Source organism: Misgurnus anguillicaudatus, chromosome 23 (assembly GCF_027580225.2).
Source record: "Misgurnus anguillicaudatus chromosome 23, ASM2758022v2, whole genome shotgun sequence".
In the NCBI taxonomy this organism is placed as follows: domain Eukaryota; kingdom Metazoa; phylum Chordata; class Actinopteri; order Cypriniformes; family Cobitidae; genus Misgurnus; species Misgurnus anguillicaudatus.
The window spans coordinates 7499804-7783711 of record NC_073359.2 but is presented as its reverse complement, the minus strand read 5'-3'; the positions used below and the strand labels follow the sequence as shown (position 1 = coordinate 7783711).

Sequence of the window (283908 nt, the reverse complement as noted above, 5' to 3'; positions counted from 1 at the left end):
TACTCAAAGGTAAGTTCAGCAGATAACTGTTAGTGAGTATCACTTAAAAATGTATTTACAAAATATAAAAAATGTTTCTTTCTCTCTTTCTAGGAAAACTGGATTTTTTTCTGTAAGGATTTGTTTCAATCAAACAACAATGATCAAATGAAACAGTTAAACAATAAACAAGTAATTTCTTTTTACTTTCCATAAACCATCAAATGTTTGCCATTTGCTATAATGATTTGCATTACACTTGAGATGATATTAAATACCAGGGTACTCATTTACATTAAAAGTCTGATGACTCACTGAATTATACTTTTACAGCTCGATTAAAATAACAGTACAAGAAAACATTTATGAACTTGTCCAAACAAGTCTTATAAATCAATTCTCTACTCATAATCAAATGTCTAATGATGTAGTTTTTATTCACTCACCTTATACAGTTCAGTCAAGCGCCCAGTTAATTTAAGTTTATATCAAAAAATGTTCACATATGCGTGCGTTAAGAAAGGTTGTACCATCCAGAAGTAACAATGGCTGTTGATGACTTGCGGTGAAGTGCGATGACTTGGATTTAGTCACAAAAGAAAGATAAGATCCTGAGACAAGTCGTGAGATGTTGCTTGAATGGCAGGGTGATAAAACAATCTAGGAAAAGGCATCCATAATGTAAAACCCATAAAGCCCTATACCCTAGCATGCCGCTGCACTTATCTAAAAAATGGTTTCAGGGCTAGATCAAAATAATGATCCCTCAAGTTTCATAAAAATTCTTGGGAAGAGATGAAAATCATCCTCCTTCACCCTTTGTATGAGACACAACATATAAAACATAACATAAAAACATATGTAGAGGTATAGGGAGGTCACCAGTGCTACTGTCTCAGGGCATTGGAGTCAAGACTGACGGACAATTTAGATTATACATTTTTAATTAGTTTTACTAGTAACAATAATTTACTAGTAACGGAAGCAATATTTAATTAAATGGGTTGATAAAAAACAAGTGGCATTCCCTTACTATTTTACATCTGCAATAATTTTCTTTTTCCATAATCTGTTTATCCGTGGCAAGGCCATACATTTTTACCTGACTGGACCTTGGAATAAAAATGTGGTGGACTTGAAGGCCTACATGTCATTTAAAAATTACTTAATTTTACAATACTGCTTAAATTAATTACATTATGGTTTTTGAGTCATGGGTTAAATAATTTTCAGATAAGCAAAAAAGTGATGTGGGAAAATAAAATCGAGCAAATCAAGATATTACAAGCATATATAATAGAAAAGAATAAAGTTACAAATAAAGTAAGGTCTAACAGTAGTATTTAGGTGCAGAAATAGAATCAAATTATTAATAACACTGTTTTCCTTCTATAAAAGAAGCGCAAAGAAATTATGTGTTTGCGTGCATTTTGAAACTTTTGATTTTGTGTCCATGAGTGTGTGTGCAACAGTTCACTTTAGCATATTCGTGGCTCAAATACTCTAAAATCACTTAAATATTAACATTTGCATTAACCAATTTGTATTAACAGTATTTTATGAAATATTTAGCAATTTTAGCATGTTTACATTTACGTATTTACAGTTGGCTAGTACACCAGTGTGACTTGAAGTCCACTTGGCAGTCCACTTACGGTTGAATGGAACGCTATAATGTCTGGGATACAAGTTGGATGACGGAGAAGTACATGTCTACAAAAACTATCCCACCATTACAAAAATAAAACATTGGATCCTCCCACCAAAGTCAATAAATGAAGAGTTTCGTTGCAAAACGAGATAAATCCATTTTTTAACATTTTTGTGAAAACATGTTTATTATTATGTTATCATGTTATTTGTTTTATGGTGCTACTTAGCTGTATTTTTAAGTTATGAAGGTTTAAATCAAAACAAACCAACTGCAGTTGCATTGAAATTAATTGGAATGCACAACCAAAAAACGAGATTTCTGAACAATTAAAAAAACGGTGGTTATCTCGTTTTGCAACGAAACTCTTCAAATATGGAAATCCGTATTTATACGGAAAAATCCCATCCCTGCTAATGCATACTAATGTCAAAATCTATCAGTATAGACCTTTTGCGTGTTTGCAAACAGAGATGACGTTTTTTTGTGGGCGGAGCCCAACTGGTGGCAGAAAGTGACAGCTCCGCAATAGGGGTGTGAAGTGTTTTAGCGTTAAACTGTGATTTTTATGGATCCGGTGTTCTGTATAAGTCAGTTTCCCCTATATTTCTCTGAAATGTAATGTTTCTTATAACGTTTTCACCAAGTTACGTTTATTTTTTAAATGAATTAAAAGTTTAAATGGCTTGGCTACTGATATGTGTGCATGTATTCTGTATAATATCATTTATTAAATATTTCATAATTTTCCTGTTTTCAATTTCTTTCTTTATAGCCTACGTGTTTGTTCTAAAACAATTATGTTTACATACAAATTAATTTGTATAGGCCTGTTTATAACACTTTGCATCGTGTGTGTGTGTGTGTGTGTGTGTGTGTGTGTGTGTGTGCTATGTTTATATATTTATTGGTAAACATCATAATTTAGAACAAACAGGAAGAAGACATAGGCTATAAGGTAAAAAGAAGTGATAGAAACTGAAAAAAAATGAAAACTTTAATAAATGGTAATATTATTGATATTATAAACGAATTCAAATCTTTAATCTTTCTAAATAAATTATAAACGTAACGTGATGAAAACGCTATAAGAGACACATAGAGAGATCAGACTTCGACAGAACACCGGATATCTTCTTAATTATTTTCTATTCTAATTATTAAAAGATTTTCAGATGATTTCATCACTCCAGTCTGTCCGGTTGAGGGCTTTTATTGCAACCATAAACACCTACATTTATCTTCAAATGGTGTCTTCGACGACGGTATACTATAAAAATGAAGGTCATCTATTTTGGCATTCCTATTCTGACACTCAACAGCACAACAGTACATTTTCTAGTGAGTTATATTGTTCGTTTCACTCGTGTCTCATTCATTTCCACTGCTTTTCTGCCGCCACATTGCGCGCGTGACGCAACTGTGACGTCGACTCGCAAAAGGTCTATACACACTCTACTGCGTTGGGTAAAAAAGGAACGAACCCAAGTTAATCCATAATGTTTTTATTTGAAACCTCTCCTCTGTAATATATTTTTTGCATGCCTATCTGATCACCTGCTTTCTGTGTAAAATTCCAGCTCATTTACAATTTAAATGTTATCTATTCTCTGTAACACCAGTTTAATGTTATAGCTGCAATCAATTACAGCGTTTATCACCATCTCTTTGTTTAAAACACTTCTCAGCCGCAAGACATCAGACACAAAAAGGAACCCGACAGCTTATAAACCAATAAAAAATAATCATTAATCCCCATAAGCTTTTCTTAATAACCAATCAAAGGTCATCATCTCTTTTTAAAACGTTCCTTGACATTTTCCACAAAAGCAGACCACCAGGGTAAATATAAAATCATAAATCACTTATATTAGCTGTACTTTTTAATAATATAATGGACTGCAGATGTGTGAGAAGAGATATGCATTTAAGTCAGGCTTCTCACAAGGATTTTTTCTCCATATAGATACATTGAGCTAACGTTACTTTGTAAATTCATGTAAAGTCATGTTTTCATAAGCTAACTCACTCGCATGGCATCACCTTTTGAATGCGGTTGTGCGCGGATGAACGCAAAGACGCGCGCGGACATGGATACGTGCGTGCGCCAATGCGACTGCTTCGTTGCTTTTACAAGCGTAAATTGGGTAACTACATTGCATATAGATCCATTTTTGCCGCTACTGTCTTTGTAAAGGATTGCACTAGTTAACTGCTAAAATTCAAACTTGAGATTTACAACGGGGCACAAAAGATTTACACTGGGGCACGTGCCCCACTAAAAGGGGTCTAGCGACGCCCCTGCTGCACACTCACATAGACGGAGTGTGATTTCCAAACAGCGCAGTATAAAGTCGTCCCACATAAAAACGTTAAGTTGTTTTCATTGCTCTATTCACCAAATATATTTTAATCGATTACACTATGAGACACAGTGACGCAACCCTCTAAAAAGTTTACACATCAAGAGTTCTGATTGTTGAAGGGCATATATGGATGATTGATCACGCCTGACTGAAGCTGGACCGGACACATTAAACCACAAGTAAGCTGCTTACTTTAGCGCCTTTTTGCCGTTAAATTGTTTTAAATCAATTGAGTGTTACTTTTCCTATTTAAATTTGCGTATTAATCTGGGAATCACATGCGAGCCGAACCGTGGGTTGTGATCCGTACGGATCAACTGCGACAGCACTACTGAACGATACAACGTCACACATTTGCTACGTTCATTTTCAAATGGTCTCTCAGTCTATTTCTGTATGCTACACAATCATGGGGAACACTGCTGACTTGACAGTTGTCCAAAAGACGACCATCGACACCTTGCATAAGGAGGGCAAGACCCAAAAGGTCATTGCAAAAGAAGCTGCCTGTTCACAGAGCTCTGTGTCCAAGCAAATTAATAGAGAGGCAAAGGGAAGGAAAAGATGTGGTAGCAAAAAGTGTACAAGCATAGGGATAAGCGCACCCTGGAGAGGATTGTGAAACAAAACCCATTCAAAAATGTGGGGGACATTCACAAAGCCATATAGCCATATAGCAGGAAGTTTTAGAGCACTTCCTGCTTCCTGCTAATGAAAATTAAAAGAAATTTGAAATATATCGGTCTGTGTGTAATGAATGAATATAATATACAAGTTTAACTTTTTCAATGGAATTAGTGAAATAAATCAACTTTTTGACGATATTCTAATTATAGTCCAGCACCTGATGGTATATATGAAATACAGAAAGAAATAATTAAATCATAACATTGTACTTTATGATTTTATTTAGAAAAGCAAATGATTTGACAATTGCATTCCAGTGCACTCAAGGCTAGATCAAAATAAAGATCATCAAAATTCTAGGGAAGAGATGACAATCTTCCTTCTCCCCCTCCTCTCAGTGTTTGTTGACATATAAAATTTAAGATGTTACGTTCTTTTTTTCAGCATTGTAATTACCCTCATATTGTACCCCAAATTTTTCTAATTTACTTTAAACATTTTTAGAAAACAATCAACAGGACCAATAGATGTTTTCAAACTTCAGCTAAATGTATAAATGTGTCTTAACACAATGATGTATTTACAGGTAAGCGTGACCCCGCCCCCTCACCATTCATTTCTATGGCAGACCTCACACTTAAAAACCAGCAACCTGTGCCCATAACCACTCACACACTATACAGGACTGAAGAACACACTGCGCTTGAATTGAATCAAACACATAAATAGGCAGAATGAGCAGCACTGCAAAGTTTCTTGCTAAAAGACAGAATAGAGAAAAAGGTATTGGAACAAACAAGAAGGCGATACCATTCCACAAGCAGGACTATCAGAGTCTGAAACGTGAATGTTTGGAGAAAAATACATTGTTTTGTGATCCGACCTTCCCTGCGGGTTTTGAGTCTCTGGGCTACGAGAAACTGGGACCGAATTCCTCCAAGGCACAAGGAGTGGAGTGGAAAAGACCAAAGGTAATATAATGTTTAAGTGTATGTGTACATGTTTGGATATACAGGATTTTTGGAAACTGTCCTCAAAGCAGACTTACACATCATCTGACACTGCAAGAAAAGCACATCTATAATTACACCTCCAGCATTATGCTGTCTTGTGCTTTATCTGCCAATCAGTAGCTGTCATTTACCTTCATCCATTATGCTGTTATCTCAATAAACTTACCCATTGTTGTCATTAATCACCTGATTTTAGCCTTGTTGTGTCTGAATTAGTGACCTGAAAACAGTGCGGTTGAGAATCATTTGAATTTTATTAATTTTGATTCTTTTTTAATCAAATTTCCAAATATATGGTGTGAATTTAGGTTTAACTAAATAAAATGTGTTTAACTATTTATGTAGGCCGTTTGATAAAAGCAAATATAAGATTGTTATTCATGTTTGCCATTAGGCACAAAAAGTTGCAATTGTGTTATAATTTTTCCTCTTTTAAAGGACCTGTGTACAAACCCTCAGTTTATTGTGGATGGTGCCAAGCGGACTGACATCTGCCAAGGGGAATTAGGTAAACTTGAGATAAATGTCATGGTTTAGCGAGACTGGTTACAAGAGCAGTCATGCAGTGATCCCACATGCACATTTACAACCTGATATTCATGAAAAAAATCAACTAAACTAATAAACTTGCATAAATGAAATTTGCAGAAAGCACATATGTTAACAATAAACCTAAAATACAAATTAATAAATATGGACTCTAAATGCTCGGGGGGCGACCTCTTTAACCCTTGTGCATTGTTTAAATTCACTACCCTTTCATGTGGTTCGGGATGAAAACATCCACTAAATTAAACTGCTGTAAAATGCATAAATGGTTCTCAAGGTTTTTCAGTGTGCCCCCCCCAAAACAATTTAACACATAGAACATTCCAAAACTTAAAATTTAAATTAAACAAAAATATTAAAATGTTCAATGTAGTGCTATTGATTATAGCCTTATTTTTCTGATATTTAATTACACAGAATTTATGATAAATTAATTTAATCTATAAAACGTCATTAAAACGGGACCCCCTGCCACCATCTCAGGGCCCCCAGTTTGAGAACCACTGTGTAAATCAATCTCAGTCCTGATCAGAACTACTAAATGTTTACAAAAATTCTATGATTTTAACTCTTTAATTACCTAGTTCATAAATGGTGTTACGGATTTGGGAATGAAAACACACAAAATGATTTTCAATATAAAAAGTGACTGTGGAATGGATTTTTTTAAAATCTTTTATCACAGTCTTGGGCATGTCAAAGATCAGTAACAACATTGGCTTTGATGCATTGTTGGTTTTAGTGCAGCATCCGATTTTATTTCTTTCTCTCTCTCTCTCTCTCTCATTTACTGAGTTTTTGCCCTATTCACTTCCATTATAACATTTTTTGATTGCAAAGCCATGACATCATATAAACATGCATTCTTGATGGCTTTTTTGCAAAGAGGTAAAATTTGTCATTTTTACTGTTGATCCCCAGGTGGCACCATTAATGCATTAATTTAACATCCCCAACAAGGGTTGTATATAAGGGTTAAGACACCAACAAATGTAACCTCTAGGAATACAGTAATATTATGGCAGCTTATAAGATACACCACTGAGAAATTAACTTTATGGAGCTAAAAGGTAAAAAAGTTTTGACTGAATTTAATTTTTTCATTTTCAAATAAATTACCTGACATGTGGTTAGTAATGTGTTTTTTACAGGTTGCTTATTGGTTGCTAAATAGGGTGTTTTGGGTGGTGCATTCTGCCCAACCAAAAATGTTGTGGAAAAACACATTGAGATATTAGGGGAATGTGGCTTAGTGCAGTGGTTCTCAAACTTTTATGACATTTTACAAAATACATTCATTTTTCATGAATTCTGTGTAATTAAACCTAAAAAAAATAAGGATACTAACCAACAGCACTACTTTGTATAACTTAATATGTTTTATTTAATTAAAATGTTAAAATTTAGAACAGATTTTGTCATAAATTTTCTTTTGGGGGGCCGCAAAGGAATGCACTGTACACAAGGGGGGCCGTACGCGGAAAAAGTTCGAGAACCACTGGCGTAGGTCGGTAATGTCATGGTCTTGCCAGACCTTTGTGTTAGATTCAGGTCTGAGTTCATATGGCAAGACCATGGCAGTACTGTGTTTTGTGTGGGGACACGTGGAGTAATTTTGTGTGTGGCTTCCACGTGTTCCCAGTGTCTCGTCACTGTCATGGTCTTGTCAGATTTTTGTGTTAGATTCAGGTCTGATTTCATATGGCAGGATCATGACAGTACTGTGTTTTGTGTGGGGACATGTGGAGTCACATTGTGTGTTATGGCCACGTGTTCCCAGTGTCTTGTCACTTTTACCCCACTCCCTTGTGTGCTCCTGTTTTAATTATGTAATTATTTGCACCTGTTCCTCATTTGAGTGTTTGTCCTTATAATGCCCTCTCGTTCTCTGTCTTGTGCTCGTACGTTCGTTCATATACAGTGTTTTAGTTCACGTCCTCCGTATCTTATTCTCAAAGTCTGTGTTATTTAGTCTTCAGTGTTGTTTCTTTGTTATAGTTAGTCTCATTACCATATGTTACCCGTTTTACCCCCTCGTTAGTGATGGGAGAAGAAACGAAGCTTTTCGAAGCTTAGAATCAATTGAACCAATTGCTTCGAAAATTGATTCAGTTTTTCGAAGCAGTTCGAAACAACACACACGCTGGCGACCCCTGCTGGTCAAAATAGTGTAAAGCAGATATGGCCAAACATTTTACCCTTTTTTTTTACAAAATAATAGCAAGATTTTTATTAAAATATGTTTAAAAATTATTTAACTTAATTAAGACATAGTTAAAAGTGTATTATGTGTTTTTAGTTTTATTTAGGGCAAACAAATCATTAAAACTAACTACCCTTTTAATTATGCACATTTTTGTCATTAAATCTGTCTATAAACAATGAATAGACAAAATGGTGTTATTAGTCAGAAGTATAAATGTTTTATGAACTTTTATAATAAAACTGACCCGAGTTCACCGAAACATATTAGACACTGGTCATGTGATCAACTCCCCCTAGTGGTGAACCATCGGCTTTTCGAAACGTTTCGAAACAGTTATGACGTAATGAAGCCTCGTTTGCTAAAATCACGTGACTTGGGCCAGTTTGAAACACGCTCCGATCCACTGATTCGAAACAAAAGATTCATAAATGTTTCGAAGCCTCATGAAGCAGTGCTTCGAAAACGACCATCACTACCCCTCGTGGGTGTTTTATGTTGTACCTTGTAAATAAATCTTCAGTTTATTTACGTTTGTCTGCACTTGGGTTCTCTTCCACCAAACCAGTCGTGACAGGTAACTCCAAAGGTTGTAGGTTCATGAACTACAACCAGTGTATCCTTTAGCAAGAAAACCTACTGTATGTGGATACTTCAGCAACATGCTTAGCCCAGAATGATCATAAATGACTGTATGTACTGTTAGTGACTTTGCATTAATTAAGTATAACCAAATAAGAAGTCTTTATCTCATGACTTTTGATCTCTGTGCAGGTGACTGTTGGCTTATGGCAGCCATTGCCTCTTTGACTCTAAACCACAATGTATTGGAGCGTGTAGTCCCACCTGGTCAGAGCTTTTCGGATGGTTACGCTGGCATCTTTCACTTTCAGGTCAGATTTGTCATGAACATTCATTGGGGTCCATAAATCTGCAACCAACCATTTGTATTCAAATATTCAAAAGCTTAGTGTGGCTTATAGGTATTTGATTGTATTTTGAATCCAAAGATATATGTGCGGCACTGACCTGAGTGTCAAAATAATAAAATCAATTTGAGTATTTTTCATGAAATAATACGTTTCAATATTGCATCTCAAAGCTTCAGTTTATAATATATAATTTATTGTAATAAACATGTATTACATATTAGTAATTTTACGGTCATGATGACTACTTTGACGCCCTAAATATCAAAATTAGATTTTGCGACTTTTAAACTGGCGGGGTCACGTCACATATACAAAATGGTATAACCTAATTGGACTAACTTTTTCCCCACCAGAATTTTTCATAATTTTCACAAAAGTTGAATGCCTCCCAGAAAATGTTCTTCTTTAAATATATAAACATACAATATATTCAATGAAAGAACAGACCATCTGCTTAATAAAAAACTTTTCATCCTACCTTCATTAGTTCTCTTTTTATCACCTCTCAAATATGATTAGGTTTCTTCAAAAACACCAAATTTTGAGCAAAAAGCTGAGATAATTCTATTCTTGTAAAGGACTTTTGATAGAGATCAGATTCAGAGCGATCTTTAAAACATACACGGACATACAGCTGTTTGCCCTAGGGTGATACTTCTGGGTTTTATAAGTTGCACCTGGTGGATAATAGCGGTATTGCGGATTGACGAGATAACTTGTCAATGGCGGGGAAAGAGATAAAGTCTGATTGTATGAGTTTGGTTAAAAAAATGCCTGACCATAAAAGATGGTCCGACTGATGTCATTATGCTCTTTGTAGTTCTGGCAGTATGGTGAATGGGTGGATGTTGTCATTGATGATCGTCTGCCTACCAGAAACGGAGAGCTGCTGTTTGTTCATTCAGCAGAGCGTTCAGAGTTCTGGAGCGCCCTGCTGGAGAAGGCCTATGCAAAGTAAGTGTGTGTATGAGTTATAGAGAGGTACAGGTTCAGTGGCGGGCGGTGACTTCTTTATTCGAGGGCACTTGATGCGAAGGTTGTCACAACATGTATGTAGCTCGTCATGTGTGTGGTTCCTTTTTTCAAAGTATGTGTTCTGCGCGACGAGAGATCCTGTGTGCAACCGTCTGCTGCAGACAAAAGAGACGCTCGCGTTGCCAGATACTCACATAATCTCATGCGTAATCAGAGATTACTGTTAAGGGAGTGACTTGCGTGTATTTTGTGAACGTGAGCGTCTCTTTTATCATAAATGGTTTTGACGCGTGTGCAGCAGGCACTTATTTTGAAAACACAAGCAACACATGACGCTCCGAACACATATTTTGAATTTGCGCCCCTTGGAAGAGCAGTCACCAGCCGCCACTGTACAGGTTATGTGTTTATTTATAATGAAAAATATTAGAGTCATTTAAAACGATGGAAAGCACTACCCTGGGCCACAGCCTACAAAATACAATTAACATACAGACTGTGCACTATTTGAGGGAACATCCATTTTTTGTTGTGTCCAAAACACAGTGAATGCAGAGTTTTGTTTTCTAGCAAACACACATACTGAAAAAATGGTGTATCTTTGGTTAAGTCGCTTTGGATAAAAGCTTGACAAATGCATTCATTTCAATATATTTTGTAGGCTCCATGGCTCGTATGAAGCTCTGGATGGCGGCAGAGTCACTGAGGGTTTTAAGGACTTTACGGGAGGTATTGCTGAGGACTATGAGCTGAGTAAAGCCCCTCCACATCTGTTTAAGATCATTCAGAAAGCACTTGGGTTGGGCTCCCTGCTTGGCTGCGCCATTGATGTGAGTATTTATATTTCACTTGTACTGGGAATGTTACCATAGCATAAAAGCAATGAAAACATAACTTTTATTAAATCAAAACCATTTTATCCTGCTGAAAACAAACTAGTATTATTTGTCCGGTTTACTAGACTACCAGTGCCTATGAAACAGAGGCAGTGACCAGCCTAAAGCTGGTGAAAGGACATGCGTACTCAGTCACTGGTGCAGAGGAGGTGAGATAATGTTTGTAAAGCTATGGTAAAACTTACTAAAATGCTGAAATATGAAGTATAACTTAAATTCAGGTTCACTGCCTCGGGTGTCCGGTGCAGCTGGTGCGTCTTAGGAACCCGTGGGGTCATAAGGAGTGGATGGGTGCATGGAGTGATAAGTGAGTTTATTCCTAACTTGTCGGTTAGATATTCAGCCACAAAAGCCTAAATAGATCCCAAGTGTATAAGTATAAATGTATTAAAATGGGCTTTTCTGGAAACTGAACACAGCAGGCAGTTAACTCATTCACCGCCAGCCTTTTTGAGAAAAGTTGCCCACCTGCATTTTTGTGATTTTAACAAAATTTTCACAAAATTCCTTGCAGGAAAAATTATTTTCTATAAATATATAAACATACAAATTATATCAAATTAAAGAACACACCCTCTGCTTTCAAACAAGCAATAAACAAACAAACAAACAAAATGGGGAAAAAACGTTTCATTATATATTTACTTTTTCTACTTAATTTAACCACTGAAATATCGATATTTCTCTTCAAAAATTCAACATTTTGAGCAAAAAGCTTAAAAAATTGCGTTTTTGTCAAGGAATTTATGTTAGAGATCAGACTCAGAATGACTATCAAACATAAAGGCAGTTAAAATAAATCATTTAATCTTTTTAACTTCCGTTTTTGATAAATTCGGCCATCTGGTGGATAAAAGCGGTATTACACTTTCACTTTGAAATTCGTCCAGAAAGGCATATTTTTTTAGTTAAATATGAACTCATAAATGACGAGATAACTCGTCAATGGCGGTGAATTTGTTAATTAGTTTCAGTCCACCTTTAAAAGCTACATACAAATTCGAAGGGTGCATCCTGCAAAGGCTGCATGGAATAGGGAACGCATCAGTCACTGGTTTCCTATAAAAAGTTTTCACTATTAAAAAATGGCACGTTGTGTGTCAAAGTCTTTGAAATGTACAAACACATACCGCTCAGTGGAAGAGTGTACCATGAAAATGTTTTATTAAGTAATTATATTTAATGCCTATATGTTTACTGTTAGTGTTATGTGCCTATATTATTACTATAAAAAATTAAATATATTAAAAAAATATAAATTAATAAATAATCTCATAATATACAGTTTTGAAGATACTTTATTATTATTGTTATTATTATTATTATTATTATTAATAATAAATTAATAAATAGTAATATACAGTTTTAAAGATACTACACTAAAAAAACTTGTAAAATTTCCTTAAAACAATCCTTGTAACTTTTTTAATTAAAATTTACTGCTTTTTTAAAGTACAACTTATCCAGAATCAAAATCTACTTAATATTAATAATACATGAAACATTTGTTAAATAATTAAGTAAATGTCACTTAATTATTTTTTATTTTAGAAGTTAGATTTATTTTAATCGTTTAGGTATTACTTGTTTAAATACTGAAGCATTACTGTCCTAAAAAATATTAAATAAATATTTTTTTACTGTAGTATGGTAGACTGTGCTGTTTGTTATTTTCGTTAACATTGTATGGAGTTAGTTACTAAATGGCATTATAACACAAAATTCATGAATGAATATGTTAGTCATTGAATAAACTTGATTCTCCACAGAAACGCACATAAAACTGTTTTTGACATGCATTGTCAGTACTGTGGAGAAAAATACAACAAAATGTGCTGAACATGGTTAATGTAAACACTGTTAACCTGAACGGTGGCTTCACAAAATTATAATTTACAACAAAACAACTTTAATAATTTTATTAAAGTTCTTATCAGTTCCTATTCTGTTAAAAGCTTATCAAAATATAAATAATCAAAATATTCAGGCACAAAGGATTATGGGTATTCCCTACAATACTGATAATTTCATTACACTTTAATGATTTTATATTTAATTTTAAATTAAATGATTTTAATTGATTTTAAATTAACTTAATTTTTTAAGGAGACTTAAACACCCTAATTTTTTTTTTATTAAAATGTACTTATTTTATATGTGCAGTGACTATAAAACATTTAAATAATACAAGAAAATATATAATGTGACTTACTATTCCCACACAGTTCATTTTGTACATGAATGAAGTGTGTATTGTAATGTAATATATTTTACTACACCAAAAAGTTTGTTTTTTCACTGTTCTACTTATTATTATTAGTTGTATTATATTAATATATAGAAATATACAGTATTAAAGATACTAATTATTATTTTTAGCAAAATGATGGCAAAAGACCTTACAGTACGCTTGACAATTTTTGGTTCTTGCAAGGTTACAAACTTGTTGCATAGCAGCACACATGCAATACCGGGTCCACTTTCCGTTTCAATAAGTTATATTTCCCGCAAAATCTGACCCAACAGCTCAAATTATAAATCATTATTATAAGCTTACTATTGCGAGGTAAGAAAACAGATTTTTTTGTTTATTTACTCAACAAGTTTTTAACTGTAATCTATTTCCGAGACTGAATATCTGACAAAAGTCAAATATCAAACCAACTTTTATCTTGGTTTATTCCTGACAGGTATTCCTGAATCATTGTGTAGTCTTACTGAAAAATTTGTATAAAAATATCTCTCTTTTTTAGCTCCAGTGAGTGGAATAATGTCCAACCGGAGGAGAAAGCTAAACTGAATTATTCAGCTGAGGATGGAGAATTCTGGTAAGAAAACTTTCAACTGAACAGCTAAAAACCCCCACTCAACCCCTGTTACTTTTTGCAGATATACCTTTTATACATATCTCTTTCTCTTCCTGTCAGGATGGCATATTCAGACTTTGTGCGGCATTTCTCAAAGCTGGAAATTTGTAATCTGACTCCAGACACTTTGACCAGTGAAGAGGTGAGGCACTGGAACTACTGCCAGTTTGATGGCAACTGGAAAGTGGGATCCACCGCAGGAGGATGCGGTAACAATCCAGGTATCTTAAACCAATCACAAGATCACATCACAACATAAATGTGTGTTTTAACATGTTTTCTATTTATTCTCTCTTTCTCTCTCTTCAGCTACGTTCTCCTCAAACCCTCAGTTTGTGATCAAGCTTGATGATATTGATGATGACCCTTATGATGGAGAAGATGGTTGCACTTTGCTGGTGGGACTGATGCAGAAAGATGGGCGTAAAGATCAACGCATTGGGCGATCCCTGAATGCCATTGGCTTTGTTATCTATGAGGTAACCCAACACTGTTTACATGCAGCCAACAATACTACACAGATATTAACACTGAAACTAGTTTTATCACCAACATTACTAATAACATATTTTGCTTGAAATTATGCAACCAAACTTTTTGCAAGCTTGATATTTTCTATATGACTTTTAAAATTAGAAAAGTAATATCCTGTCGTATGTGTGTTTCAGGTTCCAGATGAGGTGTGTACATGCTTTATTTGTTTTGTACATTAGGGTAACAGGATCTTTTTCCAAGTTTGGAGATGTAATCCATCTTGATATCTTCATCTGTGTGTGTGTGTGTGTGCGTGCGTGCATGTGTATGTGTTTGTGGCTATAAATGTTTTTGCAGTACAAGGGTCGCAGTAATGTTCATCTCGGCCCTGATGTGCTGCTGTATAGACGATCAGTTGCGGGGAGCAAGGCTTTCACCAACCTGCGAGAGATAAGCGAGCGCTTTAAGTTGCCTCCTGGAGAATATGTCATCATCCCCTCCACTTATGAGCCCAATTGCCAGGGAAGTTTTATACTGCGTGTGTTCACAGAGAAAAAGGCGGCTGCCAGGTTTGTCAAAGTTTTTTATACAAGTGCTTGTTTTAATAGGCGTGTGTGCTAGGCATAGATAATTAATAAGAGTTCTGTAATTGTAAATGACCAACCCTGTATATCACAAAATCATGTACCTATAGTCACGTAAATTTGTGAGTCTTTTCTGTGACACTGACACGTTTTGTCGCCTTTTTGCGTGAACATGTCACATATTCCTGTTTACGTGTCACGTATTTATTACTCAACTGTATTGTCCTATTGTCTTACCATTGTCGCTTCGGTTTAGAGTTAGATTTGGTGTTTGCGTTAGTATGTCATTTTACGTAAATCTAACCCTAAATCGAAGCGACAATGGTAAGACAATATGACAATACAGTTGAGTAATAAATACGTGACATTGACGCCTAAACAGAAATACGTAACATGTTCATGCAAAAAGGCGGAAAAACGTGTCGGGTCACGGAAAAGATTTCGTGATACTGGGTTGGAATGACATATGGTGAGCCTCAAACATGATTGTTTCCTCTTTCTTATGTCAACCTTGTGCATGCAAAGAACAGCTGAAAAACAGGCCAATCTCAACATTGGTCGCGATGTACGCACCCAACATTAAATTAAGTTCAATGTTAAAACAAAGTTGTGTCTGCCAAGTTAGCGCTATATGCTAGTTAATGCTACATGCTAACGTTTAGACTGAAGTTCTACTATTGACGTTACAGTTTTGCTGATCCATACTAAACTTACCACTCAGAAATGACCATTAAAAAATCTCCAAACAATTGATTATTCCTCAATTTCCGTATCTTGTCTGAAACAAGTTCAAACATAAGTTCTTTTTACACACACACACAGAGCTACCTAAAGGAGCTGCTCTGAGAAGCAGCCAATCAGAGCAGAGCACAACATTATTAATCATGACCCTATTAAATAAGGTAGTAATAAACCATTTCATTCTAAGGGCAAATCCTAGGGTTGTAAATGGACATTTTTGCACTTAATAAAGCCACATACCTCCTATGTAGATATCAGAAAATATAAAATAAAGAATGCATTGAAATAATATAAGGCACCTTTAAGACTACAGATATTGTCTACTTAAAAGTCTAGTTTAACGCCACATGGTGGTACTAGCTCCTTGTCTGTTCCACATTATTTTTAACCACTATGGGATATTATTAACCACTATAATACTAAACTGTCAAGATAACCTCAATATCTGATCATTGACATGAACTTGACTTCGTCCCAAATTATAATGATTCCCTACAAATGCATGATCGATATATTTCTCTTGTCTCTTTTCCATGCAGCCCAATGGATGTTAATATCACCGCAAATATTAAAAAGGTAAATTCATCTATTAATTACAAATAATGTGTATTGTTGTTAGATAATACAGTAAGGAAGGAATATGCGTAGTTCACATGTAATTGTCCTTTAGTGTGACAACAATTTCAAACAAAATATTTCAAATTTTTGAAGCAATTATAACATTGACTATAACATTGATAATTGAAAGGTATTGTACTTTACAATGCATTTGTCACACCACAAGACCGCTTAAATTGAACAAAGACAAACACAGGAGTTTATGAATTCTAACATACTCTTTTGAGTTCCATTTACCCCTGAATTAAACAAACCAAGTTATTGGATAAAATATAATTTATTTCTCTCAGGATCGCATATCTGACAATGATGTGGACACAAGTTATAAAGAGCTTTTTATGCAGATCGCTGGAAATGTGAGTTAAATGACTGAATGTTATTTAATTATTTGAATTTTATTTTATTTGCCTGTGCAGTAGGATGTACAATATTGATCACAGTAATGTTGAGGTGAAATTTTGTCTTTTCTATTCAGGACCAGGAGGTGTCTGTGGTGGAGCTACAGCAGATGCTGAACAACTTTATCTCTAAAAGTAATAAAATTCAGATTTAAAGCTAACTTACAGTAGTATTTGTACCTCGCCGCTTATTCAAACACTAACATTTTATGTTTTTTTCACAAAGGAACTGATATCAAGTCTGATGGTTTCAGTAGAGAAACGTGTCGTCACATTATCGACCTGCTAGATGTATCCTTTCCTCACTGGATTATATGAACAAATGATACATTACTGGATTTTATATTGTTTAGGATACCTTTGGATGAATTTATGCAGACATCAGATATCATTTTATATTTTAAGATTCTTGTGTCACTTTATAGTCACAAGACTATCATAACCCCATCATGACCCTTGACCCTAAATCCAGAAAGATGGCACTGGCAAACTTGGTCTGGTGGAGTTTCATACACTGTGGATAAAGATCCAGAGATATTTGGTAAATCACACCAAACAACACAGTTTAATTTAAACTGGATTTAATTTAAATTCAGCTTTTTACTATATGAATTATTCATGGGTGAATTTAGTCGTAGAAAGCAGTTTTCACTCCTGTAAGAAGGCAAAAATGCATACACAGGATTAGGAACTCAAAAGAGAAGTGACAACTTTATTTACGGTTGTATTTACAGTACAGTTGCCACAGTATAAGTGGCCATAAAGCACAAATGTAACACACTTTTTCATTGTGTTAAGTGATGTAAATACTATATTTTATTTTCTGTGATACCTCATCAGGAAATTTTTAAGAACCGTGACGCAGACAAGTCAGGCACTATGAGTTCATATGAGATGAGAGATGCACTAAAAGATGCAGGTATTGTTTATACTAGTTTGTTTATAGGACAAACTATTAAATGTTAAAGATCTTTCCTCCTCAATGTGTTATGAAGATGAAAAAGTGGTCACAATGAAATTTGATTATGTGTGTTTTCTCCAAAGGGTTTGAAGTGAACGGTAAAGTACTTCAGGTGATAATCTCACATTATGCTGAGAAGCAGCAAGCCATTGACTTTGATAACTTTGTGGGCTGCCTCATCCACTTGGAGATGCTCTTCGGTAAGTTTATCTGTTAACACAACAAGAAAGATTATCATGTATCCAATATAATCCAACTTAATCTGTCAAGCTACCAGAAATGGCTTACTTGCTTTTTTATTTACACAGAAACGTTTCAATTGTTCGATAGGAACAACGGGAAAATCGAGCTGGATATCCTGCAGGTGAAGTAAAAATGTTAATTAAGATTATTAATTGTGATGATTTTGTATATTATACAGTTTTTCTTATTGTGTCTGTGCTTTGTTTTGTAGTGGCTTTGCTTGACCCTCTCTTAAAAATCCACAAATTTCCTGCAAAAACAAAAGACTCAGAATTCCGAGGAGAAGGATGATTTGGCTGATGGAGTGAAATCAGCCCGAGTGTGTTATCTAAACCTTGAACTATCTTCGATATGCAATTTGTTAATGGTGATGAATCTAAAGATCTGAGTTTTGAGTACTCATTTAGCTTATTTTATTACAACATTTAACAAAAATGTTATGTTCTTACCAATAATTATATTTACTAACATTGGTAACATTTTGCAACAAGTTTGTATTTGTTAACGTTATTAAAACGAACTAACAATGAATGATGCGTCTACAGCTTTTCTTAATCTTAGTTCATGTTAATTTCAGCATTAACTAATACATTTTTAACATCAAAATTAGTAACTGTTCACATTGATTAATACACACAATTGTATTTATTATTAACTAACAATAACAAATATTTAAAGTGTGACCCTAACATTTACTAATTTGTATATATTAATTCAATAATTTATTATTTTTATTACTGTTTAATCTTCTGTCGGGTGCTGTATTGTCTTCACAGGTACAGATAAGGAAGTGTCTCCTGTCTTTGCTTGGTATAATAACACCTGTTGAATCAGTTTATATTCAGATAAAGTTAGACTTAGTATTGAAATGCAACTACCTGGTTATTCAATAAACTCTCTGCTTATTTTATTATATCATCACTTTGTTCCTTAAATGCTGTTTTTTTCCACCATCTCAGTATCTGTCTCATGGTTCAGTAGACATACCTATTAACTCACATTAGCAAGTCATTGTCGTCACTATTAACACTTATGACATGAATTTTATGACATGAATTTACAGCCTAAAAGCTTTACAATATTACTGTTAAAGCTACATTTAATATTTTAACAAGTACAATTTTAAAAGTGAAATGTGTTTTTTTTTTGCTTGCTATTGCTTCTCTGCTATAGAGGGTATGCACGTGATGTCATCTTTACCTTCGGCGAAAGTAACATTGAGCACTTCATGTGGACTTTCGGTCTCGTGGCCTTAAATTGCGTGTGCTCACTTAGCCTACGTGTCCGTAGGGTGTCCCATCTGTCATTTTTACGCTCCGAAGTGTGCTCATCAGCGCCCCCTTTGAACCCTTGATGCGGTCTTCGGCGAAGCCCACACTGCAGCCGGTCGGTTTCCTGCTAAAATGCGTATCACACCGATGGCAGTTCTGGAGGGAGATAGAGTCAAACAATCACAGAGGTATTCACAACGTCACAGAAGTCCGTTGGTTTCTTGCTTAATTGCGAAGCACACCGACGATAGTTCTGGAGAGAGTAAATAAATCCACAGTGAGTCTCAATCTCAAGGAGTCGAAGTAAATCATGGAAGGCATGGAAACTCGACAGCAAACTGGAATCTCCCCGCGATAATCCACTCAGTAGGTAAAAAGGAACAAGAACCCGGTAATCCTCATGACACGACCGACCGCTAAACCTGGAGATCCACAGAGAGCGAAAAGAATTCAAGCACAACCAAAAAACACTAGACAATAATAGACTACCCAGGCAACAGCGTGACTGAGATGACCCAGAAACACAACGAGCATGTGACGAGAGAGACACATGACGGTGTAATGGTGTTAAAAAGACCATTTAAGTTAAGATGTGTGAATTTTATAAAATAAGGCATTATTATGTGTGCTCAAAGGCTCCCCTCCTGTGGCCAGTGACACACACATACAAAGGTAAACAAAACACACATGGCTACCGATCAGACCGAAGTCATAACAGTACCCCCCCAGGACCGGCACCGGACGGACCCAGGGAAGCCTCACCTCATCGCCGACAAAGATCCTCAATCAGACCAGGGTCCAGTATGTCCCAGGCCAGTACCCAACACCTCTCCTCTGGACCCTAACCCTCCCAGTCCACAAAATACTGATAACCTCTACCCCTGCGGCGGACATCTAGTAATCTCCTGACCGAATAGGCAGGAGCACCATCCACTAGCTGTGGGGCAGGGAGCTTATGGGTAGAGACAGAAGGATTAATGTGAGAAAAAAAATCACTGGTTTAACCCTGGATACATGAAAGACAAGGTGAACCCGACCAAGAGAGAGAGGTAACTTAAGCTTAACTGCTACCGGACTAATGACCTTCACAGTACTGAGTGGCCCAATAAATCGTGGAGCAGGCTTACGAGAAGGCTCGCAGAGAGGCAGATCTTTAGATGAAAGCCATACTTTCTGCCCACAAACATAGCGGGGAGCGGTGACGGTCAGCCGCAGCCTTGGTTCGTCTGGAGTTCTGTAATAAAAGGGTTCTAGCTCTCTTCCAAGTACGTTTGAACTTCCGAACAAAAGCTAGAGTAGACGGAACCACTGCATCGGGTTCTTGTGATGGGAATAGGTAAGGCTGATAACGATAGATGCTTCAAAAGGGGATAAATTGGTCGAGGAAACGGGAAGGGAGTTTTGCGCATACTTGACCCAGGAAAGCCGCTGGCACCAGAAGTTCGGATGTTGGGACCGACATCCTGATTAGCGCGTTCACATTGTCCATTGGTCTGCGGATGGTAATCAGAAGAGAAGCTGGCTGTAGCGCTGATCTGTCTACAAAATTCCTGCCAAAAACGAGAGATGAACTGGGGACCCCACCTGAAACTACGTCAGTCGGAAGACCGTGTAACCGAAAGACGTGATAAATCAGTACCTGAGTCATCTCTTTGGTAGAAGAGAGTTTGGGCAGGGGAATGAAATGAACCGCTTTAGAAAAACAATCCACCACTGTAAAAATAACAGTGTTACCATCAGACGCCGGTAAGCCTGTGACAAAATCAAGGGCTATATGTGACCAGGGGCGGGAGGGCACGGGCAAAGTTTTAAGCAGACCAACAGGTGACTGATGTGAGGCTTTATTACAAGCACAAACCTGACAGGCTAACACAAACTGTCTGACGTCTGGACCCATAAAAGGCCACCAAGACTTGAAGTATGAACCATGAACGGTACTAGCCTGGCTCCGTCCTCCTATGTGCTTCCTCTTCATTTTAATTTTGCTTCAGTACTACGTCTGGGACTGCTGTGTAGAGTTTCGTTTTCTCCTGCAAAAATCTGCAGGTCCAATCAGCGAACAGAGGGGGGTGGCTAAGAACGATCACGTTGAGGTCGTGCATCAGTTTGGGTTGTAGTTCAGTAATGGCTGCAGAGAAAGACGTGAGAAAAGCTATTCTGTCCTTTGTTGCAAAACTGCAGAATATACAGAAGTTAAAGCCGGAGCAAGAACCAGGTTTTGTTGGTCTGATCATTTGGACTTGTTGTTTCCGGCCGGTTTCGGCGGATGATAAACGTCACGACCAAATGTTAGCGATTGGCTATGGCAGATCCAGAGCGACTCTGGGCAGATCCAATAGTTTTAAACTTCAACAGAGGACCCTCCTTAACGGAAGTAACGCTTTGCAAAGGAGCGTGGCCAGACTCTCTGTACAAATGAAATGAATGTACGAGAGTCTGGTTGGACCAGGCTAGAACGGAACTAGTTAAGTTTAAAATTTGTGGACTGATCTTTGAACTAGTTCATGTAGAAAGTGAACTTTCCCAACACTGTTGTTATCCCATTTCCAGCCACCCTATATCCCATATCTTTCTAGTTTCTTGAGTAGTATGGCATGATTGATAGTATCAAAGGCTTTTTTCAGATCAATAAACATTCCAATGGTAATTGTTTTATGATCCAATGCATTCCTGTTAAACATAGTAGATCGCTTTTGGTTTCTCTATGCTCTACATTGACATGGTGCTGTTTTCCTACATGAAGCCTTTAGGACAGTGGTTCTCAAACTGGGGGCCGGGAGCACGAGATGGTGCCAACTAATAATAATACTACGAATAACAATAACAAGCTACGACAGCACATACCGGCAACCTGAAGCGATCAACACAGTTTTCCAGTTTGGTCACGTGAAGTTCGACATATACCGTATTCTTTTGTTGCATCAATAATAGCCATAGATGTAAATATTTTATTTCTGAATCCATATTGACCTTCATTAATCAGTTTATATTTTTCAACACATTTTTCTTATCAAGTATTAAATATCTTTTCTAGAAGTTTTGAAAAGATTTCTTGGCCGTTCTTATTATATCAGTTAACTTATTTTTATACAACTTATATCTAATCTCTGCTTCTTTTGTTTTCAATTTAATTTAGTTTAAAATCTGACCTGCTTTCTGTGTAAAATTTCAGCTCATTTACAATTTAAATGTTATCTATTCTCTGTTACAGCAGGTTGATGTTATAGCTGCAGTCAATTACATCTTTTATCTCTCTTTATCTCTTTGCTTAAATCACTTCTCAGCCGCAAAGCATCCGCCACAAAAAGGAACCCGACAGCTTTTAAACCAATAAAAAATAATCATTAATCCCCATAAGCTTTTCTTAATAACCAAACTAAGGTCATCATCTCTTTTTAAAACATTCCTCAGCTGCTTGACATTTGGGTGATTCTCACGAAAACTTTGTTTTAAAAATGTCAAGCATGAAAATGTAAAAATTGCTTAAATTTACTTTTTTCCCCACCAGACATTGAAAAACAAATTCTGGAGTAAATGGGAACATTAATTTAAAAACTTTTACTTAGTATTTAACACTTTTTGTAGCATAATTTAAAAAATTAGTCCTCAAAAATCTCATTACCGCAACAGTCAAAAAACATCAACACTGCCATATTTTCAAAATGACATGACAAACCTGAAAGAACATAATTTGGAGATTCTGCACATGCATTTAAAATCAAAGTATTATGCTTCTATTAATTAAATTAACATTTAATAAGCATCTGTTGCGGTAATGATAATCAAAATGTCATGTAAACATTCTGACAAGACAATATTTCAAATTAACTGTAAAAAAATGATCTTACCTGGTAGCCATCTTGAAGTAACTGGTCCATGTGCTTGGTCACTCAAAATCAAACTTTATTAAAATTCTGTATGTGTGCTTAAACTGTTCTCAAAAAGTGTTGCGGAGGATGAGAACATCAGGCATGGACACATCATTTTCCTTAGTTTTCTTCATTATTATTGTACATGAATATTCTTTAAAAAATTTTTCTGTCATTTAAAGTAGTCTAGCAAAACATCCATTTATTTTTTTTCTTAATATTTTTGTGTTAATTTGATTAAATTACAACGTAACGCATGTTCAAACACAGCCGGACACATTGCGGTAATGAGAATTTCAGCAGAAAATGACATAAAATGTACAATTATAAATTCTTATGTTGAAATCACACATTGTGAAAGGTAGAACACAGTATTGTGTTAATTCTGATGCTTTTTAATGTTACTATATTACACATTTTAAAGCTAAAATCATTAGTGCCGTGGTGTTTCAATGGTTTCGTGAGAATCACCCATTTAGTCCCAACAAGGTTAAATCAATATAAACCAAGATGTATTTTTTAATATAATAACATGGACTGCAGATGTCTGAGAAGAGATCTGCATTTAAGTCAGGCTTTTCACAAGGATTTTTTTCCATTTATATATAAATTTGGCCTGGCTGTGAAATCTGTCTGCACAGTTGTGATCAATGTTGTCTCCCCTCATCTTAAGAAACAAATACATGTTATTTTCGACAAGGTATTTGTTTCAGAGATAAGTTTAGCACTAGCCAAATTGATAAATAACTATAGACCGGAAGTTCACTTCAGTTCAGCCGCATAACAGCGACAACGCATGTGCGTCCCATGAAACCATCTATACAGTAATATATTGATTTTTAAATAAAGATTATTTGCCTTGCCACCATTTCTGCTCATGCTCTTTGGTTTGTTAAGAGTATAGGCCAAACAAAATTGACTGTTAAGAGGCGAACCATTTGCGCATACAGTATGTTCGTTTTCAGCTTCAAAGTTCAATAGACAGAAACGTAAGACAAAGGGCCCTATTTTACCAATCCAATTGTCTAAAGCACATATGGGCACAGCCTAAACTGACGTGTCCGAATCCACTTTTTCTAATTTAATGACAGGAAAATGTTTTTCGTGCCATGTGCACGACCGATAAGGGTTGTTCCTATTCTTGTAATGTATAAAATACAGAAAGGAATAATTAAATCATAACTGTATTTTATGGTGTTATTTAGAAAAGCAAATGATTAACAATTGCATTTCCAGTGTACTCAAGGCTAGGTCATAATAAAGATCCCACAAGTTTCATCAAACTTCCAGGGAAGAGATGATGAAAATTCTTCCTTCTTCCCCTCCTCTCAATGTTTGTTGACATGTAAAATTTAAGATGTTACTTTCTTTTTGTCAGCATAGTTATTACCCACAAATTTTCTAATTTATGTAAAATATTTTTTTCACAAACAATCAACAGGACCCATAAATGTTTTCCAGCTAAATGTTTTATCTGATATAAATGTTTCTTTGCACTTAACACAACGATGTATTCACAGGTGAGCGTGACTCCGCCCCCTCATCATTTTAATGGCAAACCTCAGACTTAAAAACCAGCAACCTGTGCCAGGGTAACCACTCACACACTGCATTTGTTGATTTTATTCAAACACATTTGATAAATAGGCGGAATGAGCAACGTTGCAAAGTTTCTTGCTAAAAGACAGGGTAGAGAAGACGGTGTTGGAACAAACAAGAATGCGATACCATTCAACAAGCAGGACTACCAGAGACTGAAACGTAAATGTTTGCAGAAAAAAACATTGTTATGTGATCCGTTCTTCCTTCCAGGATCTGAATCTCTGGGCTACGAGAAACTGGGACAGAATTCCCTTAAGGCACAAGGAGTGGAGTGGAAAAGGCCAAAGGTTATATAATGTTTGTGTGTTTACATGTTTGGATATACAGGATTTTTGCACAACTGTCCTCAAAGCAGACTTACACATCATCTAACACTGCAAGAAAAGCACATCTATAATTACACCTCCAGCATTATGTTGCCTTGTGCTATTTCTACAGTACCTGTCATTTACCTTCACCCATTATGCTGTTATTTCATTGTTGTCATTAACACGTGCTTTTGTTTTTGTGTCTGAATCAGTGACCTGAAAACAGTGCGGTTGAGAATTATTTAAATTTGATTCAATTCTGATTTTGTCTATCTAATCTGATTCATATCAAATTCACAGTTACAATTTCTATGTTGTAAAAATAGTTGAATATCAAACCATATGGTGTATATGGTGCCCCAGCAGGTGCTTTCATTTGTGTTACCATAGTATCCATAATTTAATGTGTTATTTTAAGTAAAACTACAATTTTCTTGCTTGACAAAATGTTGTACCAGTGTACTTTTCCTGAGTTTTGCACCTATATGAAATAATTGGACCTCTAATATATGCCTTCATAATGATATTTAAATCAGATACAATACTGTTAGGCCTATATTAAAAAGGTTTTCCCTTTTTTACCACACAAGCCACAGCATATGAAAAAAAATGTGTTTAACCATTTATGTAGGCTGTTTGATAAGAGCAAATATAAGATTGTTATTCATGGTCGCCATTAGGCACAAAAAGTTATAATACTTTTTTAATCTTTAATCTATTAAAGGACCTGTGTACAAACCCTCAGTTTATTGTGGATGGTGCCAAGCGGACTGACATCTGCCAAGGGGAATTAGGTAAACTTAAGATACATGTCATGGTTTAGGGAGAGTCATGTAGTGATCCCACATGCACATTTATAACTAAACTAATAAACTTGTGACAATTACATACTTTGTGTTAATAATAAACCTAAAATGCAAATTAATAAATATAGACTCTAAATTCTGTTGTGTTATTTTTAACCTAGTGCTGGGTAAATATTGGTTAATAAATAAACCTATGCTGGGTTGTTTCAACTCATGGTTGGGTTATCAACAACCCAGCTTCTTGCCCGGTGTTCGAACCCCTTAAACCCTTGTGTATTGTTCAATTCTGGCCCTCCTCCCCTCATCTCGACTTCCTGCTCCCCCCGTCTCGGGTTCCCAGCCTGCTGCAGTGTCCCCTGTCTCGGCTTTCCAGCACGCTGCAGCGGCCCCCTGTCTTGCCTCCACTGCCACTGTTTTGGTCCCTGTCTCTTCTCCACAGCTGGATGCAGCGCCACCTATCTCGGTTTCCCAGCCCACTGGAGCTCCCCTCTCGGCTTCCAAGCCCACTGCAGTGATCCCTGTCTTGGTCCCTGTCTTGCGTCCGCTGCCAGTTGCAGTGCCCCCTGTCTTGGTCCCTGTCTCTGCTTCACAGCTGGATGCAGCGCCCCCTGTCTCGGTTTCCCAGCCCACTGGAGCTCCCCTCTCGACTTCCAAGCCCACTGCAGTGATCCCTGTCTTGGTCCCTGTCTTGCCTCCGCTGCCAGTTGCAGTGCCCCCTGTCTTGGTCCCTGTCTCTGCTTCACAGCTGGATGCAGCGCCCCCTGTCTCGGTTTCCCAGCCCACTGGAGCTCCCCTCTCGGCTTCCAAGCCCACTGCAGTGATCCCTGTCTTGGTCCCTGTCTTGCCTCCGCTGCCAGTTGCAGTGCCCCCTGTCTTGGTCCCTGTCTCTGCTTCACAGCTGGATGCAGCGCCCCCTGTCTCGGCTTCCAAGCCCACTGCAGTGATCCCTGTCTTGGTCCCTGTCTTGCCTCCGCTGCCAGTTGCTGCACCCCCTGTCTTGGTCTCTGCCTCACCATCTGTGTCTGCCTTCATCTCCATGTCTTCCTTGGACTCTCCTCCCTACCCTGCCAGCCCTGATTTGCCTCAATCAACTCCATTGTCTGCCCCTTTTACTCACTGGAACCCCTCCTTGTCCCCTTTTGTGCCCCCTGTCATCGCTGCCTCAGCCCTGCCACAGTTTACCCCCTTTGGACCTGGCTTTCACAAGGCCCCGGCTAAACCCGCCCAGATTCCTCAACCATATCCTGCACTGTCCGGTTCCAAGAATTCTTCCCCACCCAGCTCTGCCCCACCTGGAACTCCCCCAGTGAATTTTTTTGTTCCCCTGCCTGCTCCCCTGTGTGTTGTTTTTATTATGTCACCCTAACCCTGTCATTGTTTGTTCTTGTTAACCGTTATTGTTATTTGTTATGTTTTGTTGAAAGCACTCTTTTTGTTTACTCAGGCCATGTGCTTTCTATCTCCCGCTCTATCATCTCCACATTAATTATCCTATTATGGTTTGATTAATGTCACCTGTTGCCCTCATTAGTTTTCCCCTATTTAATGCCCTTGTGTTTGCTGTCTTGTGCCGGTTCATTTTGAGAGTATTCATGTGAAAGTTTGGTACATGTTAAACTGTAGTCGAATAAGGTCTAGTTTAGGTTTTAGTCCTGTCCAGTCTCTTGTTGTCTTTGTTTGCCTGTTTTACCACCTTCTGGGTTTTTGTTTTCTTATTAAATTTACCTGCTGCCTGCGCCTGGGTTCTCATGACTTTTGATCTCTGTGCAGGTGACTGTTGGCTTATGGCAGCCATTGCATCTCTGACTCTAAACAACAACATTCTGGAGCGCGTTGTTCCACCTGATCAGAGCTTTTCGGACGGATATGCCGGCATCTTTCACTTTCAGGTCAGATTTGTTATTAACATTCAGTGGGGTCCATAAATCTGCAACCAACCATTTGTAAGATATTTGCATTAAAATATCCTAAATCCACAAGCGTAGTGTGGCTTATTGGTATTTTGTTCACTTTATTGTATTTTGAATCCAGACAAATATGTCCGGCACTGATTCGATTGTCACTTGATTTGAAATGATGACTATTTTCACTTTCTTATTATAAAGGAGAGGTTACTGAACCAAATGAAATGTGGTTCTTTACCTAAAGTGAACACAGAGATTATCAAAAAGTCTGCTTGTATCAGTTCCATTTAAAACATGTCTGACAATAAAAGAGGGTCCGACTGATGTCATTCTGTTCTCTCTGTAGTTGTGGCAGTATGGTGAATGGGTGGATGTTGTCATTGATGACCGTCTGCCTACCAAAGATGGAAAGCTGCTGTTTGTTTGTTCAACAGAGCGTTCAGAGTTCTGGAGCGCCCTGCTGGAGAAGGACTATGCAAAGTGAGTGTGTGTATGAAATATAGAGAGGTACAAGACATGTGTTTATTTATAATGAAAAATTTTGGAGAAATTAAAAATGATAGGTAGGCAAAATCATAGTGGACATTAGGGCTGGGTAAAAATATCGATTCATCAATGCATTGCAATTATTTGTTTCTCAATTCAATATCGATTCATCAAATCCTATGAATCGATTCAGCCCCCCACGCCAGTGGCGGCGCTGTGGGCAACACTCTAATGAGAGCGTTCAGCGTTGTACAAGACGTGCTTTATCAAAACAGAAAGATCAAAGATGGCAAACAGCAGCACTTCTTTCAAGCCTGCACATCAAAGTGATCAAACATTAGTAATACTACACACATTATTTAAAAATATACTCAGGTACTTAATTGTCTATAAATTAATTGTCTTAATGTCAATATCGAATCGAATTGAAGCATCAAGAATCGAAATCGAATCGAATTGTGAAATTCCTAACAATACCCAGCCCTAGTGGACATTATAGAATTCACTCATTCAATCCCACAATGCACCACAATAATGAGTGTAGCTAGCTGCTACTCGACCACTGAGGCTCTCACTCGTTTTTATCCACTCATTCCAGTGAACTATATTAGTGGACTAATGTAGGGAATAGTGAACGACAGTACCGAGGGCTATTTTCGGCCGCAGTGTGCATGGAATTGATTACGTGTCGCATATCTGACTTCTACTCTGCCAAGTATTAAATAACAATTAGTTTGTGTGGCTTAACTAGTAGAGCATGACATTAACAACACCAAGATAATAGGTTTGAATCATAAGAAAACACAAACAACTAAACCTCTTAAAGATTAAACCTAATTTACACAATGCTGGCTAAAGTAGTTAGGTAGTAAATGAAGAGTTTGGTTCCAAAATGCGATAAACGTTATTTAAAAAAAAAGGTTACGGCCAAAATCAGTATTGTATCTGGTCAGTATTAAGCCTGAGATACACTGCACGGTCATTAGCTGTCCCAGACGAAAGATTGCCATCATGAAACAATTGTCGCTTCTAACTATCGTTTCTGTGATCGTTGCTCTTCATCTGTGGTCCTGTGTCGTACAGCGAGAGAAGTTCAAAGAAGGCCGTTTACCTGGTCCAAAGATAGCTTACGACAGTGTCAGAAATTCAGCATGATCACCGCTGAGTGTGTTTGCTGCTACGACCTGCATACTAGTATTTGTTTACCACTAGCGCATGCTGGTGACGTTGTGCTAACGTGTGACGCAGCCGCCGAAGCTTCCGCGTCATCATCATGCAGTCAACATGCTTGTCGTACCCAAGTTTAAACGATCCATATCGCACAGTGTGATAAAGTAATGAACTTACAGGTGTGCAAAAATCCTGCAGTGTATTCTGGAATTTAAAAAGCAAATTGTTAATTTTACGCAAAATCTCACTGACCCCAGGTGATCTTATGAAAAACTTTCCTCTATTTTACTCGAAGCCAATGAAAATCGAGCAGGACCAAAACATTTTACAGCTGATCGCTGTAAAAAAAAGTTCAGCGAGGTCCCAATGATGACAGCAGCAATGGCAGTGTTCTTAATATGACAAAGTGTTTTGATTAATGCCATTAATGTTTATTTTTTAATCATTGTATACCACTAGTCAACTAAATGAATATAACATGAATGCACATTTATATATTGATTCAATAGATTTATAACATTGTGAAAAAAAAGCATTTTGTGGAAAAAATGATCAGTTTTTATAATAAATCTTTAAAAATCTAATTATGGATTTAAATTTTTTATGTTTTTATAACGTAAAGATGCTATGTGAAAGTTTGTAACAGAAAATGGTGGTTTTCATCTTGTCACTTTCTTGGTATAGAAAACACATTTTTACCGAAATTAATCAAAATGGATTTATTGCGTTTTTGAACCAAACTCTTCAAATATACCCAAATAAAAATGCAGAGCCATAACTTGAGCTATATTACTAACTGTGTTCATGTAGCTCAGTTATTAGAGCATTGTACAATGATCATGGTTTTGTTTTCTAGGAAACACACATACGGATATAAAGGTGTATCTTTGGTTAAGTCGCTTTGAATAAGAGCTTGACACCCGGTTTCATAAGCTCAGATCGGTTTAAGCTCTCTACAGGGCTCCAGACTAACTTTTTCACTAGGAGCACAGTGGTCCCCAACTGAAAATTTTAGGGGTGCAACCAGAAAATTTAGGGGCACACAATGTAAATGTAAAATGCTAAGTTGCTAACCAAATATTCACATTTCTACTAATTTCCACTGAACTTTTACTAATAAATGCTTTAATGATAGATGCTGAAAGTACAATGTGCTGTTTCAAATTCAGTGTCACATCACAAAAAAAAGGGTCAAATTTACTGGTCTCACATGCGACTGGATGTAAAATTCAGTGGCACACTCTCAAAATTTGGTGGCAGTCTGGAGCCCTGCTCTATATACAGGTACACTTCAAGGAGGAACGGGGAAATTATCTCAGAATAAGACTTGTAAAATTCAGCCGTTATACTGTCATTACCAGGTGACTTGTTACATTTTAGTTGAGAAATTCCTTCCTTAAACTCATCGACACTAATTGGTGAATCACAAAAAACTTTTTCATCCTGATTGATGGAATTAACAAAACCAAGGTGCTTACAGAAAGTATCTAAATCAGCTACATTAAATTTAGAACTATAGAGTTTTTAGTAAAATTTGTAACAATATTGGGAAATTTCTTTAAGATTTTCTGAGACAGACCCCTCAATATTTAGTTGATAAATAGAATTGTATTTAGCCCTAGTTTTCTCAAGTTTGAAAAAATAAGATGACATCTGTTCTCCAAATTCTAGCCACCTCTGCCTTGCCCTAATGAAAGCACCTTTTGATCTTAATTTATACAAATCATCTAGCTTAATTTGCAAGTCAACGAAATATGCTCTTTGACTATCTGACAAATTTTCTGGTAAAATCCGGGTAATAGACGAAATTTCACTGACAACTTCCAATTCTTTAATCCGTTTTGGTTTAGCCAAATTAGAACTATATTTTAAATATTTTCCTATTTCAAACTTTAGCAGTTCCCAATTGGTACCCTATTCATTTTCTTTTTTTTAGCTTTACTCCAATAATACCCAATGATTATTTCCAGCTCTGACTTAACCTCATTATGGCTTAGTAAAAAGCAACATTTTATTACAAACAGCCTTATGATCTGTTAGTGGAGTCGCCAAGATATCCACACAAATATTGTCCTTGTCGAGACTTCTGGAGATTAACCAAAAATCAATTTGCGAAAGTCTGGATTAATTTTTATTGCTCCATGTGTACACTCTATCATTTATGTTCTTAACCCTCCATATATCTATAAGATCAAACCTATTCATAAATGCTATCAAAGCAGAGTTTGAATTTGTTGGTCGACCAGGTGGCCACCTATCAAGGGTTTAATTTAAATCAACTTTAAAATCACCACCAATCAAGTAGGCGTTTGGAAATTTTGACTGCCAATAAGCAAGTTTATCTTCCATAACAAATAATAACTGATCATTCTCAGGTCTAACAATGATAAGATTCACATTATAACACGTTAAAACTAACAAAATAAAGTGCCCATGCTCATCACAGTATGTATGTAAAACATCCCCTGCAAAATTATTTTTTAAACAAGAAACTCCTGCTGAATGCTCCGAACCATGAGAGAACCATATCTCGCTACCCCACTGAGATTTCCAAAAACCTATATCAGTATCTTTAGAATGTGACTCTTGAAAAAATACAAAGTCAGAACCAAACTGTCTGGTAAACAAAAATAAGGCTTTACACTTAACAGCCTCTCTTAAACCCCTGGCGTTTAAAGTAGGGATGGGCATTTTCCAGTAATTTACTATTCGAATATTTAAGCTCATAAAGTACGAATATTCGAATATTCGTTTATTTAAATTATGTTAATTAAGACATGCGTGTTTTGTATTTTTCATTTTGTCATAATTATACAGAATGCGTATAATTAGGAAATACCCACAACAAGCTAAACTTATATTCTGTATGTATATATATGTATGTATTTTTAAGTTGAAAACAATGTAAAAAAATATATATTTTCTTAAATTCTGCTTAAAAATAAAGGCGTTAAAACCCCAAGCGGAGCGAAGTCTGAGTCAAATCCTTAGTTTCAAGTCGGTCAGTATGAATTCATTACTGTTTGATCTTACATACATTATATTATACCAAATATTATATACTAACCCCATATCTAAGCGAAGTTTGAGGACTTGCGAAGTTTAAAGTTTGAGGACTTGACAAAGTAGGCTATCATCATTTAAAAAGACTCAAAACAAGAGCCCGGAGCAAACGAAAAAAACACATCTACATAACCGACTGCTCAGTCGCCATATAAATATCTTCTCAGTTTAGTTTGACATGTATTTGTGAATAAAGAAACCATTTTTACCCTACCTGCTTCGGTGAAAGCCTGTTCTTCTGACTAGATACAATAATGACGGTGCTGCAGAGAAAACTCTTCCTCGTGATGATGGTTCTCCGATAAAAACAACAGATGGATTGAACAAGATTGAATATCTGTATTTAACATTATTTTACAAATAACGTAAGCGGATCGATACCTTATTGTTGACTGTGCAAAGTTACTAACATAAGCTTAATTTAACAACATTTCTCAAAGACGGAGCTTTGCTTTCAAACTGCCATGTGCAGTTATCCGCTTCATTTTCGAAAGAGCACCACATATAATAAATGTTCTCCATTTCATTTCATTCTCCGTGTCTGTCTCGTTATTAACAAAATAAAGTAGACTTTATAACAGAAAGCTTACAAATCTCTCATGATGTGTTGACGCGGGCGGCGGAGAAGCACGTTTAATAACACGTTTGTTTATGATCAAAGTTACACAGCTCCAATTTAAGTTATTTTTGGGTGCAATAACTTTTACATTGAATGTCAAGTCTGTGTTTTAGCAAAAAAGTGTATGTGTCTAAAAATACGTACATAACATAGGCTAAATCGTTTACATCTGTGGTTCACCCCAAACTATGATAAAACCTTACACTAATCTCACAAAATCACGTATTCCATAAGTATGTAATCATGTCAGTGCAATTTAGACAAGTCCAATGGAATCATGGGGTAAGACACCAAGATTACTTGGCTAGGTCAAATAATGAAGGAATTAGGATATTTTAAGGGCTTCCTGCCTGTCTTGGACACCATCTTTAAAAATTACCTTTCTAGTGGTCAAACTTTGGTAAACTTGTCCTAAATGTTATTAAGGACACCTAACACTACAAAAAACAGCTGTGAAACCTTTTGTTAGAATCTTTTTAGGGTTAGGTGTATTTTTTTATATATGCAGACTTGCCCTGTGAATCTGATGGGGAGAGACCTCATGTGTAAAATGAATGTTCAGTTTAACTGCAGGAAGGGAGGGGTAAAGATTTCATGCTGGGAAATGACAATGTGTGAAACCATGGTACTGAAATGGCTGTATGTATACGAGTGGGCATGCCACTAGCAACTCGAAAATGCATGTTTCATGATTGCTGCAGATTTACACTGCACTTTACATATTTCTGTGGGTTGAGAGAAAGGTTTTTTATGGGGAATGAGGAACTGAAACTAAGGAATTGGCATGACTAATAATGTGTGTGTAGCTCTCGTACAACTAAACAAAACCCAAAAGATGATGTAATGTACAATGTTAAAGGAGCTGTCCCCCTAAACACAGGATCATGTCTATATTGGGTTTGTCGGTCCATGACCAATTGTGGACATCTATTCAAACCAACCATGACCCTACTTGGATGTCATATTTACGGGCAACATTTGACGTTTGAACTGGGTAATTTTTTGGACGTCATTTGGACGTCTACACTCTAAAAATGGCTGGGTTATTTTTTAACCCAAAATGCTGGGTTGAGTCTGTTGGGTTGTTTTGCTAGGTTAATTTTTAACATTTTAAACACTTTTTGGGTAGTTTCAGTTTTCTAGGTGTTGGGTTAAAACTGCTGGGTTATTATGCTGGGTTGTTTGAAGAGATCATGTGCTTCGCGCCCTTGATGTTTGAATGTGCTCAGCAACGGTCGTCGTGAAAGGACAGTGTCACTGGAAGCAGTTGTTTCAAGGTAAGTTTATATGTTTTTGTAAACATTTCATGAATATAAACAAGATTATAACATTTTGCGAGACAGCAACGTGTTAATTTATACAGACTAAGACGACGGGTGTAATTTAGAGGAATGACGACTGTTACCTCAGATCGCCATTTACACAAATTGACTCGAATAATCGTTCTAAGATGTTTAATATGGCATATTAATAAAATTAATAAAATTAATAAAATCGATGTTACAAAATCCCCATCATACGGTTGATTACGTTAACTCATGTCGCGTTATTTACTCACTGATTTCCACGTGTAGATCCAGAACTGTGTTTTCAACCATGATAAGTACATTCCAAAAGCGGTCTTTTTTTCTTACAACGCGTTGTGTTTCTCGTTTCATGTGTTACAATACTGATAAATCTACAAGGTATTTAGTATATAACATCCTGAAGACTTCTCAGTTTTTCAAAATAAAAGATAAAAGTCGAGTTTATAGAGTAAGTAGATCCTGTCGGGTCAAAAGTAACACTTGTTAGTTTTGTCCCGCTGCTAATACTGTGTATAATATGGTAAAAAATTGATATTATTCTAATTTGATTTAATTTTATTTTCATAGTGTTCAAACTATTAATTTTTTTTTTAGTCTCAGCAATTTAAGTTTGTACTGTTGGTTGCTTTTGAAACATTTGATAAAACTGAAATTTAAAATAAAAATGTAATTTAATTATTTTTTACAAAGATAAATGACAAAATAAGTTTGCAGTTACATATTAAAGAGGTCATAGTCATATATATTTAATAAAAACAACTGTAACACAAAAATCTATCATGTTTTGTTGTGTTACTTTTGACCCAGCTGTGTGTTACTTTTGTCCCTGCTGTCAAGGTCAAAAGTAACAATTCACTACTCTTGTTTAAAGTGAAATTATACAGAAGTCGTTTTACATTTGTTCAAAATTCCAGCTGGTTTTGATAGACCACAACAAAAATATATCTCTGTCTAAAACATTAACTTTTAAAATTAAGTTTTTCTGAAAATGTCCCCTGCTCACCCCTATTTATGTTAAGTGAAGTCAAGAAAGACTCATATATATATATTTTAGTTTTTTAAAACACAACAGTTCAACTTAAAATGTCAGGAGATACATTGTTGACGTTAGTGTTAAAAATGCACTTCCAATAAAGTGAGTGTTGGCAAAACCGGTTGTCATTTTTAATGTTGAGGCAGTGTTGGCAGCTACTGGAATGTAACTAACAAAGTAACTTGTAATCTAACTTTTAAAATCAAGTAATCTGTAAAGTAACTTAGTTACTTTTTAAAGGAGTAATCAGTAATCAGTAATCAGATTACTTTTTCAAAGTAACTGTGGCATCACTGCCGACGACAGGCCATTGCATTTTTGGGAAAAAAAATCTCACACGTGGTGGTAATGCGGCCAAGGATGCAAAAGAAAGTCTTATAATTTTTATAAAATGTATAATTCACTTGGCCCACATGGTTTTCTGAACACTTAAATCTGATCATTTAGTTCAGACCACTAAAAGTTTTTTCCTCTTTTGTAGATTGCAACAAATGTGGTGGAAGTTCTTCTCTGGACAGAATCCTCGAAATCCTTTCCTTTATTTCCTGGCCATGGGAAACATGCAACAGATCTCTCAATCTTTTTTTCTCAATCAGTCTCTCTGAATACGGACGTGACTGAAACTGCCATTCGGCCAAGATGGCGACGGCACACACCGCCTACTTTAGGCTTCAAAAATGCTCTTCACAACCAATGGGTGACATCACGGACACTACTTTCATATTTTTTTACAGTCTATGGTTTAAAGGCATTTTACGTGCTTGAAAATAAATACCCCAGGCAATGTGCATCTACTATAGTCTGTCATTTTCCAAATGGATGAATCCTCTGCGGTTCGGTTCCTTTGTACATCTTTGTTCGTGAGGAGTAACTTTAATAAATGAAGTATTTTTAGTCAAATACAGTCCATACTCTGAAACTTGGAACATCTGTTCTGTAAAAAACTTTACACATCTGTAAATGATTTTACTTTTAATTTAACAATTACATTGTTTATTTTCTTACACTACTGCAGTTTTGTTTATGTACATTTCAGTATTTCATATATATTGTATATACTTATACACAAATTCTGTCTTAAATTCAAACGAATTGATTCAACCTGTTACATTGTTACTTCAATGTGCATAATTTCTGATATTTAATAAATATATTTATACTTGATGTCAGTAAGCAGTCATTTAAATGATTTTGCAACTGCCAACTGTAAAAATTTAAGAGTTTGTAGTTATTTTGAAGTCAAATAAACATTTATTTGGTGTTCACAATGGTCTTGATTTACAATAAAGCAAATGATAAAAATAACCCAGCAAGAATAACCCAAACCCAGAATATTAATCTCATAAGTGGTTAAAATGACTACACGTTGGGTTTTTTCAACAACCCAACCTGCTGGGTTAAAAAGTAACCCAACGTTTTGGGTTACTTTAACCCAGCATGTGTTCTGTCCAATATTTACCCAGCGCTGGGTTGCCAATTGGGTTGTTTTTAACCCAACCATTTTTAGAGTGTAGGATTAAACCTTCATCAATAGACAAAATGAAATTTCTTCTACACAGTATCATCATAGGCTTTAGTAGTTTTTCGAACAACAAATTTATAGTCTTCTCCATCTGCAATATTACCCTAGAAATATTCATCAGTAAGTACAGATTGAATCATTTTCTTTGTCATTTTTGACACACATTGTATCACACAAGTCAAACACATGCATATCAGTAAGAGAACAGATAATATTGGAACAAATATTATCAACAGTTTTTTCCCACCAAGACCCTCCAAACAACCATTGCGTCATATCCTTAGTTGTAACATAGTCTTTTTCCATTGCGTTACTCTTAAACTGGCGTTAAGGAGTCCTGGTGTATATGCAGATGTAGATGTTTGAAGAAAATATTGACATACCCAACAATTGGAAATATTAGGCATCTTATCGTATGTATGAGCTAAAGTTACTGCCTCATTAAAAATACTTTGATGTTCTAAGCATGGATGGAATAATGGATCTGAATTTTAAATCAGAATAGAAATCAACACAGAAAATAACATTGTGTTTTGTGTTAGTTTTGCTTATAACCTTCAGTGTAAAAAAAAACTACCATTAAAAATAAAATGTTATATAAAATAGTGTAATAAAAAATAACTTTTATATTAAAACCATTTGCCCTGGCACAATATTATGTTGTCATATTAGCCATAAAGGCAGCAAAGCCTTTCTTTGTGGGGAAAAACTTTACACCAAATGAGAAAATCTATTAGTTAAAACATCTTGATAACCCTTGTATTTAGGTTTAAGGTTATGAAGTCACACTGCAATTCACGAATTCACAAAACAGCCCTCAGGTGTTCTGCTTACAACTCATATAATTTGGGGTTCCAAATTGTGTTTTTGACAAGTTACGTATATCACAAACAATTTCTTTTGCATGTTTCCTAAAACCCCTCGCCCAACAATTTGCATTAAAATGTAAAAAAAACGTCTAAGCGTCCAACACTGTGTATCTGTGTGACCAAATAAGGAAAAGGCTTTTGGAGTTATGAATCAGTGTTAAAATTACTATTTTCAATCCGTTCTCATTTCTCCTTTCTGGAGCATTACATTTGAAAATCAGCTATGTCTGTGAGCTCTGAGTAGTTTGTCACCATAGATGACACATTTGAGCTGTAAGAGTCTCTCTGCCGTTTATGCGGCTGGCAACCGTAGCTGCCTGGTCAGCAAGGGTACTCCCTTCAATCTCACTAGAATCTCCCATCAGGTGGGCTTTTACCGCAACCTGTTCCCGGGACATCTCAGGAAACCTCTCTGCTGCCAACCTGCTCGAGAGTTATGCACAGCTCCGCAGACATAACAAAAAAATTAAAGATAAATGTTAGGTTTTCTGTTACTAGTCAATTCACATGTTTTTTTGTGATTTTGCCGTTTATTTTCCTAACAATCAAATTGGAATTTTTAAGTTACAGATTGTTTAAGTATTCATCAACACTTAATGTTTGTATAATATCTATACAGTCATGGCTGTTTGGAATTGCTTCAGACAAACCAAGTAATTTAGCTGGATATGTTTTATACAAATGGTACATGCCTTACAAACATTTTTTAAGTAAATATTGAATCCATAGGCAATGAAATGCTCTTCTATTAACTTAACCATAACCATCCCCGCTGTTGAGACATGACAAAGTCAGTGGCTCAAAATCGCTGCATTAAGTACTTCTCTGGCAGGGTCCTATAGACCAGGGGTTTTCAAACTTTTTGTGTGTGTGGACCACTATTTGTAATCAAGAATTTTTGCGGACCACCTAATACTCATTATAAAATATGTCTACACAAAGTCCTGAATTAATCTGCACATCTTAATAGTCTTACTAGCACTAAAACTATAACTGGTCATCACATCTAGAAAAATAGGATTGACTACATTTTACCAAAACAAGATAGTAATTTGATGATGCAGCTTGATGATGCAGTAACCAAAGGTCATATGATAACAAAAGAACATTCTACGCACTACTTTACCTTGGCAGTATTTTTAAATAGCTAGTCAGATTAATAAGATTCTAAGCAAATGATTATATATTCATAAATCTAAACCAATGATTACATTCATAAATGGTAACATAAAACATTTCAAATATGTAATTAGAAATACATTTTCTCCAACACACACAAGCCGCTCTTTGCAGATTGGCAGGATGTGCATTTATTTGCAGCTCATTGTGCACACACAGCAGATTGTGGTAGTCATGAGAACGTATAGTTTTCAGAGACGTGACAAAACGTATTTTACAAGAAAACATTTTTACATTTTCGTTTTTTTTAATGCCATTACAGGAAGACCCTAGCGTAGGCATACCCAACCCAGAGTTGCCATTCACACAAATCATATACGAGAGAAAGGGGATCATGGTTTCTGTGCTACTGCAGCAACAAACTGACAGATTGCGCCCGGTGCCCAACATCACTGTCAAAAGCTGCACCACTGTAAACCCAAAAACTCTTCTCACCTCTCCAGAGGATGGAGAACCACATTGTAGAGTGAGCATACTTGAACAAATATGCATGCCCAGACCTGACCTGACTTACTATCCAAAAAGACAACATTGACTTGACTTTTTATGTAGATGGGTCCTTATCTAAAGAAACTGGACGTAAGTTCCTGAAGGCTGATGGAAAGCCTATTTTAAATAGCTAACAGGTTTTAGACATGTTAGACTACATTATGTTACCTTATGAAGTTTCCATATGTAAATGTCTAGTGCACCTAGTCATCATGAAACTCTTGTGTTATTGTGCATTGGTGTCATAATAAGGGCAGCTGCACAAGAGCTTATTATTTTGTCACCTATTAGCCTTGACCCTATTGAAATAGTAGCCATCTAAGGTCAACCAGTACAATTTTTCTGTGACCCTATAGGGGTCGGTATTACATTTTAATTTTGGGGAAAGGCGTAGCCAATACTATGGGGAAATGTATTTCTGTAAAGACCAATGTGATATATGTCACATTTCTTATAAAAGAGATTTGTACAACAACGTACAAATACTGTCTTTATTATTTAGCCTCCCGGTACAACAGTACACATTTTGCCCTGAACATTACATTTCCCCAACACAACATAACGTCACATCCTCCCCCCACCACGCCTCTTCCCGATACGTCACCTCTGTTACTTCCATTATACCACATCTCCCTTTCTTTGATAACAAAGGGTGGACTATCTTTGTCTCTGCAGGTCTTTTTATTTTTTTCTGCCCGTTTATTCTGCCCTTTTGCTGGAAGACCTGTCCCTGTTTCACACACACAAAACAGAAATAAATAACTTACACATTACCATACTCTGAACTATTCCTTTAGCAGGCTGTGTTCTTCATAACTTAACTCTCAGGTTCCCGACAAATGTAAACAGTAAAGCAGAACAATTTCACACTTTTTTTTTTACATAAAATCACAAATCAAGTCTCTGAGGCTTTCTAACCTCTCTCCCACACCTGGTCCGCACAGTCTTTGTGGTGGCACCCTCTGTTGGAGCTGGCTCTGGTGATGTTGTCACTGATGGATTTTCTCCCACCAGTGGCTCATCAGTGTCGATAACCCCACTTTTGGTCTGCAGTGGCACCAAGTGATGCCGGTTCCTCCTCAGTGTCCCCTGAGGCATCTGGACGATATAAGAGCGAGGGGTTTTGTGTGTATCTAGCACAGTGCCCTGGACTCATGCATCGGTGATCCACACATCCTCCCCAGGTACGAGAGGCTCTAGATTTCTCGCACCATGTCTCTTGTTGAAGAATTTTGTGTCGTTCCTCCTCTTCTCCCTTTCTTTGGCCTCCAGCATGTTGTAGTCAGGCAGAACTGGATTAAGCAGGGTTGGAAGGGCAGGAACTGTAGTGCGGAGCCGCCCCATCAACAGCTCGGCTATAGCCGTTCTGAAGAGGGGTTGCTCTGTAGGCCAGCAAAGTAAGATATGGGTTTGATGCTTTTGTTAGCAGGTTTTTCATAGTCTGTACAGCACGTTCCGCCTCCCCATTGCTTTGGGGAAACTTGGGGCTGCTCTTGATGTGCACAAAACCATACTCTGCTGCAAAGGCTTTAAAGTTGCTACCAGAGAACTGGGGGCCATTGTCACTTTTAAGGATTTCACAAATCCCACAACGAGAAAATATGGATTTCAGGTGCATCACCACATCTGTGGACCTTGTGGGTGACAGCAGGGCAGTTTCCACATACCTTGAGAAGTAATCTACTACTAGTAGATAGATCTTGCCTTTTAGCATGAATAGGTCAGCTCCCAAAGTTTGCCAAGGCCTGTCCGGCATCTCCGTTGGCATCAGCGGCTCTTTGACGTTCTTTCTCTCCTGAATGCAGGTTCTACATTTCAGTACCATGTCATTCAGCTGGCTGCTGAGCCCTGGCCACCATACAGTCTGTTTGGCTCACCCTCTGCATTTTGTGACCCCCAGGTGTCCCTCCTGCAGTATCTGCAGCACATCTCTTTGTAACACGAATGGGATGACAAGCCTTGTGCCCCGCAGCAGCAGTCCATCATGCACGGTCAGCACTGCTCTGTCAGGCCAGTAATGTCTCAGCGCTCCCTGTAATTGGCTTTTGTCAGGCCAGCCGTTTGTGCAGTACTCCATCAGTGCAGAGCATGTGCTGTCTGCCTTTAGGTGCTCGGGTAAGCTGCTTAGATAATCTCCACTGACAGGAATGTTGCTGATGACAGAGTCAACATAGATGTTGGTGTCCTCAAGTAGGCTTGTATCTGTGTATGCTCTTGCTGTTCTTGGTGGAGCATGCGACAAGGTGTCGGCTGTCCACAGGTTCATGCCAGGGACATGATTGACTGTAAAATTGTACCTGGTGGTGGTTCTTTTTGGATAGCAGGTCTCTTAGCACCTTGTCTTTTTTGGCCAGGTTAGGCAAGAAGCGGCCCAGCTGATTGACCATGCCCAGGAAACTTCTAAGTTCGCTGACATTTTTGGGTGCGTCCATCTCTTGCACTGCTCTTGTCTTTTCCGGATCTGGCTTCACTCCGTCTGCTGAAATCACATGACCCAGGAATTTGACTGTATGGCGTGTGAGCTCACATTTGTCCATGTTGAGCGTAATGCCGGCCTTTTGTGCCTGCCCTAACACCTTATGTAGCCGCCTATCATGCTCCTCTTGCGTCTGTCCCCAGACCAAGATGTCATCCATATGACACAGTTCCCCCTCCAGACCACCTGTCACTTCAGTCATCATCATCCTTTGAAAGTGCTCGGGGCTGAAGCTATGCCAAAGGGTAGCCTGTTCAAATAATAGCGCCCAAAAGGCGTGATGAAGGTGGTGTATTTGGCAGACTCTATTGTCAGTAGTACTTGCCAAAATCCCATATTTGCATCTAATTTGCTGAAACTTTTGCACCAGCTAGCATGCCCAGAATGTGCTCAACAGAAGGCAGGATAAACTTTTCCCTGCAAACTGATTCATTCATCCTTGTGAAATCCACACAAATACGAACAGTACCTGCTTTTTTGGCACCACCACCATCCCGGCGCACCAATCAGTCGGCTTCTCAATCTTTGTGTTTACGCCCATCCTTTACATATGGTCGATCTCCTCTTTCACTTTACCCATAAGCGACAGAGGGACTCTGCGTGGTGCATGGAGAGGGAAGGGCACAGCCTCTGGCTTTAATTTGATTGAGTATGCCCTCCGAACAAGACCAAGGCCATTACACAACTCCGGATACTGTTGTTTCACTGATTCCAAAGTGATGCTGTCAACCCTGCGCACAAGCTGGAGCTGTTCTATAGCCGACCTTCCCAGCAGTGCAGTGTGCAGGTTTTTTACAACATAAATGTCCTCTGTGGCTGTTCTTTTGCCTCTGCGCAGCATTTCCCTGGCTACACCTAGGACAGAGAGCACATTGCCACCTGGCCCAAATAATGGGCGTGTCGACACTGCCAGGCGCTTCACATCAGGTCCCCCTGTAATGTCATGGTACACCTCGGCTGACAGGGCGGTGACATCCGCACCAGTGTTAATTTTAAAGCACAATTTTTTGCTTACTTGTAGCTGCACTGTCCACGGGTCTTTTCCAGCGTCCACGGCTCCCAAAAATAAACTCTTCATCTTTTGTAGTGACAGCATTCAGAGATTTTGCAGAGTTTCTGCACACTTTGCTAAAATGTCCCATTTTGCCACAGTTGTGACACAAAGCATCTGCAGCAGGCATTCTGATTTTCCATTTGGCGGCATTTTCCCACATCTATAACAGGCCTTTGAACTTTTCTGTGGCCGGGTATTAGGTTTATATTTGCCTGGTGTTTGTGCTTGCGGCCGAGGCTTTGAGGGAAATTTGGGTTTTCTGTAATTTTCAGCATGCACAGCATCAACATTGGAGCATTTGCTAGCACCACCATTTTCTCCTCTTAAGTCACACTGCTGTCGTCTAACTTCTTCAAACTGCCTTGTCTTTGTTATAGCAATTTAAAGTCTTAAGTCTCTGTCTTAGCTGTAGCTTTTCTGACAATGAGACGCTTCTCAGCCCGACCACTAACCGGTCGCGTATCAGCTTCTTTTGAAACTCGCCATAATTGCAATGTTCAGCTTATCCATATAGAGCAGTGATAAAGGAATCCACCATTTCTCCCGGCAGTTGCACACGCTGATTGAACTTGGCTCTTTCATATATTACATTCTTTTTTGGCACAAAAAATGCATAAAAGCCCGCCTTAACATCCGTATACTTCTTTCTCTGATCAGTTAGCGTAAGCCCTTTAAGCACTTCTTCGGCTTCATCGCCCATACAATACACTAACGTGTTTACCTGGTTTTCTTCTTGTGTTTGTTAGTTCAGTTTGTTAGATCAGTCTGAATCATAATCTAATGCTTCCTCTTTTTCCTCATTTAGTTTTTTTTAGTAAGATGTCAGACACTGAAGTTGCAGTATTAATTACATTGTTTTAAATACATCCTATAAGACATTTGCAAGCAAAAGATATATCTGAGGGGGGCGTGAAACATTTTTTGAAACCAAGAATTTTTGTCATACCGAGCTGTAACAATTTAGTGTTATTTTAATCAGTGTAAAACAAAATAAACACGGTTTATATATATCTCACTTAATTCTATATACTGAATATTATTGTTGTGGAATTCAATTGAAAAACCTTGGCCAATGCTGGGGCATGGGGGGCCCTGGTTCTTGGACTTTGCATAGGGCCCCCAAAATGGTAAACACGCCACTGCTTCCGAGGTTGCATTTATATTGCTTGCAAGCCAAAAGCGGTCAAATCTCCTAATCCAACGCTCCCATTCTTGAGGCTTGGTAAAATCGAATGGCTCTGGAGGTTGTATTGTGAACGCAGCAGTTGGTGTGGGTTGCCCCACATCTGCCGGCTCGTCTCCCATTCTTCGCCAAACGATACGCTTTGTTTTCCTCTTCCGCCTAAGTTATCCCACTTCTGACACCATGTCACGTTTCTCACGTCCGAGGACTGGAATTGAGAACCACTGCTGTAATTAAAAAACAGTTGTAGACTGTTCTTGAAAACATGAGAGATGAACTGAGCCAGAAAGCAAATGCATGGTTGGAGGAAGAGAGAAACCAGGCAGTCAAACAAAGAAAGTTATTTTCAGATGCAAAGGAAATAAAGCTTGTGCATAAGCCTTAATACAGAAAGAGGAAATACATGTTTAATGTATGTGAGATGGAGAGAAAATTTTAAATGTTTAAAAGGGAGAATTGTCATGGAAATTTGACCCCGCCCCCTCACCACTCCTATGGCAGACCTCACACTTAAAAACCAGCAATCTGTCCCCATGTTACCACTCACACACTATACAGGACTGAAGAACATACTGCGCTTGAATTGAATCAAACACATAAATAGGCAGAATGAGCAGCACTGCAAAGTTTCTTGCTAAAAGACAGGATAGAGAAGACGGTATTGGGACAAACAAGAAGGCGATACCATTCCACAAGCAGGACTATCAGAGTCTGAAACGTCAATGTTTGGAGAGAAAAACATTGTTTTGTGATCCGACCTTCCCTGCGGCTCCTGGGTCTCTGGGCTACAAAGAACTGGGACCAAATTCTCCCGATGTCCAAGGAGTGGAGTGGAAAAGACCAAAGGTAATAAAATGTTTGTGTATTTACATGTTTGGATATAAAGGATTTTTGGAAACGGTCCTCAAAGCAGACTTACACATCATCTAACACTGCAAGAAAAGCACATTTATAATTACACCTCCAGCATTATGCTGTCTTGTGCTATATCTGCCAATCAGCAGCTGTCATTTACCCTCATCCATTTTGCTGTTATCTCAATAACTTACCCATTGTTGTTATTTACCACCTGCTTTTGGTCTTGTTGTGTCTGAATCAGTGACCTGAAAACAGTGCGGTTGAGAATCATTTGAATTTTATTAATTTTGATTTTTTTTATCAATTTCCCAGTTTCGATTCTTATGTTGTAAAAATAGTTAAATAGATACCACATGGTGTGAATTTGAGTTTGACCAAAGAAAATGTGTTTAACCATTTATGTATGTTTGATAAAAACAAAGATTGTTATTCATGTTTGCCATTAGGCACAAAAAGTTGTAATTGTGTTTTAATCTTTCCTCGTTTAAAGGAGCTGTGTGCAAACCCTCAGTTTATTGTGGATGGCGCCAAGCGGACTGACATCTGCCAGGGTGCTTTAGGTAAACTTTAGATACGTGTCATGCAGTGAGCAGTCATGCAGTGATCCCACATGCACATTTACAACCTGATATTCATGAAAAAAATCAACTAAACTAATAAACTAGCGTCAATTACATTTGCAAAAATCACATACCTTGTGTTAACAATAAACCTAAAAAGAAAATTAATAAATGTAGACTTATAGACTATAAATAAACCTTTGCTGGGTTGTCTCAACCATGGTTGGGTTGACAACAACCCAGCTTGTCTAACCCTTGTGCATTGTTCAAATTTGACTACCCTTTCATGCTGCTTGGGATGAAAACATCCACAAAACTGCTGTAAAAAGCATGCATCCCTTCGTGCCCTCCCCCCCGCCCCCGCAAAAAAGAATTTATCCCATAAAACATTCCAAAACTTGTACATGTTCGTATTTTTGAGAGAAAAATGTTTATGCGTGGTTTTTGAAAAAGCAAAATGTTTATATCACTGTTATAATTCCACAAAACCCATACTAAACATGTTTTAACAAGACTTTTCTAAACAGAATCTAGTAGTCTAGAGTTTTTTCTTTAAAATGATGTGAAAATCATCCTGCCTACTCATTCACATAAAACAATATATTGATTTAGAAATTGTAAGACACTTTTTGATTGATTGACAGCTAGCAAACAAACAATGAGCTGCATAATGAGGCAATAATGTGAGAGGGAACTACAGTAAAGAATGTGAGGACAAATAAATGTATACATGTTTGTTTGATGTTTATTAAGAAGTTAACAATATAATCAAAATAGAAATGAAAGTCAGTAGGACATTTTCAGTTTATTTGGAAACAAATCCTATTCAAAAACTTAACTTGTATAAACTAAGAAACTGATACACAACAGAGCTGCTCATGTGGCTCATGTTACCATATAACGTCATGTCCAAAAAGTGTGAATATGTTTTTCCACTTCATAGTTTTGTACTGATGAGAGGGATGCAGACCTGTAAGAGAGTTATAAACAGCTGTTAGCATAAATTGTCCACAGAAATACCCTTACATACATAACTGATGGGAAAATATCACTGATGGCACTACATTCAGATAAACTATCATGTACATAAACTAAATCTCAGATAAACATCTGCAGTGATAAATTTTATAAAAAGCTGTTTCAGATGCCCATCGCCTGGTCGTATAGTTTCTGTTTTTAACGCGTTTCTGTAAGCGCGTATGAACTTTAAAAACACATCGCATATGGAGACCACGTGCGCGAGCTCGCGTCTCTGCGTAAACAACGCGGTGCTCATAAAAAACGATGTTGTGTGTAAAGCGCATTGTATGGAATCATATTACAGCACACACTTAAAAGAGCCTGCAGTGCAGGTTCACTAAAAGTTTCCATGAAGGATACGAAAGTAAATTACTGTGTCTAACACTGTATAGCATGTAACACAGTGGCTCTCAAACTGGGGGCCGCGAGATGGTCCCTGGGGGGCCCCAGTTTGAAACTTTCTAAAATACATTAATTTATCACGAATTCTGTGTAATTAAACCTAAAAAAATAAGGTTACTAACCAACAGCACTACTTTGTATGATTTAATATATTTTGTTAATGTTTAATTAAAATTTTAAGTTTTAGAACTGGTTTTTGTCATAAATTTTCTGTGGGGGGGCCGCGAAGGAATGTGCCGTACACAAGGGGGGCCGCATGCTGAAAATGTTTGAGAACCACTGATGTAACAGATATCCGCCATTACATGAGATCATGCGTCCTCGTTTGTAAACAAGCATGAAAACAATATATGGAATCATATTACAGCACACACTTAAAAGATCCAGCGATGCAGCTTTATTTAAAGTTGCCATGAAGCATACGAAAGTAAATTACTGTCTCTAACACTGTACAGCATGTAACAGATATCCACAATTACGTGAGATCACGCGTCCTCGTTTGTAAACAATGCTAAAGCTTTTCAATCCGAAGCGTGCAGTCTGCTGAGGTCGCTTATGTAGGCTGAAATGCACAAGCCATACGCATATTACATGATAGCAAATATAAATGAGGATAAATAAGTTACTCACTTCAGAAATATATCCTCCTCCATTGCGTCTTCCATTGTTCTTCTTCTTAGGTAACGTTAAAGATAAATGCTTCTCTTCCTCAATGTCCAGACATAAATGAAGATATTCCTCACATGTGTGTATAAAGTTTATCATCCAAAATATGCGGTAAAGTCTTTAAATTTGATAAAACTTTACGCTTTGTTCGTTATGGTTTGAACTGCTCCTCTGTTCATTACCATGTCAACAGCCTGTGGGCGTGACCGCATTAGAGATTATGAGCTCAGCCAGGAAAAACGGTACTCTCTTTACTTCAATGCAGATTATATAAACAGGAAATATTTGTTTTCGATTATGATTAGCTTGTTTAAAAGTAAAAAATTTCAGGCTTTCTTTGGATATGTGTATCATGTTTGTGTGACGAGTATTCGCGGAGTTTCAATAGATTTTTGTAACGTGTTTTGAGAGACAGCTGGTGGAGACAGAAATGTCTGGATGCACACCCTGTTTATTTTCTCTATTTGACAAAAACACAAAGATCCGTTGTTATTGTGAATGTACACATATTAAAGAAGACCCTTTACAGTTTCAAATGATGTCAAACATGTAAGTGTATGATTATTAATGATGGAGTATTTTAAGTTGATTCTGCCATGATAAGGAGAAAACACGTCAAAACGCAGCACTGCGTTTTTGGACCCCAGGGGGTTAAAATTTAAATGAAACAAAACTTATTAAAATGTTCAATGTAGTGCTATTGGTTATAGCGTTATTTTTCTGAGATTTAATTACACAGAAATGCCATCCCCCCTGCCACCATATCAGGGCCCCCAGTTTGAAAACCACTGTGTTAATCAACCTCAGTCCTGATCAAAACTACTACAAAAATTCCAGTATTTTAACTCTTTATTTGACAAGTTCATAAATGATGTCACTGATTTGGGAAAAAAACACACACAAAATGATTTTTTATATAAAAAGTGATTATGGAATGGATTTTTGTACCTTTTATCACAATCTTGGGCATGTGAAAGATTAGTAAAAACATTGGCTTTGATGCATTGTTAGTTTTTGTGTAGCGTCCGATTAAATTTCATATAACATCATATAATCATGCGTTCTTGATTGTTGGAGGTTTTTCCATTTGCAAAGAGGTAAAATTTGTCATTTTGAGTGTTAATCACCAGGTGGCACCATTAACCCTTTAGATAGACCTGTGCAAAAACAAAAGCTTTAGGTTACACTTTATTTTGATAGTCCACTTTAGACATTCTACTAACCATAAATAACTTTGCAACTACATGTCCACTAACTTTCAATAATTTGCAACTATACAGTTTACTAATTCTCTAAAGATTGGTAGTTGATAAGTAGTTGCAAAGTTACTTATAGTTAGAAAACGTCTAAAGTGGACTAACGAAATAAAGTGTTACCAAGCTTTATTATCTGGCTTGCACATTGATAGAGTATGGAGTTTAACAGCATATTTGTGTGTGTGTGTTGCTGAGTTTTTGAAACATTTAAATTTTTCCATACGTGTCAATATAAAATTTGTTTCCAAAAATCATTCAAGTTGCTGAAACACAGAGAAAGTGGCCAAATTAAGACTCAAAAACACCCTATAGTGGATTAAACATCCCTAACAATAAATAAGGGTTAAGAAACCAACAAATGTATCCTCTATATTGGGAATACAGTAACATTATGTCAGTTTATAATCACCACTGAGAAATTAACATTAAGGAGCTAAAAGATTTTGACTGAATTTAATAAATTCCAAAGAAATTACCTGATGTGGTTAGTAATGTGTTTTTACATGTTGCTTTGTGATTGCTAAATACAGGGTTTGTATACATTTCCATGACTTTTCCAAGACTTTTCCATCAAGGCAAAAATCATGAACCAAAAAAATTCATGTTTACATAATAAAGAATTAAAATCCAATGAAAATTTGCCTTTTGCCTTGGATAAAAGCATCTGCTAAATGCCCAAATTTTTAAATGTACCACCTAAACTAAATGCAATGACAGGCCATTTGTTTTCTTACATGAACCAGTAAGACAGTTAACAATGAATAGGTTTACATACCTACAGTGAATAAATGGGAGGCAGCAGTATTAATACATAAAATGAATAAAATATCCAGTAACACTGACATCACCTTAAAAAGGCTACAGTGATGAAGACTAACTGTCTTCTGAAGATTTCAAAAATGATTTAATAATAAGGCCAACTCCTGACGGCCCAGGATGGTCTGGATGCAGGTGATGAAAAGTTTGGATCAGATCTGAGTCCAAGATGTGTTGGGCTGGTATCTAAGTGCGTTCTTCAGGCCCATATCCCTCCCAATCAACAAGGTATTGAAAACCACGACCACGACGTCTTGAATCTAACAACCTCCTCACTGTATATGTGGGACCACCTTCTATGATGCGAGGGGGGGAGGAGCAGGCACTGGAGGAGACAAAGGAGAGGTTATTAGAGGTTTCAATTGAGACACATTAAAGGTAGGTCTTACTCTTACTACTTTTCAGCACTAGGGACTCCTACCTCTGTCTCTAGGCTGAAGAACAATGGTGATTCAAAACCGAATTGATACTTAAATGGAGATAAACCAGTGAAGGAGCTGCGCAATGTATTGTGTGCCAGTTCTGCCCAGACCAGGAACCGACTCCAGGAGGATGGTTGATGGGATGTGAAGCAGCGAAAGTACTTCTCCGGTTGCTGGTTTACTCGTTCAGTCTGGCCATTAGACTGGGGGTGGAAACCTTATGAATGCTTTTCAATAACAAGACATACATTGAGGACCCCGATCACTAACAATGTCCACTGGAATTCCGTGGATCCTTACGACATTCTGAAGGACTGTGACAGCTGTCTCTTTAGCAGAAGGAAGTTTAGGTAAAGGAATGAAGTGTGCTGCCTTAGAGAAGCGATCCACTACCACTAAAACAACAGTGTTACCATCTGACACTGGAAAACCGGTAATAAAATCCATGGATATGTGGGACCAGAGGCGTTGTGGGATGGGTAATGGGTGTAGAAGACCAGAAGGCTGCTGGTTAGATGATTTTTGTTCAAAACACCTAGTCAAAATCCTTTTGATATTTCTGGCCACCAAAAACTTAGCTGAATAAAGTCCAATGTTCTCTCTGCTCCTGAATGTCCAGCGATGGCAAAGGCATGCCCCCACTGCAGGACCTCAGACATAGTTTTCTTGGGAACAATCAAACAACCTGTTGGAACATCATCAGGAATCTGTGTACTGTGAAGTGCTTCTCGTACTGTATCCTCAATGGACTGGCAAACAGGTGCAAGAATGTGGTCCCTGGGGATGATGAACTCAGGGAGACAGTCCATCTGGGAACAATCATACTGACGTGACAAGGCGTCAGCCTTAACATTCTTTGATCCAGGTTTATAAGAGATCACAAAATTGAAACAGGTAGAAAAGAGAGACCATCTTGCCTGACGGGGTTAAGTCGCTTTGCCTGCTGTAGGTAGGACAGGTTCTTGTGATCTGTCCATACAACAAAAGGGTGCTTAGACCCCTCAAGCCAGGGGCGCCACTCCTCCAGTGCAAGTTTGACAGCTAGGGGTTCTCAGTTTCCGACATCATAATTTCTCTCAGCTGCAGACAATCTTCTGGAAGAGAAGGAACATGGATGAACCCTATTATCAGAAACAGATCTCTGGGAGAGCACTGCTCCTACTCCCACTTCAGATGCACCCACCTCCACAATAAATGATATTTCAGGGTCTGGGTGTACAAAGATTGGTGATGGAAGAGAATAGCCTCTTTAGTCTGTGAAAAGAACTCATAGCCTCAGTTGTCCAGTGGATGTGAGTGGGTGTGCCTTTAGTGAGTGCACATATAGGAGCTGCAATTGTACTAAAGTTTCGGACAAACTTCCTATAAAAATTAGCAAAGCCAAGGAACCTTTGTACCTGCTTGAGGGTTTTAGGCTGGGGCCAGTCAGTAATGGCAGATGCCTTCCTTGGTTCCATCTGGATACCTTTTGGGGAGATAATATAACCTAGAAAGGAGCCTTGGGACACATGGAACTCACACTTCTCAAGTTTTACAAAAAGGTGGTTCTCAAGCAGCTTCTTTAGAACCTGTCTGACATGGTAAACATGTTCCTGTAGAGAATTGTAGAAGATTAGAATGTCATCCAAATATACAAAAACAAAACGGTTCAATATCTCCCTTAAGACCTCATTGATGAATGCCTGAAGGTTATCAGATCCTCCAAACTTGAACCCCAATCTCTACTGGCTAGTTCATCCTTTACCTCCTCTGAAAGACAAGGATAGAAGGTTGAAAGAAGAGCCTCAGAATCCAACTTGCTCTCAGACGCTAGGGTACGAAATTCAATCGCATAGTCAGCCACAGCATGATGTCCCTGATATAGATCTAGTAACCTTCTTGCCACTTCACGGCCAGTGACTGGATGGTCAAAGACTTGTTGAAAAGTGTCAGTGAACCCTTTTACATCAGAGCAGATAGGGGACTGTTGTCTCCAGAGAGCTGAAGCCCAATCCAGGAAACGATCACTCAACAAGGAAATTATGTAGGCAATCTTGGCTTTATCAGAAGCAAAAGTGGAAGGTTGAAATTCAAAGATGAGGGAAACTTGAATCAGAAAACCCTTGCAGGTTCCAGGCTTACCATCATAACACTGGGGGGCTGTGATCTTAGGTTCCTGGGAAGTAGGTACCATCAGTTCTTGAGGCAAGTGTACTCAAAGATGTTGTATTGTCTCAGCAATCTATCGCACAGCATCTGTCAGCCTCTGAAGCTGAGCCTCATGTGTCCCAAGCAAGGCTCCTTGTTTGGAAATGGCTCCATGAATCTGCTAAGTCTCCGCTGGATCCATCTTTTATTGGCTCAGTCTTGCTGTCACAGGTGGGCCTTGAACCAGAGATATGTCATTGAAAGCTCAACACACTGTAAGGAACCACCCACTGGACCAACGACGCAATTCAATGGTGTGGGTGATGGGATCACGTGTTCTTTCTGTCCGTAGCGCTTCTAGAAGAATATTTCCATATCAGGATTAATTTAATTTCTTTGACCTCTGTGTTTAAATGATAATCTGGCTCCAATTTAATATAATAAGAATTTAGTGCATTATTCCAATTATCTGTTGATCATAATTTAGATATTTGATTATTTATAAATTCACATAGTCTTAGTTATTCGTTCAGTAGGGACCCGATATCGCACAGGATATATGTTGGCCGTTATATCTCACGAACACAAAATTGTCAGTCTGATCTTAGTCAGAGGTTACCGGGTAAACTAATACTTTTACGTCAGGCCGCCCCATGCTTATTCTTATCATAAAAATAGTTTCTTTAGTCACGATCATGCAACTTGCTAAGTCAGGTGATAGACATTAATCTGAGAGTCCTGGTGAATGTGCTCCATGCTCCATTCAACATCAAAACACTAGTGTGATTATATCCTGACAGAATAATCTTGCGGTAATTCCAGACTCCTTCTAATCTACTGGAAATAATAATTTCTGAAAGAATTAAAATAAATCAATACAATTTCTGAAGAATTTAGATGAAACAAATGTAACAATTTATTATATCTGGCAGGTTCCAGCTTTAAACATCAATTAAAGAATATACAGAATATGATTCAATTCCAATTAATTAAAATGATCAACAGTTGCAAATGTTACAAAGTCATACCTGGCAATAGACACTCTGGCTACAGAGTACTTACATCGTGTATATAACACACCCAAAATGGTGTAGGAAGATTCTTGTTAAAGATTTCTTCCATAAGGTTTTAATACACACAGAGTGTGGGAGCTTCTGGGTACAGAATGGCTCCCAGAATATTTTGCCAGGCCACCTTTTATACAGAGCTTGGGACAAAGACATCGTAAAACTACAAAAATCCAGTTTGACCTGTACCAAGTGATAATAAAGAACACCTAGTCAAAATCCAGTTTGACCTGTTCCAAGTGACCTGGTCAAACTAACCAGAAGTATCAAGGCAACCCCCCCCTCCAAAAAATGCACCCTCTATCTTAAGTTCTAAAACCTTGATCCATCTTATCTCAGACTTATAGAAATTAGACCTTTTTACTCATCGCACCATGACCTTTAAAATGAAACCACACAAGAATATAAAATTGCAATCTCAGAACATCATACATAACATCATATATTCAGCAGATACCCAGTGATGTGAGTGCAAAAGCCTTTGTGATGAAGACATTTGGAGCAGAAAGATTTTCATGTCTGTAACCAGTTCAACCTGAGGGTCAAATTTCGGTTAACAACACCACCCGAGGTTTAACAGTGTCTTTTCATAAAAAACCTTAAAGTTTATTATATACCAGCTGTACTACAACACTAACCACTACACTATGGCAACAGTATGAACCCAAGTTGCAGAGACTTACAGGAGGCAGGACTTGGAGATACTTGAGGTACGCCTTGAAACACAAACTCAAAATACAGGTCTCAAAAGGTAACAAAATTAAGTAGTTCCTCACAGACTGGAAACAGGTAAGTACTCCAATAACAAAGAGTTTCCAAACAAGTAGATAACAAGGTATCTGGTAGGGATGGCTGCTGCGAAACTGACGTTTCGACACTGTGTCGAGATCCCGAAGCATAGATGTTTCAAAACACTGCTCCGAAATGTGATTCAAAAACACCCATGTCACGTGATAAAGTGATTCAAAACACCAAAGTCACTTGACATGGCTAAACAAAGCGGTGCATTTCATAAGTGTCTCGAAAGGTCGAATGTCGAATCTGCATCGAATCTTAAACTGACAGGGTAGGAAACAAATCTGACAATACATCATATATGCGTTTTTGCCAAGATCAAATACTCTAAATTACTGGAAAAAGAAGTAATTTTTCCTCATTTGTATGTAACAGTTAGGCTACTTACAAAAAATTGAATGTTAGCAACAAGTGTCCCTTGTGTGAGAATGTTTTCAAAGGCTGGAGAAATTATATGTAAAAAAGAAGCTGGCTGAGTCCATCAACACAGAACAATTTATATTTCTGAATAAAGATCTTTATATGTAAACAATGTGGCATATTATGGCTTGATATATTTTATGAATTTCTATTATTTATTTGGTATGTATCTCTATTCCATTTTCTTAATTAAATTGACCCAAATAGCCTATTCTTATCGACAATTGTGAGCCTAATAGCTTATGTAGTTGTCAAACAGATGTTAAAACAACAACAAAATTTTTTATTTTATTATGATGACGTAGCGCATGCATTAGCCGGGTTCGATCCCAAGATCTTTGCATGAGAGTCGAGAACACTATCCACTCTCCCATTCTATCACTTGCATGTCAATCAAACAACATGTGAGATATAATTTGTCAGCGCTCGTCTAAAATCTTGCCATGGCTGCTTCATGTAAAGACATGGAAATGACCGCTAGGTGTCACTGTGGGGGTGGTTTCGGATTGATGTTTCGAAGCCTCGAAACATACGGCACAATTGATTCAACTGTTTCAGTGTTTCACGAAGCCTCGCTCTGCCCACCACTAGTATCTGGGCAAAAGTCTCTCAAATAAATCCTAGACCAGAGTTGGTATATTGATTACCATTTGTAAAACCATGGGTTTACCACAAAACCTATGGTGTGTGTGTGTGTGTGTGTGTGTGTGTGTGTGTGCGCGCGCGCGTGCGTGTGTGTGTGTGTGTACCTGGTATTTATCACGTTGTGGGGACCAAATGTCCCACAAAGATGTGTGTGTGTGTGTGTGTGCATGAGTGTGTGAGAGAGTGAATAATAAAGTAAAATATTATCCATGTATTTTCATCATTCTAAGTTGTGGCCAAAAGAAACACATTGTACTGCAATGTGTGTGGACATAAGATGGACACAATAAATGAGTATAAAATGCAAGAAATGCATACGCAACACAGCTACACAATAAAAATTTGTTTTTGTGATGATGTCTTATGATACGGCATGTGTTCAGTTGGGGCCTATGCTGTGTAGACTGACACAAATGTGTACAATTTCAAAAAGTTCAAAGAATTAAACAACAGTGATGAAAAACTTTGTTTCATTTATACTTATTTAAGATAAACATGTTTTCCCCCAATATCTGGATCAGAATATAATTTTATATTGTTATTTCATATTACCACAATAACGAATGGCACTTTAGTTTATAAAAAAGTCCTCTACCAGTGGTAAATGACAAATATTAACCATAAATTCTGTCTATATTACTTGCAATATGGCTAAAGTAAACATCTGCAAACAATATTACATACATTTGTATGAGTGCATTGGTTTAAGATACTAATAATGCTCTGGGTCCACTAGACCCACAAACATCATCTAAATAACAAAAATATGAACACCACACAAGGGTTAAACGCGACTCAAATACCCGATGCCTGGATTACATACACCATAATTACCCCAAAAAATCTGTAAGAGAATGCAAAAGCATTTAAATATATTTTGTTTTTTATAAGAGTCAAGATAACCCGACGAGCAGGGCGGAGATGATACATTTTGCTTTGGTAGCCCTGAGCGAGCATTCCCTCGACGTGTCTGATCGCAAGATCACCTGATTAAAATTAACATATATTAAATTTTACTGTACTATTTTATATTTTACTGTACTTTAAATGTATTCTTTGGAAAAATTCCATGACTTTTCCATAACGTTCTGGGTTTAATGCTCCTAAATGACTGTATATACTGTTAGTGACTTTGCATTAGTTAAGTATAACCAAATAAGAAGTCTTTATCTCATGACTTTTGTTCTCTGTGCAGGTGACTGTTGGCTTCTGGCAGCCATTGCCTCTTTGACTCTAAACCACGATGTTTTGGAGCGTGTAGTCCCGCCTGGTCAGAGCTTTTCGGACGGTTACGCCGGCATCTTTCACTTTCAGGTCAGATTTGTCATGAACATTCTGTGGGGTCCATAAAGTCCATAAAGTGGGGTTACAATCATTTGCAAGATATTTACATTAAAATATTGAAAAGCTTGTGTGGCTGATAGGTATTTTATTGTATTTTGAATCCAGAGATATATGTCCGGCACTGACCTGACTGTCACTCGTGCAATTTGAAATGATGGTCTGTTTTTACTTTCACAATTATCGAAAATAGGTTCCTGAACCGAATAAAACAAGAATCATTGTGTGTTTCTGTACCTAAAGTTAACACAGATATGATCAAAATGCTCAATGCTTTGACAAAATAATAAAATGCAATAAAGTCAATTTGAGTATTTTTCATTTAATAATAAAAGATTCAGTATTGTATCTTGAAGCTTTAGTTTATAATATATAATTTATTGTAATAAACATATATAACATATTTGTTATTTTACGGTCATGACTACTTTGACTAAATATCAAAATTTGATTTTGCGACTTTAAACTGCCACGGTCACATAACATATAAAAATGGTAAAACTAATTGAACTTTAAAAGTCTGATTGTAATGAGTTTGGTTCAAAACATGTCTGACAATAAAAGAGGGTCCGACTGATGCCGATCTGCTCTCTGTAGTTCTGGCAGTATGGTGAATGGGTGGATGTTGTCATTGATGATCGTCTGCCTACCAAAGACGGAAAGCTGCTGTTTGTTCATTCAGCAGAGCTTTCAGAGTTCTGGAGCGCCCTGCTGGAGAAGGCCTATGCAAAGTGAGTGTGTGTATGAGATATAGAAGATGTAGATTATGTGTTTATTTAAAATGAAAAATATTTGAGTCATTTAACCCTAATAAGACCCTTGGGCTCAATCTTATCCCCAAGCCACTTTTCTTAAGTTAAAAAACATGGTTCCCTTCATCTCAATGGAATAAGTTTTTGTGACTTTTCCAGATTATCTGTCAAGATTCATATAAAAAAAGGGGCTTGATTCGGTCAAGCACGCACACACACACACACTTACATTCATTCAAATTTCTGTGCCATTTTGTAGAAACAGACATTTCAAAATGGATAAAAAAATATAAAAAAGATTCTACTATTTGAAATAAAATTTATTTTTAATGTCTTTTCTAATGTTTATATAAACATAAATTCACAAAATGTATGACTAAAGTAGTGATTTGAGCAGTTGGCCACATCCAGTAAAATGAATGGGTCTTTATGGGAATCTTCTGGTCGAAATGATTTATTTTCTAAACTGTAATTCTTTTATGTTTTTTTTTTCTAAACACCAAATGGCCAAATTCAACACATAATATCTATCCATATCTAAAAACAATGTAAATCAAATTTAGATAATAATTTTTGTGAATTTTTCATAAAATTGTATATTTTACAGGCAATGTAATGGTGTAGTTGAGGAAATGAGTGGTAAACAGGTACAAAAGTACTTCAGATCTCCCATTACCCAAAACAACCCAGTCTCACCCCATGGCGTCAATATTTGACGACACTTGACCATGCGTCAATATGTTGACGCGGAGGGTATACCTTTCGCGTCATTTTTTGACGAACTGGGGACTTCAATACTATTGAGTCCGTTGCATTCTCTTTCCTATTTTCTTACCATTTTCTACCATTTTCGCGTCGGTTTAGGGTTAGATTTACATAATGACATCCCTACCCAAACCTTTCCCTAACCCCAATGCCAGGCGACAACTGTTTAATTTCGCGTACCTAATAGTATTGAAGTCCCCAGTTCGTCAAAAAATGACGCGAAAGGTATACCCTCCGCGTCAACATATTGACGCATGGTCAAGTGTCGTCAAATATTGACGCCATGGGTGTGAGACCGTGTTACAAGCATCAATGTATAGATGGGAAGTAAATAAAAAAATATATATTACAGTTTTTTTACAGACGCTAGGACACATTTCTCAATACTTAGGTCACTTTTGCAAAACTCTTCACACAGTTTTCCTAACCAACTTTCAGCTTGGCAAAGCAGTTCATTTCACATTCAAAATGTACTACATCTACCAAAACACTTTATTCAGGTCTCAAATCAACTCATTCTTCCAGAATACAAGCAAAGGTTGGCAACTGACAAACACACTTTATCACCCACAAAACAATGACCTTAAAAACACTGTAGCATTATAAAATGTTTTCTTGTGTAAACCAAGGCCATTTCTATGCAATACAGTAGCGTAACGAGCCAACACCGGGCCCCTAAGCAGGATTATCAAGGCGGGCCCTTTACTACAGCACGTGATGACGCAATGTCCACAAGCAGGCTACAATGAATGGGACAGGACAGGATCATAGAGACATGAGATGACTGACAAAATCAGAAATAGCCTACGCGCACCACAACAAAAACATAACATCGGTGACAGCGCACCATAACATATGAAAAAACACTGCTGGTGACAGCACACTATAACATTTTGTTACTCACTGCTATGACTACACACACACATACACCTAGGTCTAAATACATAAAAAAGATGCTCACTTACATTCAGGGGTTAAATTGGGATTTGTTATGTGGGGGGGGGGGGGGGGTACTTCGATGGGTAACATGTTTAATACTGATGACAGCAAAGCCACTGGTGTGTTTCAATGACATTCTGATAGGATTTGATAAGTTTCAGCTTTAAATGTGTGCCAGAGGTTGACCCCAAATATTTTAAAAAGAGCGTCTGAACGTTAAATGATGCAAATCTATGAGTTTGACACCCTATATCCATTTGTTCCACATGTCATTATGCACAATTGATCAAACTTTAAAGGAAGTTAAAAGAATTAACCTCTTTGAATAATTCTAGGCATAAGATACCCAAAAAGACTCTTACATGTCATATAAATTAGCAATAGAGATTCCCTATGCTGGTCAGCAGCTAAAACAATCATATAGTTAGGTTTGATTTGTGTAATCAAAATACATTATTTTATTAAACTATGCCTATACAATGAGTTATATCCAGTGTTATCCAGTTAACATACTGTAATTAAATGAGTGACAAATACTTTAATTCTTTACACGTTTCTAGTCTTCTATTAAGTTTTCTCAGCGTGGGCACCATTCTTACCTCTCTCTCTCTCTCTCTCTCTCTCTCTCTCTCTCTCTCTCTCTCTCTCTCTCGCTCTCTCCTCTACAATGTCAAATGATCCTATGTGAGAGCGCGTTCTTGCAGTTCTGAGTTTTTTCGCCTGAGTTGCATAACTTGCGCGAAGACGCGTTTACAGTTTTTTTTATTCGCTTTGGTACTATTTTCACAAGTATGTGGTAAAACCTCACAACTTTTAGTACAAAACTCACAGCAAATCATCAAAAAGTCAGTTTTTTCAAACATGTAATCACATTTTCAATTGACTTAGTACAACACACAAAATTATACATTCACTTTTTCACCACACTAAATCATTGTGTCATCAAAGAAATACTTTTCATTTGAAGTAATTGTCTTTCACAATGCAATGCTCACAATACTTTTGATATGCTTCTCATCTCATTTGCGTAAATACATTTGACCAGCACTAAATCCAACTGATCTTAATGGTTAATCACTGAACCATTTGGTAAACGTATGTATTTTCATTTAGGCAATATACAGTATATGGATTTTCAGAACTACAGAAATAAAATGTGTGTTTGTACAAACATATAAATTATGTGTATCCACACATGATAAAATACTCTTTATTGCTAACTGATTTTACATAGTGGTAACCACAGTTGGTCATTACAGTAGATATACTGTAAAAGGGGGGGTGTAAACACTGGCAATTTCTTTCAACATGGAGCAGGACAGACAGCAAGAAGATCTTGTGGAGAAGGGATCCGTCAGGAAGGTGGGCATGGGCACCCACAGAGACCTCAAAGAGGTGGACAAAAATCTACGGCCAAATGCTCAAGACAGGCTTGATCCAAATTACAGTAATGTTATGTGTGCACTAAATGTTATGTTCTCATTCAGTTACATTACAGAAAGTATAGCTATGTTACAATTATATCTGAAAAATAAAAACTACTGTAATTTGCTCAAATGATTGTAGAGGATGTCTTCATTGATCCTTCACTTGATTACACATAGGATGGATATTTTGGAAATGATAGATTATGTATAAGTAACGTAAGTGTATTGCCTAATATGAAACTGTGTAATATGTATTTTTTAGTACTGTAGCATATTAATTTCAGGACTTTTAAGGCTGATTTGAAACATGTATCTTGCAATGTTTGCTGTTGGATGAAGTAATTGTTAAAATTACTAAACTGAAAGAAGATCATACTGTTGTGTTTCTGTGATTAAACCAAATGTTCTCATTACATATTACAATAATCTTGTATTTGAAACAATGATAATGTGGACTGAAAACATGTGCAACTCACTGAAAGCATTAAATCAGGTTTTAAAAGAATGACTAGCTGTGTTACAAGTGTGATCAGTTTGGATTTTTGTACTAAGAGTTTTGAAAATGTACACCTTACTTGTGAAAATAGTACCAAAGCGAATAAAAAAAACTGTAAAGGGGAAAGCGCTTGTTTTCGCGGCAATTGCGCCGCCCTGTGAGAACGCACCTGGTTGCGTCTTTGCATTGACTTTGTATGTAATCTGTTCGTGCAAATCGTTAAACTTGCGTTGGTGAGTATGCCCTATAATGAATGGAAACGCATTATTCCCTTCACTTCAGTGCACACACACCAGCGCAGCGAGTGCACGCGCACAAGCGCAGCTGGTACACTGGCAAGAGCAGAGCGAGACCTTCAGCCTATGTGCCGGGGCTTAGCCCCGGACGGCCCCGTTGAAAACCCGTGAGAAAGCCTGGGAACAGCGGATAGCAACAAATATGTGATAGGGCCCGCCGACTGTCAATCAAATTCTTCCAGATCAGGCGGGCCCCTCATTGGTCCGGGCCCATAAGCAACGCTTACCCTGCTTACCGATAGTTACGCCCCTGCTGCAATATATGTTACTGGAATGAATCAGACATGATGCAGAATTCTTCAATATTTATATTATTTATAGATATAGTCGTTTATTTATTTTTATTTTTTGCACTGCGTAATTCCAAAGTACAGGAATTTGTATACACACCATCTAGTGATACAGATACAATAGTAATGCTAATTTTCGTAGACCAATCAGTGTATGACATCAAAATATCACGAGAATGTTTAGAAACCAGGGCGTCATTTGAGCAACACTCTGCCACCAACTGGACATAACTAGGAATTACATTTAGTCAAGTTGTATGGGCAATCTGCCAAAATGGCGTTAAGATTTTAATTTTTCCTGCTTAAAAACTTACCTGTCAAAGACTTTTCCATTAACGCGACCGAACACACACAAAAAGAGACACTAAAGTTGCCTAATAATCACAGGCTTGTACGTTTCTTTTTGCTTGCTTTAATAGCAATAGCACAAGCACATTTTTCCACTCAGACTAACTTACATTCAGTCCATCAGCTCAATCTGCACGGTTCGTGAAGTTCCCTTAAAAACAGTGGTTTTCTCGTGGTTGCTTTTTAAAACTCTATAACAACAAAACCCTTGGTCGATCTGGTCCAAGCTTCTTAATCCTTTATTATTCATCAATTAAATGCCTTGTAAATGGTGATTTTGTATGGATAAGATATTTCACAAGATATTTCACTTGCTTACTGATCAGTAGCCTACTGTAGCTAACACACCAATCTGCAACATGGTTATGAGACTCTGAGAATGATCCAATCACATGAAGACATTAAAAACAATATTGATTCGCTTACAACATAAGTGGGAGGGTTTGGGGCGCACAGTCCTGTGCCCCAGGGCGGATCCGAAACCAGCCATTTAGAGCTCAGCCTCAGGTCACATGTTTTTACCCTTTACTGACCTACATAGGCTGTGTCCAAATTCAAAGGCTGCGACCTTCTAAGGACGTATTTTAAGACCGATTGCATCACAGGAGCGGGACTTGTGGCTAATAAGGCCATTCCAATTCAAAGGATGCTTAGAATGAAGCCTCAAAATGCGTCCTCATTTCTCCTCGCTTTTAAGGATAGAACGAATGTATCCTTAACAGCCGAGGATATCCCAAGAGTCATTGCGCGTCTGCAACGGCTGCATTTAACGGGTGGATATTCTAAAATAAACAATTAAAACCTTTATTAAATAAAAGTGTATTTATCCGGGAAAAAAAATTCTTGCCACTGTTTTAGTATTATAAGTTATGTTTTATGTTAATATTATTCTTTTTATGTTGTGTATATTTCTAAGGTTGATTAATTGGATAAACTGTTGAATAGTTTAATCTACATCAGCCTGTCATATTTTCTAAAATAAATTAATATTTTTCTGGATTCATATTTATTTTAATAAGTCAGAAACGTCTTAGCTGTATCCTGCTGACGGGCGCGTGCAGCAGGTGACGCCAATTATGGGTACTCCGAGGTTAGACCGTCTCATTTCTGTTCTCTTCGCGAACTTCTGAGGCTTCCACCTTGAAAGACCGAGTGCTCCACTTTTAAGGTCGAATGCTTGTAAGGTTGCATCCCTTGAATTGGGACACAGCTATAGACACTCATTAGGGGTGCTCCCCAGACACACAAACATGACACACACACAACAAACTCAGTTTTGAGTTTTTTTTTTTATAAATTATAACTTTAACAGTGAAATGTTTTTGGTAACATGCTAAAGTAGCTTTCCTCTCTGACCAACTTTAAGGGGGCGTCGCCCCAGCGCCCCTACTGACCAACCGCCACTGCTGTAGAAATGTAGCAAATTGCTATCTTATTCAGTTTTGCATTATGTTATTGTTTTGAACATAAGTTTAAAAGTTTTGAAAACAGTATATAAGCATGTGCAAATTGGACTGTAATGTATAAAGAGTTTTGGCAGTTGTTGTGTCTGGGTGAGAAAAGAATTCATGAAATTTGAGAGATGTAGTCAATGAATGCATTTTGTGCCAAAGCAATGATAATTGATCCTCAGTTTAGTCCACATATACTTCTGTTGTGCTCACTGTGTGAAGAGTTTTGCAAAAGTAACCTAAGTATTGAGAAATGTGTCCTAGCGTCTGTAAAAAAAAATATTTTTATCATTACAAATTTATATATTTTTTGTAATCTGGGGTCATTTTTACCCCCATGGAACTATAACATATACAGGAAAATCGGTTCTTATGAGGGTTAAAATGATGGGAAAGCACTACCCTGGGCCACAGCCTACAAAATACAATTTACATTGCCTACAGAACATACAGACTGTGTCTAAAATAGCCCCCTGTAGCCTTAAATAATGCACTATTTGAGGGAACATTCATTTTTAGTTGTGTCCAAAATCACAGTGGACATTAATTGAATGCAGAGTTTTGTTTTCTAGAAAACACCCATACTAATAGAATGGTATATCTTTGGTTAAGTCACTTTGGATAAGAGCTTGACAAATGCATTAATGTCAATATATTTTGTAGGCTCAACGGCTCGTATGAAGCTCTGACTGGTGGCTTCGCCATTGAGGGTTTTGAGGACTTTACGGGAGGCATTGCTGAGAACTATAAGCTGAGTGAAGCCCCTCCACATCTGTTTAAAGTCATTCAGAAAGCACTTGGGTTGGGCTCCCTGCTTAGCTGCTCCATTGATGTGAGTATTTATAATTGACTTGTACTGGGTTTATGTTACCATAGCATAAAGGCAATGACAACATAACTTTTATTAACCATTTTATCCTGCTGAAAACAACTCAAACCAGTATTATTTGTCCGGTTTTCTAGGCTACCAGTGGAAATGCAATGGCCATCCTAAAGCTGGTAAAAGGACATGCATACTCTGTCACTGGTGCAGAGGAGGTGAGATAATGTTTGTAAAGCTATGGTAAAACTTACTAAAATGCTAAAATATGAAGTATAACTGGAAGGAGTGCTGCTGGTTCCCCTTTTAAATTCAGGTTCACTACCTCGGGCGTCCTGTGCAACTGGTGCGTCTTAGGAACCCGTGGGGTCATAAGGAGTGGACGGGTGCATGGAGTGACAAGTGAGTTTATTCCTGACTTGTTTGTTAGATTTCAGCCATAAAAGCCTAAATATGTCCCAAGTGGATGAGTATTTAAATGGGCTTTTCTGGAAACACAGCAGGCAGGTAATTTGTTTCAGTCCACCTTTAAAGCTGCATACAAATTCGAAGGGTGCGTCCTGCAAAGGCTGCATGGAATGGGGAACGCATTCACTGAAGTTTTCACTGTTAAAAAATGGCACATTGTGCGTCAAACTCTTTGAAATGTACAAACACATACCGCTCAGTGGAAGAGTATACGATGCAAATGTTTTATAAAGTAATTATTTTTTATGCCTATATGTTAACTGTTAGTGTTATATGCCTATATTATTACTATAAAAATAAAATATGTAAAAAATATAAATAATTAATAATATACAGCATTGAAGATAGTACATTGTTCTTCTTCTTCTTATTATTATTAATAAATAATAATATACAGTATTAAAGATCCTACACTGAAAAAAACAACTTGTAAAATTTACTTTTAAAAAGTTTGTGCAAATTGTTACGAGGATTTTTTAAAGTAAAATTTACTGCTATTTTAAAGTACAACTTACCTACTAAAATCAAATAAAATCTACTTAATCATACATGAAACATTTGTTAAATAATTAATCAAATGTCACTTAATTATTTTTTATTTTAATCGTTTAGAATAAGTATATTACTTGTTTAAATTCGAAAGCATTGTTGTCCTAAAAATATTAAATACATTTTATTTACTTTTGTATGGTAGATTGTATTTGCTGCTAGTTGTATGGACTCTTACCCCCCAGTCACATTAGCTACAAGAGACAGAGACAGAGCGACAGGCTACCATTCATTTTCAATGAGAGTGGCCGTTTGTCAGCGACAGTTTGTTATGCTAATTTATGTTAGCATCATTCTAACTCATGCTAATTTATGTTAGCATCATTCAAGCTTCATGTTAAATCATGTTATCTTCATGTTAAATACTGTTAGCATTATGTTAACTTAGTGCTAAATCATGTTAACATGCTAACTTTATGTTAAATCATGTTTACGGAAAGTTTGACTACTAAACTAAACTTATTTTAAGTTTCTCTCAATCTGTTTTAAACGTTCAGGCCAGGCTTTGTCAAGCCAACATAAAGTTTGTCTACAAACTTTTCTATCTAGTTAATCAGTGCTATCATTGTTTGATGTAGAAAATATTTCTCTTCTGTCATTATTTCCAAAAATGTTATGCCATTTATGCCTCCAAACATGTTAATAATGTTAGGTATGATGAAGATTACACTTTTATATATGTACCTTTCGCAGTAACTGTTGCTCTGTAGAATAGTGGGTTAAGCAAAGGACAAGTGTTGCACACTTCTTGCACACAGCAGGCTTTCAAAAAATGTCAGCAAAAAATGGGGGGCCTGTGCCCCAGAAGAGCGTCTAGCGTTGTAAACTTGTGGACCTATTTTTCCAAACGACTCACACCTGTATATTCTTCCATTGAGAGCTTAAATAATAAACACCAGTTGGTGGTGATAATCCACCTTTGCCAATTGCAAGAATACAAACAATGTTCCCGGCGCGGAGTAATAACATACCTCACAGCACATCTAATACAAGTCAATGAAGTTGGACAAAAACTACGATAAAACCTGTTGGAAAACATTTTTTGCAGCGATTTTTGTGTGAGCATATCAGTGAACACCTCTGACCACTCAGTGAGTTTCACGTCTTTGTAAACTAAAATGTAATGCATTTTAGGAAGGATTGTTCCTGTGCACCTATACACCCATTGTAGAGGTGGGAGGTGATACAACAAACACCTGAAAATTCTCGGGCCAGCATCATATGTCCAAATTTCAGTCAAAACCGTTCTATTTTATCATAAACAATCTGAAAACAGGGCTTTAAGTGTAAAATACCAAACTTGTCCTTTAAACCTATTTGACATTGTATTAACAAATCTTTAAGTAGTGAAAGTTCTTATCAGTTCTTATTCTGTAAAAAAATTAAATAATCAAAATATTCAGGCACAAAGAATTATGGGAATTTCCAACAACATGTACTGATAATTTTAAGTTTGTTATTTTATACGCTTAAGATAAAAAAAATTTAAGCAGACTTGAACACGCTATTTTTTAAATTAAGATGTACTTAATTTTTGTAGGACTATATGCAGTGACTATAAAACTAAAAAAATATGTAATACAAGAAGATATAAAATGTGACTTACTATTTCCACACAGTTCATTTTGTGCATTAATTATTGTGTATTGTTTTGCATTGTTTATTTATAATTTTACTTAAGAAAATCTAATTCTCAATAAATGTTGATATTACTATGTAGAAATTATGAGGGTTAATGTAATATATTACACCAAAAAGTTTGTTTTTTCAGGGTACTACTTATTATTATTAGCTGTATTATATTAATAAATAGAATATACAGTATTAAATATACTAATTATTATTATCATCAAAATGATGGCAAAGACCTTGACAATTTTTGTGAGGCTCGTGAGGCTTGTGCCTAGTCGTTAAATGTGTCATATCTTTTTTATAAAATATAGTAGTGTTTTTATAAATTATAAATTTTGCACTTAATTATTATTATTTTTTATAAATATATATTTTTTGTAGCAATTTAAAGAGTGAAGCATTAAGATTGAGTAATCATGGTCATTTTGTACTTTGTAGACAGCTGCTATTCCCCAATACAAACTCTTTTTCACTGCGGCACACACATGCAATACCGGGTCCTCTTTCTGTTTCAATAAGTTATATTTCCCGCAAAATCCAACCCAACAGCTCAAATTATAAATCATTATTATAAGCTTACCATTGAGAAGGTATAGTTTTGAACACTGATTTTTCTGTATTTACTCAACATCTCATTTTTAAGTGAAGTCAATTATATATAATCTATTAAAGATTTCCGAGGCTGAATATCTGACAAAAGTCAAATATCAAAACAACTTTTATCTTTTATCTTGGTTTATTCCTGACACGTATTCCTGAATCATTACTGAAAACTTTGTATAAAAATCTCTTTTTTTAGCTCCAATGAGTGGAAAAATGTCCGACCGGATGAGAAAGCTAAACTGAATTATTCAGCTGATGATGGAGAATTCTGGTAAGAAAACATTCAACTGAACAGTAAAAAAAACACATTCACCCATTGCATCCGAAATCACATATTGTGAGAGTACGTATTGAATTAGGTGAAGTTGTTGCTTATCGACAGCCAATCAGTATATTTTATATAGCATTATACCAATAAAGAGAGTGTTACAGAAAAATAGTGAACAAAGAATGTGCATCAGGCATGTTTTGCTTTTTTATCCATTTTAACTGGATCACTTTCTTGAATGTAGCAGATAACTCCAGTGGCTTAATGGGATAGAAAAGAGTCCATCCCATACAAACTGAAAAATCTAAGTGGATGCAGTATACAAGCCGGGATTTTTTTTACATATGGTTTTGGATATATTACTCACTATGCATTCTTCCACTATTTAGTACGGACGATTTCAGATGTTTTTAGCAACATTCGAAAAAAAAATGCAGCATAAGAACACAGAAGAAGCTTTTTGTGGTTTTGAGGCCAAAAATATGTAGCAAATACATATACATATTACATTTAGTTTGTCTTCATTGACTTTTTGTAAATATACCTTTCATACATCTTTCTCTTCCTGTCAGGATGGAATATTCAGACTTTGTGCGGCATTTCACAAGGCTGGAGATTTGTAATCTGACTCCGGACACTTTAACCAGTGAAGAGGTGAGGCACTGGAACTACTGCCAGTTTGACGGCAACTGGATAGTGGGATCCACTGCAGGAGGCTGCAGTAACAATAAAGGTATCTTAAAACAATCAAAAGATCACATCACAACATAAATGTGTGTTTTCTAAGTCTTCTCACCTTCTCTCTCCAGATACGTTCTCCTCAAACCCTCAGTTTGTGATCAAGCTTGAGGATGTTGATGATGACCCTCATGATGGAGAAGATGGTTGCACTTTGGTGGTGGGACTGATGCAGAAAGATGGGCGTAAAGATAAACGCATTGGACGAGACCTGAATGCCATTGGCTTTTATATCTATGAGGTAACCCAACACTGGTTACACACAGCCTGCAATACTACACAGATATTAACACTAAAACTAGTCTTATCACCAATATTACTAATAACATATTTTGCTTGAAATTGTGCAACCAAACTTTTTGCAACCTTGATATTTTGTATATGACTTTTAATATTAGAAAAGTAATATCCTGTTGTATGTGTGTTTCAGGTCCCAGATGAGGTGTGTACATGCTCTATTTGTTTTGTTCATTAGGGTAACAATCTTTTTTCCAAGTTTGGAGATATAATCCATCTTGATATTTTCATCTCATATGTGTGTGTGTGTGTGTGTTTGTGGCTATAAATGTTTTTGCAGTACAAGGGTCGCAGTAATGTTCATCTCGGCTCAGATGTGCTGCTGTATAAACGATCAGTTGCAAAGAGCGAGTTCATCTACATGCGAGAGATAAGCAAGCGCTTTAAGTTGCCTCCTGGAGAATATGTCATCATCCCCTCCACTTATGTGCCCAATCTCCAGAGAAGTTTCATATTGCGTGTGTTTTCAGAGAAAAAGGCGACTGTCAGGTTTGTCCAAAATGTTTTTTTAATCCTATGATACTGCCAAGTGCTTGTTTCAATCTGTGCATGTGCTAAAGGAATAACTGAAAAAGCAAATTCTCTCATAGTTTACTCACCCTCATTTCATCCGAGATGTATGAGACTTACTGTACTTCATTTGAAAACAAACAAATAATTGGGTCGCACCTTATTTTCCAGTACGTGTACTTACCTTGTACATATATGGTAAATAAGTTGTACTTACCGACAAATGTGTGGTACTTACTTTTAGGTATCTACATGGTAATTAACTGGTATCATTACTGTACTTACCAGTGGTACATACTTGGTAGTTATTTACTCACGTTACTGTAATTAAGTAGTTGTTTGTGTACTTTTACTTTTTTGAGTAGTTTTTAAAATCTGTACTTTTACTTTTACTTAAGTATGTTTGTTTAAAGTATTGTACTTCGCTACATTTTAAATCATATCCGTAAAAAATATTTTAAAAAAGCAAGGTGAAAAGACGCGCAACGGATGATTGATGGGCGGGGGAACGCGCAAAAAGAACCATGGAGACGGACGAGACAGGCCCGCGCTAATGCAGACACGCCTCAGTTCAAATCTTATGAAAGAAACCCCTGGTCATATTTAAGCGACCACTTTCCACTGACGCGAAGCGAGTGTTTCTTTTATATGAAAGGTAGGATTCATGCTCTTGAGTACGAAATTGCCGAGCGTGTTTTTATCGCTCATTTGCACAACGCGTTTTTAATACCATGCCCATTATCTTCCGAGGTCTAGCAGCTTCGCGTCAAGTCAAACACAACTTCAGAACGTCCTCGAGAATGCGCAGGTCATTAGACATTACAGAGAGAGAGAGAGAGAGAGAGAGAGAGAGAGAGAGAGAGAGAGAGAGAGAGAGAGAGAGGGAGAGAGAGAGAAGGACATCAGGTACCCAGGTCAGGGAAGCTTGAAGACAATAAACGTGTCAAAAGTATATATTGTTATATATAGGTTAATAAAATAATGTATGTTACCAGCAATACATAAATTGCAACCTTACTATAGTGATTATAAAAAGCTTTTTATTTTATTAACTTTTTGTTATTGCACTTTAATTGTAAAGATGTTCCTACAATTAAAAACAACTAGTTTAAGATTTATATTCCCTTGCTGTTTTTGAACTATACTAGAATCCTCTCTCCCCGCTGTAAAAAAAAGTAACTTTTACTCTGAGTAAAGTTAAAATGACTTACTTTTTACTTTTACTTAAGTAGATTTTTAGACCAGTAACTTTACTTTTACTTGAGTAAAATATTATTAAAGTAACTTTACTTTTACTTGAGTACAATATTTTATTACTCTTTCCACCTCTGTTTGTTTGTTTGTTTGTTTGTTTGAAAACTGAGGGTCTGTTCTTTCATTTGATATATTGTATGTTTATATATTTAAAGAAGAACATTTTCTGGAAGGCATTAAACTTTTGTGAAAATCATGAAAAATACTGGCGCTCGTCAATTTATCTTCCGGATGCAACGCTTGCTGCAACAGTAGTGTAGCACAACTCAACAGGTTATGGGCCCAGGAGTTGTTCGGAGGATAAGTTTGTTGTTTTCCACTGTTTAGAAAGTTGCGACGGACAGCGTGCTAACATGGCGGAACAACGGAGGACGTACAATTTGCCTCGACTGATATTCGACAGAGATAAGTATGAGCTTTGGGAAACTAAAACGTTGGGACATATCAGGACTAAAAGACACGGTGTTAAAAGAACCGCAGTCTGAAGCTGAGATAGCAGCGGATGCAAAGAAAAATGCAGACGCATATGCCGAACTGATTTTAATGTTAGATGAAAAGCTCTAGAAATACTGAGGGGATATTATGCAGGGAAGGGAAAGCCCCGTATCATAAGTTTATACACTATGTTGACATCGCTTCAAAAAGCAAACGATGAAAGTGTGATAGTGGACTATATCATCAGAGCAGAGATCGCCATCACGGCACTGTGTAACGCAGGTGAAACGTTAGGAGACGGACTGCTAGTGGCTATGGTCTTAAAAAGACTGCCTGAGAGTTTTAAGCCATTCGCAATACACGTGGCGCATACAGATGACAAAATCACGTTTGCTGAGTTCAAGACTAAACTACGCGATTTTGAAGAAACAGAAAAGATAAAAGCAGCTGAGTCAAGCGACAGTGTGATGAAAACTCATAGAAAAGCTGGACGGCGACCGCAAAGACGAATGCACGTGAGTGGAGCAAAGATGATGCTGAGATAGTGTGTTTTAAGTGTGGTAACAAAGGCCATAGAGCTAGACCATGTCGACAGAAAGTGTGGTGTAGTATATGCAGAAGAGACACACACAAAGACGCAACATGTAGTCGTAAGGACATTAAAGACAAAAAAGATGGTGTGAGTAGAGCCTCAGAAGATTTTAAGATGAGAGACAGAGAGACCGGTATCCAGCGGCAGCCAACGTGCAGCATCAAGGAAAATGGTCTAATGGTGGATACGGGGGCTACGTCTCATATCATCATGGACATAACCATGTTTAAGAGTTCGACAGCACACTCAGGCCTGAAACACACAGTGTCGAGCTGGCAGACGGCACTCGATGCAATGGAGTTGCTCAGCGGAAGGGAAATGCTGAGGTTTTCCTCATCGACAGCGGAGGACAGCAACGCAAGTCAGTGCTAAAAGACGCTTTGTTTGTACCATCATACCCCCAAAGCATCTTCTCAGTGAAGGCAGCGACCACAAATGGGGCTACGGTTGTTTTTAAAGAAAACAAAGACACCCTGATAACCAGAGACGGGACCAGATTGCATACTGGAACTGAATCTAATGATAAGTGTAATGCCTGCCATGACATACAAACATGGCAGGAGATCTTCGGTCACTGTAACTATGAAGACGTCGTTAAGTTGCAGGGTATTGTCGAAGGTATGCGGATCAAAGGTAAAACTGGCAGATCTGAACAAGAGTGTAAGGTGTATATTCAGGGGAAGTTTGCCCAAACCAGAAATCGGCACCCTTACAGATGGTACACAAAGACCTTGCAGGTCCAGTAGCCACAGAATCGATGGACGGTTACAAATATGTGCATATGTTCACTGATGACTATTCGAGCGCAGTGTTCATATACTTCCTGAAGAGGAAAAGTAACACTGTACAGGCTACTGAAAATTTTCTAGCGGATGTATCCCCTTATGGAAAAGTGAGGTGCATAAGATCCGACAACGGAAGTTTGAGTTTACGTGCAATGACTTTCAAGCATTGTTGAGGAAAAACAAAATCAGGCATGAAACGTCAGCTCCGTATTCCCCACACCAAAACGGGACTGCGGAGAGGAACTGGCGTACTCTTTTTGAGATGGGTGCATGTTAGTTGAAAGTGCATTACCAAAGTAACTATGGCACTACGCAATACAAACAGCAGCAGTGGTACGCAACAAATGTTTTGACAAGCGTACGGGACAGACTCCAGTGGTACGCAACAGATGTTTTAACAAGCGTACGGGACAGACTCCTTGTGAGTGGATAACTGACAAGAAGCCTAAACCGACGCGAAAATGGTAAGAAAATAGGATAGAGAATGCAACGGACGTAATAGTATTGAAGTCCCCAGTTCGTCAAAAAATGACGCGAAAGGTAACCCTCCGCGTCACATATTGACGCATGGTCAAGTGCGTCAAATATTGACGCCATGGGGTGAGAATGGGTTGGAATACATGGCACTTGCTTCAACCATACAAGAGTGTTTATACCTAAAACATTTACTGGAAGGTATAGATAACTACAAGTGTGCACAAATTGTAGTACATGAGGACAATCAGGGAACAATTGCTCTTGCCAAAAACCCTGTAAACAGAAGGGGATGTAAACACATAGACATAAAGTATCACTTTATCAGGTCCATTGTGAATGAAGGAACGGTAACTTTGATGTATTGTTCTACTGAGAACATGATTGCTGATGTAATGACCAAACCTGTAACTAAGTTAAAACTGAGTAGGTTTGCAAGTGTTCTTTTTGGAGATTGATATGTGTATGAAAAGGGTCCACATTCATTATTTCTTCTATTTTTGTTAAATACCAACCTGAGTACAAGTGGGGATGTTAAAATATGTTTATAATGTCCTCAGTTGTATGTAATGTCATGCTGTATAGTTCTTTGTTGTGCATATGAGTAATCACTAGGGGGCACGAAAGTGTTTACTATTGTGAAACGCGTTTGCGTTAATGTTTGTCCCCTGTGAGTTACGGTTCTTCTTTTAATAAATATGCCTAAAACGGCTAAAGATGATTAATCTCCATCGTCAATTTATCTTCCGGATGCATCGCTAGCTGCAACAGTAGTGTAGCACAACTCAACAAGGAGCACCGCCTGGTTGACAAGTATAAAAATCAAAACTTGAAGGCCAGTAGTTTAAGATAATATCTTGACATATAGGTATGCATTAGTTTATATTAAGATAAATGAGGGGGCTCAAAAATGGTAGTTATTATGGTTTTCAATGGGGATTTTTTGGCCCTAGGATCACATGTGTCGGTTTTTGCGGAGCTGAAACCAAAATTCAAAAATCTATCAAAAATGAATAACCTCTGGCAATTTTGGGCAACATTCAATCATCACAGTCAAGATGGTTTAAAAATAAAAATCTGAATGGCACAAAATGTCTCTAGGATCTCTTGAGGGTTAAAGTTTATATTTTGAAATGTCCTTGTCCTCCTCTTCTTTCTTACAATGTTATGTAACAATAGCATGGATAAATGTTGAATAAAACCCTGTACATAAATACTCATTTGAATTTTACAGATTGTGTGCTGTTGAACTTCCTGTACACAAACATATATGGGGGGGGGGGGGGTGGAGTAGCTCGCTCACAAAAGGTTATCGTTTTATTACATATAGTAAATGTTACCATGAGTCAAGATTGCAATAGGTTTGCATTTTACCAAAATTTTTATTTTGAGAATATTTTAAGTCATGACTCACAGCTTACCTTACACACTGAGCTGCGTTACATTAGACACACACAGCATGACAGGCAGCCAATAGAAATTGTTATCCAGCCAACATAAAGTGCATGTTTATCCTTTCCTGTCCAATAATCTTTTAGTGCGATTATTCATCTACATTTCATTAACCAGACGGAGAAACAGTCCTGTTGTGTATAAAATAAATAGAAAATAACGAAACTTAAAGGAATTTTCTTTAAATTTAGATCATTTCAGTTAGTCTTCTAAACACGCAATACAGTTTATAGTTATCTTTTTTGTAAAGCCTCATTTTTAAACCTTGCAATGAATACCAAAAATGGAGGGCAAAATTCATATATGAGGGTGCAATGCCCTCTCTTGCCACTTGTGGCACCGGGCCTGCCTCACGATAACATCAATATCTATCCTTATACATGAACTTGACTTCAACTTAAAACCCAAAGTCCCAAATTGTAATAATTGCTTACAAATGCATGATGGATATTTCTCTTGTTTCTTTTCCATGCAGCCCAATGGATGTTAATATCACTTCAAATATTAAAAAGGTAAATTAATCTATTAATTACAATAGTGTGTAAGGAAGGAACATGGGTGGTTGGATATTATTGATGTACAACAATTTTAAACAAAAGATTTTACTTTCAGACCTGGTGATACCCATATATACACCAGCAGTGTACATTTAACACTAGACTTATAGCGGGGAAAATAAGTAATCGACAAATCAGCATTTTTATCAGTAAGGGGATTTCTAAGTGAGCTATTGACATAAAATTTCCACCAGATGTACCCATTAAGCCAATATTGAACTCATATGAAGAAATAAGAACATTTAAGTATACAAGTTGAGTCATAATAAATAAAGTGAAATGACACCGGGAATAAGTATTGAACACACTTTATTTAATACTTTGTAGAAAAGCCTGATTACAGCTTCTAGACGCCTCTTGTATTGAGAGACCAGTCGTTTGCATTGCTCAGGAGTGATTCTGGCCCATTCTTTCACACAAATGGTCTTTATATCTTGAAGGTTCTTTGGGCCTCTTTTATGAACTTTAATCTTCAGTTCTCTCCATAGATTTTCTATGGGATTTAGGTCAGGTGATTGAATGGGCCATTCAAGCAACTTGATTTTTTTTCTTTGAAACCACTTTATCGTTTTCTTGGCCTTGTGTTTCCTTGTGCATCATTGTCTTGCTGAAATGTCCACCCTCTTTTCGTTTTCAGCTTTCTGGTAGATGGCAGCAGATTTTTACCCAGAATGTCCTGGTACATTTATCCATTCATCCTGCCTTCAATAATATGAAGTCTGCCAGTACCCCTTGCTGAAAAGCAGCTGTGTGGAATGACTGCCAAAAAGTTTAATTTTGCTTTAATTTGACCATACTATAGTATCCCACTAATCCAAAGGCTTCTTCAAATGCTGTTTTGCAAACTTTAACCGAGCTGGTTTTTGTTCAGCAATGAAGTCTTGCATGATGAGCGTGCATGGATGCTATGGCGGTTCAGTTCATTGCTTATAGTTTTCTTTGAAACAACAGTATCTGCTGATGCAAGGTCTTCCTGAAGTTCTGCCCGAGTAGTTCTTGCCTCTTGGAGAACTCTCCTGATTATTCTTTGGACTCCTCGGACAGGGATCTTGCGTGGACCACCTGATCGTGGCCAGTTTATGGTGAAGGGATGCTCTTTCCATTTCGGGATAATGACCCCCACAGTGCTCACAGGAAAATGTAGCATTCTGGAAATGTGCCTATAACCATTCCCATCAAAATGCGTTTTAACAATAAGATTACGAAGATCTTGAGAGAGTTCTTTGCTTTTTCCCCATCATAAAGTATTTCCTGTGTGCCTCTTGGGTAATAAGAAGCCTTTATAGGCCATAATTTAGGACTAAAGCATGCAGCTGATATCTATTAGTACTGATAGGGGACAGGGTTTCTCTCTCAATACTGAAAGATTTCAGGTGAACTCCTGGCTTTCTATGCCATTTTGCACCTTGTTCTCTTCATGTGTTCAATACTTATACCCTGTGTCATTTCACTTTATTTATTGTGACTCAGCTTGTATACTTAAATGTTCTGGTTTCTTTGTATGAGTTCGATATTTGGCTTGATGGCTACATCTGGCGGAAATGGCCCACTTAGAAATCCCCTTACAGATAAAAATGCTGATGTGTCAAATACTGATTTTCCCCGCTGTAAGTACTTAACCTTGTAAACTAATTTAATTTTATAATTAAAGTGTAAACTAAAATTTAAGATTTACAGATATATACCAACTATTCACATAAATATACTAATTCATACTCTTTTCCATTTCTTCTGAATTAAACAAACCAAATTATTGGATAATATGTATACATTATGTACAATATTTAATTTTATTTTATTTCTCTCAGGATCGCATATCTGACAGTGATGTGGACCCAAGTTGTAAAGAGCTTTTTATGCAGTTTGCTGGAAATGTGAGAGAAATTTTATTTTTTGATCACTGTTTTATTTGCCTGTGCAGTAGGATGTACACAATATTGATCACAGTAATGTTGAGGTGTAATTTTGTCTTTTCTATTCAGGACTCAGAGGTGTCTGTGAAGGAGCTACAGCAGATGCTGAACAAATTTGTGTCTGAAAGTAAGAAAATTCACATTTAAGCTAACTTAAGTATTCTCACATCACCTGTTATTTTCAGTAACATTTTATATTGTTTTCACAAAGGAATTGATATCATGTCTGATGGTTTCAGTAGGGAAACGTGTCGTCACATTATCAGACTGCTTGACGTATCCTTTCCTCACTGGATTATATGAAATTATACATTACTGGATTTTATATTGTTTAGGATATCTATGGATAAATGTATGCAGACATCAGATAAAAGGGTTCAGAGTCTTAAAATATAAAATTATGTCACTTGATCATGAGACTATCATAATCCCATCATGACCCTTGACCCTAAATCCAGAAAAATGGCAGTGGCAAACTTGTTCTGATGGAGTTTCACACACTATGGATAAAGATCCAGAGATATTTGGTAAATCACACCAAATAATTCACAGTTATCTAGTTCAGCTGATAAATTCATCGTGTTTAGTGATGTTAAACTTTATTTCCTGTGATACCTTTTTAGGATATTTTTAAGAACCGTGACACAGACAAGTCAGGCACTATGAGTTCATATGAGATGAGAGATGCAGTAACAGATGCAGGTAATTATTGTTTATACTAGTTTGTCTATAGGACAGACTATTATATGTTTATGAAGATGGAAAAAGTGGTCACAATGAAATTTGTTTTCTCCACAGGGTTCCAAGTGAACGGTGAAGTACTTCAGGTGATAATCTCACGTTATGCTAATAAGCAACAAGCCATTGACTTTGATAACTTTGTGGGCTGCCTGATCAACTTGGAGATGCGCTTCAGTAAGTTTATCTGTTAATACAACAAGAAAGATTATCATGTATCCAACTTAATCTGTCAAGCTACCAGAAATGGCTTACTTGCTTTTTTATCTACACAGCAATTTTTCAATTATTCGATAAGAACACCGGGAGAATCGAGCTGGATATCCAGCAGGTGAAGTGCAAATGTTAATTCTGATTATAAATGGTGATGATTTTGTATATTATCCAGTTTTTATTGTGTCTATGTGCTTTGTTTTGTAGTGGCTTTGCTTGACCCTCTCTTAAAAATCCACAAATTTCCTGCAAAAACAAAAGACTCCCAGGAGAAGGATGGTTTGGCTGATGGAGTAAAATCAGCCCGAGTGTGTTATCTAAACCTTGAATTGTCTTTCGATATGCAATTTGTTAATGGTGATGAATCTAAAGATCTGAGTTTTGAGTATTCATTTAGCATTTTTTTATTACAACATTTATTAAAAATGTAATTTTATTACCAATAATTATATTTACTAACATTGGAAACATTTTAAAACAAAGGTTGTATTTGTTAACATTATTAAAACAAACTAACAATGATTGATACTTCTACAGCATTTATTAATCTTAGTTCATGTTAATTTCAGCATTCACTAATACATTTTTAACATCAAAATTAGTAACTGTTCACATTGATTAATTCATACAATTTGTATTATTATTAACTAACAATAACAAAGATTTAAAGTATTAGCCTAACATTTACTAATTTGTATATATTAATTCAATCATTTCTTATTTTTCTTATTTTTATTGCTGTTTAATTTATGTTGGGTGCTGTATTGTCTTGTAAGGTACAGATAAGGGAATGTCTTGGGAAGTACAATGTTTCTACTGTCTTTGCTTGGTATAATAACACCTGTTGAATCGGTTTATATTCAAATAAATTTAGACTTTGTATTGAAATGCTACTGGAAAGTTATTTAATAAACTCTTTGCTTATTTTATTCTATTATTGTCAGGTGTGGGGAAGACAGAACCCAAGTGCAGACAGCTCTCAACCAAAAGACTTTTATTATATAACAAAAACACCCTCGAGGGGGTAAAACAAAGACAATAATCCAAATGAATAACATACCATGACACTAAACAGGGCAGGATGTGATAAAACATGAACACACGACATCATCATAAGATGAACAATGATCCAGCACGAGACAGCAGACACAAGGGCATTAAATAGGGGAGAACTAAACTAGGGAACGAGGACACACAGGTGAAGGGCGTTAACTAATAATGAATAATTAACAAGGGAATGAGGGGGCGGGGTCAAGACTTAAGACAGGAGAGCACGAGGCACACAAAACACAAACACAGGCCACGTGACTCTCCAGACAAAACAAGACAACAGTGAGGGCTGCCATGATCCTGTCACATGAAACACAAGACATACAGGGCTGACAGGATCATTACAATTATCACTTTGTTGAGATAAGATATTCCTTTATTCGTCCCACAATGCGGCAATTTCTGTGTTACAGCAGCAAAACAAAAAGAAGACATAATAATACAATAAACATTATATGCAAAAGAAGTATATATAGTGTTTACACTTATGCCGAGTTCAGACTGCACGATTTTAGCCCTGATTTTGACTCGCCGACAGGTTTTGAGAAATCGCCGACAAATGGCCGAAATCACAGGCAAATCGATGCTCGTGCACGCGAGTGACAATCACACAGTGTGAATTATAAAAGACGCGTTCTGAGAGGATCGCCGACGAGTCGCAGACACCGCGAGATAAATATCTGGACCGGTCGGCGATTCAAAATCATGCCGTGTGAAATGTGTTTTGACTGACAATAACATCGGCGATGACCTACATCCAATGAGATAGCAACATACAGGACAGCTGGAAGTTCGGGGAGGAGTCTCTCCAAACATTTCCTCACTCATAATTTTTATTTCTTCTTCTTTCTGCTGCAAATGAGCACACATGCAATTTGTGTGGTAAACTTTTTGCGGGTGACCATTTTTAATAATAATCCCAGTCTCACGTGAGAACTCCGGTCTTGCACGCGTGACCTCGCGCTGTTTCCTTCGCGTCACTTCTCGCGTGCATTTGGTTGTGAGACGTAGTTTGCAGCCCGGGAAAAAGTTATCGGCGATTCTTCTTACGGTAAAGTCATGCAGTATGAAAATCCCTGTCGCCAATCCATCATGCAGTCTGAAACAGCAGCGACTGAACGCTTCCCTCCCAGATAATCACGCAGTGTGAAACCACAGGTGACCCGACTAGTTTGAAAATCATACAGTCTGAACTCGGCATAAAGACATATTGCACCTAGGAGATATTGCAAATTTTTCAAAGTCTCTATCATTGCCCATGTTTAAAAATATTTATTAACAAAATGTATATAATGGTGACTGGGTCACTGGGAGCAACTCCGATTGTAAAGTCTTACAGCAGCAGGGAGAAAAGAACATCTGTAAGGAGCTTCTCAGAGCTGAAACCATTTCATGCAGTGGGTTAGTGTCGTTCTTCAACAATGATGATAGCTTTGCTACCATCCTCATTTCTCCCACCTCCAGTACAGTGTCCAGAGGAATCCCAAGGACTGAGCTGGCCTTTCTGATCAGCTTGTCCAATCTCTTCATTTTTGCAGTAGAAATGCTACTACACCAGCATACTACACCATAAAATATGGCTGAGGCAACCACAGAGTCAGAAAAGGTCTTCAGTAGCTCTCTCTGCACCCCAAAAGACCTTAGTCTCCTCAGCAGAAAGAGTTTGCTCTGCTCTTTCTTATAGATTGCCTCAGTATTATTGGTCCAATTTGCTGTTTAAATACACACCCAGATATTTGTAAGAGTCCACTCTCACGATGTCCTTTCCCAGAATATTCACTGATGGTAAAGAAGTCTGTTTACGCCTACGGAAATCCAACACCAATTCTTTGGTTTCCTCACATTTAACAGGAGGCAGCTCCGTTGGCACCAGACCACAAAGTCCTGAATCAGTCCTTTGTACTCCTTATCATCATCATCATCTGAAATCAGACAGATGATGGCAGAGTCATCAGAGAACTTCTGTAGGTCATTCATCGATTGATGAATTAAACTTGAAGGCTGCAGTGTAGATAGAAAAAAGGAATGGAGCCAGAACCGTTAGTGCGATCTCAGTTTCTGTCTCATGGTTTAGTAGACGTACCCATTAACTCACATCAGCATTGTCATTGTCGTCTAACACTAATGAAAATTAATTTTATGGCATGTTTTACAGCCTAAAAGCTTTACAATATTAGTGTTAAAGCTACATTTATTATTTTAACAAGTACAATTTTAAAAGTGAAAGTTTTTTTTGCTTTTTAAAGCTAGCTTGCTATTGCTAGCATCTCCACTATAGAGAGTATGCACGTGACGTCACCGTGACCTTCGGTGAAAGTGAAAGGCCCTGTCCCAGATGGCACACTCCGGACTTGTGGACCTCCTCAGAGTCCACATGTAGTGCAGACCTTAGGAACCCTTGACGCGAGTCCACGAGTATGCACCAGAGTTGTATTTTGGGACAGACTCGAGTGTGACGCTGGAAATAAGAAGAGAAGTTGCCAATCATTGTGAACTCCTCCCTTTCGTGATCTGATTGGTTTGATTGCTTTTTTGCAAGGACTTCTGGGTTGGTAAAGTGCGTGAAGCCTGCTGCAGTGCGGGCTTCGCCGAAGACCGCATCAAGGATGCAAAGGGGGCGCTGAGGAGCACACTTCGGAGCGTATAAATGACAGATGGGAAACCCTATGGACTTGTAGACTAAGTGAGCACACACAATTTACTCCTGCCGGTACCTTGTATCCTCAATCCATTGTAGAGCCATTTGTATAGCCGTTGGCTCTGCAGTGTACACTGACGTTCCATTAGTTAGTCTCCCTTTGTTTCCATACTTAAACCCTGGGACATAAAAGGCTGCACCAGTGACCCATTTTCATTGATTTACACAAATTTGATGTAAGGGCGATAGGTCTATAATTCCCCATAACTGACAAATCTTTTCCTGGCTTATACAGTACAGTGATTGTTATAGCTTTTTTATTCTCTTGGCAATCTACCTTCCTCGCACACCGTATTAAACAGGTCCAAAACACCTTAAGCACTACCTCATCCACATGTTTAAACATGACGCAAAAAAACTCTATCCTTCCCTGGAGCTGAATATCCAGCTTGTGTTAGAACTCTTTTTTAAATTCATACATCTAAAATTGAGCATCTAAAGGTGTTTGTCCTGATGCTTTCTAATTATCTTGATTTTGTTCCAAAATTTATTTTCTCCTTTTCTTTAGATTCATCTAAATTCCCAGTGCTATGAACTTTCTAAAGCCCGGGATACACTGCACGATTATTGGCTGTCCTAGACGAAAGATTGCCATCGTGAAACAATTGTTGCGATTTCTGTTATCATGGCTCTTCATCGGTGGTTCTATGTCGTACAGTGAGAAAGTTTCAAAGATGGGTGTTTCCCTGTCTTGCGTCCAGAGATAGCCTACGATAGTTTTATGACGGTGCCAGAAATTTGGCATGATCACCGCACAGTGTGTTTGCTGCTACGACCAGCTGGTGACGTTGCGCTAACATGTGACGCAACCGCTGAATCTTCCGTGTCATCATCGTTTAGTCTACATGTCTGTCGTACCAGAGTTTAAACGATCCATGTAGCACAGTGTAATAACGTAATGATCTTATAGGAGGGCAAAAATCCTGCAGTGTATTCTGGGCTTTAAATGTATTAAGCAACCATTCTACCTCTGTACATATCTTCCTCTGTTACAGCTATACTTCCATCTTCTGTTAATACCGGAATACTCTTAAATCTATAAACCCCATTCATTTTCTTTAGCATATTCCAAACCTCTCCCAACTGTGTTTCCCTTCCTATAGATGAACAGAAACTTTTCCAATATTCCCTTTTCAACTCTTTGATAATTCTCCTTTCCTGAGCTTTTTCCTCTGAAATGAAAGGAGTGATTCAAGTGTTCTTAACGTCTTAAAATCTACATTTCGTTGTTTAATTGTCTCATTACATTCCTTTAAAAATAAATCCTTTTTTCACTTTAAAAACACACGAGCCACAGCATATGGAAAGGAAGTGTTTAACCATTTATGTAGGCTGTTTGGTAAAAGCTGTTAGGGATTAGCAAGAAACGAACCCAAGCGCAGGCGAAGATGTAAGAAAGAAACTTATATTTACAAAAAACAGAACCTCGCGATGGGGCAAACAAGACTTATGAATAAATGAGAGGTTACACACTAAACTGACACAAAACTGGACTTGACTGGACTAAACAAAAAAAAAAAAAAACAGATAACACTGAACTAGACTGGATAAATTGGACTCTGTACTCACAGGTAACAGCACAAAACAAACCAGTACAAGACACCAAACATGTGGGGTGCATTCCAGTCCAGTTTTAGACACGCACTTGCAAACTTTCCTAACCTCTTTCCTTCGGGGGAATCCCTGTCACCATTTTGAAGTGTGTTCCACTTTGTCAAGTGGACGAGGGAAGCTTGTATGGACAGACCCTCGCTCCCTCAATTTTGACTGAGGGAGCGAGTCTACTTCATATGTACACACCAGGCAGCTCCATATCCCACAAAGCAACACGATTGTGACGTCACTTCAGCAACTCGCGCTTTGCACAGTTCAAATGATGGATGGGTGGGCGGTTTCCACTGTCCATGTGATCAAGGGCTTAGGGTGAATCATTTGAACTCACTTCAATTGTTTCAGCAGTAGTGGGCACTCGTACAACGTAAGCAATGACGTACATCCGAGTGAACGAGACTGAGGGAAGTTAGCGAGGGAAGGTCATAATAAAACGAATTGGAATGCAGGGAAGGACTATAAATAAGAACTAATGAGGGGAACAGGTGAAAATCACAACAGGTAAGGGATTGTGTAAAAAAAGTGACGAGACACGGGAAATACGTGGTTAGCATCCACAATACAGACCATGCATTGCCCTCACAAAACATTCTACTGTCAGAACCCTGCCATACTGGACTAAATATTAAAACAAGACAAGGTTCCGACAGGATCCTGACAAAAGCAAATATAAGATTGTTATTCATGTTCGCAATTAGGCACAAAAAGTTGTAATTGTGTTTAAATCTTTCCCCGTCTAAAGGAGCTGTGTGCAATCCCTCAGTTTATTGTGGATGGTGCTAAACTCTCCAGGACTGTGGCCCTCCAGGACCAGAATTGTTCACCCCTGCTGTATGTACTGTTAGCAACGTTGCATAAAAGCATTAGCTACTGTAAATAAAAAATAACCAAATAAGAAATCTTTATCTCATGACTTATGATCTCTGTGCAGGTAACTGTTGGCTTCTGGCAGCCATTGCCTCTTTGACTCTAAACCACAATGTTTTGGAGCGTGTAGTCCCGCCTGGTCAGAGCTTTTCGGACGGTTACGCCGGCATCTTTCACTTTCAGGTCAGTTTTGTCATGAACATTCAGTGGGGTATTTTTGCAACCAACCATTTGTAAGATATTTACATTTAAATATTTAAAAGCTTAGTGTGGCTTATAGATATTTTCTTGCATCTTAAAATATGTCCGGCACTGACCTGACTGTCACTCATGCGATTTGAAATGTTGTTTTTTTCACTTTCTAATGATAGAAAATTGGTTTCTGAATTGAATGAAACAAGAATCATTGTGTGTTTCTGTACTTAAAATAAACGCAGAGACGATCGAAATCAATACTCTGACAAAAAAACACAATAAAATAAATGTGAGGATTTTCATGTAATAATAAAAGTTTCATTATAAAACGGGCAGTTCTGGTTCTTCTTTCTGATTGGTTGAAACGCGTTCTTAGCCGTTATAAAATACCCTGGTAAACCCAAGGTTCAGACCGCATTACATTAGTATCCCTAAACACTACAGTCTTTAATCATATTTTTAATTTATATACAATTGCACAATTATGGCGATATCCAGATGCATGTCAATAAATATTCTTGATTCATCTAATCAATAAAGAGAAAACGCTCCCTGGGGAGTTTCTACCTCAAAGTCATATTTCCGCTATCCACTGGATGGCGATCTTACCCAACTTAAACACTGACCCATTCACTCAACACTAAAAACAGCGTGTTTTGATCAGGCTCTGAATCTGATCTCTTACTAAAGTTATTTGCATAAATGGAATTACCTCCACTTTTAGTATGTTGCTAAAATTTTCAAAAAAGTTAAATGTTAAAACTAGTTATTCAAGAGCTTGAAAAAAGCTTTTAAATGAGACCAAGATCACATTTATTGGTTCAAGAATATCAAAATACTGGCCATTTGAAACTCGAAAATCATCACTTTATTTTGTCCCATGTTTTCCATTAAAATTCAAGAAAATGTGTGACTGAATCATGAAAATTATGAAGTTTTTTGCTATAACTTTTTAAATTTTTGAGATATTGACCTGAATCGTTCAGGATAAGCTATTTGCCATATCCTCTACATATACTACTTCTGAAAAGTCAGATATATAAAAAAACAAACTACTAATTACACCAAATAACACTCTTTATTCAGTCTATATATACAGACATCTACTACATGGCTATATGGCTGCTTCACATTCTTTGTCCATTCAAGCAGGTTTTGGTGGAGGTAAAACTCCCGTGGTCGTTGTTCAAATGTATTAACATTTCGTTCACTTGTAGTTTAGCAATTAAACTTAATGTCTTTACAATTTCAAGAATGTCTTTACTCAACTTCAGCAAAAACAAAGATGATTTTCCAAACAACAGACTTTGGGCGAGCTCGCACGGCCAGTAATTAAACATGAAAGTTGGTGACTGAAAACGAAAAGGTACATATGCTTCTTCCGGTGATGTTAACAATAAAAACTCAGAAATTTCGCCATCAACAAACCAACAGAAGCATTATTTTCAACAACCCCGCGCGCCGCCTGAGGAAATCTTGAGTTTCGTTGAGCGGAACCAAAAAGTCAGCCGCGACAGCAGAGTTAGCAACATACCTAGCTCTGTTTCAGTCACAATTGATTCTGAGGAACTACTTTGTTTGGCGGAAAAGTAATATTTGTACTAATATAATTACAGCTTATTTTGTGTTTTATTTTATCAAATCTCGCTAACGTTATGCATATACATAACATTAGTCCAGAGGAATCCCAAGGACTGAGCTGGCCTTTCTGATCTCTTCATTTCTGCAGTAGAAATGCTACTACACCAGCATACTACACCATAAAATATGGCTGAGGCAACCATAGAGTCATAAAAGGTCTTCAGTAGCTCTCTCTGCACCCCAAAAGACCTTAGTCTCCTCAACAGAAAGGGTCTGCTCTGCCCTTTCTTGTAGATTGCCTCAGTATTATCTGTCCAGTCCAGTTTGCTGTTTAAATACACACCCAGATATTGTTAAGAGTCCACTCTCAGAATGTCCTTTCCCTAAATGTTCACTGATGGTAAAGAAGTCTGTTTACACCTGCCGAAATCCAACACCAGTTCTTTGGTTTTCCCCGCATTTAACAGGGGGCAGCTCCGTTGGCACCAGACCACAAAGTCCTGAATCAGTCCATTGTACTCCTTATCATCATCATCTGAAATCATACAGATGATGGCAGAGTCATCAGAAAACTTCTGTAGGTGACAGGTTTATGAACTAAACTTGAAGTCTGCAGTGTAGATGGTAAAAAGGAACGGAGCCAGAACCGTTAGTGTGATATAGCATGATTTAAGAGTTACTTTAATGCTGTTTTTCCACCATCTCAGTATCTGTCTCATGGTTTAGTAGACGTACCTATTACCTCACATCAGCAAAGTCATTGTCATCTAACACTAATGAAAATGAATTTTATGGCATAAATTTACTGCCTAAAAGCTTTACAATATTAGTGTTAAAGCTACATTTATTATTTTAAAAAGTACAATTTTAAAAGTGAATGTTTTTTTTTGCTAGTTAAAGCTAGCTTGCTATTGCTAGCATCTCTACTATAGAGAGTATGCACGTGACGTCACCATGACCTTCGGCTAAAGTGAGAGGCCCTGTCCCAAATGGCACACTCCGGACTTGTGGACCTCCTCAGAGTCCACACTTTGATTACATCATGTAGTGCAGACCTTAGGAACCCTTGACGCGAGTCCACGAGTATGCACCGGAGTCGTATTTTGGGACAGACTCGAGTGTGACGGCAGAAATAAGAAGTTGCCAATCAGTCTGAACTCCTCCCTTTCGTCGTCTGATTGGTTTGATTGCTCTTTTGCAAGGACTTCTGTTTTGGTAAAGTGCGTGAAGCCTGCTGCAGTACGGGCTTTGCCGAAGACCACCTCAAGTATGCAAAGGGGGCGCTGAGGAGCACACCATGGAAGGTGGTCAGCCCAGTCACTGCTCGTAAGGCTGGCCCTGAGCGCGGCCTTCATGTCACGATGAAATCGCTCACACAGTCCGTTGCTCGGTGGGTTATAGGCTGTAGTATGGTGGACCTTCAGCCCCGGGACCTCGGCGACCGCAGATCAAAGCTCCGATGTGATCTGCGGACCCAGTCCGAGGAGAGGAATGACGGCGTGCCGAAACGAGCCACCCAAGCCTTAATGAACGCCCGGGCCACTTCCACTGATGTAGTGGAGGACAGGGGAACTACTTCTGGCCACCTGGTGGTCCTGTCCACCATGGTGAGGAGGTATGTGTAATCACGGGAGGGGGGAAGTGGGCCCACCAGGTGAACATTCACATGATCAAAACATCTCTCTGGCACTTTGAAGGGTGCCAAAGGAGCCTTGGTATGACGAGTCACCTTTGCGCATCCGATGGTCGTCTGCGGACGTGCTGGCCGTGAGAATGTCGTCCAAGAACAAACAAACATTAACTGCATATTTTGCAGCACTGAGTCCATGAGATGCTGAAACGTCTGTGCAGCCCCCTTGAGGCCGACAGGCATTCGTAGGAATTCAAAAAGGCCAAAAGGTGTGATGACTGCTTTCTTGGGGACATCCTGCAGGTGGACAGGCACCTGCTGATAACCACGCACCAGGTCCACCTTTAAGAAAATGGTGGCGCCAGCTAGAAGGGCGGAGAAGTCTTGTATGTGCGGCACTGGGTACTGGTCGTGTGGTGGCATCGTACAGGCGACGGAAATTTCCACAGGGATGCCAAACGCCATCAGCCTTGGTCACCATGTGCAGGGGGAAGCCCACGGGCTGTTGGAGTGGCGCACGATGCAGAGGTCCTCCATGGTGGCAAATTCCTCCCTGGCGATCGGCAGCTTGGCAGAGTCGAGGCGCCGGGCTTGTGCGTAGACTGGGGGGCCCAGTCTAGGGGTGCCTTGGTGTTAATAACACCACCCTTCTTCACGCTGTTGGCGAGCCGTCACCGCAGCTGCAGTGTCTGGGTCATCCTCCGAGGGTGGAACAGACGTGGCAGACGTGCGCTGGGTGGGCAGCAGTGCATGAACAAACTGCTGCCGGTTGGGGAGCAAAATCCTGTCTGCCTCCACAGGCATTGCTCGGTAGTCTCTGGAGGAAGGGAGGGGGGAACTAGCAAGTGCGGTGCGCACGAGTGATGGAAGCTGCCGCAGAAAAATGTGGGCGAAAAGGAACGAGGGATCCGCCCTGCCTAGCACCGCCAGCATCCTCTCCATTAAATCAGACGGCTTGCTGTCGCCAAGGCCGTTCAGTGACAGCAGCCGGTCTGCCTTTTCCAGTTCTGATAGTTCAAACAGGCTCAACAGGAATGCTTTTAGTGCGTCGTACTTGCCGTCAGCTGGAGGAGTCTCTAACAGCGCCATAGCCCTAGCCATCGTTGAGGCATCTAAGGCTGCTACCACATGGAAATACTTCGTAACGTCCGGTGTTATTCCTCTCAGCTGAAACTGTGCCTCGATGTGCTGAAACCACGGCCGTGGATTGGGCTGCCAAAAGTCCGGTAACTTGATGGTGACTGCGTAGATAGCTCCGACACTAGCCACACCGGCTGCCACAGAGGCTGCCCTCGTCGATGTATACGCCGCTGATTCCTAGGAACTAACATGACCAAAAGGAAATCTTTATACAGGCGCTATCTTTGCTAATTGACCACATATTTGAAGTGTATTCATCTATGATCTCAACTAAACAGCTCTTAAAACTACAATTTATGACACAGAAAGAGTAATATTTCCAATATTGTGCAAGTTTTAAGCTTCATTGCCGTTGGCGCAAAATGAACTTGGCTTGATGCAAACTTTGATTTGGAACAGTACTTGGGTCGCAACTGAGGTCAGTTTACTAATCCACAAGAACACAAGTAGAGACAAGAACCTTTCTTTTACTGTATATGACAAGAATGCATATTGAGAAACGACCTGAGGAGCAGTTGCCAACTATTTTCAATGAAATGAAAATTTTAATTTAATGAAATATTCCATATGTTCATCAAAACAACAGTAAATTGTTTCTGAGGTTTGCTTTTTAAATATTATCATTAATACAGATACATCCAAATTACCACCGCAACATTTGCTATAGCAGCCTGGACATTTTTTACTTCTGCCATTCAAAAGGGTCAATTTTTTAAACATTGCTACAAATATACCTATGCTACTTAAGGCTGGTTTTGTGGTCTATAGTCAAATTTTATATATTTATATGTATATACAGAAAATAATAATCAAATCATAACATTGTAGTTGATGGTGTTATTTATAAAAGCAAATGATTAATAATTGCATTTCCAGTGTACTCAAGGCCAGATCAAAATAAAGATCCCAAAAGTTTCATCAAAATTCTAGGAAAGAGATGATGAAAATGATTCCTTCTTCCACTTTTCTCAGGGTTTGTTGACATATACAATTTAAGATGTCACTTTCTTTTATTCAGCATAGTAATTACCCACATATTTATACTAATACATATTTTTTTAGGAAAACAATCAACAGGACCAATGAATGTTTTCCGACTTTTAACGTTTTATCTGATATAAATGTGTCTTTGCACTTAACACAATTATGTATTCATAGGTGAGCGTGACTCCGCCCCCTCACAATTTCTATCGCAAACCTCACAGTTAAAAACCAGCAATCTGTGCCCATGTAACCACTTACACACTATACTGCATTTAGAGCGCACTTTGCTTGTTGATTTGAATCCAACACTTTTAATAAATAGGCAGAATGAGCAACATTGCAGAGGTTCTTGCTAAAAGGCAGGATAGAGAAGACGTTATTGGGACAAACAAGAATGCAATACCATTCAACCAGCAGGACTACCACAGTCTGAAACGTGAATGTTTAGAGAAAAAAACATTGTTTTGTGATCCGACCTTCCCTGCGGCTTCTGAGTCTCTGGGCTACAATGACCTGGGACCGAATTCCCCCAAGGCACAAGGGGTGGAGTGGAAAAGACCACAGGTAATATAATGTTTGTGTGTTTACATGTTTGGACATACATGCAAATCTCACATTTTACCTTCACCCATTGTGCTGTTATCTCATTGTTGTCATTTACACCTGCTTTTGTTCTTGTGTCTAAATCAGTGACTTGAAAACAGTGCGGTTAAGAATCATTTAAATTTGATAAATTCTGATTCTGTCTATCTAATCTGATTCTAAACCATTTTCAATTCCTATGTTGTACAAATAGTTGAATAGTTAGATATCAAACCATATGGTGTGCATTTAAATTTATACGGTGAACCTGCAGGTGCTTTCATTGGTGTTACCATAGTAACCCTAATTTAATGTGTTCTCCTGAGTTTTGCACCTATATGAAATAATTTGTCTCCTAAGATACGCCTTCATAATGATATTTAAATCAGATACAATGTTGTTATATGAAAAAGGTTTTCCGTTTAAAACCACACGAGCCACAGCATATGAAAAAGAAATGTGTTTAACCATTTATGTAGGGTGTTTGATAAAAGCAAATGTAAGATTGTTATTCATGTTTGCCATTAGGCACAAAAAGTTGTAAGTGTGTTTTCATCTTTCCTCTTTTAAAGGAGCTGTGTGCAAACCCTCAATTTATTGTGGATGGTGCCAAGCGGACTGACATCTGTCAAGGAAAATCAAGTAAACTTAAGATACATGTCATGGTTTAGGGAGACTGGTTAACAGAGCCATGTAGTGATCCCAGATGTACATTTACAACTAAACTAATAAACTTGTGTCAATTACATACTTTGTGTTAATAAACCTAAAATGCATATTAATAAATATAGACTCTAAATTATGTTGTGTTATTTTTAACCCAGGGCTTTCCAGCCTGCTGCAGCGCCCCCTGTCTTGGCTTTCCAGCCCACAGCAGTGCCCCCTGTCTTGGCTTTCCAGCCCACTGCAGCGCCCCCTGTCTTGGCTTTCCAGCCCACTGCAGCGCCCCTTGTCTTGGCTTTCCAGCCTGCTGCAGCGCCCCCTGTCTCTGCTTCTCAACCTGCTGCAGTGCCCCCTGTCTCTGGTTCTGAGCCTGCTGCAGCGCCCCTGTCTCGGCTTCCCTGCCTGCTGCAGCACCCCCTTTCTTGGTTTCTCAGCCTGCTGCAGTGCCCCCTGTCTCGGCTTCTCAGCCCACTGCAGTGCCCCCTGTCTCGGCTTTTCAGGCTGCTGCAGTGCCCCCTGTCTTGGCTTCTCAGCCCGCTGCAGCGCCCCCTGTCTCTGGTTCTGAGCCTGCTGCAGCGCCCCTGTCTCGGCTTCCCTGCCTGCTGCAGCGCCCCCTTTCTAGGTTTCTCAGCCTGCTGCAGTGCCCCCTGTCTCGGCTTCCCAGCCTGCTGCAGGTCCCCCTGTCTCGGCTTGACAGCCTTCTGCAGCGCCCCGTGTTTCGGCTTGCCAGCCGGCTGCAGCGCCCCCTGTCTCAGCTTCCCAGCTTGCTGCAGCACCCCCTGTCTCGGCTTCCCAGCCCACTGCAGTGCCCCCTGTCTCGGCTTCTCAGGCTGCTGCAGTGCCCCCTGTCTTGGCTTCTCAGCCCGCTGCAGCGCCCCCTGTCTCTGGTTCTGAGCCTGCTGCAGCGCCCCTGTCTCGGCTTCCCTGCCTGCTGCAGCGCCCCCTTTCTAGGTTTCTCAGCCTGCTGCAGTGCCCCCTGTCTCGGCTTCTCAGCTTGCTGCAGCGCCCCCTGTCTCGGCTTCTCAGCCTGCTGCAGCGCCCCTGTCTCGGCTTCTCAGCCCGCTGCAGCGCCCCCTGTCTCAGCTTCCCAGCTTGCTGCAGCGCCCCCTGTCTCGGCTTCCCAGCCCACTGCAGTGCCCCCTGTCTCGGCTTCTCAGGCTGCTGCAGTGCCCCCTGTCTTGGCTTCTCAGCCGCTGCAGCGCCCCCTGTCTCTGGTTCTGAGCCTGCTGCAGCGCCCCTGTCTCGGCTTCCCTGCCTGCTGCAGCGCCCCCTTTCTTGGTTTCTCAGCCTGCTGCAGTGCCCCCTGTCTCGGCTTCTCAGCTTGCTGCAGCGCCCCCTGTCTTGGCTTCTCAGCCCGCTGCAGCGCCCCCTGTCTCTGGTTCTGAGCCTGCTGCAGCGCCCCTGTCTCGGCTTCCCTGCCTGCTGCAGCGCCCCCTTTCTAGGTTTCTCAGCCTGCTGCAGTGCCCCCTGTCTCGGCTTCTCAGCTTGCTGCAGCGCCCCCTGTCTCTGGTTCTGAGCCTGCTGCAGCGCCCCTGTCTCGGCTTCTCAGCCCGCTGCAGCGCCCCCTGTCTCAGCTTCCCAGCTTGCTGCAGCGCCCCCTGTCTCGGCTTCCCAGCCCACTGCAGTGCCCCCTGTCTCGGCTTCTCAGGCTGCTGCAGTGCCCCCTGTCTTGGCTTCTCAGCCGCTGCAGCGCCCCCTGTCTCTGGTTCTGAGCCTGCTGCAGCGCCCCTGTCTCGGCTTCCCTGCCTGCTGCAGCGCCCCCTGTCTCAGCTTCCCAGCTTGCTGCAGCGCCCCCTGTCTCGGCTTCCCAGCCCACTGCAGTGCCCCCTGTCTCGGCTTCACAGCCTGCTGCAGTGCCCACTGTCTTGTCTTCTCAGCCCACTGCAGTGCCCCCTGTCTCTGGTTCTGAGCCTGTTGCAGCGCCCCTGTCTCGGCTTCCCTGCCTGCTGCAGCGCCCCCTTTCTTGGTTTCTCAGCCTGCTGCAGTGCCCCCTGTCTCGGCTTCTCAGCCTGCTGCAGTGCCCCCTGTCTCGGCTTCTCAGCTTGCTGCAGTGCCCCCTGTCTCGGCTTCTCAGCCTGCTGCAGTGCCCCCTGTCTCGGCTTCTCAGCTTGCTGCAGTGCCCCCTGTCTTGGCTTCTCAGCCGCTGCAGTGCCCCCTGTCTCGGCTTCTCAGCTTGCTGCAGCACCCCCTGTCTCGGCTTCTCAGCTTGCTGCAGCGCCCCCTGTCTTGGCTTCTCAGCCCGCTGCAGCGCCCCCTGTCTCTGGTTCTGAGCCTGCTGCAGCGCCCCTGTCTCGGCTTCCCTGCCTGCTGCAGCGCCCCCTTTCTAGGTTTCTCAGCCTGCTGCAGTGCCCCTTGTCTCGGCTTCTCAGCTTGCTGCAGCGCCCCCTGTCTCTGGTTCTGAGCCTGCTGCAGCGCCCCTGTCTCGGCTTCTCAGCCCGCTGCAGCGCCCCCTGTCTCAGCTTCCCAGCTTGCTGCAGCGCCCCCTGTCTCGGCTTCCCAGCCCACTGCAGTGCCCCCTGTCTCGGCTTCACAGCCTGCTGCAGTGCCCACTTTCTTGTCTTCTCAGCCCACTGCAGTGCCCCCTGTCTCTGGTTCTGAGCCTGTTGCAGCGCCCCTGTCTCGGCTTCCCTGCCTGCTGCAGCGCCCCCTTTCTTGGTTTCTCAGCCTGCTGCAGTGCCCCCTGTCTCGGCTTCTCAGCCTGCTGCAGTGCCCCCTGTCTCGGCTTCTCAGCTTGCTGCAGCGCCCCCTGTCTCGGCTTCTTAGCCTGCTGCAGCGCCCCTGTCTCAGCTTCTCAGCCTGCTGCAGCGCCCCCTGTCTCGACTTCTCAGCTTGCTGCAGCGCCCCCTGTCTCGGCTTCTCAGCCTGCTGTAGCGCCCCCTGTCTCAGCTTCCCAGCTTGCTGCAGCGCCCCCTGTCTCGGCTTCTCAGCCTGCTGTAGCGCCCCCTGTCTCAGCTTCCCAGCTTGCTGCAGCGCCCCCTGTCTCGGCTTCCCAGCCCACTGCAGTGCCCCCTGTCTCGGCTTCTCAGCCTGCTGCAGCACCCCCTTGGCTTCTCTGCCTTTCCACCACTGGCAGTTGCAGTGCCCCCTGTTTGCTGTTTTTTATTATGTTACCCCAAACATATCGTTGTTTGTTCTTGTTTAGTGTTATTGTTATTTGTTATGTTTTGTTGCCTGGAGGCGTTCCTTAAGAGGGGAGGGGGGTTGTTCTGTCATGATTCTGCCCTCTTGTCCTTGTTTTATTAGTAGTCTTGAGTGGGGGTGGCACGGTTCACAAAACCCTCGGTTCGGTGCGTATCACGGATTTATGGTCACGGTTCTCGGTTCAGTACGGTTCTTTGTTAATTTTTCTTTTAATTTTTAACACTCCAGAAATGTATTATCTTATTAATGTATTAATTATCCATAATTTAGGATACAGTATTAAAAAAGTTATATCATGTAATCATGCACAAACTGAATTTGACTTTAAGCACATTATTGGGACCATCCCTGAGGAAAGCCAGGTGAGATTTTGATACAGCAAGAGGGAAGACATTGATAATTTCAACATGCTTTTCATTTATTTGGCAAAAAATGAGAATATGTATTGCCATCTACATGAACCTATGTGCTTTATTAGCACACAAAGATAACTTGCATTTATCAAACTGCCAACTTCAGTGTAGCTCTAAGATTTCTCACTGAGAGGCTGCTTTAATACTGCAGAGAGTTTATGTGGACGAGAGAGAAACATAACGTTTACACCTGTAATATTTAAATCCGTCTCTTTCGTCCACTTTTGACTACTTTTGTCTTGATTACTTTGAGGATCAATTTATGAAATAAAATCGTGCAACTTTCACACGCTAGCAAAATGAAACTACGCAGAAATCAGCCGCTTTCGTTTTATCAATGAAAGGCTAAAAATAGCGCTGTTCGCAGAAAAGACGTGAAACCCATAGACTGCAGTACTATTGTTTTATTTCCGCTGTCATCATACGATGCTGGCGCATCCTCCAACTCCGGGAAGACTTCCTTTTCTCTCTCTCTTGCCATTTCTACACGTAACATAACCTGCAGTACTTATACTCCACACCAGTCACCTATTCTTTCGCGCGCGAAAGGGAAACACGCTATCTGAGGTCACATACAGGGCATGAGGTTACATTGCACATGCCATGAACCGTTGAACCGTGCGACGCACACGCGCTCCGAACCGAGACAAGCGAACCGAACGGTTCAGATTTTTTTCATGAACCGTGCTACCCCTAGTTTTGAGGCAGGATCATGACAGGCCCACGATTTGTGTGAAAGCACTGTTGTTGTTTACTCAAGCCATGTGCTTTCTATCTCCCGCCCCATCGTCTCCTCATTAATTATCCTATTATGGTTTAATTCATGTCACCTGTTGCCCTCATTAGTTCTCCCCTATCTTTTATTGTCTTTGTTTGTGTGTTTTTACCCCCTCGTAGGCTTTTGTTTTCTTATTAAATAAAGTGTTTTCTGTTTAATTGCTGCTGGGTTCTGTCCACAAATCATCACAACTATCTCATGACTTATAATCTCTGTGCAGGTGACTGTTGGCTTATGGCAGCCATTGCCTCTTTGACTCTAAACAACAACATTCTGGAGCGTGTAGTCCCGCCTGGTCAGAGCTTTTCGGACAGTTACGCGGGCATCTTTCACTTTCAGGTCAGATTTGTCATGAACATTCAGTGGGGTTAATAAATCTGAAACTAACCATTTGTAAGATTTATTATAAATCCATAAGCGTAGTGTGGCTTATTGGTATTTTGTTCACTTTATTGTATTTTGAATCCAGAAAAATATGTTCGGCACTGATCTGACTGTAACTTGTGTGATTTGAAATGATGGCTGTTTATGGCTGATGGCTAATTATAGAAAAGAGGTTCCTGAACCGAAATAAATGTTTTTCTTTACCTAAAGTGAAAACAGAGATTATCAAAAAGTCTGATGCCGATCTGCTCTCTGTAGTTCTGGCAGTATGGTGAATGGGTGGATGTTGTCATTGATGACCGTCTGCCTACCAGAAATGGAGAGCTGCTGTTTGTTCATTCAGCAGAGTGTTCAGAGTTCTGGAGTGCCCTGCTGGAGAAGGCCTATGCAAAGTGAGTGTGTGTATTTATAATGAAAAATATTGAAGTCATTTAAAATGATGGGTAAACAAAATCATAGTTGGCATTATAGAATGCACTCATTCAATTCCACAATGCACCACAATAATGAGTCTACAACTCACAGCTAACTGCTACTTGAACACTGAGACCTGCGTCAAATAAGTTCTCACATCTCTTTGGAAGATGGAAAAGCTGGTGGAAGGCTCCAAGTATCTGATTGAACACACTCGTTTTTATTCACTCATTCCAGTCAACTATATTAGTGGACTAATGTAGGGAATATTGAATGAAAGTATGTGGGCTATTTCTGACACAGCCACAGTGTGCATAGGATTGATAACGTTGCATCTCCGACTTTATCCGAATAATTTGTTTGTGCCACTCAACTGGTAAAGCATGACATTAACAACACCAAGTTTATAGGTTTGAATTTTAAGAAAACACACCCAACTAAAAATCTCAAAGCTTAAACCTAATTTATACAATGCTGCATTGCACAATGACCATGGTTTTGTTTTCTAGGAAACACACATACTGATAGACAGTGGTGTCAAAAGTATTCATATTCATTACTCAAGTAGAAGTATGGATACTAGGGTTTAAAAAGACTTTTGTAGAAGTTGAAGTATCAACTCAAGCTTTTTACTCAAGTAAAAGTGAAAAAGTACTGGTTTCAAAACTACTTAAAGTATAAAAGTAAAAGTAATGTAAGGAAAAAGTGTCATTACGGAAAAAAGCCTACGCCGCACCACAGGGGCCTTTTGGGCACTACCCTATCTCCTCTAAAACATGTTTCTAAAGGCCATAATAACTATAGTGTTATTAAAATGTTAATGTTAAAACATTTGGGATGTACTAGGGCCAGGGGTAGGCAGCGTCAGTCCTGGAGTGTCGATGTCCTGCAGATTAGCTCCAACCCTTATAAAACCTTGGTTACCTGTAATTTCTGGTGACTTTAACCTTTATTAGTTTGTTCAGGTCTGCTTGATTAGACCTGGAGCTAAACACTGCAGGACATCGGCGCTCCATGTTGCCTACCCCTGCACTAGGCTATCTGTTTCAACCACATACGGTATATGCCCATTAAAAATTAACGCATTTCAATACAATCCAAACAAATACATTAAAGCAGTGGTTCTCAAACTGGATGTCGCCAGATGGTGCCAGGGGCCCCAGTTTTATAATATTTTATGAAATACATTACTTTATTATAAATTCTGTGTAATTAAACCTCAGAAAAATAAGGCTACTAAACAAAAGCAATAAATTGTATAATTTAAAATGTTTTGTTTAATTCAAATTTTAAGTTTTAGAATGTTTGTCAATCCACTGTACACAAGGGAGGCCGCAAAAAATGTTTGATAACCACTGCATTAAAGAACCATATATGTGTACTACTGAGCATTAACATGTGTTCCATAGAGAGGAAGATATAATGACTAGTTGCCTATAAATATTGTAATGGTGCAAAAAGTCAATCTTCAGAGCAGTGCCGCTGGTGGCCAAACTTTTACAATGGTGCCCTCTTTAGTTAAAAAACAACAAAATCACACACAACTATAGTATGTGTGAGAATAGAAATATGCTATTGTTATCATTTATAATTGTATTTTGACAGCAACACAAACTACAATTATACAAATATGCAATTATATATTATAGCCTATATTTCTGCATCTGTACTTGTGTAGCTAATGGACTTCAGTACACTTTACTTTAGTCAGTATAAATCCCAGCCATTTTGGAGAATTACTAAATGTTTTTCTTGTAGAAACAGGTTTAAGGAAACAGCTGATGTCTATTAACAAAAGCAAAAGTTGGTATGTATGGTTATGTGTTTCATTGATTTAACACTCAAGCATTCAGCTAAGTAGGTTTTGTTAATGCAAATAAAATTTACGCCAGTTATTAGCATATACAAAACAACAGCTGTCTTTAGCCTAGATATCTTTGCCATGCTTCGAAGCGCAACCCAGCGCAGTGTCGTTTGGGTTGAGCAACTGGGGTTGCATGATATAGGTTGGTATTGTTACACTATTAAAATCACACAGATGAGTTGGTGTCAGCAGCCAGCTATACATTTACACAGGCTTGTGAATGTGAACTGACCTGAAAGTGATGCGCGAGTTTTATTTCGTACTTTTCCATTTGAAGACAGAATGCCGCGTTCTGTTACTGTACACACAGATGGCGGATGATATCATAGCATCGCGAGGGGAGACACTCTGCATGCTTTCTAATCGCTCTCGCGGTTCTTTTATGTTTCTCTGTGCAGCACTATCGAACAAACTTTTGATCATCTGCAGTCAGCTGGGGGGCGGGGATTGCGTACAAACCAATAGGGAGTCGGAATGGTGTATGTTTATACTTCTCATCCAACCACAATCGCGTTAATCTGGATGATGCAATTTGTCAAGATAGGTTTTTTTAACGATGACAAGCCGGAATGTAAAAAAAGAAAACAAGTTGAAATTAATAGAAGTAACGAGGCGATTTTTAAAATGTAAGGAGTAGAAAGTACAGATAATTGTGTGAAAATGTAAGGAGTAGAAGTAAAAAGTCATCTGAAAAATAATTACTCAAGTAAAGTATAGATACCCAAAATATCTACTTAAGTAATGTAACGAAGTATTTGTACTTCGTTACTTGACACCTCTGCTGATAGAATGGTGTATCTTTGGGTAAAGGTATAGCGGAAAATTTGATTAGCGCTGCTAGCCCTGGCACGAGTCACGAACCGCACAGATACGGTAAACATGCCGACAGCAACATGTAAACAGAGCGAAGAGAAGAACTGAGCTCCTGCATGCTCTCTCTCTCGGTCTCGCTCACGCGTTTAATAGGCGTTCCCTCTCGGGAGGAGGGAAAGTGTTGCGTGTGCATTCTTTAAAAAATATCGAGGGGCGGTTCTTTTAAATAATTCTGGAAAATCTTCCGCTATACCTTTAAGTCACTTTGGATAAGAGCTTGACAAATGCATTAATGTCAATATATTTTAAAGGGTCAACGGCTCCTATGAAGCTTTGATTAGCGGCAAAATGTCTGAGGGTTTTGAGGATTTAACGGGAGGTATTGCTGAGGACTACGAGTTGAGTGAAGCCCCTCCAGATCTGTTTAAGATCATTCAGAAAGCACTTGGGTTGGGCTCCCTGCTTGGCTGCGCCATTGATGTGAGTATTTATATTTGACCTCTACTGGGTTTCTTACTTTGGCCATAGCATAAAGGCAATGAAAACATAACTTTTATTAATTCAAAACCATTTCATCCTGCTAAAGAAAAATAAAGAGCTAAAGGAGAGCCTAAATCTATGGACAGAACATGCATACTCTGTCACTGGTGCAGAGGAGGTGAGATAATGTTTGTAAAGCTATGATAAAACTTACTAAAATGCTGAAATATGAAGTATAACTGGAAGGAGTGCTGCTGATTCCCCCTTAAATTCAGGTTTACTGCCTCTGTCGTACGGTGCAGCTGGTGCGTCTTAGGAACCCGTGGGGTGAGACAGAGTGGACGGGTGCATGGAGTGATAAGTGAGTTAATTCTTGACTTGTTGGTTGGATATAGGATGTTAGATATTCAGCCACAGAAAGTGTAAATACATCCCAAGTTGATAGGTATAATTTAAAAAAAAAAATTGTGTTGTCTTGCTGAAAACATTGGATCTCTTTTTCAGTTCCAGTGAGTGGAATAATGTTCGACCGGAGCAGAAAGTGAAACTAAATTGTTCAGCGGAGGATGGAGAATTCTGGTAAGAACCCTTACAAAAATTAACCGTTTTTTTTTTTGTATAGATTACTATCAGCAAAACCATTTTACTACACTAAACCACTGTAAAAAAATTGCCACCCTAACTCAAAATTTTCTAGTGACTGGTAACATTGAAGTTTTTCCACTTGGGTCAATAGATTTTCTGTGAATTAAATTTTATCAATTGTGGTAAACGATCTGTAAACATTAGCTCAATGGAAAATATCAGGTTGAGCCAATTGAAAATAAGAAACCATGGTTTTTGCCCAATTAACTTTTTAAAATTGTGGTAGCATTCTTTTTTTAATTGACCCAATCTGAAAATGTGTATTGGTAAAATGATATTGGTAAGGAACCATGCTAAATTGTTTATTTCCCGTTGTCCTAATGGGAAACACTCAAACTGTTTTGTAACATTTTATTCATTTTTTATTTATTTGTTATACTATAAATTGTAAATATACAGAAATGGTCTGCATACAATTGCACAGTAGACATTCGAAAATAATAATTTTTAATAAAAAGTTTTATACAATAAACAATTGCAAATATTTTATGAAAATTTAAATAAAATGCAATTAACTGAGTGTACCTCCCCAAGGGGCGATTTCCTGGACAGGGCTTATCCTAGTTCCAGACTAAAAAGTTTAAGCTGTCTTAATTTAAAATCATCTTGCACCGACATATATTAACAAATATCAGTGCCATTGTTTTGTCTTAAGATGCACACCAATAATGTTTTTTATAAGGTTCGTTTGTACAAACTACCTAAATGTCCTAACTAAGGCCTAGTCCTGGATTAATCTAGACCCTGTACGGGAAAACGCCCAAGTGTTCAGTAAAGCTTCACATAGATTTTTAGCATTCTTCAAAGCTCACATAAAGTAATCAAAGCTCATGGAACTGCCACTTACCAATTCAAACGTTAAACATGTAAAAAATTTTTACAAATACCTCCAAAAACACCAATATAAAAGTGGGGAGGGTTCCTCACCCAACATTAATCACAATTTCACTTGAATTTAACATTCTCACACTAAGTAAGAGCTTATGAAACAACTTCTTCAAACATCTTACAAATATTTTAAAAAAGGTCAAAACACTATTTATTTATTATATACATACACGCACGCTCTCAATATCCCCACCCCCCATCCCATCACATGGAATATATGACATTTTATAAAATACATTCCTTTTATCATGAACGCTTTTGTACACTTCCATGCCAGAGGCACTTCATGGGTTATAAATTTGCTCAATGTTCAGCAAAACGTCACTTGAATTTAAGCATTCGTACATGTAGTAAAGCTAATAAAAATGCCTCATAACAGTTTAAACATTAAACACCTAAAACATTCTACAAATTGAAGGCATAAAGTCTCACATATTTTCCAGCACAATCTGCTCACTGGAAAGGAATCTTGACATGTAACAGCTACTGTTCACAGTTTCAAAAATTCCCATTTTCATGTCACGTGTGTGTGAATCTTCAAAGCCTCCCCTGGTGAAAAAATAGTATTTAAATATATTTAATTTTGATATACTTCAGTATACTTGCAGTCACACTAATGACCAGTATACTTAAAGTGTGCTACTGATTAGTTTACTTAAAGGTGCAGTGTGTAAATTTTAGTGACATCTAGTGGTGAGGTTGCGAATTGCAACCATGGCTCAGTCAACTGCTCTGCCCTCGCTTTTAAAACGCATAGAGAAGCTACAGTAGCCACCACCGGAAAAACATGTCATCGACTGAGACAATTTAGTAAAAAAAGTTTGTCCGTTAAGGGCTTCTGTAGAAACATGGCGGCACAAAATGGCGACTTCCACGTAAGGGGACCCTCTGTGTATGTAGATAAAAACATCTCATTCTAAGGTAGTAAAAACACAATGGTTCATTATTAAAAGGTCTTTATACACAGTTTTGTATATTATTTAGCATTCTTGTCAGGAGATCCTTTTAAAAATTACACACTGCACCTTTAAAGAGTGCTATTTTGGAACAACTAATTTTGTACTTAAAGCAACACTATGTAGTTTCCATGTAAAAATTACTTACAGCTCCCCCATGTGGTTGAAAAGTGCAACAGTGCCTGGTATCAGACACTCTTCTGCAGGCAGGGGGAGGGAAATAATTTTAGATACATTATTTATAGGTAAAAAAATACATAGTGTTGCTTTAATATATTTTAGTTGTACAACCCGAATTCCGGAAAAGTTGGAACATTTTTTAAATTTGAATAAAATGAAAACTAAAAGTTGGCACAGGGGCAACAAATGGCTAAAAAGCAAGCAGTTTTGAAAAGATTCAGCTGGGAGAACATCAAGTTAATTGATATTAAGTCTGTAACATGAATAGCTATAAAAGGTATGTCATAGAGAAGCAGAGTCTCTCTGAAGTAAAGATGGGCAGAGGCTCTCCAATCTGTGAAAGACTGCGTAAAAAGATTGTGGAATACTTTAAAAACAATGTTTCTCAACGTCAAATTGCAAAGGCTTTGCCAATCTCATCATCTACAGTGCATAGCATCATCAAAAAATTCAGAGAAACTGGAGAAATCTCTGTGCGTAAGGGACAAGGCCGGAGACCTTTATTGGATGCCCGTGGTTTTCCGGCCCTCAGACGACACTGCATCACTCATCGGCATGATTGTATCAATGACATTCCTATATGGGCCCGGGAATACTTCCAGAAACCACTGTCGATAAACACAATCCGCCGTGCCATCAGCAGATGCCAACTAAAGCTCTATCATGCAAAAGGAAGCCATATGTGAACATGGTCAAGAAGCGCCGCCGTGTCCTGTGGGCCAAGGCTCATTTAAAATGGACTATTTCAAAGTGTAATAGTGTTCTATGGTCAGACGAGTCCAAATTTGACATTCTTGTTGGAAATCACGGACGCCGTGTCCTCCGGGCTAAAGAGGAGGGAGACCTTCCAGCATGTTATCAGCGTTCAGTTTAAAAGCCAGCATCTCTGATGGTATGGGGGTGCATAAGTGCATACATTATGGGCAGCTTGCATGTTTTGGAAGGCTGTGTATATAAAGATTTTAGAGCAACATATGCTGCCCTCCAAATGACGTCTATTTCAGGGAAGGCCTTGTATATTTCAGCAGGGCAATGCAAAACCACATACTGCAGCTATTACAACAGCATGGCTTTGTCGTAGAAGAGTCCGGGTGCTGAACTGGCCTGCCTGCTTTCACCTATAGAGAACATTTGGCGCATCATTAAACGAAAAATACGTCAAAGGCGACCACAAACTCTTCAGCAGCTGGAAATCTATATAAGGCAAGAATGGGACCAAATTCCAACACCAAAACTCCAGCAACTCATAGCCTTAATGCCCAGACGTCTTCAAACTGTTTTGAAAAGAAAAGGAGATGCTGCACCATGGTAAGCATGCCCTGTCCCAACTATTTTGAGACCTGTAGGGGAAATCAAATTTGAAATTAGCTCATTTTGTGCGTACAATTGTAAAATTTCTCAGTTTAAACATTTGCTATGTTTTCTATGTTCTATTGTGAATAAAATATTGGCTCATGTGATTTAGGGATGCTCACATTGACCGTTTAACCGTTAACCGAAGGTAAGAATGTATGACCGATTAACGTTATCAGTTAAAATAAAAAAAAATATTTGTTAATACATGGTGCGTGTCGTCATGAGCCGACAGACATTTCGCCATTTTTCTATCTTTAATTTGTGAATGTCCTGTAAATGACACAAATGATTGCTGCCCTGACGGTCTGATCATTTGTATGCGTGTTTGGAAGCTGAACGGAGACGCGCGAGTGTCCCGGACCATAACATGTGAGCGAAGCTCCCCTAAATATTCCGCTCTACTGTTCAAGCGCTCCACTCAGTTGCTCACCGCCCAAGCAAGCGCTCCGTTAACTTTCCGCTCACGCTAGCAAATAAACCAATTCCCATTCAGATCCCGCTCCGACATAAAAAAAATTTAGTAAGCCTAATTGTTTTCTGTACTGACGTTCTTGGATAATTGCATTTAATTAAAGTATTAGCTGATAAATCGCAGTTATGTACAGTTGTGTGTTGGCTATTAGACCTAGTTTAACTGATACGGTGCTCCGGATATAATTCAAATTAACAAATTGTTTCCACAACATCCACGTTTTACTAATTCACAATTTTAAGTAATAATAAATGTAATAAGTAATTACTAAATATTATAATAATTCTTTCACCAACGAACTATACTATTATATAAATATATTATTTGAAAAAACTAAAATAAATTGAAGAACAATTTCAAGTGCAAAGTGCAAATTTACAGTGCATAAGTAAATACAGAACACAGCTGTGTCTTAAAGAAATTAAAATTAGACAGTATTTATGAACCTGTAAATGTACAAAACGAATGCAATACAGAAGGCCATGAGTATTTATTTATGGCATTTTCAATAGTATATTAGTAGCTAAATTAACGTGTATCTAATATAGTATGAAAACGAATAAATCATTATTTTGGCTAAATTCATCTGTATAGATCATTTTAGTCAGACTGATTTGTCAACATTTCAGAAGCTTAAATGCTATCTAAAACAACTTACATTTTATCCCGAGTGTTACTTGGTCGAAAATATGTAGAAATATAGCCTACGCGAGAGCAAATTACAGAACAAAAATGTTTAGCTCAAGCGGACCGAACGCAAAGCCGTTAATTAAGCGGACTCTGTAAAATAGAGGACGTGCTGAATCAGTCGAGTCGGCAGATTATTATCAATGTTTATAATGTTCATCGCATGCTGTTGATGAAAAAATTAATATCTAAATGTCCATGGAAGAGTCAAGTGTTCAGTCAGTTAATACTAAAGGCACCGGCGTTTTTGGCTGAAGCTTCCTCATCCACGGAGCGGAGAACTATACAGGTTTTTATTTTAAGTGGTTTTAATGCTGGTAAGCAATCAGTTATATTATGGCGCTTTGTATTTGTGTTGATCAGTTAGATTAAAGTAATTTTCATCTTTAAAACTGCATCTAGATGCAGACGACGCTACATTTATACTGTCATCTTAGTTTCATTTCTTTCATTTCTATATAAGGCTGGCGACTTCATTAAAACAATATTTGAACTCCATAACTTATTGCTATAGATTCTCGAACTATCAAATTACCAAAGGGCATACTGGGATGAGCGAGCGGTGCTGCGTATTGAGCGAGCGGAGCAGAAACTTCGGAAATGCGCTCTGCGCTCTGATGGAAATATTACCACTCCGCTCACATGCTCTGAATAAACATCTCTCTTTTTGCACAAACGGAGAAAGACGACGCAAAAACAAAACTTTCTGAAAAGCATCCTGCTTTAGAAATGACCACTGTGGTAGATGAAACGGAGACAATCTGCCCTTTTTGGATATTAATCCTCTGGACTGATCGCGTGCTTTTTAATAAGGTGAATATATTGCGTAAATATCTGATAATGTATGAATCCTGGTTCTGTTGTTGATCTGTCGCTGCTGTTTGCACGTTCAAATTAAATCTTTTGTTTTTACTAGTTCACAGACAACCGTCAACTGTATTTTTACTGAATGACAATTTCATATTAAAATCTTATCAGTTAACGGTTAATGTTCGGTTTAGAAGCTACGGTTGTCGGTCGGGAAAATTAACTGATATGAGCATCCCTAATGTGATTTGAAAGTCTTTTAGTTATCATTTTATTAAAGATTAAAAAACGTCCCAACTTTTTTGGAATTCTGTATATTAATGAAAATTGTATATTAATTGTAACAAAGCACAACTTTAACTGTATTTAGTGTACTTTTGTGTGCTAAAGTGGAACAACTTCAAGTGTATGACTGTGTTTGTGCTAAATTCATGCTTGATACATGAATGAGGCTCAGCGGAGAGCCGTCAAATGACGCCACGGGTGTTTGAACAGAAATTGTCATGTGAGACCAAGGTAGTGATAAACGTGATTTGTGCAAACATCTATTTGTGGTGGCCAATTTTAATTTGTGGCGGACTGAGAAATAAATGAATGTATGGGAATGTACAACGGCGCTCTCACTCGTATGATGTCACAGCAAATATAACGACACGCCTATAATCCCTCCCACTACGAAGTGATACTAAACTTGATGGAAAAGCTAACCCCGCCAAAGTGAGGTGAGCTGACCCGACCCAAACTAAACTAAACCGTGGGGTACTATGCAATGGAAAAGCGCCACTAGACACCTTGGCCATGTCCTCTGTGTCCTCTGCCTCCTCCATGCGTCCTGGTACTGCCCCCCTCCAAAAAAAATACTAAGGGGAGCTTCAGCCATCGTGGGAACAGGCACAGGAGACATTGGAAACCAGGGTGGCGCTGGTGGTGCTCTGGACCTGAAGACAGAGATAGCAGAGACAAAGGCTGGCATAGCAAAGTTAGCAGAAGACAGGTCAATAAAAGCAGAAAATACAGTGAGTCCAAAAACAGTCATCTTGGGCCATGGAGCACAGAAATATAGAGAGCTCAGGGTTGGTCATATTGTGCAGGACAGAGGGTTCAGAGTGTGCCATTATGGCAAGGGCAGAGAGTCTATGGAGCTTGGGAGTGATAGCTGACCTACAAGACACAGGGCATTCAGGGATAACCATCTCAGCCTCTACAACAGGCCTTATGGCCATGACAGGAAGTTTAGGAAAGTTAAGCTCAGCAGACTTGGTCGAGACAAGAGTTGACCTGGATCACAGGGGAAGCAGTGGACCTGGTTCATGAGGCAGACGTGGACGATTAGACACCTTAGCCATGTCCTCTGTGTGCTCTTCCCAGGAAGTGCAGGCGACTCCGGTGAACCAGGCGACTCAGGTAAGCCACTAGTGACAGAACGTGCATGAGGCTCAGGTTCGGACCTTCTAGTCGTGATTGCAAATGCAGGAGACAGGTTCTGGCCGTGACAGGAGGTGTATCAGATGACTCGGAAAGTTCAGTTTCAGGGTCATGAAAAACATCACAGGAAACAGAAGAGCAGAAATCAGACCACACACACCACAGGGCCATGACAAAAACCGGTTCGGGGGCGGCAGCCATATTGACATGTGCTGGTATGGTGACAGCCCTCTGGAGAACAGGTGTGGTCATGATGACGCCCCTCTTGATAATAGGTGCTAGCTATCTTAAAAACAGGTGCAGGCATGGCAATAACCATCTTGGGCAAAGATACAGACAAAACGGCAGCCCATCTTAGAAGCAGAGACAGGCATTGTGGTGGCCATCTTGGTATCAGAAACAGGCATGGTGGCGGCCATCTTGGGAACAGGGACAGGCATGGTTTGAACTGGCTTTGTCAAACAGGCACAACATAAGGCTGTGACAAAAAAGGCGTCATGTGAACAGTTTTGGCAGACTTGGCATGGACAGTCTCTGATTTGACAGGCTGAGCATCAAAGGGTATAGCAGCTTTTAAAACTTTTTAAAACGTAATGAATGTGGAGCTGTGGATTCCATGTTGCGGGCTGGGATAAATAATCCTCCTAAATGATGCTGTGCGTCACCATCAAGAGTCTTCGTCTTGGTTTTGCCCTGTCTGTTATTATTTAATTCTTGCCTTGTTTACCCCCTCGAGGGAGTTTTTGTTACATAATAAAAGTCCTTTTGGTTAAGAGCTGTCTGCCATTGGGTTCTGTCCTCCCGATGCCGGACTGAGTCCATGCCATGCAAACTGAGAAATCTCGGTAGATGCAGTAGTGTATACAAGCACTGTATTTTTTTGCTTATGGTTTTGGAAAATAACTCATTATGCATACCAATTATCATTCTCTATTTAGATTTTTTGTGCATTCTAAATATTTTACAATAATTAAAAAATGCAGCTTCAGAACACAAAAACGTTTTGTGGTTTTGAGGCCAAAAATATGCATACTCCATTGACAAACCAAACTTAACTTTTTGCAGATATACCGTTTATACATCTCTTTCCCTTCCTGTCAGGATGGCATATTCAGACTTTGTGCAGAATTTCTCAAGGCTGGAGATTTGTAATCTGACTCCAGACAGTTTGACCAGTGATAAGGTGAGGCACTGGAACTGCTACCAGTTTGACGGCAACTGGAGAGTGGGATCCACCGCAGGAGGATGCAGAAACAATAGAGGTATCTTAAACCAATCAACAGATCAAATCACAACATAAATGTGTGTTTTCTAAGTCTTCTCCCTTTCTCTCTCCAGCTACGTTCTGCTCAAACCCTCAGTTTGTGATCAAGCTTGAGGATGTTGATGATGACCCTCATGACGGAAAGGATGGTTGCACTTTGCTGGTGGGATTGATGCAGAAAGATGTGCGCAAAGATCAACGCTTTGGAAGGGAACTAAAAAGCATTGGCTTTGATATCTATAAGGTAACCCAACACTGGTTACACACGGCCTGCAACACAGATATTAACACTAAAACTAGTCTTATTACCAACATTACTTATAACATATTTTGCTTGAAATTGTGCAACCAAACTTTTGCAACCTTGATATTTTGTATATGACTCTTAATATTAGAAAAGTAATATCCTGTCGTATGTCTGTTTCAGGTTCCAGATGAGGTGTGTACATGCGCTATTTGTCTTGGATCTTTTTCCAAGTTTGGAGATGTAATCCATCTTGATGTCTTCATCTCACGCGTATGTGTGTTTGTGGCTATGAATGTTTTTGCAGTACAAGGGTTGCAGTAATGTTCATCTCGGCTCGGATGTGCTGCTGGAAAATGAACCAGTTGTAGGAAGCAGTTTTTCCAACCTGCGAGAGATAAGTAGGCGCTTTAAGTTGCCTCCTGGAGAATATGTCATCATCCCCTCCACTTATGTGCCCAATCTCCAGAGAAGTTTCATATTGCGTGTGTTTTCAGAGAAAAAGGCGGCCGCCAGGTTTGTCCAAAATGTTTTTTTTATACTGGGTACTGTCAAGGTGTGTGTGTGTGCTGAAGGAATAGGTCTCTGAAAACATTTTCTCACCCTCATGTCATCCAAGATCTATATGACTTGCTTCATTTAGTTATACACGTTTATATAAATACATGTTGTGTTCTTATAAAGGTGATGCTCCAAAAATCGCATCCAAATGATATGTCTTCTGTAGCAAAAAAAATTTAATAAACCACTTTTATTTCGTGAACAACTACTTTTAAGGTGCCGAAGAATGGAAAACTGTATTAACCTAGACATAGCATAGATGAATAATAACGGTACATTCACATGGGACGGAAACGTTAACGCTTGACGGAAGGCTTGTCTGAAGCGTGGCCAACAGCCAATCACAGTGGCCGCTACACATTCTCTGGTCTTCAGTAAATTTAATTGGCTGGCTCTTACAACAATATCAGAGAACAATATAACAGATTATTCACATGCTTTCTTTGGCACCTTTAAGACTACAGATACTGCATTTTTTTCTTATTTTACAAATTGTGTCTAGTTTAACCCCACATGGTGGTACTAGTTCCCTTGTCTGTAGGGATATTACAAACCACTATAATACTAAACACCCAAAATAACCTCAATATCTGACCTTTCACATGAACTTGACTTTGTCCCAAATTGTAATTATTATTCCTTACAAATGCATGATGGATATATTTCTTTTGTCTCTTTTCCATGCAGCCCAATGGATGTTAATATCACTGCAAAAATTCAAAAGGTAAATTAATTTATTAATTATAAATAGTGTGTACTGTTGTTAAGGAACATGGGTAGTTCAATTTCAAACAAAATATTTCAAGGATTTTGAAGCAATTATAACCATAATTGAGAAATATTGTGCATTTGTCACACCACAAGACCACTTAAAAGACAAACACAGGACTTAAAGTAATTGACCTTGTACACACATTTCAACTAATATTTAATTTATAATCATCATAATGTAAACTAAAACGTAATATTTACTATCACATCAATGTATGTATTAATATATACTCTATTCAGAATTAAACAAACAAAATTACTGGACAAAATATAATATTTTAATTCTCTCAGGATCGCATATCTGACAGTGATGTGGACCCAAGTTGTAAACAGCTTTTTATGCAGTTTGCTGGAAATGTAAGTAAAATTTTATTTTATTTGCCTGTGCAGTAGAATGTACAATATTGATCACAGTAATGTTGAGGTGAAATTTTGTCTTTTCTATTCAGGACTCAGAGCTGTCTGCGAAGGAGCTACAGCAGATGCTGAACAAATTTGTCTCTGAAAGTAAAAAAAATCACATTTAAGCTAACTTAAGTATTCTCACATCACTTATTCTCAGTAATGTCATTTAATATTGTTTTCACAAAGGAACTGATATCAAGTCTGATGGTTTCAGTAGAGAAACGTGTCGTCACATTATCAACCTGCTAGATGTATCCTTTCCTCACTAGATCATATGAACAAATTAGACATTAATGGATTTTATATTGTTTAGGATATCTTTGGATAAATGTATACAAACATCAGATATATTTTTATATATTGAGATTCCGAACACTTGCGTCACTTCATAACCCCTTCAAAACCCCATAATGACCCTTGACCCTCAGTCCAGAAAGATGGCAGTGGCAAACTTGGTCTGGTGGAGTTTCACACCCTGTGGATGAAGATCCAGGAATATTTAGTAAATCACACCAACACACTCAGTTATCTAGTTCAGCTGATAAATTATTCATTGTGTTTAGTCATGTACTAAACTTTATTTTTTGTAATACCTCATCAGGAAATCTTTAAGAACTGTGACACAGACAAGTCAGGCACTATGAGTTCATATGAGATGAGAGATGCACTAAAAGATGCAGGTAATTATTGTTTATCTCTATAGGACAGACTATTATATATGTTTATGAAAATTAAAAAGTGGTCACAATGAAATTTGATTATGTGTGTTTTCAGGGTTTCAAGTGAACGGTGAAGTACTTCAGGTGATAATCTCACGTTATGCCAATAAGCAGCAAGCCATTGACTTTGATAACTTTGTGAGCTGCCTGATCAACTTGGAGATGCGCTTCAGTAAGTCAATATGTTAATACAAGAAACAGTATCACATATCCAATATAATTCAACTTAATCTGTTCAGCTACAAGAAATGGCTTACTTGCTTTTTATATACACAGAAATGTTTCATTTGTTCGATAAGAACACCGGGAAAATCGAGCTGGATATCCAGCAGGTGACGTGCAAATGTTAATCAGATTATAAATTGTGATGATTTTGTATATTATACAGTTTTTTATTGTGTCTATGTGATTTGTTTTGTAGTGGCTTTGCTTGACCCTCAATTAAAAATCCCAAAATTTCCTGCAAAAACAGAAACATTTCCAGGAGAAGGATGATTTGGCTGATGGAGTAAAATCAGACTGATTATGTTATCTAAACCTTAAATTGTCTTCTAAAGATCTGAGTTTTGAGTATTCATTTTGCATGTTTTTATTATGTTTCTTTCATTATTAATTTCTTTTTCTTACCAATAATCATATTTACTAACATTGGTAACATTTTACAACAAGGTTGTATTTGTTAACATTATTAAAATGAACTAACAATGAATGATACTTCTACAGCATTTATTAATCTTAGTTCATGTTAATTTCAGCATTCACTACATTTTTAACATCAAAAGTAGTATCTGTTCACATTGGTAATGCACAATTAATTAACATGAATATTATCATTTACTAACATTAACAAAGATGTAAAGTGTTAGCCTAATATTTACTATTTTTAATCATTCTATCATTTATTCTTTTTCTTATTTTTAATACTGTTTAATCTTATGTCGGGTACTGTATTGTCTTCACAAGTACGGATAAGGGAATGTTTAGGAAGTTTTAACAGTACAATAGCAGTGTGTCTACTGTCTTTGCTATAATAACACCTGTTTAATCAGTTTACATTCAGATAAAGTTAGACTTAGTATTGAAATGCAACTACGTTTAAAGATATTCAATAAACTCTGCTTATTTTATGCTATCATCTGTTTGTTACTTGAATTGTGTTTGTTCCTCCATCTGTCTCATGGTTCAGTCATTGTCATCTAACACTAATGAACATGAATTTTATGACATGAATTTACAGTCTAAAAGTTTTACAAAATTTATGTTTAGCTATGTTTATTATTTTAAAAGTGTACAATTTTAAAAGTGAAATGGGATCGTTTGCTTTTTAAAGCTAGCTTGCTATCGAGGGTATGCACGTGACGTCACCTTCGGTGAAAGTGCCTGCGTAACTGCTCACTCAGTGGCAAAGAAATCAGCGAAAACGCGGTGAAAACGCGTCTAAATGGAAAAAAGCTGTTGTGTAATAGACTGTACTGACAGATTTAACAAGAATTCGGAGCCATCGTTTTACAGACTGCCAAAAAAACACCGAAAGGGGAAATAAATAGATCGTTCATGCCAACATCCACAGACCACAGGTGGGTTGACAAGTTGCAAGGGTCACTATCAAGCAGAGGTGGACACTACTTAAGTATTTAACTTTTTACTTTTTAAGTATTTTTTCAAGTATTTGTATTTTATCAGTCTTTTTCTATGGAAAGCATACATTACAAAGCATATTATCATAATTTTTACTCTATTACATGTCATAAATACAAGTTTTGTTATACATTTAATATTTAGTACATTAACTAACTTTAACTCAAGTAAAAGTACACAAGTTTAACTCTTTACACGCCATTGACGAGTTCTCTCTATAAGCGCTCTTGGCAAACAGAATAGAAGTTTGAAAAGTACATTGACACACACGCGCGCGCGAGTTCAGGGCTTCTCGGGTCCGTTCGGCAAAAACACATTCATTTTAAATAACCCGAGACCCGATTATTGTACACGACCCGTGTCCAAAGCGTGATACTTTTAGACCCGAACCCGATCAGTTCTCGGTTCAGACCTCGGGTTTTCGGACCCGTGAAGACCTCTACTTCACACACGGGACTATGCTTAGTGTGATGATCTATGGAACCTAGCGCCCCCTCCTGGTTGGGAGTATTTACGTCCTAATACAAAATCAACATTATTTAATTAAGTATAATATGGTCCTGCAGAGTTCATTTATGAACTTGTCCAAACGAGTCTTATAAATCAAGTCACTACTCATAAGTTTTTATTCACTCACCTTATACAGTTCAGTGAAGCGCCCAGTTCATTTAAGTTTATATAAAAAAAATTTTCATATATGCGTGCGTTAAGAAAGGTTGTACCACCCAGAAGCAAAAATGGCTTTTGATAACTTGCGGCGAAGTGCGAAGACTTGGATTAAAGCACAAAAGAAAAATAAGAACCTGAGACAAGTCGTGAGATGTTGCTAATAAAACAATCTAGGAAAAGGCATCTATAATGTAAAGTCCATAAAGCCCTAGCGTGCTGCTGCTCTTATCTAAATAAAAATGTTTCCAGTGAATTCAGGGAAAGATCTAAATAATGATCCCTCAAGTTTCATAAAAATTCTTGGGAAGAGATGAAAATCCTCCTCCTCACCCTTTGTATGAGACACAACATATAAAACATAACATAAAAACATCTGTAGAGGTATAGGGAGGTCACCAGTCCTACTGTCTCGGGGCTTTGGAGTCAGTGGGTATACACAAGACTGACAATTTAGATTATACATTTTTAGTTAGTTTTACTAGTTAGTTTTATTACCTTACTATTTTACATATGCAATAATTGTATTTTGCCATTACCTGTCCATACGTGGCAAGGCCATGAGTGGACCTTGTAATAGGAATGTGGTGGATCTGAAGGCCTACATGTAATTTAAAATTACTTAATTTTACAATATAGTACTGCTTAAATGAATTACATTTTTTTATAAGTCATGGGTTAAATAATTTTCAGATCAGCAAAAAAGTGATGTGGGAAAATAAAATAGGAACAAATCAAGATATTATAAAGAAGCATATAATAGAAAAGAACAAAGTTACAAATAAAGTAAGGTCTAACAGTAGTATTTAGGTACAGAAGTAGAATCAAATAATTAATAACATTGTTTTCATTCTATAAACGAAGTGCAAAAAAAGTTAATTACTGTTAATTACTGTTAATTAATTAATTAATGAATAGTTAATACTGTATTTCTGAAGAATGGAGCCTAGGGGAAGCATGTAAAGCGAGAACAGTAAGGTGCCGAGAATAGAACCCTGAGGAACGCCATAAGGGAAGGAGGTGAGGAGGTGAGGTGAACAAACCAATATTTACTGAAAATGTCCTATTATTTAAATAGGAGGTAGGGCTGTGCAAAAAAATCGCCTACGATTCTCATGCGTGTTTTATCAGTAAAGCCGGTTCCTTAATTAGTATTAAATCGCTATCAGCTGTATTCAGGTGGAGCCGCATTTACTACACAGAGCCGTAGTTCACGGAGAAGCTTGGCAAATCGTGTTCATAATCGAGGAAAATCGACTTGGTGAACTACGGCTCTGTGTAGTAAATGCAGCTCCATCTGAAAGCAGCTGATGGCGATTTACTTCTAATCACGGAACCGGCTTTACTGATGAAACACGCATGAGAATCGCAGGCGATTCTTTTGCACAGCCCTACCTCCTATTTAAATAATAGGACATTTTCAGTAAATATTGATTTGTTCACCTCACCTCCTCACCTCCGTCCCTTATGGCGTTCCTCAGGGTTCGATTCTCGGCCCCTTACTGTTCTCGCTTTACATGCTTCCCCTAGGCTCCTTTCTTCAGAAATAGAGTATTAACTATCACTGCTATGCTGATGACCTACAACTCTATCTCCTTATTAAACTTGAAGGCGACTTCTCTTTACAACCTCTTCTCTCATGCTTTGATGAGATAAGAACCTGGATGGCCAAAAATTTCCTGCAATTAAATGCTGATAAAACTGAGGTGCTCCTGCTAGGGCCCACTGCACTTAATCCTACTCTCACAAACAGGTTAGGCTCCCTTGGTGACAACCTACAACCTCATGTAAAAAATCTAGGGGTCTATTTTGATCCACTACTACAATTTGATAAGCATATAAATATTTAGGGTTGATTTTAAGGTCCTTCTTTTTGTTTATAAGGCCCTGTGACCTCATCCAACCATATATAACCTCTAGGTCTTTAAGATCCAGCAACCAGCTTCTTCTGTCGATCCCTCGCTCTTGTTCAATAGACAGAAACGTAACCAGCGGGCTAATGCAACGGCAGCTGAAGGTTAAGTGGATGTCCCAAATAAAAAAAAGTACATACAGTTTTAGACTACGTTTACACGTGAGCGGCTATTTTCATAAATAGACATTTCAACATCTCCGGTTTTAAAAATAACTTCGTGCACACATGTTGGTTTTCAGAAAAGTGTTCATTGACACGTACCTGTATATATCCTGTCAAGAGCATGACAAACAACTACATTTGTGACCTCATCCAACCATATATAACCTCTAGGTCTTTAAGATCCAGAAACCAGCTCTATTGCTTTTAATGCAACCTTTTGTAAAGCACCTTGAATCAACTGTGGTTGTGTTAATGTTGTGCTATATAAATAAACTTGACTTGACTTGAATTGCGTGCATTTTGAAAAGTGCATCTCCATGCGTGGGCTTTTGATTTTTTTGCCCATGAGTGTGTGTGCAACAGCTCACTTTAGCATATTTGTCACTCAAATAGTCTAAAATCACTTAAATATTAACATTTGCATTAACCAATTTATATTAACAGTATTTCATGCAATATTTTGCAATTTAAGCATGTTTACATTTATGTATTTACAGTAAGCTAATACACCAGTGTGACTTTAAGCGAGGAGTAGTCCATCATTTGTTCCAATCTAGTCCAATAAAATTCTTTCTGGCCGCAGTTTTTAGAAAGAATCGAATTCAGAGGCGAGTTCTCTGTTTGAGTGTAAACGAAGGGTGTAAACGAAGGGAAGTCTCAGTTTTTCAAAAAAAGCATGTATGTGAAAACAGGGACCTTAATGAATTACAATATTTACATGAAGACAAGAGAGTTTGCATTTGCAATAATGCCATGACTCACCGGCCACTTTATTAGCTATACCTGTTCAATTGCTTGTTAACACAAATTGCTAATCAACCAATCACATGGCAGCAACTGAACACATTTAAGTATCTAGAGCTAGGATGGGCAACTTCTGTCTTCGAGGGCTGGTGTCCTGCAGAGTTTAGCTCCATCTTGCCTCAGCACACCTGCCTAAAAGTTTCTAGAATGCCTAGTAAGACATTAATTGGCTGCTTCAGGTGTGTTTAATTATGGTTGGAGCAAAACTCTGCAGGACACCGGCCCCCCAGGATCGAAGTTGCCCATCCCTGATCTAGACACAAAAACGGCTTGTTGAAGTATAGAATAGGGAAGAAAGGTTATTTAAGTGACTTGTACTGCAGTAATTCAGGCAAAAGGAGCCCCAAGTACTGAGTGCTGTACACAGAGGCGGTCTTAACATAAGAGGCATAGGTAGGCGACCCCCAACCAGCCTAAATAAAAGGGCTCCAGACTGCGAGTAAATAGTCACATTTTGCAAGTATTTTCCCTGCCTATGCAACTATTTTTTATTAAACGTCGCACTGGTGCGACTGTGAAATTTAAATATAATTAAATGAATATAATGCGCAGGCGATTACGTCTGCGGCGCATCCAGTCACTCTTCCTGTTGCTGCCCCGCTCCCCTGCCTTTCTATCATAGCTCAGGTGCATATCACCTCTCTAAATCCATCTTTTTTGTCCACTTTTGACCGCTTCTATCCTGATTACTTTGAGGGGTGGTCTATGGAGACTGCGGGCGAGAGCATCTGCTTTCATTTTAGGGAGAAATGACGGGTTTAAAATGACACAAACTAATATTATGTCAGAGTCCGATGCTTGTGTTGTAATTAAACATGCTGCCATGATGCACAGTGTTTTTTATATGTGTATGTAAGAGCTTTCTCTGATATTTCAGCGCAGTTGATGAAATAATCTTGCGCAACTTCCACACGCTCGCAAAATAAAACTATCAGCTGCTTTAGTTTTATCAATAAAAGCCTAAAAATAGTGCTGTACTGCGTATTCACGCTAGAAGTCAGAAAAAACGTAAAACATTGTGCTCAGTGCACATTTTGTAGTGATTACAGCACAAGAATGTGATTTCTTTACTCAAGTGTGTGTTGAAGTAGCCTAAAGCTACTTTTATTAAAGTAATAAAAAGTTGATTGTAAGTTTAATGGTTTACAGTAAGGCAAATATATGTTGGTAAAGTTTACCAAAGTATGGTAAGGTTAAAAAAAAGAATTAATGTATATAAAAAATAAAATTATTTGTATTTGTAATGAATTTATTAATACATTAAACATGTTTAGATTTAGTTTTTAATGAATTTATTAATGCATTAAACATGTTTGGACTTAGTTTACTGTTTATTTTTTTGTTTTTACACCACCCAGTGACTGGTGCCACCAAATTGAGGCCCAGCGCCACCAGCTGTACAACTTGGTGGCATCAGTGCGGCTCTGGAGCCCCGCCTTATGTTATGTTGTGGATGTTTTTGTCCACTATGGGGTGCTGTTGAGTCTTAATTTGGCCACAACTTTCTCTGTGTTTCAACAAATTTTGACACATATTTTGGAAAAATGCTTTGAAGATTTTTCAAAAACTCAACAATACACTGTGGGCAAATTCACAACCCTTTTGTTATGTTCATGAAGAAGACAACCAGGAAAACATATTTTCAATATAAAAAAGTGATTGTGGGCTGGATTTTTTTGAACCTTTTATCACAGTTTTGGGCATGTGTAAGATTAGTAACAACATTGGCTTTGATGCATTGCTAGTTTTTGTGCAGCATCAGATTAAATTTACTGTTCATGGCTGTTTTTGCCTCATTGACTTATTGTCTATTGGTTTGTGTAGTGCTTCACCTTGTGTGTCCTTTCCATCTTCATTTTGGAGAAAAAAAATACTTTTATATGGGTGGGCCCATACATACCTTCGCCTTGGGGCCCCAATTTGCTAAATCCGCCACTGGCTGTACATGCTCATACTTTTCATGTTCATACTTGTCAGTTGGACAAGATTTCTAAAAATACTTTCTTTGTATTGGTCTCAAGTAATATTCAAATTTTCTGAGATACTGAATTTGGCATTTTCCTTAGCTGTCAGTTATAATCATCAAAATTAAAATAAATAAATATTGGACATATATCAGTCTGTGTGTAATGAATTCTAGCAAAGAGATGACAATCTTCCTTCTCCTTCTCTCCGTGTTTGTTGACATTTACAATTTAAGATACTTTCTTTTTTCAGCATAGTAATTACCCACATATTGTACCCAAAATTTTTCACATTTTCAAAAACAATAAACAGGACCAATAGACGTTTTTAAACTTCAGCTAAATGTTTTATATCTGATCTAAATGTGTCTTTGCACTTAACACAATGACGTATTTACAGGTAAGCGCGACCACGCCCCCTCACCATTCATTTCTATGGCAGACCTCACACTTAAAAACCAGCAACCTGTGCCCATAACCACTCACACACTATACAGGACTGAGGAACACACTGCGCTTGAATTGAATCAAACACATAAATAGGCAGAATGAGCAGCACTGCAAAGTTTCTTGCTAAAAGACAAGATAGAGAAAAAGGTATTGGAACAAACAAGAAACCGATACCATTCCACAAGCAGGACTATCAGAGTCTGAAACGTCAATGTTTGGAGAGAAAAACATTGTTTTGTGATCCGACCTTCCCTGCGGCTCCTGGGTCTCTGGGCTACGAGAAACTGGGACCGAATTCCCAGAAGGCACAAGGAGTGGAGTGGAAAAGACCAAAGGTAATATAATGTTTAAGTGTATGTGTACATGTTTGGATATACAGGATTTTTGGAAACGGATCTCAAAGCAGACTTGCACATCATCTGACACTGCAAGAAAATCTACTGTATAATTACACCTCCAGCATTATGCTGTCTTGTGCTATTATGATCTGCCAATCATTAGGTGTCATTTACCCTCATTCATTATGTTGTTATCTCAATAAACTTACCCTTTGTTGTTATTCACCACCTGCTTTTGGTCTTGTTGTGTCTGAATCAGTAACCTGAAAACAGAAAACATTTTTTTTATCAAATTCCCAGTTTCGATTCCTATGTTGTAAAAAATAGTTGAATAATTAGATACCATACGGTGTGAATTTGGGTTTGACCAAAGAAAATGTGTTTAACCATTTATGCAGGCTGTTTAATAAAAACAAATAAGATTGTTATTCATGTTTGCCATTAGGCACAAAAGTTGTAATTGTGTTTTAATTTTTCTCCTTTTAAAGGAGCTGTGTGCAAACCCTCAGTTTATTGTGGATGGTGCCAAGCGGACTGACATCTGCCAGGGGGCTTTAGGTAAACTTAAGATACATGTCATGGTTTAGGGAGACTGGTTACCAGAGCAGTCATGTAGTGATCCCACATGCACATTTACTACCTGATATTCATGAAAAAAAATCAACTAAACTAATAAACGTCAATTACATTTTCAGAAAGCACATACCTTGTGTTAACAATAAATCTAAAAAGCAAATTAATAATAGAGTTATAGACTATAAATAAACCGTTTTCAGCGTGCATCCCTTTGTGCCCCCCCCAAAAAATTTTTATCACATAAAACATTCCAATTATTAAAAAACAAAACATATTAAAATGTTCAATGTAGTGCTATTGACTATAGCCTTATTTTTCTGAGATTTAATTACACAGAATTTATGATAAATTAATTTCATTTATAAAATGTCATTAAACCGGGGCCCCCCTGCCACCATACCAGGCCCCCCCCAGTTTGAGAACCACTGTGTTAATCAATCTCAGTCCTGATCAGAACTACTAAATGTTTACAAAAATTCCTGGATTTTAACTCTTAAATTGCCAAGTTCATAAATTATGTCACATATTTAGGAGAAAAACACACAAAATGACTGATTTTTAATATAAAAAGTGACTGTGGAATGGATTTTTTTACCTTTTATCACAGTCATGGGCATGTGAAAGATTGATAAAAACATTGGCTTTGATGCATTGTTAGTTTTTGTGTAGCGTCCGATTCTCTCTTATTTACTGTTCGTGGCTGTTTTTGCCCGATTTTACTTCCATTATAACGATTTTTTTATTGCAAAGCCATGACATCATATAATCATGCATTCTTGAGTGTTGGAGGTTTTTCCTTTTGCAAAGAGGTAAAATTTGTTATTTTGAGTGTTGATCACCAGGTGGCACCATTAACCCTTTAGATAGGCCTGTGCAAAAACAAAAGCTTAGTTTCTGGCTTGCACAATGAGTTGTATGGAGTTTAACAGCATATTAGTGTGTGTGTGTGTGTGTGTGTGTGCGTGTGTGTGCGTGCATGTGCGTGTGTGTTTGTGTGTGCCCACGGTTTATTGCTGAGTTTTTAAAACATTTAAATTTTCTCATACGTGTCAATATAAGATTTTTTTTCCAAAAATTATTACATTTGCTGATACACAGAAAAAGTTTTGGCCAAATTAAGAAAAGCACATTTCATGTTTTACTGAGAGGATATAAATGACTGAAAGGATGACGTTGGAGGAAATTTTGTGCAATAGGTCCAGATGCTTGCTTTCAGTACAGTTCACGACTTGCCTGCCGGCTTCAAGCGAAAGTGAAAGTAAACCTGAGGGCATGTTTAAACACGACTCAAATACCGGATGCCTGGATTACATACACCATAATTACCAAACCAAATCTGTGAAAGAATGCAAAAGCATTTAAATGTATTTTGTTCTCTCTAAGAGTCAAGATAACCCGACTAGCAGAGCGGAGATGCATTTTGCTTTGATAGCCCTGAGTGATATTCCCTCGACGTGTCTGATCGCAAGATCACCTGATTAAAATTAACATATTTTATATTTTACTATTTTATATTTTACTGTACTTTAAATGTGTTCTTTGGACAAATTCCATGACTTTTCCATAACATTCTGGGTTTATTTGTTTTTTTTTCAGCACTTTTCCAGTCCAGGAAAATTAAGTTTCCATAACTTTTCCAGGATTTTCAAGACCGTACATACCCTGTAAATAGGGTATTTTGGTAGATGCTAGAATGTTGCAAATAAGTGTGAGGCTGGTGAATACTGCCCAAGCAAAAATGTTGTGGAAAAACACTTAGTTATTAGGGGAATGTGGCTTAAATAAGAAGTCTCATTACTTATGATCTCTATGCAGGTGACTGTTGGTTTATGGCAGCCATTGCCTCTTTGACTCTAAACCACGATGTTTTGGAGCATGTAGTCCTGCCTGGTCAGAGCTTTTCGGACGGTTACGCCGGCATCTTTCACTTTCAGGTCAGATTTGTCATGATCAGTGGCGTCTATAAAGTCCATAAAGTGGGGTTACAATCATTAAACTATTCAAAAGCTTATAGGTATTTTATTGTATTTTAAAACCAGATGTCCGGCACTGACCTGACTGTCACTCGTGCAATTTGAAATGATGGTCTGTTTTCACTTTCTAATTATAAAAAATAGGTTCCTGAACCGAATAAAACAAGAATCATTGTGTGTTTCTGTACCTAAAGTAAACACAGAGAGAGATGATCAAAATCAATGCTTTGACAAAATAAAAACACAATAAAATCAATTTGAGTATTTTTAATGTAATAATAAAAGTTTCAGTATTGTATCTCGAAGCTTTAGTTTATAATATATAATTTATTGTAATAAACACGTATCATTTTACGGTCATGATTACATTGACGCCCTAAATATCAATATTAGATTTTGCGACTTTAAACTGGCGGGGTCACATCACATATAAAAATGGTAAAACCTAATTGAACTTTAAAAGTCTGATTGTATTTGAGTTTGGTTCAAAACATGCCAAGATGGTCCGACTGATGTCATTCTGCTCTTTGTAGTTCTGGCAGTATGGTGAATGGGTGGATGTTGTCGTTGATGATCGTCTGCCTACCAAAAAAGGAAAGCTCCTGTTTGTTCATTCAGCAGAGCGTTCAGAGTTCTGGAGCGCCCTGCTGGAGAAAGCCTATGCAAAGTAAGTGTGTGTATGAAATACAGGGGCGCAGCACAAGGTCCCAGGCCCTATTAATAGGCAGTCCTGATGGGCCCCCCCTCCATTTTTCCATTTTAGTTTTCGAATCACTACATGAACAAACTGTATGATAACCAAACAAGACGTGTTTAATAACCAAACAAGCATATTATTGCTAATTTTAGATATTATAGCCTATTCATTTAAAATTAAACATGTTTCAAACAGACTATTATACTGTAACTGTGTTTTGTATGCAAACAGCACGCACGCACGCACACACACTTACATTAATTCAAATTTCTGTGGCATTTTGCATCAAAATGCATCAAAAACGACAAAATATTCTATTTGAAATAATATTTATTTTTAATGTCCTTTCTAATGTTTATATAAACATAAATTCAAAATGTATCACTAAAGTAGGGATTTGAGTAGTTGGCCACATCCAGTAAAATGAATGGGTCTCTATGGGCATCTACTGGTCGAAATGATTTATTTTCTAAACTGTAATTCTTTTTTTTCTAAACACCAAATGACCAAATTCAACACATAACATCTAGATCAATATCTAAAAACAGTTTAAATCAAATTTTGATCATAATTTATGTGAATTTTTCATAAAATTTGATATTTTACAGGCAAGGTAACGTAATTGAGGAAATGAGTGGTAAACAGGTACAAAAGTACTTCATATCTCCCAAAATACAGCATCAATGTATAAATTGGAAGTAAACAAAAAAAGAATATATTATTTGTATCATTAAAAATGTATAAATTTGTAATCCCTGGAACTAAAACGTATACAGGAAAATCGGTTCTTATGAGGGTTAAAATGATGGGAAAGCACTACTCTGGTCCACAGACTACAAAATACAATTTACATTGCCTACAAAACATACAGACTGTGTCTAAAATAGCCCCCTATAGCCTTAAATAGGGTACAATTTGAGGGAACATCCATTTTTAGTTGTGTCCAAAATCACAGTGAACATTATTGAATGCAGAGTTTTGTTTTCTAGGAAACACATATACAGATATAATGGTATATCTTTGGTTAAGTCGCTTTGGATAAGAGCTTGACAAATGCATTAATTTCAATATATTTTGTAGGCTCAACGGCTCGTATGAAGCTCTGGAAGGTGGCTTCGCCACTGAGGGTTTTAAGGACTTTACGGGAGGTATTGCTGAGATCTTTGAGTTGAGTGAAGCCCCTTCACATCTGTTTAAGATCATCCAGAAAGCATTTGGTTTGGGCTCCTTGCTTGGCTGCTCCATTGATGTGAGTATATATATTTGACTTGTACTGGGTTTATGTTACTTTGGCCATAGCATAAAGGCAATGACAACATAACTTATTAACCATTTTATCCTGCTGAAAACAACTCAAACTAGTATTATTTGTCCTGTTTTCTAGGCTACCAATGGAAATATAATGGGGGCAATGACCAGCCTAAAGCTGGTAAAAGGACATTTGTACTCTGTCACTGGTGCAGAGGAGGTGAGACAATGTTTGTAAAGTTATGGTTAAACTTACTAAAATGCTAAAATGGTTCCCCTTTTAAATTCAGGTTCACTACCTCGGCCGTCCGGTGCAGCTGGTGCGTCTTAGGAACCCGTGGGGTTTTAAGGAGTGGACGGGCGCATGGAGTGACAAGTGAGTTTATTCCTGACTTGTTGATTAGATATTCAGCCACAAAAGCCTAAAGAGTATAAATGTATTAAAATGGGCTTTTCTGAAAACTGAACACAGCAGGCAGTTAATTTGTTTCAGTCCACCTTTAAAAGCTGCATACAAATTCGAAGGGTGCGTCCTGCGAAGGCTACATGGAATGGGGAACGCAGTCACTGGAGTTTTTACTGTTAAAAAAATGGCACATTGTGCATCAAAGTCTATGAAAATGTTTTATAAAGTTATTATATTTTATGCCTATATGTGTACTGTATCTGATAAAATGAGAAAGTTACAAGCAAAGCAAAAACTTGTGAATAAGCAGCATTTCGGTCACACACATTCCATAGACATCCATATATAACTTTTTTCCTGATTTCTAATATTAAAAATATCATAACTTTCCCCATACTCAACAGATTTTTACAATCCTTGTTTCTTTGCAAATGGGAATGTCTGCTCTGTCTAGTCATGTGAGAAATTTAGAGTTTTGGGTTTTTTGAAAATTTTGTCATCATACCTAAAGATATTGGACTTTGTTATTATGATCGAGACTTTCTCCATCTTTAACCAGAAGCCCCGTCTCAGACTAATACAGTAACTTAGGACATCTAAAGGTGAGTTCAGACATTTTCGTAATGTTTATAGTGGTGTCATTATTATTTACAGTTTACAGTCAGGAGTATTACTCCAGTCAACTATTTAGGGGGCGGACTCTGTGTTGTGTCATAGGCTGTATTATTTACTGTTGTTGGGATAAAATGTACACTTAAATGACAACACATGCAATTTTGTATTGCGCCATGTTGTTTGATGGCCATTTTCTCATTAAATAACAGTCTCTCAAACGAGTTCTTTAGTAAAATCAAATCACTAACGTTACCTGTTGAATCTGTCGTATCCTATGACGCTTTTACATCATGCATTTTGCTGACGAGGAATGACATATCATTGTTCGGAACGTAAACGGCCCTTAGTGTTAAAAATGGCATTATATATAACACAATATTCATGAATGAGTATAAGTCAGTCAATGAAAAAACTTGATAAAACAAGAAAATGTGCTGAACATGGTTAATGTAAACACTGAATGGTGACTTCACTAAATTATAATTTACAACAAAACAATATCATTATTATAAGAGCTTAAACCAATATGACATTTTATTAACAAATCTTTAAGTAGTGAAAGTTCTTATAAGTTCTTATTCTGTGAAAAACCTTAAATAATCAAAATATTCAGGCACAAAGAATTATGGGTATTCCCTACAACATACTGATAATTTTAAGTTCTTTATACGCTTAAGTTAAATTAATTTCATTTTTTAAGCAGACTTGAACACGCTATTTTTTTAAATTAAGATTTACTTTGTTATTTTAGGACTATATGTGCAGTGACTATAAAACATTTAAAGGTGCAGTATGTACATTTTGGCTGCATCTAGTGGTGTGGTTGCGAATTGGAACCAACGGCTCAGTTCACTGCTCACCTCTTGCTTTTGAAACACATAGAGAAGCTACGGTACCCGTCACCGGACAAACATGTCATCGTTGGCGACAACTTAGTAAAAAAGTTTGTCCGTTAACAGCTTTTGTATAAACATAGCTGCACAAAATGGCACCTACCATGTAAGGGGACCCTCTATGTAGTTAGTTTTTTCAGTGTACTACTTATTATTAAAAGTTGTATTATATTAATAAATAGAATATACAGTATTAAAGATACTACTTATTATTATTATCAAAATGATGCCAAAAGACCTTACAGTACGCTTGACAATTTTTTGTTCTTGCGAGGCTTTTGCCTAGTCGTTACATGTGTCATATTTTTTTTATTAAAATATAATAGTGTTTTTATAAATTATACATTTTTGCACTTTATTATAATTTTTTTTAAATATTTATTTTTGTAGCAATTTAAAGAGTGAAGCATTTAGATTAAGTAATGGTCATTTTGTACTTTGTAGACAGCTGCTATTCGCCAATAGAAACTCTTTATCACTGCGGCACAGGTGCAATACCGGGTCCACTTTCTGTTTCAATTAGTTATTTTTTCCCGCAAAATCCGACCCAACAGCTCAAATTATAAATCATTATTATAAGCTTACCATTGCGAAAGTAAGGAAACAGTTTTGAACACTGATTTTTCTGTATTTACTCAACTACTCATTTTTATGCATTTTTAATAATCTATTTGTCATGATCCTGTCAGCCCTGTATGTATTTTATGTGTTTCATGTGACAGGATCATGGCAGCCCACTGTTGTCATGTTTTGTGTGGAGAGGCATGTGGTCTGTGTATGTTTTGTGTACCGCATGCTCTCTTGTCTTTAGTCTTAACCTTACCCTCCTGTTTCCTTGTTAAGTCTTGATTAGTTAATTCCCTTCACCTGTTTGTCATTGTTCCCTAGTTTAGTTTTCCCTATTTAAAGCCATTGCGTCTTGCGTCTTGTGCCGGTTCACTGTGTATCCATTGATACCATGTCGTGTGTGCGCTTTGTCTTGTCGTGTTTATTTTGAAGTCATTGTCATTGTTTGCCCCCTCGAGGGTATTTATGATTTAATAAACGTCTTTCAGTTACGAGCTGTCTGCGATTGGGTTCTATCCACCTCCACATCCTGACAGAATGAACCGGCCATTCTGGAACCCAGCAGACAGCTCTTTTCGTTTTTGTCTAGTTTACCTGATGTCGTCGAGTCTGCTGTTGTCCGTCCAGTCCTGCCTTGTCCTGATGTCTGTCCAGTCCTGCCTCGTCCTGCCGTTGTTGTGCCGTTGTGTTCCTGTGGCCGTGCAGTGAGCCCCGCGGGTGTGTTCCTGATCGGTGGCGTCTTCGGTAGGGCTACTGGTCGACGAGCTTCGCGGGAGTGTTCCTGTTTGGGGAGCTCCGCGGGATAGATCCGGATCGACGAGCCCCACGGGAGTGTGCTGGTCGGTGAGCCCCGCGGATAAGTGCCGGGAAGGTGAGATTCGCGGGAAGTTCCTGGTCGGCGGATCCCGTGGGAGTGTTTGCACGTCGGACTGTCGCCGCGATGGAGCTCTTTTCAGCGAGCCCCGCGACAGAGGATCGGCCAGCAAGCTCCGAGATTCTCACTGGTCAGTGAGCCCCGCGAGCATTCCTGTACGGCGTGTCCTGTGTCCTGTTCGGGGTCGACGGGCCGAGCGGTGCTGGGTTCCGGGCCCACTTCCTGGGCGGAGACCGTCTGTCCCGCCTTCTTGTTTTTGGGGGTCCGGACATTGGGCACTGTCGGCCTTCTGGCCGTTGGACTTTGTTTATTGTTTAATGTCATGTAACGTACTGTCGGCCATTCTGGACTCTGTTTTGTCGTGTTTGTTATGTTTAGATGTTGCCTGGGGACGCCTGGAGGCGTCCGTTAAAGGGGGAGTACTGTCATGGTCCTGTCAGCCCTGTATGTATTTTATGTGTTTCATGTGACAGGATCATGGCAGCCCACTGTTGTCTTGTTTTGTGTGGAGAGGCATGTGGTCTGTGTATGTTTTGTGTACCGCATGCTCTCTTGTCTTTAGTCTTAACCTTACCCTCCTGTTTCCTTGTTAAGTCTTGATTAGTTAATTCCCTTCACCTGTTTGTCATTGTTCCCTAGTTTAGTTTTCCATATTTAAAGCCTTTGTGTCTTACGTCTTGTGCCGGTTCATTGTGTATCCAATGATACCATGTCGTGTGTGCGCTTTGTCTTGTTGTGTTTATTTTGAAGTCATTGTCATTGTTTGCCCCCTCGAGGGTATTTATGATTTAATAAACGTCTTTCAGTTACGAGCTGTCTGCGATTGGGTTCTATCCACCACCGCACCCTGACACTATTAAAGCTTTCCGTGGCTGAATACCTGACAATATCAAATATCCTTTATCTTGGTTTATTCCTTACATGTATTCCTGAAACATTACTGAAAACTTTGTATAAAAATCTCTTTTTTAGCTCCGGTGAGTGGAAAAATGTACGACCAGAGGAGAAAGCTAAACTGAATTATTCAGCTGATGATGGAGAATTCTGGTAAGAAAACTTTCAACTGAACAGCTAAAAAAAACACTCACCCCTTGCATCCGAAATCACATACTGTGAGAGTATGTACTGAATTAGGTGAAGTTGTTGCTTATCGACAGTCAATCAGTATATTTTATATAACATTATACCAGTGGTTCTCAATCCTGGTCTTGGAGCCCCACTGCTCTGCACGTTTTGTATGTCTCTCTTATCTGACAGACAATGAGATCTCTGCTAATGAGCTGATGATTTGAATCAGCTGTGTTAAACAAGGGAGACATACAAAATGTGCAGAGCAGTGGGGCTCCAGGACCAGGATTGAGAACCACTGCATTATACCAATAAAGAGGGTGTTAAATGAGAACAAAGAATGTGCATCAGGCATGTTTTGCTTTTTATCCATTTTAACTGGATCACTTTCTTGAATGTAGCAGATAACTCCAGTGGCTTAATGGGATAGAAAACAGTCCATCCCATACAAACTGAAAAATCTCGGTGGATGCAGTATACAAGCCGGGATTTTTTTTAGATATGGTTTTGGACATATTACTCACTATGCATACCAATTATCTTCCGCTATTTAGTACGTGCGATCTCAGATTTCATTCTAAATATTTTTTTTATATTTTTAAAAAAATTTAGAACACAGAAAAAGCTTTTGTGGTTTTGAGACCAAAAACATGTGTCAAATACATATACATATTACATTTGGTTTGTCTTCATTGACATTTTGCAAATATACCTTTCATACATCTTTCTCTTCCTGTCAGGATGGCATATTCAGACTTTGTACGGCATTTCACAAGGCTGGAGATTTGTAATCTGACTCCAGACACTTTAACCAGTGATAAGGTGAGGCACTGGAACTACTGCCAGTTTGACGGCACCTGGAGACCAGGATCCACCGCAGGAGGCTGCAGTAACAATAGAGGTATCTTAAACCAATCATAAAATCACATCAGAACATAAATGTGTGTTTTAACATGTTTTCTCTTTTTCTCCAGCTACGTTCTCCTCAAACCCTCAGTTTGTGATCAAGCTTGAGGATGTTGATGATGACCCTTATGATGGAGAAGATGGTTGCACTTTGCTGGTTGGATTGATGCAGAAAGATGTGCGCAAAGATAAACGCATTGGACGATCCCTGAATGCCATTGGCTTTTATATCTATGAGGTAACCCAACACTGGTTACATGCAGCCAGTGATTACTATACAGATATTAAAACTGAAACTAGTTTTATTGCCAACATTACAGATAAAACCGGTAACATATTTTGCAACCAAACTTTTTGCAACCTTGACTTTTAAAATTAGAAATGTAATATTCTGTCGTATGTGTGTTTCAGGTTCCAGATGAGGTGTGTACATGATCTATTTGTTTTGTACATCTTTTTCCAAGTTTGGAGATATAATCTATGTTGATATCTTCATCTCATTTGTGTGTGTGTGTGTGTGTGTGTGTGTGTGTGTGTGTGGCTATAAATGTTTTTGCAGTACAAGGGTCGCAGTAATGTTCATCTCAACTCGGATGTGCTGCTATATAAAAAATCAGTTGAAAATAGCGAGATAATCTACATGCGAGAGACAAGCAAGCGCTTTAAGTTGCCTCCTGGAGAATATGTCATCATTCCCTGCACTTATGAGCCAAATCGCCAGGGAAGTTTTATACTGCGTGTGTTTACAGAGAAAAAGGCGGCTGCCAGGTTTGTCCAAAATGTTTTTTTAAATCCTATGATACTGCCAAGTGCTTGAAAAATTGTGTCTAGTTTTAAAGGGTGTGCCTCATAAGTCTTGAAAAGTGAAGCCGCTGGCTCTTTGATCGCCCTCTGGTGGCTGGCTGCAGTACAAGTCATAAACTCCGCCCTCTTTATTCAAACGAAAATTATTTACACTTCCAAGAAAGTTTCCGAAAGATGGTTTTGATCCTTTCAAGTAGTTGTTATCACGCTAATATATGTTCAAGTGTTAATTTTTGTGACAAGTTTAATTTTAGCTAGTAGTTTGATGTTATAGAAATGGGGCATGTCGTTATGATTGACGTTGTTGACTTGGTCACACAAGCGTTTGTGCGGAAGTTTGATACAGCGGCTCCGAATCTGGCTCCATGGAAGACTCCTTCTGCGCATGCCTTGGCTCCAAAATTGACGTTTTTACGTAACATTGCGGCGACCATGGTCGGACATTTTTGGCTTCACTTCATTACAATGCATAGATATATACACTAGATGTCGCCTTGGGGTTCTAAGCATGCGTCAAAACCGCCGCCATCTTAGAACAGGGTTCTTGTCATAGGAAGTATCTAGGTAAAGCTGCTATCTCCGCCTGTACTTTGAATTCATGGACGATGCCGGAGTTTTGTGCTGCGTATGGATGATAGGCCTACTAGCACTATGCATTATAGTTAGAAAAAGTAGATTTTCATAATATCAAAACTTTAATTATTTTTTTGGACTCAATGCTAAATACATGTCTGACTGTTTAAACGAACCAAAAAAAACCCAAGAAAATCGCATTCATGTCAATTTAAAGTGATTTTATTTCCGTTACACCATTGCCTACAATGACGCTGATGCGGGGTTCCCCTGTTTCAAGATGGCGGCTCTATTTGACGCATTCAGTCCAATGAACTGCCGTAGCCAAGGTGACATCTAGTGTACATATCTATGGTTCATTAACCAGCCGGAGAAACATAGTCCTGTGCGTATAAAATAAATAGAAAATAATGAAACCTAAAGGAATTTTCTTTAAATTTTAGTTTATTTCAGTTACACAATACAGTTTCAGTTATCTTTTTATAAACCCTCATTTATAAACCTTGCAATGAATACCAAAAATGGGGGGCACAATTCATATCTGAGGGTGCAATGCCCTCTTTTGCCCACTTGTGGCACTGGGCCTGCCTCACAATAACATCAATATCTGACCTTATACATGAACTTGACTTCAACTTAAAACCCAAAGTCCCAAATTGTAATTATTGCTTACAAATGCATGATGGATATATTTCTCTTGTTTCTTTTCCGTGCAGCCCAATGGATGTTAATATCACTTCAAATATTAAAAAGGTAAATTATTCTATTAATTACAAATAGTGTGTAAGGAAGGAACATGGATAGTTGTCCTCTAGTGTGAGAAGATATCATTGATTTACAACAATTTTAAACAAAAGATTTTACATTCAGACCTGGTAATACCCATATATACACCAGCAGTGTGTATTTAACACTGGTGATTTTGCTCTGCAGGACTTAAGTACTTAACCTTGTAAACAAATTTAATTTTATAATCGTAGTGTAAACAAAAAAGTAAGATTAACAGAAATATACCAACTATTCACATAAATATATGAATTCATACTTTTTTCTATTTTTTCTGAATTAAACAAACCAAATTATTGGATAAAATACATACATTATCTATAATATCTAATATCATTTAATTTCTCTCAGGATCGCATTACTGACAATGATGTGGACACAAATTATAAACAGCTTTTTGTGCAGTTTGCTGGAAATGTGAGTTACATTTTATTTTTTGATCACTGTTTTATTTGCCTGTGCAGAAGGATGTACACAATACTGATCACAGTAATGTTGATGTGTAATTTTGTATTTTCTATTCAGGACTCAGAGGTGTCTGTGAAGGAGCTACAGCAGATGCTGAACAACTTTGTCTCTAAAAGTAAGAAAATTCCCATTAAAGCTAACTTAAGAATTCTCACATCACTTGTTATCTCACAGTAACATTTTATATTGTTTTCACAAAGGAACTGATATCAAGTCTGATGGTTTCAGTAGGGAAACGTGTCATCACATTATCGACCTGCTCGATGTATCCTTTCCTCACTGGATTATATGAACAAACTATACATTAATGAATTTTATATTGTTTAGAATATCTTTGGATAAATTTAGGCAGACATCAGATACAAGGGTTTAGAGTCTTAAAATATAAAATTATGTCACTTCATCATGAGACTATCATAACCCCATCATGACCCTTGACCCCAAATCCAGAAAAATGGCAGTGGAAAACTTGGTCTGGGGGAGTTTCACAAACTGTGGATAAAGATCCAGAGATATTTGGTAAATCACACCCAAATAACTCAGTTATCTAGTTCAGCTGATAAATTATTCATTGTGTTTAGTGATGTAAAAAACTTTATTTTTTGTAAACCCTCTTAAGGAAATCTTTAAGAAACGCGACACAGACAAGTCGGGCACTATGAGTTCCTATGAGATGAGAGATGCACTAAAAGATGCAGGTAATTATTGTTTATACTAGTTTGTCTATAGGACAGACTATTATATATGTTTAAGATGTGGAAAAAGTGGTCACAATGAAATTTGATTATGTGTGTTTTCTCCACAGGGTTCCAAGTGAACGGTGAAGTACTTCAGGTGACAATCTCACATTATGCCAATAAGCAACAAGCCATTGACTTTGATAACTTTGTTGGCTGCCTGATCCACTTGGAGATGCTCTTCGGTAAGTTTATCTGTTAATACAACAAAAAAAGATTATCATGTATCCAACTTAATCTGTCAAGCTACCAGAAATGGCTTACTTGCTTTTTTATCTACACAGAAACGTTTCAATTGTTCGATAAGAACACCGGGAAAATTGAGCTGGATATCCTGCAGGTGAAGTGCAAATGTTAATTCTGATTAATAATTGTGATGATTTTGTATATTATACAGTTTTGTTATTGTATCTATGTGATTTGTTTTGTAGTGGCTTTGCTTGACCATCTAAAAATCCACAATTTTCCTGCAAAAACAAAAGACTCAGAATTCCCGGGAGAAGGATGGTTTGGCTGATGGTCCGAGTGTGTTATCTAAACTTTGAATTGTCTTCGATATGCAATTTGTTAATGGTGATGAATCAAAAAATCTGAGTTTTGAGTAATCACTTTGCATTTTTTTATTACAACATTTCTTTTATTAAAAATGTCATTTTCTTACCAATAATTATATGTACTAACATTGGTAACATTTTGCAACAAGGATGTATTTGTTTACGTAATTAAAACGACCTAACAATGAATGATGCGTCTACAGCATTTATTAACCTTAGTTCAGGTTAATTTCAGCATTCACTAATACATTTTTAACATCAAAATTTGTAAATGTTCACATTGGTTAATTCACACAATTGTATTATTATTAACGTCCTGTCAGCTAAGAAACTGTGGCTAATTCACACAGGCTTACCAATGACATTTAGTCAGAATTTAGCATAAATAACATAAAAGCATCGATCCATCCTGCCTTGTATCAACAGTTCATGGTGGTGGTGTAATAGTGTTGGTGATATTGTTTTTTGACACACTTTGGGTACCAACTGAGCATCGTTTAAATGCCACGGCCTAACTGCGTATTGTTTCTGACCATGTATAACCACATTGTTACTACTTCCAGCAGGATCATCTTAAACGGGTCTCTTGAACATGACAATGAGTTCACTGTATTGGAATGCATAACGTGTGTGAACTGTATAATAAATTTGTATAGATAAATGCACACACATTTAAAAAATGTTTACATGTGTATATACATTTTTATATTTATGTATAATTTATATTATATATAAATACTTAATATATAAATATATACATTTTCTTAATTATACATGCATGTGTGCATATTTATATATACATAATTATTATACACAGTTCACACACACATTTATGACACTTTTATTCTGATTAATTGTTATGCATCCCTTTATCCCTATATGCTATACACATGGTCGCAGAGTCTTAACATAGAGGCATAGGTAGGCGGCTGCTTGGGGCCTCCTACCAGTGGCCATAGTAGGGGGCCCCCAACCAACCTAATAAATAAATAAATTAATTAAACCCTTATCATCATGAACACTTCAAAAGCATTGTACATTTTAGTAATATTCTTACTATTCTTAACTTTTTCTTCTAGAACACAAGCAAAGGTTGACAGCCGACAAACACTCTGTCACCCACAAAACAATGACATAAAAACACTACTAATGTAGCATTATACAATGTTTTCTTGTGTAAAACAAGGACACATCTCTTTTTATAATTCACTGCAATATATGTTACTGAAATCAATGAATCAGACATGATGCAGAATTCTTCAATATTTTTAGTTTTTAACTTTTTACTGAGTAATTCCAGAATACAAGCATTTTTATACACACCATCCACTGACACAGATACAATAGTAATGCTAATCTACATGTCTGTGGACAGCTGTGGCCAGCCACTCAGTGGAGTACTTTGATGCATGTGATGGAGTGTTGTCTTGCATAAAAAGTCTTCTTGAAAGATGGAAACTTTTTCCTGTACCACTGCTTGAAGAAAGTATCTTCTAAATATTGTCAGTAGGTCTAAGAGTTCTTTTTATTTCCATTTTAAACCAAAAAGGTCCAACTAGCTCATCTTTAATAATACCTGTCTGTGCCTGCCTGTCTGTAGTGTAGAAGACACTTTCTTCAAGCAGGTGAAAAAAAAACAAGTGAGTGTTATATGGAGTGTAACGAACCCAAGTGCAGACAGAGGTGGATGAACAATAAATAATTTTATTGTAAAAAAAACAGAAAACAAAACCCACGAGGGGGCAAAACATCATAAACAGGATAACTTAATGAACAGGAATAAACACTAAACTGGACAAGATACAAGACTACACTAAACTGGATAACTCTTAACAATTAACTAGACTGAACACTAAACATACAATAAACTACACTATACTTGATTTTACCAGACAAAATACTCACAAGTAAGGAACAATGCACAAGCACAGGACAACAAACACAAGGACCTTAAATAGGGGAGAACTGATGAGTTCAACATGTGAACAATAAAAATGAGGCTAACAAGGGAGCGGGGTAAAAGAGACAAGACACAGGGAACACGTGGTCTAGTAAACCGATACTGAGACCACGTGAGGCCACACAAAACATGGGTCTGTCATGATTTTGCCACAAGACTAAATTAAACAAAGGACAATATGGCAGAACCATGACAGAACCCCCCCCCTTAAAGAGCGGCTTCCAGACGCTCCCCAGAGAAACACTAGACAAATATACACAGGGGCAGACAAGAAAAAAAATACAAAAGGGTTGGGATGACATAAAAACAACAAACAAGGGAGGGGGGGCAAAAAAGTTCACAGGTGGTGGTCCAGGCTGGGTGGGTGGGACTAGGTGGGGAAGGAGTCTTGGGTTCAGGGGTAGTTGAGGGCTTGGGACGAGGAGTCCGGGCAGGCTTGGTGGGGTTCTTGGAGACAGCAGGCTAGCTAGGTACAAGAGGAGGCAAGGCAGGGTTCCAGGGCATGGTAGGGGTAGACAAGGGAGCAGACGGGGCGAGCCAGGACTCACTGGGTAGGAGAGAGAGTTTAGGGAGGACATGGAGACAGTGGCAGGGGACCAGGCAGACGAACAGGACAACAGTGCAGGGGAGAAAGCAACAGAAGGAGCCGGTGAGACAGGGGGCGCTGCGTCCGACAGCAGAGACGAGACAGGGGCCAAGACAGGGGGCGCTGCGGCCGGAGACGAGACAGGAGCCAAGACCGGGGGCGCTGCGTCCGGCAGCGGAGACGAGACAGGGACCACGACAGGCTGGGGGCTGCGGCGGAGACTGCGCCGGCTGTGGCAGAGGCTGCGGCGGCTGTGAAGTCAACCCCCTCCTGCTCCACTTCTTACTTTTAAACACTAAATACTTTTATTATAACAAAAACAGAAAACAAAACCCACGATGGGGCAAAACAACATAAACAGGATAACTTAATGAACAGGAATAAACACTAAACTGGACAAGATACAAGACTACACTAAACTGGATAACTCTTAACAATTAACTAGACTGAACACTAAACATACAATAGACTTGATTTTACCAGACAAAATACTCACAGGTAAGAAACAATGCACAAGCACAGGACCACAAACACAAGGACCTTAAATAAGGGAGAACTGATGAGGGCAACAGGTGACAGGAGTTAAACAATAAAGATGAGGCTAACAAGGGAGCGGGGTAAAAGAGACAAGACACAGGGAACACGTGGTCTAGTAAACCAATACTGAGACCACGTGAACCCACACAAAACATGGGTCTGTCATGATTCTGCCACAAGACTAGATTAAACAAAGGACAATATGGCAGAACCATGACAGTGAGATGGGAAAATCTTTGTTTTTCATGTAGGTGCATAATAATTCTGCACACTAATATTTGGCTAGTAACGGTGTGCCAAAATTTCACTTTTACTACTTAAATGTTCAGGTTCGAGGGTTTGTTAACATTTTGAAATGACCAAGAGCATTGTAGTTGTACAATAGCAAAAGTAATTCTCAAAAATACAACTTGCCTAATAATTGTGCACACAGTGAATATCTTTTTTCTTGGTACTGATGAAATTTCATCAAAACCGAGGAAGGGGAAGGTATTTAAATGAACCATGGAAATTTGGTAGTAGCGAACCCCCGGTCAGAACATTCTAAAAACCATGGGTCTGAGTATGAATATGACAAACTTATACCAACTAAATGGCCCATTCCAACTAACCCAGCTAACAGAAAAAAGTTCTAAGAACGTTCCCTGAAAGTTTTTAACGTTCCCAAAAACGTTCTGCCAACGTTAAAAGTGTCCAGTTTTCTTGACGTTCTAAGAACGTTTTTGTGTTGTCTGAACGTTAGAGGAATGTTACATTTGACCATTTTTAAACGTTATGACAATGTCATGTTTTAATGTTCACAGTCACACAATGTTTAAAACAACAACTGTTTATTATATTGACTTCTTTGATTGTTATGTAAATGATAGAGAAACATTGCATTTTATTATATTTATTTTTATATTTATATTATTTTATTATATTTATTATATATTATATATTTATTATATATTATATATCTATTATTTATAAGTTTAGATGTTGATGTTTTGTTTAATTTTAAGTCACCATTATTGTGATTAGTGTTCGTTTTAGTTGGGCTCTTGAGCCTTGTCTTTTGCTTGCTAGTTTTTTCCCTGGTTGTGTTAACTTTTTGTTAATACACCACACCCGTCATGAACATGTTAAGTCAGTAGTGCAATTCTGTGGTGTGGCGGTTGGCACACAATGGCAAAAAATCATTCCCAATCAATTCACCAATCAAAAGTCCACTCTCTGTCAACAATGCATATAGATCCAGCACTTTCAGAGCAGTTTGTCACCAAGGAGTTCAAGAAACTTTGGACAAAAATATATCTGCTGTATAATTGGGACGGACAAACATCAAGAATCAGACCATGAATCTCAACCATGGTGACAAAGAAAATTGGAAAAAAAATCTTTATTTATCCATGCTGCATTGCATGCTGTGATTCCTGAATGAGATTTGTAATTTGTTAATACCCAGCATGCATTGCAGCATGAAGTTTTTCATTTAATTGTCACCATGGTTGAGATTCATAGTCTGATTCTTGATGTTTGTGCATCCCAATTATACAGCAGATATTTTTTTGTCCAAAGTTTCTAAAACTCTTTAATGACAAACTGCTGTGAAAGAGCTGGATCTCATTTACATTATTGACAGAAAATAAACTTTTGATTAGTAAATTAATTAGGAATGATTTTTTACCATTATGTACCAACCACCACACCACAGAGTTAACTTAACATGTTCATAACAAATGTGGTGTATTAACAAAAAGTTAACACAACCAGGGAAAAAACCAGCAAGCAAAGGACAAGGCTCAAGAGCCCAACCAAAACGAACACCAATCACAACAATGGCGACCCAAAATCAAACAAAACATCAACATCCAAACCCACATACAATAGATATACAACATACAATAAATATATAACAAATATAATAAAATAATATAAATACAAAAAATAAATACAATAAAATGCAATGTTTCTCTATCATTTACATAACAATCAAAGAAGTCAATATAATAAACAGTTGTTGTTTTAAACATTGTGTGACTATGAACATTAAAACATGACATTGTCATAACGTTTAAAAATGGTAAAATGTAACATTCCTCTAACGTTGAGACAACACAAAAACGTTCTTAGAACGTCAAGAAAACTGGACACTTTTAACGTTGGCAGACCGTTTTTGGGAACGTTAAAAACTTTCAGGGAACGTTCTTAGAACTTTTTTCTGTTAGCTGGGAAAACAGTAAATGTTCATGGTTTAATTTGAAAGAACTAACAAAATTCTAGCGTCTGTTAAAATTTCATGAAATGAAAAAGTTACAAGCAAAAACATGTAAATTAGCAGCATTTACGGTCACACACCTTCCATTGACATCCATATATAACTTTTTCCACTGATTTCTAATATTAGAAATATCATAAATTTTGAGCTTTGGGGTTTTTGAAAATGTTGTCATCATACCTACTAAAAGGGAAATGTTGATCTGGATTTCCAGTGTATTTGCTGGTTGTTTTAGACGTGTGGTAAAACGGGGAGATTTCTGGGGAAAGTCAGTCGGGGAAAGAACAACAAAAAACAGGACTGTCTTTGCTTAAACTGACAAATTCACATAACATTTGTGAATAGCTGTCTTAGGGACCAATCACACCAAACGCGTTAATGGCAGTTGCAGGCGCCTTTTTTGAATGATATTCTATGGGCAGGGAGCTTATGCGTGATGTTTATGCGTGCCAAACACCTTGCTGTTTTTGACGCCGGTCACAGCAGGCGTTTTTGAAGGAGCGCTGAGAGCGGAAAAGCAGCCGACGTCATTCACGTCTTTCCATTGTCCAATCGGATTAGGGTAGAGCCGGGCCTTACGTTGTGGTGAGGGAAGTTTACAGTTGCTTTGAAGAACCGGACTCAACTCGCTCACTCTCTCCTGCGTGTTTGTGCACCTCTCACCCTCAAACAAGGTCAGAGCAAGCACCCTCTTTTTAAAGTTTCTGCTAATATGACAGTTAACAGCAAAAGAGCACTCACGATTCAATATTTGATTGACAAGAGAGCTGAATCGGTGGTTGCCTAGCAATGTAAAAAACGCGTCACACTGCTCGCCGCGCCTCGTGTTTCCAAGCATTCAAAGCTTGTTTGGTGTGATTAGCCCCTTAGTGAGTATCATAGTAAACTACTGATTATGTGAACTTTTTATTGCATCCGGTCTTAATGCCTATAAACACCTGTTAATTATATAACAAAAGAAGAGAAAATAAAAAAGATTTATCCATATTTACTTTTATATTTTTTTATTATTTTTTTTGCCAAAAGTTACTACAGTTGACATGAAATGTTTTGCTTCATTAGAAGTGTTGTGTCAGATGTGCCATATGACCAAAGAGATAAAGTGCAACGTATTAGTGAACCACAGTTTTCCAAGAAATAGAGGAAGTGTTGGGCAGGACTGGTCCTTCCAAGTCACTGCTTTCAGAGGCTAGGCGAGCATTCAAAGAACACGTAAATGGAACAGGCTAGCAAGTGCACGTCATTGCCTCATTACGTCAGTGGAAAGAAGCATAGATATGTACACTAGATGTCGCCTTGGCTACGACAGTTCATTGGACCGAATGCGTTAAAGAGAGCCGCCATCTTGAAACAGGGGAGCCCCGCATCAGCCTCATTGTAGGCAATGGTGTAACGGAAATAAAATCACCATAAATCGTCATGAAAGCGATTTTCTTGGTTTTCTTTTGGTTCGTTTCAACAGTCAGACATGTATTTAGCATTGAGTCCAGAATTTTTTTTTAAGTTTTGATATTATGAAAATCTACTTTTTCTTACTATAATGCATAGTGCTAGTAGGCCTAACATTGGTGGTGGTTGAGGAGATTCCCCGTTCATATGTAAAGCGCTTTGAGTACTAAGAAAAGCGCTATATAAATGTCAGGAATTAATTAATTAATTAATTAATCCATACGCAGCACAAAAGTCCAGCATTGTCCATGAATTCGAAGTACAGGCAGAAATAGTAGCTTTACCTAGATACTTCCTATGCCAAGACTCCTGTTCTAATGGCAGCGGTTTTGATGCATGCTTAGAACCCCAAGATGACATTAGGGCTGCGTCCGAAACTGCATACTGTACAGTATACTGAATAAGATGAAGTACCTACTTACTTGCCATTAAAACAGTAGGTACTATAGTATGAATCCTGGTAGTATGAATCATGGATATGTATGAAGGCTAGATGTCTGGCCCGCGCTGCTGGCCAATTGAGTGGAACGTCCGCATTTTGGCAGCCATCTTATCACAGGCAGCTCGCTCACTCGTAGCATTGAGTTTTAATGATGCAGGTACTTTTTTAAATGACCATAACTTGCTTAATTTTCTACCGATTTTCAAACGGTTTGTCTTGTTATAAACGTCAAAGATGTACACTGCATACTTATACTAAAAATAAATTAAAAAATCATGAAACATGTTAAAACATCCAGAATTATCAGGGGTTAAATTGGGATTTGTTATGTGGGGGGGCTCTGCGGGGAGGGGTACTTCAAGGGGTAACATGTTTAATACTGATGATAGCAAAGGCACTGGTGTGTTTCAATGACATTCTGGACCTCTGATAGGATTTGATAAGTTTCAGCTTTAAATCTGTGCCAGAGGTTGACCCCAAATATTTTATAAAGAGCGTCTGAATTTTAAATGATGCAAATCTATGAGTTTGACACCCTATATCCATTTGTTGCACATGTCATTATGCACAACTGATCAAACTTTAAAGGAAGTTAAAAGAATCAACCTCCTTGAATAATTCTAGGCATAAGATAGGCTAAAAAGACTCAAATAAAAAGAAAAGGTGCAACACACAGTACTGTATCATCAACATGTCTTATAAATTAGCCTATGCTGGTCAGCAGCTAAAACAATCATATAGTTAGGTTTGATTTGTGTAATCAAAATACATTATTTTATTAAACTATAAAAGTTATATCCAGTGTCATCCTTAACATAATGTAATTAGATGAGTGACATACATACTTTAATCCTTTACACGTTTCTAGTCTTATGAAGTTTTCTCGACGTGGGCACCATTCTTACCTCTCTCTCTCTCTCTCTGTCTCTCTTTCTCTGTCTCTCTTTCTCTCTCTCTCTCTCTCTCTCGTCAAATGATCCTGTGTGAGAGCGCGTTCTTGAAGTTCTGAGTTTTTTCGCTTAAGTTGCATAACTTGCGCGAAGACGCATTTAAAGGGAAAAGCGCGTGTTTTCGCGGCAATTGCGGCGCCCAATTCGCGTCATTGCCATCGCCCCGTGCGAGGACGCGCCTGGTTGCGTCTTTGCATTGACTTTGTATGTAATCTGCTCGCGCAAATCGTTGAACTTGCGTTGGTGAGTATGCCCCATAATGAATGAAAACGCATTATTCCCTTCGCGTCAGTGCACGCGCACCAGCGCAGCGAGTACACACGCACAAGCGCAGCGGGTACACTGGCACAAGCAGAGCGCGACCTTCAGCCTATGTGCCGGAGCTTAGCCCCGGACGGCCCCGGCCCAATTTAAACCCTGATTATACCCACGTTAATAAGATTTGTAAAAACGAAACCGTTTGAAAATTGGTAGAAAATTGAGCAAGTTATTGTCATTTAAAAGTACCTGCACCATTAAACTCAATGCTACGAGCTGTCTGAGGTAAGATGGCCGCCAGGTGATGACGTTAGAGACTCCGCCGTAAGACATCTAGCCTTTATACATATCTATGGCATGAATGAGATTCAGACGTACTACATCCGCCATGTTGCTACATCACGTGACATACGTCGTCATCACATCATGTCATTTCAGCGTGAAAACAACCGCATATGCCTCTTCTTCTTCATTGGATAACTCCTCTCCCGGGGCATCATGGGATAGTGAAGTGTCCATCGCATATACACTGCAAAATCTAACCGGAAGTAATAGGTCATCCGGGTACTTTTCGCATACTATTATGTAATACTATGTATTCGGACGTACTACTCGCCTCGCCTATTGCTTTTCGCGCACTATATAGTATAAAGGTTTCGGACGCAGCACTAGTGTCTATGGAAAAGAGGTATGAGGTGGTTTTGCAACACCTTGCCCAAGCTTGCCAAAACTTGTATCTTTACTTTCTATATGAATAGAGAAATAAGGACCACCTATCCTGTATAGGGTGACGAAAAGGTATTAGTATTTGTCCTGTTAGAGAATAGAGGTGACAAACATGTTCTCATATGAATTAAGTTTAATTTCTGTTCTATTAGTGTTTGTTTGTTTCTTTTTCTTTTCCCTTGAATGTTCCGTTTAATCATAAGAGGAAGTCGATGTGTCGATAGGCGGAGGGTGAATCAACTCCAGGGTAAGGCTAAGGAGGATTCACACTGTTTTTTATTCCACTTTACATGATTCATTTAATCGTTTTTCTTTATAAACACGAGCTACATTGACGTGATTGGCCCTCGTCTTTTGCAGCGCTGCGCTTTAGACGCCCAACAGTGCAGTCAGAAAAGCCCGGATGTGGGACATGCGTTACAGGTTTTCTTTCAGGCGTCCTTGCATTTTGTGCTGAGCTTTAAAAACAATTCACGAGTGCTCTGTCCCTACAGAATCAAACTTAAAATGCAAAACCAAATTTAAATATTTTTTCCCAAAACCTCCAAGGAGCCACCTGCCTGGTCAAAAACCTAACGTACACCTTCAAGCCTAAACGCTTCTCATACATTTATTTTTAAAAAGCTATACATTCAGAAAGTAATTTTAAAATAAAGCAGGCATTGTGTATGGGTGATCTGGCATGGCAGCTAATAATAATAAATAGCCATTGCCTTACCTCATCTTGCTGATGACGGCCAGGATTTCTCGCGTCCTCGCATTTGCAGGCTGCATACGTTATAAACACTGGGTTATTTCAGAATATAAACTTACTATTATACTTAATTAATCGTAAATTGTTGTAATATGCTTATGAATTGCAAATGCAATGCTCAGTTAACTGAAATAAACCAGGCTTGGTGACGTATGCTGCCTGCATATGCGACCTCCGGAGGACGCAGACTTCTGTTTAAGAAACGGCTGCCATTTGGATTTTTCGACAGAGAAAACTGTTTTGAGCAGTTGTCAACAGTTTTTTAATATAAAACCAGCAGAAATGGTTGCCTTTCAGATAGTGATATGCGCGGAAATGTTTACGATTTGAGTCTTAATCACTTATCACTGAGTCCCCAGCCTCACACACTCTCCGCCCATGGGAGTGTGGGTTTGGTTTATCTAAATGTACATGTGTAGGATGATGTGGACGATAAATTGCTGAATTATATAAATGCGGGGTATTTTAGGGCAGTGGTTTTCAAAGTGGGGGCCAGGGCCCCCAGGGGGGCCGCGAGATAGTGCCAGGGGGGCCCCAGTTTTATGACATTTTATGAAATACATTAATTTATCATGAATTCTGTGTAATTAAAGGTAGGGTAACACATTTTGAAAAATGCTAACGGTAGCCGCCTAGCAATGAAACCCCGATCCCACCCTCAAGTCAAATCGCCATCCAAAGTCACGCCTCTTTCAAAACACATGAACACGCACAGATCAGACGGTCACATCTCATGTCTCATTCACCAGTGAGAAAACTTTGCGGTACAAAGTCAATAACACTTCCAAAATAACCAACATAAACAACTGGTTTACATCAGAATTAGTTTAAGCATACGTTCAGTTGTGTAGACGTAGTAACTGTTACGCTAATCCGTAAACGAACACAAATTTCATAAGCAACACAATGTTTCATCAAAGTAGAATATCTAAATCCATCTCAATACAAACATATCGCGTACCTACCTTACCAAAATAAACTGTGCAACGACTCTTTCAGACTCTTTGCGTCCTGCAGCTGTTTCATCTCGTGGTAAAGCAGTAAAGTTACTGATGTTAATTCTGGTTTTTGCTCTTGCTGATCCAGGCAGTTTTTGATGTTGTTGTTATAAAAGATGTCTTTCGTTGTGTGCCTCCTGACTGTGTAGGTTGTCAATTCAGCAGAAAAGTTTGCTGTTCTCACTGTTTACAGACAGGAGGTGAGCGCACGTGAACGCGCCGATGACGTATGGTGTCTGCGTGGACTCGCTGCGCGGTGGGCATTCAAATTACACGTACGTATAAGGGACAAAAATGGAAACATCCGTTCGGACCGAAATCTATGATTTGTTGAACATTTTTTGGTCCTACGCCTTTCACAGATGACATAAATTTCTACAAATACATTTAAACAACTTAACACAGTGATTGCTATCAGGATGTGAGGAGACTTTTAACCAGCATAACAAAAAATGTTTCAGGATCAAATCTGTTACCCTACCTTTAAACCTAAAAAAAATGAGGCACAGCACATAAACTAAATTATGTTAACAAGATTTAAATAATGTATTAGTAAATGTTTAAATTAACAAAGATAAAAAAAATGCTTTATAAGTGCAGTTCATTATTAGCTCATGTTAACTAATGTGGTAAACTAATGTTAACTAATGAACCTTATTGTATCTTTTGTGGGTTAATTTAAAGTAACCAGTAATCATAGATTCATTTATGCTTTTTTTAATAATTACAGTTTTCTTTCATGGGATATGGACCCCCCAAAGTAGCCTTGGCCACCCCATTTATAAATTGTAGTTAGTTCTGCCACTGCATTACTGATGTTGTATTTCAGCATATTACACACTTTGTGTTGTTTAAACTCCGAATCAACACAAAATGACACATAATGTGTTAAATAGGATAACACAAAACAATGTGTTACAATTAACACATCCTTAGAGTGTATGTTATTTAAAGGTATAGCAGAAGATTTTCCCAAAATTTTTAAAAGAATCGCCCCTCCACATTTAAAAAAAAAAAATGCACACGCGCAACACTCTACATCCTCCTGAGAGGAGATCAAAATAAAGATCCCACAAGTTCCATAAAAATTCTAGGAAAGAGTTTACCATCTTCCTTCTCCCCCTCCTCTCAGTGTTTGTTAACATATAAAATTTAAGATGTTAGTTTCTATTTTCAGCATAGTAATTACCTGCATGTTGTACCGTTATTGTATAAGTCAATTCTTTCTAATTGATTTCAAATATTTTTTCAAAAACAATCAACAGGACCCATAAATGTTTTCCAACTTCAGCTAAACATTTTTTCTGATATAAATGTGTCTTTGCACTTAACATGAGGTATTCACAGATAAGCGTGACCACGCCCCCTCATCATTTTAATGGCAGACCTCACACTTAAAAACCAGCAACCTGTGCCAGTGTAACCACTCACACACCATACTGCATTTGTTGATTTTATTCAAACACATTTGATAAATAGGCAGAATGAGCAGCACTGCAAAGTTTCTTGCTAAAAGGCAGGATAGAGAAGACGGTGTTGGGACAAACAAGAAACCAATACCATTCAACAAGCAGGACTACCAGAAACTGAAACGTCAATGTTTGGAGAAAAATACATTGTATTCTGATCCGACCTTCCCTGCGGGTTCTGAGTCTCTGGGCTACAAGGAACTGGGACCGAATTCCCCCAAGGCACAAGGAGTGAAGTGGAAAAGACCAAAGGTAATATAATGTTTGTGTATTTACATGTTTGGATATACAGGATTTTTGGAAACTGTCCTCAAAGCAGACTTACACATCATCTAACTGTCATTTACTTTTATCCATTATGCTGTTATCTCAATAAACTTACTCATTGTTGTTATTTACACCTGCTTTTGTTCTTGTGTCTGAATCAGTGACCTGAAAACGGTGCGGTTGAGAATCATTTGAATTTTTTAATTTCGATTCTTTCTAATCAAATTCCCAGTTTCGATTTGAATAGTTAGATACCATATCGTGTGAATTTAGGTTTAACAAAAAAAAATGTGTTTAACCATTTATTTTTGATAAAAGCAAATATAACATTGTTATTCATGTTTTGCCATTAGGCACAAAAAGTTTTAATTGTGTTTAAACATTTTCTTTCCTTAAGGAGCTGTGTGCAAACCCTCAGTTTATTGTGGATGGTGCCAAGCGGACTGACATCTGCCAAGGGGCTTTAGGTAAACTAAAGAAACATGTCATGCATGGTTTAGGGAGACCAGAGAAGTCATGTAGTGATCCCAACATGATATTAATGAAAAAAATCATCTAAACTAATAAACTTCCATCAATTTCATTTGCAGATAAACACCCAAAATTAAAAAAATAATAATATTTTAGAATTGTGCCGGTCCATTTGTAAATTTTGGTGCATACACATTGAGATATTGGGGGGAATGTAGTGGTTAGGTCGGTAACTCATGGGTTTTAGGTTCAAACAAGGGTGAATCCATCCATCCATCCATGACTTATGATCTCTGTGCAGGTGACTGTTGGCTTCTGCCAGCCATTGCCTCTTTGACTCTAACACGTGTGAAAGGATGGCGTCCGCGCCTCTAGTCCAATACAGTGGTAACTCCGGTGCGTAACTCCAAAAAATAGATCAATGCAGAGAAGAAAAGTCTGCACACAGTAATCCTAATAATGTGAGACATTTATTCAGTGCCGAAATAATCAAATGGCCAAAGATGCAAAGACACAAACGTTTCGGACTTAGCCCATCATCAATGTAATTAGTCCACCTGACTCTGTGACGTAACTTATATATCTACGTATCCGCTACTCAGACAATACATACCATGTTTGCTTGTATAGAGTGTCTCTAATGGTAGATCACAGAACTTACATTTGAAACTTTTGAATGCAAACACACTTCTTCAATTTCTATTCAAATGCAACCTGATTAATCATGAATATTGTGTATGGACATACAAATACGTAGATACATATGTAGTCATATAGTTCCCCGAATTATCAGAAAACAAATTATATAATAAAGAAAATATATAAATATATATATATATATATATCCATATAACCATATGTTCAGCAATGTTATATAACCATATATTATGGGCACGACACAGAGAATAATATCAAAGGACCTACATCAAGACTCTATACATACCCATTATAGTCTATGCTGTGAATGAAGAAATTCTCAAAACCAACAGATACACCACTGTTTCCCAAAATATCATCACAAAACCAGAATGGTTCACAAGAAACATGATAAATTTAATTATTCGTTTAAAACCGCCCGGATGCACTGTTCTTAAGGTGGAGATCCAAAAACATTCCCTTTGGAGCAGTTTTCTTTCTAGATCCCCACCCCTACGTGCGGGTTTAACATGTTCAATAATTGTAAAACTCAAGGAGGATAAAGGATGTTCTGCGTCAGAAAAATTTTTAGCAATCGGAGATTTTTCATCCTTGCGTCTAATCGCACTGTTATGTTCAATGATACGTGTTTTTATGGCTCTATTCGTTTTCCCTACGTATCGTTTTCGGCACGGACATGTGATTAAATATACCACGTTCGATGTTAGACAAGTCGTAAATTGTTTAATTTTATATGTCTGATCCGTGACCGAACAAGTGAAAGATGTAGCTTTTTTAGTATTATTCCTACATGCCGCGCATGTGCGTCAGGGAAAAAAACCACTATGTCACGAACAGGAGACGAACCCAGGTGCAGACAGTTTAACAAATATTTTTATTTAAACAGACACAAGAAAACAAAAACCCACGAGGGGGCAAAACACACTATGCAAACAAACACTAACAGACTTGACTAAACTAGACACTAAAAAGACTATAAACTTGACACAAAATACACTAGACCTAGACTAGACTGTGACTTGACAAAAGCATGAGCCACTAAACAGAACTGGTACAAAACGAACGAGCACAGGACAACAAACACAAGGTCATTAAATAAGGGAACAAATCAAGAGGGGAACAAGTGACATGAATCAAACAATGATGGGATAATTAACAAGGAAACAAGGGGGCGGGGTAAGGAGACGAGACAGAAAGCACATGGCTATGAAAAACAAAGCCAGTGCTCTCACAAAACATTGGACTGCCATGATCCTGTCACTATGACTAGAAAACTGTGACCTGAAGACAGGATCATGACAGGACCCTCCCCTTAAGGGACGCCACCTGGCGTCCCCCAAGGGAACACACTAGACACGAGACAAGACATACTGAGAAACAGAGAAAAACCAATAAAACAATGCACAAACACAAGGGCAAACAACAATTTACAATAACAGGGCTGGGGTGACACAACAAAAACATCATTAAAGGGAGGGGGGGTGGGGGAACAAAAAAAAAGTTCACATTAGGAAGTCCAGGTGGGGTGGAGCTGGGAGGGCAAGGGATCCTGGGTCCAGGGGCAGAGGTAGAGGGTTTGGGACGAGGAGTCCGGACAGGCTTGGGGGTCCTGGTAGGTGGGGTAGGTCCAGAGGGGGCAGACTGAGGAAAAGCTGAGGTGGGGAGGACTGGAGACACAATGGGAAACAAGGCAGGGTCTCTGGGCAATAAAGGGGCAGACACAGGAGCCAAGACAGGGGGCGCTGCGGCCGGCAGCGGAGACAAGACAGGGACAATAACCGGGGGTACAGTGGGCGGCTGCGGAGGTGAGACAGGGACCGTGACAGAGGAGACTGCGGACGGCAGCGGAGACGGGACAGGGACAATGACTGGAGGTGCAGCGGGCGGCTGCGGAGACGAGACAGGAATTATCACAGGGGCCGCTGCGGACGGCAGCGGAGACGGGACAGGGACAGTGACTGGAGGTGCAGCGGGCGACTGCGGAGACGGCTGAGGCTGCATCGGACCAGAGACCTGGAAGATGGCAGCAGGCTGCAGAGCCGAGGAACCCTTCCTCCTCTTCTTCTTCTTGTGGCGCGGTGCAGAGAACGGGGCAGGTGGGATGAGCGCCGTGGTGGGAGTGGCAAGATCCGTGGAGGACCCCTCGGACGCCGACTCCCACGAGATCCTCCTCTCGCGCTTCCCTCGAAGGTCAATAGGCTGGACAGAGCTTATGGGACCTGACATGGTGGGTGCTGGGCTCTCCTGGACCACCATCCCGACAACGCGGCCCTCTGGGATAGACGGTAGGGATCTGGCCTTGGGTTGGAACGACCCCCTCTCACCCTGGGGCTGTTGCTGTTGGGCGACATGGTTAACCATCTCCCAATAGGGTAGGGAGACCAGGCTCTCCCGCTCTGGAACCGGAGGAGGATCATTGAGGCCAGCCACAAAGTATTCGCTGGCCAGGAAGTCGGGATAGTTCCCCTTGCTGCTCTCTACGGCCAGGGCGTAGTCTCGCAGGGAGAGTCCTCTCTGGGGAGGAAACGGGCTCTTGCCCGCAAGGGTCTGAGCGGTGATGGACTTCCACCATTCGGGATCCTGTGTCCGATACATGATGACTGTCTGCTGGGTTCAATAGTGGCTCGTTCATTCTGTCAGGAACAGGAGACGAACCCAGGTGCAGACAGTTTAACAAATATTTTTATTTAAACAGACACAAGAAAACAAAAACCCACGAGGGGGCAAAACACACTATGCAAACAAACACTAACAGACTTGACTAAACTAGACACTAAAAAGACTATAAACTTGACACAAAATACACTAGACCTAGACTAGACTGTGACTTGACAAAAGCATGAGCCACTAAACAGAACTGGTACAAAACGAACAAGCACAGGACAACAAACACAAGGGCATTAAATAAGGGAACAAATCAAGAGGGGAACAAGTGACATGAATCAAACAATGATGGGATAATTAACAAGGAAACAAGGGGGCGGGGTAAGGAGACGAGACAGAAAGCACATGGCTATAAAAAACAAAGCCAGTGCTCTCACAAAACATTGGGCTGCCATGATCCTGTCACTATGACTAGAAAACTGTGACCTGAAGACAGGATCATGACACACTAATGTTTCTTAAACGTCCTTCCTTCGAGTTCTGCATTATATGCCTATCAGCTTTAACCAGCATGTCCCTAATATTTCTAGCTCTATAATGAGAAAATAAGGGTAATTCAGCAAACAAAGTACGCCCTATCGTGTCACAGTACATGCCAATGTTTATGTAAACAGCACACTGCAATAAGGGGACATATGTGAGAGACAAACAAACATGTTGCGTTTCCCTTGGTCAGTGTATTGTTCTGTTATCTTCAAAACACAATTTATAGAACATTTACAAAATACATATCAAAGTATATATCAATTACATTTTCTTTGATAACTTACACTGTAGAAATTGACCAAAACATCAACAGTACATAAACAGTACGCATATGTATCTCATTTACAACCCATGAGCAGTGACACAGTTAATCATTTATACAGACATGTGCATGACGATTCACATCAACTATTGCTTATTAATTGTAAACAAGTCACTTAACACGTTAAATAATAATATGAGCACACACTTCAAATAACTGCTAAATAAATGTTAAAACTGCATCATTATAACTTTAACATAAACACATTTAGAAATGGTAATTTAAACGACAACCTTGCGCTAAAGTTAAGAGTCACATGGGGGGGGGGCATTCACGTGCGCCACGCGTGACCTACTTTCCATCAAACACCTGTAAACATTACTTTAAAACCAATAAAGTGCATAAAATGAACTCATACTAATTCCACAACAGTCACGGAAAGATAAATAAGATACAATGATAAATAATAGATTTTGTAGAGTTTTACCTGCAATAAGGGGACATATGTGAGAGACAAACAAACATGTTGCGTTTCCCTTGGTCAGTGTATTGTTCTGTTATACTAAAGGAACGCGTGCTTGACTCTAGTAACCTGTCCACGCCCCCTACTGGAATCCTCCAGTATTGCAGTCACTACACTCAACAGCTAAACATGGCATTACTCACAAAACACAGTAACAGTGTGACAATAATAATAATAACCAAAAAATAAAGCTGTATAAAAATAAAGGTGCAGTAGTTTATACCACTAATTTTAACCCATTACACACTCCCCCTCTAAATTAGATGTTGTCCCCAACATCAATACCATTGGTGACTCTTGGCATATACTCACTGTTCGAATATCAACATTTCAGTCCCATTGAACATATGAATATTGGTTACAGGCTGGAACTCTTTTGATACATTCAGTTTTTGTTTCAACATCAACACAGTGCAATTAAACATTTGCAGAATGGTTACAGACTGGAACTCTTTTGATGCATTCAGTTTTTAGTTCAGACATCACAGTGCAATTCAACATTTGCAAAATGGTTACAGACTGGAACTCTTTTGATACATTCAGTTTTTAGTTCAGACATCACAGTGCAATTCAACATTTGCAAAATGGTTACAGACTGGAACTCTTTTAATACATGCAATTTTTGTTTCAGCCATCAACACAAGTATCTGAAATTCAGTTAATGTGGTTGACCCACTACTCCTCACTAGTCTCAAATTAGAGAGTAAAGTGAGCCAAATGTTGTACCAAATGTTCAAGAGTCCCCAAATCAAAGTCTCTTTAAGTTAATAAACTCTGTACCATTTCAAATTGTGTATTGAATGTTCAACGTCCTTAAACAAAAGGTCCCTTTGAGTCCACAAACTACTATTTTAACTCTGAAATATACGATATGGTTCGTCCATATATTTCAATGAAAGTAGTATCAGATTTCACAATATACCTCTCAAAGTAATACTGAACCAACTTACATTCCCTTTAAATAGAAAGGCTGTTGATAGTATTGTGGCAACTGATATGTCCACACTTGAGGCATTGCCTGAACTGGTAGTGCATTGAGACCATAACAAGAAGGAGACCCAATTCTATCATATCTAAAGATCTTTGGTGGTCGCCGCTCTCTTTGCGGTCGTTGAGGTCTAGACTCTGTTTCACTTTCTGGATTACTTATACAGGACTGTGGTACATCCTCCACTGACTGCTCATCAGCTGAATCCAAGTTTTCCTCCATTTCAGGTGAGTAATTTGTATCTGTGTCCTGACATTCATCATTTTTCTCACATTGTGCTGTTTCACTCACAGGTTTTTCAAGATGGTTTATCTCTTCCTGTTCAGTCACTGCACACGGCACACGAACTGAGACTTGAGGTGACATATCCATAAAGTAATCATCATCCTCATCATCTTCCTCTGTATTCCCTTCAGAATCTTTCTTTGCTTTAACAGGACTGGCATTGTTTTTCTGTGGCTTTACAATAGGAAGTCCTTTAGTTTCTATGAGTAAGTAATCACAAGGTAGTAAGAGATTCCTGTGCAAGACTCGTGATCTGCCCTTTCCATTTTCAGGCCTGAGTTCATAGATAGGCATGTCCTTTCCCACTTGTCTGACTATGATATGGACTGTGTCTTCCCAATGGTTTCTTAATTTCCCAGTGCCTCCCCTGGGAGTTAGATTTCGCACCAATACTCGGTCACCAGGATCTAACACTGTGCTTCTAACTCTGGCATCATAGTTTTTCTTATTTCTCTGGGCCACTTTGTGAGCATTTTCTCTTGCAATAGCATATGCTTCTTGCATTCCCTGTCTCCAATGATCAGCATAATTTTGAGGACCAGCTCCAGATACATCAGCAGGAAGATTGAACAGCATATCGATAGGCAATCTTGGAGGGCGGCCATACAACAGGTAGAACGGAGAAAAGCCAGTTACTTCAGTACGTGTACAGTTATAGGCAAACACAAGTTTATTTAAGGAATCCTTCCAATTGTTCTTGTCCTTGTCTGTGAGCGTCTTAAGCATCTGCAACAATGTACGGTTAAATCGTTCTACTTGACCGTTACCCTGTGGGTGATAAGGGGTAGTCTTTGAGCCAGCCACATTGCAGAACTTGCTGAGTTGTGAGAAAAGTTGGTTTTCAAATTCACCTCCTTGGTCGTGGTGAATGCGTGTCGGAAATCCAAACTTAAGGGCATAATCGTTGAAAATCTTGTCTGCTACAACTTTGCCTGACTTAGATGTGGTTGGGTACACTTGCGCAAAGCGCGTAAAATGATCCACAATCACCAGAATGTACTCGTAGCCACCTCGACACTTGTCAACATGGAGAAAATCAACAGACACAAGCTCAAAAGGGTAGGTAGTGGTGATGTTTACAAGAGGTGTTCTAGTTTCTCGGCTGGGTTTCTTTTGTTTCAAACAAGCACAGCTCATCACATGCTGCTCTGTCTCACGCTGCATGTACGGCCAAAAGAAACGATCCCTAATTAAGGAAAGTGTCCTGTCAGAGCCCTGGTGCCCCATTTCGTTGTGCAGCTCTCTCAACACCGTAAGTTTTAGCTCAGTTGGTATTACCAATTGTTTTCTATGGGCCGTTTTTCTCCATAGAACTCCTTGATCATCCACTTCCAATTTTTCAAATTCTCTGAGTAAACAACGACTCTGCACACTCAACTGCTTGAGCTCAAGATGTGACGGCCTTACTCCAGAAACTTTGCACTGTAGCACTGGTCCTATATGTGGGTCGCTCTCCTGATCTTGTTTGATCTTTTCTGGTGTTAATGAATCAAAAGAGGTGTTTTGCGGTGCATAAGCATCTCCAATTGAAATAGCCATTGACCATGCTGCGTTCGCCTCTGACTGTAGCTCCACTGACTGAACAGCTGCCCCTATGGTATCATACGATACTTCCTCAGTGTACTCATTCATCAGAGTTTCTGCATCCAATGGCATCCTGGACAGAAAGTCAGCATCTGTATTCTGTTTGCCTGGGCGGTACTTGATGGTGAAATTGAAGTCGGCTAGTTCGGCCACCCATCTGCTGCCTGTGGCATTTAATTTTGCGGTGGACAGAATATATGTCAAAGGATTGTTGTCACTATAGACCGTGAAGAACGGGGCATAGTAAAGATAGTCACGGAATCTCTCAGTTATTGCCCATTTAAGAGCCAGGAATTCTAATTTACCAGAATGTAAGTGATAGTTTTTCTCAGACACAGATAACGCCCGTGACCCATATGCAATCACACGAAGACTCCCATCCTGATGCTGATACAACACAGCTCCAAGTCCTTTGTTTGAGGCGTCTGTATGTAAGACAAACGGCTTAGAAAAATCTGGAAATGTCAGAACTGGTGGTTGAATCAGGCAATCTACTAACTTATTAAGGATCTGTTGGTGGGTATCAGTCCATTCAATTCGAGTCTGTGCTGGAACTACTTTTGAATTAACTCGTTTGTTGAATGTTCTTCCTCTTGGATGCAGATTTTGGGTATCTGTCTCCTCAACCGTCACCGCGTGTCCCTTGGTCAAGTCATACAGAGGGGCTGCAATGCGGGAGAAGTCCTTCACATACTGACGGTAATAGCTTAACAATCCCATTATTTGTCTCAACTCACCAACTGTACTTGGTTTTTTCTCTTTCAGGATTTTGATGGCGGCAGTGTCGGCCGGGTCCATTTTGTTCCCTTCAGCGGATACTATCCTTCCAAGGTAACGGATCTCAGTCCTGAATAGTTCACACTTGCTGGGTTTTAATTTTATTCCGTATTGTCTTAGTCTCTGTAGCACCTTCTGGACATCACTAACATGACTATCGAATGTTTTGCTGAATACAAGGGTGTCATCTAGGTAGGGGACACAGATCTTGTCACGGAGGCCCTCTAGACACTCCTCCATACAACGCTGGAAAGCCGCCGGCGCGTTCATAAGACCAAATGGGATCCTGGACCATTCATATAATCCCCAGGGGGTCACAAAAGCTGTGAGATGTTTGCTGTCTTTTGCCATGAACCCCTGGTGATAGGCTTTTCCTTGGTCCAATAATGAAAACATAGTGTTGCCTCCTAAACCATCCATTACATCTTGCACTCTAGGGATGGGTTGTCTGTCAGGGTGGGTCTTGCGATTTAACTCTCTATAATCGATACACAGGCGTAGGGAGCCACATTTCTTCCTTACACAGACCACCGGGGAAGCATAAGCGGAATGTGATTTCTCTATCCAACCTTGTGCCATTAGATCGAGCAGGTAATCTTTCATTTCCTCATAGAGGGGTTTTGGAACGGACATGTAGGTACGTGCAACTGGTTCTTGGTCTTTTAAGGAAATGTTTAACTGTAACTTTTCAATGCAACCTATATCACTATCACACCGAGAAAAGCAGGCAGATTCTTCTCGCAGCATCTTGCATACAATTTTTCTCTGCTCCTCATTTAGGTGTCTAAGATCGATTGGAGGGTCCCAGAGATCTTCATCCACTTCTGGTTTTTTGACACTTCCAGTTTCAATGCTCCCTATCTCTACAGGTGAGTTTGTTTGCAAAGGTGTGCTAAGTGGACATATGCCTGCAGCGGGTTGTACAGTACCAATTATCATTCTGCTAGCCAGCACAATATCGTGAGCAGTTGAATTTTGCACCATGAGGATAATGTGTGTAGGTACCCCTTTCTTTACTTGAACTAGGGAGTCACAAAACTCAAGTCCCTCTGGCCACTGTGGATTCTCATTAGGCTCAAAAACAAACACTGTGTCCTTTTTCAATGGCTTAGCGTGTATTTTACATTGTACTTGCATAACACTATGACTTGGTACACTCACTCTGTCGGTGGTTCTTACTGAATACTCAGCAGTCCGTTCAATGCTTACAGCTTGAATGAATGCTTTAGCTGTTCTTTTCTTCAAGCTTGGGAAAGCCTTAGTTACAGTTTTGATCAATTTTTCATTCTCAAGAACTCCTTCCTTTGTCTGACTGTTAATCACTGCACGCTCAATTACATTGAAGCCAATTATCGGGCATGGCTGTTGGTTACCTCTCATAACAAGCATAGGGACATGAAATTCATCAGTGCTGCCAACCAGTCTTATTGCCACTTCTATCCAGCCCACATATGGCATTTTGGTGCCATTAGCTGCTTCGATCTGCAAAGGGTTTGCTGGGTCGACTACCTCTGCTATGTCCCTCAACTTAATATTTGGAAGGTGTTCAGTTTTCCAAACCTCATCAATTGCAGATACCTGTGAGCCAGTATCCCAAAGCACCTGAGTTCTCTGTCCATGTATATAGCAGTTAACAAGACACTTCTTTCCTACTAATTCAGTGACTGGTAGAGCTTTCTTTGTCACAATATTTCCCCTCTCTCCATCAACAGGTTTGCGTAAGTGTTTGTGTTGAATGTCTGGTTTTGTGTCCGAGTGTTGTTCTGACTTATATTTCTTTTTCTTCTTAGTAATGCTCCTATGGGACATTTTGGCCATCTCAGCTACTCCCTGTCCCCCGGGGGCAGCTGTTCCATGTTTAAAGGAGCCCCTCTCCTTAAATCAGGTGCTTGGTACCTTCTGCAGCCAGCACGGAAGTGTTCGTTGCTTCCACATCGGTAGCAGTGTTGACAATATTCCTCTCCTCTCTGCTGGCACCCAAAACATCTGGGTCTAGGACGTGGAGTGGGATATCTCTGTGGTGCAAACCTCTGCTGAAACTGAGCTGGGGCTGTGACTCGTGTTGGATTGTTCCAGGGGACAAACGGCGGCTGAACATTTACTGACTGGTAAGCTGTTTCACAATCATTCCCTCTATAAACGGGAGGGCTCCGCACTGTAACAGGATCATTTTTTTGAAAGGTTTCACGGATCTGCGCTATCTCTGTTTTGAGATCTTTTAACAGTAACATGTCTGCTTTAAGTCCCTGTAAATCTAACAATACATCTGGGGGCAGGGTAACAGTGTGCTGCTGGGCTGCCTGTTTTCTCTCTCCGCCTCCATCGCACACCTGCTTGCCGTTGTGACGTCTGACGCCTCTTTTCCTGCCTCTCCTTTTCATGACTGCATGCTATATTAAGTCTCTCGAGCAGGAGCTCATCTGAGGTGGTAGGTTTTAACAGGTAAGGCTGAAGTTCACTCTTAATGTTATCGCTCTGCAGGCCTGTGAGTATGGTGTGCATGAACATGCTCTGCACAAGGACAGGATCATACTTTAAACTGGACTCCGCTTCTTGCGATGCGAACAATATTTTCTGTCTTAAATCCATGGCCCGAATGAGAAAGTTCTGGGGAGTTTCCTTATTGCTCTGCATCTCGGTGGTGAGCTGTTTATATAGTTCTGTTGCACTTCTCTCTTGATAGTGTGAACGGAGGATTCGCCTAAGTGTTGGCAGAGACAGACCACTCTTACCTTCAAGGTAACTCCGCAACTGTAGGCCTGGGACAATGGCTCTGATAACGGCATCGACTATTTCTGACTCTGAGTATCCTCGGCTAAGGCCATTTTCAATCTGGCGGGCTAAGCTGGAGAAAGTGAGTCGGTCTTTTTGCCCCGGTTCGCCAATCTGACCTGAGATTTTATAGTCTTTCCGCCAGGTGAAGCTATTTACTGGGGTAACCTGAGTATTTCTTTGCAGCATGTCACTATCAACTCTATTTTCATGTCTCCTAGAGGCCATCTCCTGCATTTCAGTTTCCTTCTGTTGAACGGCCAGTCTTAAACTTTCCAACTCCATTAATAACCTGGCCTGTTCGTTATCCTTTTCGCCTTCATGTGCTTTTGTGTTTGCATTCAGGGCTAACATATCTTTAATTAGGTCTAATAAACTTAACAGTTCTGCCATGCCACTATCTTCAAGTTCAGCTGCTTCATCACGGTCAATATACTGACTAATGTATGAAACAAGGAAACTTCGACTCTTATTAGCAACTTTTTCCTGATTCAATCCTGAAATTTTCAGAAAATCACTCACTTGGATCAACTGGTCAATACTAAGCTGAAATAGCAGTCCTTTAACTTCAAGCTGCAGATTCTCAATTTCTGAATCCATACTGGCAGATGAGCAATGATTAGGCTATTGGTTTGTGTTTTGCCTTGCCTGGTTGTTGTTGCTTCCCTAGTGAACGTAACACCTCAGCATGCACTCTTTCCAGCCTCAGCTTTCACTACTGCAGTAGCCAATTCGCTGCTCTCTCTCTACCAGGTAGGGTGATTTTACAGAATGGTCAATGCAGGGCGATTCACCTTCATGTGGGATACCAGCCTCACTTCAACCATCCCAGCGGTGCCTCCAAATGTAAACAGCACACTGCAATAAGGGGACATATGTGAGAGACAAACAAACATGTTGCGTTTCCCTTGGTCAGTGTATTGTTCTGTTATCTTCAAAACACAATTTATAGAACATTTACAAAATACATATCAAAGTATATATCAATTACATTTTCTTTGATAACTTACACTGTAGAAATTGACCAAAACATCAACAGTACATAAACAGTACGCATATGTATCTCATTTACAACCCATGAGCAGTGACACAGTTAATCATTTATACAGACATGTGCATGACGATTCACATCAACTATTGCTTATTAATTGTAAACAAGTCACTTAACACGTTAAATAATAATATGAGCACACACTTCAAATAACTGCTAAATAAATGTTAAAACTGCATCATTATAACTTTAACATAAACACATTTAGAAATGGTAATTTAAACGACAACCTTGCGCTAAAGTTAAGAGTCACATGGGGGGGGGCATTCACGTGCGCCACGCGTGACCTACTTTCCATCAAACACCTGTAAACATTACTTTAAAACCAATAAAGTGCATAAAATGAACTCATACTAATTCCACAACAGTCACGGAAAGATTACAATGATAAATAATAGATTTTGTAGAGTTTTACCTGCAATAAGGGGACATATGTGAGAGACAAACAAACATGTTGCGTTTCCCTTGGTCAGTGTATTGTTCTGTTATACTAAAGGAACGCGTGCTTGACTCTAGTAACCTGTCCACGCCCCCTACTGGAATCCTCCAGTATTGCAGTCACTACACTCAACAGCTAAACATGGCATTACTCACAAAACACAGTAACAGTGTGACAATAATAATAATAACCAAAAAATAAAGCTGTATAAAAATAAAGGTGCAGTAGTTTATACCACTAATTTTAACCCATTACATTTACGTATAGATTCTTTGATGTGATGACTCTGTCGTGTGTAAGTTGTAGTGCAGATCAACGGGGCATTTTTCGCTCTCTAAGGGATGATCTCATTATTATTGACTCTATTCAAAGCTTCTTCAAGCCAGGTAGATGGATACCCTCTCAAACTAAATTGTTTGTACATCTTCCTAATTTCTGTATTAAAGTCAGACTCGTTAGTGTAGATACGTTTAATTCTCAAAAACTGCGTATATGGAAGCCCTCTTTTCAAATACGTAGGATGCGCGCTCGAAGCATGTAAAATGCTGTTTTTTTCGGTCGGTTTAATATACAAGGTGGTGACAAACTTATTACCCTCTCTAAACACTCTAGTGTCAAGGAAAGAGATAGATCTGGCATCCCAAACCGCACTGAATTTGATTGTTTCAATCATATTATTCAAATGTACCAGAAACTCATTGAACAATTCAACACTCCCTTCAAATACACAAAACACATCATCCACATATCTTTTCCACATAACAATATTATTATAGAATGGATTATTATTCCACACATATCTCTCCTCTAGATATCCCATGAATAGACAAGCATAATCAGGTGAAAATCTCGATCCCATAGCTGCCCCTTGTTTTTGTAAATAGTACTTATCTCCAAAGAGAAAAAAATTCTTACAACAGGATGGAGATCATATCCATAAGGAAAGTGGTAGGAGGGTTTTTATCCGTCCGTAAATTCAAAAAGTATTCAATCATGGCAATCATACCTTTCTCATGTGGAATGTTTGTATACAGTGACACTACATCCATTGTAGCGAGGAAGATGTTCTGGGTCATGTTCTCAATATGTAACTGTACTGTATACTGTACTGTATGTTGATACTTCAGCAACATGCTAAGCCCACAATGCTCCTAAATGACTGTATGTATACTCTTAATGACTTTGCATAAAAGCATCAGCTAAATAAAGAATAAAAAATAAGGAGTTACTATCTTATGACTTTTGATCTCTGTGCAGGTGATTGTTGGCTTATGGCAGCCATTGCCTCTTTGACTCTAAACCACGATGTTTTGTGGCGTGTAGTCCCGCCTGATCAGAGCTTTTCAGACGGTTATGCCGGCATCTTTCACTTTCAGGTCAGATTTGTCATGAACATTCATTGTGGTCTATATATCTGCAACCAACCATTTGTAAGATATTTGCATTAAAATATTCAAAAGCTTATAGGTATTTTATTGTATTTTGAATCCAGAGATATATGTCCGTACGTTTTGAAATTATGGTCTGTTTTCACTTTCACAATTATAGAAAATAGGTTCCTAACCGAATGAAACAGGAATCATTGTGTGTTTCTGTACCTAAAGTAAACACACAGATTATCAAAATCAATGTTTTGACAAAAAAAAATCTATTTTAGTATCTTCATGTAATAACAAAAGTTTCAATATTGCATCTTGAAGACTTAGTTTATAATCATTTTTTGTAATAAACATAAATTAAATATTTGTTATTTTATGGTCATGACTACGTTGACGCCCTAAATATCAAAATTTAGTTTGGGACTTTAAACTGGCGGGGTCACATCACATATAAAATGGTTAAACCTAATTGAACTTTAAAAGTCTGATTGTATGAGTTTGTTTCAAAACATGTCTGACAATAAAAGAGGGTCCAACTGATGTAATTCTGTTTTCTGTAGTTATGGCAGTATGGTGAATGGGTGGATGTTGTCGTTGATGATCGTCTGCCTACCAAAAAAGGAAAGCTGCTGTTTGTTCATTCAGCAGAGCGTTCAGAGTTCTGGAGCGCCCTGCTGGAGAAAGCCTATGCAAAGTGAGTGTGTGTATGAGATATAGAGAGGTACAAGTCATGTGTTTATTTATAATGAAAATGAAAATCAGAGACCTTCGTCATTCGTGCCTTCACGCATCTAATTTAACTTAAACGAATGCCAAGTGCCAGTCGGATCTCCAAAATCCTCTGCTGATGTGCCACTATGGCCATCTAGACTGGGATTTTAGTCCGTTACTAGCCTGATTTCAGTCATTGAAGTAACAAAACTAGTCATGTCAATAACTTTCGTAGCAACTTCGTAAATCCAAAACACAATTTACAGTTTTTCTCCATTGGTTTGGCTCATTTCTTGAAACAGAAATTACATTTTCAAAACAACATGGACAAACCTCCAAACCACTTGGCAATTGTTCACAACAAAATTGAATTTCTCATTACAGTTTTTTCCAATTGCTAACACACTAAAATGACATGAACAGCACAACTATTTAAACTGACACACAGAGAGCAACACCTCTTCTCAAGTCTCCAAAAGTCTAAACACATTTTCTGCTTTACAGATATTTTGCAATTCACAATGGCACTTTTTAAATGCACTGAACACGGTTCTCTGCACAAGACACACAACAAGCTGACATAAAGTCACATGTTTGCCTTTTCAAAACATTCAAAATGACACTACACGAGCTAAATGTCCAATATACATTACTTCAATCAGGATATAAGCACTAGAAAAGACCACAGGAACGTCATTGGCCACAAAGCCATTATAGATGTTCCTGGCTAACGTGGTGGGAACATCACAATGTGTGCTGCCATCTCCAATATGGATGGCGTCCTCCACCGTCATGCCAACCTTGGACCATACAACACAGCCCATATTCTCACATTTCTAGAAAGACTCCACAACATTCTCATACCATCAGAGTGTATTAATGATGTAGACCAAAGAAACCGGTATGTTGTAGTGGCACAACGTGAGCTTTCATCGTGTAGCCCCAGTCCAAAACTGGTTTGCTGACTACCAAACATTTATCGTGCAATACCTCCCACCATACTTGCCATTTTTGAACCCCGTAGAAGAGTTATATGGAAGGTATATGACCACCAGCCCTTTGTGCGCATGCCTCTTTTGCAGGCTATGGAAGAGGCATGTGATGAGATTGATGTTGGTGCAATTTAGGGATGGATAAGGTGCTCAAGGCGCTTCTTCTCTCAATGTCTGGCAAGGGAATATATTGCCTGTGATGTGGACTGTGTGTAGTTGGTTAGACAAAAATCTGGTAATATGAATGAAGTGTGTTCCAATTTGTGTCAAAGTTTGATTTTGATAATGTTATATGTAGTTTCTGTTGGAGTGCTTCATTTTTCAGGATATATGTAATATTTTGCTATTTGGGTGTGTGGTTTTGTAAATTGTGTTAAGTTTTTTGATAAAACCAGACTAGTTTGCAAAATTGTGTTATCAATTGGAAAAAACTGTATACTGGTTTCTGTTGAATAGTCTTACACCTCAAACATTTAGGAATTAGTTCATCGTGCAAGGCATGAAATTGTTGACCATATGTCAATCTGTTACTGTAAGCATGAAGCATGATTTCTATGGGTTTTTTGTAAATGTGAAGTGAATCGATAAATTCCTGTCAAGTGAATCCTGAAATTTGAAGTAATTTTTTGTAATTTTTATTTTTACCACAATTTGTGTTATTTGTTTACAAAAAAAAGGTTAAAATGTAAATTCATCCACAGTTTACATAAAAATACTGACACATATAATTGTGTACACTTGGTATATTGACAACATGGCAACATTTTGACACACAGTCTTGCCATTTTAATAAGACTGACATGTTCACTAATGTAAAAATTACTTTTGAGAGATGAATTAAGACTTTTCACCCTTATTTTTACATTACTGTACAAACTTGTCCTTTGTTTCTGTGATACTGTAAAGCAGTTAGTATACTGTTAACAAAAGGAAAGCACAATGTTCAGGGTCATACAATTTGTTCATTCTACAATATACAGCCCACAATGCACTGTACTACAGTATACAACAGTGAACTGGCTTATATTGGTTGTGTCACATCATTTGAAATCCATTTTGAGTGGTTGTGTTTAATAAATTACATCTGTGCTCTATTTGTATTTGATTTTTGCAGCTTGTGTTTAGCAGTATGCATGACGTGCATTAGAGTGAAGATTGTGTTTTGAGAATGAGGGCCCTATTTTAACGATCTAAGAGTTTTTTTTAAGCATTACTTAAAAATGTTTCTCATCTCACCATATCCACAGGTACAGAGTCATCATATACAATAAATCCGTGAGGTAGCATAAAAAAACATTTAAAAACAGATACATTTGTTTAAAGCAAAGCATTTATTTACTTACCAGGATGCAGGTAAAGCAGCTCTTTGCGCCTTCTAACGTCTCATAATTAGTCCTCATTTATGTCCAAGAGGCTCAATCATAATCTTTTACATTCAATCCTTTAATCTTTCATATTTAAAAGCATTTTTGTGCTGCTGCGCATTCATGTACTTTGTGATAAGCAAACCCGCGTTGTCCTCCCGTTTATAGGCGCATATTACGAATGCGCTCTTTAAATAACAAAAAACATATTGCGCCATTGACTTTAGACTTTAGACCAGGTTTTTGTTGGTCAATGGCGTAGTCTATTTTAGTTGCCTCAAAATAGCAACGCGCCAACAATGCGCCTGAACACACCTCGTTTTCAGACCGGAACGCCCATGGGCGCAAAAGGGGGCGCAAATGCATTTGCTATTTAAACAACGCGGCTCTAAACATGAAAATTATAATTGCGCAGGGTGGAAAATAGCAAATGACACTTGCGTCGCGCATTGCGCCGGGTGTAAGATAGAGCCCTGAGTATGTGTTTGAAGATTTGCTAAAAAGTCTAAGTGAGATCTACAAATTGTGTTTTATGATGTGAAATGGTTTAAGGTATTGACAACAGACTGCACAATTAGATAAATGAGTTCAGGCAACTGAGAACTTTGTTCAGCCAATGGATTTTAGTGTTTTAGCAATTGAGAAAAACTGTAAGTTCTGCCCTGGGCCAATAGAGTTTACATTGCATACAAGACATATAGGCAGTGTCTGAAATGGCCCCCTATACCCTTAAAACAGGGGTGTCCAAAGTCAGTCCTGGGGGGCCTGTGTCCTGCAGAGTTTAGCTAAAACTTTCCTCAACACACCTGCCTCAAAGTATCTAGTCTGCCTAGTAAGACCTTGATTAGCTGGATCAGGTGTGTTTGATTAGGGTTGGAATAAAACTCTGCAGAGACACCGGCCCTCCAGGAGCAGGAGTGGACACCCCTGCCTTAAAGGTACAATTTGTAAGATATTTGCAGTAAAATATCCAAAAACCACTAGGCCAGTGTTATATAGTGCCTTGCGAAAGTATTCAGCCCCCTTAAACTTTTCAACCTTTTGCCACATTTCCGGCTTCAAACATAAAGAAATAAAACTGTCATTTTTGTGAAGAATCAACAACAAGTGGGACACAGTCATGAAGTGAAACGAAATTTATTGGACATTTCAAACTTTTTTAACAAATAAAAAACTGAAAAATTGGGCGTGCAAATTATTCAGCCCCTTTACTTGCAGTGCAGCAAACTCTCTCCAGATGTTCAGTGAGGATCTCTGAAGCTTGTCTGTACTTGCGTTCTTGTAGACTTGTGAAGCGTCATCAGTCGCGGCCCAAGTACTGTTCCAATTCAAAGTTCGCATCAAGGCCAAGTTCACATAAAATCCCCGGATGTGTTCTTGATCCGCCCATTTTATCGAGGATGCATCAGAGGAGACTTGTGTGGACTTATGACAGCGAAGTTTCCCAGAATGCATTTCGCGTCAGAAGTTCGTTCTTCCGAGTCTGAACTTGCAAGTCCGAACTAGGAAGGACACAAGTCCGAACTTGGCGTACTTGGTATTGAGAAACGGCTCGTATGATCCAATGTTGAGCTAAATGACTAATGATGATAAATAGAATCCACCTGTGTGTAATTAAGTCTCTGTATTAATGCTCCTACTTTGTGATAGTCTCAAAGGTCCGTTTAAAATAAGCACAGAGAGCATCATGAAGAACACCAGGCAGGTCTGAGATACTGTTGTGGAGAAGTTTAAAGCCGGATTTGGATACAAAAAGATTTCCCAAGCTTTAAACATCCCAAGGAGCACTGTGCAAGCGATAGTATTGAAATGGAAGGAGTATCAGACCACTGCAAATCTACAAAGACCTGGACGTCTGTCTAAACTTTCAACTCAAACAAGGAGAAGACCGATCAGAGATGCAGCTAAGATGCCCACTGATCACAGTAGCCTTTTTTGTACACAAAAACCCTGAAAGGGTAGTGAATGGGAACAAACCACAAGGGTTAAACTAATGCCAAGTGCTAAATCCAAAATCCACCGCTTGATGTGCCACTATCCCAAATAGACTGGGATTTTAGTCCGGTACTAGCCTTTATTCAGGAAATTGGCATTACAGCACCACAATAATGAGTGTCTTGGTGGAAGATGAAAAAGCTGGTGGAAGGCTCCAAGTATCTGATTTACACACTCGTTTTTATTCACTCATTCCAGTGAACTATATTAGTGGACTAATGTAGGGAACAGTGTGCATGGGATTGATAACATGTTGCATATTTGACTTCTACTCTGCAAAGTAGTAAATATTCAATAATAATTAGTTTGTGTCGCTCGCTCAACTGGTAAAGCATGACATTAACAACACCAAAGTTATTGGTTTAAATTCTAAGAAAACACACAACTAAAAATCTTTAAATGCTTAAACCTAATTTATACAATGCTGCATTGCACAATGACAATGGTTTTGTTTTCTAGGAAACACACATACTGATAGAATGGTATATCTTTGGTTAAGTCACTTTGCATAAGAGCTTGACAAATGCATTAATGTCAATATATTTTAAAGGGTCAACGGCTCGTATGAAGCTCTGATTAGCGGCAGAGCCACTGAGGGTTTTGAGGACTTTACGGGAGGTATTGCTGAGATCTATAAGCTGAGGAGTGAAGCCCCTCCAGATCTGTTTAAGATCATTCAGAAAGCACTTGGGTTGGGCTCCCTGCTAGGCTGCTCCATTGTTGTGAGTATTTATATTTGTTACTTTGGCCATAGCATAAAGGCAATGACAACACAACTTTTATTAAATCAAAAGCATTATATCCTGCTAAAAACAGCTCAAACTAGTATTATTTGGTAGCCTAGAACACAGGACAATGCAAAGGAAATTGTGGTGACCAGCCTAAATTTGGTGGAAAGACATGCATACTCTGTCACTGGTGCAGAGGAGGTAAGACAATGTTTGTTGATGAAAGCTATGATAAAACTTACTAAAATGTGGAAATATGAAGTATAACTGGAAGAAGTCCTGCTGATTCCCCCTTAAATTCAGGTTCACTGCCACGGGGTTCCGGTGGAGCTGGTGCGTCTTAGGAACCCGTGGGGTAAGACGGAGTGGATAGGTGCATGGAGTGACAAGTGAGTTTATTCCTGACTTGTTGGTTAGATATAGGATGTTAGCAGTGGCGGCTGGTGACGCTTTTTTTTTAAGCGTCACAACATGTATGTAGCTTGTCATGTGTGTGGTTAGTCATTTCAAAATATGTGTTCTGCGCTTTGAAAGATCGTGTGTGCATCACGTGTCATGCCAAAATAAGTGCCTGCTGCCTTGAACTTGAAAGGAGACACTTGAGTGTGCCAGATACTAGCACAATCTCATGCGTAATCAGAGTTTCTGTTAAGGGAGTGTCTTGCGTGTATTTAGGGAACATGAGCGTCTCTTTTATCATAAACGGTTTTGACGTGTCTCCTGCAGGCACTTATTTTGACAAAACATGTGATGCACACAGGATCTCTCCACATGCATATTTTGGAAAAGGGAACCACACACGTGACAATCCAAACACTTATGAATTAGCGCATCCTCGGAAGTGCAGTCACGATCGCCGCCACTGGATGTTAGATATTCATCCAGTGGATTCAGTTAGTCATTCAGCTTTTTAAAGTGTAAATAGATCCCAATTTGACAAGCTTTAAGATTGGCTTTTATGAAACTGAACGCAGAATCTTTCGCAATGACTTCTGAGTTGGTAAAGTGTGAAGACCGCATTAAGGGTGCAAAGGGGATGCTACGAGCACACTTTGGAGCATTAAATAAATTAAGTTATATTAATAAATATATTTTAAGTTATATAACTCATTACTATAAGCTTACCATTGCGAAGATAAAGAAACCATTTTGAACGCAGATTTTTGTGTATTTACTCAACAACTGATTTTAAGTTAGCAGCTTTAATAATCCATTGAAGATTTCTAGGGCTGAATATCTAAAAAATGTCAATATCAAACCAACTTTTATCTTGATTTATTCCTGACATGTCCATTCTGAGTCATTGTGTACTCTTAAAACTTTGGATCTCTTTTTTAGCTCCAGTGAGTGGAATGAAGTCCAACCGGAAGAGAAAGCCAAACTGAATTATTCAGCTGAGGATGGAGAATTCTGGTAAGAAAACGTTCAACTGAATAGCTCAAAAATAACACTCACCCCCTGCATCCGAAATCGCATACTTTGAAAGTACATATTAAATTAGGTTAAGTACTTACTTATCGGCATTCAGTATATTTTATATTGCATGTGTATAGTAGCCTATAGGTTCACTCTACCTACAGAAAAATAATCTATGTGCATCCGGTTGCTTTGTTTTTAATTAATTTTTAAAGCCATTGTAAACAATATATGTTATAAATTATATTATTTAATGTTAACTGTTACTGTTATTATATTACAATGCTATCATATTTTGTACAAACAGCCATTTTTACACTAAATTAAAAGTATATCTGTCAACAGCATTGATTTAATTGCTTCCCCATTATGTTTCTTGTTGACCCACCCCCAATTCGTAAACTCTGGGCTTAAAGAAAATCTTGAGTTTCCCAGTATTTACGACTTTCTGGTGGCGTTCATGCACATAAATTCCGTAAATCTGATTCATCTGTCATGACTTGAGCGCAACATTCATCAGCCATGTTTTCATTGTCATAATGTGACCTGTATGTCTGCTCACCTCTACAACAACTGCAAAATTGTGTGTGTTAGACTTCATTAAGGGCCCTCAAGCATTTCAACTGGATAACTTTTTTTGAATGTAGCAGATAACTCCAGTGCCTTCATGAGATAGAAAAGAGTCCATCCCATGCAAACTGGTGGATGCAGTATACAAGCCGGGTATTTTTGCATATGGTTTTGGACATATTACTTACCAATTATCTTCCGCTATTTAGTATAAGCGATCTCAGATTTTTTGAGCAACATTTTAAATATTTTACAATAATTTTATAAATGCAGCTTCAGAACAGAAGCTTTTGTGGTGTTGAGGCAAAATATATGTGTACTCCATTGACAAACCATATCTTTTATACATATCCCTTTCTCTTCCTGTCAGGATGGCATATTTAGACTTTGTGGATAATTTCTCAAGGCTGGAGATTTGTAATCTGACTCCAGACACTTTAACCAGTGAAGAGGTGAGGCACTGGAACTACTGCCAGTTTGACGGCACATGGAAAGTGGGATCCACCGCAGGAGGCTGCCGTAAAAATAAAGGTATCTTAAACCAGTCACAAGAACACATGACAACATACATGTGTGTTTTAACAAGTTTTTTATGTATTCTCTTTTTCTCTCTCCAGCTACGTTCTCCTCAAACCCTCAGTTTGTGATCAAGCTTGAGGATGTTGATGATGACCCTCATGATGGGAAGGATGGTTGCACTTTACTAGTGGGATTGATGCAGAAAGATAGGCGTAAAAATAAACGCTTTGGAAGAGACCTAAAAAGCATTGGCTTTTATATCTATAAGGTACCCCAACACTGGAAACACACAGCAGCAATACTACACAGATATTAACACTGAAAAAAGTCTTATTGCCAACATTACTAATAACATATTTTGCTTGTAATTGTGCAACCAAACTTTTAGCAACCTTGATATTTTGTATATGACTCTTAATATTAGAAAAGTAATATCCTGTTGTATGTGTGTTTCAGGTTCCAGATAAGGTGGGTACATGCTTTATTTGTTTTGTACATTATGGTAACAGGATCTTTTTCCAAGTTTGTTTGCTGTAATCCATTTTGATATCTTCATCTCGTGTGTGTGTGTGTGTGTGTGTGTGTGTGTGTGTGTGTGTGTGTGCCTATGAATGTTTTTGCAGTACAAGGGTCGCAGTAATGTTCACCTCAACTCGGATGTGCTGCTGCAGGAAAAATCATTTGAAAAGTGCAACTTCGCCAACATGCGAGAGATAAGCAAGCGCTTTAAGTTGCCTCCTGGAGAATACGTCATCATCCCCTCCACTTTTGAGCCCAATCTCCAGGGAAGTTTCATACTGCGTGTGTTTACAGAGAAAAAGGCGACCGCCAGGTTTGTCCAAAATGTTTTTTTATTCTGGGATACTGTCAAGGTGTGCGTGTGTACCATACCTGTCAAGTTTTGGATTTGAAAATAAGGGAAATTTTCCGGCGCCCACCGCGAACAGTCCCACCACCAACCCAAACAAGCTCCAGTATTCCTTACATTTTAAGACTGGTGAGGGCCGGATAATATTTTTTAAACCTTAGTGCTGATAATTGTGTTAAAATTTACTAAACAAACTAATTCATTAGCAAGAAAACTAGTGAAACACACAGCTCTGTGAAAACTACATTTCATAAGTCACACTTATACTGTAGCCTACATACTATACACACAAATTTGCATCTGTACAAAACCCAATGGCCTTAGTTTGAAAAGCCTTATTTTAACTTCTTTTGCATTATACCTTAATGCCAAAATTATTTATAAACCATTCACTTTTCTTTGTAATGAGAACAGTCATTTAGAAAATTAAAATGCTAGATGGGCAGTGGCCCAAACCAAAAAGGGCACTACAATAAATGATGTGTTACTATATTACTAGCATCAACTTAGACAAGTGATTACAAGTGATTATAATGGGAAAATATAATAACAAGAATTAAAGTGTGACAATAGATATTCAATATGATTTACCTGCTGGCTTGATGGAGCTTTGAATCAATGTTTGCAATGTTGAACTGCCTTTACCAGCCTCCCTTTCCGTTCTCTGTCTTTATTTTGTGAAGGCATTGGTGTTTTTTTTGTATTTTTTGTCTACAAAGTGTGCCAACAACAGCAAATTTAGTGTTTATGTTAACTTAGATCTGACCGGGAACATTTAATTCATTAGACAAGCATTGTAACGATAATAATGTGGATATTTTGTTTGCTTGCTAACTTGTTAGCACTTTTAGAACACCGACAGCAAATCATTAACCGAAGAAATACATAAACAAACTTCCAGATAACCGTAATTCTGCGGTTTAACAACTGATATAATGTAATAAATCTACCTGTTAATGCAACAAACTTCAGACAGAAACTGTCGTCTTCGTTATCCAGGCAGAGAGTGCACACAGAGATGCTGCGGAGCGGGTGGGAAAACACGAAGTGGATTAGCGGAATCAGTGGATCTTTAGCGATCTGGGATTGGGAATGTTTTTTTCATTACTCCGCCCAGGCATTATTATTTTGTAATAACGCAGGTTAAATACGGGAGATTTACGGGAAAATACTAATACGGGAGGACGGCGGGAAATAAGGGTAAAATACGGGACTTTCCCGGCCAAAACGGGATACTTGACAGGTATGGTGTGTACTGAAGGAACAGGTCTCAGAAAAACGTTTACTCACCCTCATGTCATCCAAGACGTATGTGACTTAATTCATTTAGTTGAACACGTTTATATACGTTCATGTTATGTTCTTATATTATACTTAAAGGGAAACTCCACTTTTTTTTAAATATGCTAATTTTCCAGCTCTCCTGGAGTTAAACATTTGATTCTTACCATTTTGGAATCCATTCAGCCGACCTCAGGGTCACTTTTAGCATATGTGGCGGGGCAGTGGGGAGAAACTGAATAATTAAAGCTCTTAATACTCAATCTCAAGATGTAATAGAAGCAGACTACGCCACCCCTGTTCACAGGGGACAATGACAACCCAGAAATAGGGCACAAAGGTTCGTTACCATGGAGGGCAAAGAGACGTGGATGGCAGTACAAAAATATATTTTATTTAATCACACAAATGGGTAAAACATTCAATGTCAAAATATAAAATATTGCTCTAGAAGCCACAATGCGTGAATTTTCTACACACACACACACACACGACAAGCTTTAAGGCAACCAAGGCTTTACCGTAGCCGGGCAGGCTAGCAAAGAATAATTATCATAGGCAAACCACACGCACACACACCACACAGTGAAGTGTAAGCAGTTACAAGCGGCAAACCACACTCCGTGCTCGAAAAGACCACCACCACACGGCAAGAAAGCTAGCCTCCCGACCCGGAGCCTGGCTGCCTGAAACAAACAAAAGAAAGACCATTAATGAATGAATGAACAAAACAACAAATGATAATAAAAGTGATTTCCAAGATGTTGGGGGCTAAACTTACAGTTGGTAATCAGTCAAAGAAATCACTAAATAACAAACAGAATGTCCATAAACAAAATGAAAAAAACAAATTAATTCATAAAATTGTATGAATTATTAAACTTTTGAAAACAATACTCAATTCACACACGCTTACAAACAGCCAGTGGCGGTAACTAGAGGCCGGCGCACACGTCACACATGCGGCAAGGAATGGATTTAAAGCAGTCCTACTTCAGCCACCAGCTGTGGTATAAAACAACAAAACAAACACAAAAAAAAGGAAAATCTGCACACATGCAGCAGAGCAATGCAGTCCAACAGCACAGCAAAGCAAAGCCCCCAAGCAGAGGAGCGAAGCAAAGGAGCAAAGCAGAGAAGCAGCAAGACAGCAGCGCCGTCTTAAAGCATTTAAGCAGCAACCAGCCACCGCAGTATTGTCCTAAGAGCGCTCATTCAGCAAATCAATCGTCCGGTGGTTCCAATGAGACTCACACACAACGCAATCACTGACTGTTAATGAAAGAAACTCGGTTAACTAAACTGATTTAAATGTTCATCAAAATAAAACAGAAAACTATACGTACCAAATAATGATCACAGAACCACACATTGTACCATAGCTCACAGTATATGCCACCACAGCTTACACGCCTGAGTGAAACCTCGCAGCTAAAACATAAACACGATTTAACATAACGGCCTAAAGAGTGGAAAATTCAGTTTGACATACCTGAGGATTAATGACAGCCTGGACCCACCGCAATGTCTCAACGTGTTATTCCAGCTATAATAAAAATTGATTTACAAAGATGCAAAAAAAGAGCACTGCAACATTAGCCTCGTTAGCTAAACATGAAGGGAAAACACTTGCACGCACACAAAAGGGCGGAGTCACCAGTGACGCATATCCAGGTGGCATAAACACGGTCTTTAAATAACCCAGCATTAACTGCTGATAGGCTACTAATAATTACTTGGGAGGGAACCTACCCTACCACACATAGCTTAGCATAATCCATTGAATCTGATTAGACCATTAGCATCGCGCTAAAAAATAACCAAAGAGTTTCTTTATTTTTTCCTATTTAAAACTTGACTCTTCTGTAGTTACATCGTGTACTAAGACTAACAGAAAATTAAAAGTTGTGATTTTCTAGGCAGATATGGATAAGAACTATACTCTCATTCTGGCGTAATAATCATGGACTTTGCTGCCGTAACATGGCTGCAGCAGGCGCAATGATATTACACAGTGCTTGAAAATAGTCCCCTTAGTAACCTTGACTATTACGCCAGAATGAGAGTAAACGCGCTAAATCTTAAATAAGATCGCTGAACTGTAGCCGGGTCTTCACAGGGAGGATCACATTTGTTATTTTTTAGGTTTAGTTATCAAATATTTTTTTTCTTTTGTTATGTTTGTGTCATATTCTGTTCATCTTGGCTTTAAATAACAAGGAATCATTCAAAGAATGTTTATACTGCCTTTCATTTAACTTAATAAAAAGATAAAAATGCATCATCTTTTCATTCCAAAGGCAAATTCTAGGGTTGTAAATGGACATGTAAAACCGTTTGGATAGTTTTTGCACTTAATAAAGCCACCCCTTCTATGTAGATATCAGAGAACAATTTAACAGATTATTTACATGCATTCTTTGGCACCTTTAAAACTACAGATTATGCTTTTTTTTATCTTACAAATTGTGTCCAGTTTACCCCACATGGTGGTACTAGTTCACTTGTCTGTTAAACATAGTGTAGGGATATTACAAACCATTATAAAACTAAACCCTCAAGATAACCTCAATATCTGACCTTTCACATGAACTTGACGTCGTCCCAAATAGTAATTATTTCCTACAAATGCATGATGGATATTTCTCTTGTCTCTTTTCCATGCAGCCCAATGGATGTTAATATCACTGCAAATATTCAAAAGGTAAATTAATCTATTAATTACAAATAGTGTGTATTGTTGTTAGATAAAGAAGGAATATGGGTAGTTCAATTTCAAACAAAATATTTCATGTTTTTGAAGCAATTATAACAATAATTGAGAGGTATTGTACTTTAAAATGCATTTGCCACAAGACCACTTAAATTGAACAAATAAAGACAAACAGAAAGTACTTGACAATTTTAATCAATATTTAATTTATAATTATTATAATCTGAACTAAAATGTAAGATTGGCAAATGTATAACAACTATTCACATCAATGAATTTATATATACTCTATTGAGTTACATTTCCCCTGAATTAAACAAACTACTGGACAAAATATAATATCATTTTATTTCTTTCAGGATTGCATATCTGACAGTGATGTGGACCCAAGTTGTAAACAGCTTTTTATGCAGTTTGCTGGAAATGTGAGATCAATTTTTAATTTGGATTTTTGGTTTTATTTGCCTGTGCAGTAGGATGTACAAAATATTGATCACAGTAATGTTGAGATGTAATTTTGTCTTTTCTATTCAGGACTCAGAGGTGTCTGTGAAGGAGCTACAGCAGATGCTGAACAAATTTGTGTCTGAAAGTAAGAAAATTCACATTTAAGCTAACTTAAGGATTCTCACATCATTTGTTATCTCATTGTATATTGTTTTTACACAGGAACTGATATCAAGTCTGATGGTTTCAGTTTGGAAACGTGTCGTCACATTATCAACCTGTTAGACGTATCCTTTCCTTACTGGATTATAAACAAATGATACATTACTGGGTTTTATATTGTTTAGGATATCTTTGGATGAATTTATGCAGACATCAGATATAATTTTATATTTTAAGATTATTATGTCACTTCATCATGAAACTATCATAACCCCATCATGACCCTTGACCCTCAGTCCAGAAAAATGGCAGTGACAAACTTGGTCTGGTGGAGTTTCACACACTGTGTATAATGATCCAGGAATATTTGGTAAATCACACTAAATAACTCAGTTATCTAGTTCAGCTGTGTGCACACTGCATGGATTCAATTTAAATTCTGTTGTTACCATCTGAATTATTCAGGGGTGAATTGAATCGTAGAAAGCAGTTTTAATGTCTGTAAATAAGCAAAATATGCATGGAAAGAATTGAGAAGTGACAACTGTATTTACAGTAAAGTTACAGCAGTATAAGTGGCCATAAAGTGCAACTGTGTGTGCATTAAAGTTATAATAAATTCTTCATTGTGTTTATTTTCTGTGATACCTCATCAGGAAATCTTTAAGAAGCGCGACACAGACAAGTCAGGCACTATGAGTTCATATGAGATGAGAGATGCACTAAAAGATGCAGGTAATTAATGTTCATACTAGTTTGTCTATAGGACAGACTATTATGTAAGGCAGTGGTTCTCAAACTTTTTCCGCATGCGGCCCCCCTTGTGTACGATGCATTCCTTTGCGGCCCCCCCAAAGAAAATTTATGACAAAAACTGTTCTAAAATGTAACATTTTAATTAAACAAAACATTTAAATTTATACAAAGTAGTGCTGTTGGCTAGTAGCCTTATTTTTTTAGGTTTAATTACACAGAATTCATGCTAAATGAATGTATTTTATAAAATGTAATAAAACTGTGGCCCCCCTGGCACCATCTCGCGGCCCCCCTGGGGGCCCCGGACCCCAGTTTGAGAACCACTGATGTAAGGGATAATGTAGAGGCAGCCGGTAGTTATTGGGAAATAAGCCCCGACAGTGTGATCACACTGAAGGGGCTTATTTCCCAATAACTACCGGCTGCCTCTACATTATCCCGCTTATTACACGGCTACTTGCCACATAAGAAAAAAACTGGACATGAATATGAATTTTAAACATTTTATTGGCATATTTGTTTTAAATTAACATTTTTATCCTTCCGCGAAACTTTGCACAGCATAAAATGATCGTAATACCTTATTAAGATCCGCTGCTTCATACTTGTCTGTCTCCATTTTTTCTCTTTTAGCCAGTCTTTGAGAAGTTTTAATGCCCATTCTGTATTTTTGTGCAGTGGCGGAACTAGAATTTTTTTAATGGGGTGGCCAGGGGGTGCCCAAAGCTACTTTAGGGGGTCCATAGTCCATAAAAGAAAATTACATTTAACCATGTATCAAGAAAGCATAAATTAATCTTTTGATCGCATTAGATAAACATAATAAGGGTGAATTTTAAATCTTTCTACTGTATTTCTTACATCTGATTTACTGTCTGTTAAAGGGATTCACCCAAAGATGGGGATTCTGTCATCATTTGCTCACCCTTGTGTTGTTCTAAACCTGTATTTTATTTTAATAAACACGGAAGAGGATATTTTGATAAATGATGATAAGCACACAATTAATGGTATATCCATTAAATCCCATTATGTTGTTTTTATTCCTACTATGGAAGTCAATGGTTAACAGCTGGGTGCATACCATCGTTTATCAAAATATCTTCTTTTGTGTTCATAAGAAGAAAGAATTTCGTACAGGTTTTGAACAACATAGGGATGTGGGAATGATGACAGAATTTTCATTTTGTGAACTATCCCTTTAATGAAACAAAATATCAGGAAATCTAAACTCCATAATAAACCTTAAACTTACTTCAAATAGCAGAGCTCATCACAAAGGATGTTTCGATTAATCTTTATTTACTAAGATACAGAAGATGCAAAAGTTTTCTTTTTTCTTTTAATATTTAATTAACTTTAATGACAGAGAGACTTCAACAGGTTAGGCTAAGACCGAATCCAATAAAATGTTTATTCGTTTAAGACGTACAGTAACCAAATGTTTAGTATGAAAATCACCAAGACAGCTATTTTGACAAATGAGCATTTGTCCGTTTAAGCCAAAAAGACGCGAATATGAAGTCGTTTAAGCTCTGGCTGTGAACGCGCACATCGGATATGCGCGTCGCGCTTTCAAGTTCAATGTGGCAATCCAGTTGAATTAACAATCATACAGTAGCCTATAAAGATCACATCAAGAACGAAAACATGGTGCTGGGTTTTGTTGTAAAAAGAATTGGCAATCTTAGACTTTATTCAGTCCACAAGACAATTACCACACTTCCAGCATATACGGTGAAAATAAATCATGTAGTATTAGCAAAATGTACGACTTCACTTACATCATTTTAAAGAGATTCCAAGCATTATGTAGACATGACATTTATCTTCTGATGGTATGAAAAGTATTCGTTAAGTTACAGTAATTTTTCTGACGCGTTTTTGAAAAGACGTCACTGATGGAGAGATAACAGAACGCGCATTATGTATTTTCTTAATTTTGTGAAAAGCACAACATTCAGTTTTATAGACACACAAAAAAATGACACTTGAAAGTTTTAAATGATGTATAAATCATATCTGTGTGTCCAAAATCAGCAGAGTAATCCAAGTTTTTTTGCGCAGTGATTAAAAAATAAAGAGTTTGCGCCGCGACCGCAGGGACGGTTAATATTCATAATGTTTGTTTTTAACAATGTGCTGCGCTGCCGCACGTCGAAAATAAACATAGCTTAGATTAAGTGAAAGTAGCGCATTAAATTAGGGGTGGCACACGGGGTGGCCAGTGACATGTCAAGGGTGTCCAGTGCCACCTTGGACACCCCTCTGGCTCCGCCACTGTTTTTGTGTGTGTTGGCTTCGTAGCTGTCATGCTCTATTTTGTCAAGTTCAGTCTCAGTAAGCTGTCTGTGTCTTGTCGTGGTTGTCGAGTGTTTGTCACAAGATGGCGCCATACAGACAGTAATCTTTATTGATCTTTATTGGCGCGGAGCGATTTTACTCGTGCATAGTCCGGCTATGCGTTATTATTTTGGAGCGGTTATTATTTGAAAAGAACGAACCTGCAAATGTCTCAACTGACCAATCAGAATCAAGCATTCCAGAGAGCCGTGTAATAAATATGTTTATGAAGATGGAAGAAGTGGTCACAATGAAATTTGATTGTGTGTTTTCTCCACAGGGTTTGAAGTGAACAGTGATATATTTCAGGTGATAATCTCACATTATGCCGATAAGCAGCAAGCCATTGACTTTGATAACTTTGTGGGCTGCCTGATCAACTTGGAGATGCGCTGCAGTAAGTTTATCTGTTAATACAGGGGTTCTCAACTCTAATCCCCTCCCAGAACATTTTAGATGTCTCCATATACCTGATTCAGTTCACCAGCGTGTTAGTGTATAAATTAAGGAAACGTTTCAAACATTCTGGGGCTATGTTTACACGTGGGCGGCTTTTTTCATAAACGGACATTTCAACCTCTCCGGTTTCAAATATAATACCGTGCACACATGTCAGTTTTCAGAAAAGTGTTTATTTATAGTACCCGTGCATATATGCCATCAAGAGAAGCTCAAGCCCACGTAAGCCAATCACCGGCAGCGCTGGTGGTGACGCGAACTGGTTCTTCATGTTGGAGGGAGGAGTTGTTGCAGTAGGTGAACGATGTCGATGACGTCAAAGTACCACGAGAGCGAGTTGAGGAATCACGCGTAGAGGTCTAATTTCGAATCGCTCTCGCGGTACTTTGACATCATCCGTCTGTCGAGCACTCGTATCTGCTCCTCGACATAATGGAGCGGCTGTATTTGCAAATACAAACACACGAAATGAGTTTGCACAAATATAAATGTGATTTTGGAAGCGTTCAGAGTAGCAGTCACATCATGTAAACATAGGTCGCACTTTTGGCGTAGGTGCGAGCTCTGGCGCATACTCTGTGACGTTGCCTGCTTAAACATCCATTTGTCTCAGTTTACATGCAACCGTGCAGCCGAAGATTTTCAAGATCTCCACTCTGGCCGGAGTTTTTAGAAACAATCGGTTTCAGGCTACATTTACACATAGCCGGGTATTTTGAGAAACGAATACTTTCCCGCCTCCGTTTTCAATAATAACATCGTGCACACAACATCGTTTTCAAAAAAACGTTCCATTTACATCAACTCGCATAAATACGCCGTCGATCGGCATAATAACTATGCCAAAGCTGTGGGAGGCAGTGTAGGAAGGGGAATACAGCCATGCAAGCCAATCAAAATCGTCAGAACCGACACCAACGAAGAACACGAGCGACTTCCTGTTCCTTTCATAACAGCAAACATGGGCTGAATCCCAAAACGCCTACTTCCATACTATATAGTATGTAAAAAGCGCTACTTTGCGTACTATATAGTATGGAAGTAGGCTGTTTGGTATTCAGCCATAATAAACCTGATTGATCAAGTAGCCAAACAAACTAAGGGCGCTCTCATGACGTTAAACATTTTCTGGCGCAAAATGTGACGTTTAAGAACCTAAAACCCCGTTTCTCCCAGTTGACACGGCAACACATAACCGGGGTAATCAGAAATATCCACTTTGGCCGGAGGTTTTAGAAATAATCGTTTTCTGTAATAAAAACGCGGTTTTCGTGTAAATGACAGGCCAAACCGCAGGGAAATATATGCGTCTTTCCTTCGTGTAAACGGGGTATCAGAGGCGAGTTCTCAGTTCGTGTGTAAACGAGAGGCACAAACGAAGGTAAATCTCTAAGTTTTTAAAAATAACCATGTACGTGTAAACAAGGCCTGGAAGGAGTCTAATGAGTGGAATCAAGTGTTTCATATCAGGAGACATCTAAAACACTCTGGGAGAGGGGGCCAAGGACTAGGGTTGAGAACCACTGTGTTAATACAACAAGAAACATTCACAATCTGTCAAGGTACCAGAAATGGCTTACTTGCTTTTTTATCTACACAGAAATGTTTCAAATGTTCGATAAGAACACCGGAATAATCGAGCTGAATATCCTGCAGGTGAAGTGCAAATGTTAATTCAGATTACAAATTGTGATGATTTTGTATATTATACAGTTTTGTTATTGTGTTTGTGCTTTGTTTTGTAGTGGCTTTGCTTGACCCTCAATTAAAAACCCACAAATTTCCTGCAAAAACAGAAGAATTCCACTCCAGGAGATGGTAATGGAGTAAAATCAGCCCGAGTGTGTTATCTTAACCTTAAATTGTTTTTGATATGCAATTTGTTAATGGCGATGAATCTAAAAATCTGAGTTTTTAATATTCATTTAGCATTTTTTTAGTTACAACATTTCTTTCATTATAATTTTCTTTCTCTTACCAATAATTCTATTTACTAACATTGTGTCAGGAAATGGCAAGGCAAGAACCCAGGCAAGGACAGATGTATACAAAACACTAAAGACTTTAATTAACAAGAAAAAACAACAAAACAAAAACCCACGAGGGGGTAAAACATTACAAACACTAGATAACAAACACTGACTAAACTAGAACAACACGACAAACAGACTCTACTAAATGACAATAAACTAGACAGGATATATTTCAGGACACGATACTCACAGTGAAAGAGACAAACACACAAGCACAGAACAAAGAGCACAGGGACATTAAATAGAGAGAACTAATGAGGGGAACAGCTGAAAATAATAACAGGTAAGGGGCCGTATAAAAAGTCTTATAAAACAATCCCAAAACCACGTATCTCCCACATAAAACATTGTACTGTCAGGACTCTGCCATACTAGAACTAGATATACAACAAGACAAGATACAGGCAGAATCCTGACACATTGGTAACATTTTTCAACAGTGAACTGACAATGAATGATACTTCATGTTAATTTTAGTATTACATTTTTTAAATGAAAAGTAGTAACTGTTCACCTCGGATAATGCACAATTGATTATCATGAACAATTGTATTATCATTAAAGGAACAGTATGTAGGATTGTGGCCAAAACTGGTACTGCAATCACACAACTGGGGTCAGTTCTTCGTACGTTGCTTACTACATCCGAGATCAAATGAGACATCCGAGATGTTCAGATTTCGATAATTATGATCTTGCTTATCTGGTTCTTTGAACACCTCTGCTGTTGATGATTAGTATGGCAGGATTGAATTATCTGAGATCACTGCACGTTCGTGCATTGCAAGAAAAGGCAATACATATCGATAGTAGAAACACTGATCAGCAACACTGTGATTGGCCGGTTGTTACAATGGCCAAGAACACGGCCATTTTTTTAACCTCTGCAGTCTGAGAGCTATTGATGGAAGGTTTTGAACTTTTTATGACACTGAATTTAAAAACCCACTTAAAGCTACTTTTGTACATAAATCACCATAAATAATGTAACATTTTCTGTAAAAATATAATCTTGAAATCTTTACTATGCTTTTCAAAGATTGAAATTAATGAATGTAATTAAAATTTGATGCTCCTAAAGTACTTTAAGTCTCTTTTAAAAACAATTAAATGCAATTTTGACTTAAAAAGCAGAATAAAAAACACAGGTGGTGGTCTTGTATCTTCATGTGATGTGCGGGCAGGAGTGATGTCTCTAAACTCTGGAGGCAGCTGCTCTCTTAAACCCACAGCCAATGCAACAATTTAATTTCTGATAAATAAAATTTGAATTGTATTAAAGTGTAGTAAAGAAGATAAAGATATGTGAAAATATGTGCAAAAAACTTATTTAGTTATTGGCATTTTTGTCACAGGAAAGGGACAGAGTAACATGTTTGTAGACAGAGTTTTAATGATAGAATAGATAGAAATTACTAAACGAAAACCCTTTCATGAATGACATTGTAAGCTACTTGACAATCTAAAGACAAAACTAAAATAGGAGATTTGTTTATTCAAAGGAAACTTATTTCACACCGAGTAATATTCTTTATTGTACATAACTAGCATCTAGTGCTGGGTATGATTGATTGCTGTTTTTATTAGGGAAAATTCAAATAAATTTAAAATGAATGTGATCAGCATCTTTGTCTTGTCATCCGTTTAAGAATAATAATCAAAGCTGTTAAACAAAAACAAGTCGCACAAGTACAGAAAAAATATATTTGTTATATTATATATTTTTTTAAATAACATCGCTAAAAGATTTAATTAATATATCCTTTTGTATTACGTGTTGAATTTTAAAAGCTTTTCATTGTGCATCTTATAATGCGCTCATATAATGGAGAATATACAACTGCGTCAGACCTCCCGTATCATCTCCGCTTAAAAAGGTACAAGCTAATCTTGTTTACATGAAATAAGCCTGCTCCCGAGCAGGTTTGAGCTTAGGGACCGGTTGCTATGACAGCAAGTGTAGGATGAGCTTCGAAAAGATCATGCCAAATCGTCAACAATCAAATTCAGCTAACTGAGTTAGCGACGTACGAAGAACGGGCCCCTGGTGGCCAATACACAACATGACAACATAAACATCAGTTGAAGGCTGCAACTATCCTGGCCGGACCACTGTTTATATAAGTATTTGAAATGAAAATGATTTCTTTCGGGCCATTTTATGATTAATATGTTCCTTTAACTGACATTAACAAAGATGTAAAAAGTGTTAGCCTAACATTTACTATTTTTTTATATTCTATCATTTATTCTTTTTCTTATTTTTATTACTGTTTAATCTTATGTCGGGTGCTGTGTTGTCTTCACAATTACGGATAAGGGAATGCCTTGGGAAGTTTTGAAAGTACAAAGTGTCTACTGTCTTTGCTTGGTATAATAACACCTGTTGAATTGGTTTATATTCAGATAAAGTTAGACTTAGTATTGAAATGCAACTACCTGTAAACTTATTCAATAAACTCTGCTTATTTTATGCTATCATCACTTTGTTGAATGTTGTTTGTTCCTCCATCTGTCTCATGGTTCAGACATTGTCATCTAACACTAATGAACATACATTTTATGACATTAATTTAAAGTCTAAAAGTTTTACAATATTAATGTTTAGTTACGTTTATTATTTTAAAGTGCCCATCTTATTACTGCTTTTTGCACAAGTTAAATAGGTGTATGAGTTCCATAAAGCATGTTTCAAAAGTTGTTTGCTCGAAATAGCTTGTAGGAAAAGATTGTTACCCATCTCTAGGAGCCTCTGTTTCAGTGCATTTCAGATTGTGCCGTTTTGAGCTAGTCATTACATATTTATGAGCTGCTGCTCCTTTGATCACGCCCCACTACTAACGTCATGTGCGCATGCATAGTGATATCGTGAGCAGTAAACACCATACTGTGTTATTATTTTATATATTATTATTATTAACGGTTTATGTTGCCAACAGACAAATCAAGCAGAAAAGTATCACTAATAAGTACACTACAGGAGAAGAAACTTATGACACACAATGATTCCAGAGTCAATTGTGATGTAGCAGTTTCAACAATACACTCGTTTTCCCTGGACAATGCTAACATATTCCCGTTATAAAACATTTTCAAACGCATTATTTTCACAAATTACAGAAATTAAGACCCGGCGGGGGATGTATACTGCTTGTGGACCGCATGCTAATTGTTAGAAGCTAGCGGGAGGTCCAGACCGTAAAGTTATAAGAGGCTCGGGGGTTAGCCTCGTCAGAAAAGCTGGGGCGGTAAGGCCCGGTCTCGGTTAGTTTGGCAAAAAAAAAACTTTTAGTTTGGCAAAGCACTATTACTTAGTTCTTGTAGAATTGTAAAATAAAGCTGTAAATTTTTTTTTAAACTTTCGAAACCACGCTGTAAACTATCTTGCCTGCAAAATATCTATATAGCCTAACGTTACTGTCTACAAACAATAACATATACATTTAAAAGGTATAATTTACGGGATTAGCATCAATGTATGATCTCTGTTTTGAGATACAGATGCTCTAGCATCATAACTGTAGTATTTTGTGACAGAAGATGACAACATGCAAAATATAACGTGACTTCTTACCTTTTGTGTTGATACAACGATCGCGAATCGAATCCAGTCTGTTTCAGATGTGTGAATGATCCATGAAAGTCCAATAAAATACATCCAATTACCATTTTTGTCCACAAATGCGTATAATCCGTGAAATATAGATACATAGTCTGTTGTTTACATCAGATTTCGCAGGAATGTCTTATCGCCTACAATCTGATGACTATTTGCGTCGTAACACTAACACACTGTATATAAGATTACTCCGGGTTCCAATAACCACGCGTTAAAACTTTGTTTTTAAAAGTAGGTGGGAGTATAATCCATAATATCCAAATAGCGCTGTTATTTCAGTGAGACATGATAACAGCAGAGTATCAGCGAAGTGACTGACTGCTCTGTGCTCTCTCTAGCTCCCTGGTGGGTGGAGACCTGCGAGTGGGGTGGTGGGCGGGAAAATTCAAACTGAAACGGCTAGTTACGTAACAACGGAGCTGAGTTTGAACTCGCACAATCTGAGACTCAAGGCAGAGGACATTCAGAAACGTGTATCTCACTCAAAACAGCATGGATGGATTTTTTTCCAAGTTTGTATGCGTGTGGGAGCATCAGAGACACAAAATAACACCCCAAAACCCAGAAAAAGTGAGTTTTTCATAATATAGGCACTTTAACACCCGCCAAAATGAAATTTAACCTACATTGGCGGGTGTTAATTTAGAACCCTGAATATCACTATACTTAACTGAGACAGAGTATACACAGGCATGAGACAACAATGCACAGAACAACAAACGCAAGGACCTTAAATAGGGGAGAACTAATGAGGACAACAGGTGACATGGGTTAACCAATAAAGAGGAGCGGGGTAAAAGTGACAAGACACAGGGAACACGTGGTCTAGTAAAACCAACACTGAGACCATGTGATCCCACACAAAACATTTTAGTCAATAAATGTTGAAAGTATTATTTAAAGTAGAGAAATCTAGAAAATCTAGGCCACCACTGTTAAGCGAATTTAAAACAACAGATTTACGAATATAGTGTACATGATTCTTCCATAGAAAATAAATAAAATCTGATCTATAGTTTTGATAGTTTTATTGTATAGATACAATAAACTAAATGTACTAAATGTACTAAATGTATAGATGAAGCAACATAGATCAGCCTAGAGATTCCTTCAGCTTTTGACAGAAGGACTCTACCTATAACAAGTCCCTTAATAACCAGAGATTAAATTTACTTTTTATCTATAGGTACAAGGAAGGAGCTTTTCAAGGCTAATATTTCACACTTTTTAATATTGAGGCACAGACCTGAGGGCATTTGAAAAGAGCTGAATACTTTTAATAGCCTAATGAATCTGGCTGGAGTTTTTTAAAAATAAGGTTGCGTCATCCGCTAGCTGACTAATCAAAATATTTCTACCGGCAATATGAATCCCTTCTAGTTTAGTATTCTTAATGAAATGACAGAAGGCCTGTGCTACAATAAGAAAAAGATATACATGTCACGGTTCGATCCGTGTCATGTTTTGTGTTTGTCTCTGATCCTTGTCACCTGGATTTTCATTGACTAATTACATTAACTCATTACACCTGTTCCTTGTTTGATTGTCAGTGTATTTATACCCTTGTTTTCTGTCATTCACTCACCAGTTCATCGTCGCCTGTCGTCGCCTGTCGTCGCCTGTCGTCGCCTGTCACTCGTCAGTTGTGCTCCGTGTTCTGTTTTGTTCCAGTTTTTACCTGCCTGTTGTTTGCTCGTGTTTTGTTTGATGTTATTTATTTGAATAAATGTCATTTATGTTCGTAACCTGCATCTACATCCTCCTTCGTGTTCCTCACCTTTTGTCCCAATTCCTGACAGATGAACCGGTCATACATGGATGCAGCGGGTTACGCAACGGTGGGGACAAGGTTGGTTCCCGTGACGGTTGAACCTTCTACGTCGGTTCCTGTAGCGGTCGAGCCTTCCAAGTCAGTTCCTCAAATGGTCGAACCTCCTGGGTCAATTCCTGTGACGGTTGAATCTTTGGTTCCCGCGATGGTTTAATCTTCTAAGCCGGTTCCCTCTATGGTTGAACTCTCTGCCTGGCCCAAGTTGGCCGAAGAAGAGCGCTGTTTGGTCCAGTGATGCTGGTCTGTAGTGGATGGACCCGCCCTGGACTTCCGCTCTGCCGGTTCTGCCTGGGCTTCTTAGCCCTCCGTCCCTCCCCCAGATTCGCCCACCTGGACTTTTGTTTTTTTGTCATGGTGGAGTGTCTGGGAGCCACTCCTTATAGGGCGCTTATGTCACGGTTCGATCCGTGTCATGTTTTGTGTTTGTCTCTGATCCTTGTCACCTGGACTTTCATTGACTGATTACATTAACTCATTGCACCTGTTCCTTGTTTGATTGTCAGTGTATTTATACCCTTGTTTTCTGTCATTCACTCACCAGTTCATCGTCGCCTGTCGTCGCCTGTCGTCGCCTGTCACTCGTCAGTTGTGCTCCGTGTTCTGTTTTGTTCCAGTTTTTACCTGCCTGTTGTTTGCTCGTGTTTTGTTTGATGTTATTTATTTGAATAAATGTCATTTATGTTCGTAACCTGCATCTACATCCTCCTTCGTGTTCCTCACCTTTTGTCCCAATTCCTGACAGATAAACCGGTCATACATGGATGCAGCGGGTTACGCAACGGTGGGGACAAGGTTGGTTCCCGTGACGGTTGAACCTTCTACGTCGGTTCCTGTAGCGGTCGAGCCTTCCAAGTCAGTTCCTCAAATGGTCGAACCTCCTGGGTCAATTCCTGTGACGGTTGAATCTTTGGTTCCCGCGATGGTTTAATCTTCTAAGCCGGTTCCCTCTATGGTTGAACTCTCTGCCTGGCCCAAGATGGCCGAAGAAGAGCGCTGTTTGGTCCAGTGATGCTGGTCTGTAGTGGATGGACCCGCCCTGGACTTCCGCTCTGCCGGTTCTGCCTGGGCTTCTTAGCCCTCAGTCCCTCCCCCAGATTTGCCCACCTGGACTTTTGTTTTTTTGTCATGGTGGAGTGTCTGGGAGCCACTCCTTATGGGGCGCTTATGTCACGGTTCGATCCATGTCATGTTTTGTGTTTGTCTCTGATCCTTGTCACCTGGACTTTCATTGACTGATTACATTAACTCATTGCACCTGTTCCTTGTTTGATTGTCAGTGTATTTATACCCTTGTTTTCTGTCATTCACTCACCAGTTCATCGTCGCCTGTCGTCGCCTGTTACTCGTCAGTTGTGCTCCGTGTTCTGTTTTGTTCCAGTTTTTACCTGCCTGTTTGTTTGCTCGTGTTTTGTTTGATGTTATTTATTTGAATAAATGTCATTTTTGTTCGTAACCTGCATTTGCATCCTCCTTCGTGTTCCTCACCTTTCGTCCCGATTCCTGACAGATGAACCGGTCATACATGGATGCAGCGGGTTACGCAACGGTGGGGACAAGGTTGGTTTCCGTGATGGTTGAACCTTCTACATCGGTTCCTGTAGCGGTCAAGCCTTCCAAGTCAGTTCCTCTAATGGTTGAACCTCCTGAGTCAATTCCTGTGATGGTTAAATCTTCAGTTCCCGCGATGGTCGAATCTTCTAAGCCGGTTCCCTCTATGGTTGAACTCTCTGCCTTGGCCCAAGATGGCCGAAGAAGAGCGCTGTTTGGTCCAGTGATGCTGGTCTGTTGTGGATGGACCCGCCCTGGACTTCGGCTCTGCCAGTTCTGCCTGGGCTTCTGAGCCCTCCGTCCCTCCCCCAGATTCGCCCACCTGGACTTTTGTTTTTGTGTCGTGGTGGAGTGTCTGGGAGCCACTCCTTATGGGGTGCTTATGTCACGGTTCGATCCGTGTCATGTTTTGCGTTTGTCTCTGATCCTTGTCACCTGGACTTTCATTTACTGATAACATTAACTCATTACACCTGTTCCTTGTTTGATTGTCTGTGTATTTATACCCTTGTTTTCTGTCATTCACTCACTGGTTCATCGTCGCCTGTCGTCACCTGTTACTCATCAGTTGTGCTCCGTGTTCTGTTTTGTTCCAGTTTTTACCTGCCTGTTTGTTTGCTCGTGTTTTGTTTGATGTTATTTATTTAAATAAATGTCATTTATGTTCGTAACCTGCATCTGCATCCTCCTTCGTGTTCCTCGCCTTTCGTCCCGATTCTTGACAATACCGAGACTGGACAGCCTTGTCGGATTCCCCTTTCTAGAAGAAATCTCTGGGTTGTGCCATGCGCTAACTTTACGGATCTATTTCCTAGGGCCCGAAACCAAAACGCTCTAAACAGAAAAAAATGAAAGGATGCTCAATTGTGTCAAAGGCCTTGAAAAAATCCAAAAAAATAATTCAACTGTCATCCTTGATAAGATTAGAGTAATCAATCACAGGGTTTCCCGCAGCACATTTCAGGTCGGGCGGCCCGCCTAAGCTTGGAAACCCTACCGCCTTATCGTCCCCCCAAAAAAGAAATGAAATAGCCGAAATGAAAAAAGACATGATCTGGACCATCACTGTCTGGGGGATAACTAGCCAGTTAATAAAACATCTCGGAGAATAGCGCGGATGCGGTTCACACCGTGAGTGTGCATGCGCCCCACACGACCGAAATGAGAGAAAGACGTGGTCCGTTATGTCTGGAGGATAGCCAGTTGATAAAACGTGTGTCCGTGAGAACTGTAAGTGGACTTATGTTTTTGGGGTTATTAGTATATAGTTCTTGCAAATTTAAAGTAAGTTAGCTGGTGATTTTGTTGTTTGAGCAACCTGGTAGCTAGGTTTCAAGTGCCTGTTGATTAGATATAATTGTTGAGCGCTCTTGCTCACTTCATTTACGTGCATTTTTTACATGCTACAGTAGTTACACTACTTTAAGATAATGTAATTAACAGTGTTGGGAGTAACGCATTACAAAATATAATATATTACAGTAATATATTAGTTTTTGCTGTAACGCAGTAATATAACGCATTACTAATAAAATTCTGGTAATATTTTACTCGTTACAGTCTTAGTAACGAGCGCGTTACAACAATGCATTTCAAAATTAGACCGTGTTATTTTTGTTTTTTTATTTTTTACCAATGCGCGCGACCAGCATCCACACATGAAAAAGCTGCGTGTAAAGGTATATGGCTGCGTCCCGGGCCGCATACTTCTATACTGTATAGTGGGCGAAAAGCACTACTTCTCGTGCTCTTTGCCTACTATATAGTGTGGAGGTAGGCGGTTTGGGACGTAGCGTATGTCTGTTTCCACGTGCTGTATGCAACATGTTCATTTTTACTTTAACTTTGTATTTGAAATGTGATTTGGACGCGGTGCGCGTCAAATATAGACATGTTTCTTAAAGAGCCGAATCTGGGAAGTCCGCGGCTTTATAAGCATTGACTAAAGTGGTCGCAATCAGGTCGCCCGCTCACGCATAATTTAGCGAATAAGAGCATTAAGTAAAAGCGGTCTTCCATGCTGCTTGAACCTCAGAAGTAAAGAGACTTTTACAAATGTTGCCAGTAAAATCCATATCACACCAGCAATGACAAGGTAAGCTTTGCTATGATAACAGTCCATATACATAATAATAGATTGCTAGGCTATTCCTATGCTATCTACAGTTTTATTACAAACAGCAACCTAAACTACAACATAACATTAGTGAAGACTTAAACGTGGTTATCTAAATAGTACATTTAAACATCACTGTTTAAAGTTTTTACCAGCCTTTGTATGGGAGCCTATATTCATTGTTTGGCAAAAAGCAGTGTTCCTCTGTTTGTCTGTGTTTTATATGTTTGTCTACATGTAATCCTTATATTGTACTGAAATGAGCTGTATTCCATGTTATTAGGCTATAGGTTGCATTATAGTGGGCTCTAGCTCTATTGTGTTTGGTATGTGTACCATAATTTACCAGACTTTTACTAGATCATTTGTCTATGTTTATGATTCTGACAGTGACTGTTATTGTATTTTGCAGTAAGTCTTCACTGTGCCTATTCAAAGCTTGAGGGCCAACACATAACTTCTAGATTTATAAGCATCAATAAACTACATTTTAACATTTTATAATGCCTGGTCATACTTCTGTTCTTTTGATGAAAGTAACTCAAAAGTAACGCAAAAGTAGTGTAACTCATTACAGTTCAGAGACAGTAATATTGTAATGTAACTAATTACTTTCAAATGACAGTAATTTGTAATATATAATGTATTACACTTTGGAAGTAACTTTCCCAACACTGGTAATTAATAGTGGGAAATAATCAGTTTTTACAATTTTTTCGCTATCTATCATTGTTCATTTCTATCAGCTATTCCCATTAGAGGTAAAAACATTTAATTTATAAAGTGCCTTGCTCAAGGGCACTTCAGTCAGTCCAGTTCGAACTGGATATGCACGAATGTTCAAATATTTGTTTTTGAAAGATAATCATTCGAGAATTAAAAATGCTATTCCATTATTTATATTTTTCATGAGAAAAGAAAACTGTGTCACCAGGGTTAAGCCTTTATTAGAATTGTCTTGTCTTATTTTACTTCATATGTAATGACTTATAATATACAGAATATAAAAAATTATTTGTAGGCTATGTGTTCCTAAATCTTTGTTCAATAACATCTCAAGCTATAGTTCAAATATCTGCCAAATGACAGTCACGTTATAAACAGGACAACAAGCACTTTGTTTTTAGGATCTCAACATTCGGCATGAAAGTATCAAACCATTTGCTTTATTTATTATCATTATAAAGGAAGATATTCTTGTCAGGTCAGGTTTGTTACGGGGGGTTGGCAGCGCTCTTTATCCGTAGGCTTGTTATGGCTGAGGAACAGACTTATATGCAAAGTCAGGCCTATATGCAAATTTTTTTTTTCAAGAAAATGAAATAAACAAGAAAATTGTATACCACAGACTGTCAGTATACACCAATATTATATTCTTTATATAGTTTGTGTTAAAACTATTCAATGATAATTATAAGCTTGATGTTAAATTGTGACTTAATAAAAATGTTAAAAAATGACATTTTAACTTAATTTAAATAAATATTCGAATGTTTGCTTTTTATGAGCTCAAATATTAGAATATGAAAACTACCCATCCCTAGTTCGAACCAGTGACTTTCTGGTTACCAGTCCGACTCTACCTGACCTTTACTGACCTGCAGATTGTTCCCAACCTGTACACATTTATATAGGGAATATATTTGGGAAGAATGTGAGTAACCAAACAGATCTATTTATTTATTATATATTATATCAGTAATTATTTTAACTATGATAGCTCCCATGCGAGTTGTGCAATGTGCCTATTTATGTTAAACTAGAATAATAATAATAATAATAATAATAATAATAATAATGGCATATCATTTTTGTCTTTCAAAAAAATATGTAAAAATCGAGAATCGAATTGTGCACATTAATAGAGAGACGAAGGGAAGGAAAAGATGTGGTAGAAAAAAAGTGTACAAGCAATAGGGATAACCACACCCTGGAGAAGATTGTCAAACAAAACTCATTCAAAAATTGTTGGAGAGATTCCCAAAGAGTGGACAACAGCTGGAGTCAGTGCTTCAAGAACCACTATGCACAGACGTATGCAAGACATGGGTTTCAGCTGTCAAATTCCTTGTGTCAAGCCACTCTTGAACAACAGACATTGTCAGAAGCATCTCGCTTCTGGACAGCTGCTGAGTGGTCCAAAGTTATGTTTTATGTGATTTTGCATTTGCTTTTGAAATTAGAGTCCCAGAGTCTGGAGGAAGAGAGGAGAGGCATACAATCCACATTGCTTGAGGTCCAGTGTAAAGTTTCCACATTCATTGATGGTTTGGGGTGCCATGTCATCTGCTGGCGTTGGTCCACTGTGTTTTCTGAGGTCCAAGGTCAACGCAGCCGTATACCAGGAAGTTTTAGGGCACTTCATGCTCCCTGCTGCTGACCAACTTGGAGATGCAGATTTCATTTTCCAACAGGACTTGGCATCTCCACACAGTGCCAAAGCTACCAGTACCTGGTTTAAGGACCATGGTATCCCTGTTCTTAATTGGCCAACAAACTCGCCTGACCTTAACCTCATAGAAAATCTATGGGGTATTGTGAAGAGGAAGATGCGATATGCCAGACCCAACAATGCAGAAGAGCTTAAGGCCACTATCAGAGCAACCTGGGCTCTCATAACACCTGAGCAGTGCCACAGACTGATCGACTCCATGCCACACCGCATCACTGCAGTAATTCAGGGAAAAGAAGCCCCGACTAATTACTGACTGCTGTACATGCTCATATTTTTCATGTTCATACCTGTCAGTTGGCCGAGATTTCTAAAAATATGCAAAATTCTAAAAGTAATATGCAAATTTTCTTTTTTCTGTTACAAATGTTTTATCTGATATAAATGTGTCTTTGCACTTAATACAATGATGTATTCACAGATAAGCGTGACTCCGCCCCCTCACCATTTCTATGGCAGACCTCACACTTAAAAACCAGCTATCTGTGCCCATAACCACTCACACACTATACAGGACTGAAGAACACACTGCGCTTGAATTGAATCAAACACATAAATAGGCAGAATGAGCAGCACTGCAAAGTTTCTTGCTAAAAGACAGAATAGAGAAGGAGGTGTTGGGACAAACAAGAAGGCGATACCATTCAAGAAGCAGGACTATCAGAGTCTGAAACGTCAATGTTTGGAGAGAAAAACATTGTTTTATGATCTGAACTTCCCTGCGGTTTCTGAATCTCTGGGCTACAATGACCTGGGACCGAATTCCACCAAGGTCCAAGGAGTGGAGTGGAAAAGACCAAAGGTCATGGAAACTTGTAATGTGTTGTGTACATGTTTTAAGATATACAAGATTTTTGGAAACTGTCCTCAAAGCAGACTTACACATCATCGAACACTGCAAGAAAAGCACATCTATAATTACACCTCCAGCATTATGCTGTCTTGTGCTTTATCTGCCAATCAGCAGCTGTCATTTACATTCATCCATTATGTTGTTATCTCAATAAACTTACCCATTGTTGATCATTTACCTCCTGATTTTGTTCTTGTCCTGTCTGAATCAGTGAGAATCATTTGAATTTTATTAATTTAGATTTTTTATCAAATTCCCAGTTTTGATTCCTATGTTGTAAAAATAGTTGAATAGTTAGATACCATATGGTGTGAATTTGGGTTTGACAAGAGAAAATGTGTTTAACCATAAGCTGTTTGATAAAAGCAAATATAAAATTGTTATTCATGTTTGCCATTAGGCACAAAAAGTTGTAATTGTGTTTTAATCTTTCCTCTTTTAAAGGAGCTGTGTGCAAACCCTCAGTTTATTGTGGATGGTGCCAAGCGGACTGACATCTGCCAAGGGGAATTAGGTAAACTTGAGATCAATTTCATCAGGGTGCACTGGTTTTAAACACAGTCATTTGCAGCAGAGGACCAGCGTATAGATGTAGGACCAACATTTAGGAGCCAGGACCACATAAATTGCTATGACTGTTTCACAATGGTCATTTTATGTCAGGATAGCCTAAAATCTTCGTATTTCAACTTGGCATTCCTACACGGAGCGCTTTCTGCTAACGAAAACTTTTTTAGACAAACTCTAAATGTTATTGCTTGTTACTTGGAGGAATAGTCTACTCATTTTCAATGTTGAAATATGTTATTACCTTAACTAAGAATTGTTGATACATCCCTCTATCATCTGTGTGCGTGCACGTAAGCGCTGGAGCGCGCCGCAACGCTTCGATAGCATTTAGCTTAGCCCCATTCATTCAATGGTACCAATCAGAGATAAAGTAAGAAGTGACCAAACACATCAAAATTTTTTCCTATTTAAGACGAGTAGTTATACGAGCAAGTTTGGTTGTACAAAATAAAACGTAGCGCTTTTCTAAGCGGATTTAAAAGAGGAACTATATTTTATGGCGTAATAGCACTTTTGTGAGTACTTCGACTCGCCTGAAAAGTCCGCTCCCCTTCTCACTCTCATAATGGGAGAGGGAGGGTGTTACTGCGCCGAGTCGAAGTACTCCCAAAAGTGCTATTATGCCATAAAGTATAGTTCCTCTTTTAAATCCGCTTAGAAAAGCGCTATGTTTTATTTTGTACCACCAAACTTGCTCGTATAACTACTCGTCTTAAATAGGAAAAACGTTGATGTGTTTGGTCACTTCTAACTTTATCTCTAAATGGTACCATTGAATGAATGGAGCTAAGCTAAATGCTATCGAAGTGTCGCAGCGCGCTCCAGCGCTTACGTGCACGCACACAGATGACAGAGGGATGTATCAACAATTCTTAGTTAAGGTAATAACATAGTTTAATATTGAAAATGAGTAGACTATTCCTTTAAGGGGATAGTCCATTAATAACAAAAATTCTGTCATCAGTTATGTAACCAAACAGACCTAATTTTACAGCCATCTGTTTGGTTAATCACATTCTTCCAAATATTTTCCTTTTTGTTCAGCAGAACAAATAAATGTATACAGGTTGGGAACAATCTGCAGGTCAGTAAAGGTCAGGTAGAGTCGGACTAGTAACCAGAAAGTCACTGGTTCCAACTAGGGATGGGTAGTTTTCATATTCTAATATTTTAGCTCATAAAAAGCAAACATTCAAATATTTATTTAAATTAAGTTAAGATGTCATTTTTTTACATTTTTATTAAGTCACAATTTAACATCAAGCTTATAATTGTCATTGAACAGTTTCAACACAAACTATACAGAGAATATAATATCGGTGTATACTGACAGTCTGTGGTATACAATTCTCTTGTTTACTTCATTTTCTTGAAAAGAAAAATTTGCATATAGACCTATTTCCTAAGAGTCTGTTCCTAAGCCAGAACAAGCCCACAGATAAAAAGCGCTGCCAACTTCCCATAACAAACCTGATCTGACAAGAATATCTGCCTTTATAATGATAATTGATAAAGCAAATGGTTTGATACTTTCATGCTGACTGCTGAGATCCTAAAAACAAAATGCTTGTTGTCCTGTTTATTACGTGGCTGTCATCTGAGGAAGACAATTCGATCTCGTAGTAACTTAAATAAAGTAAAATGTTTTACTTACTGTGTATACTGTTGTCTTATTCCTGCCAGATGCAATATTAGTGGTGCTTTTAAGTAAACAAACACTGCCCACGCGAGCTGGAACTTCTTTAAAAACAAATTTTAACCACGCATTCCTAATGTTATGTTATGGCTACAAAAGTGGTTGCTGTATTTGGGTTTGGGGAGGTGTTTCAATTCTACTCTGACGTCATATTTCAGCACATTCCAAAGAAAATTCAGTTATTGGGGGAATGTAGTTTAGTGGTTAGGTCGGTAACTCAAAGGTTTTAGGTTCAAACTCCCAGATAGCAAAAAATATCCGCATGGCTTCTTTACGCCGCCAGCCCCAAGCTGTCGGCTATAGGTGCATCCCGCTGGCGGGGATGAAACTTTTGCCGCCGAATACGTAACTCTCATTTGTTGCGAGATGCCGCCAGCAGACCTGTTTGCGATTACGCCCTTATGACGCTTACTGCCGCCAGAGCACCGCCGGTGGTCCGCCGACTCATTGCTATCTAAGCTCATGTTTATTCATGAACTACAACCAGTGTATCCTTCAGCAAGAAAACCTACTGTATGTTGATACTTCAGCAACATGCTAAGCCCACAATGCTCCTAAATTACTGTATGTATACTCTTAATGACTTTGTATAAAAGCATCAGCTAAATAAAGAATTAAAAATAAGGAGTTACTATCTTATGACTTATGATCTCTGTGCAGGTGACTGTTGGCTTCTGGCAGCCATTGCCTCTTTGACTCTAAACCACAATGTTTTGTGGCGTGTAGTCCCGCCTGATCAGAGCTTTTCAGATGGTTACGCCGGCATCTTTCACTTTCAGGTCAGATTTGTCATGAACATTCAGTGGGGTCTATAAATCTGCAACCTACAATTTGTAAGATATTTACATTCAAATATTCAAAAGCTTAGTGTGGCTTATTGTATTTTGAATCCAACGATATATGTTCGGCACTGACCTGACTGTCAAAATAATAAAACGCAATAAAAAATCAATTTGAGTATTTTTCATGTAAAAAAAAAATTTTCAGTATTGTATCTCAAAGCTTTAGTTTATAATATATTGTTTATTGAAATAAACATGTATTCAATATGAGTTATTTTATGGTCATGATGACTACTTGACGCTCTAAATATCAAAATTAGATTTTGCGACTTTAAACAAAATGCTGGCGGGGAAAGAGTTAGGGCCCTATTTTAACGATCTGAAACGCAAGTGCGAAGCGCAACGCGCAAGTGACTTTGTGGGCGGATCTTGGGTCCTGTTGCTATTTTCCCGGCGGGAGAAATAACTCTTGCGCCAGGCGCAAATCAATAAGGGGTTGGTCTGAATAGGTTCATTATTCATAGGTGTGGTTTGGGCGTAACGTCAAATAAACCAATCAGAACGTCATCCAACATTCCCTTTAAAAGCAAGTGCGCAAGTTCCATGGCGGGTTGCTATTATTATGACGGATTTACCAGGCGCACGCCAGGAGCGGTTCACAGCCGAGGAGACCGACGTTCTTGTAAGAGCAGTCAAAGACAGAGAAGTTGTTTTGTATGGGGATGGGAGAAACCCGCCCAAATCAGCGTCGGTCAAACAGGCGTGGGAGGAAATAGCCAGAATTGTCTCATCAGCTGGCATCCCCATCGTTGCGCCAAGCGCCACAATGATGTCAGGAGACGGGGGAATCCCAAGCTTGCCAGCATAAATCGGGCACGCCGTGTAACGGGAGGTGGATCTGCCTCTACACAGAACCTGATGCCGGCAGAGGACATCGCTGCGTCCACCCTCACCGCTGAAAGTGTTTGGGGGCTTTGAAATCGGAAACGCAAGCAAGGCTAACCCCAAAGTACACTTACAAATCAAGTTCACATACATTAAGGTTTCTTATGAAAACATTTTAATTATTATTTACATAAAATAAACATAATACTATTTTAATCGTTATTTGCATGAGAATTTTTTAACGCAGCCACACAATAAATAAAAACTATCATCACAATGCTCAACACTATGATTTCCCTTATCTCATATGTTAATATTTTTTATTGTAACAATTTATGATTTGCAAAAATAACTGTTGCATCTGTGTAGATTAGATAAGCAAAGTGTGTGCGCGTTGTGCACGCTATACATTATGGTCAAGCATGCGCCCTTAAAATAGCATAATGAACCACGCGCAACGCGGCACTGACTTTAGACTAGTTTTTTTTGGTCAGTGGCGCAATTGTTTTTTGAAACTGCAAAATAGCATCAGGGATGGTTTGCGCCACAACACGCCTCCTTTTGGCGCTGAACCGCCCAGGGAGCGCAAGTTCATTCCCTAGTTTGCCGACGTGCGTCTGTGGAGGGAAAAACACGCTGTGCGCCGGTGCAAAATACGAATGATACATGCGTCACTGACAAAGTCAATTGCGCTGGGTGCAAGATAGGGCCCTTAATGTCCAATTAGGTTTTACCATTTGATGTGACCCCGCCAGCATTTTTCATGATTTTTACAAAAGTTTAATGCCTCCCAGAAAATGCTCTTCTTTACATATATAGAAACAACATATTTAAACAGACCATCTGCTTTCCAACACACACACACACACACACACACACACACACACACAAAAAAAAACATTTCATCCTACCTTCATTCTCTTTTTATCACCTCTCAAATATGGGTAGGTTTCTTTGAAAACACCGAATTTTGAGCAAAAAGCTGAAATAATTAAATTTTTGTGAAGGACTTTTGATAGAGATCAGATGAAGAGCGATCCTCAAAACTTTGACAGACATACAGCTGTTTGCCCTAAGGCGATACTTCTGGGTTTTATAAGTTGCACCTGGTGGATAATAGCGGTATTGCAGATTGACGAGATAACTTGTCAATGGCGGGGAAAAAGTTAAAAGTCTGATTGTATGAGTTTGGTTCAAAACATGTCTGACAATAAAAGAGGGTCTTACTGATGTCATTCTGTTTTCTGTAGTTCTGGCAGTATGGTGAATGGGTGGATGTTGTCATTGATGATCGTCTGCCTACCAGAAATGGAAAGCTGCTGTTTGTTTGTTCAGCAGAGCGTTCAGAGTTCTGGAGCGCCCTGCTGGAAAAGGCTTATGCAAAGTAAGTGTGTACATGAGTTATAGAGAGGTACAGGTTCAGTGGCGGGCGGTGACTTCTTTATTCGAGGGCGCTCGATGCGAAGTTCGTCACAACATGTATGTAGCCCATCATGTGTGTGGTTCCTTATTTCAAAATATGTGTTCTGCGCGTCGAGAGATCCACATGTCTTGTCAAAATAAGTGCCTGCTGCAGACGTGTCTAAATTATTTATTATAAAAGAGATGCTTGTGTTTGCCAGATACTCGCATAATCTCATTCATAATCAGAGTTTACTGTTAAGGGAGTGTCTTGTGTGTATTTTGTGAACGTGAGCGTCTCTTTTATCATAAACGGTTTTGACGCGTGTGCAGCAGGCATTTATTTTGACAAAACACGTGATGCACATGGTTCACATGACACAAACACATATTTTGAAAACGCAAGCAACACACATGACACTTCGAACACTTCTGTACATTCATTCAAAATGATGGGTAAGCATTACCCTGGGCCACAGTCTACATTACAAAATACAATTTACATACAAAACATACAGACTGTGTCTGAAATAGCCCCCTATAGTGCACTATTTGAGGGAACATTCATTTTTAGTCGTGTCCAAAATCACAGTGGACACAGTGCACAATAGCCATGGTTTTGCTTTCTAGGAAACACACATACTGAAATAATGGTGTATCTTTGGTTAAGTCGCTTTGGATAAGAGCTTGACAAATGCATTAATCTCAATATATTTTGTAGGCTCCATGGCTCGTATGAAGCTCTGATTTTCGGCAAAGTCACTGAGGGTTTTAAGGACTTTACGGGAGGTATTGCTGAGGACTATGAGCTGAGTAAAGCCCCTCCAGATCTGTTTAAGATCATTAAGAAAGCACTTAGGTTGGGCTCCCTGCTTGGGTGCTCCATTGATGTGAGTATTTATATTTGACTTTTACTGGGTTTATGTTACCATAGCATAAAGGCAATGACAACATAACTTTTATTGAATCAAAACCATTTTATCCTGCTGAAAACAGCTCAAAGTAGTGTTATTTGCAGTGTTGTGCCTGAACGCGTTAATTGAACGATGAACTCATTCATATTTTGGGTGAACGTGAACTGAACATACTGTATTACTGCCTGATGAAGCATTAACGGGAGGCTTGTCTGAAGCGTGGCCAACAGCCAATCACAGTGGCCGAAGCACATGCTCCGGTCTTCCATAAACGTAATTGGCTGGCTCTGCCGAAGTTATTTGCATAAGGCAACCTGATTGGCTGACGCATGCGTTGCCGCTTGAAAAATTGAGAAATGTTCAACTTCTGCCGCGAGCAACGGCACAGACGCGGGGCCGGCGAATCCACAATTCATTTCGGCAACGCATGACGTCACATATTAATAGTGAATGGGAAGCGTTAACGCTTACGCCCTGTGTGAATGTACCGCAATTCACTTCGGCAACGCATGACGTCACCCATTACGGCGCATTCACACGGGGCAAAAGTGTTAACGCTTGACAGAAAGCTTGCCTGAAGTGTGGCCAACAGCCAATCACAGTGGCCGAAGCACATGCTCGGTCTTCCATAAATGTAATTGGCTGGCTCTGCCGAAGTTATTTGCATAAGGCAATCTGAATGGCTGACACCTCGCGTTGCCGCTTGAAAAATTGAGAAATGTTCAACTTTTGCTCGAGCAACGGCACAGACGCGGCGCTGGCGAATCCACAATTCATTTCGGCAACGCATGACGTCACATATTAATAGTGAATGGGAAGCGTTAACGCTTACGCCCTGTGTCAATGTACCGCAATTCACTTCGGCAACGCATGACGTCACCTATTACGGCGCATTCACACGGGGCAAAAGTGTTAACGCTTGACAGAAAGCTTGCCTGAAGTGTGGCCAACAGCCAATCACAGTGGCCGAAGCACATGCTCGGTCTTCCATAAACGTAATTGGCTGGCTCTCCCTAAGTCATTTGCATAAGACAATCTGATTGGCTGGCGCACGCGTTGCCGCTTGAAAAGTTGAGAAATGTTCAACTTCTGCAGCGAGCAACGGCACTGACGCGGCGCAGACGAATCCACAATTCATTTCGGCAACGCATGACGTCACATATTAATAGTGAATGGGAAGCGTTAACGCTTACGCCCTGTGTGAATGTACCGCAATTCACTTCAGCAATGCATGACGTCACCTATTACGACGCATTCACACGGGGCAAAAGCGTTAATGTGTGGCGGAAGGCTTGTCTGAAGCGTGGCCAACAGCCAATGACAGTGGCCGAAGCACATGCTCGGTCTTCCATAAATGTAATTGGCTGGCTCTGCCTAGGTTATTTGCATAAGGCAATCTGAATGGCTGACACCTCGCGTTGCCGCTTGAAAAGTTGAGAAATGTTCAACTTCTGCAGCGAGCAACGGCACTGACGCGGCGCAGACGAATCCACAATTCAGTTCGCCAACGCTTGACGTCACCCATTAAAAGTGAATGGGAAGTGTCAATGTTTACGCCCCGTGTGAATGCGGCGTTAAAAGTGAATGGGAAGCGTTAATGCTTACGCCCCGTGTGAATGTACCGTTACTGTGAACTCGTTCATTCTGGCAACACCACCCACCAGTCAGTGTTGCACTACCGCATGCGTCATCAAAACAAAAAGCAGATGGAGGTGACAAAGCAGTAACAAGTTTTATGACAAGGTTGGCAAGGTAAGCACAAGTATGGACATGCGCGTTTTAAAAAGCATCAAACACAGCTCTCTGCACTTAACAGGACACATACACACAAAATTATCTCTAAATACCACAGTCTTGGTAAGTATTAACTTGGCAGTTATTGTGTAAAAAGGGAACCCAAACAGTTCAGAAAGAAATCAGACGTGCAGTATATTGTATGAATTCGTGCTTATTCAGGCTTAAAGTGGCAGTACCCTCAAGAAATCTGCTTATGTTTCTGTCATTATGTTACTCAAACAACAGAAGACAAAAGGTAAATCACTTCTGTAGCTTTAAAAAGATTTAAAGAATGAAGCTAGCGTTATTATTCATTTGACTGTTATACTACTACTGTTATACTTTATTTGTAACTTTGTTCTTTTTTATTTTTTATATGTTTATCATTTCTAGATTTGTTCTTATTTTATTTTCCTTATTTCCCCCTTTTGCTGATCTGAAAATTATTCGATCCATGATTTTAAAAACTGGTCACTGGTTAAAACTGGTAAAATAATAGTTGTCTGTGGTTCTATATGGGCTGTGGCAATAATTTTGAAAAATAATAGCTTGCAGCAACATATGAAAAAAGAACTATGAATGAAAGGAATATTCCATTTTCTTAAAAGAAACATCCAGATAAGTTACTCACCACCATGTCATCCAAAATGTTGGTGTCTTTCTTTGTTCAGTCGAGGAGAAGTTGTGGTTTTTGAGGAAAACATTGCAGGATTTTTCTCATTTTAATGGACTTTGGTAGAGCCCAACATTTAATACTTAACTCAACACTCAACAGCTTCTTTCAACAGAGCCTCAAAGGTCTACAAATGATCCCAAACGAGGCACAAGGGTCCCACCCAGCGAAACGACTGTCATTCTTGACAAGAAAAATAAAAAACATGCTTTTTTAAACCACAACTTCTCGTCTAGATCCGGTCGTGATGCGCCAGCGTGACCCCACGCAATACGTTATGACGTCAAGAGGTCACAGAGGACGAATGCGAAACTCCGCCCCAGTGTTTACAAGTGTTGAGAAAGAGGACCGTTCCGACGTTGTTGTATGTCGAATGATACTAATTAATGTATTTGTGTCAGTTTATTGTTTACAATGGTCCGCAAATGTGCGTTTCATATATGTAACACATGACCTTTCTATGTCACTACGCATTTACGTTAGGTCACGGAGTAAAGGACCTAGACAAGAAGTTGTGGTTTAAAAGTGCATTTTTTTTCTTGTCAAAAATGACAATCGTTTCGCTAGATAAGACCCTTATGCCTCGTCTAGGATCGTTTATAGTCCTTTGAAACTCCGTTGAAAGTGTTGAGTTAAGTATTAAATGTTGGGCTCTATTAAAGTCCATTAAAATGAGAAAAATCCTGCAATATTTTCCTCAAAAAACATAATTTCTTCTCGACTGAACAAAGAAAGACATCAACATTTTGGATTACATGGTGGTGAGTAAATTATCTGGATTTTCTTTTAAGAAAATTGACTAATCCTTTAAATTTTGGAACTGTGAACTTAGTTCAAAATTTTTAAGTATGAACTATGAACCGAACTAGTTCAATTTAAAATTGGTGAACTAAACTTTCAACTAGTTTAGTAGAAAGTGAACTTTCCCAACACTGATTATTTGTCCTGTTCTCTAGGCTACCAGTGCCCACGAAAAAGTGACCAAAGTAAAGCTGGTAGAAGGACATGCGTACTCTGTCACTGGTGCAGAGGAGGTGAGATAATGTTTGTAAAGCTATGATAAAACTTACTAAAATGCTGAAATATGAAGTATAACTGGAAGGAGTCCTGCTGATTCCCCCTTAAATTCAGGTTCACTACCACAGGCGTCCTGTGCAGCTGGTGCGTCTTAGGAACCCGTGGGGTGATACGGAGTGGACGGGCGCATGGAGTGATAAGTGAGTTTATTCCTAACTTGCTGGTTAGATATTCAGCCACAAAAGCCTAAATAGAAGTGGATGAGTATGAATGTATTAAAATGGGCTTTTCTGGTAACTGAACGCAGCAGGCAGTTAATTTGTTTCAGTCCACCTTTAAAAGCTGCATACAAATTCGAACGGTGCGTCCTCCAAAGGCAGCATGGAATGGGGATCACAGTCACTGGTTTCCTAAATGAAGTTTTCACTGTTAAAAAAATGGCCCATTGTGCGTGGGACACAAACCGCTCAGTGGAAGAATATTTGATAAAAAGATTTTATAAAGTAATCATTTTTATGACCATATGTTTCCTGTTAGTGTTATGTGCCTATATTATTACTATAAAAATTAAATATATTAAAAAGAATCTAAATTAAAAATAATATAATAATGTACAGTATTGAAAATACTATATTATTATTAAATACATATATAATAATAATATATAGTATTAAATATACTACACCAAAAAAAAACTCATAACAATTTGCACAAACTTTTTTTAAGTAAAATGTACTGCTTTTTTAAAGTACAACTTACTTTTTCAAAATCAAATAAAATCTACTTAATATAAACAATACATGAAAAATTTGTTAAATAATTAAGTAAATGTCACTTAATTATTTTTATTTTAGAAGTTACATTTATTTTAATCATTTAGGTAAAGTCTATTAAATACTGAAGCATTGCTGTCATAAAAATATTAAATAAATCTTATTTACTGTTGTATGGTAGACTGTATTTGCTGTTTGTTAGTTTCTTTAACATCGCCTAGTTGTATGGACTTAGTTACTTTTAGTGCTATTAATGGTATTATAACACAAAATTCAATGAGTTAGTCATTGAATAAACTTGATTCTCCACAGAAACGCACACAAAACTGTGTTTTTGACATGCATTGTCAGTACTGTGCAGAAAAATACATAAAATGTGCTGAACAGGGTTTACCTGAACGGTAACTTCACAAAATTATCATTTACAACAAAACAACATCAATAATACAAGAGCTTAAACCTCTATGACAATTTAATAACAAATCTTGAATTAGTTAAAGTTCTTATCAGTTCATATTCTATTAAAAGCTTAAAGGGACAGTAAGTAGGATTTTAAGTGTTTTATTAATCAAAATCAATGTCTTTATTCATAAATATGTCCTCGTTGGTGTCAAATGACCTCTGCCAGTGATCTGACTTTTCTTTGTAAGCTTATAATTTCTTCTCTTTACTTACATTGAACGGGTAAGTCCAAGGAGGCTTCCATGTCGTTATGCCGTATTGATAAACTATAATAGCAGAGAGGGACAAAAAGCACTAGCCTAACAACGTGTTTCACGTTTTCATTCAGAACACGTGAACCAGTTGAAACGTACAAAGAGATCAGTGATTACATAACGGCTACCGTAGTTGCAACATGCATTTGGAAAAGCGAGGCGCTAGAGAGCACTATTCATTTGAATGCAAAATACAATTTCACCACTAGATGGGGGTAAATCCTACTTATTGTCCCTTTAAAAAAATCTAAATATTCAGGCACAACCGATTATGGGTATTGCCTACAACAGGGGTCTTCAACGTTTTTTTTGGTTCGGGAACCCCTAATACTAAATGTGTAAAATAGAGATATTTAAGTAAGCAGTAAGGTACGAGAGGCTGCCTTTTTCGTATTAGGCACAACGCAAAGTGGAGTAAAGTACAACTGATGACCAATCAGAATCAAGGACTGGAACTGTTTTATAAATAGAAACAAACCATATTATTACACAGCCATACGATATTAACATGCATAATTTTTTGTTAAAGTAGATTTAGTTTTTATATTAATATAATTATATAATATTATTTTAAGGTATTTGCAGTGTAATATATTTTCATTTTACTGTGAATTGGCTTTCAGTTTATAAAGATGACTGATCATGGTGAATGGCACAAAGACTCTCTATTTTGGTGGGGATAGAGGTTGTGCTCCTTTATAATTCAGAGGTCTGTTGCCTTTCTCGTGTATCATCTTTGTCACAAGTTTAAGTAACGCAGGTTTATTTTCTGTATAGCTTCATATCAGACTCAGGGGAACAACATGCAACGAGTCCGAGCGCATCTCTTTGGGGAAACTTTTTGAGAGGCGGATTTCAACCTGACTATGAATCTTGCACAAAAGCCACCTGGTGGATAATAACGGTACTGCGGAAAAATCTCGTCATTGGCGGGGAAGCGGTTTCTCTTAATTGACGAGATATCTCGTCAATGGCAGCGAAAGAGTTAATTTTTAAATGCGAGCGATAGTTTTGTCACAGTTTAAAATTCAGACGCGGTGTGGCGTCATTTGCCTGTTGAATTAGCGCTTTAAATCTAAACCGTGTGAAACAGCCGTCCAAGTTCAGAAATATAGATGAGCTAGACAGGCAAAGATAGACACGCATAAGACCTGTTTTATGATGACTTTTCTGTCGCTACTGCTGCTTCCTGAGTGGACATTTATTATCTTTAGATATTTTATTTTGGTCCGCTGGCTAAACTGAGCGCGCGCCTTCAAACCTATGCGGCCACGCACGTGCACAACTTAAAGGGGACATGTAACGTTTTGTACATATATTTTACGTTTTAAGCAAAAAATAGCTTGTCGTTAAACATCATTTGGAGGACTGACACGTATTCCTGAATCATTGTGTAGTCTTACTGATAACTTTGTATAAAAATCCATTTTTTAGCTCCAGTGAGTGGAATTATGTCCGACTGGAGGAGAAAGCTCGACTGAATTATTCAGCTGATGATGGAGAATTCTGGTAAGAAAACTTTTATCTGAACAGCTCATAAAAACACACTCGACCCCTGTTACTTTTTGCAGATATACCTTTTATACATATCTCTTTCTCTTCCTGTCAGGATGGCATATTCAGACTTTGTGCGGCATTTCTCAAGGCTGGAGATTTGTAATCTGACTCCAGACACTTTGACCAGTGAAGAGGTGAGTCGCTGGAACTACTGCCAGTTTGACGGGACCTGGAAAGTGGGATCCACCGCAGGAGGATGCGGTTCCAATAAAGGTATCTTAAACCAATCACAAGAACACATGACAACATAAATGTGTGTTTTAACATGTTTTCTATGTTTTCTCTCTTCAGCTACATTCTCTTCAAACCCTCAGTTTGTGATCAAGCTTAAAGATGTTGATGATGACCCTTATGATGGAGAAGATGGTTGCACTTTGCTGGTGGGACTGATGCAGAAATATAAGCGTAAAGATAAACGCATTGGCCGATCCCTGAATGCCATTGGCTTTGTTATCTATGAGGTAACCCAACACTGTTTACATGCAGCCAAAAATACTACACAGATATTAACACTGAAACTAGTTTTATTGCCAACATTACAGATACAATTACCGGTAACATATTTTGCAACCAAACTTTTTGCAACCTTGATATTTTCTATATGACTTTTAATATTAGAAAAGTAATATCCTGTCGTATGTGTGTTTCAGGTTCCAGATGAGGTGTGTACATGCTCTATTTGTTTTGTTCATTAGGGTATCAGGATCTTTTTTCCAAGTTTGTTGATGTAATCCATCTTGATATCTTCATCTCAAATGTGTGTGTTTGTGGCTATAAATGTTTTTGCAGTACAAGGGTCGCAATAATGTTCATCTCGGCTCAGATGTGCTGCTGTATAAACGACCAGTTGCGGGGATCAAGGATTTCACCAAGCAGCGAGAGATATGCAAGCGCTTTAAGTTGCCTCCTGGAGAATATGTCATCATCCCCTCCACTTATGAGCCCAATCGTGAGGGAAGTTTTATACTGCGTGTGTTTACAGAGAAAAAGGCGGCTGCCAGGTTTGTCAAAAATGTTTTTTATACAAGTGCTTGTTTTAATAGGTGTGTGTGCTGAAGGAATAGATCTCAAGAAGTGTTTACTCACCCTCATGCCATCCAAGATGTATATGACTTACTTCAAGTTGAACACAAAGTGTGTGCATGCAAAAGAAAACAGAAAACAGGCCAATTTCAACATAACACCGACTGTGACTTTACAGTTGCGATGTATGCCCCAACATTAAATTACACATTAAATTAAGTACAATGTTGTTTGTTGCAATGCTAAAAACAAAGTTGTGTCTGCTCAGTTAGCGCTAGGGGTGGAACGGTACATGTATTCATTTCGAACCGAATCGGTACGGGGGTCACGGTTCGGTGCATGAATTTAAACTGGGAATACACGGTATGAAAATAAAAAAAACTTGCGTGCAAAATAATTAATGTAATGGGGAACTACTGTTAGATACGCAGGTTCTTTATTGACAGCTAATCTGTAGCCCCGCTTTAGCTCTGATTGGTGCCGATGCAGCCGAGCTCCACCTATGTATGGGCTCTATCAGAGCCCGTCTACATTCTGGCACTCTGCAGTTTTTTGTCAGGTCGACGCCGGTCCAGTCAGTGAGTGAGCAGCGATAGCGAGGATGGCAAGTGGTGGTTTCCACAAGAGTTAGACGCTCCGCCGGCCTCTTTAAGATCGCAGGTTTGGCAAAACTTCAGTTTTCCAGTCAGTTACAGTAGTACAGGCGAAAGAGAGTGGTGGAAAAGACGAGGACTGTGTATCGGCACTTTCAGCAGTTGTTGGGTATGTGAGTGGAAATACATCTAATTCAGGGCTCTCAAGTTTCACTCATTTACCTTGAGACACACGCATTTCAGTCAGTTCACACGCTCACATGCCATACTTTGTATTTCTCACGCTGCGAAGTAGGAGATAAATTTTCCTGCTAAAATACAATTAATGGACAAAGCACAGGCAAACGCAGGGCAGTTCTGTCGAGTTCAGCTGCTTTCAGTTTTTTAAGTGTGCTCAACTTTACGCAGTGCCATCAGCAACAGAGTACCACGAGAAATCTTGCGGAGGAGGCTGAATTCAAATCGCTCTCACATTACTCTGATGTCATCCACTTGTCGTTTCTTGCAGCGCCTCGTGAAGTCGTACACAACTATTAATTCATCCTACAAGCCTATTTTTTGTTCTTTAGTACATTAATATGAAATAAGGCCAAAATGTAATTTTAAAATGTATTTAGGTAACACTTGTAATACATTTGAACCCATATTTGTATGAATGATGAGTACAAGATTACTTAAAGTGGTATACATTTTTGTAATGCGAGATAGTATGTTAAATGCATTTCAGTTCCCTTTCAGTCGTTCACTACGACGTCACGTCGTGACCGACAAATTGGGAACTCGCTTAGAGAGACCAATCGGCTTCGATATACTACTAAAAAGCCAATGAACTTTGCATTGAGGTATTTGCATAATGCTGGCGCCACCCCGCCAGGTGCATATATAAGCAGCAGGCGCAAATATTGAAATTAGCTTTTTCGCTTCGAAAGCCGGCTTATCTGCTACTGAGAAGCTACTCTCTGCTCTTCTGGGGACGGTTGCTGAAGTTCGATTTGACAAGCAGTACTACCACAGCGGACACCGCAGTTCCACTGCTCTTCTTTATTATTTTGAGTTTCAGTGTGTGCGTTGCCTCTCCCTGTGCGCATCACCAGCTGAGCACCTATAGAATGATTTCTCTGAAAGAGTGATACGTGAGAGCTCTGTGTCTTTTTAAAGACAGCCACTCTCGTATATTTGGAGATCAGCGTCCTTTTCAGGATAGCTTTTCGCATCACTACACTGAGCAGGTCGGGGGATGCATCCTCCACCTCCCAGCCTCCTCGTCCTCCGGTTGAGATCCCGATGGAGACTGCAAAGTCGTGTTCTACGATTTCTGCCGAATCCATTGGACCTCCTTCTGGTCCCATCACTTCTGCAGCATCAGAGGGGAGCCCCCTTTTCCCTCTGAGGCGAAGTCGTCCCGGAGATAGCGTCCGTGCCCGCTCGAGCGGCGGAAGCGGTAGAGTTGGAGGGGTTAACCCCCCTCCGCCCGAACCGTCCAGCCTGCATGATTGACGTGGGCACGAAGAGCTTTACCCCTCACCTCCCTCGCTGATGGAGCCGCTAAGGGTTATGTCAGCTTCCTTTCGGTGAGCATGCAAATATGTCCGGCCCCCACTGCCTCCTGCCGCGAGCTGTGGGCTGTATATCTGGGACTCGTACGCTTTGCTATGGGAGCGGCGAGGGAAGGATGTATTAGTTCGCACCGACAACATTGCGACTGTTGTGTATATTAACCGTCAAGGCGGTTTGTGCTCTCGTCAGCTGTCGCATCTCGCTCGTCATCTCCTCTTTTGGAGTCAGAAGCATCTGAGGTCCCTTCGTGCCATTCACATCCCGGGCTCGCTTAAACTCAGCGGCAGACGCGCTTCCCGAGCTGCGTGCCTCTGCGAATGGCGACTCCACCCCAGATGGTTCAGCTAATTTGGAAGAAGTTCGGTCTTGCGCAGATAGATCTGTTTGCCTCGCCGGACGATACCCACTGTCGCCTGTTTTATTCACTAACCGAGGGCACCCTCGGCATGGATGCGTTGGCACACAGCTGGCCGCAGGGGATGCGCAAATACGCATTTCCTCCAGTGAGCTTAATCGCACAGACACTGTGCAAGGTCAGGCAGGACGAGGAGAGCCTTACTGGATGCCCAGGAATTGGTTCCCAGAACTGATGCTCCTCACGACAGCCCCTCCCTGGCGAACCCGCGCCCCGACCTGTGGGATCTCCATGTATGGTCGTTGAGCGTGCGCAAGGTTTAGGTGATTTATTGCAAGCGGTATCTAACACCATTTCTGCAGCGCGAGCGCCATCCACTAGATGGGCTTACTCAAATGAAACCTGTTCGTCACCTGGTGCTCTTTGCAACACAAAGACCCCCGAGAATGCCCAATTAATATCGTGCTTTCATATCTTCAACACCGTTTGGAGCGTAGGCTGTCACCCTCCACCATTAATGTTGATATCGCCGCTATATCTGCTCATCACTCTTTAATAAATGGCAGATCAGTTGTCCAGCATGATTTAATTATTAGATTTCTAAGAGGCGCACAAAGGCTGCATCCTTCGCGCCCTCCCTCTTTCCTCCTTGGGACCTGTCCATGGTGCTGAAAGCTCTGCAGGGACCCCCATTCGAGCCTTTGCTGTCTGTGAGTCTGAAGTTTTTGTCAATGAAAACTCTGACCCTGCTTGCATTGACCTCCATGCATTCTCCATCGACGAATCATGCCTTCAGTTTGGTCCTGCTGTCTCAAGCGTAACACTTAGATCCAGGCCAGGCTACGTGCCCAAAGTTCCCACCACTCCCTACAGAGATCAGGTGGTGAGCTTGCAAGCGCTGCCCCCGAAGGAGGCAGACCCAACCATGGCTTTGTTGTGCCCCGACTCTACGTGGCTCCCATGCAAAGCCTCAGGACCTCAGACCAGCTCTTTGTCTAGTACGGTGGTCAGCAGAGAGGGAAAGTTGTCACTAAGCAGAGGATGTCTCATTGGATAGTTCATACCGCCCTGGCTTATAATCTGCAGGGCCCCCCATGTTGATTTAATTTGAGAGCGCACTCCACAAGGAGTGTTGCCTCATCTTGGGCACGTTCCTATCCCGCTCAGGTAGGGCGCTTCCCAGTCGCTGGCACTTCTGTGGGGTTAAAGGAACATCTAGTGCCCGGCCTTCTGCCTTAATCCTATTTCTCCATCTCCTTAAGTGGAATCGGAGGGCTTTTTGCAGACACTGGAAGAGGTCAGCCCCTAGTGGCATTTTGGTAGGGATTCCCAATTCGTCGGTCACGACGTGACATTGTAGTGACCGGCTGAAAGGGAACGTCTCGGTTACGGATGTAACCCTCGTTCCCTAAAGGTTCCCAATTCGTCGGTCACGACGTGATGTCTCCGTTCCCTCCTTCAGGGAACGAGGGTTACAACCGTAACCGAGACGTTCATATTCATGCCATCTCAAAATAACACCAATAAGGACACCTATGTTATTAAGATTATCTTAAGTACTAAAAAAAATTGCCTTCTTCATTTTTGTTTTGCTTTTCCCTCCCTTGTACCGAAAGTGAATCGAACCGTGACGCCTGAACCGAGGTACGAACCGAACCGGGATTTCTGTGTACCATTCCACCCCTAGTAAGCGCTATATGCTAGTAAATGCTACATACTAACGTTTAGGCTGAAGTTCTACTATTGAGGTTACAGTTCCGTTTGGCAGGTCCATACTAAACTTACCACTCAGAAATGACCATTAAAAAAATCTCCAAATAATTGACTATTCCTCAATTTTCTTATCTTTGTCTGAAACAGGTTCAAACATAAGTTCTTTTTGCACACACAGAGAGCTACCTAAAGGAGCTGCTCCGAGAAGCAGCCAATCAGAGCAGAGCTCAACATTATTATTCATGACCCTTTCAAATAGGGCAAAAATAGACCATTGCATTCTAAGGGCAAATTCTAGGGTTGTAAATGGACATGTAAAACTGTCTATAGATAATTTTTGCACATAATAAAGTCACAAACCTTCTATGTAGATATCAGAAAACAATTTAACAGATTATTTTAATGCATTCTTTGGCACCTTTAAGTCTACAGGTATTGTCTAGTTAAACACCACATGGTAGTACTAGTTCTGTTCCACATTATTTTTAACCACTATAATACTAAACCCTCAAGATAACCTCATTATCTGATCTTTGACATGAACTTGACTTTGTCCCAAATTGTAATGATTCCCTACAAATGCATGATGGATATATTCTTCTTGTCTCTCTTCCATGCAGCCCAATGGATGTTAATATCACTGCAAATATTCTAAAGGTAAATTAATCTAGTAATTACAAATAGTGTATATTGTTGTTAGATATTCAGTAAGCAAGGAACATGGGTAGTTGACATGAAAATGTCCTCTAGTGTGACAACAATTTCAAACAAAACATTTCAAGTTTTTGAAGCAATTATAACAATAATTGAGAGGTATTGTACTTTAAAATGCGTTTGTCACACAACAAGACCGCTTAAATTAAACAAATAAAGACAAACACAGGACTTATAGTACTTCACCTTGTACACACATTTTAATATTTCATTTTATAATCACCCATTTTAATTTACGAATTTATATATACTCTATTCAGTTACATTTCCCCTGAATTAAACAGACCAAGTTATTGGATAAAATATCATTTATTTCTCTCAGGATCGCATCTCTGACATTAATGTGGACACAAGTTATAAACAGCTTTTTATGCAGTTTGCTGGAAATGTAAGTAAAATTTTATTTTATTTGCCTGTGCTGTAGGATGTACAGTGTTGATCACAGTAATGTTGAGGTGTAATTTTGTCTTTTCTATTCAGGACTCAGAGCTGTCTGTGGTGGAGCTACAGCAGATGCTGAAGAACTTTGTCGCTAAAAGTAAGAAAATTCAGATTAAAAGCTAACTTACAGTAGTATTTTTACCTCGCCTGTTATCCACAAAGTAACATTTTAAATTGTTTTACACAGGAACTGATATCAAGTCTGATGGTTTCAGTAGGGAAACATGTCATCACATTATCAGACTGCTAGACGTATCCTATCCACACTGGATTATGAACAAATGATACATTACTGAATTTTATATTGTTTGGGATATCTTTGGATGAATTTATCTCATGAATTTTTAAATGTTAAGATTGTTGTGCCACTTTATAGTCATAAGACTATCATAACCCCATCATGACCCTTGACCCTCAGTCCAGAAAGATGGCAATGGCAAACTTGGTCTGGTGGAGTTTCACACCCTGTGGATAAAGATCCAGAGATATTTGGTAAATCACACCAACTAACACAGTTATATAGTTCAGCAGCGTGGATTTAATTTAAATTCAGCTTTTTACTATATGAATTATTCAGGGGTGAATTTAATCGTAGAAAGCAGTTTTCACTCAAATATGCATACACAGGATTAGGAACTCAAAAGAGAAGTGACAACTTTATTTACGGTTATATTTACAGTACAGTTGCCACAGTATAAGTGGTCATAAAGCACAACTGTAACACACTTTTTCATTGTGTTAAGTGATGTAAATACTAAATTTTATTTTCTGTGCTAACTCATCAGGAAATTTTTAAGAAAAGTGACGCAGACAAATCAGGCACCATGAGTTCATATGAGATGAGAGATGCACTAAAATATGCAGGTATTGTTTATACTAATTTGTTTAAAGGACAAACTATTAAATATGTTAAATATCTTTCCTCCTCAATGGAACACTGAAATTTGATGATGCGTTTTTATTCCACAGGGTTTCAAGTGAACGGTGAAGTACTTCAGGTGATAATCTCACGTTATGCCAATAAGCAGCAAGCCATTTACTTTGATAACTTTGTTGGCTGCCTGATCAACTTGGAGATTCTCTTTAGTAAGTTTATCTGTTAATACAACAAGAGAGATTATCACATATCCAATATAATCCAACTTAATCTGTCAAGCTACCAGAAATAGCTTACTTGCTTTTTTATCTACACAGAAACGTTTCAATTGTTCAAAAACAACACCGGGAAAATGGAGCTGGATATCCTGCAGGTGAAGTGCAAATGTTAATTCTGATTATAAATTGTGATGATTTTGTATATTATAAAGTTTTGTTATTGTGTCTATGTGATTTGTTTTGTAGTGGCTTTGCTTGGCCCTCTAAAAATCCACAAATTTCCTGCAAAAACAAAAGACTCAGAATTCCTGGGAGAAGGATGTTTTGGCTGATGGAGTAAAATCAGTCCGAGTGTGTGTTATCTTAACCTTGAATTGTTTACGATATGCAATTTGTTAATCTAAAAATCTGAGTTTTGAGTATTCATTTAGCATTTTTTATTACAACATTTCTTTAATTAAAAATGTAATTTTCTAACCAATAATTATATTTACTAACATTGGTAACATTTTGCAACAAGGTTGTATTTGTTAACGTAATTAAAACGAACTAACAATGAATTATACGTCTACAGCACTTATTAATCTTAGTTCATGTTAATTTCAGCATTCACTAATACATTTTTAACATTAAAGTCGCAATGAAAGTAAAATAAAAAACTGTAATTTGTTTTGTAATATTGTGGTATTTTTTTACAAATGATTTATCTGTGAGCTTCATTATTTTTTTTTAAATTCATGTGCCCTCATAATCTTTATTCAAAAATGCAAATCTCCTCCCCTCCTAAAAACGATCTCTCTTTACTTCCGCCCTGCGTTCCAGTTTGTTTTTTTATGAACTTCCCTCGCAAACTTCCCTCAGTCTCGTTCACTCGGATGTACGTCATTGCTTACGTTGTACGAGTGCCCACTACTGCTAGAACACTTGAAGTGGGTTCAAATGGATCGCCCTAAGCCCTTGATCACATGGAAAGTGGAGACCGCCCCCTCCATGTGCAAAGCGCGAGTTGCTTAAGTGACGTCACAATCGTGTTGCATTGTGGGATATGAAGCTGCATGAAGTGTACATATGAAGCAGACTCGTGAAAAAATCGAGGAAAAATCGAGGAAGCGAGGGTCTGTCCATACAAACTTCCCTCGTCCACTTGACCAAGTGGAACGCACTTCAAAATGGCGACAGGGATTCCCCCGAGGGGAAGTGCTTAGGGAAGTTTGTGAGTGTGTGTCTAAAACTGGAGTGGAACGCACCCCCGGTCATAATGTATGGCAGGTGGGCAGGGTCCGGGAGAATATGGCTGCGATTAGCAATTAGCAACACGACCCAACTTCAAACAATCCAATCAGATCTCGATTGACAATTCAAATCCAGCCCTGCCAATTGATACTTCCGTTTCATGGCGACTTTAAAATTAGTAAATGTTCACATTGGTTAATTCAAACAATTGTATTATTATTAACGTCCTGTCAGCTAAGAAACTGAGGCTAATTCACCGAGGTACACCAATGACATTTAGTCAGAATTTAGCATAAATAACATAAAAGCATCGATCCATCCTGCCTTGTATCAACAGTTCATGGTGGTGGTGTAATAGTGTTGGTGATATTGTTTTTTGACACACTTTGGGTACCAACTGAGCTTCGTTTAAATGCCACGGCCTAACTGCGTATTGTTTCTGACCATGTCCATCCAATTATGACCACACTGTTACTACTTCCAGCAGGATCTTCCAAACGGGTCTCCTAAGCATGACAATGTGTTTGTATATGTATGTATGTATGTATTATGTCTCTGACACAACGCCAAGGCACACACCCTCCTCCATCTGCTGTAGGTGAACCAAAAACAACTGATAATGGCTCTCAGTGATGTGTGTCGGGTTCCTGCTATGAGAATACTAATACTTTTATCAAATGTTTACAAAAGCAGGAACTCAGTGTGCCTATATCTTTCTCTATTTCTGTTTTAGTACATGATAGAAAGTGTAAGGCTAGATCAAATCGTGTGGCAAATCAATCTAATCTGCTGCCTGTGACTTGTCAAACTAAGATCTCTGTTAGGAAAAAAAATTGTACTATTAAGTTAGCACTTTTAAATATCTGTTCACTTAAAAACAAATCACTTCTAGTCAGCGACTTAATAGCCACAAACAACCTGGATTTTATGTTTCTAAATGAAACATGGCTAGAAGAAAGCTACATTGCAACAGTCCTTAATGAAACAGCCCCTCCTAACTTTACCTATTTGAGTTTTTGCAGAGCTGCTAGGAGGGGTGGAGGTCTTGCTGCTCTTTTTAAAGATGTCTATCAATGTAAGCAAGTGTCATTTGGGAATTACCCGTCTTTTGAACATCTAGGTATTGTGTTGAAAGGTCCCCCACGCATTCTACTGATCATTATTTACAGGCCCCCAAAATACTCTCCAGCATTTGTTGAGGACTTTACAGAACTGTTATCAATGATTTCCTCAGAGTTTGACTGTTTTGCTATTGCTGGAGATTTTAACATTCACATAGATAAGCCAGAAAGCATTATGACAAAAGATGTCACAGCTGTTTTAAATACTTTTGATCTGACTCAACATGTACATGGACCCACACACAATCGTGGACACACTCTAGATTTAATTATCAGTAAGGGTGTAAACATTTCATCAGTTGTTATTAAGGATGTAGCACTGTCTGATCATTTCTGTATTTTCTTTGATATATTAATCTCTCCTACTATTGAAACTAGATCTGTGTCTGTCAAAAAGAGATCCTTAAATGAGAACACCAGTGTGCTATTTATGAAGGCTATATCTTTAACACCAAGCATATCTGCAGACTCTGTTGATTTTCTCCTTGATTCCTTTAATTCGAAAGTTAAGAGTGTAATCGATGATATTGCTCCTGTAAAAGTCAGGAAGAAGAATGGCAGGCAAAAATCACCTTGGAGAAACTCAACAGAGGTGCAGAATATGAAGAGACAATGCAGACAAGCTGAGCGCATGTGGCGGAAGACAAAACTTGTAGTCCATTATAATATCTATAAAGACAGCCTTCGTGCTTTCAGTGTGGAACTAGGCAAAGCTAGACAGACTTTCCTTTCAAATATTATAAACAAAAACATAAATAACACACGCACTCTTTTTGCTACTATAGAGAGACTAACAACCCCCCCAAATCGCATTCCAAGTGAAATGCTCTCAGACAGCAAATGTAGTGAGTTTGCTAACTTCTTCTCTGAGAAAATCAATAATATCAGAAAGGTGATCAGCAAATCCTTGAGCTGCGCCGGGGTCAGACAAATCAGACCACAACATCAGAAAGTAGTTACGATGTCTGATTTCGAAGCAGTTGATGGTAAAATTTTGGAAGAAACAGTACAGCATCTTAAAACATCAACCTGTGCCCTTGACACACTCCCAACATCTTTTTTCAAAAGTGTCTTTAACTGTTTAGAAGCAGATCTCCTAAAAGTGGTAAATTCATCACTTCACTCTGGGACTTTTCCAAAGTCCCTTAAAACTGCAGTTGTTAAGCCCCTCCTGAAAAAGAGCAACCTAGATAACACTGTATTGAGCAACTACAGACCAATCTCAAATCTTCCTTTCATAGGCAAGATCATTGAAAAAGTTGTTTTCAATCAGCTGAACAAATTCTTAATTTCTAATGGTTACTTTGACATTTTTCAATCTGGTTTCCGACCACACCACTGTACAGAGACAGTGCTAATAAAGATAATAAATGATATTCGCCTCAACACAGACACAGGCAAACTATCAGTGCTGGTGCTACTCGACCTCAGTGCTGCTTTTGACACTGTCGATCACAACATACTTCTTGACAGGCTGGAAAACTGGGTCGGACTTTCTGGGGTGGTCCTGAAATGGTTCAAGTCATACTTAGAAGGGAGAGGTTATTATGTAAGTATAGGTGGCCATAAATCTGAGTGGACATCCATGACATGCGGAGTCCCGCAAGGCTCAATTCTTGCGCCACTCCTGTTCAACCTGTATATGCTCCCACTAAGCCAAATAATGAGAGAGAACAAAATTGCCTATCACAGTTATGCAGACGACACCCAGATCTACTTAGCTCTATCCCCTAACGACTATAGCCCCATTGACTCCCTGTGCAAATGCATTGATGAAGTTAACAGTTGGATGTGCCAAAACTTTCTTCAGTTAAACAAAGAGAAAACTGAAGTCATTGCGTTTGGAAACAAAGATGAAGTTCTCAAGGTGAATGCATACCTTGACGCTAGGGGTCAAACAACTAAAAATCAAGTCAGGAATCTTGGTGTGATTCTGGAGTCTGACCTTAGATTCAGTAGTCATGTCAAAGCAATAACTAAATCAGCATACTATCATCTCAAAAATATCGCAAGAATTAGATGCTTTGTTTCCAGACAAGACTTAGAGAAACTTGTGCATGCTTTCATCACCAGCAGGGTGGATTATTGTAATGGCCTCCTCACTGGCCTTCCCAAAAAGACCATTAGACAGCTCCAGCTCATTCAGAACGCTGCTGCCAGGATTCTGAGCAGAACCAGAAAATATGAACATATCACACCAGTCCTCAGGTCGCTACACTGGCTACCAGTTACATTTAGGATTGATTTTAAAGTATTATTAATGGTATATAAATCTCTCATTGGACTAGGACCTCAATACATTGCTGATATGCTCATTGAATACAAACCTATCAGATCACTCAGATCATTAGGATCACATCAGCTAGAAATACCAAGGGTTCACTCAAAGCAAGGAGAGTCAGCTTTTAGCTATTATGCCAGTCGCAGCTGGAACCAGCTTCCAGAAGAGATCAGATGTGCTCCAACAGTAGCCACATTCAAATCCAGACTCAAAACACATCTGTTTAGCTATGCATTTACTGAATGAGCACTATGCTGCGTCCGAACTGATTGCACTATATTATATATGCACTATTTTAATTATTTTCTATTTCTCTTGTTTTTATTCTTATTTTTAACTGTTTTATACTTTTATTCCTGTTTTATTCTTTTTCACACATTTAAACAGTTTTTATTAAAATCACATTTATTTTCTTTTAATTGATATTTCAAATTCATGTATCTTTGATTTTTGTTTTCTCATTTCTATGTAAAGCACTTTGAATGACCTTTGTGTATGAAATGTGCTATACAAATAAACTTTGCCTTGCCTTGCCTTGCCTTGCCTTGCCTTATATTATATATAAATACTTAATATATAAATATATATATATTTTCTTAATTATACATGCATGTGTGCATATTTATATATACATAATTATTATACACAGTTCACACACACATATGACACTTTTATTCTGCTATAGATTATTTGTGAATAATTGTTCCCTTTCAGTCGGTCACTACGACGTCACGTCGTGACCGACGAATTGGGAGCTCGCTTAGAGAGACCAATCTGCTTCGAATACTACTAAAACGCCAATGAACTTGGCATTGAGATATTTGCATAATGCTGGCGCCGCCCCGCCAGGTGCGTATATAAGGCGTACGTGCAAATAGGGAAATCAGCTTTTTATCGCTTCGAAAGCCGGCAGTATCTGCTACTGAGAAGCTACTTCACTCTGTTGGGATCGATTGCGGAAGTTGGTTGGACTGGCAGTACCACAGCGGACGCTTCGCAGTATTCCACAGGCTCTGCATCTTTTTTGTTTGTTTTGAGTTTAGTGTGTGCGTTGCCTTCCCTGTGCGCATCATCAACTGAGCATCTGAGTGAATTTCCCTAAAAGAGTGATACGAGAGAGCTTTGTGCCTTGTTAAAGGCAGCCTCTCTCTCGTATATCCGGACATTAGCGTCCTTTTCAGGATGTCTTTTCGTCCGTGCGATCTTGGATGCGGGAAGTATATGGGTCCGAAGGACGGTCACGAGCGTTGTCTTTCGTGCTTGGGCATCGAGCACGCTGAGGCAGCGTTCGCTGGGGGTAAGTGTTCTCACTGCGAGAACATGTCCCTTGTGGATTTGCGGAGACGGTTGTCTTTCCTCCGGGAAAAACGCAACCCACGTCCGACGAGCTCTGATCGCCGCCACGGTGCGGCTGTGAAGCTCTCGAAGGATGATCTCCGCATCACTGTGCTGAACCGGGCAGGGGATTCGTCCTCTGCCTCTCAGCCTCCTCATCCACAGCCGGTTGATGCGCCGATGGAAACTTCAGAGTCGTGTTCTACGATGTCTGTTGGATCTGTCGTGCCTCCCTCCGGGTCCACGGAGACCGCAGCATCCGAGGGTGGGCCCTCTACCTCTGAGGATCTGGATGTCCTCCCCCCTTCTGGACGGGTCGTGACGCCGGATTTCGATCCAGAGATGGTGGCCGTGCTCTCTCGAGCGGCGGAGACCGTCGGGTTGGAGTGGGTTCACCCCCCACAGCCCGAACCGTCCCGCCTGGATGATTGGTTCTTTGGAGCTGCCCGGGTTTCACAACCCTCTCCGTCGGTACCTTTCTTCCCCGAGGTGCACGAGGAGCTGACCAGGACCTGGAGGTCGCCGTATTCTACCCGTTTACGGCCGTTTCAGCCCTCCCCCCTCACCTCCCTCACCGATGGAGCCGCTAAGGGCTATACGGGAATCCCCCCCGTGGAGCGTGCGGTTGTGATGCAATTGTGTCCGGCCACCGCTTCCACCTGGAAGGATCGCCCAGCCCTCCCCTCCCGTGCTTGCAGACAGTCTTCCGGTTTAACGGGGGCTGCCTATCATGCATGTGGAGAGGCGGCTTCAGCCCTGCACGCTATGGCGTTGCTGCAGGTCCACCAGGCCAAGGCCTTGAGAGATCTGCACGAGGGAGGACACGACTCGCCTGTGCTTTCGGAGCTCCGGGCCGCTACGGATCTGGCCCTCCGTGCTACGAAGGTCACGGCACAGGCGATCGGTCGTGCGATGTCCACGATGGTGGTCCAGGAACGCCATCTGTGGCTCTGTCTGGCCGACATGACGGATGCAGAAAAGAACAAGTTCTTGGATGCGCCCGTATCCCAGGCAGGCCTGTTCGGCGAGTCGGTGGAGTCGTTTGCCCAGCAGTTCTCCGCCGCCCAGAAGCAGACGGAAGCGATCGCTCAGATCATGCCCCGGCGCAAGCGACCTGCATCTCGCCCCCCAGCGCCGGCGGCCCCGCCTGCTCCTCGCCGAGGGCGCCCTCCGGCGGCTGCCTCCGCCCCCCCCGCTAGAACGTCTTCTAGACCACGGAGAGGGAACAGCCGTCGGCAGCCCGCCCCGCCCGCACCACCCGCTCCCCGTGGCAAACGGAAATCGAAGCGGCCCTGTGACGGGCGACCTGGAGTTGGATGGGATCACTCTACGGGAGACGGTGACGGCACCGCTCCTTCCACCGGTAGAGGGCCGGGTGGAAAATCTTTTGTTTCGTTTTGTTTCTGTTCCGCCGGCTTCTCAGCCGGCACCCACAAAACCACAAAAAGAGTGCATTCCTATTCCTTCTCCAGGTCTCCAGAGGATCGAGAGAGATGTGAGCGGGCAGTCAGATGCTCTTCCTCCCTCTCCTCTGTCGCCAGTGGGTGTTCTGAGGAGTTCGAGCTCTCCCCTTCGGAGACCGGACCACCAGCAACCCCTTCGGAGTCTGCGTCCTCAGCTGAGGAGACCGGACGACCGTTTACCTCAGCGGGCTCAGGTCAGTGTCACACACACACATACTGTAGATGCTTATGCTGTCACGGCAGACGCACCGGCAGTCCCGCCTGTCCCGCCTCGCTGCCCCGCCGCGGGTACACCGGTAGTGCCGTTAATTCCTCTCGTACGGTCCCTGGGGGCTTGGCTTCAGCTTCCCAGTCCGTCTCGTTGGGTTTACGCACGATCCGCCTCGGTTACGAAATTCAATTCAATCGGCACACTCCCAAATTTGCGGGCATACGTTTCACCACAGTGAAAGCGTCCGTTGCACATGTACTGCGTGCAGAGGTCAAAGTCCTGCTGGCGAAGGACGCGATCGAGCCGATCCCTCTTACCGAGATGAGATCGGGTTTCTACAGCCCGTATTTTATAGTACCCAAGAAAGGCGGCGGGTTACGACCGATTTTGGATTTGCGTGTCCTGAACAAATCTCTTCAGAAGAGGTCTTTCAGGATGATTACACCGAAACAAATTTTCAGTGCAATACGCCCCCAAGATTGGTTTGCAGCGATAGACCTGAAAGACGCGTACTTTCATGTGTCCATTCTCCCTCGTCACCGACCGTTTCTCCGGTTTGCGTTCGAGGGGCGGGCATATCAATACAAAGTACTACCGTTCGGGCTGTCTCTCTCTCCCCGTGTGTTCACGAAAGTGGTAGAGGCGGCGTTAAAGCCCCTCAGAGAGAGCGGTGTTCGCATTCTGGCTTACCTCGACGATTGGCTTATAATAGCGCATTCTCGGCGGACGCTGTGCGAACACAGAGATCTAACACTTCAACATCTCGCCCGTTTGGGTCTTCGGGTCAACTGGGAAAAGAGCAAACTCTGCCCCACGCAGAGGATCTCTTTTCTCGGTATGGAACTGGACTCGATCGATTTATCGGCGCGTTTAACAGAAGAGCGCGTCCAATCAATTCTGACTTGCCTCGGTTCATTCCGAGGGAAGAATGCGGTCCCTCTGAAACAATTTCAGAGACTCCTGGGGCGTATGGCAGCAGCAGCGGCCGTGACAGCGCTCGGGCTGCTCCATATGAGACCGCTTCAGCGTTGGCTTCACGATCGAGTCCCGAGGAGAGCGTGGCGCGCTGGCATCCATCGTGTAACCATTACACCTGCGTGTCGCCTAACATTCCCCCCGTGGTCAGACCCCGCGTTTCTCAGGGCCGGCGTGTCCATGAGACAGGTCTCCCGGCATGCTGTTGTGCATACAGATGCCTCCGACACGGGCTGGGGAGCCACGTACGACGAGCTCACGGCTTCGGGGGTGTGGACAGCACCCCAGTTGCATTGGCATATCAATTGCCGCGAGTTATGGGCGGTATATCTGGGACTCGTACGCTTCGCTCAGGAGCTGCGAGGGAAGGATGTACTAGTACGCTCAGACAACACTGCGACCGTAGCGTATATCAACCGTCAAGGCGGTTTGCGCTCTCGTCACCTGTCGCATCTCGCTCGTCATCTCCTCCTTTGGAGTCAGAAGCATCTGAGGTCCCTTCGTGCCATTTACATACCGGGCTCGCTCAATACAGCGGCAGACGCGCTTTCCCGAGCAGCGCGCCCCGGCGAATGGCGACTCCACCCCCAGACGGTCCAGCTGATCTGGAGGAAATTCGGTCGAGCGCAGATAGACCTATTTGCGTCACCGAACAATACCCATTGTCGCCTGTTTTATTCACTAACCGAGGGCAGCCTCGGCGTGGATGCGTTGGCACACAGCTGGCCGCGGGGCCTGCGCAAATATGCGTTCCCCCCAGTGAGTTTAATAGCACAGATTCTGTGCAAAGTCAGGCAGGACGAGGAGAGCCTTTTAATGATCGCCCCATATTGGACGACCAGGTATTGGTTTCCGGAACTAATGCTCCTCGCGACAGCCCCTCCCTGGCGGATTCCCCTGAGGAAGGACCTTCTTTCTCAGGGAGGGGGCACATTATGGCACCCGCGCCCCGACCTGTGGAATCTCCACGTTTGGTCGTTGAGCGCGCGCAAGGTTTAAGTGATTTACCCCAAGCGGTATCTAACACTATTGACGCGGCACGAGCTCCGTCTACGAGACGGGCTTACGCGTTAAAATGGAACCTTTTCGTCACCTGGTGCTCTTCGCAACGCGAGGACCCCAGAGAATGCCCTATTAACATTGTGCTTTTATATCTTCAACATAGGTTAGATGGTAGGCTGTCACCGTCCACTATTAAAGTTGATATCGCCGCTATATCTGCGCATCGCTCACTTATTAACGGCAGATCAGTGGGCCAGCATGATTTGGTTGTTAGATTCCTGAGAGGCGCTCGCAGGCTAAACCCCTCGCGCCCTCCTTCTATTCCTCCCTGGGACCTGTCCATGGTGCTGAAAGCGCTACAGAGTCCTCCGTTCGAGCCTTTGCAGTCTGCGAGTCTGAAGCTTCTATCCATGAAGGCTCTGACCCTACTAGCATTGGCCTCGGTGAAGAGAATAGGGGATTTACATGCATTCTCTGTTGACGATTCGTGCTTTCAGTTTGGTCCTTCTGTCTCGAGCGTGACCTTGAGACCCAGACCAGGCTACGTGCCCAAAGTTCCCACTACTCCCTTCAGAGATCAAGTGGTGAGCTTGCAAGCATTGCCTTTGGAGCAGGCAAACCCAACCGAGGCTTTGTTGTGCCCCGTACGCGCACTGCGATTCTACGTGGACCGCACGCAAAGCTTCAGGACCTCAGACCAGCTCTTTGTTTGTTATGGTGGCCAGCAGAAAGGGAAAGCTGTCACTAAGCAGAGGATGTCTCATTGGATAGTTGATACTATCGCCCTGGCTTACAATTTGCAGGGCATTCCTTGCCCCTTTAATTTGAGAGCGCACTCCACTCGGAGTGTTGCCTCATCTTGGGCATTAGCTCGTGGTTCCTCGCTAACAGACATCTGTAGAGCTGCTGGTTGGGCGACACCTAATACGTTCATTAGATTCTACAATGTTCGTATCGAGCCTGTATCCTCTCGTGTTCTGTCCTCACCAGGGAGGACACGGAGAGCAGACTCGCAAGTCGGCTTGCAGCCTCCGACTGAGGCTCCAAATTGAGTTTCAGTATGGAAGGCTAACAGAGCAAAAATGCGTAATGGTTTGATTTGCTCTCTCCACTGCCTTGACAGCCTTTGTTGCGGAGCATTGGCTGTCAGCCTTTCACTAGCTGTATTCTTACGAACCTACGTGTTTGGCCAGGGCCCCACATTGTGTCCCAATGGGTTCCTTTGTGAGTATTATTCCGTGGGGTTAATCCTACCAGCCCACGTTTCCCTTAGCAGAGCACTGCTTTGCTTACACAGCCACGGCTGTCATTTTTACCTCAACTACGGTTGACTTCGTCCACCATTAGCCCTTAACGGGGCGGTGGCTTCCGCAGCGTCCCTATACCGCTCAGTTAGGGCGCTTCCCAGTCGCTGGCACTACTGTGGGGTTAAAGGAACATCTAGTGCCCGGCCTTCTGCCTTGAAACCTAATTCTCCTATCCTTAAGTGGAACCGGAGGGCTTTAAGCAGACACTGGAAGAGGTCAGCCCCTAGTGGCGTTTTAGTAGGGTTTCCCAATTCGTCGGTCACGACGTGACGTCGTAGTGACCGACTGAAAGGGAACGTCTCGGTTACGGATGTAACCCTCGTTCCCTGAAGGAGGGAACGGAGACGTCACGTCCCGTCGCCACAGGTGCTGCCACCTGCTGTTTAGGCCGGTCACCTTCCGGCTTTCTCAGCGAACAGAAGCGGATTTCCCTATTTGCACGTACGCCTTATATACGCACCTGGCGGGGCGGCGCCAGCATTATGCAAATATCTCAATGCCAAGTTCATTGGCGTTTTAGTAGTATTCGAAGCAGATTGGTCTCTCTAAGCGAGCTCCCAATTCGTCGGTCACGACGTGACGTCTCCGTTCCCTCCTTCAGGGAACGAGGGTTACATCCGTAACCGAGACGTTTTGCATCCCTTACACATGGTCGCAGAGGCGGTCTTAACATAGAAGCATAGGTAGGCGGCTGCTTGGGGCCCCCTACCAGTGGCCATAGTAGGGGGCCCCCAACCAACCTAAAAAATTAATTAATTAATTAAACCCTTATCATCATGAACACTTCAAAAGCATTGTACATTTTATTAATATTCTTAAGACATGCGTTGAAACTTTGAAGTAGTAGTTAAAATGTCCAGTTCATGTTTATCTGTCACTACACACATACACCCCCTTCTTTCCCAATGAAATGGACTAGTTCATAACGGTGCGTGCTGCGCAGCACGAAAGATAAACACAGAGTGACAGGCGGACTGGGAAAGTACACAAACAGAGATGAATCAAGACAAATATAAATGCGAAAATGGGGCTTTGGTGAGTCAACCACCTAGTTAAAAGCCCTAGCCCTACACTTAAAAATGAATTTGTGGTGAAGTAAATAACGTTACTAGAGAAAAAACTAATTGAACCCTTATGTTATGTTGGGGATATTTTCGTCCACTATGGGGTGCTGTTGAGTCTTAATTTGGCCACAACTTTTTCGTTGTTTCAGCAAATTTTTGGTGACTAAATTAAACTGCTGTAAAAATCAGATACATTTTTTGCATAAATCTGTTAATCAGCCCTGATCAAAACTGATAAATGTTTAAGACAAAATCCAGAATTTTTACTCTTTAATTGCCAATGATTTTTTCAAAAATGCACTCAAAACTGATTAGGGGAAACGCGCACACATTAAAAATTTTTCTCCCTCATTTACTGTCCGTGGCTGTTTTTGCCCCATTTATTTATCCTCTATTTGGTTTCATCGTGACAATTACAGTTTTTTACAGACGCTAGGACACATTTCTCAATACATAGGTTACTTTGCTAAACTCTTCACACAGTTCTCCTAACCAACTTTCAGCTTGGCAAAGCAGTTTATTTCACATTCAAAATGCACTACAACTACCAAAACACTTTATTCAGGTCTAAAATCAACTCTTTCTTCCAAAACACAAGCAAAAGTTGACAGCCGACAAACACACTTTGTCACCCACAAAACAATGACATAAAAAACACTAACAACTACTAATGTAGCATTATACAATGTTTTCTTGTGTAAAACAAGGACACATCTTGGTTTATAATTGACTGCAATATATGTTATTGAAATCAATGAATCAGACATGATGCAGAATTCTTCAATATTTTATTTAGTTTATTTTTAACTTTTTGCACTGAGTTATTCCAGAATACAAGCATTTGTATACACACAAATACAATAGTAATGCTAATCTACTTGGCTGTGGGCGGCTGTGGCCAGCCACTCATTGGAGTACTTTGATGCATGTGATGGAGCGTTGCATAAAATTCTTGCATACAAAGTCTTCTTTAAAGATGCAAACTTTTTCCTTTACCACTGCTTACAGTTTTTTTACAGACGGTAGGACACATTTCTCAATACTTAGGTCACTTTTGCAAAACTCTTCACACAGTTCTCCGAACCAACTTTCAGCTTGGCAAAGCAGTTCATTTCACATTCAAAATGGACTACAACTACAAAAACACTTTATTCAGGTCTCAAATCAACTCTTTCTTCCAGAACATTAGCAAAGGTTGACAGCCAACAAACACACTTTGTCACCCACAAAACAATGACCTAAAAAACACTAACAACTACTAATGTAGCATTATACAATGATTTCTTGTGTAAAACAAGGACACATTTTTGTTTATAATTCACTGCAATATATGTTACTGGAATGAATCAGACATGATGCAGAATTTGTCAATATTTTATGTAGTTTATTTTTTAATTTTTTATAATTCCAAAATACAACAATTTGTATACACACCATCCACTGATACAGATACAATAGTAATGTTAATCTACTCGGTCTTCTCCATTTGGCCAATTGTTTTTATAGCATTTAATTTTAAGATTTAAAATACATTTCATTAAAATATTACTGTAGAAATGTAGGAAATTGCTGTCTTAATTAGTTTTGTATTATGTTATTGTTTTGAACATAAGTTTAACAGTTTTGAAAACAGTATGTAAGCATGTGCAAATTGGCCTGTGTATATATAAAGAGTTTTGGCAGTTGTTGTGTCTGAGTGAGAAAAGAATTCATGAAATTTGAGAGATGTAGTCATTGAATGCATTTTGTGCCAAAGCAATGATAATTGATCCTCAGTTTAACCCACATAGACTTCTGTTGTGCTCACTGTGTGAAGAGATTTGCAAAAGTGACCTAAGTATTGAGAAATGTGTCCTAGCATTTGTAAAAAAAAAAACTGTAAAGAAAGTATCTTCTAAATATTATCAGTAGGTCTAAGAGTTGTTTTTTATTTCCATTTTTAACCCAAAAACGTCCAACTAGCTCATCTTTAATAATACCTGTCTGTGCCTGCCTTTCTGTAGTGTAGAAGACACTTTCTTCAAGCAGGTGAAAAAAAACAAGTGAGATGGGAAAATCTTTGTTTTTCATGTAGCTGCATAATAATTCCGCACAATAATAGTTGCCTAATAATGCTGTGCCAAAACTTCACTTTTACTACTTAAATGTTCAGCTTTGAGGGTTTGTTAACATTTTGAATTGACCAAGAGCATTGTAGTTGTACAATAGCAAAAGTAATTCTCAAAAATACAACTTGCCTAATAATTGTGCACACGGTGTATATCGTTTTCGTGGTACTGACGAAAGAAGAAGGTATTTAAATGAACCATGGAAATTTGGTAGTAGCGAACCTCCTTTCAGAACATCTGAACTGCAGGCATCGTTCTAAAAACCATGGGTCTGAGTATGAATATGACAAACTAATACCAAATAAATGGCCCATTCAAACTAAAACAGTAAATGATCATGATTTAACTTGAAAGAACTAACAAAATTCTAGCGTCTGTTAAAATTTCATGAAATGAAAAAGTTACAAGCAAAAACATGTGAATTAGCAGCATTTTCGGTCACACACCTTCCATTGACATCCATGTATAACTTTTCCACTGATTTCTAATATTAGAAATATCATAAAATTTGAGCTTTGGGGTTTTTAAAAATGTTGTCATCATACCTACTAAAAGGGAACTAAATGTTGATCGGGATTTCCAGTGTATTTGCTGGTTGTTTTGGATGAAACGGTGACATTTCTGCGGAAAGCTCCAGTTGGGGACAGAACATTAAAAAACAGGACTGTCTTTGCTTAAACTGACAAATTCACATAACATTTGTGAATAGCTGTCTTAGGGGCCAATTACACCAAACACGTTTATGGGAGTTGCAGTCGCCTTTTTTGAATGATATTCTATGGGCAGAGAGCTTATGCGTGAAGTTTATGCGCGCGAACGCCTTGCGGTTTTTGAAGGAACGCTGAGAACGGAGAAGCGCCCGACGTCATTCGCGTCTTTCCATTGTCCAATCGGATTAGGGTAGAGGCGGGCCTTACGTTGTGGTGAGGGAAGTTTACAGTTGCTTTGAAGAACCGGACTCAACTCGCTCACTCTCTCCTGCGTGTTTGTGCACCTCTTACCCTCAAACAAGGTCAGAGCAAGCGCCCTCTTTTTAAAGGTTCTGCTAATATGACAGTTAACAGCAAAAAAGCTCTCACGATTCAATATTTGATTGACAAGAGAGCTAAATCGGTGGTTGCCTAGCAATGTAAAAAACCCGGCGCACTGCTCGTCGCGCCTTGCGTTTCCAAGCATTCAAAGCTTGTTTGGTGTGATTAGCCCCTTAGTGAGTAATAGTAAACTACTGATTAGGTGAACTTTTTATTGCATCCGGTCTTAATGCCTATAAACACTTGTTAATTATATAACAAAAGAAGAGAAAATAAAAAAAGATTTATCCATATTTACTTTTAAATATTTTTTTTTGCCAAAAGTTACTTCAGTTAACATGAAATTTTTGCTTCATTAGAAGTGTTGTGTCACATATGCCATATGACCAAAAAGATAAAGTGCAAAGTACTAGTGAACCACAGTTTTCCAAGAAATTGAGGAAGTGTTATGCAAGAGGTTGTGGTCAGCCTCATTTTTGAAAAAGATAAAGTACAATGATGGGTAAAATGTTTAAAAAAAACAGGCTAGCAAGTGCACGTCATTGCGTCATTACGTCAGTGAAAAGAGGCATAGATATCTACACTAGATGTCGCCTTGGCTACGGCAGTTCATTGGACCGAATGCGTTAAATAGAGCTGCCATCTTGATTTTCTTGGTTTTCTTTTGGTTCGTTTCAACAGTCAGACATGTATTTAGCATTAAGTCCAGAAAAAAATGTAACTTTTGATTAGGGATGCTTAATGATTAATCACGCACATACATGATGTAAACAAAAACTTTTATTCTGGTATAGATGAATCGCGATTAATCGTTAAGCATCCCTAGTTTTGATATTATGAACTATATCTATAATGCATAGTACTAGTAGGCCTAACATCCATACGCAGCACAAAAGTCCGGCATCGTCCATAAATTCGAAGTACAGGCCGAGATAGCAGCTTTACCTAGCTACTTCCTTTGACAAGACCCCTGTTATAAGATGGCGGCGGTATACATCTATGGAAAAGAGGTATGAGGTGGTTTTGCAACACCTTGCCCAAGCAACTTGTATCTTTTCTTTCTTTGCTTATGAATAGAGAAATAAGGACCACCTATCCTATAGAGTGACAAAAGGAATTAGTATTTATCCTGTTAGAGAATAGAGGTGACAAACATGTTCTAATATGAATAAAGTTTAATTTCTGTTATATTAGTGTTTGTTTGTTTCTTTTTCTCTTCCCTTGAATGTTCCACTTACTCATAAGAGGAAGTCGATGTGTCAAGTGTGGCTTGGGTGTTATAAATATGGGAGGTGCAGACTGATCTGGGCCGTTCCTGTGGTGAAGACTGCTCACATTTTATTTTTGAATTGTTATGAAAAACTTCGTAAACTTCTTTAAATTAAGTCTCTGAGTGAGTTTATTTATTTAAAGGAGACAGTTACTTTTGAACAAATCTTAGATCAGCGCCCCAGAGCCGGATTCAGCTGAGCCTGCCACGTACACCGCCCAATACTGAATACCTAACAACGCACTCAATTAAGAGGTGAGAGAGTCAATTACTTTGCAGTGTGCATAGGCGGAGGGTGAATCAACTCCAGGGTAAGGCTAAGGAGGATTCACACCGTTTTTTATTCCACTTTGCATGATTCATTTTAATCATTCAATTGTTTTTCTTTATAAACACGAGCTACATTGACGTGATTGGCCCTCGTCTTTTGCACCACCGCGCTTTAGACGCCAAACAGTGGACCACTCGGAAAAGCCCGGATGTTGGACATGCGTTACAGGTTTTCTTTCAGGCGTCCTTGCATTTTGTGCTGAGCTTTTAAAACAATTCACAAGTGCTCTGTTCCTACAGAATCGAACTTAAAATGCAAAACCAAATTTAAATTGTTTTTTCCAAAAACCTCCAAGGAGCCACCTGCCATGGTCAACAATCTAACTCCTCCAAGCATAAACGCTTCCCATACAATCTAACCTACACCTTCAAGCCAACATGATCTCACAAATTTCCGTGGGATAGTCACGGAATTTTGTGCTCATTCCGTGGCATTCTCACAGATTTCCGCATTTTTCCGTGGCCCTGCTACGGACTGTCTTTTTCCGTGGCATTCTCACGGATTGGTTACTCAATTGCTTTTTCCTATTTTCAAACCATTTTCGCTTCAGTTTAGGGTTAGATTTGGTGTTTGCGTTAGTATGTCACTTTAACTATTGGTTTATACTATTTTTTCTGATTTATTCTTTTATATTATCTAAACTTTAAACAAATGTTGCCTGTCGTTGGGGTTAGAGTTGGGTTTTGGTAGGGATGTAATTTAATGTAAATCTAACCCTAAACTAGTGATGCACCGATGTATCGGCCACCGATATTTATCGGCCGATTTTTTATGAATTTGAAACCATCGGCATATCGGCAATGGCACGAGAAAGGCCGATACCGATTGTTTATTAATTAACTGCATAAAGAAATCCATTATATGTAAAAAATGAGTTAATGTTGTTAATAAAATAAATGCTGAATAGCAAAAACCACCTTTGAAGGCTGTCATGCTGTCTTATTATATTTGTTTTAGCTTAATTTGTGCCTCTCTTATTATGTTGGTCAGTTGAATGTTAATTAGATCCAATCCATGTTCAGTAAAAATAATTTGATGCAGAAATAAACTAGCTAATAGATCAACTATATAGTATTGTATACAAGTGTTTAATATCGGTATCGGCATCGGTATCAGCCAGAAGTTGTCTGTTTAAATCGGAATCGGTATCGGCCCAAAAAAATCCTATCGGTGCATCCCTACCCTAAACCGAAGTGAAAATGGTGAGAGGGTGGGACAGAGCAGTTGAGTTGCCAATCCGTGAGAATGCCGCGGAGAAATGAGCGCAGAATTCCGTGACTATGCCACGGAAATTCGTGAGATCAGGTTGAATAAAAAAAGCTATACGTTCAGAAATTAATTTTAAAATAAAGCAAGCTATATGTTCAGAAATTAATTTTAAAATAAAGCAGGCATGGTGTATTGGTGATTTGGCATGGCAGTCAATAATAATAAATAGCCATTGCCTTACCTTATGAAGCAAAATCCTGCGTTTGGACATCGTATCATCAATTAATCAAAGTTTAGTGCTGTTGTTATTTCAACTGCAAACTTGAATTTGATGAGTTGCTGTTGTTCTGATCCATAAAACATGATGTCTTAGTCTTGAAATATGTGCGTATGTCCAAGTTTGTAAAATGCTTAAAATGTTGGCTGGCTGCAACAGCTCATATCTCAGCTAAGTTACGCTCATTATCCCGCGTTGTTTTAAGCACGTACCATAAAAATATGAATTTATTAAGATTTAATATGAATTAATTTTTAAACCGGTAAAGCACCTGTAAAGCACCTGTGTAGAACCATATAGGGGCCATATAGCACATACATAGCACTATATGGTTCTACACAGGTGCTTCACTGGTGCTATAAAGCAGTAAAAATGGCTCCTCTATGACTACAAGCAAAGAACCACTTTTGGTGCTATATAGCACCGTTTTTTTTCAGAGTGTGCAAATGCAATGCTCAGTTAACTGAAATAAACCAGGCTTGGTGACGTATGCAGCCTCCATATGCGACCTCCGGAGGACGCAGACTTCTGTTTGAGAAACGTCTGCTATTTGGATTTTTCGACAGAGAAAACTGTTTTGAGCAGTTGTGAGCAGTATTTTCATGTAAAACCAGCAGAAACAGCTGCCTTTCAGATAGTGATATGCGCGGAAATGTTTTTACAGCGATTCGAGTCTCAATCACTTATCACTGAGTCCCCAGCCTTACACACGCTCGGCCCATGGAAGTAAGGGTTTGGTTTATCTAAGTGTACGTTTGTAGGATGATGTGGACGATGAATTGCTGAATTCAGGCGGGATATCAAATACAACAGACATATGTATGAAGTTTAAAATTTAGCCTTGCATTACGTTTATATCTTACAGTTAGTATAATGCATGCAGTAATTTTTTACTCAAAATCAACACAAAATCACATTTTATGTGTTAAATAGGATAACACAAAACAATGTAGCGGAAGATTTTCCCAATTTTTTTAAAAGAACCGCCCCTCCACTTAAAAAAAAATACACACCTCCTCCCAAAAGGGGAACACCTATTAATGTGTGCACGAGAGAGAGCCTGCACGAGCGTAGTTCTCTTCACACTGTTTTCAAGTTGCTGCCGGCATGGCTCATACATTGAGATGTTTACCGTGTCTGTGCAGTTTGTGACTTATGCTAATCATAGCTTACATCAACTTTTACTAGCAGTGATTTTAAATGGATTTCTCCAAACAGCATGCCAAATTTTACCTGTCGAGTAGACACTTTGTGCCTGAGGCATCAATGGGAAGCCCCTGTGTGAAATATTCTCCCAAAAACACTCTGGTCTTGTTTCTTTTTTTCTTGTCATACAATTCGTAGACACTTTCTCTTGCGACCCTCAGACATTTTGAAAAAACACTGTGAGAATGCGAGCTTCAATGAATGGCTGAAACCGTAGCCCACCACACATTCTGTATACACCTGAAGGTGCACATGCGCAGATAGCAATTCTAGGGACGAGCGCGTATGATGGCCTTAAATAAACAAATCATCAGAATGATTGACAACAGGATGACCAATAGTCTTAATGATCCACCCGGAAAAAGAAAATCTTATTTACCTTTAAGTTTCCTGTGTGTTTTTTTTTTACATTGTGTGCAATTTTGTATAAAGCACCATATAAATAAATTTCAATTAAATATTCCATATGTCCATTAAAACAACAGGGAATTGTTCCTGGGGTTTGCTATTTAAATATTATAATTAATAGAGACACCTCTAAATTACTGCTAGTGCAACATTTGCTATGTACAGTTGGCATTACATCTGTTACTTACCAGGTCTGCTAATATACAGTATATGTGACCCTGGACCAAAATACTATATCAGTGTACTCAAGGCTAGATCAAAATAAAGATCCCACAAGTTCCATAAAAATTCTAGGAAAGAGATGATCATCTTTCTTCTCCCCCTCCCCTCAGTGTTTGTTAACATATCAAATTTAAGATTTATGTTAGTTTCTTTATCAGCATAGTAATTACCCACATATTGTACCGTTATTGTATAAGTCAATTCTTTTTAATTTATTTCAAATATTTTTTCATAAACAATCAACAGGACCAATAAATGTTTTCCAGCTAAATGTTTTATCTGATATAAATGTTTCTTTGCACTTAACACAATGATGTATTCACAGATAAGCGTGACTCCGCCCCCTCATCATTTTAATGGCAGACCTCACACTTAAAAACCAGCAATCTGTGCCCATGTAACTACTCACACACTATACTGCATTTGTTGATTTTATAAAAAAAAAATTGATAAATAGGCAGAATGAGCAGCACTGCCAAGTTTCTTGCTAAAAGGCTGGATAGAGAAGACGGTGTTGGGACAAACAAGAAACCGATACCATTCAACAAGCAGGACTACGAGAGTCTGAAACGTGAATGTTTGGAGAAAAATACATTGTTTTGTGATCCAACCTTCCCTGCGGATTCTGAGTCTCTGGGCTACAAGGAACTGGGACCGAATTCCTCCAAGGCAAAAGGAGTGGAGTGGAAAAGACCAAAGGTAATGTAATGTTTGTGTGTTTACATGTTTGGATTTTGGGAAACTGTCCTCAAAGCAGACTTACACATCATCTAACACTGCAAGAAAAGCACATCTATAATTACACCTCCAGCATTATGCTGTCTTGTGCCAATCAGTAGCTGTCATTTACCTTCATCCATTATGCTGTTATCTCAATAAACATACCCATTGTTGTCACTTACCACCTGCCTTTGGTCTTGTTGTGTCCGAATCAGTGAGTGGGTTGAAAGTCATTTGAATTTTATTAATTTTAATTCTTTCAAATCAAATTACCTATAAATGTAATTCTTTCAAACAGATTCCTATGTTGTAAAACATAGTTGAATAGTTAGATATCAAACCATATTGTGTGAATTTGGGTTTAACCAAAGAAAATATGTTTAAAGGAACACGCCCACATCTTGGGAATTTAGCTTATTCACCATATCCCCCAGAGCGAGTCCATACATACATACCTTTCTCATCTCCATGCGTGCTCTAACACTGACGCTGCCCCCGCTAGCTAAGCTTAGCACAAAGACTGGAAGTGAATGGCTCCAGCTAGCATACTGCTCCCAATAAGTGACAAAATAAAGTCTTTGTGCTAAGCTAAGCTTGCGAGGGGTGCGTCAGACAGAGCTACAGCACGCACATAGATGAGAAAGGTATGTATGAACTTATCTAACTCTGGGGATAAGGTGAATAAGCTAAATTCCCAAAATTTGGGCGTGTTCCTTCAACCATATATGTAGGCTATTTGATAAAAGCAAATATGAGATTGTTATTCATGTTCGCCATTAGGCACAAAAAGTTTTAATTGTGTTTTAATCTTTCCTCTTTTAAAGGAGCTGTGGCCAAACGCTCAGTTTATTGTGGATGGTGCCAATCGGACTGACATCTGCCAAGGGAAATTAGGTAAACTTAAGATACATGTCATGGTGTAGGGAGACCAGAGCAGTCATGTAGCGATCCCACATGGCACATATACATTTAGAACCTGATATTAATGGAAAAAAAAAACTAAACTAATAAACTTGCGTCAATTGCATTTGCAGAAAGAAACCTAAAATGCAAATTAATAATATTTTAGAATTGTGCATACTGCCCAACCAAAAATGTGGAAAACACATTGAGATATTAGGGGAATGTAGCTTAGTGGTTAGGTCAGTAACTCAAAGATTTTAGGTTCAAACACAGGTTTATTAATGAACTACAACCAGTGTATCCTTTAGTAAGTAAACCTACTGTATTGTATGTTGATACATCAGCAACATGCTAAGCCCAGAATGAATGTACTCTTAATGACTTTGCATAAAAGCATCAGCTACTGTAAATGAAGAATAACCAAATAAGAAGTCTGTATTTAATGACTTATGATCTCTGTGCAGGTGACTGTTGGCTTCTGGCAGCCATTGCCTCTTTGACTCTAAACCACAATGTTTTGGAGCGTGTAGTCCCGCCTGATCAGAGCTTTTCAGATGGTTACGCCGGCATCTTTCACTTTCAGGTCAGATTTGTCATGAACATTCAGTTTGGTCTATATATCTCCAACAATCATTTGTAAGATATTTGCATTAAAATATCCAAAAGCTTAGTGTGGCTTATAGTATTGTATTTTTGAATCCAGTCCGGCACTGATCTGACTGTCATTCGTGCGATTTGAAATTATGGTCTGTTTTCACTTAATGATAGAAAATAGGTTCCTAACTGAATGAAACATGAATCATTGGGCCCTATTTTAACGATCTGAAACGCAAGTCCGAAGCGCAAAGCGCAAGTGACTTTGTGGGCGGATCTTGGGCACTGTTGCTATTTTCCCGGCGGGAGAAATAAGTCTTGCGCCGGGCGCAAATCAATAAGGGGTTGGTCTGAAGTAGGTTCATTATTCATAGGTGTGGTTTGGGCGTAACGTCAAATAAACCAATCAGAACGCTATCCAACATTCCCTTTAAGCGCAAGGGCGCAAGTTCCAAGGCGGGTTGCTATTATTATGACAGATTTGACAGGCGCACGCCAGGAGCGGTTCACAGCCGAGGAGACCCACGTTCTTGTAAGAGCAGTCAAAGACAGAGAAGTTGTTTTGTATGGGGATGGGAGAAACCCGCCCAAATCAGCGTCGGTTAAACAGGCGTGAGAGGAAATAGCCGCAATTGTCTCATCAGCTGCGCCAAGCACTACAATGATGAGACGGGGGGATCCCAAGCTTGCCAGCATAAATCGGGCACGCCGGGCACACAGGAGGACATCGCTGCGTCCACCCTCACCGCTGAAAGGGTTTGGGGGCTTTGAAATCGGACACAAGAAACGCAAGCAAGGTTCAACCCCAAAGTAAACTTACAAATCAAGTTCACATACATGAAGGTTTCTTATGAAAACATTTTAATTATTATTTAGATAAACGTAATACAGCTACACAACAAACTTATGAAAATATTTTAATCGTTATTTGCATGATAATTGTTTAACGCTGCCACACAAAATAAATAAAAACTATCACCACAATGCTCACCACAATGATTTCCCTTATCTCATGTGTTAATATTTTTATTGTAACAATTTGTGATTTAATGATTTCCCTTATCTTATATTTTTTATTGTAACAATTTATGATTTGCAAAAATAACTATTGCATCTATGTAGATTAGATAAGCAATGCGCGTTGTGCACGCTATACATTATGGTCAAGCATGCGCCCTTAAAATAGCATAATGAACCACGCGCAACGCGCCACTGACTTTAGACTGTTTTTTTTGGGTTAGTAGCGCAATTGTTTTTTGAAACAGCAAAATAGCATAAGAGATGGTTTGCGCCGGAGCACGCCTCCTTTTTTGCGCTGAACCGCCCAGGGAGCGCAAGTTCATTCCCTAGTTTGCCGACGTGCGTCTGTGGAGGTAAAAACCCGCTGTGCGCCAGTGCAAAATACGAAATGATACATGCGTCACTGACAAAGTCAATTGCGCTGGGTGCAAGATAGGGCCCATTGTGTGTTTCTGTACCTAAAGTAAACACAGAGATGATCAAAATCAATGCTTTGACAAAATAATAAAATTCAGTAAAAGTTTCAGTATTGTATCTCGAAGCTTTAGTTTATAATATATAATTTATTGGAATAAACATGTATCACATATTTGTTATTTTATGGTCATGACTACATTGACGCCCTAAATATCAAAATTTATTTTGCGACTTTAAACTTGCGGGGTCACATCACATTTAAAAATGGTAAAACCTAATTGAATTTTTTAAAGTTTGAGTTTGGTTAAAAACATGTTTGACAATAAAAGAGGGTCCGACTGATGCCGATCTGCTCTTTGTAGTTCTGGCAGTATGGTGAATGGGTGGATGTTGTCATTGATGATCGTCTGCCTACCAAAGACGGAAAGCTGCTGTTTGTTCATTCAGCAGAGCATTCAGAGTTCTGGAGCGCCCTGCTGGAGAAGGCATATGCAAAGTGAGTGTGTGTATGAGATATTAAGAGGTACAAGTCATGTGTTTATTTATAATGAAAAGTACTGGAGTCATTTAAAATGATGGGTAAGTACTGCCCTGGAAAAGTAGAAAAAAGATCTGCACACTGATACATTCCCTTTATTTCAAAACGTTTAAAAACAGCAACGTTTCGGTCATACAAGACATATAGGCAGTGTCTGAAATGGCCCCCTATTCCCTTTAAATGTCAAATTTGCAAGATATTTGGAGTAAAATATCCAAAAACCACTAGGCCAGTGTTATACAGTGCCTTGCGAAAGTATTCAGCCCCCTTGAACTTTTCAACCTTTTGCCACATTTCAGGCTTCAAACATAAAGATATAAAAATGTAATTTTTTGTGAAGAATCAAAAACAAGTGGGACACAATCATGAAGTGAAACGAAATTTATTGGACATTTCAAACTTTTTAAACAAATAAAAAACTGAAAAATTGGGCGTGCAAATTATTCAGACCCTATTCAGTGAGGATCTTTGAATGATCCAATGTTGAGCTAAATGACAAATGATGATAAACAGATCCACCTGTGTGTAACCAAGTCTCTGTATAAATGCTCCTGCTCTGTGATAGTCTCAGAGGTCCGTTTAAAGCACAGAGAGCATCATGAAGAACACCAGGCAGGTCTGAGATACTGTTGTGGAGAAGTTTAAAGCCGGATTTGGATACAAAAAGATTTCCCAAGCTTTAAACATCCCAAGAAGCACTGTGCAAGCGATAGTATTGAAATGGAAGGAGTATCAGACCACTGCAAATCTACAAAGACCCGGCCGTCTGTCTAAACTTTCAACTCAAACAAGAAGACTGATCAGAGATGCAGCCAAGATGCCCATGATCACTCTGGATGAACTGCAGCTGAGGTGGGAGAGTCTGTCCCATAGGACAACAATCAGTCGTATACTGCACAAATCTGGCCTTTATGGAAGAGTGGCAAGAAGAAAGCCATTTCTTAAAGATATCCATAAAGTGTAGTCTAAAGTTTGCCACAAGCCACCTGGGAGACACACCAAACATGTGGAGGCAGGTGCCCTGGTAAGATGAAACCAAAATCAAACTTTTTGGCAACAATGCAAAACTTTATGTTTGGCGTAAAAGCTCATCACCCTGAACACACCATCCCCACTGTCAAACATGGTGGTGGCAGCATCATGGTTGGGGCCTGCTTTTCTTCAGCAGGGACAGGGAAGATGGTTAAAATTGATGGGAAGATGGATGGAGCCAAATATAGGACCATTCTGGAAGAAAACCTGATGGAGTCTGCAAAAGACCTGATACTGGGATGGAGATTTGTCTTCCAACAAGACAATGATCCAAAACATAAAGCAAAATCTACAATGGAATGGTTCACAAATAAACATATCCCGGTGTTAGAATGGCCAAGTCAAAGTCCAGACCCGAATCCAATCGAGAATCTGTGGAAAAACCTGAAAACTGCTGTTCACAAACGCTTTCCATCCAACCTCACTGGGCTTGAGCTGTTTTGCAAGGAGGAATGGGCAAACATTTCAGTCTCTCGATGTGCAAAACTGATAGAGACATACCCCAAGCGACTTACAGCTGTAATCGCAGCAAAAGGTGGCGCTACAAAGTAGCCTGTTGGGGGTAAATGAGGGAGGAAAAGAATAAAAACTGATGCTGCACAAAAACAAAAAAAAAACACCAAAGCCAATGTTTTTACCAATCTTTGGCATGCCCAAGACTGTGAAAAAGGTAAAAAAAAGTCCACTCCACAATCACTTTTTATATTGAAAATCAGTCAATTTGTGTTTTTCCCCCAAATCAGTGACACCACTTATGAGCTTGGCAATTAAAGAGTTAAAATCATGGACATTTTGTAAACATTTGGTAGGTTTGATCAGTACTGAGGTTGATTAACAGATTTATGAAAAAAAGAAAAAAAATTAATCTGACACATTTTTACAGCCGTTTAATTCAGTGGCCTTTTTGTACGCAAAAAATAGTGAATGGGAACAACCCAAAAGGGTTAAACTAATGCCAAGTGCTAGTCGGATCTCCAAAATCCACCCGCCTGATGTGCCACTATCCCATCTAGACTGTGATTTTAGTCCGGTACTAGCCTTTATTCAGATAATAATGAGTGTACAACTCACAGCTCTCCGCTACTCGTCTATTGAGGCTCACGTTAGATTAATTCTCGCTTCTTGCTGGAAGATGAAAAAGCTGATGGAAGGCTCCAAGTATCCGATTTACACACTCGTTTTCATTCACTCATTTGAGTGAACTATATTAGTGGAGTAATATAGAGAATAGTAAATGAGAGTATGGGGGCCATTTCAGCCACAGCCACAGTGTGCATGGGATTGATAATATGTTGCATATCTGACTTCTACTCTGCAAAGTAGTAAATATTCAATAATAATTTGTTTGTGTTGCTCAACTGGTAAAGCATGACATTAACAACACCAAGGTTATTGGTTGAAATTCTAAGAAAACGCACAACTAAAAATCTTTAAATGCTTATACCTAATTTATACAATGCTGCATTGCACAATGACCATGGTTTTCTTTTCTAGGAAACACACATACTAGAATGGTATATCTTTGGTTAAGTCACTTTGGATAAGGGCTTGACAAATGCATTAATGTCAATATATTTTAAAGGGTCAACGGCTCGTATGAAGCTCTGATTAGCGGCAGAGCCACTGAGGGTTTTGAGGACTTTACGGGAGGTATTGCTGAGATCTATAAGCTGAGTAAAGCCCCTCCAGATCTGTTTAAGATCATTCAGAAAGCACTTGGGTTGGGCTCCCTGCTTGGCTGCTCAATTGTTGTGAGTATTTATATTTGTTTCTTTGGCCATAGCATAAAGGCAATGACAACACAACTTTTATTAAATCTAAACCATTTTATCCTGCTAAAAACAGCTCAAACTAGTATTATTTGTCCTGTTTTCTAGGCTACCAATGCAAATGAAACGGAGGCAGTGACCAGCCTAAAGTTGGTGGAAGGACATGCATACTCTGTCACTGGTGCAGAGGAGGTGAGATAATGTTTGTAAAGCTATGGTAAAACTTACTAAAATGCTGAAATATGAAGTATAACTGGAAGGAGTCCTGCTGATTCCCCCCTTAAATTCAGGTTCACTACCATGGGGGTCTGGTGCAGCTGGTGCGTCTTAGGAACCCGTGGGGTTATAAAGAGTGGACGGGTGCATGGAGTGATAAGTGAGTTCATTTCTGACTTGTTGGTTAGATATAGGATGTTAGATATGCAGCCATTCAGCTATTTAAAGTGTAAATAGATGCCAATTTGACAAGTATGACTTTTTTAAGATTGGCTTTTCTGAAACTGAACGCAGAATGTAGTTAATATTTTTCAGTCCACCTTTAAAAGCTGCATCCAAATTGCGTCCTCCGAAGACCAACATAAAGTAACAATACACATATTTTAGTCTTTTTGTATCAGTTTGAAGAGTGAAGCATTTGGATTGAATTATTGGGATCATTTTGTACTTTACTCTTGTCATGATTCTGCCCTATTGTCCTCATGACAGGCCCATGCTTTCGGTGCTAGCACATGGCCTTTGTTTGTGCTGTGTGCTTCTTCTTACCCCGCCCCCTCGTCTCATCGTTAATCTCCTTGTTATTGTTTGATGCATATTACCTGTTCCCCTTTTTATTTTCTCCCTTATTTAAAGTCCTTCTTGTTTGCTGTCCTGTGCTCTGTCGAGTCTAGTGAGCCATAGTTTATGTTTGTGAAGGCTTTTGTCAAGTTAAGGTCTCGTTATAGTTGTGCGTAGGTCCTATGGCATAGCCGCGACGGCATAGGTTCTGCGTCGGTTTTCATTTATACTTTTGCGTTGTTCTTCGCGTTGGCGTGCAAACACGCGCAGACTGCTGGTAGGCAGTATCCACGACTGTAACCATAGTAGCAGCGCAACCGTCAAAGAAGAAGAAGCTTGGCAAGTTAACCCAAAAACGAAGAAGAAACAGCAACTTGATGTATATGATTTGAAAAGACCAGCAATGATGGAAGTAAATAAACAGCGACTTTTGTTGCAGTTTGAGTTAAATCTCTCCTCAACTCGGCTAATCTTTGACATGTAGTGCAGACCTTAGGGACCCTGGACTCGAGTCCACGAGGGCGCACCGGAGTCATGTTTTGGAATAGAATCGCGCGTCACGCCGGAAATAGGAAGAGAAGTTGTCCATCAGTGTGAGCTCCTCCCATCCATTGTCTGATTGCTCTTTCGCAAAGACTTCTGAGTTGGTAAAGTGTGAAGACCGCATTAGGGGTAGGGGACGCTAAAAGCACACTTTGGAGCATTAAATAAATTAAGTTATATAAATAAATATATTTAAGTTCTATAAATCATTATTATAAGATTACCATTGCAAAGATAAGAAACCGTTTTGAACGCAGATTTTTGTGTATTTACTCAACAACTGATTTTAAGTTATGTATAGCAGCTTTAATAAACTATTGAAGATTTCTGGAGCTGAATATCTGACAAATGTCAATATCGAACTAACTTTTATCTTGGTTTATTCAGGGCTGGACAAATGGCCAAAATTTTTATTGCCGGTATACTTCTAACTTTCGACCGATACGGTTTAAATCTGATAACGGTATGAATGTTTAAAAAAGCCTTGGGATAAACGAATGTCTGTACATACAAACGTCTAAACAAATGAATTTACCAAGTCTATGAAGCCTCCCCCTATAAAACGATATAATATTTACAAAAATAAAAATGGTATAAATTGTTCATTTTTATTTGTATTTTACAAAATTAAATGTAAACTCACTGTCAAATAATCAGACTTTAACATTAATTAATAAGGTTTATCTGAATGTCAGTCAGTGATAAATGCTGTAATGCAGGGCTCTCAAACTAATGGATCATTTTAATAACAAATTCTTCAGTCACAGTATTAATAGTTCCATAATTTTGATCAATTTAATATTATAGTAATATGTGGAAAAATGTAAATGTAAGTGTAAGTGACCTTAAAACCTTTGAATGGTAGTAGGCTATTTAATGATAAATAAGATAGTTGGACAGAAACATTTATATCAAAGCTATATTTGTAATTGCATAGCAAGCTACATAATCATATATTAGATACAAGCATACTACATCATATACATACTAATAACGAGACCAATAACTGCCTACATACTTTTATCTATTGCAGGTTTCTTTCCCTTTTTTTAACTCTAACCTGATTTTTCTCATCCGTAGTTCAGTTTGTGTTGCATAACATCTTCTGTTCTCCCTCCCTATATGGTGTCACCATTGGAAGCTGTGACTTGACACGAACCAACCCCGCACCTCCTTGTCGTATTCTGTGTGACAGCTCTTCTCTGGGCGAACACCAGATTCATTGATCGCATAAAAACAATGATATGATTTGATGCAATGCACAGATGAGCGATTTAAATCTGATCAGGCATTACGTTTTCCGGAATGCGCAGCTCAAGGTTGCTTAGCTGCGAAAGACGCCACGCACTCTGAAGGAAGAAGCGCATTGACCTGCGTTTAACACGTGTTTTTAGACGTGACATGTGAACGCCACAAGACGCTGTAATGTATATTGGAATATCGGAAATGTGTTTAGAAGCCATATCACCGTTATTGGTCAAATATATACCGCAACATATATCGATACTGGATTATTGTCCAGCCCTAGGTTTGTTCCTGACATGTCCATTCTGAGTCATTGTGTACTCTTACTGAAAACTTTGGATCTCTTTTTCAGCTCCAGTAAGTGGAATAATGTCCGACCGGAAGAGAAAGCGAAATTGAATTATTCAGCTAAGGATGGAGAATTCTGGTAAGAAAACTATTAACTGAATAGCTCAAAAATAACACTCACCCCCTGCATCCGAAATCGCATACCTTGAAAGTACATATTGAATTACATTTACATTTTGTCATTTAGCAGATGCTTTTGTCCAAAGTGACTTACAAGTGAGGTAAACAATAGAGGCAATTATAGCAACACAAGAACAGCAATACATAAGTGCACTGGAAATAGTCTCATCAAGTTTTTTTTTGAGATAAAGAGGAAGGTAAATAGAAAAAGAGATAAGAGAAAGGTAACTAAAGAAAGATAGTCATCCGTTATTAGGAAGTGAGGTAATGGTGGAAGAGATGGGTTTTTAGACTAGTCTTAAACACAGCTACAGTGTCAGCAGATCGTGTCACGACCGGCAGATCATTCCACAGTTGTGGAACAGCTCCTGAGAAGGTACGCATTAGTGTTTTTTTCCCTTTTTGAGATGACACCACAAGCTGTCGCTCGGTGGCAGAGCACAGGGATCGAGAGGGTACATAAGGCTGTATAAGCAAGTGAAGGTAAGGGGGTGCTGACCCAGTGGTGGTTTTAAAGGCCAGATGCAGAGTTTTAAATCTGATGTGAGCTGCTATAGGAAGCCAGTGTAACTTGACAAAGAGAGGAGTGACGTGCGCCCTCTTTGGCTCATTGAAGACCACTCTTGCTGCTGCATTCTGAATCATCTGTAGGGGTTTGGTCGTGCAGGCTGGAAGCCCAGCCAGTAGTGCATTGCAGTAGTCCAGCCTGGACAGGACAAGACCTTGGACCAGGACCTGCGTAGCATGCTCATTTAGGAAAGGTCTAATTTTCCTTATATTGTAGAGGATGAATCTACAACATGCTCCATGAAGCTAAGCCGATCATCAATGACAACTCCCAGGTTATTGGCTGTCCTGGAAGGCATGATGGTCGAGGAAACTAGCTGAATGGAAAGGTTGTGCTGAATCTTTGGTTCAGATGATATGACAAGCAGTTCTGTCTTCGCAAGGTTAAGCTGGAGATGGTGATCCTTTATCCAGAGTGAGATGTCCCTCAGGCATGCCAAGATGCGGGCAGAAACCGTGGGATCATCAGGGTGAAACGATAAGTGGAGTTGAATGTCGTCTGCATAGCAGTGTTAGGAAAAGCCATGTTTTTGAATGACAGAGCCCAGGGATGTCATGTATATCGAAAAGAGCAGTGGTCCAAGCACAGAGCCTTGAGGCACCCCGATATCAAGATGTTGGGGTTTGGAGACGTCACCTCTCCAGGATACCCGAAATGACCTGCCTGAGAGGTACGACTTGAACCATAGAAGCGCTGTGTCAGAGACACCCATAGACATGAGGGTCATCAGGAGGATGCGGTGATTGACCGTGTCAAAAGCGGCGGGTAGATCCAGTAAGATCAGCACAGATGATTTGGAGGCTGCCCTTGCCTGCCTTCAATGACTGAGTGCAGCGCAGTCTCAGTGGAGTGAACGCTTTTGAAACCAGACTGATTGCTATCCAGGAGGTTATTTTGTGTGAAGAAAGAGGAGAGCTGGTTGAACACCACACGTTCACGAGTCTTGGCAATGAAGGGGAGAAGAGAAACGGGTCTGTAGTTCTCTACAATGGCAGGATTGAGTGTGGGTTTCTTCAGCAGCGGGGTTATCCAAGCCTCTTTAAATGCTACGGGAAAGGTGCCAGTGGAAAGGGATGAATTGATAATGTGAGTGAGAGGAGGGATAATTGACAGAGAGGTGGCCTGAAGGAGATGGGTGGGTATGGGATCTAGCGGGCAGTAGGGCTGCACGATAAATCGCATGTGTTTGTCACGCGCATCTCGTCAGTAATGCCGGTTCCTTGATTAGTATTAAATCGCCATCAGTTGCTTTCAGATGGAGCCGCATTAACTGCACAGAGTCGTAGAACACGGACAATCGGGGCAATTTCGCATTAATTATCGCTGACTTATCGCCTGCGATATGTACGCGATATGGCCCAGCTTGTCAGGGAACTACGGCTCTGTGCAGTTAATGCCGCGCTATCTGAAAGCAGCTGATGGCGATTTAATACCAATCAAGGAACCGGCATTACTGACGAGATGCGTGTGATATCGCATGCGATTTATCGTGCAGCCATAGCGGGCAGGTAGTCGGATGGTTAGATTAGAATTAGGTGAAGTACTTACTTATCCACTGTCAGTATATTTTATATTGCATGTGTATAGTAGCCTATAGGTTAACTCCACTTACAGAAAAATCATCAATGTGCATCAAGCGTAATTTGCTTTGTTTTTAATACATTTATAGAGCCATTGTAAACGATATATGTTATAAATGATATTATTGTAATGTTAACTGTTACTGTTATTATATTACAATGCTATCATATGTTGTACAGACAGCCCTTTTTACACTAAATTAAAAGTCTTGCATCCGTCAACTACAGCATTGATTTAATTGGTTCCCCAATGTGTTTCTTGTTGACCCACCCCCAATTCATAAACTTTGGGCTTAAAGAAAATCTTGAGTTTCCCAGTATTTACGACTTTCTGGTGGCGTTCATGCAGATAAATCTTGTAAATACGATTTATCTGTCATGACTTGAGCGCAACATTCATCAGCCATGTTTTCATAGTCATAATGTGACCTGTATGTCTGCTCACCTCTACAACAACTGCAAAATTGTGTGTGTTAGACTTCATTAAGGGCCCTCAAGCATTTTAACTGGATAACTTTCTTGAATGTATACAGATAACTCCAGTGCCTTCATGAGATAGCAAAGAGTCCATCCCATGCAAACTGAGAAATCTCGGTGGATGCAGTATACAAGCCGGGGATTTTTTGCTTATGGTTTTGAACATATTATTCACCAATTATCTTCTGCTATTTCAACCCATTCTCACCCCATGGCGTCAATATTTGACGCACTTGACCATTCGTCAATATGTGACGGGGAGGGTATACCTTTCGCGTCATTTTTTGACGAACTGGGGACTTCAATACTATTACGTCCGTTGCATTCTCTTTCCTATTTTCTTACCATTTTCGCGTCGGTTTAGGGTTAGATTTACATAATGACATCCCTACCCAAACCTAACTCTAACCCCAACGCCAGGTGACAACTGTCATACCTAACTGTAACCCCAACGCCAGGTGACAACTGTTTAATTTCGCGTAATCCAACCCTAAACCGACGCGAAAATGTTAAGAAAATAGGAAAGAGAATGCAACGGACATAATAGTATTGAAGTCCCCAGTTCGTCAAAAAATGACGCGAAAGGTATACCCTCCGCGTCACATATTGACGCATGGTCAAGTGCGTCAAATATTGACGACATGGGGTGAGAATGTGTTGGCTATTTAGTATGAGTGATCTCAGATTTTTTTGTAGTGACATTTTACAATAATTTTATAAATACAGCTTCAGAACACAGAAGCTTTTTGTGGTTTTGAGGCCAAAGATACGTGTACTCCATTGACAAACCAAATGTAACTTTTTGCAGAAATACCTTTAATGCACACGCTTTCCCTTCCTGTCAGGATGGCATATTCAGACTTTGTGCAGTATTTCTCAAGGCTGGAGATTTGTAATCTGACTCCAGACACTTTGACCAGTGAAGAGGTGAGGCACTGGAACTACTGCCAGTTTGATGGCACCTGGAAAGTGGGATGCACCGCAGGAGGCTGCCGTAAAAATAAAGGTATCTTAAACCAATCAAAAGATCACAACACAAATGTGTGTTTTCTAAGTCTTCCCACTTTCTCTCTCCAGATACGTTCTCCTCAAACCCTCAGTTTGTGATCAAGCTTGAGGATGTTGATGATGACCCTCATGATGGAAAGGATGGTTGCACTTTGCTGGTGGGACTGATGCAGAAAGATAGGCGCAAAGACAAACACATTGGACGGGACCTAAAAAGCATTGGCTTTTATATCTATGAGGTAACCCAACACTGGATACACGCAGCACGCAAAACTACACAGATATTGCCACTGAAAATATTGCCAACATTACTTATAACATATTTTGCTTGTAATTGTGCAAACAAACTTGATATTTTGTATCTCACTTTTAATATTAAAAAAGTAATATCCTGTTGTATGTGTGTTTCAGGTTCCAGATAAGGTGTGTACATGCTCTATTTGTTTTGTACATTAGGGTAACAGGATCTTTTTCCAAGTTTGTTGATGTGTTTGTGGCTATGAATGTTTTTGCAGTACAAGGGTCGCAGTAATGTTCATCTCGGCTCGGATGTGCTGCTGCATGAAAAATCAGTTGCAAATATCAATGATTTCACCACACGGCGAGAGATAAGCGAGCGCTATAAGTTGCCTCCTGGAGAATATGTCATCATTCCCTGCACTTTTAAGCCAAATCTGCAGGGAAGTTTCATACTGCGTGTGTTTACAGAGAAAAAGGCGACCGCCAGGTTTGTTCAAAATGTTTTTTTTATACTAGGATACTGTCAAGGTGTGTGTAATGAAGGAACAGGTCTCAGAAAACAATACCCTTATGTCATCCAAGATGTATATGACTTACTTCATTGAGTTGAACACGTTTATACTGTATATGTTCATGTTATATTCTTATATTATACTTAAAAAGGTGACGCTGCAAAATCACATCCAAATGATATGTCTTCTGTAGTAAAAACATTTAATAAACCACTAGGTTTAGCCATTTTAGGTACTATCTAAGATATCATGACAACATTTTAATAAAAAGATATTTGTTAGTGTTCAACAGAAGAAATAAAGTCATATACATCTTGGATGGCATGAGGGGGAGTAAATTAAATAATGTTTTTATTTTATTTGGTGGACTACTTTTTCTTTAAAGGTGCCGAAGAATGGAAAACTGTATTTACCTAGGCATAGATTAATAATACGTGTTTTGGACATGGTAATGGCATATCGTGAGCACACGATTGTTTCCTTCTTATGTAAACCTTGCTGGAAAACAGGCCAATCTCAACACCAACTGTGACATTACAGTTGCTGTACATTACATTAATTACAATGTTGTAGGGGTGACTGCGAACAGTCGAAAATTCAATGCTTTGATAGGTGAAGGCTGATTTGACTACCAATCTCACAGTCGAATAGTCGCAGATGTGTTATAAAATGGGGATTATTCAATTTTTTATCTGATTTCACTTATAGCTTTCACGGAATATATTAATATACAGCCTATTATTAATATTATGATAATACTATGCAAATTATATGTGAAAAAATTGGTTAATAAATCCAACAACCCCTGTGACAGGTCTACCCAGATAGCAAAATTGCTGTGGCCCAGATCTGGTTCACATCTGACACCTTCATCTGGCCTACCTTTGGCATGGAATGATGGCACTTGAGTGGTCCACCTCTTTTTTCCAGATCTTTACCAAAAGCAAACCATAGAAACGCCACATGTCAGCCAAACACAAAGCAAATAATGCAGATCTGGCCCAAATCTGGGTAATAGTTAATTTAAATTTTGGCCCAGATTCAGCCCAGACCCAACACCATTATCTGGTCCACACCTGGATTGATGGCACTTGTGGCACTTGTGTTGTCTTGCCCACAAGGAAGCCAGAGTGATGACACAAACAGAGTATAAATCTCAACCATGGTGACAATTAAATGAAAAACTTCATGCTGCAATGCATGCTGTGTATTAACAAATTACAAATCTCATCCAGGACTCCCAGCATGCACTGCGACATGGCTAAATAATGAACATTTTACAATTTTCTTTGTCACCATGGTTGAGATTCATAGTCTGATTCTTGATGTTTGTACGTCCCAAGTGTGCAACAGTTATTTTTTGCCAAAATTTCTAAAACTCCTTAATGACAAACTGCTGTGAAAGTGCTGGATCTCATATACAACATTGACAGAAAACAAACTTTTGATTAATAGGAAAACCTTTAATCAGATGATGATTTTTACCATTATATACTAACCACCACAAAATTGCACTATTAACTTAACATTGCCATAACAAGTGTATTTTATACACACAAAGCAAGGCAGCCAAGAAAAATTGGTAAAGAAGTCAAGAGTCCAACTAAAACAAACACTAATCACAATAATGGTGACTTAAAATTAAACAAAGCATCAACATCTAAACCTAATAAGTGAATTGTGTTTTCTACAGCAATCTTTTTACTGAAGATTCAGAAATGTTTCTCTATCATTTACATAACAATCAAACAAGTCAATATAATAAACAGTTGTTGTTTTAAACGTTGTGTGAATATTAAAACAGGACATTGTCATAACGTTTAAAAATGGTAAAATGTAACATTCCTTTAACGTTCAGACAACACAGAAACGTTTTTAGAACTTCAAGAAAACTGGACACGTTTTATGTTGGCAGAAATTTTTTGGGAATGTTGGGAACTTTCAGGGAACGTTCTTAGAACTTTTCTCTGTTAAATGGATCACTTCAGACTCACACACAGACGAGCCGGTGCTTACTGTGCCACATGTTTGCCAAAACCGGCCCGGATATGTTTTAAAAGAACTGGGCCACGTTTGCTGCAACATATGTGGGCCACTTTAGACACAAACCCACATGAGCCAGTTCTTACCGTGCCATATCTTTGCCAAAACTGGCCCAGACACGTTTGTAAAGAGCTGGGCCACATTTACTGCAACATGTGAGGGCCACATTTGGTTTTTTCCAAGATTAGGCCGTGTCTGTTGTGCAGCATTTTTGCCAAAGGTGGCCCATATTTGTTGTTTGATATTTGGGCCATATTTACTATTTGTCAGATGGGCCACTTTTGGTTCATTTTCAGATGACATGTTGCCGTAGGCACCGCATCTTTGCCTGCAAAGGCCCACATGTGATTTGATATATGTGGCCCATTTTTGCTATTTTACATGTGAGCCACTTTAGGTTCACATCCCTTTTATTCGGACCATAAGAAGACCAGCAGTGCCGCATCTTTGCCTGAAGTTGCCCACATGTGCTTGCTATCTGGGCACGTCCATATCAGCCCAGTCGTACGAAATTTCGTTATATGGTATTTTTTTATTCTTTTTTCGTGATTGTATAACAAATTCCTGTTTTCGTGTGATTATCACGTATTGGTTACTCAACTGTTTAGTCCTATTTTCTTACCATTGTCGCTTCGGTTTAGGGTTAGGGTTAGATTTACATAAAATGAAATCCCTAACCAAACCCAACTCTAACCCTAACGCCAGGTGACATATAAAAAAATAAATAGTATAAACCAATATATAAAGTGACATTCTAATGCAAGCACCAAATCTAGCCCTGAACCGAAGCGACAATGGTTTAGAAGTGGGAGGGAGCAGTTCAGTCACCAATACGTGATGGTCGCACGGGACAGGAATTCGTTATACGATCACGAAAAAACGCATGCATTCTTTGGCTCCTTTAAGACTACAGATATTGTATTTTTTTCTTATCTTACAAATTGTGTCTAGTTTAACTAGACATGGTGGTACTAGTTTCCTTGTCTGTTCCACATAGGGATATATTATAAACCACTATAATACTAAACACTCAAAATAACCTCAATATCTGACATGAACTTGACTTCGTCCCAAATAGTAATGATGCATGATGTATATATTTCTCTTGTCTCTTTCCCATGCAGCCCAATGGATGTTAATATCACTGCAAATATTCAAAAGGTAAATAAATCTATTAATTATAAATATGTGTACTGTTAGATATATAGAAGGAATATGGGTAGTTCAATTTCAAACAAAATATTTCAAGTTTTTGAAGCAATTATAACCATAATTGAGAGGTATTGTACTTTAAAATCCATTTGTCACACAACAGACCACTTAAAAGACAAACACAGGACTTAAAGTAATTGACCTTGTACACACATTTTAACTAATATTTAATTTATAATCATCATAATGTGAACTAAAATGTAAGATTTATGAATGTATGGCAACTATTCACATCAATATGAATTCATATATACTCTATTCATTTCCTCTGAATTAAACAAACTAAATTAATGGATAACATATAATACCATTTTATTTTTCTCAGGATCGCATATCTGACAGTGATGTGGACCCAAGTTGTAAAGAGCTTTTTATGCAGTATGCTGGAAATGTGAGATCAATTTTATCAATTTGGATTTTTGGTTTTATTTGCATGTGCAGTAGGATGTACAGTATTGATCACAATAATGTTGAGATGTAATTTTGTCTTTTCTATTCAGGACTCAGAGGTTTCTGTTTGGGAGCTAAAGCAGATGCTGTACAACTTTGTGTCTAAAAGTAAGAAAATTCACTTTTAAGCTAACTTAAGTATTCTCATTTCCTCTGTTATTCTCACACTAACATTGTATATGTTTTTACACAGGAACTGATATCAAGTCTGATGGTTTCAGTAGAGAAACGTGTCGTCACATTATCGACCTGCTAGATGTATCCTTTCCTTACTGGATATATGAACAAATTATACATTACTGGATTTTATATTGTTTAGGATATCTTTGGATACATTTATGCAGACATAATTTTATATTTTAGTGTTCTTATGTCACTTCATGAGACCATAACCCCATCATGACCCTTGACCCTCAGCTCAGAAAGATGGCAGTGGCAAACTTGGTCTGGTGGAGTTTCACAAACTGTGGATGAAGATCCAGAGATATTTGGAAATCACACAAAATAACTCAGTTATCTAGTTCGACTGTGTGCACACTGCATGGATTCAATTTAAATCCAGTTGTTACCATCTGAATTATTCAGGGGTGAATTGAATCGTAGAAAGCAGTTTAATGTCTGTAAATAAGCAAAATGTGCATGCAAAGGATTGAGAAGTGACAACTGTATTTACAGTAAAGTTACAGCAGTATAGGTGGCCATAAAGCGCAACTGTGTGTGCATGAAAGTTATGATAAATTCTTCATTGTGTTTAGTGATGTAAGCACTAAACTTTATTTTCTGTAATACCTCAACAGGAAATTTTTAAGCAGCGCGACACAGACAAGTCAGGCACTATGAGTTCATATGAGATGAGAGATGCAGTAAAAGATGCAGGTAATTATTGTTTATGCAAGTTTGTCTATAGGACAGATTATTATATATGTTTAAGATGAGTTATGAAGATGGAAAAAACTGCTCACAATGAAATTTGTTTATGTGTGTTTTCAGGGTTTGAAGTGAACGGTAAAGTACTTCAGGTGATAATCTCACATTATGCCAATAAGCAGCAAGCCGTTGACTTTGATAGCTTTGTGGGCTGCCTGATCAACTTGGAGATGCGCTTCAGTAAGTTTATCTGTTAATACAACAAGAAATATCCAACTTAATCTGTCGAGCTACCAGAAATGGCTTCCTTATTTGCTTTTTTATCTACACAGAAACGTTTCAATTGTTCGATAAGAACACCGGGAAAGTTGAGCTGGATATCCTGCAGGTGATGTGCAAATGTTAATCAGATTATAAATTGTGATGATTTTGTATAATATACTGTTTTTTTATTGTGTCTATGTGCTTTGTTTTGTAGTGGCTTTGCTTGACCCTCAATTAAAAATCGAAAAATTTCCTGCAAAAACAGAAACATTTCCAGAGGAAGGATGGTTTGGCTGATGGAGTAAAATCAGACTGATTATGTTATCTAAACCTTAAATTGTCTTCTAAAGATCTGAGTTTTGAGTATTCATTTTGCGTTTTTTATTACGTTTTTTTCATTATAAATTTCTTTTTCTTACCAATAATTATATTTACTAACATTGGTAAAATTTTACAACAAGGTTGTATTTGTTAACATTATTAAAATGAACTAACAATGAATGATACTTCTACAGCATTTATTAATCTTCGTTCATGTTAATTTCAGCATTCACTAATACATTATTAACATCAAAAGTAGTATCTGTTCACATCGGTTAATGCACAATTAATTAACATGAATATTATCATTTATTAACATTAACAAAGATGTAAAGTGTTAGCCTAACATTTACAATTTTTATATATATTCATTTTATCATTCTTTTTCTTATTTTTATTACTGTTTAATCTTCTGTCGGGTGCTGTATTGTCTTCACAAGTACGGATAAGGGAATGTCTTGACAGTACAGTAGCAGTGTGTCCACTGTCTTTGCTTACACTGTAAAAAATGTCTGTAGAAATTACAGTATTAATGGGTATTACTGGCAACTAGCTGCCAGTAACTTACTGTAGATTTTACATTTATGTTATTTACTGGCAACATTTTGTTCAAAGTTAAATGAACATGAAACATTTTTTGACTTTATCTTCTACAGTAAGTTACTGGCAACCAGCTGCAAAATTACAGCAAATTTTTTAGAGTGTAGTATAATAACAATTATGCCGGTCTTCCTGGATTTCATAATAAACATTAAACAGCCAGTCAAAATGGCCCTTTTCAGCCCTGGAGTTTCAGCTCCAAGACCGTCCCACTTTTTCCATGGTGGAATTCCAAATTAGCACTACCAAATTGGATAAATGAAGCAACAGTTAAGCTTTTACTTTTTATTGTTCAACAAATGATGTAAAGGTTAAATAATAATTAAATCATAATATACTTATTCACTTCAAAAATTTGTAATTAAAATAAAATAATAATAAACATTTATTTTACTGCATACACAGTTCAAGCTTGAGTTTTGTAATCAATATCAAACTGCATATTTGCAAAGTCTGTGAATCGCCATGTATTGGGTGATACACAAAAGGCTAATAATTTGATAAAATTTTCTATGTTGCTTGTGTATACACTGTAAAAAATACTTTGCTGCCTTAAAATGTTTTGTTGAATCAACTCGGATTTACGAGTCATTTCAACTTACTATTATTTATCTTGAGTAGAGATGAGTTGTTATAACCACAGCTGAGTTGTTATAACTTATAAAATTAAGTTGACTTTTCTCAACTATATTTATGTAAGTTGTGACAACTCATTGCTGTTGACATGACAACGAAAAATTTTAAGGCAGCAAAGTATTTTTTACAGTGTAGGTTTACAACAGTATTAGCCGAATAATTACGTTGCTAATGCTAATCATTACCATGCCTATCTCTCTGTGTCAGAATGCGGAACCTGTGTAGTGTTATTTAAGATAAGATATATGTTTACATATGTGTAGGTTAAGAAAGGTTGTACCAGCCAGAAGTAGCAATGGCTTTTGATAACTTGCGGTGAAGTGCGATGACTTGGATCAAAACACAACAGAAAGATAAGCAGCTAAGACAAGTCATGAGATGTCGCTTGGATAGCAGGATTTAGCATAAACAACATAAAAGCATTGATCCATCCTGCCTTGTATGAACAGTTCAGGTGTAATGGTGTTGGTGATATTGTTTTTTGGCACACTTTGGGTACCAACTGAGCATTGTTTAAATGGCCTAACTGTGTATTGTTTCTGACCATGTCCATCCATTTATGCCACACTGTTACTACTTCCAGCAGGATCATCTCAAACGGGTCTCTTGGACATGACAGTGAGTGACACTGTATTGAGATGCATAACGATTAATCGCGATTAATCTAATAGCAGAATAAACATTTCATTTACATCATGTATGTGTGTGAACTGTGTATAATAACTTTGTGTAGATAAATGCACACACACGGATGTATATATTTAAGAAATGTTTACGTGTGTATATACATTTGTATATTTATATATAATTTATATTATATATAAATATAAATACTTAATATATATATAAAAAATTCTTAAAATTATATATGCATGTGTGCATATTTATATATCCATAATAATTATACACAGCTCACACAAATATATGATGTAAAGCGATTCTGCCATCGCGATTAATTGTTATGCATTTAAGTTTCCTGTGATTTTACATTTATACCTCATGTGCTATAAGTTTCATGTGATTTTACATTTATATGTCATGTGCTATACATTTAAGCATCCTGTGATTTTACATTTATATGTCATATGTTATACATTTAAGTTTCATGTGATTTTACATTCATATGTCATGTGCTATAGATGTAGGCATCCTTTAATTTTACAATTATACGTCATATGCTATACATTTAAGTTTCCTGTGATTTTCGTTTATACGTCATGTGCTATACATTTCAGTTTCATGTGATTTTACATTTATATGTCATATGTTATACATTTAAGTTTCATGTGATTTTACATTTAAACGTCATGTGCTATACATTTAAGTTTCCTGTGATTTTACATTCATACGTCATGTGCTATACATGTAGGCATCCTTTAATTTTACATTTATAAGTCATATGCTATACATTTAAGTTTCATGTGATTTTACATTCATATGTCATGTGCTATACATGTAAGCATCCTTTAATTTTACAAATATACGTCATGTGCTATACATTTCAGTTTCCTGTGATTTTACATTCATACATCATGTGCTATACATATAAGTTTCCTGTGATTTTACATTCATATGTCATGTGCTATACATTTCAGTTTCATGTGATTTTACATTCATATGTCATATGTTATACATTTAAGTTTCATGTGATTTTACATTTATACATCATGTGCTATAAGTTTCATATGATTTTACATTCATACGTCATGTGCTATACATTTCAGTTTCATGTGATTTTACATTTATACGTCATGTGCTATAAGTTTCATGTGATTTTACATTTATACGTCATGTGCTATACATTTAAGTTTCCTGTGATTTTACATACGCCATGTGCTATACATGTAGGCATCCTTTAATTTTACAATTATACGTCATATGCTATACATTTAAGTTTCATGTGATTTTACATTCATATGTCATGTGCTATAGATGTAAGCATCCTTTAATTTTACAAATATACGTCATGTGCTATACATTTCAGTTTCCTGTGATTTTACATTCATATGTCATGTGCTATAGATGTAAGCATCCTTTAATTTTACAAATATATGTCATGTGCTATACATATAAGTTTCCTGTGATTTTACATTCATATGTCATGTGCTATAGATGTAGGCATCCTTTAATTTTACAATTATATGTCATGTGCTATAGATGTAGACATCCTTTAATCTTACAATTATACGTCATATGCTATACATTTAAGTTTCCTGTGATTTTACATTAACACGTCATGTGCTATACATTTCAGTTTCATGTGATTTTACATTTATACGTCATGTGCTACAAGTTTCATGTGATTTTACATTTATACGTCATATGCTATACATTTAAGTTTCCTGTGATTTTACATTCATATGTCATGTGCTATAGATGTAGGCATCCTTTAATTTTACAATTATACGTCATATGCTATACATTTAAGTTTCCTGTGATTTTACATTCATATGTCATGTGCTATACATTTCAGTTTCATGTGATTTTACATTCATACGTCATATGCTATACATTTAGGCTTCCTGTGATTTTAGATGAATACTTCACATGCTATATATAAAAGTGCCATATAAAAATCTTGATTCATGGAAACCAGAGATATTGCATTAGTTGTTTTCCAAATTATTGTCATCTATTGTACATGGCAAGCTACCTTTTATTTTCCAAATGTAAGCTCAGCAACCTCGGTTTTGCATATGAAGAGTTTCGTTGCAAAACGAGATAAATCCATTTTTTAACATTTTTGTCAAAACATGTTTGTTATTATGTTATCATGTTATTATTTTGTTTTATGGTGCTACTTAGCTGTATTTTTTTAGGTTATGAAGGTTTAAATCAAAACAAACCAACTGCAGTTGCATTTAAATTAATTGGAATGCACAACCAAAAAACAAGATTTCTGAACAATTAAAAAACGGTGGTTATCTCGTTTTGCAACAAAACTCTTCATATTAAGCTAGCCTTAATTTAAACCCCCATTTGGCTGCTATTAGTGATGGACCGATATTAAAAAAATCTGGCCCGAAACAAAAAATTAGGATTCTCTCGGCCAAAAACCAAAACAGAAGCCGAAAATGGATCTTTTGAAAACTTTAAAATGTTTAACTTTTCTCTGTATATCTGCTTGAATTTAATAAATCTGAATTCTGAAACACAGAATGGCAGTGCATAGGGCTATATTTTGCAGTTGCATGTAAATAATTTTTTCTTAATTTTAAATTGCTGTGCAAAACAACAGTGTAACAACAGCAGTAGAACTTAATCCAAACTCCAACTGTGAAAACGTAGCTATTTAGTTAAACACATGTGCAGTGCTATGCATATATTTTAATGTTACACACACTATACACACACAGACTGTTGTTTATTTAAGCAAACATGACAGGTTTCTTTTAAAACAATGTTTTTGGCTGGAAAGATGGTTCCTCTTCTCATAAAGAACATGATAAGCTGCACTAACAGTCTGTCATTGTCTTTGCTGGTGTTTGGGGGAGATAAATACCTGCATGCAATCCGTGCAAGTAGTGGTGCGCGCAGTTGCACTTGAGTTGCACACCATGCAGACAGATTAACTATAAAAACAAACAGTGCTATATAGCACCAAAAGTGGTTCTTTGCTCGTAATTATAGAAGAACCATTTTTAGTGCCATATAGCACCGGTGAAGCACCTGTGTATGCTATATGGTGCTATATGGCCCCTATATGGTTCTACACAGGTGCTATACAGGTGCTTCACCGGTGCTATATGGCACTAAAAATGGTTATTCTATGATTACGACCAAAGAACCACTTTTGGTGCCTCTGATGTGAGATGGCTGTGTCTCATCGCGCACCAAACAACTCAGAATAAAAAACACAGACGTAACATTACAATGATCTAAAATGTTATATAATGTTGAGAAAATACAGAAATTATTTAAAAACGCACAACAGCAGCTACATATAGAAAATACCAACAAAAAAACACATTTTTTATTCCATTGCTTTGGCACACCCATGCTGATGTGCCCCTATGTGACGCATATTGTGCATACGCACCACTGAGAAAGTGGCATCCTTAATGTCCATGCAAAGCCCTAAAAGGAGTTCTAAAAAAGGTTTCCAGTAAATTCAGTGCTAGATCTAAATAACAATCACTCAAGTTTCATAACAATTGTTGGGAAGAGATCATCTGGGGTCATCATCTGGGGAGGTATATGAAGGTCTTCCAGTCTCAGGGACCAATAAATGTTTTCAAAGTTCAGCTAAATGTTTGATATAAATCTGTTTTTGCACTTAACACAATGATGTATTCACAGGTGAGCTTGACCACGCCCCCTCACCATTTCTATGGCAAACCTCACACTTAAAAACCAGCAATCTGTGCCCATGTAACCACTCACACATTATACTGCATTTAGAACAGATTGTGATAAAAACACATTTGATAAAAAGGCAGAATGAGCAACATTGCAGAGGTTCTTGCTAAAAGACAGAATAGAGAACATGGTGTTGGGACAAACAAGAAACCAATACCATTTAACAAACAAGACTACCAGAATCTGAAACGTGAATGTTTGGAGAAGAAAACATTATTTTGTGATCCGACCTTTCCTGTGGGTTCTGACTCTCTGGGCTACAATGAACTAGGACCGAATTCCTCCAAGGTACAAGGAGTGGAGTGGAAAAGACCAAAGGTAATATAATGTTTAAGTGTATGTGTACATGTTTGGATATACAGGATTTTTGGAAACGGTCAGACTTACACATCATCTAACACTGCAAGAAAAGCACATCTATAATTACACATCCAGCATTATGCTGTCTTGTGCTATATCTGCCAATCAGCAGCTGTAATTTACCTTCATCCATTATGCTGTTAAACTTACCCATTATTGTTATTTACCACCTTTAGTCTTGTTGTGTCTAAATCAGTGACCTGTAAACAGTGCATTTGAAAGTCATTTGAATTTTAATTCTTTCAAATTAAATTCTCGTTTCGATTCCTATGTTGTAAAAATAGTTGAATATATACATACCATATGGTGTGAATTTTGGTTTGACCAAAGAAAATGTGTTTTTATCTTTCCTCGTTTAAAGGAGCTGTGTGCAAACCCTCAGTTTATTGTGGATGGTGCCAAGCGGACTGACATCTGCCAAGGGGCAGTAGGTAAACTAGAGATACATGTCATAGGGGACTGGTTACAAGAGCAGTCATGTAGTGATCCCACATGCACATTTACAACCTGATATTAATGGACAGAACACATACATAAACCTAGGCTGGGTTGTTTTAACTCATGGTTGGGTTTATTTATTAGCCCAACGTGTGTTCTGTCCAATACCGTACATTTTTGTAGCTCCAGATTTTCCAGTCTTCCTAAAACACATTTTTTTGTACAAAATTGTCCCTGATTGGCCAGCTAATCTGTACGTTGTGATTGGTCTGAATACCTCTGAAAAACAGCCGGAAATGTGACGTTACTTACCTTGTTTGAAAGATTTGTTGCTAGTCATGAGTAATGTGTTTAGAGTGTGTTTTACAATGTTCTTTCTGGATGCTAGGGTGTTCTGGGTGTTAGTTAATAGATTGCAAATAGGTGTCAACCAAAAATGTTGTGGAAAAACACATTGGGCTATATCACACACCAGGCACAATGCAGCGCAATGCGCGATACAAGTGTCTTTTGCTAGTTTTAACCCGGCGCAATTATCATTTGAGTGTTTAGCGTCTAGTTGTTTAATAGCAAATGCATATGCGCCCAACTCTGCACCCATGGGCATTCCGGTCTAAAAACGAGGTGTGTTCAGGCGCATTGTTGGTGCGTTGCTATTTTGAGGCAAATAAAATAGACTACGCCATTGACCAACAAAAACTTGCCCTAAAGTCTAAAGTCAATGGCGCAATATTGTTTTTGTTATTTAATGAGTGCATTAGAAATAGACCTAGCCAATGCCGCCATTCTTCCAGAGATGCTTTCATAGCTAAAAGCTCACGGTTTCCTACATCATAATTACGTTCCGCTGAATTCAGTTTTCTTGAGAAGAAAGCACAGGGGTAAAGTTTGTGTGGGTTGCCTTGCTTTTGAGATAAAATGGCACCAATGCCCGAGTTGGAAGCGTCTACTTCAACAATAAAATGTTGTTTAGGATCGGGGTGATGCAAGATGGGAGCAGAGGTAAACGTAAATTTTAGATCCTCAAAGGCCCGTTCAGTGTCATGACACCAAGATAGTTTGTGACTGGATTTCTTTGTCAAGGGAGTTAAAGGTACAGCAATTGTGCTGAAGTTTTTAATAAAAGGTTGATAGAAATTGGCAAAACCCAGGAAATGCTGCAATTCATTTATGGTTTGAGGTCTGGGCCAATTTAACCTTTTCTTCTTTCATGGCTACTACGTCGGGGCTGATGGCATAGCCTAAGAAGGAGGTGGATGTACAGTGGAACTCACATTTTTCTGCCTTTGCGTATAGTTGGTGTTGAATCAGTCATTGCAACACAGCTCTGACATGTCAATATGCTGTTCCAGGGAATCGGAGTATATTAGTATACCATCAATATACAAAATGACGAAGCAGTTGAGCAAGTCTCGAAACACATCGTTGAAGAAGGATTGGAATATACATGGACTGTTAGAAAGGCCGAAGGGCATAACCAAATATTCATAGTGTCCATTCGTTGTGGAGAATGCTGTCTTCCATTCGTCACCCTCATGAATGCGAATTAAGTTGTATGCGTGGGATCAGTTGTATTACGCAGATCAAGTTTGCTGTAGACCTTGGCTTTGCGAAGCTGTTCAAGGGCTGCAGGTCCCAGAGGTAAAGGACAGCGGAATTTGACTTTAATCTCATTGAGACCCCGGTAGTCAATACATGGTCGAAGTCCCCCATCTTTCTTTTCCACGAAGAAGAACCCTGTGGCCGCGGGGATGTGGATGGACGAATGAAACCCTTTGCCAGTTCCTCGTCTATATACTTCTTCATGGCTTGAGTCTCGGGTTCAGATAAAGGAAAATGTGACCTTTGGGTGGTTGAGTGTTTGGTAGTAGTTCGATGGCACAGTCATTAAGATGATGAGGAGGTAGTTGTGTTTGTTAACTTTACTAAATGCAATGGCTAGGTTGTGGTTTTCACCAGGAACATGGTCAGGGAGAGGGATAACAGGGTTTTCTTGAGGTTAAGTAGTAGCAGTGGATGGTGCTTTTCCCCTACATTTGATTTGACACGATGAACTCCAAATAGTGATTTTCTTGTTCCTCCAGGTAATGAGCGGGTCATGTTCGAGCGGCCAAGGGTAACCGAGGATGATGGGGTTGTGGGGTGACGGCATGGTATAGAAGGCGATGGTTTCAGTGTGGTTTGTTGATATATCCAGAGTTAACAGTTCTGTGATGTGGGTGATATGGCTGGAGCCCAGCGGGCGGCCATCTAACACTGAGACAGAGAGAGGTGAGCATGGGCATGAAGTTCGTATTAGAATTCGCGGGAATGTAATGTTTGAACACCGGGGGCGTTTGCGCTGACATCTGTAACACTTGGTTTATTGCACGTTATGCCCAAAACACACCCATCACTCATTACAAAAATAGGAATAACCCTTTTAGGCCATGCACTTGGCACATAAACTATTTTTCTCGTCGTTAAATTAGCAAAAGCAGAATCAGACATGCTCGTTTAGAGACAATACGCTTAGATCGTTAAAATAGGGCCCATTGGGGAAATGTGGCTTAGTGGTGGTTTAGTTGGTAACTCAAAGGTTGTAGGTTCAAACAAAGGTTTATTCATGAACTACAACCACTGTATAATTTTGTTAGAAAACCTAATGAACTGTATGTTGATACTTCAGCAACATGCCCAGAATGCTCCCAGATGATTGTATGTATACTCTTAATGACTTTGCATAAAAGCATCAGCTACTGTAAATAAAAAATAACCAAATAAGAAGTCTTTATCTCATTACTTATAATCTCTGTCCAGGTGACTGTTGGCTTATGGCAACGATTGCATCTCTGACTCTAAACAACAACATTTTGGAGCGTGTAGTTCCACCTGATCAGAGCTTTTCTGACGGTTACGCCGGCATCTTTCACTTTCAGGTCAGATTTGTCATGAACATTCAGTTGGGTCTTTAAATCTGCAACCAACCATTTGTAAGATATTTGCATTAAAATATCCAAAACACACAAACTTTGTGTGGCTTTTTTGTATTTTGAATCCTGAGAAACCTGACTGTCGCTCGTGCGATTTGAAATGATAGCTTCCTAACCGAATGAAACAAGAATCATTGTGTGTTTCTGTACCTAAAGTAAACACAGAAATAATAAAATCAATTTTAGTGTTTTTCATGTAAAAATAAAAGTTTTAGTATTGTATCCCATACGGAAATGTAATATATGACATATATGTCCCTATATCAAAACCGATCTTGGCATATATGTTACATATATATGCAATATATTAATATCACATATATAGATCCTCTGGATATATGAATATATAGGTTTAAAACATATATGAAATACTCATATTAAAATGTATATAAATACATATATTAATATCACATATATAGATACTCTTGATATATGAGATATATGTTTTAAACCTATATGAAATACTCATATTAAAATGTATATAAATACATATAATAATATAACATATATAGATACTGTTGATATATGAAGATATATGTTTTAAACCTATATGGAATACTCATATTAAAATGTATTTAAATACATATATTTAAAATATGTATATGTATGAATTCTTATATGGGTTTGTATTTTACAACCATATAAGATGGATTTTTACATGATACTGTATGCTCCAACCATATGATATCAATATGTTTTATTTCTAGATTTCTAAAACAACATAGCCTATATACACAGCAAAATCTGGAACCTCACAATAACTCTATAAGAGTTAATTTCAACACTTTAAAAGTGTCTCATGGGGTCCACTCCCAATAGAGTTATTTTAACACTTTTGAAAGTGTTGGCACATTGACTCTTTTAAAGTGTTAGCAATTGACACTATACAGAGTTAAAAATCTAACTATAAATTGACACTAATCAGTGTTAAATATTTTTATTTGTTAAAAATGAACTCCCTCGGTGTAATTTGTTAACTCAAATGTAGTGTTATTTTTTATACTATGGTGTTAATTTGGTAAATGTAAAGACAGAAACATATTACGGTACTTTTGGGACAAAAAACTTTATTTTTAAACAGTTTTTTTTATGTAACAATACAGCAGTATAATCTATAATTCTCATTATAAAACTGTTAAGGTTTTTTTTTAAATGTCATCTGATCAACATTTATTTATGACAGAAAAATTGTCCTCAATGTATCATGCATTTAAGTGTTAATTAAATTAACATATTAACATCTGAGACAACTAAAAAGCACATTCCCAATGTATAACAACAGTACAGATATTTATAAATACAGTTTATGGGATACTTCAGTTCATACAAACAAGTTTGACTTCATTTTAATCCAAAATCCATGTTGGTCTTCACATAATAACAGCAGAATATGATGAACCAGTAGCTGTAAGGAGGTGATATGATCCTCGGTCAAACCTTCAGACTGGATATTGAAAGATTCTGTTAATAAAACAAAATTTAAATGGAAAAATTTATTATTAAAAAACAATATTTAAGTATAACACCGCAGAAACTAATATTTACAGAATGCATTACAGAATTTACATACAGAACACATTACAAAATACTTTGAAAATAGTTATACATTTATGTTTTTCACAAAATACTCACTTTGTTATAAAATTGCTCTTCGTCTGAAGAGATTTTCATGTAGGCCTATTTCTGTGCTCCTCCAAAGTCCCCAAAGCAAATCTCCTGCACAAATTAACGGATAAAAAAAATTAAACTAAAACAGCATATAAAGCAAAAAACAACAAAATACTCCACAAAACATTATACGAGTATGAATTGCTCCATCTGAGGCTAAGACCTAAACTCAACTGCTGCTTTCATATAATGACAATAAATAACACATGACTCTTAATGGTAAACTTCATACTAACAGCAATATAAAACATTACACCTCACAACTCTCAAATGTTATTGATGAAAATTGTATTTATTGAACATTTATTTACCATTTACAGTGAAAGAGATGACCTTCTGCTTGAACTGCATCATCCAAAAACACGGTTCAGTGTGTGCTGTAAATAGTGGGAGGTCTTCTCTATTTAACACCCTAAGAGTTAACAAACTCCAATAACACAACACTGTAGGAGTTGATTATTTTAGAAAGTAGTAACACTCTGTTTTGACACCAACTCTTAATTTTTATAGAGTTAAATAAAATAGTTTTAACTCAATCCAGTGTTAAATTAACTCTGAACTCTTTATATTTCCATTAACACCGTAATTTTAACTCTACTAAATTTGCTGTGTAGGTCTTTAAATTAGGGCTGTCAAAAGATTAATCGCGATTAATCGCATCCAAAATAAAAGTTTGTGTTTACATAACATATGTGTGTGTACTGTGTCTAAATATTATGTATATATAAACACACACACATTCATGTATATATTTAAGAAATATTTGCATTTAAATACTGTATATACATTTATATAATTTATATTATATATGAATATAAATATTTTATATATAAATATAACACATTTTTCTTAAATATATACATAATTGGGTGTGTTTTTATATATAAATAATAATTATACACCGTACACACACATATGTTATGTTAACACAAACTTTTATTTTGGATGCGATTAATCGCGATTAATCTTTTGACAGCCCTACTTTAAATATATTGTTTAAAAATTATAAGGGTCATAACATTATAACCCTGCCTAGTTTCAAACTGCATGCATTTGGCACGGCAATGCGGGGTTAATCCCACAAAAACAGGGCTAACCGTGCTTCCGAGGAGTGTTTCATAACCCTGGGTTAATTTCAGGGATAACCCTGCTTCTAAATTACAAGTGTGAAATGCTCCTTAACCTAGGGTTAAAGTTGGGGTTTAGAGAGAACCATGGTTTTAATACAGGAACCATGGTTTTTGGTTTTAACTGTAGTAAAACCATGGTTAGTGATCGTAGGGGTAGGGTTTAGGAATGCACAGTGTGAAATGTCAGATTATGAATACCCAGGGTTTTGTAGTTAAACCATATTAACCACAAATGTATCATTGTCTCACTATAATCAAAATATAATAATAAACCATGTGAAAAATACTAGTTATTTTAGTAAACTGCAGTCTTAGAAGAAAAGCTGTCACTAGGTACAGATATGAATACATGTTGGTTCATGTGGTATAGTACTAATATGTACATTTAATTATACTAATACCACGCACAAATAGGGTGTAAGTTACTTTTTTAAAAACCACCTCAGTGCCATATGTACTTTTTTTCTGAGTGTGTACATTCCACTGACAATCCCCACTATATGCTTTATACTATAGTATGCTACACTTTTCAAAAATTATTTTTAACCATACTATACTACATTGGCCTACTATTGTGCACTATAGTTTTATAATATTTAGGCTAAATCAACCTGCAGAAAACATGGTTATTATATGGTTAAATTCATTAGAGATGAAAGCAGTCTCTTTTCTGTCTCAATATGTGATAAACACTGCAAAAATTCATGTGATTGTGTCAATTTACCAGATCATAAAGTCATAAAGTAGCCTATTACTGGATCAGGATGATTTTAAAACACACTCGCACGCACGTATGCACACAAATACACACACAATACTATACTTTTATTATGGAGTTATACTCCATGGGGCGGTTTCCCAGACAGGGATTAGACTAGTCCTAGACTAAAACATTTTTAAGAGCTGTCCAAACTGAAAACAACTTGCACTGACATATCTTAAAATACATCAGGGCCCTTTGTTTAGCCTGAAAATGCATACAGGTAATGTTTTTAGTAAGGCATGTTTGTTAAAACTAGTTATATTTCCTAATTAAACTAAGGCCTAGTCCTGGATTAAGATAATCCCTGTCCGGGAAACCGCCCCCATATTACTCAATGTACAAGCTAGAAATTAAGCTCTGCACAGCACAGGTCTACAAAAGGGTTAATGGTGCCACATGGTGATCAACAGTAAAAATGACAAATTTGACCTCTTTGCAAAAGGAAAAACCACCAACATTCAAAAATGCATCATAACAAGGTGTCATTGCTCTGCAATAAAAAAATGTGGTTATAATGGAAGTCAATGGGGCAAAAACAGCCACTAACAATAAATGAGGAAGAAAACAATAATCAAAAGCCAATGTTTTTACTTTATATTTGACATGCCCAAGACTGCGAAAAAGGTTTAAAAAATCCAGTCTACAATCACTTTTTGTATTGAAAATTTGTCATTTAGATTTTCCCCAAATCCACTTATGAACTTGGCAATTAAAGAGTTAAAATCATGGAATTTTTGTAAAAATTTGGTAGTTTTGATCAGTACTGACTAACAAATTTATGCAAAAAAAGTGAAAAAATAATCTGATACATTTTTACAGATGTTTAATTTAGTGGATGTATTAAATTTGAACAATGCACAAGGGTTAAATTTGCACTGTGTACCCCTGCATAAAATAAAAACAGGAGGAATAATAAAATGAACACTGTAAAATACAAGCTAAACAGCGCCCACTTCAGTAACACACAAATAGCTTAAGTTGTTAGCCTCTCCCATCCAACGGCTGGGTGGATCAGTGGATAGTGGAGGTGACTTTCAACGTGAGGACCCGGGTTCGAGGCCCGACTGGACTTATCAGGTACATTACAAATAATAAATTGTGTTTGTGTGTTAAGTTGTATGAATGGGTTGTACGTCCTACCTGTGGTCGGAAACATGCAAAAAGTAGATAAAAACCACGGTTCAAATTTAATTATTTTATGATATAAGATAAGTATATGTATGCAACATATATTAGACATATATGTGAAGTCATGTATGTTACATATATAAATAATTATATAGATGACATATATGTCTATGTATGTTTTTTGCACACATAGACATATATTTGTATGGGATAGACATATATGTCAATATATGAAATTGTTCCATTTTCGAATAGGTGTCATATATGGTTGTACATATATGTACATATATGTTTCTACTTTATATTACCATATATTTCATATAGGGATATTTCATATATTCACATATATTACATTTCCGTATGGGATGTTAAAGCCTTAGTTTATAATCTATGCAATTTATGTTTATTACTATGAGTTATATAATAATATATAATATATTTGTCATCTTACGGTCATGACTACTTTGACGCCTTAAATATCAAAATTAGATTTTGCGACTTTAAAGGACAAGTTTGGTATTTTACACTTAAAGCCCCGTTTTCAGATTGTTTATGATGAAATAGAACGGTTTTGACTGAAATTTCGACATATGTGGCTGCCCCGAGAATTTTCAGGTGTTTGTGTTTCACCTCCCACCTCTACAATGGGTTGATAGGTGCACTGGAACAATCTTTCCAAAAATGCATTAAACTTTCGTTTACAAAGACGTTAAACTCGCTGAGTGGTCAGGGGTGTTCACTGGTATGCTCACACAAAAATCGCTGCAAAATACGCATTCCAACAGGTTTTATTGTAGTTTTTGACAACTCCACGGTACGGTATTACTCCGCGCCGGGAACTTTGTTTATACTCTTGCAATTGGCAATGACGGATTAGCGCCACCAACTGGGCTGGAGTGTATATTATTCAAGGTCTCAGCGGAAGAATGTACGGGTGTGAGGCGTTTGGAAAAATAGGTCCAAAAGTTAACAACGAATGATAAAACAGCTGTTGGAAAGCATCTTTTGCAGCGATTTTTGTGTGAGCATATCAGTGAACACCCTTGACCATTTAGTGAGTTTCACATCTTTGTAAACGAAAGTTTAATGCATTTTAGGAAAGATTGTTCCTGCGCATCTATACAGCCATTGTAGAGGTGAAACACAAACACCCGAAAATTCTCGGGGCAGCTGCATATGTCGAAATTTCAGTTAAAACCGTTCTATTTCATCATAAACAATCTGAAAACAGGGCTTTAAGTGTAAAAATACCGAACTTGTCCTTTAAGCAGGTTTTTACTGGCAGGGTCGCAACTTATATAAAAATGATAAAACCTAATTGAATTAAAAGTCTGATTGTATGAGTTTGGTTCAAACATGTCTGACAATAAAGGAGGGTTCAACTGATGTCATTCTTCTCTCTGTAGTTGTGGCAGTATGGTGAATGGGTAGATGTTGTCATTGATGATCGTCTGCCTACCAAAAACGGAAAGCTGCTGTTTCTTAGTTCAGCAGAGCATTCAGAGTTCTGGAGCGCCCTGCTGGAGAAGGCCTGTGCAAAGTGAGTGTGTGTATGAGATATGAAAGGTACAAGTCATGTGTTTATTTATAATGAAAAATATGGGTAACCACTGCCCTGGGCCACAGCTTACAAAATACAGTTTACATTGCCTATACATACAGGCTGTGTCCCCCTATAGCCTAAAATAGTGCACAATTTGAGGGAACATCAATTTTTAGTGGTGTCCAAAACCACAGTGGACATTATTGAATGCATTAATTCGACCCCAAAATGCACCACAACAATGAGTGTACAACTGATGTACATTTAAAACAAGCCGCTAATTACTCACTGAGGCTCACACCAAATCCATTCTCGTATCTGGGTTGAAGATGGAAAGGCTGGTGTGTCCACTCGTTTTTATTCACTCATTCGAGTGAACTACATATAAGTGGACTAATGTAGGGAATAGTGCATGAGAGTATAGGGAGCTATTTCGGACACAGCCACAGTGTGCATAAAATAGATAACATGTTGCATATCTGAATTCTACTTTGCCATTTATTAAATATTAAATAATAATTTATTTGTGTGGCTCAACTGATAGAGCATGACAGTAACAACACCAAAGTAATAGGTTTGAATCCAAAAACACACACAGCTTAAAATCTCTAAAAGACTAAACCTAATTTACACAATATGATGTTTTATAAACAAGGTTTGGGAGGAGCTCAGTCAATGAACGGCTATCTCTTGATCATTGAGCAATGAACACGGCTGGTTATCAATCACTAATCAACACAACAACTTAGTACCAGCTCTATAAATAATCAAGACTCCTTACCCTCATTCTCCGGAATAATCACAAACCCACCTCCACCCCTTCGCCTCACTATGTACATTTAGCTCAGCACCGGGGATAACCCGGGTCAGGGCACGCCCCTTGACAGCACACCACACACGCATATTAGCAGTCCCACTTTATTGTCAGTGAGGCGAACTCGTAAAGCTGAATTGTACACCTAGCTAAAGTAGTTAAGTAATAAATATAATATGCAGAGCCATACTTACTGTGTTCATGTAGCTCAGTTATTAGAGCATTGCACAATAGCCATGGTTTTTGTTTTCTAGGAAACACACATACTGATAGAATGGTGTATCTTTGGTTAAGTCGCTTTGGATAAGAGCTTGACAAATGCATTAATGTCAATATATTTTAAAGGGTCAACGGCTCGTATGAAGCTCTGGATGGTGGCCTCTGCTCTGAGGGTTTTGAGGACTTTACAGGAGGTATTGCTGAGATCTATAAGCTGAGTGAAGCCCCTCCAGATCTGTTTAAGATCATTCAGAAAGCATTTGGGTTGGGCTCCCTGCTTAGCTGCGCCATTGATGTGAGTATTTATATTTGATTTCTACAGAGTTTATGTTACTTTGGCCATAGCATAAAGGCAATGACAACATAACGTTTATTAAATCAAAACCATTTCATCCTGCTAAAGAAAGAAAAAAAGCTAAAGAAAAGCCTAAATCTGAAGAAAGAACATGCATACTCTGTCACTGGTGCAGAGGAGGTGAGATAATGTTTGTAAAGCTATGGTAAAACTTACTAAAATGCTGAAATATGAAGTATAACTGGAAGGAGTGCTGCTGATTCCCCCTTAAATTCAGGTTCAATGCCTCGGTCGTACGGTGCAGCTGGTGCGTCTTAGGAACCCGTGGGGTCATAAGGAGTGGACGGGTGCATGGAGTGATAAGTGAGTTCATTCTTCACTTGTTGGTTAGATATAGGATGTTAGATATTCAGCCACAGAAAGTGTAAATAGATCCCAAGTTGATAAGTATATATATTTTTTATTAGCTTTTCTGGAAACTGAACACAGAATGTAGTTAATTTGTTTCAGTCCACCTTTAAAAGCTGCATCCAAATTCGGAGGGCGCGTCCTCCAAAGGCTGCATGGACTGGGAAACATGCTGTTAAAGTTTACTGTTGCATCAAAGTCTTTGAACTCAACAAACACATTAGTGGAAGAGTATACCATGAAAATGTTTTAAAGTGATTATATTTTATGCCTTTGTTTGTTAGTGTTATGTGCCTATATAAACATAATATATTATCTATTTTTATAATATATAATAATATACAGTTTTACTGTTTAACTCTAATGACGCAATGAATCAAATTTGAAATCTTTTTTTTTATATAAAATTTTGTAGTGTTTTCTTTTTATAAATGATTAATTCATGTGTCCTATAAAAGAACACATAATATTAGAATCTATAAAAGAGTGACCTCTGTGACCTCTCTCTGTTTCATTCAGAATTACAATAATGTTATCCAAATTAAAATTTCATTTATTATTAAAAAAGATTGTAATTCTGAATGAAACAGTGAGAGGTCACAGATTTCGGTAGGCTGCTGTTACTGTCCGTCAGTTTGTGTGACCCTGCTGTATGTGTGTAAGTGTTAACATCACGTCAAAATGCATTTGATGATATATTACAGATGAGATTAGACATCACCAGAGTGAATTTTAGTTATGTATAGCAGTTATAGTAATCTATTGAAAATTTCTTGTAAAGAATATCTTACAAATCTTCCAACTTTTATCTTGGTTTATTCCTGACATGTCTACTGAAAACTTTGGATCTTTTTTTCAGCTCCAGTGAGTGGAATAATGTTCGACCGGAGCAGAAAGTGAAACTGAATTATTCCGCTGAGGATGGAGAATTCTGGTAAGAACCCTTACAAAAATTAACCATGTTTTTTTTGGTATATTGATTACTATCAGCAAAACCATGGTTTTACTACACGGTTAAACTATGTTTTTTTAAAACCATGTCAAAACCATTTTGTGGTTACCACAGTTTTATTACAGTGACCATGTTTTGTTTTTTTTTTTTTTCGTTTTAACTGTAGTAAAACCATGGTTAATTTTCGTAAGGGAAAACTTTCAACTTTAAAAAATTGCTCAAAAATAACACCCTCCCCCTGCATCCGAAATCACATACTATAAGAGTAATGCTTGTTATATATTATGTATTCTTTTTGTTTGGCTGCTCTAACACAGAAATTTCCCCATTGTGGGATGAATAAAGAAATATCTTATCTTACATATTGAATTAGGTGAAGTACTTATCGACAGTCAGTATATATTTTATATATCAGTATATTTTATATTACATGTGTATAGTAGGCTATAGGTTAACTCTACTTACAGAAAAATAAAGAAACAAAGAATGTTTATTCAACTTCATTCTGTCACGACTGGGATGCAGGAGTGAGGAAGTTAGGACGCAAGTGCAGAGTTCACAATGAAATAAATAACATTTATTAACAGAACGAGAAACAAAACACGAGAATAAAACAACGGGCAGGTAACACAGGAACATCCAATAGAAGAAACAGGAACAGACATGAAAGTAGTGACAATGACAATGATCCAGGTAATACAAAAGACTGGGTATATATACACACAAGTGAAGATGAGGCACAGCTGGTGATAATGATGCAGGTAATCAACAAATGAGAGTCCAGGTGACAACAATCAGAAAACATGAAAATGAAGCCGGCAGGGCAGAAAGCCGTGGCGAAGCTGGAAAAACCGGAGCGGGGATCTCGGGGACCAACCCAGATGACTCGACACTCCTGGGAACCGACGAGGATCCGATCAACCCAGGGGTCGACTCCCACCATCTCGGGGAAACGGGCTCACCCACGGTAGCAACCACCCCGGGGAAATAATCGGGCGTGGCGTCCATAGAGAGCCCTGAATTGAGCATGGCGATGGACCTCCTAGGAACCGGACCAGACGACTCCATCAGCAGGGGAGCTAACTGGACCGATTCATCCCTCGCAGGAACAGGCTTATGTGTCGCAGCAACAACCCCAGGAAATTAATCGGGCGTGGTGACCGCTAGCTTGAGCCCGTCCTGGAGTTCCGAGCGATCCTTCTCGGTCAGCTCCAAGGGACATCGGGACTTCGAAGCTCGCAGATCCCGATGTCCACTACTCCCCCTCGAAGAAATTTCAGGGGAAGCTCTCCTCCTGGAATAATTGAGAAATAATATTTGAAAATAATGCACACCAAGGTGGTAATGTGGCATGACATTGCTCTGGTGCCTATTTTTAAGACATTTAACAAGTTAGGTGTGCGGTTTACAGAAAAATAATCAACACCCATAGAACATTTTTCAGCCAATCAGAATGCAGCATTCAAAAGACCCGTGGTATAATCAGGGACTACTACATAAACAATAAACTTTAATAAGGCTACATGCACAAAATTAAGAGTTTTTTACAAGTGCAAAGAATTCTGCGTCTGAAAGTTTAAAGCAACTCTATGTAGTTTTCATGTAAAAATGACTTACAGCTCCCCCATGTGGTTGAAAAGCGCAACAGTGCCTGGTATCAGACACTCTTCTGCAGGCAGGGGAAGGGGCGGGGCTGTGTTTCCTACCCTCCACCGCCACATTCAGAGTGTGCTTGTAGCCGCAAGGAGGCTGCTCAGGTTGCAGCAACAGTACAAATTGTCCAGTTAAAAGTTGTTCTATCACTGAAATAATTTTAGAGACGTTATTTAAAGGTAAAAAAACTACATAGTGTTGCTTTAAGATATTTGTAGAAAATATTCTTTAAATGTTCATTTATTTATTCATTTGTTTATGTGGTCATTTTATTTAAAGAAAACCTTAAAAATATATATTTTAAGTAGCCTAAATAAAAAATGAACAAGTTTTGGTGCAAATTGCTGCCATTAACTGGATTGACATTTTAACACTTGCAAAGTGTATCCAATCGGGTGAATAATTTTTACATGCATGCTTTTATCTTCGCACCCACTAGAACACTTACAGGAAAAAAGACATGTAAGTATTCAAGTGGTCAAGTGCAAAAAGCACAAGTGTGGTTATTTGGACGCAGCCTTTGACTTCAAAATAAAAGACCCAAACAACAGAACACAAGACAAAACCATTACAAAAACTTTCCTGAATGTAGCAGATAACTCATGGCAGCCCTCACTGTTGTCTTGTTTTTCTGGAGAGTCACATGGCCTGTGTTTATGTTTTGTGTACATCGTGCTCTCCTGTCTTAAGTCTTGACCCCGCCCCTTCGTTTCCTTGTTAATTATTAATTATTATTTACGCCCTTAACCTGTGTGTCCTTGTTCCCTAGTTTAGTTTCCCCATATTTAATGTCATTATCGTCTGTCGTGTGCTGGATCATTGTGTGTCCTGTGCGTCACCATCAAGAGTCTTCGTCTGTTATTATTTATTTATCTTGCCTTGTTTACCCCCTCGAGGGAGTTTTTGTTACATAATAAAAGTCCTTTTGGTTAAGAGCTGTCCTCCCCATTCCGGACTGAGTCCATGCCATGCAAACTGAGAAATCTCGGTAGATGCAGTACTGTATACAAGCACCGTATTTTTTTGCATTACTCATTATGCATACCAATTATCTTTCTCTATTTAATATGGGTGATCTCAGATTTTTTGTGCATTCTAAATATTTTACAATAATTTAAAAATGCAGCTTCAGAACACAAAACGTTTTGTGGTTTTCAGGCCAAAAATATGCATACTCCATTGACAAACCAAATGTAACTTTTTGCAGATGTACCGTTTACACATATCTTTTCCCTTCCTGTCAGGATGGCATATTCAGACTTTGTGCTGCATTTCTCAGTGCTGGAGATTTGTAATCTGACTCCAGACACTTTGACCAGTGATAAGGTGAGGCGCTGGAACTACTGCCAGTTTGACGGCACCTGGAAAGTGGGATCCACCGCAGGAGGCGGCATTGACAATCCAGTTATGTTAAACCAATCACAAGATCACATCACAAAACAAATGTGTGTTTTCTAAGTGTTCCCACTTTCTCCCTCCAGTTATGTTCTGCTCAAACCCTCAGTTTGCGATCAAGCTTGAGGATGTTGATGATGACCCTCATGATGGAGAAAATGGTTGCACTGTGCTGGTGGGATTGATGCAGAAAGATGGGCGCAAAGATAAACGCATTGGAAGGGAACTAAAAAGCATTGGCTTTTATATCTTTGAGGTACACCAACACTGGTTACACACGGCCTGCAACACAGATATTAACACTGAAACTAGTCTTATCACCAACATTACTAATAACATATTTTCTTGAAATTGTGCAACCAAACTTTTTGCAACCTTGATATTTTGTATATGACTCTTAATATTAGAAAAGTAATATCCTGTCTTATGTGTGTTTCAGGTTCCAGATGAGGTGTGTACATGCGCTATTTGTTTGGTACATTAGGGTAACAGGATCTTTTTCCAAGTTTGTTAATGTAATTCATCTTGATATCTTCATCTCACACGTGTGTGTGCGTGTGTTTGAATGTTTTTGCAGTACAAGGGTCGCAGTAATGTTCATCTCAGCTCGGATGTGCTGCTGGAAAATACACCAGTTGAAAGAAGCAAAGGTTGTCAAAACCTGCGAGAGATAAGCAAGCGCTGTAATTTGCCTCCTGGAGAATATGTCATCGTCCCCTACACTTATGAGCCCCTTCTCCAGGGAAGTTTCATACTTCGTGTGTTTACAGAGAAAAAGGCCACCGCCAGGTTTGTCCAAAATGTTTTTTTTATACTAGGATACTGTCAAGGTGTGTGTGTTGAAGGAATAGGTCTCTGAAAACTTATTTGAACGTGTTCCTCCCGAACTTTGTTAATAAAACATCATTTAAGTGAATGGGAAGGACTTGCGTATCATATGCACGCCAAAGTGGAATTTTGCTATATATACGCAACTCCGTGAGACTGGGCTGGATAGGGTGGCCATTCGTGCCAGTTCCGCCGGACATGTTTTCGGGTTCGTTCTCCGGAAGTCGCGTTGGTCGACCACAAACGTCATCAAGGTTTAATATTTCGGGTTTAATTTCAGAAAAGCAACCATTACATTTCAAGGTAAGAATGAAACTACAATGATTGTATGTCTTAAAAGAAGTAAATCTTAATTTTCTAATGTATTTTAACTGAAATGTGATGACGTATGCGGTCGAGCAATGCGACTTCCGGAGAACGAACCCGAAAACATGTTCGGGACGTGTCCGGCGGAACTGGCACGAATGGTCACCCTAGGGCTGGAGTTCTTTCTCTTTCACGTGAGGCGCTACTTCCGGGTTGTATAAGTTACGGTAATAGTGGTATTGCGGAAAGCCAGAAATTCTCGTCATTGGCAGGGAAGCGTTTTCTCTTAATTGACGAGTTATCTCGTCAATGGCGGGGAAAGAGTTAATAAAGCCACACCTTCTATGAAAATATCAATTTAACAGTTTATTTACATGCATTATTTGGCACCTTTAAGACTACAGAAATTGCTTTTTTTCTTATCTTACAAATTGTGTCTAGTTTAATCCCACATGATGGTACTAAGGGATATTACAAACCACTATAATACTAAACACTAATAACCTCAATATCTGACCTTTCACATGAACTTGATTTCGTAAGTAGTAATTATTGCCTACAAATGCATGATGGATATTTCTCTTGTCTCTTTTCCATGCAGCCCAATGGATGTTGAAATCACTGCAAATATTCAAAAGGTAAATTCATTCATTGGTTACAAATAGTGTGTACTGTTGTTGAATAAGAAGGAACATGGAAAGTTCAATTAAAAAAAAAAAAAAAATATATATATATATATATATATATATATATATATATATATATATATATATATATGTATATATAAAACAATTATAACAATAATTGAAAGGTATTGTACTTTAAAATGCATTTGTCACACCACAAGACCACTTAAATTGAACAAATAAAGACTATAAATATATAAAAAAATATATATATATATATATATATATATATATATATATATATATATATATATATATATATATATATATATATATATATCAAGCAATTATACTCTTTTCAGTTACATTTCCCCTGAATTAAACAAACTGAATTATTGGATAAAATATATCATTTTATTTCTCTCAGGATCGCATATCTGACAGTGATGTGGACCCAAGTTGTAAAGAGCTTTTTATGCAGTTTGTTGGTGTTAGGGCCATTTTAAACTTCAGTTTATTTTATTTAAATTTACCCCCCTTTCTGGCACTTTTATTTTGCATTGACACCTCCAGGAAATCCATATATGGAGACAGGAAGTGAAGCCAGGGGGAATGGCATTAGAAAGGAAGCGCTTGCCACAGTTGGGAGCGATATAGTTTTTTGACCACAAATTCACGCAAACAGATAGTAAAAGAAAAATTGAAACCTTTTGTTTTCATTTACACTGATATGCATACACCATTTTTGAATTAGATATTTAAGTTGTAGCTTATTTAGAAGGATAGAAGATCCTATTTTGTTTCAAGTTTAAGTTGGTTTGAACGTGCGTCCGAAAACCCCCCTACCCATAGCTGGCACGCGCGGCGGCTTGTGATGAGGTGAGACAAGCGGCCGAAACAAAAGTCAAAAAACTTCGTCAAAGATTAGGAAAAACATTCCGTTTTGGATTATGGACAACGCAAGATAAAGCACGCGGATTCATCGCTGTTATCAGGACACCTGCTGCATTGGAGAAAGCTGCTGATGGTGAAAACTTTCATCGAGTCGTGAGTAACGCGATAAACCCAGAACTATGACTATTTATGTGGACAAGCCTCATAGCATGATGTTGACTCTTTGATTGAATGCTTATGCTTGATAAAGTCCAGAAAGTTAGATACAGCGTGCTTTGAATTAAAACGTTTACATTTTGAGACTGTAACGTTTTAACATTGTGCTTTATATGCATTCCGGGCTCTATATGCATTCCGTCATGCCTGAAGAGGTTGGCCGTAGCGCTAAAATATAAAGCTCACGCATCTCTGCGTAAAGGAATCATAACAGTGTTTATTGGACTGTATAAATAGTTGACTGACTTTGTAGTCAACAGTTTGGGAACATTTAACAAAGGAGACCTGTTTATTTGTTTAAATCAAATTGCATTTAAAGACCCATTAAACCGTGTCCTTCAAGCCTACGACTATTAATGGCCACTATGGATGAACATATTAAGGAATTGAAGGAACTAAAGAAGGTCAGAAAAGGCAAATTAGCAAAATGCACACGCAAAATGAATGAAATTAAAGGGATGATGCAACAAAAAGATATTAATGCTGTGAAACAACATTTTATCATTTTCCAATCACTTTGTGAAGAATTTAATAATGCCCATAATTATGTACAAAATGCATTACCAGAACAGGAAAAGCAAAAAGATAAAGTTGAATGGTATGAATCTAGGATAGAACCATTTGAAGATTTCCTGGAAGAGGTACAAGAATGGGAGGTATTAAAAGCACAGCAAGGTGAATTGGGTGAACAGGAATTTCCTGTAGAAGAACGGGAGTCCGTTGAACCAGAGGCTGCATCAGAGCAGGAAGAGGTTATATTATATCCACCAGAGTCAAGAGATCTGCAAGATTCTGTAGGTCCAAATGATAGTATTTCTAATGTTAGTAAATCTAAATCATCTTCAGTGACATCTGAACATAGGAAGGCCCTTGCTGAGAAGGCTGCATTGTTGTCACGTAGAGAAGCATTGAATGCTAAGCATGAACTTGAGCAACAGAGAATGATTTTGGACTCAAAGATTGAAAATGCAGAACTCGAAGCAGAAATTGCTGCATCAGATGCCAAGATAAAGGTTCTGGAAAGCTTTGAATTACAGTCAGGAAAATCTGAAGACGGCATGAACTCCTATTTAGAAAGCCAAAGACCATTTTTACATGCATCAAGTCAAAAACAGTCACCAGTGGAGTTTGCTAGAATATTTACAGTCCCTAAAACCCCACTGCAAAAAATCCTGCAACAGCCCAGACCTGCTAGAGTTTTACCTAAGCAACAGCAGACAATGCCAAAGAGCACAGTCTCAACTTTAAAGCAGTCTGTCACGATTGCAAAGACACCAATGTCTTTTAAGATCAAACAGGATAAGGATAGAAAAGGCGGTGGTCAAAAACCTGACTCAAGTTCAGACTATGATGATTTGTCTTCTGTCATGCAACGACAAAATGACATTGTTGATTTACTTGTACTGCAACATAAGCAAGCACTATTACCTGTTAGAGAAATACCTACCTTTCATGGTGATCCATTAAGTTTTACAACATTCATGCGTGCCTTCGAATATAGCATTGAAGACAAAACATCAAATAATCAAGATCGCCTTTACTATCTTGAGCAGTATACGACAGGACAACCCAGAGAACTTGTCCGAAGCTGTTTCCATATGGATCCCTCAAGAGGATATTGTGAAGCTAAAAGACTCCTACAGGAGAACTTTGGGGATGACCTGAAAGTTACAATGGCATACATGGATAAGGCCCTGAAATGGACAAATATCAAGTCTGATAATGGAAAGGAACTACAAAACTATGCACTGTATCTTAGAGGCTGCTGTAACGCAATGCAAGACTTAAAGATCATGGAAGAATTAGATTTACCCTCCAACATGAAAATGATTATAACCAAATTGCCCTATAAACTGAGAGAGAAGTGGAGATCCACGGCAGCCAATATCCTGGAAAATACAGGTCGCAGAGCCCGTTTTCATAACCTTGTAGCTTTTATGGAGAAGCAGGCTAAGATTCTGTTGGACCCTCTGTTCGGTGACATTCAAGACATCAACAGGATCAAGATCTCAGCCATTTCCAAACAGCCAAACTCAATAAGGGGCAAAGGTAGTAGCTTTGCTACTACGGTAGCAGTGTTGACTGATGACTGCGACATCAGAACATGTGCTAAAGATCATACATTCAAATGTCAAAGAATCCCTGACCCTTGTGCCGCCTGTGAATTCTGTGAAGGCAAACATCACCTGAAGGATTGCCAGAAGTTAAAGACACAGCCACAAGTAGCCACCGTTGAGTTTCTTAAAACAAAAGGTTTCTGTTTTGGATGTCTTTTGAGAGGACACATGAGTAAAGATTGCAAGAGGAGAATGACATGTGAGAAATGTCAAGGTAGGCATCCGACCATCTTGCATTTAGACAAAGTCAAGCCGACTGAGTCAGTAAAACAGCTAGAGAACTCCATCAACAGCGGTCATGTCACCCTTGAAGCTGGTGGAGTAACCAGGGCCGGCAAAGACTGTGCTCTGTCAATTGTGCCAGTGCAAGTAAAAGTCACTAAGGGAAGCAAGGTCTTGCTGACCTATGCCTTTCTGGATCCAGGAAGTTCAGGGACGTTCTGTACGGAGAGACTGAGAAGACGGTTGAACGCTAGAGGTCGTAAGACCGAGATTCTCCTACGGACGATGGGGCAGATCAAGACTGTCTCAAGTTATGAGATTTCTGGACTGGAAGTAGGCAACCTGGATGGGAACACCTTCTTGGAACTCCCAAAGGTCTACACGCAAGATGCCATCCCAGTGACCAAAGAGAACGTTGCCACTAAGGAGGACATCTCAAACTGGCCATACTTGAAGGAGGTCAAGCTAAATGAGATTGATGCGGACATTGATCTTCTGATAGGAGCCAATGCCCCAAGAGCCCTCGAACCATGGCAGATTATTAATGCCAAAGATAGTGGCCCTTATGCAGTCAAGACTGTGTTCGGATGGGTAATCAATGGACCACTCAACTTAAGTAGCGCTGAGGAGTCTTCAAGATTGCCGACTTTAACCACAAACCACATCTCTGTGACAGAGTTAAAGGATCTATTAGTACAGCAGTACAATCATGATTTTCCCGAGAGGAAGTATAATGAGAAGAAAGAGATGTCTGCTGAAGATCACAAGTTCATGGAGAGTGCCAAAAGCTCAGTAATGTTCAAGAACGGACATTATTACATGTCACTTCCATTGCGTGACCGAAACACGATGATGCCGAACAATCGTGATGTTGCCAAGCAACGAGCCCTGAACCTAATTAGGAAGTTCAAATCAGATCCAACTTATGCTCTGGACTACAGGAACTTTATGACTGAGGTCATCCAGAAAGGTTATGCAGAGAAGGTGCCACAGGACACGCTTCAGAGGCAAGATGGAAAAGTGTGGTACATTCCACATCATGCAGTGTATCACAAAAGGAAGAAAACTCTAAGAGTGGTATTCGATTGTTCATCAACATTCCAAAAAACATCCCTCAACGATAAACTACTGCAAGGGCCTGACCTGGCTAACTCACTCCTCGCAGTCCTGTTAAGATTTCGTAAAGAACCCATTGCTATGATGGCAGATATAGAGGGGATGTTTCATCAAGTTTGTGTCCATGAAGATGACAGAGACCTGTTGAGATTTCTGTGGTGGCCAGACGGCGACATGTCAAAGAACCTTGAGGAGTTTCGGATGACTGTCCACCTATTTGGAGCAATATCCTCTCCTACATGTGCCAACTTCGCACTGCGCAAGACAGCAGATGACCATGGTCATGGCTATGCTGAAGAGGTGAGCAGGACGATCAAATGCAACTTCTATGTCGATGACTGTCTAAAGTCCGTGGCAACAGAAGATCAGGCTGTTACCCTCTGCAAAGACCTCAGAGACCTCTGCGCTCTGGGCGGATTCAAGCTCACAAAGTGGATTAGCAACAGCCGCTCTGTGCTTGCTTCCATCCCCGATGAGTACAAGGCAAAGCAGATCAAAGAGCTGAATCTAGACAGAGAGAAGCTTCCACTAGAGAGAGCTCTTGGAGTTCAATGGAACATTGAAAAGGACACCTTCATTTTTTGTGTCACTCCCCAGGACAGACCGCAGACACGTCGGGGTATTCTATCAATCGTTAGCTCAATTTATGATCCTTTAGGATTCCTGGCACCATTCACTCTAAAAGCAAAGCAGATCCTTCAAGACCTCTGCAAAATGAAGTGTGGATGGGATGATGACATTTCGGAGACTTGCCTTACAACTTGGAAGAAGTGGCTTACTGAACTGGAGCAACTGTCTAACGTTAAAATCAACAGATGTATAAAGCCCAAGAACTTTGGCCAAGTTAAAAAGGCACAAATGCATCACTTTTGCGACGCAAGCGAAAATGGCTTTGGCAGTGTAAGCTACCTAAGACTGACCAACAAAGCAGGTGAAATACATGTAACACTTGTACTGGGAAAATCCAGAGTGACACCGCTGAAGCAAATAACTATCCCAAGATTAGAGCTAGCCGCAGCAACCCTTGCAGTCAAGATGGATCGACTGCTGAGGTTAGAACTGGAATTGGAGTTAGAACCCTCAGCCTTTTGGACCGACAGCGAATCTGTGCTGAAATACATAAGAAATGAGAACAGAAGATTCAAAACTTATGTGGCCAATAGGATTTCAGACATTCGTGAACTATCAGACAAAGACCAGTGGCGGCACATCAGCTCTAAAGAAAATCCAGCCGATGATGCTTCACGTGGTCTGAACATTGAAGCTTTCCTAAAGTCCAAAAGATGGTTCCAAGGACCAGAGTTTCTTGCTAAACCAGACACTGAATGGCCAAATACGCTAAAACATTCCCCATCCATCGAGTCAAACGATCCTGAGGTAAAAAGTGAAATGATAGTCAACAGTTTGATTGTAGAAGCAAAGAATCCACTAAGCAAGTTAATTGAGTATTACTCAAACTGGAACAGACTCAAGAGAGCTGTAGCATGGATGTTGAAGTTTCGGGAATTTCTACAAGAACAGAAACTACGTAGAGTCACTAGAACCACTCAGACCAACCTAAAGCTGAAAGCAAAAGTAGGACTTACTGTAGAAGACCTGCAGGAAGCGGAAGATTGTATTATCCACTTTGAACAAAGAAAAGCTTTCCAGCATGAGATTAACTCACTCAGACAAAGGCAGCCATGTGCCAAAATAAGCACTCTCCGCAAGCTGGACCCAATCCTGGACCAGGGTATTTTGAGAGTAGGAGGTAGGCTCAACAAAGCGGCCTTACCAAGCGAAATGAAGAATCCAGTAATTTTGCCAAAGAACTCTCACATTTCTAGACTGATCCTACAGCAAATCCATCTGCAAGTAGGGCACTCAGGACGAAGTCATATGCTAGCTAAGCTGCGAGAAAGATTCTGGCTACCTTGTGCTCATGCCATGGCTAGAAAAACCATTAAAAGGTGCATTTTCTGCCAAAGATATCAAGCTAAGGCGGAACAGCAGAAGATGGCAGATTTGCCACAGGACCGCATAACCCCAGATGAACCTCCATTCACCCATGTGGGGGTAGATTACTTTGGACCTATAGAGATAAAGCGGGGCCGGTCACAAGTAAAACGTTACGGAGTGATCTTCACTTGTCTTGTTTGCCGTGCAGTGCACCTTGAAGTGGCGAGTTACTTGAACACTGACTCGTGCATCAATGCTTTGCGCAGATTCATTTGCCGCAGAGGTCCCGTGCTAAGCATCAGATCCGATTGTGGCACTAACTTCATTGGTGCAAACAGAGAGTTACAAGAAGCCTTGAAAGAAATTGATCACTCCAAAATCCAACATGCAATACTCAAGGAAGGAGTTAAGTGGACTTTTAATCCCCCTTCAGGAGCACATTATGGAGGAACATGGGAAAGGTTGATTCGTCTCGTGAAAAAGATTCTTTATTCTGTTCTGAAAGAACAGCGCTTGGACGACGAGGCTCTCCAAACAGCACTGTGTGAAGTCGAGGCCATCATGAATGATCGACCCATCACCACAGTGACTAGTGACCCAAACGATCTGGAACCTCTTACCCCGAACCATCTTCTCCAGTTGAAATCAAAACCTGTCATGCCACCAGGACTCTTCCAGAAAAGAGATTTGTACTCCCAGCGAAGATGGAGACAAGTACAATACATATCAGACCTTTTCTGGCGGAGATGGATAAAGGAATACTTGCCGCTCATGCAGGAGAGAATCAAATGGAACAGACCCAGGAGAAACTTAACCACTGGAGACCTTGTTGTGATTGTAGATGAAACTGCCCCTAGGAATTCCTGGCAGCTGGGCAGAGTGGTCAAATCTCTGCCTGGATCAAAGGGTCTAGTGCGAAGTGTTTTAGTGAAGACCAAAGCAAACATTCTTGAAAGGCCAGTGAGTAAACTATGCCTACTTATGGAGGCAGAAGATGGAAGCAGAAGATCACAAATAAAATAAGACAGTACATTGACACCTAACAATTTTTTTTTTTCGTAATTGTTATCCATGTTGGCTCACAATTAGGGGCCGGTATGTTAGGGCCATTTTAAACTTCAGTTTATTTTATTTAAATTTACCCCCCTTTCTGGCACTTTTATTTTGCATTGACACCTCCAGGAAATCCATATATGGAGACAGGAAGTGAAGCCAGGGGGAATGGCATTAGAAAGGAAGCGCTTGCCACAGTTGGGAGCGATATAGTTTTTTGACCACAAATTCACGCAAACAGATAGTAAAAGAAAAATTGAAACCTTTTGTTTTCATTTACACTGATATGCATACACCATTTTTGAATTAGATATTTAAGTTGTAGCTTATTTAGAAGGATAGAAGATCCTATTTTGTTTCAAGTTTAAGTTGGTTTGAACGTGCGTCCGAAAACCCCCCTACCCATAGCTGGCACGCGCGGCGGCTTGTGATGAGGTGAGACAAGCGGCCGAAACAGTTGGAAATGTAAGTCAAATTTTATTTTATTTGCATGTGCAGTAGGATGTACAATATTGATCACAGTAATGTTGAGGTGTAATTTTGTCTTTTCTATTCAGGACTCAGAGGTGTCTGCGAAGGAGCTACAGCAGATGCTGAACAAATTTGTGTCTGAAAGTAAAAAAAAATAATATTTAAGCTAATTTAAGTATTCTCATTTCCTCTGTTATTCTCACAGTAACATTTTATATTGTTTTCACAAAGGAACTGATATCACGTCTGATGGTTTCAGTAGAGAAACGTGTCGTCACAGTATCGACCTGCTAGATGTATCCTTTCCTTACTGGATATATGAACAAATTATACATTACTGAACTATATACTTGTTTAGCATATCTTTGGATGATTTTTAAACAAACATCAGATATATTTCTATATATTTAGATTTTGAACACTTGTTTCACTTCATAACCCCTTCATAACCCCATCATGACCCTTGACCCTCAGTTCAGAAAAATGGCAGTGGCAAACTTGGTCTGGTGGAGTTTCACACATTGTGGATAAAGATCCAGAAATATTTGGTAAATCACACCAAATAACTCACAGTTATCTAGTTCAGTATGCATGGATTCAATTTAAATTCTGTCGTTACATCTAAATTATTCAGGGGTGAATTGAATCGTAGAAAGCAGTTTAAAGCGCAACTGTGTGTGCATGAAAGTTATGATAAATTCTTCATTGTGTTTATTTTCTGTAATACCTCATCAGGAAATTTTTAAGAAACGCGACACAGACAAGTCAGGCACTATGAGTTCCTATGAGATGAGAGATACACTAAAAGATGCAGGTAATTATTGTTTATACTGTTTATTGTCTACAGGACAGACTATAATACGTGTTTAAGATGTAGAAAAAAGTGGTCACAATGAAATTTGTTTATGTGTGTTTTCAGGGTTTCAAGTGAACGGTGAAGTACTTCAGGTAATAATCTCACGTTATGCCAATAAGCAACAAGCCATTGACTTTGATAACTTTGTGGGCTGCCTGATCAACTTGGAGATGCGCTACAGTAAGTTTATCTGTTGATACAACAAGAAAAATCACAATCTGTCAAGCTACCAGAAATGGCTTACTTGCTTTGTTTATCTACACAGCAATGTTTGAAATGTTCGATAATAACACCGGGAAAATCGAGCTGGATATCCATCAGGTGAAATGCAAATGTTAATCTGATTATAAATTGTGATGATTTTGTATATTATACAGTTTTTTATTGTGTCTATGTGATTTGTTTTGTAGTGGCTTTGCTTGACCCTCAATTAAAAATCAACAAATTTGCTGCAAAAACAGAAAGATTTCCAGGAGAAGGATGATTTGGCTGATGGAGTAAAATCAGACTGAGTGTGTTATCTAAACCTTGAATTGTCTTCTAAAGATCTGAGTATTGATTTAACATTTTTTATTACGTTTCTTTCATTATAAATTTCTTTGTCTTACCAATAATTATATTTACTAACATTGGTAACATTTTACAACAAGGTTGTATTTGTTAACATTATTAAAATTAACTAACAATGAATGATACTTCTACAGCATTTATTAATCTTAGTTCATGTTAATTTCAGCATTCACTAATACATTTTTACCATCAAAAGTAGGAACTGTTCACATTGATTAATGCACAATTAATTAACATGAACAATTGTATTATCATTAACTAACATTAACAGCGATGTAAAGTGTTAGCCTAACATTTACAATTTTTTATACATTCATTCTATCATTTCTTATTTTTATTACTGTTTAATCTTCTGTCGGGTGGTGTATTGTTTTCACGAGTATGTGTTACACTTTTAAGAACGAAGCGGAGTCCATTCCGATGCAACACATTTAATTCTGTAAAAATACAGGAAAAAACACATTTATTAAGGAGCACTCCCAGTCTCACGTGTACTGAAGCTCATACACTGATGCTAACACACTGCTTCTATGAGCCTCATTGAGTGATTCAGTCTATCATAAGCAATAACATGTCACATAGTGCAAACACCTGAATATATACATAGCACCAAACACATTACCTTTTA

At 38.8% G+C, this 283908-nt stretch overlaps 7 protein-coding genes, 2 long non-coding RNA genes and 1 pseudogene across 10 annotated transcripts; 8 read left to right on the top strand and 2 right to left on the bottom strand.

The window, feature by feature from the left end:
• The first annotated feature begins 5223 nt into the window (after positions 1 to 5223).
• LOC129453436 (calpain-2 catalytic subunit) lies at positions 5224 to 18608 on the top strand. Of its 2 annotated transcripts, XM_073862108.1 has the most exons (21): positions 5224 to 5594; positions 6075 to 6144; positions 9163 to 9281; positions 10141 to 10274; positions 10957 to 11125; positions 11257 to 11340; positions 11413 to 11498; positions 13945 to 14019; positions 14119 to 14279; positions 14368 to 14537; positions 14727 to 14738; positions 14890 to 15101; positions 16397 to 16433; positions 16766 to 16831; positions 16951 to 17008; positions 17100 to 17164; positions 17346 to 17414; positions 17714 to 17792; positions 17918 to 18034; positions 18143 to 18198; positions 18289 to 18608. In XM_073862108.1, exons 1-21 carry the CDS (start codon positions 5358 to 5360, stop codon positions 18310 to 18312), a joined length of 2100 nt encoding a protein of 699 aa, XP_073718209.1. In that variant the 5' UTR covers positions 5224 to 5357; the 3' UTR covers positions 18313 to 18608. The 2 variants fall into 2 exon arrangements, with proteins under 2 accessions (XP_073718209.1, XP_073718210.1); XM_073862109.1 differs by lacking the exons at positions 5224 to 5594; positions 6075 to 6144 and adding an exon at positions 8691 to 8965.
• A 21012-nt stretch (positions 18609 to 39620) lies between these two features.
• On the top strand, positions 39621 to 78623 carry LOC141359519 (calpain-2 catalytic subunit-like). The gene is made up of 21 exons (XM_073862114.1): positions 39621 to 45133; positions 45636 to 45705; positions 56537 to 56655; positions 57280 to 57413; positions 64110 to 64278; positions 64410 to 64484; positions 64583 to 64668; positions 67715 to 67789; positions 68359 to 68519; positions 68596 to 68765; positions 68955 to 68966; positions 69102 to 69310; positions 74799 to 74835; positions 76689 to 76754; positions 76863 to 76920; positions 77005 to 77069; positions 77252 to 77320; positions 77417 to 77495; positions 77592 to 77708; positions 77807 to 77862; positions 77952 to 78623. The coding sequence occupies exons 1-21, from the start codon at positions 44897 to 44899 to the stop codon at positions 77973 to 77975; spliced, it is 2088 nt and encodes a 695-aa protein (XP_073718215.1). The 5' UTR covers positions 39621 to 44896; the 3' UTR covers positions 77976 to 78623.
• A 20277-nt stretch (positions 78624 to 98900) lies between these two features.
• Positions 98901 to 111521, top strand: LOC129453438 (calpain-2 catalytic subunit). Its single transcript, XM_073862405.1, has 17 exons — positions 98901 to 99032; positions 99139 to 99210; positions 99308 to 99393; positions 99537 to 99611; positions 107550 to 107710; positions 107787 to 107956; positions 108140 to 108151; positions 108264 to 108472; positions 109205 to 109241; positions 109580 to 109645; positions 109738 to 109795; positions 109880 to 109944; positions 110127 to 110195; positions 110295 to 110373; positions 110468 to 110584; positions 110689 to 110744; positions 110834 to 111521. Exons 1-17 carry the CDS (start codon positions 98901 to 98903, stop codon positions 110855 to 110857), a joined length of 1488 nt encoding a protein of 495 aa, XP_073718506.1. The 3' UTR covers positions 110858 to 111521.
• Positions 111522 to 118012: 6491 nt separating this feature from the next.
• On the top strand, positions 118013 to 132283 carry LOC141359518 (calpain-2 catalytic subunit-like; annotated as a pseudogene).
• Positions 132284 to 144395: 12112 nt separating this feature from the next.
• LOC141359517 (calpain-2 catalytic subunit-like) lies at positions 144396 to 180926 on the top strand. Its single transcript, XM_073862113.1, has 21 exons — positions 144396 to 144735; positions 145148 to 145217; positions 158967 to 159085; positions 159649 to 159782; positions 164701 to 164872; positions 164990 to 165079; positions 165182 to 165267; positions 166217 to 166291; positions 167235 to 167395; positions 167482 to 167651; positions 167840 to 167851; positions 168007 to 168215; positions 172200 to 172236; positions 172605 to 172670; positions 172780 to 172837; positions 172915 to 172979; positions 173156 to 173224; positions 173511 to 173589; positions 176234 to 176350; positions 178013 to 178068; positions 178158 to 180926. The coding sequence occupies exons 1-21, from the start codon at positions 144499 to 144501 to the stop codon at positions 178179 to 178181; spliced, it is 2106 nt and encodes a 701-aa protein (XP_073718214.1). The 5' UTR covers positions 144396 to 144498; the 3' UTR covers positions 178182 to 180926.
• Positions 169905 to 170427, bottom strand: LOC141359521 (uncharacterized). The gene is made up of 2 exons (XR_012366018.1): positions 170314 to 170427; positions 169905 to 170218 (listed from the first exon to the last, which is right to left on the bottom strand). It is a non-coding gene; the product is annotated as an uncharacterized lncRNA (long non-coding RNA).
• Positions 180927 to 189389: 8463 nt separating the features above from the next.
• LOC129453432 (calpain-2 catalytic subunit) lies at positions 189390 to 211767 on the top strand. The gene is made up of 21 exons (XM_055217675.2): positions 189390 to 190813; positions 191309 to 191378; positions 193791 to 193909; positions 196048 to 196181; positions 196920 to 197088; positions 200518 to 200595; positions 200693 to 200778; positions 203502 to 203576; positions 203677 to 203837; positions 203916 to 204085; positions 204275 to 204286; positions 204414 to 204625; positions 209486 to 209522; positions 209902 to 209967; positions 210060 to 210117; positions 210208 to 210272; positions 210444 to 210512; positions 210806 to 210884; positions 210990 to 211106; positions 211215 to 211270; positions 211362 to 211767. Exons 1-21 carry the CDS (start codon positions 190577 to 190579, stop codon positions 211380 to 211382), a joined length of 2091 nt encoding a protein of 696 aa, XP_055073650.2. The 5' UTR covers positions 189390 to 190576; the 3' UTR covers positions 211383 to 211767.
• Positions 211768 to 227401: 15634 nt separating this feature from the next.
• Positions 227402 to 251738, top strand: LOC129453433 (calpain-2 catalytic subunit). Its single transcript, XM_073862110.1, has 22 exons — positions 227402 to 227771; positions 231627 to 231868; positions 232714 to 232783; positions 233257 to 233375; positions 235186 to 235319; positions 237976 to 238144; positions 238271 to 238354; positions 238453 to 238538; positions 241077 to 241151; positions 244663 to 244823; positions 244895 to 245064; positions 245237 to 245248; positions 245341 to 245552; positions 248745 to 248781; positions 249158 to 249223; positions 249333 to 249390; positions 249476 to 249540; positions 249705 to 249794; positions 250080 to 250158; positions 250273 to 250389; positions 250482 to 250537; positions 250628 to 251738. Exons 2-22 carry the CDS (start codon positions 231632 to 231634, stop codon positions 250649 to 250651), a joined length of 2121 nt encoding a protein of 706 aa, XP_073718211.1. The 5' UTR covers positions 227402 to 227771; positions 231627 to 231631; the 3' UTR covers positions 250652 to 251738.
• A 4544-nt stretch (positions 251739 to 256282) lies between these two features.
• Positions 256283 to 283658, top strand: LOC129453082 (calpain-2 catalytic subunit-like). The gene is made up of 22 exons (XM_073862115.1): positions 256283 to 256647; positions 257051 to 257120; positions 259927 to 260045; positions 266195 to 266328; positions 267491 to 267659; positions 267768 to 267839; positions 267937 to 268022; positions 268927 to 269001; positions 271917 to 272076; positions 272132 to 272323; positions 272507 to 272518; positions 272645 to 272856; positions 273803 to 273839; positions 274255 to 274317; positions 275654 to 275656; positions 281941 to 281998; positions 282086 to 282150; positions 282334 to 282402; positions 282590 to 282668; positions 282774 to 282890; positions 282976 to 283031; positions 283121 to 283658. Exons 1-22 carry the CDS (start codon positions 256411 to 256413, stop codon positions 283142 to 283144), a joined length of 2109 nt encoding a protein of 702 aa, XP_073718216.1. The 5' UTR covers positions 256283 to 256410; the 3' UTR covers positions 283145 to 283658.
• LOC141359520 (uncharacterized) lies at positions 261103 to 262375 on the bottom strand. Its single transcript, XR_012366017.1, has 2 exons — positions 262079 to 262375; positions 261103 to 261815 (listed from the first exon to the last, which is right to left on the bottom strand). It is a non-coding gene; the product is annotated as an uncharacterized lncRNA (long non-coding RNA).
• Positions 283659 to 283908: the final 250 nt, after the last annotated feature.

Coding starts and splice junctions, on each gene's coding strand:
- LOC129453438 (XM_073862405.1), top strand. CDS start 98,901: ATGTCTGAGGGTTTTGAGGATTTAACGGGAGGTATTGCTGAGGACTAC. Junction 107,711..107,786: donor AGGATGCAGAAACAATAGAG/GTATCTTAAACC, acceptor TTCTCTCTCCAG/CTACGTTCTGCTCAAACCCT. Junction 110,745..110,833: donor TCGAGCTGGATATCCAGCAG/GTGACGTGCAAA, acceptor TTTGTTTTGTAG/TGGCTTTGCTTGACCCTCAA.
- LOC129453436 (XM_073862108.1), top strand. CDS start 5,358: ATGAGCAGCACTGCAAAGTTTCTTGCTAAAAGACAGAATAGAGAAAAA. Junction 14,020..14,118: donor GCTGAGGATGGAGAATTCTG/GTAAGAAAACTT, acceptor TCTTCCTGTCAG/GATGGCATATTCAGACTTTG. Junction 16,434..16,765: donor TCACCGCAAATATTAAAAAG/GTAAATTCATCT, acceptor TATTTCTCTCAG/GATCGCATATCTGACAATGA.
- LOC129453432 (XM_055217675.2), top strand. CDS start 190,577: ATGAGCAGCACTGCAAAGTTTCTTGCTAAAAGACAGAATAGAGAAGGA. Junction 191,379..193,790: donor CATCTGCCAAGGGGAATTAG/GTAAACTTGAGA, acceptor ATCTCTGTGCAG/GTGACTGTTGGCTTCTGGCA. Junction 209,968..210,059: donor TTATGCAGTTTGCTGGAAAT/GTAAGTAAAATT, acceptor TTTTCTATTCAG/GACTCAGAGCTGTCTGTGGT.
- LOC141359519 (XM_073862114.1), top strand. CDS start 44,897: ATGAGCAGCACTGCAAAGTTTCTTGCTAAAAGACAGGATAGAGAAGAC. Junction 67,790..68,358: donor GCTGATGATGGAGAATTCTG/GTAAGAAAACAT, acceptor TCTTCCTGTCAG/GATGGAATATTCAGACTTTG. Junction 74,836..76,688: donor TCACTTCAAATATTAAAAAG/GTAAATTAATCT, acceptor TATTTCTCTCAG/GATCGCATATCTGACAGTGA.
- LOC129453433 (XM_073862110.1), top strand. CDS start 231,632: ATGAGCAGCACTGCCAAGTTTCTTGCTAAAAGGCTGGATAGAGAAGAC. Junction 241,152..244,662: donor GCTAAGGATGGAGAATTCTG/GTAAGAAAACTA, acceptor CCTTCCTGTCAG/GATGGCATATTCAGACTTTG. Junction 249,541..249,704: donor ACATTATCGACCTGCTAGAT/GTATCCTTTCCT, acceptor CCCTCAGCTCAG/AAAGATGGCAGTGGCAAACT.
- LOC141359517 (XM_073862113.1), top strand. CDS start 144,499: ATGAGCAGCACTGCAAAGTTTCTTGCTAAAAGGCAGGATAGAGAAGAC. Junction 159,783..164,700: donor CTGGAGAAAGCCTATGCAAA/GTGAGTGTGTGT, acceptor TATATTTTAAAG/GGTCAACGGCTCGTATGAAG. Junction 164,873..164,989: donor TGCTAGGCTGCTCCATTGTT/GTGAGTATTTAT, acceptor ATTATTTGGTAG/CCTAGAACACAGGACAATGC.
- LOC129453082 (XM_073862115.1), top strand. CDS start 256,411: ATGAGCAACATTGCAGAGGTTCTTGCTAAAAGACAGAATAGAGAACAT. Junction 269,002..271,916: donor GCTGAGGATGGAGAATTCTG/GTAAGAACCCTT, acceptor CCTTCCTGTCAG/GATGGCATATTCAGACTTTG. Junction 282,151..282,333: donor ACAGTATCGACCTGCTAGAT/GTATCCTTTCCT, acceptor CCCTCAGTTCAG/AAAAATGGCAGTGGCAAACT.